The sequence below is a fragment of the Mustela nigripes genome, chromosome 10, assembly GCF_022355385.1.
Source record: "Mustela nigripes isolate SB6536 chromosome 10, MUSNIG.SB6536, whole genome shotgun sequence".
Taxonomy (NCBI): domain Eukaryota; kingdom Metazoa; phylum Chordata; class Mammalia; order Carnivora; family Mustelidae; genus Mustela; species Mustela nigripes.
Window position 1 is genome coordinate 14,262,042 of NC_081566.1, and position 271,348 is coordinate 14,533,389.

A 271,348-nucleotide genomic window follows, 5' to 3' on the forward strand; every position below is an offset into this window, starting at 1 on the left:
TGAAAATTAAAAATATAAACAGACCTCAATTAATTAATTGGCTAATTATTCTCTCCTGAAACCAATATTTTTTAGTTCTTCCACAACCATGATCAAACACAAAACATCAAAAAATCATTAAGAGTGTTCTTTTTTGCTATCTTGGCAATTAAGGTTAATCAAGTGCACAATTAATCACAGAGAGATCAGATACTAATATTTGGAAAGTATCATTCAGCAATACTATGTATACATTCTCTACCTAGTTTTAGAAGAACAGAAGTAAGGGCAAGGTGGAAGGGGAAACTTGCTATACTCCCAGTAATGACACAATGATGATTCAGCTACCTAAGGTCAAATTCTGAGGACCCAGATTAAAACATCAGAAGCTGATGCCATTTATAATCTGTTCATTGCCTTCTTCATAGGGTCCCAAAGATCCAAATGTTCTTTTCATTGGGTGTTATTTTTAACAATGTATTTTGTTAAATACATTGTTTAACAATGTATTTTGGGATTGATGGCTCACCTCCAAATGCTCTGTTGATGTGTCATTCTACAGTAGTGATAGGAGCCTGGGACCCTCGACGTCTTTACCCCTGGTGAGGGCTACATCAGACTGATCGTGGCATTATTATGTCATGTATTCTAACAGCCTGCCCCCGGAAGAAAGTCACACCTGCTACAGTACAATTATCTAAGACTGATGATACACACCGAAGTCATTAGAATAAAATTTATTTGGCACGGCTCTTCCCAGCCGCTGTTCCAACTTCACAATCTACTTGGTAGGCACAAAGGAGTCTCTTAGTGGAGAAGTACAGAGACCATGCCAGCAAAAAAACAAAGGCTCTTTAGTGGATATATGATATGCAAAATAACATAATCCTTTAATAAGGGATGTTGCTTGCTGGAAATGGATCTCCATCACGAGTATCATGGTCCCATCAGTGATGCTTGAGAAAGTCAGACAAAGATCTATCAGTAATCAGGACAGAAACAGCTCCATTTTCTCCACAGTGAAAGTCTAGACATTTGCCAAATGTTTATGAGATTTGGGTGAGCAACTGAGAAGTGGGGATGGTAATCAGTGGTCAGCAACACGCTGTCCTTCAAGCATGTCTTAGAAGAACACCTACTGAGAGGATGGAGAGGGTTCCTCGAGGTCTGGAATTTTCTGCTCATCCCTTGACCCTCTCCTGTTTCAACTGCATTCTTTAGTTATCTCTCCATGACTTGTATTATACACTCTACTCTCCTCAACTACCTGCCCATCCAGGATCCTCATGTGACTCCATGATGTAGAACATTTGAGGTCATCAGACATGGCTACTTCAGACTCTCATGTGTCCACCTCAGATTCCCCAGTGTTCCAGCTTACTCCAAGTCCCATGCCTCCATCTGGATTCGGGATTCCACGTCTCTGGAATTTCCTCACTACCAAAAATACTCTAGCATTTTGGAATCTACAGTCTCTTTCTCCTCAGATCTACCCCCATTTCTCTCTCTCTCTCTCTCTCTCTCTCTCTCTCTCACACACACGCACACACACACACACACAGAAACTGTTATAATTGTGTCTCTAAATCTATTATTATAATAAAATATCAAATAGAAGAAAAAACAAAAAGCAAAGGAGTAATCAAGATTGGATAGATTTCATCCAGCAAGGAACCCAGAAGGAAATTTTTAAAAATCAACTCTCTTTATATGCAATTTATATATTAACTATATCAATTTAAAGTGTGCAATTCACTGAGTTTGACAACTGGATGTATCCATTGAACTGTCACCACGGTCAACATATAGAACATTTTCATAATCCCTCACAATTACCTTGTGTCCCTTAACCCTCCATCCTTCCCTCTTCTCCTGGCCATAGGCAGCTCCTGATGTTTCCTGCCACTTTAGATCAGTTTCATCCCCCAGCATATTATATAAATATAATCACACAGTAGGTGGTCCTTCACACTTGGCTTTTTTCACTCAGTAAAACTACTTTGATTCATCCATAGTGGTGTATATATCAGCAATTCACCTGTTTTTTTTTTTTTTAATTGCTGAGTAATAATCAATGGTAGAAATGTACCACTCTTTGTTTATTTATTCACCTGTTGATGGACAAGGATTTTTTCCAGTTTGAGGTTATTTCAATACATGGTCATGAACATTGTGCACCATGTTTCATTTGGGCATATGTTTTTATTTCTTTGGGGTAAATACCTAGGTATAGAACAGTTGGTGGTATGGTAGGAACAAATTTAACTTTTAAAGAAATTGTTTTCCAAAGTAGTGGCACCATTTTCTATCTCCACAGCAATATGTGAGACTTTTGTTTCACATCCTTGTCAGCATTCAGTATGATTAACATTTATTTATTTTTTTAAAGATTTTATTTATTTATTATTTGAGAGAGAGAGAATGAGAGAGAAAGCATGTGGGGAGAGGGTCAGAGGGAGAAGCAGACTCCCCACAGAGCAGGAAGCCCCATGAGGGACTCAGACCTGGGATTCCAGAATCATGACCTGAGCCCAAGGCAGTTGCTTAACCAACTGAGCCATTTAAATTGTAGCTATGTAGTGATGTCTCTTTGTGGTTTTAATTTGTACTTCCTTAATAACTAAATTATTTTGACCATCTTTTCATGTGCTTCTTAGCCATTTGCAGATCTTGTTTTGTAAAGCGTGTATTCAAATCTTTTGTCAAAGATTTTCAAAATCAGGTTTTCTTCTTCTTGAGTTATAAGAGTTCTTCATGGAATCTAGACACAATTTCTTTGTATCTTTGTTAAGTTTCTTTGTATCTTTGTTAAATACATGTGTTGAAAATGTTTTTCTTTCACCTGGCCTGCCTTTTCATTTCTTAATAGTATCTTTCGAAAACAAAACTTTTAAGTTTTGATAAAATCCAATTGTCACCTTTTTTTCTTGATAGTTTGAGCTTTTTATGTTCTAAAGAATCTTTGCCTGCTTCAACGTCCCAAAGATTTGAATTTATGTTTTATTCTAGAATTTTTATAGTTTCATCTTTCACATTTAGGCCTAGGGTCCAAAATCATTTAAAAAATAACATCTTATGATTATGAGAGCAAAAATTACTCTTTAAAAAAGCCACTGAGTGACTCGCCATTAATTTTTTAATGTTTGTGCTTCTAATTCTCGTTGAGTTTAGTTTAGTTTAGTCTTGGAGAAGATGTGAAAGGAGAAAAAAGAGTTGCACATATTGCATAAGCCCTGTTTTTTCTTTTTTAATTAGAAGTTTATTTTGCATTATATTATTATATGCATTTTTTATTATTCCAGCCTATATTGAGAACACTTTTTAGAGCCTCCCATATTTTCAAAACCATAATTTGAAGTGGGTGCAGAGAATCCCATCTTATTAATATATAAAAATGTATTTAGACAGTTCCTTTCTTTGATATCTATATTGTTTCCAATTGTTTATTATAAATGTGGCTGTGAATGTACTCCCATGTAAGTCTTTGACCTCTGGTTATTTCCTTAGCATAAATTTTTATACCTGGATTTATTGGTCTAATGGATAAGAACATTTTTAAACCTTTTGATACATATTGCCAGAAAAAAGTAGCAATTTACAGACCTCCTAGTAGTTTGCAAAAGTACAGACGCACCTTCTCAGATCTGTGACACTGCCTTTGGTTTAAATCTTAGCAAATATTCTCAGAGAAAACAATAAATCATGGTTGTTTTCATTTGTATTTCCTTGGTTTCAGTAAGCCCGAATATTTTTTTCATGTTTTTGGATCATTTGTGTTTCTTTTTTGTGGATTACTTGTTCAAGCTTTGGTCTATTTTTCTAATGAGACATGTTTTTATTTATTTGTGAAAACTCTTTACATATAAACCTACACCAGTACTTAATATATTAATTTGTTTTGGCCAAAGGCATTCCAAATATTTTTTGTTTGTTGTTATTTAGCTTTGTTTGTATTTCTAATCTGCAGAAGTTTAAAATTTGGAAAGCTATACCTATCAAATTCTTGCATTAAAAAGATTTTTGACACCTCAATAACATACACATTTATAGACAAACTAAAATTTTCTTTTTCATCTTTTATGTAGTTTTTACATTGTAATGTTCTCATAGATCTGTGATGTACTTTAGTACATAGTGCAAAGAAAGACTGGGTCTTAGCCCCAGTGCCTTGCAAAGCAGGAAAAGCTTATATGTTAAAAGTTTTGCAGGAGAGGAATGTCAGCACGTCAAGAGTGGGAAGAAAGGAAAAATGAGGAAGGGCGGGCAGAAAGAAAATCAAACGTGGTGCAAAGCCTTGGTCATGGCTTCCCAGGGAAACACACAGAGCTGATGCCGGAGTCCAATGGAGCAGGGAGGATGAGGAGAGAGAGAGAGATTTACTATCTCCTTTCTTCAACGGTCAAGGTTTGCACTTCTGGGATGCTTTACGCCATAGACTCAGCTGGGTCCGACTTGGGTCCTGGAACTGCTGTATGTCCTGTGTGGCAGACAGGAGTGACAGAAGCTGGTGGAGCCTGGCAAATCCAGACAGGTGCTTACATGGGTGGAGTGGCGGATGTGAGTTCAATAGCTAACCATTTACTCTAGCTCCACATAATGGGCAATCAATCCATCAATCCTTTTTTCACCAATTTTAATGTCAACATTAACATAGTCTAAGTTCTTCATTACCCTAGGGTTCATTTTGGGCTCTATATTGGTCTATATGATGTACAAATGTACAGTTAAAATAATTTTTGGCTCCCTGGTGGTACAAATTTCCTTTCATTATTTTTTCCAGTTTTTTTCTTAGCTTTTATGAGAATAAGCTCACATGTGTAGGTAAAGTCATAATAATTGTTTAAGTAGTTTCACAAAACAGTTGGGGATTTGTATGTAAATCACATTAAATTAACACATCTGTTTGGGGACTAACAGTATTTTTATACTGCCATATTCTACCATTAATGAATACAACAGCAGTGTCACCTTATTTCAGGGTTGTTGTTTTTTTTAATGTCCCTCAGCCAAATTTTCCAATTGTTTTCCATGTAGCTTCTGCAGAACTTTTATTAAATTTAATCCTGGATATTTAAGATTATGTACTCCAGTGAGCAGGAATTATTTATTATGTTTTTTAATTGGTAAAATTCTGGCATGTAGTAAACTTTTTATATATTAATTTTATAACTGACCATATTTCTAAACTCCTAACTAGTTCAAATAATTTTTCAATTCAGCCTCATGGGTTGTCTAGATAGATAATCAGATTGTCTGTAAATACTAATTTTTCTTTCTTCTCCAATAATTATATTTCTGTTTTCTGCTCTTTTTCACTGGCTGTAACTTCAGAATAGTGTAAAGTGAATAACTATGATGTCATCTTTTATCTTGCTGTTACCTTTAATAAGACTGCTCGAAAAAAAGAAAAAAAAAAAGTTCCGCTATTTTACTTTTATCATATTGGCTGTTTGTCTCAGAGACACATTTTAAATTATATCAAGATAGTACATTTCTATTACTAGATTATGAACAGCTTTGTAAATTGATGATTAATGTTTAATGTATATCTTTTTGCCGTGGTTAGGCTAACCAGAACACTGTCTGTTTCACTGCGACAAGGAAGCTAAAGCTTTTGATCCAATGCTCTTTTTAATTGGGCACTGGCCTTCCACTTAGGACTCAGCTGCTTCTCCAGGGAAGGACGCTCTGCTCTGTCCTTCTGCTACATAGGATACAAAAACTCTCAGCGTTGGGTCAAACTGGCCATCTACCATCTGACTCTGCTCTTATGGCTGAGTTGCTAAGCACTCAAAACTGTTTAAATTTGTGTCACCCCAAAGTTATAGCCTGCAAACCTAACTAGCTACCAGCATAGCAGTGTAATCGATCTACTCTTAGGCTTGGAGTGTTTTTATTTGTTTGTCTGTTAGTTAGGATGGAAGGCATCATAACAATGATTTTTATCCACAGTCAAGGCTAGTTGTTTCCCTCGTCTTTGATCTTTGGGCATTTGTGACCCCAATCTCAGCATAGCCCATGTTACTTGGCTTGGCTTGTATTTTTCATTTTGATAGAAAAACTTTGTGGATTTTCACACTTCATTAAGGTATAGTTTCTGTTTCACATGTTATTTGGACAATTTCATCTGCTTTGGAAATTTCTATCCTTTGCCTGACAGTCAGAAACGAGTCTTACTTCAGGGGAGTGAGGAGATGCGGGGACTCCATGGGACCCCCCCAATTCATGATTACGTTTATACCCGAGCAGATCCTCTCCAGATTCCCAAAATTTCTATTCTTCCTCTTTTCCAATTTTCTTTATTTCTTTCCAACCATCACCCCTCCTTCTTTCAACAAGAGAACTTAACTCTTACTTTACTGAGAAAGTATGGGTTAACAGGTAGGAGTCCCCATCCTTTAATCTATAACAAATTCTGGTGCCCTCCCTACCCTCTCTCCGATTTATTCCCTTTCCTCCCATTTCATGGGTCCCTCGATCTGCCCTTCAGCATGAGATCTACCCCTTTACCCTTCTTCATCCAGTTCCATCATCTCTTCCCAGACAGTGTTTACTTCTGCTGCACTTGCCACCTGTCCCCTTTGTTGATTTGTACACTTTAAACTCCTTCAGGTCTTCATTTTGGTTTTGAATCTCTGGCTTCTTATTATTCTCTCTCTCTCCTTCTTAGTCAGAAATGTAGAAATCCACCAGTTTCTTCTCTGGCTCCTGCCCCTTTCTTAAATGTTGACATCCTCTCTCTACCCAGGATTTTATTTTTAGTGCTCTTTGTATTTTGTAATACATTGAATGAGATTTCCCCTAGATAACTTTTTCACTCCCTGAACTTCTCCTGGTCTAGACACTACTGACACCAATGTTGTCATTTCTGTTTCAAACCCCCCTCCTAAATTACATACTGCCTGCTGAACCATCTCAACTTGGTATCCCATAAGCACCTCCAAACAATCTGTACACGATTCCACTGATCAAATCCCCCTCCTCAGGTCTGCTCTCTTATTGTTGTAAGTAGCAAAATTGTCCACCCAAGTCAACCAAGCCAAACGGGGAGTCACCTGAACCCCATCCGTTGTCTGCATATCCAGCCAGTGTCCCACACTGTCCTTCTCCGGTGTCACTCTTCTTTCTTCTGTGCCCCCTGCTGCAGTGTGATCCTTATCATTTCCTCTTTGGTACCCCTACTATGGGCTCTCTGCTCTAAATGTTGGTTTGTTCTGTTTTGTTTTGTTTTGGTGAACCAAGCTTTTTCTGATCTCTAGCTTTCCCACATGCTCCCCACCATTCCCTCTTCCTAAAACACCTGTCACTCTGATCTTAACCTTGTAAAACCCTCCTGAACACAATCAGCAACTGAGATCTTCCTTAACAACAAAAACAAAAAGTAGTTCTACTTATATCACTTGTGATTTAAAACCTCTAACAGACCTCCATTATCCTTGAGATAAAGTTCAAATTCCTTAGCATGACATACAGATACTCTTCTCTAGAATTTTCTCTTACCATACTTTGGTCTACCTCTTCTGTTCTCATCACAGCAAATTCCTCCCATCTCTCATCTCTGCCATTCATAATGCTGCTTCAGGCCACCATGATCCATGTCTCTGCTCAACTTTTTTTTTTCTACCTGCAATGCATCTAACCGCTCCTCCCCTATCCCTATCAAGCAAACCGACATCTATTTATGTTTTTAAAATTATCTTCAAAACCACCTACTCTTTGAATCTTTTCCGTGCCACCACCCATCATTTAGAACTGATCACCTTTCTTTTTTGCATTCTTGCATAGCCCTCTTACACTGCCTTCAATGAACATATTTGGTTTCAAATCTATTTGTCTCTCTGTAGTAATAAACTTGTTACAGTTTTCCCCTTATTTTTAAATCCAAAAACCAATATGACCATGCAGGACTCATTTTTAAGCATCGTGCAACCATTGGCAACATAAAAATTAAAAATCATACTCTCTGCTCCAAGGAGCACACATAGAGAAATGCATACATACAGCGCAAACACATAAAATATAGCAAATGTCCTATAAGTGATATGTGCCATCTGTTTATCTCATGGGCACAGAGGAAGAATGTTTAATTCAGTGAGATTAAACAACACACTCTTCAGCAACCAATGAGTCAATGAAAAATATCAAAAGAGAAATCAAAATATATTTTGAGTCGAACAAAGATGGAAAAGCAATATACTAAAACTTAAAGGATGCACAAAAAACAGTTCTAAGAGGAGAATGTATAGCTATAAACGCATACATTAAGAAAAAAGATAGATCTCAAAAAAGACCTTAACATTACAGGGAACTAGAAAAAGAAGAAAAAACTAAGACCAAAGCAAGCAGAAGGAAGAAAATTATAAAGATAGAGTAGAAACAAATGAAATAGAGAATAGGAAATAGAATGGATTTAAAAAAAAAAAAAACTAATAGTTCTTTGAAAAGATAAAGTTGACAAATTTTTAGTTAACCAAGAAAAAGAGGGTGAATTCAAATAAAATTGTAACCGACAGAGGAGACATGATAACTGATACCACAGAAATACAAAAGATCATAGGACACTATTATGAACAATTTAAGCCACAAACTGGATGACCTATAAGAAATAGATAAATTATTAGAAACACACAACCTGGTAGGACTGAATCATAAAGAAACAGAAAATCTTTACACCCAATAATAAGTGAAAAGACTGAATCAGTTATTGAAAACCTTCAAGGAAAGACTAGGACCAGATTATTTCTCTAGTGAATCCTCCCAAACATTTAAAGAAGAATTAACACCAATCCTTCTCAAACTATCCTAAAAAACTGGAGACGAAGGAACTCTCCCAAATTCATGCCATAATTCTACAATATTACCTTGATACCAAAGCCAGATAAGGACAATACAGGGGAAAAAACTACAGGCCAATACCCCGGTGACTATAGATGCAAGGATTCTCAACAAAATACTAGGAAACAGATTTCAACAGCATACTGAAAGGATCACACACCACGATCAAATGGGATTCATCCCTGGAATGCAAGTATGGTTCAACGAATGCAAATCAATAAATGTGATATATATTACATTAATAGAATAAGAGCTAACATTAACATAATCATCTCAATAGATGGGGTGGAGAGTTTTTAAAAATTCCACATTCTTTCATGATAAAAACTCTTAAATTGGGTATGGAAGTAACATACCTCAACATAATCAAGGTCATATACAACAAGCTCACCACTAACCACCTATGCAATGGTGAAAGGTTGAAAGTTGATCCTTTAAGATCAGGCAGAGAACAAGGGTGCCCACTCCTACTCAACACAGCACTGGAAGTCCCAGCCAGAGGACTTACCTGGCTTTGGTATCAAGGTAACGTCAGAGCAATCAGGCAAGAAAAAGAAATAAAAAGCACCCAACAAAAGGGAAGAAGTAAAATTGTCTCCCTTTAAATGACATGATCTTACATATAAAAAACTCTAAAAACTTGTTTTCTGTGTTAAGGCAGAAATTTATTAAAATCTATTTATATAGTGTTTTCCAAACAACAAAAAAAGTACAGTCCTCATCAGAAGTGCTTTGAGAGAAGACAGATTTTCTGCCCTTCCTTAAAAAAAAATACTTCTTTTTATACTCCTGAAAATGATGAATTTATTAAACCACCTCTTAGAAGTACAATCTCATTTAGATCTCCAAACCTCTGCAGAGAGTGAAGAGATTTTAACAAAGAGCCTCCTCCAGAATGTAATGCCGCATCACAGAGGTGTAATGTACCTCCTGTCAGAGGAGTGCAGGTGATCTGATGGCCGAGGCAGAAGAACCTGATGGCTCAGGCAGGTAGCCCCACACTGTGGAGCATGGCCAGCTAGGATTGCATGGCCTCCAAAGCTTCTTCCTACTCCTTATCTTCTAAGGCAGCTACTCCTCCTGGAGATTTGGTCTCTAGAAGTATACGAGGCTCATTGTGAGGTGCTTTGCCAAAGGCTCCTGCTGTAATTTCAAAGAAAACTTTATCAATTCCACTTCTGCTCCTTCTTCCATTTCTTCCAGAACATTTATGCTTTCAAAAGTATCCTCTACCACCTCTTCCATGATCTCAGTCTTTGAAATCTCTTTGGACAATTCCTATATGGTGCCCTGGGTTGATGGGGTCTTTCCAAGACTCTGAGTGGCCTTCATCACTTCTGTGTTCTTTTGCAGGGAAGGAACCAGCCATTTTCAGACCACCAGCTGGTTCTTTGTCCCCATGAGCACAGAGTTCATGTGAGCTTTGGATGCATAAAGAGTGCTCATGACCTTCCTTGACCTATCATCTCATTAGCTGGAACCATGTAGACATCCTTCTGGCCCTTCTTGGCAGCATCTTTCACAGATTGTTTCTCTCTTTTTTTTTCTGGATATCTCTCATTTGCTTATCTGCAGCTCTCATTTCCTTTTCTAAACAACAAGATCAACACACAAGAATCAACCGCATTTATATACACTAACTAGGAACTATTTGAAAATGAAATAAAGACACCTCCCCACCCCAGCATTTAGAATAGCCTCCCCCCTCACAAAAAAAAAAAAAAAAAAAAACCTAAGGGACTAAATTTAACCAAGGAAGTATACTTTCAAACTATAAAAACTGATGAAAGAAACTAAAGAAAACACATATGAATGAAAAGATATTCTGTGTTCATGGATTAGAAGAACTAACATTGTTAAAAATATCCATATTAGTTAAAGTGATCTACAGATTCAGTACAACCCCTATTAAGATTCGAATGGTATTCTTTATGGAAATAGAAAAAAAAATCCTAAAATTCATGTGGAAACATGAAAGACCCTAAATAACTAAGGCAATCTTGAGAAAGAAGAGCTAAACTGAATGTATCACACTTTCTGATTTCAAATTACATCAAAAAGCTAGAGTAATCAAAAAAAAAAAAAATAGGCAAGAGAATAGATACACAGGTTACTAGAACAGAATTGAGAACCCAGAAATAAAACCTTGCATATATGATCAACTAGTATTTGACAAAGGAGCTAATATTACTCAATGGAGAAAAGACAATCTCTTCAATAAATGGTGCTGGGAAACCTAGATATTTGCATGCAAAAAAATTGAACTAGACCCTTAACTTACACTGCTCACAAAAGTAACTCAAAATGGATTAAGACCTAAATGTAAGACCTGAAACTATAAAAGTTCTAGAAGAAAACGAGGTGGCAGGGAGAGATAAGCTCCTTGACACGGGCTATAGCAATGGTTTTCTTGGATTTCACGCCAAAAGCACATGAAACAAAAGCAAAAATAAGCAAGTGGTACTTTATTAATCCAAAAAGCTTTGGTACAGGGAAAGAAATAAAATATGAAAAGGCAATCTGTTGAATGGAAGAAAATATTTGCAAACCATGTACCTGATAAGAGGTTAATGTCCAAAATATATAAGGAAGTCAAACGCAATAACAAACTCCAAAAAACAAACAAAACCCAATAAGCCAATTGAAAATGGGATCTGGCTAAGATATTTTCCCAAGGAAGATCTACAAATGGCCAACAGGTCCATGGAAAGGTCTACCACATTCATCACATCACTAATCATCAGAGAAATACAAATCAAAACCACAAGCATCACCTCACATAGCTTAGAATGGCTATTATCAAAAAGAAAACAAGTAACAAGTGCTAACCAGGATATAAAGGAAAAAGATTATATGTACACTGTTGATGGAAATATAAATGGGAATGGCCATTCTGGAAAAAGTACAGAGGTTCCTCAAAACAAACAAACAAACAAACAAACAAACCATAAAAATAAACTACCATATGATTTATTAATTCTATTTTGAGTATATAGAGAAGGAAATAAAATCACAATCTTGAAGAGCTCTCTGTGCCCCTAGCTTCATTTTAGCTTTATTTACAAAAGCCAAGACATGAAAACAACAATGTATCTATCAACAGATGAATGAAAAGAAAATATGAGCTCTCTGTATGTGTATCTCTATATATGCCATTCATATAGTGGAATATTATTCAGCCAAAGAAGGAAATCCTACCATTTGCAACAACATGGATGAACCTTGAGGGTGTCATGCTAAATGAAATAAACCAGGGAAAAGGAAATACTGTATGATCTCACTTATATGCAGAGTCTAAAAAACTGAACTCATAGAAACAATAGATTGGTGGTTGCTAAGGATGGCGGTTTGTAGGGGGTTGGGATGTGTGAAGGTGGTCAGAGGATACAAACCTTCAGCTTTGAGATGAACAATATCTGGGATCTAATGTACAACCTGGTGACAATAGTTAACAATCTTATACTATATACTTGAAAGTGGCTAAAAGAGCTGATCTTAAAAATTTCTCACCACATACACACACACATACACCCTCCCACACATACACAAAGAAGTGACTATGTAAGGTGATGGCTGTGTTAAGTAACTTTACTGTTGTAATCACATTACAATATCTACAGGTATCAAATTATCATGCAGTACACCTTAAATGAACACAATATTACATGTTAGTTACATCTCAATAAAGATGGGGAAAATTTTAAGCAAATATTAATAAGGGGGGGAAGAAAACAAATGCAATAAGGCAAGAAAACAGGAAATATATTCCCTATATGTATGTACTTTTTCCAGGATAAGGGGACAGGAGCCAGAGAGCTTCCCGTTCCCCTCTTCCACCTCGAACACAAATAAAATATTATAATTCATCCCCTCTAGCAGAGCAGAGAAAATTGCTGCCTCCGGCAGGAACTGCAGTCCCCACTAATCTCTGAAACTGTACATTTTTGTAACTATTCGTAACAAATCATTGAATTAATTTCCTTTTTATTTCCTTATGAGAAAACTAAATTACTAATATTATCAAAATGTTCTCCCTCGCTGGAAAATTCCCCTGGTTCTAGTGTTTGGTTTATATGGTTCCATTTGGAGTTGGTTTTAGGACACATGAATTTTTTTTAAAAGGAAATATTCAGTACTAAAGTTGGTCTAAGCATTCTCCTCTCCATAGGATTTTTTTTTTTTTTAGGTTTCTCCTCTCTTCTTCTATTCACTCACTTCTATAATACTGCTACTTTCCATACAGCACTTTCCATTTTCAAAATGTATCCAGACTTTCCAAAATAAACGTTGGCCTCCCAAATACAAACCTAGGGGCTCAGGTGGACTATTGGGGGATACTCCCAAGGTTTTACAAAGAGTAGCTCACAACCTTCTCTGAGCACAGCCTATAGGAGATTGGGTTTACAGATATATGGAGCATTTTTTTCCCTCCCTTCTTAGATGGCTTGGGCTGCCATACCAAAATACCGCAGACCACTCATAAACATAGGAGTTTATTTTCTTATGGTTCTGGAGAGTGGGGAACCCAAGATGAAAGCACCAGCTAATCCTGTTCCTAGGGAGGGCTCTCTCCCGCAGCAGACGGCAGCCTTCTAGCTGTGGTCTCACCTGACGGACAGGGGCAGGCGCTCACTGGTATCTCTTATTAGGTCATTAATCCTATCAGAGCAAGATGCAGCCCTAAGGACCCTATTTAACCTTAATTACTTCCTTTTACTTTAAGTAGTCACACTGGGGATTAGGGCTTCCCATGAATTTTAGGAGAACAGAGGCAGTCCAGAGGACCCCTGAAAAAATCGTACTACAAAGTCAGAATGGACAAACGCACACAGAAGCTATCCATTTCCTTAAGTCAATTACCCAGAGGCAGCAATCAACTGTGAAAACGACGCTGCAGGTTGCGTGGCGGCCACTCGCCACTCAGAAGGTGGATACTACTTTCTCTTGTGTTTCAAAGCACTTTAAGAGAGTTCTAACTCTGCAGCCCCGAGAGCTGTCACTGCCCGGGCATTTTCACATAGATGAGATGTGCTCCTTCTGCCTACGTCCCACTCCACGGGAGCCACTGAACACTGCTTCAGGAGACAAGCCTCTGTCCTTGGGTGCCTCCCATTTGCTCTCCCTTCTGCAGGGACCCGTGCACGCCAGGCTTCTTTCTCTCCGGCAGACCTCTCTCCTTTCCTCTCACTTGCAACCCTTCAGGATGTTGGAGACTCTCCACTCCCTCTGCAAAGTGCTACCCTAGCACCCCACCCTCACCCCCACCACCGCCCCTCGGCCTCTCAGCTCTGTGTCTGTACATCTGCCACCAGCTTCTGCTGCCCTGTGGCCGCCTCGGCTCGCTCCCAGGGGTCTGCCCTGCAGGGGCAGCTGGGAGAGGCTGGGGGTTCAGGAGGGGTTCTCCATCGTGGCGTGATCTCCCACATCCGCTGCTCCCACGAGGGGCAGTGGCCGGTGTGGATCCAAGCCGTGCCCCTGAGGCCTGCAAAACCCCCATCTTCCCCAGGCCTCCTGTCTGCCAGGCCAGAGGACGGGCAGAGAGCTGAGCACATCGGAACCCCTGAGATGGGACTGGGTGAGGAGAGAGGCTGGCTGTGGTTCGCTCCTGCTCCCAGGCCAAAGGGAATGTCTACCGGAGCTTTCCCCTCAGTGCCTGGGGTGGAGCTGCACACAGGAGAAGACAGACCTCATTCCTTCTTTACTGTGATTTGCAGCCCCCTCACCCCCCACCATGGAGGACACAGAACTAGACCCAGGGCTAGGTTGCTGTTAGCCATTTCTCACTTCTCTGAGGAGAGCACACTATAAAGAAGCAGGAAGCATAAAGAAAGAAAATAGGAGAACTTATAATGACGTGCACAGGTTTGATTTATACCATCTGTAAGTCTCCTGTCTTTCCTGCTTTCTTCCTTTCTCTCTCTCTTCCTTCCTTCCTTTTCCCCCAAACCCCTCTGGCCCTCCCTCCTTCCTCCCATGGCCTCGGCTGTAAGAGTTGTCTTGCATAGTTTTTACTAAGTTTTCACTAAACCTATACCCATAACAAAAAAATCTGTCAGGCCAAAAATTAAAATGCAGTCAGTTAAAGAAACACCTTAAGCAGATATTCCCCTAATTCAACACTTTGTTTCTTTTGTAAGCCGCCTGTTACTTTTGGGGGCCCCTGGGTCCCTGGGTCCAAGAAGCATCTGCCTTCGGCTCAGGTCATGACCTCAGGGTCCTGGGATCGAGTCCCAAGTCAGGCTTCTCACTCAGTGAGGAGTCTGCTTGTCCTACTGCCCCTCCCCCTGCCCATACTCTCTCTCTCTCTCTCTCTCAAATAAATAACTAAAATCATAAAAAAAAAAAAAGAAGAAGAAAAAGAAAGTGTTACATGTTACTTCTAAATCAAGTCTGTAGGGCCACTGACATATGGTTTAATGGGCTCAGAGTCCATCAGCCTGGGTTGAATCCCAGCCCTGCCCCTTCTGACTATGCTCTTGACCAAGTTACTTAAGTTCTCAAAGGCTACATTTCTCCACCTCTGAACATGGTGATCATAATGCCAACTATCTCACTAGACTGCTGTGAGGCTAATCTTAATTGACACATGTAATGTCCGTATGAAAAGGCCTGGCATCTAGTAAGTCTTTCACAAATACTGTGTAATATTATTATTATTATATTAGTCTTAAGTTTCTCTTGAGTGCCCACATTATCTGCCTAGAATTTCCCCAGGCAGGTGAGATGTGTGTGTGTTGACTGGCCTGACTTACTGAGTTGCTTGGCCCCAGGGGGTGTTTCAGAGTGGCGCCAACAAGGCCTTGTAGGGCACCTGGGGGCACCTGAACCGTGAGGCGTGTGGCGCCAGAGCTTCTGAGACACCACGGTCACGACCAGCAGCTGTCATCGGGGGCATCCGGGACCTCTTCCCGTTGCACTTAAGACACCTCATGGAAACCTGGTGGACAACACTGCAAGGTAATAATCTTCCCTCGTGAAGCAACCTTGTAATGCGCTTATAGAAAAATAACGGGCTCTAGTACACCCACATCTTCACATCATTTTCAAGGGCAGCCTTGATTCCTTCCATCTTTTCATGTTTCAGCCAGGAGAGAGAGAACTTCACTCAGCTTCCTCAAAGCACAGCCCCTTCTGTGTGGGGCCTCGGCAGAGTGACGGAGCCGTAGATGCCTGTGGAATGGAACCACAAGGCTCACAGGCAAAATGAAGTAACATGTATTTAAGCAAACCAGGGAGCCGTTTCTCTGTCCTGACACTCCTCCAGGTCGATGGCTCCCATGCTTGCCTTCTCAGGTGGTCCCCCTGTGCCCACCTCACACGCAGCCGGAAGTGCAGCCCAGGCAGCAGGCCCCACCCTGGTTCTGCTCCAGAACATTCCCACCGGCACTACAGCTACCTCCTCACTCACCCGCGGCACATCCGAGCAACGGCTCACCCATGCACAGAGTCCCCAGAATCGACAAAAATAAACAGTAGCTTCTTATGGCAAGAATATTGGGCCATTTGCAACAGCACGGATGGAGCTAGAGGGTATTATGCTGAGCAAAATAAGTCAGTCAGAAAAAGACAAACACCGTATGATTTCACTCATAGGTGGAATTTAAGATACAAAACAAGTGAGCAAAGGGGAGAAAAGAGAGAGGGGGGAGAGAAATCAAGAAACAGACTCTTAACTACAAAAAAAAAGGAACAACCTGTTGGTTACGGGAGGGGAGGTGGGTGGGGGATGGGTTGCATAGGTGACAGGGATTAAGCAGTGACATATGGAATTGTCGAATCACTCCATTGTACACTTGAAACTAATAGAACACCATATGCTAACTAATTTATTAAAATAAAAACTTACGGGATGCCTGGGTGGCTCAGTGGGTTAAGTTTCTGCCTTTGGTTCAGGTCATGATCTCGGGTCCTGGGTTCGAGCCCCACATCAGGCTCCCTGCTCAGTGGGGAGTCTGCCTCTCCCTCTGCCTCTCCCCCTCCCTCACAACTCGTGTTCTCACCTGCACTCTTTGTCTCTCAAATAAATATATAAAGTCTTAAAAAAAAAAAAGGTAAAAAATTTCAGGACACTTGACCAAGAAGTCATGCTGAAATGTGCTTTGACAGATAGGCTTTAGGAGAACTTACCCTTCCTTTCCTCTGAAGCAATCGTTCCTCACGCCAGCTGAGCTCTGCCCATTCACAGAGCACATCAGCAGCTCCCTCTTCACAACGATGTGCAGTAAGCAAGCTGCATATATCAATAATAACGATAATAATAATAATAATAAAAACTTCCATGGAGAGTTTACTTGGTGCCAGCTCCGAAGCCCAGTGTCTTGTATGCAGGAGTTCAGCCGTCATTAACAACTCTGATGAGCTCTGTGGAAAGATGAGGAAACCAACACTTGAGTCCCCAACTTGTGCCCATTTTACAGATGAGAACTCCAGTTACTCGCCCCAGGAGGTGGGATTCCCAGGTCTAGCACCAAGTTCTCCAAGGCCCTTTCTAAGGCACCATCCCACTTTTCAGCATCTCCAAGTTACCCATGGGGTCTGAGGCCCTTTGGGCACCACTTTGGGGGCTCACCGTCCCAACCCGGAAGAGGTCAGGCACAGTGGTCTGTCAGCCATGCCTACAGGCCACACTTTGTGCACAGACACAAAGATGTCTCATAACCAAAGGCAAAGGCCATGATCCCAGTTGGAAATGACTAACGGGGATCCTCTGCCTTTGAGGCCAGAGCTTGAATCTACAACTAGTTAGCACCAGTGCCACGGGCGTGCTGTCTACATAATGCGAACCATGGCATTTGGCAAAGGCTCTTAAATTTGGCACACTCCACACTCCTCCTGGACCCATGAGATAACATAACCAAATGTTTTCTGATGCTGTAAGAAATGAGTGTTTTGCAGGTAGGAGGAAAGGCAAACATGGTCTGTATGAGGGACTTGCTCCATCCAATCCCAAGGGCAAAATGGCTCACTCCTTCCCAACCCTTCGAAAGGTTAAATGGGAGCAAGGGCCCAGATAAACGGTCACAATACAAACAAAGTCATGTAAATAAATGCATCTCTGATCTATGCAGGCTGGTGATGCCAAATATACCATCTGCAGCATTTCTCATGATGAGTCAGTTTTTTTCCCCTGAAATGTCCCAAGCAATGAGAAGATGACCATGTTTACGCAGACCAAGGCAAGCATCATTTGATACTCTTGGAATTTTTTTTTTTTTTTTTTTTTTTTTTTAAGATTTCAGATCCACAGAGAATCAGTAGCATTTGTGTCTTTCTAGGTTAGCTTGGAGTTGGAAGAAAGAAAGAAATCGCTCTAAAAAGGAATCGGGCACACAGCCAGGGCCTAAGAGGGGACTTGCAAGTGACTGATTTTCAGTGGGTTCTAGTTGCATCTACCATCTAAGACTACTCTCCTTCCCTTTCCCTCATTCACTTAGTGAAAGCCTTACCAGAATCTAATTACGGAGGGAGCTGTGTCAGGAACTACAGATGCAAAGATAGATAAAATACTGTGCTCACCTTAGATACTCCTTATGCTGTGAGAATTTGCTTGGCACGATTTATGGATAACTTCGTAAGAAATAAAAATTAGGAGTCTGTAAGCAGAATCCCATGTGGATGGAGCTTCTTAAAAATTCAAATGACCAGCATGTATCTCTTCGATTGCTAATCCATCTATAGCACGGCTCCCGCATTCTGTGTTATTTAAAAAAACAAAACAAAAATGAAACTTGTAGGTCAAGGGGTCAGCCAACATCTTTTTGTAAAGAGTCCCGTAGTAGATATGTTCAGTTTTGTTGCAACTCTCCACCCCTGCGGTTTTAGCGTGAAAGTAGGCACAGACAGCCGGAGAATCAGAGGGCGTGGCTGTGTTCCCACAGAACTTGTCTGCGGCAAAAACATGCTGTGTTTAGCATGTGTGCTGTAGTTTTCCACAACCTGTTCTAGATGATTCTTACAGGCAACTAAGCTTCAGACCTACTTGCCTAGAAAATATGCGACTTCAGAGGGTGTGGGACCGACCCCACCACAGATAGGAAAAGAAGGAATACTGCTCTTCCCACCCACATCAGAGTGCAGAAAACTTCCTTCAATGCTATCTCTCATTGTGTTGCAAACCATACAATGTTTATGTTGAATCTGATCAAATATTTTGCAGAGATCCATATCCAAGCACCCTTCTTGTTGGAGGTAGGGAGTTTTACTACAGTCTACACTGTACACTCTATACTCTACAGTCTGGTGTACACAGTCTACACCAAGAAATCTAAGTTTTGGGACACCTGAGTGGCTCAGTGAGTTAAAGCCTCTGCCTTTGGCTCAGGTCATGGCTGGGGGTCCTGGGATCAAGCCCCAGATGGGGCTCTCTGCTCAGCAGGTAGCCTGCTTCCTCCTCTCTCTCTGCCTGCCTCTCTGCCTACTTGTAATCCCTATCCGTCAAATAACTAAATAAATTTTTAAAAAAATCTAAAAAAAAAATCTAAGTTTTTCTGAGATCAGGGGAATAAAAAGGGAGAATTCTATGATTATTAGATGTATCACTCCTTCTTAGGATCTGGTGTAGAAAAGAAATAAAGAGCTCCCGAAAGACAGTTTTTAAATTTTAAGGTAGGGCTAAGCTCTTAATTTATGTTTATTATATTTGGTAGACTTAAGGAAAACAAATCAACTTTTAACTATAAACTATTTGATATTCTTTTAGTTCTAAGATTTTGAAATACACTTCAGCTTACTGAAGGGCAAATTCACTTGAACAAACACTTAAGAAATAACAACTTTGGAGCTAGTATTCCAACTCTTACATAATACCCAGTTTTGTGGGAGAAACAATAACAAAAAGTACTCATAGCCTAAGTGATAAATGCTATAGTCAGGGAAACCCGGTGACTAATTCTCTTTGCAGGGAGTTGGGGGGGGGATGTGGGGGAGGAATAGGGTGAAGAAGGCAGGGGCAGAGGACAGCCTCGGGGAGTCCAGGAAAAGCCATAGGGAGGAGGCAGTATTTGATCAGGGCATTGAAGGGTAAGTAGGAGCTCTCCAGGCAAAGTGCAAAGGAGGGAGTATAATTTGAGCAAGCGCACTGAGTCAGGAAAAGCACTAAGGTTTAAGGAGTCGAGGCTACTCCTACCTGAGGGCAAGATGTCCAGGGAATCAAGGTGGAAGTTAAAGAAAAGCTAACAGCCTGAGGGGAGGTCTGGGGTCAGATACCCCAGCGGTCATGCTAAAGCTTTGAGCTTTCTTTTAATAGGCTAAGAGAAGTCGTTTGCATTTTAAAGCAAGGAATTGACCTAATCTTGTCTGAATTTTAGAAAAATTATCCTGAGCCGGGAGCAGAGCCGCCCTTGAGCCTGTTAAAATGTTCAAAATCTGACCACAAAATGAGGGGTAGTAAAATCTCCCCCCCGCCCACCATGCTCTGACCCCCATCCCGAAGCTAACAGATTCCCCAAATGCCAGGATCCTGGGAAAGTGTCTTCAGGGAGCAGGCCCTCCTTGCCCCATTCCCTCTAGGAGGGGGCAGGGTACCCCCTGGGGCTTTGTCACCTTCCCCCACACACCAACAGCTACAGGTGGAGGAAAAAAAGTGCTATAGAGCAAGCAAAACAAACGAACCAACAAACAAAAGTCCTTTCAACAGGCTGAGAAAGAGACTTGACTCACTGGCCCAGACAGAGCTGGGGCTCTCCTGCTCTCTCCATTCAAACCAGCTCGAGATCACCTGCACAAAGGTGCTTGGTCTGTGGGTAAAATGCATTGGCCGCCAAGGCTTCCATCAGGCTTCCCTGTTTTTTGAGCTTCCTGTTTGTAACATCCTCAGTAATGGAATATGCCCCTTAGGTGTATCTATGATGAAGACACTTGCTGTCCAGTCCTGTCTTAATCACATGCTTTTGTTCTCCGGACTCTCCATCCCTACCTCGAACGCCTTTCCCCACCGTCCCGAGTGCTCCTTCCGGGGCAGTGACTCTGGCCTTGCCTGCAGCCTTGCCCCCTCTGTTGGAAAGGTGGCCAGGTGAGCAAAACTCTCCGGAGCGGAAGCTAGTTCATCCGCAGCAGGCCGGCAGGCACTTAATTAGGACTTCTAAAGAGATTCTTTCAATAAGCATTTATTAACCATTTGCTGTGCCTGCTATAAAAACCCAATATGGCCCAGCAGTGATAAGAATTTGCTCTGCGGTGTCTCCCGCTTCATCATAGAAGCTTCGAGATTTTTCTAAAATCCTGCAAGGGGAAGAATAAAATCCTTCCAGGTCACCTTTAGCACCAGAAAGGGGACCCTTCTCTCTGCCTCTGGTCAGCGGTGTCAGACAGGGTCTCCGCAGAGGAAAAGCGGCTGGCCTTGGGCCAGAGAGCAAGCCACTGGTCTAAGGAGAGAGAGAAAACCTGCAGAAACACGTGCTCACTTGACTTGATTTATGGTCATAAAGCAACCAATCACCCAATGAGGATAAAACAGCAGTTGGTGCTTTTTGGGGTCCCCCCCATTCTGCTTTGACAGTCATCTTTCCTCTCTGTTTCTAAAATTGATTTCATTCCCATTTAGCTAGAAGCCAAACAGAGCCCTTAGTCGGCTGTGTCCCAGTTCACTCTTCATCATGTCATTTTATTTTAAATTTAGAACCCAAATCCTTGTTTACATGTAAATAACTCGGTATTATTTATGCTTATTTAAAAACAAATAAAAAGAGACCACTAATTATCAATATTGTTTGGTGTATACCATTTCCAGCAAAAGATCCTATTACGAGGGCTGGTTTTTCATTATTTAAAGAGAGTTTTTAGCTCTTTTTCTCTTGAGGGCTGGGTTTGGATAATTGAGCTTTAAAGAAAGACTGAAAACTCTTTGGATATAAAGAGAGGGGAAAAAACTGCAATGTTAAGTACAAAGTTGTCGTCTGCTCTTGCCCTTCTCTTCAATAATGGAAATCCAGTTTAGTGCACCATGCAAAAGAGCATCCTTATATTTTGAAATTGCAAGTGTCCAATTATGCACAAGGGTCAAGGCAGAATTGATGTGAAGGAGCTCAATTTTAAAATCCCTTTAAAAATCAGGACAAAGGATGCCATATTATTAAACTAAATGTTTAAAAACGAAAAGTATTATGTGTGCCCCGTGGGGGGAGATCAGATTTTTATTAATGCAAGTTTTAAATGCTGATTAATCCTCCTGAGAGTCAGTTTCCCAAAGCATTGGACTGTATTCAAGTCTTTTTCAAAATAGCACATCACTTCCATTATTCTGAATATTAATTGAACAACATTATAACTAAGGATACAAAGCAAGATTTAAAAACGATTACGGCTGTCAGTGCTTACATCTAAATAAGTCTTTGGAAATTCAGGCTTAGAAGGAAAAAAAAATGTTGGAAATCGGTGGTAGAACAGCAAAGATCTCTCTTAACCTTTTTTTTAAAAAAATGATGTGATGCTTAGGAACTCAAGAAAGCTCCAGCGATGACTTGGTCTTAATGTATTTATCTGGGTAATTCTCAATCAGAAATCAGAGTTACTTCTGACTCGTGATTTGGGACGATGTCCCAAAATTTTTGTGAGGGGAGAAGTAGGGGAGCCAAAGAATATTGTAGTCAATAGAATTTTTCCATTTCCTTGCTTTGTATTTCTAGTTCAGTCTCCTGTCCAAATTCAAAAAATCAAAGAATTAGCCAAATTTAATCAAATCAAATATTACTACGGTTTCAAAACAACTCATTAAGCTCCAAGTCAAGCACTACAAGTGAGTAATGACTTATTTTCACAATAACCAATTGTCGAAATTCAACCTCTTCTATCTTCCGACTCCAGTTTGGGGGTACATAAGATCCCCATTACCCCACCAGAAGTGACAGAAAATACTGGCTTCTCTTATGACCTGGGGGAATTTTAGTTTTGTTTTGTTTCCTTAAATGGTTGCTATGTATTTGAGCCATAGCTCTTTGTTCAAAAGAATGCAAAAGCCACTCTTACATCTAATTCTAGTAAGATAAATGGCATTATGAAGGGAATATTAAAAATTTAGAGCCCTCTTTGCTAAGTTTATTCGTCAGCCAAACATGCTGAATATTGCATAACACACACACACACACACAAAAGCATGCCATCCTGACGATGAAAAAGATATGAAGAAATAATGATGCCATGATAACAGTTCTGATGGAGTTTGCAGATCTCCGTCGCTGTTTGGCACGTCATTTAATTGCAATGCGCCAAACCCGCAGAATCATGCAATATGTTAGCGTAAAGGGTCCACAGTTTAAGGGGAAAATCTAGAAGTGTTAACTATACACTGTCTAATTATACAACCTTACTGTCCCAGAATGTGATTTCAGAAACCATTTCTGACATATGGGGAAAGGGTAGAACAGCTGGTCATTAAGGTTTTCTCAAGACTATTTAGCAACACACTTGAATGTAATTAAAGTGAAACACTAAATACTGCACTTGTGGTACAATGTATTTTTAATTTTTATGGCATGTGGTAAAAGTAAATAGATGCGAGCATTCAAGTTTCTCCATTCGGCATCCAACTTGTCAAAGATATAGTGTCTGGCGGAGCGTGTGCGGCGTCCTGGTGTAAGTCACAGACAGCCACATGGGGTATTTAAGGCTGTCTTAAAGGGAATGAATTTGGCGATACTCCGAGGACGATAGTCCTCTACCGGGAATTCCCAGATAAAGCATGAGATGAATTTGTTCATTTATTCATTCATTCATCAAACTTGACCTGAAATTGTTTTTTGAGGAGAAAGACATTATCTTGGCCCTCGAGTTGCTCACATCTCATTGTGCTTAAAACACAGTGATTGAAGGTGTGTGGTGGGAGCACCATGAAGGGGTGTCTGGCCCCCCACTGGGTGTGTCAAGCAAAACCCTTGGAAGAGGCATCATCTTAACTAGGAAAAAAAAAAAAAGTTTATGCAAAGGTTAAGAGAGGAAAAGGAATGATGTGCTACGAATAGAATCTTTACAATTATTGAATGTCCGTAATGTTCTGGTCTGGGGCTAAGCTCCTGACATACATTATTTCACTTAGAGATGAGGAAAATCACAGGACAGTTCATGGCAAAGCAGCTAGTGGGCGACTGACCCAGGATTCAAACCCCAGTGTGGCTGACTGCAAAGTCAAACTTTTTCATATTTCATGCTCAAATTGACATGTATGTAGCATGTTCATTTCACCTGCAAAAAGCTACATGTATAAACTCAGTCCTTATAAAAATCCTTTGATTAAGAGAATGAAAAAACAAGGCATAGACTGTGAGAAAGTATCTATAAATCACATATGTGATACATAACTTGTATCCAGAATATATAAAGAACTCTCAGAACTCAACAGCAACACAGTAAATCACTCAAAAAAGTAAGCAAAAGATTTAAACAGACACTTCACCAAAGAAGAATTATTGCAAATAAGCACACGAAAAAAAAGTACTCAACATCATTACCCATTAGGGAAAGGCAAATTAAAAGCACAATGAAATCTCAAGGTATCTCTATGCAAATGGCTAAAATAATAAAAATAACGACTAACCCAAGTGCTACCAAAAATGTGGAGTAACTAGAACTCTCTCACAGATTGCTGGTGGGAGTACAAGATTGTACAGACATTCTGGAAAAATTTGGCAGTTTCTTATAAAGTGAAACATATGCTTCCCATGTGACTCAATAAATCGACACCTAGGTATTCACCCTAGAGAAATGAAAACCTGCGTGAATATTTAGAGCACCATTAGTCATAATCTTAGAAAATTGAAAACAACCCAAATGTCCTCCAACCAATGAAGTGATAAGCTATCTTACATCCATACAATGGAATACTACTCAGCCACAAAAAGGAATAACTTTAGAAGACACACACATCATGGGTGAATCTCAAAGGCATTATTATGTTGAGGAAAGAAGCCAGTTGTAAAAGGTGGCACACAACATGACATTCTGAAAAGGAAAACCTATACGGGATGGTTGCCATGGGTTGGGGTGGGGGATGGTTTCACTTCAAAGGGGCAGTAGGAGGGAATTTTTCGGATGAGGACACTGTTCTGAATCCTAATGGTGGTGGTACGTACACAGACACACACATTGTTAGAACTCAAAGAACTGCACACCAAAAAAATAAAGTGTACTGCGTATAAATTTAAGAATAAAAATAAAAACCCCATGAGGTATGTGTTCTAGTTCGGGTTCTCCAAAAAAAGAAAACCCTGAGAGAAGCACCTGCGGGCTAGGAATTTATTTGCAAAGTCAATCCAGGAATCACAAGTGAAGAAATGGGGACAGTGAGACAGAGAAAGGAGAAAAGTAAAAACCAAAAAAGTGCATTAATGAGAGGGTTTGCACTGTGGACAACTTCAGGTCAGTCCTGCTGAGCATCTTCTGAGAAACCATATGGAATATGTCTCAGAATCACTCCGACGGCAGATACCTTTCATTTGGTTGCGATTAAGGTTGCCCCTAGGAGCATAAACTCTTAGGCTTCTAGGTTTTGTAAGTGCCTTTGAAAGCCCTCAGGCAAAGCAGAGGAAAGACCTAGATCCCTGAGGTGAGAAGGTGTCGACTGTCTATCATGGCTGGTGGTGAAGGCAGGTGGGCTGAGAGATATGGAAAGGCAATCAGCAGCATTTGCTAAGGAGGGATTACTAATGGATGCTCTGCACATTCGGTTTTGCAATAAAGCAGGGGAAATTTGCCAAACAATTCAAGTATATATATGCAATGTTGATAATAAGAACTCTTGTCCTTAAGGAAAACACTTCCAGTCAGACAGGTACCACATTGGATGAGCCAGACTTCTTCATATTCTACCATATAATTCTTCCAACAGCCCAACAGGACATAAACGTTAATATCCCCATTTTACAAGCAAGAAAACTGAGGTTCAAAGCAATTAATTAGCTTTCCCAAAGACGCAGGTGCGTGCACGCACACACAGGCACACAGCTAAGGAGTCATAAGGTCAACTTAGAGGCCTTGGTTAGTGCCTCCTCTGATTAACATTGCTACAAAGCATTACAGAAGATACAGTAATTCTGAGAAAACGGTGCATAGCAGGAGGGAATCACGAATTGTGATTACAAAGCCAGGTCTAAGTCACTCCAGGACTGAGCCCGACTCGTGGGAATATTCAGGCCTTCTCTTTCCAGCTATCTAGGAGCATGTGATCATTCATTAGAATCTCCATTTGACAGTGATTGAGGGGGAAAAAAAAGAAAAAAGAAAAAGAAGACATGAAACTCACACCAATCTGTATTAACTCCATACACAAATTCTAGAGATTTTTGAAACTCTGGCTAATAAATGGAAAATTGGCTATAAATAATAATAGGTCTGTTGCTGCTTTCGTTTTATTGACATAAATGACCAAGCTGATGCTCTAGCTGTAGGCATGGATCCTGTAGCTTCAGAGACCCTAACATCAGTGGGGAACTATTCCTTTCATTTCCTATTCCTTTCCTATTCCTTACTGCTTCTTAAAGGGCAGTCCTCCCAACCCTGAAGGTGACTTTGCTGCAAAAGGACATGAACTTGGAGTTGTTCTTCAGTGCAGTAAGTCTGAGATTAGAGAGTGATCTACCTTCTCTTACTCTCTCCCCATCACTGTCGTCTTCATAGTCGCTGGACACAGAAGCTTGGACAAACCTCAGAGATACTGCAGAGTGATTCCACACCATGTCAATAATGTGAATAACACAGTAAAGCAAGTCAAATGACTTTTTTGCTTTCCCAGGGTGTATAAAGTTATGTTTACACTATCCTGTCGTCTAGTAAGTGTACAGTAGTATCATATCTTAAAAAATGTGTACCGTGATTAAAATATACTGTATTGTTAAAAAAATAAATAAATAAAAGGTAACCATCATCCGAGCTTTCAGCAAGTCATAATCTTTTTGTAGGTGAATGGTCTTGCCTTGAGGGAGACGGCTACTGACGGATCACGGTGGTGGCTGCTGAAGGCTGGGGTGGCTGAGGCCATTTCTTAAAGTAAGACAGCACTGAAGTTTGCTGCATCCATTGACTCCTCCTCTCATGAATGATTTCTCTGCAGCATGAAGTGCTGTTTGATAACGTTTTACTCACAGTAGAACTTCTTTCAAAATTGGACTTAGTCCTCTCCAACCAACACTGCTAATGATTCCATTATCAACTAACTTTTTATGGTAGTCTAAATCCTCTGTTGTTGTTTCAACAATCCTCACAAAATCTTTACCAGGAGTAGTTCCAACTCCACAAACTGCTTTCTTTGCTCATTCGTAAGAAGCAGCTCCTCATCCGTTCAAGTTTGACCATGAGATGGTACCAGTTCAGTCCCATCTTCCGGCTCCACTTCCGGTCCTAGTTCTCTTGCTATTTCTACCACTTCTGCAGTCACTTCCTTCACTGAAGTCTGGAAGCTTTCATTTGTAAAACAAAGACAAAAACAAAATACCCCAAAGAAACCTGACAGTATCTGTGAGGTGTGATGAAGTGAATCTCAATAAAATGAGGTAAGCCCGTGCAGACTTTTGGCCAAAAAACAAAGGAAAGCTAACTGACCCACGTGGGCACTGAACCCTTGACCTCATTAGCATTGTTTTCTTACCAGCTCTGCTAACAGACAGCCCAATTATGAACACCGAATCAAAGACGGAAATCACCTCTCACCTGGAGCCAAGAAAAGCCCACAACTGCTGGTTGTTAAGAAGAGACTGCTTCTCCAGTCAAATAAACACAGTAGGAACATCCCCAAGCAATTTTTAAGAATCTTCCTTCATTGCATGGCTGTGTCTAGCAAGAATTGCTCTCAGGGTCGTTTCCAGGCTGGAAGGTGTTTCCAGGCTGGAAGGTGATAAAGGCATTGGGAGTGTCATCTTGGGACAGATCTGGCAGAGAGAGCTGGAGTGTGCTTCTCACAGAGAATCTCATGTCAGATCCAACTCGAATCTTCTGCACTTGTGATCTGCCATCCCTAAACTCCTCTTTGAAACCCTTCCACACTGTTAGTCCTGACACTTGAAGCTTTGCCTACAAACAGAACACTTCTTTTGAGTGTCTGCTGAGGGGCCTATGGCAGAGATATTTCCACAATGGATTTTACAATTGAAATGACTCTTGTGATTCTCTGGTAGTATAGAGGTTCTTCAAAGTGGTTCTTAAACTGTGAAGTACAACTTCCCTGTTCTGAAGGGTAGCAAATTTGTGTAAGAATGAGTCTCTCTGTGCATGAGTCGGTGTATATATACTTTTTAAAGATTTTTTAAAATTAGTTGAATTGTATCTAATTAATTGTATTCCTTTTTTTTTTTTTTCCTTTCCAAAAGCTAAAGTGATTTCAGTAAGTTCTCAGGATACAATGAATGTGTTGGTCAGTCAACGCATGGTGCTAATAAAACCAAAGAAGATGGCTCAGTTCCCAGATCAGTCATGGGCTCATCTCTAGCCATGGGCCACCACCCAAGGGAGGGCCACCTAGCTCACATATGATGTGATTTACACAATGAGAATAAGTAGAGATAGAGCATGAACAGTTCATTGTAGAAACATCTTCTCCTCTGAGGAATAAGAGCCAATGTTGATGGCTGGGTTTAGTTTATATTGTCCTTATACACTAAGCAGAATGAATGAGAAGATTCATGCCCAGAAGCAGAGCTGGCCTGACCAAAGGTGAATCATGGTCCCAGACTGCAAACTGTGCCTATATTTCATCATGAAGGTTTTAACAGGATTTTTAACCCTGTGGATTTTATGCAGCTAACCTGTCCTTCCCCTCTATTCTACTCTTCCCAGTATGAGGCAACAAGGAAGTGTCCCCCAGCCTTCCACCAAGCACATACATACAATTCACAGTCATAGGAATGTCCAGTTTATGAGTTGATTTGGATTCAATTCGACAGGCATTGCTAGTGTTCCAATAGTCCATTCTCCTCTACTTTCAGGTATAGAAAGATTACAGAGTCCTGCCCTTTGAAGTATGCCCATGTGAGTCATTCAGGCCAATGAAATGTAATCAGAAGAATCCAGGATATTTGATTGCTTTATATTGAATTCTCTAGACTTTACAGTGGCAGACTCAAATGAGAGGTTAGCTCCAGGAATGATGGCTCCTCATCAGCCTGGGATCTTGAGCCATGTAGACATAGAGCAGAGCTGCTTCTAACCCTAGGCCACCACCTCTTGAGGACAGGATAAGCAGGAAATCAACCTTTGTTATTTTAACCATGGAGTTTAGGGTTGTTTCTTTCCATGGTCTATCCTAACTGCCTTACCAGAAAAGAAAGTATTTCAGCATCTCAGCATCTCAGCTTCTCAGACAGTGGGGATCAGGTATCTGAAGTCCTGGCAAGAGTCCTGGGTACCCGAGTCTTCACTAAGGCACTAAGGACTACACTAAGGACTATGCTACACTAAAGACTATGTAACTGGGTTCATGCCTCTGTTTCCTCTCAGGGTTGGGACTGGACCCTAGCACTCTCCAGATCTCCATAACATCAGCATTAATGTAGTTTCAGGAATCTTCTGCCTCTACCTTATTGTATTGGAGTGTTAGAAGATACTTCAGTGTATCCTCAGCCCTCAAGCTATATGTCGGGTGGTGCTACTAGCCTGGATGGTTTTGGCTAAGGGATAAGGAGAGACTAGCTCTATCATCTAGCATTCACCAAGAGTCCTAGCTGCGTGCCTACCAAAAATGTAGGAAGATTTGGATCCCTTCCTAAAGAGCTCTTAATTTTCGGGTAAAAACAGTTAATGGCATGAAGCTTGGGGCAAGCATTACACAGTAAAGGTGTGTTAGGGTCAACTTGCATTGATGTGCCTTGAGATAAAACCTAGGATTGCAGACAGGAGAGACATTACTTGCCAGAAAAAGTCAAGAAGTCTTCTTAGTGAAGGTAGGGTTTCATGGAGAATGGTAAGAACCTGGATAAAGCTAAAGAAAGGGTAAGTCTGACAAGGGAAATACAATGAGCAAAGGCCTTTAAGTAAGTGGAGACAGTCATGTTAGACGGCAGGAGGCCAGCTGATGAGAGACTAAGGGTGTTGATCAGTTAATAATTTGAGGCAGGTGAGTCATCTAAAATGAGGCAAAACTTGACAAACAGAGTGGCTGAAACTTGCTGATGTAGAAATTAGAAAGAAGACACAGCATAATTCACTCAGCTTTGAGTGGGCAAAGAGAAGGAAAGGACTGTGCAGCAGGTTCAGACTGAGGGACAAGCAGCCTGCCACTTGTTCTATACAACCTGTTAGATCTTATATCAAACAATGTTGTGTATCTAGAAGACGACTCAAAATGTAGAACCCTAAGTTTCTGAAGCAAGGGTATGCCATCTATACCAAAAAACTAAACACCATTCAAAAAAGAGTTCTTTGCATACTATTGGGCCCTGGGAGAGATGGAGCATTCACCAGAAGACATCATGAGGCCATACAGCCAGAGCTACTCATCATGAAGGTTTTAACAGACTCACCAAATGTAAAAAGTTCCATCAGCCACAAAAGCCACCAATTGTAAGATGGAAGTAGGACACCCAGAATCAGATATGAGCAGAGTCAGATGGTATGAACCGCTAAAGCAGGTGGCCTAGAAACCCATGTGATCCACTACTGTGGCATTTGTATTCAACTCACATCTAAGACTACATGGCAGGCACCTTAGGACCACCTGATGGAGGTGAGAAAAAGCCAAACTTGGTTTATCGATGGCTCCATATGTACATGCAAACTGAAAATGTATCTTTAATGAATTATACAGCTCCATTAACCAGTGGTCTTCAGCAATGAGGAGAAAGGATTTCTCCTTCCAAAAAGAAAAAGCTTTATGTGGTATATAACATCATAAAGTACATATGAAAAGAAAAATCATCTAAAGTTAGAACATACCCAGACCCATGAGTAGTGGTGAATGGCTTGGCTAGATAAGGACCTAGAATGAAGAAGCTGAGAAGATTAGAGACAAGAAAACAGAGAAATATGCATCTATAGTAGTGGGAATAAAATATGAAAATCTTTTTATAGTATGTTAATACCCATCAGAGAGTAACCACCATGGAATAAATAGCCAATTAAATAATCAACTAATGTAACAACTAGGCCAGTCAATGTCAGCCATCCACCATCATTTGTCACCCTGATCCTGGTGTGATGGGTTCGCGGATGGGACAGCTACTGTGATAGGAATAAAAGGTACGCATAGACCTTAAAGTATGGGCTCCCACTCACCAAAGCCAACTTATCTATCTCTACCAAACATCCAACTCAACTTTCACAAAAACCAGTGTTGAACCCCTTACATGGCATTATCCTTCATGAACACCAACCATCCATTTGATGGTAAAATGGATCCCTTACACCTTGGATGGGGTGGCAACTCTCCTTACTGAAATCAACATACATATTGCTTGCAAGGATTTGGCCAGCTTGACTACAGACATTTAATCTACTGACATACACTTAACGTGTTACTTACTATGTCACTTACTACCTACTTAATATTTCACTCTGTCACCTCTGACTAAAGGACCCATTTTACAGAAAAGGAGGTGTGGTAGGTGTACAACCAAAGGATCCAGTGGTCCCATGAACTATCACAACACACAGAATCTGTAGACCTGAAAAGCAATGACATGTTTTTTTGAGGGCACAGCAGAAGTTCTCCCTTGATGATGATACCTGCAAGAATGGGACACCATCCTTCAGGAGGAGATAGATATCCTAAATCACTGTATATGGTGCTGGGCCCTGATAGGGAGAGTTCATGGAAACGGCACTAAGAAATGGAAGTAGGAATAGCCCTGCTCACCATCTCTCCTGGGGGCCCATTTGAGAAATCTGAGTTTTCCATCCCTAGAACTTTAGGCTCTATGGGTCTAGAGGTCCTTGTTCCCAGAGTGGGGATGTTTTTATTAAGGACACAATAAAAATACCCTTAAGGCTTAAGGCTACAGCTGCCACTCGGTCATTTCAGGATCCTTGTGCCTAGAGACAAGCAGGCAAGAAAAGGAGTCACTATACTGGTAGGGATAATTGACCTTGATCATGAGGGGGGAGGTAGGACTCTTATAATAGGGGCAGAAAAAAAAATATGCCTGGAGAACTTTTTTGGTACTCTGCTGCCTAATTCTGACAGCAAGTAGATAAGGCCAGCAAGTCATGGTCTGATGAGGACATGGTGACTAAGGACTCACACCCCTCAGGAATGAGAATCTAGGTCATTCTGTCAGGTAAGCCACCCAGACTTAGGTGCCAATGAGGGCAGAGATGTAGATATTAAGGGAAATCAGGAAATCAGTAGTAGATGAGTGCCAGTTATGGCCTGAAGACCAGCTATAATAGTGAAAACTAGTTTGTCCCATTCCTTTTAATTTTGTAAATTTTCTCAAAGAGTTGGGATGCCTGGGTGGCTCAGTCAGTTAAGCATCTGCCTTCAGCTCAGTTCATGATCTTGGAGTATTGGGATTGAGTCCAGCTCTGGGCTTTTGCTCAGCAGGGAGCCTGCTTCTCCCTCTGCCTGCTGCTCTCCCTGTTCGTGCATTCTCTATCTCTAACAAATAAATAAATAAGATCTTTAAATACATACATACATACATACATAAATTTTTTCAAAGAGGTTATCCAAAGTCCTAGAGAAACTATTCCCAGACTGGGCAAATTTACTAGACAAATGAAGGGTATCTGAGTGGCTCAGGGGTGGTTCTAGTGTTTGCCATGGTTTTCCATGCAGCCACACACACACACACACACACACACACACATACACAGTGCCACTAGCCCCCCACTCACACATATACACACGTGGTCCTTCTCTCTCTCTCTTAAAGAGCCAAGACATTTATTCCGCTGGGAATTGTGAGGTGGTTCCTGAGAGTTCACAACTGAGTTCCTCTCTGGGAATTTCCCTCAGCCAAAGGGAGCTACCCCACCGAAAATGCAAACCTTTCTCAGCAGCCGCCATCTACTGCCAAGAGCTGCCATGCTGACCAGCTTCTGCTGAACTCCCTTCGCTCACTCAGGATCCGGAAGTACAAAATTCCCGGTACACCTGCTTCAATGTGGGACAACTCTGAAAAGCCACCCCAGCCCTAGAGCTCCCTGTGAAGTTGGCCAAGCCCCTGCTATAACTGTATCACCAGTCCACTTGTCCCTCTACCTGATCTTGCTTCCTTTAATCCCTTGCAGGATGTTGTTTCTCAGACTTCTTCCCAGTAAGACACAAACACGCAACTCTGACTAAGAGTCTATGCCCTAGAGAACCCCATCTGAAAGAATCAGGGAGCAAGCATCAGAGATCCAAGCAAACACAAAACACCTGGACCACGAGAGGATGGGAAGTAGGCCTGGTTGTGGGCAGCTTCATATTGGGCCATTCTTCCTCAGAAGCAGATTAGCCCCCAACACCCCCTGCTTGGGGCCAGAGATGGCCTTGAGCTGTGGGTGGGCCTCACCTATTCATATGATAATCACATAGATTATCCAATGATTCCCAGTCCTGTCCAATGATATCCGGTAATATCCAACAGTGACGACATAGAATGACTCAGGCAAGTCCCAAAAAATCCATATCCAAATCAATGTCCCTAAAGGAGAAGTTTCCAGTGATTAGTTTCTTGGGAACTTTGGAGGCAGCCAAAAAGTTGGAGCTTTGGGACAAGCTTGCAGTTGGACATTCGGAGGTATAAGTACAGCAGAGCCACTCTCCTTTTGCAGAGCATCCCAACAGAGAAGAACAGCACTTCTCAAAGTTGTGTCACAACACAGCCAGGTGCCACGGATGGGTTACAGGTATGCTAGGAGATACTGCTCTTAGCCGGCAGGGTGGCTGGGCAGGGTCTGGGGAAACCAAAGTTCCCTCCCCCAACCCCCGTCCCTGTTCTGATGAAGGCTATCTCTTCCAGACCTCTGCAGAATGGCTCTCTAAAGCAGCAAGAAGCCAAGTCTGATAATTCATGAAATTATCAGATTTCTTGAAATCTAGTAATTTGAAAACAAAAATCAGAAATCTGATCATTTGAAAAACTCAGGAAGCATCTGAGTAGAAAAATGGCATGTGAAGCCAGGTGAGCCCTACAAAGATCTTGTTTTGATGTTTGTCAACTTCCTCTTCCCTTCTAGCGGCCATCTTAGAAAGGATCTAAATTTTATTTAGATTTTCCTATAGAATTCTTCATAGAGCTATACGGCTTCTCTATCCCATAGCCTGAATGACCAATTAAATTGGCCATCAAATCTTTTTTTTTTTTTTAAGATTTTATTTATTTATTTGACAGACAGAGATCACGAGTAGGCAGAGAGGCAGGCAGAGAGAGAGAGAGGAGGAAGCAGGCTCCCTGCTGAGCAGAGAGCCCGATGCGGGACTCAATCCCAGGACCCCGAGATCATGACCCGAGCCGAAGGCAGTGGCTTAACCTACTGAGCCCCCCAGGCGCCCGGTCATCAAATCTTATTATAAAGAAAAATTCACCTGGAAGTTGTCCGCTGGGTAAGCAATTGCCCTTGAACGAGAAGTGCCAGCCCATTTAGAGCTGGTCTTCACTTGGGCAGGCATTCTCCCTTCCTGGGGTGAAGGGCTGTGTAGACATTGCCCAAGAAGCGAGAAAACATTTTTCTTCTTGCTTACATGGCTTGTCCTTACAGGTATAACCAACAGACTTTTGAATCTTCCCAGGCCTCCTCTCCCTACCTCCCTACCTTGATAGCACCATATGCTTTCATCTCAGAAAGAAATGCTGGTTTCTTCTTTTCCTTTATTCACTGCAGGACAGTGTCAGATGGTGTGTCTATCCGGGTAGCGAGAGTCAAGGAGACTGTAGGGGAGAGGCATTGTCTGGCAGGACGCCATGCTCGCCAGGCCTGCTGTCTCCATGGGCCCTCCATCATGGCCTTGGGCAGGGCACTTGACCTGGGTCTCAGAGGAGGTCAGCTCATTAGTGTAAAGCGGCTGGTGGTTTAGGGTGAGCTACTCTGACACCCAGAGAGAAAAGAAGAGCTGCTGTTACCAAGAGGGGTGACCGGCTCACCTTAAGACAGTGAGCTTCTCCACGCTGTGTGAGAGAGGTTTCCTCTGATGTGTGAGTCAGAAGCAAACTCAGCATCCACAGCAAAGTCACACTGGCTCCTCCAGGCTCACCCGCGTTGGCTGATAGCAGAGCAGTACCGCTCAAGATTTCCACCTCGGAAGCAGTACCAGCTGCTTGTCTTCCCACTGCTGGGAGCAGGGAGCAAGATGCTGGAATCTCGTTGTTTATTATGTCCTGAGATGTTTTGTTTCATTTCGTTATTAATGATAACTTTGCAGAGTTCTTCCCAGCTACTGAACTCATACAGATCTGGGGAAGTTCTCTTTGCTTCGACCCTTCCCCCTTGACAACAGCAAACAGATGTTCCTGAAGCTGGAAACGTTGGTTTTCTCAGGCCACTAACTCCAACGACACTACATTTCCTCCTTATCATCACTACTTAGTCTGTAATTATTCCAGTCTACTGACTCGTACAGGGGTGGGGGGATCTTGTGGCTCAACTGCAGAAATCACTGATTGGGGGCCCTTCATTATCATTAGTAAACTCAGGACATGGGTGTCCCTAGAGATCCAGCTCCTCAAAGTTGACGAACATGAATGTCTACAATCCAGGGACAGACAGGGAAGCTATTGGCTAGGACCTTGCCATGAAGATCAGCAGTTTTATGCAAATCTACCGTGATCGCTGCTTCTGTTTATTCTCTTGTTGTAAATGGCTAAAGATAAGCTAATCTGGCTGTGGTAGGAGAATCGCATCTAAAACAACGAAGGAACGAAAATCAAATTAGGCAAAAACCACCTATTCCCAAAGCTTCAGATCATCACATCCCAAGCTCCCCTGATGGTCGACACCACATGGAATTCAAGGGAACCCACCTGCAAGACAGCTGCGAAAGCGTCCCTTCCTCAAGCACTTTCCCTGAAGCTCACATCCCAGAGCCGGTGAACATCAGCATCCGTGTGGGCAGCATGGGGCCAAGGGGGGACCCTGAGAGCAGACCCTCTGCCTCAACTAGAAATCACTGGCCTGCACGTCTACCTTAATTTACAGAACGGACTGAGCTATGTCCGGGTACATGTGCCCAAGAAGAAGCATTGAAATGAAGAGCTCTGCTGTTCAACAGCCCTGTTCATCATCCTCTAGTTCAAGATGCTCAAATTGCTTCAAAGTCTCTGATGTACAGAGAGCTAAAAAATCAAGAGCTGCACACCACCACCAATGCCACAGAATTATTTATCCCGTGGAAGACTGTATGCATTCTTCTGCTGCTGCTTCTTAAGCAAACTCGTTGATTAGAAATCCAAGTTGTGGATATTAGGAAACTGTGGTAGAGAGGCTGAGGTCCGGAATGTTTCTTGGCTTTGAGTTGGTAATCTGTAGTAGGAAGAAGATGGCCTACCGTGCCCCTGCAGGGCTCCGTGGAAGTCATTTACATACGCTCTTCAGAAGTGCCCCTCTCTCACGGGCCCTTGGGGATGTCACAGATGGCAAACAGGGAAGGCTTGCTGAACCCCAACATCTGGCCTAATGGTTCCACATAAGGAAGAAAAGTGAAATCTCTTTTATTAGAGTAGGTTACACACCACTCCTGGCCCCCCATCCCCCCCGTGCTTCAGAAACAATTATCTTAAAGCTCTAAATGGATTTTGAAAACATTCAAAACCCAAGAATAGCGGTCTCAGTACGAAGAACTTATTAACACAGAGATTTACATATTTGAAGCCCCTCAGTAAGAGACTTGGGGGAGGACAAAGGAAATTCAATGAAGAGAAAAGGGAGTGAGGGGCGCACTAGTTCAAGTCTGAGGTTTAGTTTATTTTCCATCCTGTGGATTTTGACGCACTGGGTCTGTAAGATAAGAACTGGTTAAAAATTAAGAGAGAAGAGAGCCTTAAATAAATGGTAAAGCTAATAGAGACCCAGGGACAGAGCCTTCTCTCAAATGCACAGCTTGCCGCTCCACATATAGTATCTTGAAAAATCTTTACTGCCTTCAAAGATACAGCCCTTGGCACTGAGTACCATGTCTCCAAGTTTAGAATGTGGACCTCCATATTTATGTTCCCCAGATGGTGGAATTTATAAATGCACCACGGGGTGCTATTGAAATTAATAATTTAATTCATTTCCGTGATTGTGCCGTGATTGCTAGTCATTATGGCAATAGCCGTTCGCAGAGTCTCTCGGTTCTGGGATGGAGCCGAAGGGTAATCTCAGCGAGAGTAATTCCTCTGTCATCCCATTTTAAATGCAGTCAATCCCTTCTGAACGGGGAATGGCCAAAAGTTTCTGGAATGAAAATGAAGGCAGCATCAACCTAGTTAGGCGAAGATGGCTTCAATTTATGGGATTTCCAAAGTCTGAAATCAGTCCTCTAAGGACCACTAACATGATCTGTGATTGTTTAGCTTGGAGAAGGAACAGAGAAGAAGATACCCGATCGCTATCTCCAAAGACACAAATTTCACTCTCCATGCCTGTGGACAATCTATATCCAAATAATTGAGAATTAACGGCACTTTTACTTTATATTCCCACTGGTCTGCTTATCGAGGGAATACACTGGCAGCTGGACTAAATGACTTCTGAAGTCCCTTCCAGAGATTCTCAGAGATTCCCTGAATCAGTGGCGAGCCCGGGAGAATAGCGGAGCGGTGACTCTGGGTTTCCTCAGGGGAAGCACTTTTGCTTCTCTCAGCCTAATGATCTGGAAGCCTAAGTGTGCAAGAGGGGAAAACACTGGGCACTGGCTCATCTAAGTGCGGCCAAGGCGAGTGAGCCCATTGGAATTTTTCACCCAAGAGACCATAACTGCCTTGGATTTATAAAGTGCTTTTTTTTGAGAAGGCTGAACCCTTTTCTGTATTTCCCTCATCATCCTCAAAGTTTTTCTTGATCTCGGAAGTCAGTCCTGACCTGCAGATCTTCAATCACAAAGACGCGAATACACCAATAATAAAATAATCCAAAATGGCGGCGATAGATTCGGGTCCATTGACTCCTGCTGGCCTTTGCTCCAACCAGTAGACTTTGTCTTTGGACCGCTCCATTTCTGCTCAGCCCGTAGAGGCTGAATGAACAAAGACCGAAGCTGAAGGGTTTCCCGCAGGATTATCACCGGCAGTGACCCTGCACAGGGCCCAAGCTTAGACTCTGTCACTACATTAGGAGGAAAGGGGCAGTCGGGAAACAGAGGCGGAACATGAACGTAGACACTCCGAGCCCCCAGGAGGGAGGGCGGGAACTCAGCATCATCCTACACACCAGGCCACCTTCTCTGGCCTCACGATTCACTCTCCTGCAGGGTGCAGGTCAAGGAGCTCTAAGGGGGGAAGCCAGGGTATGGAAACACAGCTACCTTTGTGCTCCCACCTGGTTTCAAGGACAGCTTCCAGAGGGCTATAGGTTTGGGAAAGTGGCAACAAAAATGTGCCCCCATGGTTGTTGGTTGTGTTTCAGGGGCTACGCAGTCCAGGGCCCTGGCAAATGGAAGATACGGTGAATGCAAGCAGGACGCCCTCAGCAATCGTTCCCAGTGATGACCGTGAACTTTGTGCGCACTATGTGCCTAAGACTCCCTCTTCATCCCCCAAGTGCCTTACCTCCCGCTTTCCTGGCAGTTTGTACCTTTCCAGTCATGGTTTCACAGTCAGCCTCTCTGGTCATTCTGCAAGCTCTGAGAAAACGTGCCCCACTTCCCTCCACGGTGGCCCCCACGGCCCCGGCACAGGGATTCACACCCCCCCCCCCCCGCCCTGAGAGCCCCAAGGACAGTGATGGAAGCATGTGCATCTGGTTAGCGGAAACAGTGGGTGACCCTAGAGGGGGACCGGCAGGGGAGGGGGTAGAATTTGCTCCGTTTTCTTTTTGGTCCTGACGAGAAGAGGCAAGAAGAGCCGAACCTCCTCGTTCTATCGCTGCCGTCCCAGCCCCTCGCCTGTGTGGCAAAAGCGAACAAAGTTGGGGTGACATTTTTCTCAGTCTCCGTTGCGACTCTGAGGCCGTGGAGGGGCGGGTGGGAGATCCTTCCTCCTCCTCATTCCTCTCTTTGGTTTGTTATCGTTGCTGCTGTCAGCGACATTTCACAGGTCATTACTTATTCTTGAAAATGCCCTCCAGTGACCTGGCAAAAATATGTAGAAGAGAAGCCCTTGGACTAAAAGTCAAGTGAATTAGCACTTTCCCCAAACTCCCTGTGTGAACTTGGGCCATCTTTCACTGCCCTTGGTCTCAGCCTCGTCTTTCCAGACGGCGTCGTGGAAGGAGAGTGGATCTGAGGGCGAAACAAACGTGCTCCAGCACCAGCTCTCCTTGTGTGAGTTCTGTGACCTTGGAGAACTTCACTCAGCCTCAAGTTCTTCGTTTCTAACATGAGCAGAGCGTGTCCTAATACGGAGAACTGGTAAGAGCTTTAAACGAGCTCATACATGTGAGACACTTAGCTCAATCCCTGGTAGGAGCGAGGCATCCAAATATGGTATGTGCCACACTTTTTCTATATGAAATAGAAATGTTTGTGTCCTCCCAAATTTCATAGATCGAAACCTCATGCCCACTGTGATGGCGTTAGAAGGTGGGGGCTCTTGGAGGGGATTAGGTCAGGAGAGTAGAACTCTCATAACTGGAATTAGTGCTCCTATCAAGGAGACTCCAGAAAGTTCCCTAACCTAGTCCACTGTGTGAAGACAAAGCAGGAAGTCATCCGTCTCCAGTCCAGAAGAGGGCTCTCACCAGAACCTTCACCATGGCGGCACCATACCCCAGTCTTGGACTTCTAGCTTCCAGAACTGTGAGCAATACATTTCTGCTGTTTAGAAGCTATCCATTCTTTGGTGTTTTCTTATAGCAACCCAAACAGATTAAGATAAAGCGATTTCATTGTCTCCTCCCTATAAAGTTGTTTTAAGGATCAAATGAAATTCTAGATGATAAAAACCCCTGAAAACTATAAAATAGTGTGCATTTGTAGTCACATGGGATTAAGAAAAACTGAACATAAATAACAAGATACTGTTGTATTATGCTCTGATATTCAAAGAAAGTTAGCTACTGTTTTCAAAGTATTTTTTAAAATATTTTACTTATTTATTTATTTGAGAGAGAGCGAGCACCTGAGCAAGAAAGAAAGCAGGAGCGGTGGGAGGGTCAGAGGAAGAGGGAGAAACAGACTTTCCACTGAATAGGAAGCCCAACGAGGGGCTCGATCCCAGGACCCTGAGATCATGACCTGAGCTGAAGGCAGATACTTAACCGACTGAGCTACCCAGGCGCCCTGCAAAGTATTTTTAAAACAATTCTTAAGGAAACCAGCATGGGTTGTTTTATTATAAGAAGACCTTTGAGGGGTAGGAGAAGGAAATGCGAAGTGTAATAAGATCTGAAATGATGAGGGGCACCTGGGTGGCTCAGTAGGTTAAGCAGCTGACTCTTGGTTTTAGCTCAGGTCATGAACTCAGGGTCTGGGGATTGAGCCCCACATCAGACCCTGCACTCAGTGGGGAGTTTGCTTGAGGATTCTCTCTCTCTCTCCCTCTGCCCTTCCCCGTGCTCTCTCTCTCTCAAATAACTAAGTAAACCTTTTATTAAAAAGAAATGGAATGATGATATTAGCAGCTCTGAATTATAACTGTATCCTGGCACATCAGCCAAGTGAGTTCAAATCCAAACTAAAAGTGTCAGAACAAAAAGATTGGTCCAATTACCATTTCAGTCTATCTTTAGTGATTCATGCCCACTGGAGGCTTTGTGAAGGTGGATAATGGCTAAATGTCATCCCTGTGGCCTCCCACAGAGTGTGCCTGGCATATGAGAACATCTTGGACATCCACTGTCTCAGTAGGACAACCCTTTCTGTTGCATGGAACACTTTGCCACTCATGTTTCCAGTGCTCTGGAGTCATATACATTTGGGAAAATCTTTACCCCACTCTCAGACATTCACAGAGTGTATTTGTTTGTAAAGTGTCTTTGTTTGTAAAGTAAAGCTTCTGCGAAGTCCTGCAGACTTAAGTACATCTGTTCAACCCAGAATTTTCCAAACTAATTAGACCGTAAGAGTCTTCCCCTTTGTTCAATCTACAGTCACAATTAATATCTCTTAGAATAATATTCTATGTGAACACAGATCTAAGAAGAGATTTGTCCAACCACCAAGGGCCCTACTTGACTGTTTGGGAACACAGTCTATATGCCACAGAGCAAGGCTGGTGGGAAACAAGGACTTCAGGGCCTTTGCGAAATAATTGTATAGGCCTTCCCACAGCGTGATGGAACCAGGATGCCGCTCTGATGAGCAGGTACTGTAAGTGTCCTCTCAATACAGTGAACATTCACCACCATGTGGTCATGTCAAGGAGTCTTGGGCAAGCGGGTGGGGGGTGCAAATAACCCCACACAGTACCAGAGCACATTCCAGTCCTAGGTGTAGACATGAGGCTTGCCCATAGTAGAGGAAGAGAACAGAGACATTGCCCTCTCCAGAATAATATAGCAAATGTACCAAAAATCAATTCAAACTGTGTATTCTCTTTTCCCTGCCCCAAACCATTTCAGATAAAAACAGCAGCTAAACTTGCCATTGAGAGAAATCTGACATCTTCAGTGTGGTTATACAGCTTTCTAAATTCTCTCTCTGAACACGGTTCTAGTTTAAAGAACAAAAGCTTAAATTGAGCAGTAAAAATCATACAGGCTAACAGGGCACACATTTCACATCCTTTTCCCAGCACCCTGCGCGCGCGCGCACGCACACACACACACATACTTATTCTTCTATTTATTTTCCTCCATTATTCAGATTCATTGGCATCATCCTTCCCTCCCAGTGATGATCTACTCCATTGTCTTCTTGCCACACAATTCAATTCAAGACAATTGTTTCTTATCCACTGTGTGCCAGGCACGGAGCTTAGAGTCACCCGTTCTCAGAGTCATCTTGGAGCAGAGTCATCTTGGATTCTGCCTCTCAGGCACAGTATCGAATTGATCACAAAATCCCATCAATTCTACCTCTGAGATACCACCCAAATACAACCAGATGCCCTTCCTCACCACCTTCCCACAGTTCCGGTCTTCATCATTTTTCACCTTGATATGGCAAGCAGCCTGGTGTGTCTTCCTGCTAGAGCATCAGTCCACTTCCACACTAGGGCAGTCAAAGATTCGGTCATGAACTTACAAGGCCGAGTCCTTCAATGGCTCTGCATTATCTGCAGAAAATAGCCTCAACTTTAGAGGGCAGCCCTTTACAATTCCAAGTTTCAGGACTCCTGCCTTCTCCCTTGGCCCCCAACAGTAATTGGATCTTGTTCATTATTGTACTCTTAGCATACAATACTGCATCTGGCACAAAGCAGGTGCTCAGTAAATCCATATGAATTTATATGTGGCATGGATGTTTGATGGATAGATGAGAGAGTAAATATATTGGTTTTCTCTTGCTGCTATAACAAATTACCACCAACTTAGTGGTTGAAAACAACACAAAGTCATTCTGTTATATTCTGGAAGTCAGAAGTCCAAAAATGGGTCAGCAGGGCTGTGTTCCTTCTGGAGGCTCTAGGGAAGAGTCTGTACCCTTGACTCTTAGGCACTTCCAAAGGTTACCTTCATGCGTTGGCTTGTGACCCCTTCCTCCATCTTCATAGTACATAACTCCAAACTCTGCTCCCAACATCGCATATCCTTTTCTCTATATCTTGGACTTTGACATGCCTATATCCCTCTTACAAGGACCTTTGTGATTATATCATTGGCCCACCTGGACAATCCATGATCATCTCCCCCATCTCAAGGTCCTTAACTCAATCACACTTGCAAAGTCCCTTTTGCCACGTCAGGCCAGATATTCCCATATTTGGGAGACTAGGACCTGGTTGTCTTCTGGGTGGGGATTGGGGGTGGGTAGCATTATTTGGACTTTCATGGTGGCTCTATGGTTTTTTTCTTTCAAATGATGACTATCATAGCAATATAAGCTTCTAGTGGAAGTTACAAAAAGCTGAGTTTAAACTCTGTCCAGAAAGGCAAGGAAAAGCTTCACAGAGAGAATGACTCTTGAGCTGAGCTTGAAGAATATACCGGAGTTCTAAAGGGACAGAGAAAGGCAGCCCTTCTAAGGGGCAGGGACAGCGTAACCAAAAGCACAGAGGCATGGGGATGGGAGCAGTGGGTTGACACAAGGGAAGCAAAGGCTCGAGGGGAGGGGCTACGAGAGCGAGAGCGGACTGAAGGCAGGAGCTTACCTGCCCAGGGAATGAGTTTGGGCTTTCCTTCCACGTAGGGAATCATGATGGAAGCAAGCAGGGATAAAACATGATCACATCACATTCTAGGACAGCACTATCGAAGTAAACTTTCTGCACTGATGGAACAGCTCTCTATCTGTACTGTGCAGGAGGTAACCGTTAGCCACTCAGGCTCATCATTCAGTATTTAAAATGCGGCTAGCATGGCCGAGGAGCTGAATTTTATTTGATTTTTTAAAGGGTTTGTTTGTTTTTAGATTGCAAGAGAGAGTGTGCGGCGGGGGAGGAAGAGGGAGAGGGAGAGAGAGTCTTAAGCAGACAAACCACTGAGCACGGAGCCCAACTCGGGGCTCGATCTCAGAACCCTGACACGGCATCCTGAGCCAAAACCAAGAGTTGGACACTTAACTGCACGCCTCAGGGGCTCCAGGAACTGAATTTTAAATTTTACTTAATTTTAATTAAATAGTTATATGTGCCTCGAAGCTACTATTTGGATAATACCGTTTTACAAGGATCGTCTGGAGAAGAGGTGGCAGGTGACTTGGAAGCGGGCGCGGCTGAGGGCAGGGAGGCCCGAAGGCATTGGCCCAGATGAAAAGCGGACCCAGCCTGAACTAAAACCTAGGTGCTAGTGATAGCAGCTGGCGGGACAGCAGAGAAAACCATCCAAGGTAATCCAAGGAGGGTCCGACGGATGGAACTTAGGTATAGCCAAGTCAAGGAGGAGTCTCAGCTTCTCACTGGGATGGTGGGCGGTAGTCTTCAGCAAGGAGAAGGAGCAGCGCTTACAAGTTAGGATTTGTTCACAGGATGAAGTTTGAGCCAACTCTTAAGTGGTGACACTCTAAAATAAATGCGTCTGGAGCCCAAAAAAGGTGGACCTGGGGTACAGGTGAAGGTCTAGAAAGTGTAGGCTTGGAGGTGAGCGTTGAATCCCTGGGTGTGGAGGGTTTGTCCAGGGTGAGTGAGTAGCACAGAAAAATGGGGGGCAGAAGACAGAACTGCAAGGAGCCCTAACATTTAAAGGACCGACCGAGGCTGGGGAGAGTGAATGAAGGTGCTACAATGAAAGAACCAGGAGAGGGCCCGGCTGTGGACTCTGAAGGAGGGAAGAGACTCAGGAAGGAAATAATCAGTTTTTCTGAGAGGCCGAATGTCGTAATGACTGCTGCACTGCCCGGGCCCTGGAGATGGGCACCCGAGCAAAAGCTGTTTCAGCAGAGTCGGGGTTGGGGGCAAGGGAAGCTCCGGGATTCGTGGGTGCTTGTGAGGAAGACAGCAGGGGTGCCCCTGTGGACCCCAAGTATTAAGTCTTGGCTCAAAGAGTTTGACTGAGAAGGAAAATGAAGTAGACCAGGGATTCACAAGAAGCACAAGGGCAAAAGATAGGTGAGGTGAGATGTGTACCCATTTACATGCAGAAAAAAAAAAAAAAAAAAGGGAATAAAGGGTGGGGGGGGGGGGGGGCTCAAAATCAGGAGAGAGAGGAAAAGGGGGTGGATAAAGCTGCCAGATGGCCAAAGCAGCAATCTATACTTCAGTTTTCCATATGATAAAAGCAAACAAAAGCACCGACATATAGATACCATTTTTAAAATCCCATTTAAAAAAAAAGAAGAAGAAATGAAACAAGACAGGATTGGGAGAGAGACAAACCATAAGTGACTCTTAATCTCACAAAACAAACTGAGGGTTGCTGGGGGGAGGGGGGTGGGGTTATGGACATTGGGGAGGGTATGTGCTTTGGTGAGTGCTGTGAAGTGTGTAAACCTGGCGATTCACAGACCTGTACTTCTGGGGATAAAAATATATGTTTATAAAAAATAAGAATTATTAAAAAATAATAATAATTGTGTGTGCATGAACAGTACAGTCTAATGTGAAAATGTAAGTTAAAACCTAGATTCTTATCAACATGCTTTCCCTGTCAGGCCATTTCTGGTCCACAAATTTAATTAAAGTGCGTCTGGTATTTCTGTCAGGACCTCGGACACCCCAGGGAATGACAGATAGAGCGAGGTCTCTGCATCTCAGAGATGAGCCCCTTGCTGTTGGCTGAGCAGGGGCCAGAGTGACCTTCTTTCCAGAGGTGTCACAGCAGACCTTGTGGGAGCAAAGTTTCAAGAGTTACAGGCCAGACCGCGCTGCTCCCCAGGTCTCCGATGCTCTCCTACCACCGCCTCCCTCCCACACACGTGCAAACCCTACTTCACATCAGGACAGCTGTCTTAGTCTGTGCTGGCGACACGATACCACAGACAGGGTGGCTTGTAAGCGACAGAAATTTCTCTCTCACAGTTCTCGAGGCTGGAGTCCAAGACCAAGGTGGTGGAAGATTCGGTGTCTGGTGAGGGCCCACTTACTGGTTCACCGATGTCTGTCTTCTCACTGTACCTTCCCACGGCAGAAGGGAGGGGGCCACTCTCTGGGATCTGGGAGAAGGGCACTAATCCCACTCAGGAAGGCTCTGCCCTCCGGACTGATCACTTCCCAAATGCTTGGCTCTGAATGCCATCACACTGGGCATTAGGCTTCAACATAGGAATTTTGGAGGGACACAAATATTTCGTCTTATAGCAATGAGAGAGCTTCTCTGGGCTCTGGGCTCACTTCCCACCCTCAGCCTGCGAGCCATGGGGAAGTTCAGGGCGGTCTCCCAGAAGCGGCCCCAGGCAGTCAGGGGGATCTGAAAGAAAGAATAGAAGGACATGGGAGGAAGCAAGAGAAAGTCAGGGAGAAAGAAGATGGAAACACACAGATCCTTACAAGAGGGAGAGGGAGTCTAACTCTGGCCATACTTGGGGGCACCTGCACACGTTTTTACCCATCGTGGATTTTGGCCTTGGAAGTAACAGGGCCGGGTTAATGTCACACGGGGAGAGTGACTATGGGCCGGTACTTTGCCAGCTCTCTGAGGAAGAGGAGGACGAAGAGAGGAAGGAGGCGCAGCAACAAGAAGAGAGGGGGAGGAAAGACAGAGAAGGTGGAGGGCAGGCTGCGGAAAAGGCCAACGCAACTATGTTTTGCTATATTCTCCAAATTCTTCACATATGCCCTTATCATCAGCCCACATTCCCAGTCAAATGCGGAGGTTGAAAATCTGTTCCATGTTAATGTGACTCTGGTGGAAGATTTTCTTCTCTTTATTGGCACTCCTAATGGTGGCAGCCTGGCCCTGTTTATTCATTAATGCCTGGAAGTCAATACTGAAGGAAAAGACAGAAGACGAGCACATGGCAAAGCCAACGTTTATTCCTGAGTCTCCAAGGAAGGGAGAACTTTCGAGACAGCCCAGATCTCTTTCTATCACAAGCTAAGCAATAAAAAACAAACAAACAAAGAAACTTCCAACTGGACAAGGAATGACAGATTACCCACCATGTTCCGGCAATGCGAATGTGGCTCCGAGAGACTAAAGGAATTACCCAAAGAAATAAACTAGAGCCCAGGTCCCCTGACTCCACACCTAGTTTCCTTTCCACCTCCTCTGTGGTTTTCAAGTTCTGGTCCCTGGAGGGGTCATGGAGGAAAGGGTTGAGTGGGAGGAAGCCTGGTGGAATGGACGTACCCCATTCAATCACATTCAATCACAGTAATTCCTGTTTATCCGACACACGCGCATGCATGCACACGGGCCTAGCATTTCCCTTGAGGAAAATTTCTCTTGCTAAAACTAACTTTAAAAAGCAAAAACAGGGTCATCTGGGTGGCTCAGTGGCTTAAAGCCTCTACCTTTGGCTCGGGTCATGATCCCAGAGTCTTGGGATTGATTCCGGCATCGGGCTCTCTGCTTGGCAGGGAGGCTCCTTCCTCCTCTCTCTCTCTCTCTCTCTCTCTCTCTGCCTGCTTCTCTGCTTACTTGTGACCTCTATCTGTCAAATAAATAAATAAAATTAAAAAACAAAAAAACTACTGCCTCACACCCCATTTATATTTATGGTTTAGGTACAAGAAGCCAGGCCCTGTTCTAAAGACTCATTGTCAAACATAGAAGTCTTTTTTCAGTGCGAACATGATATGAAACTAAGGAGGCACCTAACTGAATGGGGGGAGATGGGTGGGAAAAAAGTCCAGGAGAATTCTTTCACTGGCAAGTATAGGACAGGGGTTTTCAAACTATTTTGTACATTGAAATCGCCTGGGGAGCCTGTTAAAGCACAGATTGTTGGGCTCCATGCCTGAAATTCTAATTCAGAAAGTGTGGGATGGAGCCCAAGAATTTTCATCCTCTAAGTTCCTACATGTTGCTGATGTTGCCGGTTCAGGGACCACACTTTGAGAATCACTGGTGGAGAAAACGGACTGTCGAACAGGAGTAGCTACTCCATGAGGTCATCATGATGCTTCCAACTCATCTTTTGGAGAAAGCAAGAAGAACTTCTTTCTGAGGCACTATTATTCGATCGGTGAAAATAATATCTGGAACTTTCTAAGACATAGGAAATGTTTCTGTTGCGTATTGAATTTAAAAAGAATATGACTTCGATGAGAAAAATAGGAAAAAAGAGCCCTGGAATGAGCTAATTATTTTCCCTGCTGCATGAAACAGACATTATTTCATCTCCAGACTTCATGTAGCTATGGTAGTTGGTGGTCGACGTGAGAACAAATGCTTATATCGATACGTATCAGAGCTACTCATCCATTTAAAAACCATTCATAAACATTGGGGTTTAGGGTGGAAATAAATCCCTATTTATATGCATATGAGTGTCATGTGAGCTCATTCCTTCCACAAATATTTATAAATGCCTACCAGATGCCAGGCACCGTGCCAGGCACTAGGGAAAAGACACGTTCGTTGCGCTCAGTCCAGTGAAAGAAACAGGAAGTGAGATAAGAGCTAATGGAAGCATATGGAAAATTCTATGGGGGGAAACCATTCGGTTCGACTGAGAGTCAGCTCCATTTCGGCCAAATTAGGTTTGGGTTTGTGGAATATCCAGGGAGAGATATCAAGAAGAAAGCTAGAAATATGTGTCTTAAACTCGTGAGGAAAACCTGGGTTGGAGGTGAAGATTGAGAATCTCTAATTCTGGGTATAAATGATTTCTCCATGAAAACGAGTGAAGTGTGAGAAAAGGAGTATCAACTAGAGGAGGAAGAGGCAGTAGAGAAGACTAGGAGGGTGACCTTGGGCTACCAGAAACGCAGATGGGATAATGCATAAAATTAAGGACACGTTAATATTTCTGTTTTAAACAATAATGACATCTTTGCTTGAAATAAGATTTCTTTAGTAATATCATCAATGTGTCCCTGCAGGAAAGAGGTGATATGCTGAGTTACTCATTACATGTCTTCTACTTCCTGGTTAGAATCCAATCTTGCTCAGTATTTTCATATAAATCTTGGTGTCTGATTTAAGTAAACAAAGATGATCCTCACAAATATAGCTCAAAACCCTAGTTAATGTTTCTAATAGTTTTCTCCTTAAGGCCATTAGCTTTTAATCACTGACCCATATACATACACAGTATTGGTTATGTGCAAAAACAAATCAATTTTTATCATTAGTGAGCTAGCAAACGTACATATCACCTACATGCACACACACTCACACACACACACACGCACACATCTTTCTCCCCCTTCCTTAAACCTCATGTCTCCTTCCTAGCTGTCTTTTTTTTTTTTTTTTTTTTTAATTTATTTGAGTGAGAGAGGGAATACAAGTAGGGGGAGTGGGAGAGGAAGAAGCAGGCCTCCTGCTGAGCGGGCAGCCGGGATGCAAGGCTTGATCCCGGGACCCTGGAATCCTGACCTGAGCTGAAGGCAGATGCTTAACAACTGAGCCACCCAGGTGCCCCCTTCCTAGCTGTCTTTAAGGTACAACAACAACACTATGAATGTCACATTTCTAGTTACAGTTTCATGAGCTTTTAAAAGTTTAAGTAAAAATCATTACTCAACCCATGGCTTAATAATCAGTTCAATATACATTTAATCGGTATTTTTGTTCACGCTGACACAAGAGCCAGTTAGGTTATTCTCCCTAAAGCCACCAAACTTATTGCACAATAAGGAAGCCTTTTTTGATCAGAGAACATTGGCTCTCTAGTTATTTACATATGTGTACTTTATACACACACACACACACATATATATATGACTTTGTTTAAAATGTGCAGACAACATTGTTTTGGATTATTTTAGTACACAAAAATTATATAAAAATACAATTTCTGGTGATCATTCTGGTCATTGTACAAGCTATACATATGTGAAGTCATATATAAGAATTTAAGTTTTGTAGGGTTGAGGAAGTGAAAGGTTTGACTACAAAGAAACAGCACCCCTTGAGGGTGATGGAGTCTGCAGTATTTTGATTGTGACAATGCTTCCACAATTCTGCACTTGTTAAAACTATAGAACCCAATATCCCAAAGAATTTTACTATACGTGAATGTAAGAATAAACAAAAAATTTTTAAATGCTGGTCTCTAATAGTTACTACTTCAAAGGGTGTTATTTAAAATAAATTCGACTGGTCACTTTTTGGTTAAACCATTTACACACACACACACACACACACACACACACACACACTTCTCTGGGTAGAACTTTCAGACAAAGTTATTTATTTGCTTGTAATCTTACTCCAGGAGAGTTTGGTTGACCTTCCCGAGGTACAATGGAAGGTGGCTGTTCAACCCTTTTTGCCCGCGGTGCCTCACATTTCTCCTTGTCCGTTAGGAGAACCCTCCAGAGACAGATGTATTACAGCACTTTGAGAACAATATTCACACCCACGGCTGGAGAGTGAAAAGAGATAGCTGAAGGTCCAGCTCCGTGAAACAATTTAGTGGCTCAATGTGTTACTTAGGAAGGAACTCCGAGCAGGTAGTTGGAAAGAAGAATTGAACATGGTGACAAACCCCTCCCAGAGTACATGGGTGTGAAGACTTGTGCTCAGGTCTCCGTCCGACTTCTGTGCGCAAGCGGACTCCCATCCGCACCTCTCACGCGCTCTGCTACCCCACGGCCTTCCCTCGCGGGTGACGGATGCTAGCCTTCACAGAACAGCGTGCTGATGCATTTTTTCCTGCCATTGTATGTAACATGTTTTCTAATTCTTTTGCTCTATTCAGCATTTGACCCCAACGAGAGGGGATTATGGTATTAACTCTCTACCCAGCACACATTCTTTACAGACTCTCACTAAATACTGTAAGCCTGCTGCAGAGAGGAATAAAAGTGAAAGCATACCGTCTGGTCTTAAGCTGAGCACACAGAGGGTCGTGATCCAATTGGAAGGGAAGCAGAATTTTTAAAAAGAAAGAGGTTTGACCAAATTTTAATCCTTGTCATTTTCATTTCTCTTACCCTGTGGATTTGGGTGATTTTATTTACACTGTCAGCTTGAGCCTAGGGATTGGAAATCAGGCTTTTATGGAGATTATTAAAAGTACATAGAGTACACTAAAGGTTGGGCTCACTGATATGTGCTGCTAAAAATATGAATGCGAATGCCCTGGTATTAGATGCCATTGGCGTACATTTCATCCTCCTTAGAAGGTTATTCTTGGGAGCTGGACCTGGTGCAATGGTAATGAGAGGCAGGCTGTTAGGATATTTCTAATAGGTAGCAAATGACCAGGGATGGAGGTGAATTAGCATTAGTCAGATGAGAAGGTAGCTCTTTATACCGTTAATGCCAACGCAAAGTAAAAGAGAGCGCACTGTGAAGTAGGGAGAGGACGAGGGCAGGGTTAAAGCTTCAAGGATTTATCAGAGGCTTGGATGGGCTGTTAGGTCACCCAACATCCCTAGGCTGGGCTTTGTTAGGCATGAACTTCTCAGAGACATCGTTAGTGACTTTGGGTTAGGGAACCCCATATAGGCCTAGGTTATTAAGATAAAGCTCGGGACCTCAGCCACGATCTTTAAGAACTCAGTGGATAAACATGAAATGGTTTATCCAGTCTCAGAATACTAGAAGCGTCCAATGCTGTGGTCTTGGGTCAAAATGGCGAGCAGGCCTGCTGTGGCGGCATCAAGCCGGTAGCTGGAGGGTGTCTGGAAATGTTACTGCTGTGCTGCGGGGGTCCATGAACTGAGGTTATGTGAGATGATACAGTGTGAAACGGGCCACACGAAGGCTTCCTGAGAACCTTTATAACACCAGGATGTTTTATGTTGAGAGAGCACCTGACCTGACCATGAGGGGACAAAATACGAGGAGGATAAATTTTACCTTGAACCGTATCTGGAAGAAGTCATTCAGGAAAGAAAAAAGAAGAATGGGCAAAGAAAGAATCACGGAATAGAAATCTGTGGTTGCAGCTGCCTTCCAATATGTCTAAGAAGTTGGGTAAACCTGAAATGTACAACTTAGAACTATTTGAGCTGCCAATGTGTTACTTTAAAAGATATTTTTTTCCAATTTTATTTATTTATTTGAGAGAGAGAGAGCATGAGCAAGGAGGAGAGGCAGAGAGAGAAGCAGCCTCTCCACTGAGCAGGGAGCCCAACGTGGGGCTCGATCTCAGGACCCTGGGATCATGACCTGAGCCAAAGGCAGATGCTTAACTGACTGAGCCACCTGGGGACCTCTCTATTACTTTAAATAAATGTCTATTGTAATTATGTAAAAAAATACTAGAGGCATTCATTTGTCAATGAGGCAGGTTTAGGATCTCAAAGGACATGGAAGTACTATTTTCTGAAGTAGCCGCAAATTTGGGACGCATGTCCTTGCAAGGTTATAGATTATAATAATCTCTCCAGGCTTAAGAGGGTTTTTAGAGAACTGCATGCTTCACAGCTGGGTGACGGGCCACCAGGAGAAAATGGGCTATCTGAGGCACTTGTCAATCAAGAGGGCCGATGGCATCCCCATGCCTGCCCTGTAGCCTCCTTAAGTGCCACCGATAGATGGAGAGTCCCTGACATGCTGAAGCAGTAGAGTGTGTTCCACAAGCAGAAATGGGGCGGCAGGCTGATGGCAGGAAGTCACTGACCTAGCATTTATCTCACTCGGAGCTCTCAGGGTAAGGACAGAGGTTCGGAATTCTTTGCCACGTCCTACATGTCTATGTATAAATGAAAATGCACTGTCCTGCCACAGAGACGGGATTCCCGTGGTTCATGGTCCTCCGATGCCTTCACTGTTGGAACCCTTAGTTTGGAACCACTGGGCCCCACTCGCAAACACGGTACATCCTGACTGGGTCCAGATCTGCTGATTTGTTTCCCTTTTGAGAGCCTTCCCCATTCACCCCCTAAACCAGCCACCCTCTGACTAAAATGTTTATTTCCTTCTTAAACTTTGATCCCTATTCCTGCTTTCACGGCGCTGTCTTCATGCGCGCTGAGTAAACATCTCCACCTGGTCTGGACTGCCACACGGCCCTCTCTACATCACGTGTCCCCATCCTCTGAGAGAGACTCTCCCTCCAGGTGTACCACTAACAGGTAGGATCTGTCTGAGGATGCCAGTCACCTGCCACCAGAAAGAAGTAAAATGGGCCCTTTAATGGGATGACGCTAGAAACTGCTACAGACGAGGGCCTATGCCACTGCAACCCTCCTTTATTAACTGTCTTTGTAAAATATAAACATATACATGGTCTTTGCGTATTTTTTTCAGATCAGGTTTCACATATTTCATTTACTAGATTTGCATAACAAATTCTCAAGTCAGAAAGGATAAATATGAGATTTCTCTTGGGTACAGCAGTACGAGTAAGAAAAAGACAAGTCAGGTGAACTTGGCCCACATTACAGAGCAAGGAAATAATAGAGCATTCTATGGGCAACTCTTCTGGTCAGTATGTAATCTGCTACCTACACTCCCTTGAGCTGAGATCCTCTGGAGAACAGGATCAAATCCATGTGGTCACTCTGTATGGAAATCAATAAATAATTTTGATGGTAGGATGATACATTTGAGGGAAAGGATGAGAATAATAAATACGTTTTCCATCTCCAAGTATAGAAATCAGGGTCATTTTCCTAACTTGCCGATCGGCATGTCTTCACACTAATTGTTACTTCTACTTAGAATGCCCGCCACCTGCTCTATTTGCCCAGGAAATCGCTCTTCATTCCTTAGAACCTGATACACATGTGACTCTCTCTGTGACATCTGTACCTCTCGCTGCCCCCACCCCCAGAATGAACTACGTCGTACGTTAATGGTGTGACGCTCAGGATCTAATTCTTGATGTCCTCTGTTTATCTATCTGTTTCTCCACCAGAGTATAGACAAGACCAGGAGCAGTGTTTCATTGCTTTTTGCCTTCCAGTCTCTGTCATGGAGCTTGAGAAGTTGTAGATACTCAAAAAGTATTTTTTGAACAATGATGATATTGGTGACAATGATGACGGGGAAGGAGGATGGTGTCACCCCTTTCAAGAGCAATAAGGAGCTCTTCCAGCTCTAGTGTATAAGTTAAGGTAATCCATGCAGGCTGCTATAAAATACAATTTCCCAATATGAATACTGGAACCCTGTACAAGGCTATTACTTACTTACAAACATCTGATGTAGGTTGGGCTCTTTCCACTGTGTGGCTTTCCAATCCCTGAGTCCTTTGCTTTCAACTATTCAGATGAAAGAAAAAGAATGCATACCAGGTTTTAATACAGGTGGCCTCAAAGTAACAGTCATGTGCCCAGATTCCACTGGGCAAAGCTCAGGGTCACATGGCCCATCTACCTTCAAGGCAGCCTGGGAGATGTCACCTTCCTCGTGTCCAAGAAAAACCCAAAATGGTGAACACTGAAAGATTTTTGCCATACTCTGCCCTCCTGGACGTCCAATATCCATTATACTCTTCCGGTTACGCACACAGCACTCTCACTTCACAAGTCAAGGTCCTATCCAGTCACGACCTTCAGATCAATGTCCAGAACACTTGGGTGATGGCCCGTCTTCACTATCAGTCTGATACAGTACTTCTAGGTATGGTAGCCCACATATTAAAAAGACAAATTATCTCCTCCTCAACTTCTCCACCATCACAGCCCATTTTTAAATGGTAGGCAAAGAACAACAAATAATCCATCTGAAAAGGGTAATAATGCACAACAATCAGCATTATGGTCCACAACCATGCTAAAACCCTTCTGAGTCAGCACCGTCCAGTCCACACCCCAGACATGGTGGATGTGTATGGAGTGCGCTCCAGAAAGACTCCCTCCTTTGTTCTTCTCCTTGGCCACATGTGAAGTGAGTTAGGGGAAACACCCTTCATTCGGAACAGTGTCATTCTAAAAGCTTGACTTCTGCTCAGTCTGGAATGGGTTCGGAACTCAAGAATTATTTTAAGCCTTGAACAAGGAAGGACTTTTTAGGTCTAGGCCCCTGGATTCTTTGGTAACACAATCTGGAAAACTTAGAAGGCATAGATCAGGTCCATGTGCCAGCAATCACACCCAGTTATTTGCTAACGTTGTTACCAAATCTAGGTTTTTTTCCTTTGCCTCTTCTCCTTCATGCCTTTTCTTTTCTCAATACAATTATCTAAAGGCATTAAGGCTCTCAAAAATAATAGATGGGGAGACCACTCACTTGATTTGTCTCAAGTAATTCCAATCAATTGAGAACTTTTACTAGATTTGTCACTTAAAGCCCTTCTTGGTACCATGTCTTACTGTGTGAGTCTAAAATAAATGTATTTCTTCCAATCATACAGCCCAGATTTCTGGATTCTGGATTCTATTTCTGCTTGCAAACTTGTAATGATTTCCTGAGTCATCTCTTGTAATACAGATCTTTCTTGTCATACTATAAACACTGCTGAAATTCTGTTTTTCACCATTTCCCCTAAAGGTATAAACTGTGCACGTGGCTATCTTCTAATTAATAGGAGGCACTAGTTATACTAAATGATTTGTCACTGCACAACCTGAATTTCTATCTTCCATTTTCTGATTAAGCTGCTTTTCTGCCTGATGCTGAACTTCTAAACCAATGATACAAATTTAAAATAGTGTAACAGTCAAGGAATATGAATTTGGTTATGTCAACACCCCACTTCTGGTACCACTTTCTGTACTAGAGCCATAAATACCTGTTACTATAACAACAATCTATAACAACAATCTCAGTGGTCTCACATTTAAGTTCATTCCTCCCTCCTGCCACTGTCTGTGCAACCCTGGTAGCTCTCCTTGGAAGCTCTAAGTGGTGACTCAGGAACATACCCTCTTTCCACTCCGTGATGCTGGAATCTTAAACCACCAGCGGCAATTAAACACTGTGGAAGGGAAGCGAAGCTGTAATACTGTTTAAGATGTTTTTAAGGGGCAGGACTAGAAGTGGCTTATATTCTTCTGTCTTAACTTTTTGGGCCAGAACCCTGTCACATGACCCCAACCTAGCAAGGAGGAGTTAGAATGTTCCCATGTGCTCAGGAATAGGAAATAGGATTGATGTGCTTACAGCTCTCCTTTCTGAATTAAAATGTGTCATTATTTACAATGTTTCATGGACTCCTTATCGATGACTGACCAAACTGAGAAGAATTTTCTTTTCTCTTCACCAACAAGATGTCCATTATTAGACAATACAGACATCTTATTTTTACATTAAAAATGCAGGTTCAAAACACTTAAAATTGCTTATGAACAATTTAAGGCAAGTATAATTTTTCTTCCCACTTAACAAACAATATAAAGTTAGAACAGTGCAGAGGTGTCACGAGACCCGCTGTGAATCATCCAGCAGGCTGCTAGAACTTTGGCTTTGAAAAATGACCTTCTCCGGCCAAATCTGTGTAACACAAGCAATTACTGTGTAAACTGGCCATAACGATAATTAGTCATTACCATGCAGGTCCCCACAGTGGAGATGGCTTGGCGTTAAGTGAGCTGGTTATCCACACACGCTACAGGCTCACCAATCACCCACTTCCCCTCTACTGAAAAGCACACCTCAACCCAAAGGGACAGAGGACCTGATATGCCAACAAGTGGTCATCAGGGCAGCAGCAGAGTGGAAAGAGCAAGGGTTTGAGTGAAAGAGACCTAGGGTCTTCCATTGGTTGTATGTCCTGAGCAAGTCATTTGAATGTCTCTGAAACTCAGTTCCCTCATTCCTCATCTGTGAAATGGAGGATAATATATCTAACCTGTATAACAGTGTGAATATCTGAGACACACACATACATACACACACACACACACACACAGTATGGCTGATACTCAGATCACACGAATTGGTCAATGTTCATGCTGTACCAGGTACTGACAATTTTAATATCAGCCCTGAGTGTCCTAAAGAAGTCTACACTTACCTCTTTATTTATTTTTACCTACAACAGGCCTATAACTTTTCTAGGCATTATGGAAGATACAAAGAAATTTAATTTAAGACAGACCCTGACCTCAATCCATTTTTGAGGTCAACGACATGGGGGTAGCTACAGGTGTGATAGCAACTCCGAGAGGGAATTCACGTGAGCATTGGCTGAGCGAGTCATGCCAGGCTCCGTGAGGAAGGCGACTCCATGAGTGTGGAGGACGCCCGAGGAAAAGGAGATGTTTCTGCGTAAAGCTTGGTAAGAGAACACTGTGGAGACCTGTCAAGAGAAACTAAAGAGAAGGGAACTTTATCACCAGAAAGCACATTCATTCTGAGTAAAATGATACTTAATCTTTAAATGAAAAAGGGCAAAATCCCAGTCCCAAAGGGATCGTTGTGTTTCCAGAAGGCAGTGATATATAGACACAGTTGTAACAGAGTTTATAACAAAGTTATAACAGAGTTTTGAAAATTTAAAAATGTCTATCTTTTGTGTGATTTTGATAAGCTACGGTGTATTTGGTGTTTTTCAACGCAATAATCCTTGTCTATTTCCTTCCTCAAATGTTCTTCTTCCACTCCACACATGATGCCACAACAGACAAGCGGCTAGTACCTAGGACCGTGGGTCAGCACATAGCAGGTGCCCAGTGACTATTGGTTAAATGTCAATTTGTTTGATAAAGTTCTGAAACAAGTTTTGCTCAGCACAACTGCAGCTTTTTGTAGTCTTCAAATCAGATGAGGTGGGTAGAAGTTCTCCTCCTTAAAAAGAGATTAAGAAGACTGCCTGGGTGGCTCAGTTGGTTAAGCAGCTGCCTTCGGCTCAGGTCATGATCCCAGCGTCCTGGGATCGAATCCCACATCAGGCTCGGCAGGGAGCCTGCTTCTCCCTCTGCCTCTGCCTGCCATTCTGTCTGCCTGTGCTCTCTCTCTCTGATAAATAAATAAATATTTAAAAAAAAAAAAGAAGAAGAAGAAGAAGACTGCAGATCAATTCTCACAATGAAATGGATATGAATCCTTATGGAAGGAAATTAGTAGATGCTTCGAATGATGATATCTAGTGATCAGAAAGGGAAACAGCCTAGAAGAAGCCCATCTTTGGAAGTTTTAACAGCCATTGCCTAAGCGCCCACTTATCCAGGCCCAGCGTATACTGGGGATAAGCTTACAGCTTTGATGGGTCCTTCAGCGAAGCACCTTCCTTCCCTTAATGCTTCCCGTAAGTTCCCCTAAGTAGCTGAATGGCTTAAAACAACCAGGGTGGGGAATCTCCAACTCATATCTAACAGGTAATCATTTTTTTAAGTTGAAGTAATATAACTTCCCTCTTCCTCTAAATCATGATTCCTTATGGTTTTCCTCCACCAGATCTATGGTTCTTAGTTTTTAAGTGATAGACAAAATGCCAGGAAGAAAAAGGAAGTCATTGTCCAAAATTTAACCTTAAATTATTATTTCCTTTTGTGTGTGTAAGTCCCTAATAAAATGATCATTTTAAAAGCTAAGCTTTGAGAAAAAGGGACTTCTAAATTTCAGAACTTCCCTTCATGTATGTAAGCAACGTCATACTTTGAGTAGCATTATAGAATTTTACAGGAGCAAAGAATTTAAAATATGACATAAGGGACATTCTTATCTGCTTGGGGAGAAAATTCAAAGTTGTTCTGGACCAGGGAGGAGGAAGAATTGGAAAATGCAAAACAAAAACAAAAAACAAAAAGCAAAAACAAAACAAACAAAAAAACAAACAACCAACCAAGGAAACTAGCCAGGTATGTATATCCCTGACTTTTCGTGCCATCTGCACTAGGAGCTCCCCAGAGGAATGGGGTTTGTTCTTTGCCCTCCTGTGAACACACCAGGAAAATTTCAATCCTGCTATCCTCTCCCCCTAATGCCTGCATGTGTATTGAAACCTCAGCAATATGGTAGGTTAACCTGGCTGAGGGAGTTCTTGAGGTGCCACGAAGTACACCTTCTGGCTTCCCAAGGCTTGTCCTCAGTATACATGGAATTCAGAAGTTCCCAAAGGCTCTATGAAATGATACAGTGGTACTGAGAGGCCAGAAGACAAGCAGGGATCTGGAGTTGAAACGAGACGGCCACAGAGTGTAAGGATACCACCACTAGATGCAAATGACCAGGACCACGGGCAGGATTAAACACAAACCCCAAAAGACCAGATGGAAGAACTACTCCTTCGTGGCCACCAGCCCAGGGTATCCGGGGAACAGACCAGACTTATCCTGCAACAAAGACCAGCAAGGACTTAGAGGCCAACTCAGGCACCCCTCCCCACCCACCAGGACAGCTTCCTCCCAAGCACAAATGCTGTCCATAGCTGGTAGGTGGGAGAGAAGAAAAGCCCCGAAAGACTGACATTGACCCCAAAGAGGCTATTGTCAACGTGAGAAAGGGTTGCCTTTAGTTGTCAAGTTGAAGTCCCATCTTGTGCACCTCCACTTCTCTGTAAAAAAGGGATCAGAGCAAAATGAGAATTTACATCAGGAAGTTACATGCTCTATGCTTTTAACTCAACTGAGTGTAGTGCATGTGATTTTTAACCCTGACTCTATTAATGATGCAAAGTTGCTGGTCAAAATGCCCAGAAGCCCTACCCATGCTTTAAGTGATACAATGCAGGTGACTAGAAATACACATCATGTCATCTAAATTGTATAGTTTTGAAAGGCTTCTCATCTATTATTAAATTATAAAATTTGGGGAGTTTACATCATAAGTCCAATTGGAAGGAAAAAACTCAGTCATTACATTTCCACCTAAAAGTGTTATTTCTTTGCCGTCGGTGGAGAGAACAGAGGCCCTCCGGTGTGCCCTTTATTGCACTTTGCAAATATTTCATCCTTTACAGATTCAGAGTTTGTGGCAATTCTATAAAGAGCAAGTCCATCAGTGCCATTCTTCCGATGGCATTCGCTCATTTCATGTCACATTTTGGTTTCATAATTTCAAACTTTTTCATAATTTTCATAATTGTTATCTTTGTTATGGCAATCTGTGATCAGTGATCTTTGACGTCACCATTGTCATTGTTTTGGTTGCCATGATCCCGGCCCATTTAAGACAGAAAATCGACCAGACAAACCATACGTGTGTTCCAACTGCACCACCAGCCAGCCCTTCTCCATCTCTCCTCCTCAGGCCTCCTTGTTTCCAGCGCCACCACAGCATTGACATTAGGCCCGTTAATAACCCTGTGGTGGCCTCTAAGTATCCGAGTGAAAGGAAGATTCACAGGTCTCTCGCTTTAAATCCAAGGGTAGAAATGACGAAGCTTAGAGAGGAAGGCGTGTTGAAAGCTGAGATGGGCCGAACGTGAGGCCTCTTGCCCTGAACGGTTAGCCAGCTTGTGAATGCAAAGGAGAAGTTCTTGAAGGAAATTAAAAGTGCTGCTCCAGTGAACACACAAATGATAAGAAAGCAAAACGGCCTTATTGCTGATATGGAGAAAGTGTTAGTGGTCTGGATAGGAGATCAAACCAGCCACAACATTCCTGGAAGCCAAAGCCCTGATCCAGAGCAAGACCCCAGCTCTCTTCAGTTCTATGCAGGCTGAGAGAGGGGAGGAAGCTGCAGGAGAAAAGTCTGAAGCCAGCAGAGGTTGGTTCATGAGGTTGAAGGCAAGCAGCCGTCTCCAGAGCATACAAGTGCCAGGTGAGGCAGCAGGTGCTGAGGGAGAAGATGCAGCAAGTCACCCAGAAGGTCTAGCTCAGAGGATTCCTGATGGGGGTTACGCTAAACAACAGATTTCCAACGTGGACAGAACAGCCTTCTCTTGGAAGAAGATGCTATCTAGAATGTTCATAGCTAGAAAGAAAAATCAATGCCTGGCTTCAAAGTTTCAAAGCATAGGCTGACTCTGGTTAGAAACTAAGGCAGCTGGTGACTTCCTCTTTAAGCCAATGCTTGCTCACTGTTCTGAAAATCCAAGGCCCTTACGAATGATGCTAAATCTACTCTGCTTGTGCTCTAGAAATGGAACAACAAAGCCTGGATGACAGCACATCTGTTTACAAATCGTTTACTGAATATTTTAAGCCCACTGTTGAGACCTAGTGCCGGGCAGAAAGATTCCTTTCAAAAGATTACTGCTCGCAATGGCCACAGTCGCCAAACTGTGGAAAGAGCCAAGATGCCCTTTAACAGACGAATGGATAAGGAAGATGTGGTCCATATACACAACGGAATATTACACCTCCATCTGAAAGGATGAATACCCAACTTTTTTATCAACATGGATGGAACTGGAGGAGATTATGTTGAGTGACATGAGTTAAGCAGAGAGAGTCAATTATCATATGGTTTCACTTATGGAGCATAAGGAATGAAATGGAGGACATTGAGAGAAGGAGAGGAAAAGTTGGGGGAAATTGGAGGGGGAGACAAACCATGAGAGACTGTGGACTCTGAGAAACAAACAGAGTTTTGGAGGGGAGGGGAATGGAGGGTTGGGTGAGCCTGGTGGTGGGTACTAAGGAGGGCACATATTGTATGGAGCACTGAGTGTGGTGCACAAACAATGAATCTTGGAACACTGAAAAAAATACAATAAAATTAAAAAAAAAAAAAAAAAAGATCACTGCTCATTGCCAGTGCACCTGGTCCCCCAAGAGCTCTGCTGGAGATGGACAATGAGATGAATGTTGTTGTCATGCCTGTTCACACAACATCCATTCTGCAGAGGTTAGAGGACATGCAGGGAGCTGAAGTTGGAACAAGATGACCACTGATCAAATAATTCGACTTCCAGGTATTATCATTTAAGAAATACATTTCATAAGGTTATAGCTGCCATAGATCCTGACTCCTCTGAAGAATCTGGGCAAAGCAAGTCAAAAACCTTCTGGAAGGGATTTGCCATTCTGGATGCCATTAAGAACATTCATGATCCATGGGAAGAGACCCAAATATCAACACGAATAGGAGTTTGGAAGAAGTTGATTCCCCACCCTTGTGGACGACTCCAAGGAGTTCAAGACCTCAGGGGAGGAAGTGACCGTGGACATGGTAGAAATAGCAAGAGAACCAGAATCAGAAGTAGAGCCTGAAGATAGGACTAAATGGCTACAATCTCATGATAAAACTCTACGGGAGGAAACATGCTTCTTAAGGATGAGCAATGGAAAGTGGTTTCTTGAGATGGAATCCACTCCTGGTGAAGATGCTGTGAATATTGTTGAAATGACAACTAAGGGTTGAGAATATTACAAACTTAGTTGATAAAGAAGCAGCAGGGTTGGAAAAGACTGATTCCACTCTTGAGAAAAGTACTCCTGTGGACAGAATGCTATCTCTGTAGCATCACATGCTACAGAGACATTATTCATGAGAAGAAGAGTCCTTTGCTCCAGCTAACTTCAAGGCTGTCTTATTTTACAAAATGGCAACAGCCACTCAGGCACCAGCAACCATCACCCTGATGAGTCAGCAGCCATCGACATAGAGGCGAGACCCTCTCCAGCAATTATTATGAGGCACTGAAAGCTCAGGTTTGTGTCTTTTAGACAATAAAATAATTTTAAATCAAGGTATTTATATTGGTTTTTTAGACATAATGCTATTGCACACTTAATAGACTATAGTATAGCACAAATACAACTTTTATAAGTACTAGGAAACCGAAAAATTTATTTGACTCACTTTATTGCAATACTTGCTTTATTGCAATGGCCCAGAACAGAGCCCACAGTATCCCCTAGATATACCTGTGATAAAAAACACAAAGTCATACATGTAGTTATGCTATGAATCTATATTTGTCATTTAGAAAAATAACACATCAGAAGTTTATGGGCAAGGGGCACCTGGGTGGCTCCATTACTTAAGCATCTGACTCTTGGTTTTGGCTCAGGTCATGATCTCCAGGTCATGAGATCGAGCCCTGCTTCATTTCTCTTCCTCTCTCTCTGCCCCTTACCCCACCTTCTCACTTACTCTCTCTCTCTCAAATAAATAAATAAATACATCTTTAAAAAAAATTCCTAGGAAAGACATTATCTGCTACATGTCGTCAGAGACTTTGCACACACTATCTTCGGTATTCCTCGAACTACCAGGTAAACCAGGCATTATTCTCATGTACTAGATGAGGAAACTGAAACTCTGATTAATAAATCAAGATTTACATTTCCAATGTCACTAAAGCTAGAAGGTACCAGAACTTGTATTGGAATGCACCAACATGATCTTGGTAGGACTCTTTCTGTTCCCCTGCATGGCCCAGGGTCTCGCACCCCTGCCCAACTTTTCATACAGAGACCTGCCTAATGGCTATACCCCTGATGAATGCCCCAGGAGATGCCTCCTGCTATCTGGAGATGGACACTGAAATGTCCCGTCCAAACTGCCAACTTCCAATTTTATTTGACCTTACTAAGATCCAGCAGCCCATACCATCTCCCCCCCTACATCAGGAGACTTGTTCTTTTTCCCTCAGTCTCCTTATTTCGACGGGAGATGGAAAGAATTCTTTTTTCTCTCTGGCTGCCACCTTTGCATTCACTCTGATCAGTGCATTCAATTCTTTGTAGAAAAGGCCAAGTTGCTTTTCTGGTTCCTCAGCTTCTCAGACTCCTGGTCTTCAGGACCATGGTCTTAACAAATCAGCAGCAGGGGTAGGGACCTCATTGGCTGGGCTGCTCAGGCTCATTCAGGTTCCTTCTGATCCTTGCCTGTCCTGAACATTCCACAAGAAGCATGCACGAGGCAGAAAGGAAGGTGCCATGATTGCTTGGAAAACCAGCCTCCAGAAGAATCTGAGATTAGCCTGCTGGTCTCCAGAAGACACTTAGACGACTGCTTCGGAATATGCAGGCATCCCATCCTCTGGAGTCTGAACCATGTGGTAGGACAATTATGGTGGGCTTTCTGAAGTTGTGGAAAGGACTAAAAATGGCCAATTCCTCAGGACATAAGGAAAAATAGGCATGGAGCCAGGGGAAACCGAGAAGTAAGCCAGAAAGAAATGAAAGCTTTTCTGCTTTTCTTTACTATTCCATTTTACTAGCAGAGTCCTTTGTAAACAAATACTTTCAGGGGCGCCTGGGTGGCTCAGTGGGTTAAAGCCTCTGCCTTCAGCTCAGGTCATGGTCTCAGAGTCCTGGGATTGAGCCCCATATCGGGCTCTCTCTGTGGCAGGGAGCCTGCTTCCTCCTCTCTCTCTCTCTCTCTCTCTCTCTGCCTGACTCCCTGCCTACTTGTGATCTCTGTCTGTCAAATAAATAAATAAAATCTTAAAAAAAAAAAAGAATACTTCCAAATTCCCAGACCAGTGAAAATGAAGATTCATAGAGCTGTTTGGAGAGACTGTACCCTTATATGCCTTTGTGAACCAATACAAATTAAATTGTGGCTGCCCTTTTTTAACGACTGAGTAATGATACTTACTTCATGAAAATGGCTAATTCATAATTAGAAAGCTTAGAACATCAAGTTAACCAGAGTATTTGACTTAAGGGAGAATTTTGCCCCCAAACGGACTCAGAACCAGCTAGCTGGTATCATGGAAAATCCATGTGCTTCTGAATTAGAAGGACGAGGTTGCCTCCCAAATGCTATAATTTAGTAACTGTGTGACCTTCAAGTCCTTCGAACTCTCTGTGCCTTATTTTTCTCATTTATAAGTGAAGGGAATGCTATCGTCCCTCCCCCCACCGGATGCTACACGAGATAGGCACGTGCACCCGCCCAGAGCAGCCTTGCACGGAGGAGACACTTAGCAAATACAACTGTAATTCTTAAGATGGTAAAAGACATCATTTTTAATAGTGCTACGACTTGTTCTTCCGCATCTAATTCTTCCCTTCTCTTTCTACCAACCTCTACATACCCTTGTATTCTGGCTTTCCATACACCCCCTGGAACACTGAGAATCTTCCCAAATTCTGTGGTCTCAGCCCCTCCCTTTCTCATGCAAAGTATGAAGAGTTGTTTGGGAATATGGGAGACTCTCCCAGGCCAGCTCTTCCCTCCACTGAGACACCGCCCTCTGCCCTTGTCTTGATTTTCCCCATCATTTCCTCTTTCTCTGGGCCAGACCTGGATAAACTTGCAGCTTCCTTCCTTCGTGCTCTCTGGAGAGCTGAGAGCTGCACACTTGAAAGCCTAAAAACTTGTCATTTCCACCTTGAACTAGTGGCTGACCTCGCCAGACAGCCTGGGAAATGAATTAGTGTCCTTAAGCAGAGACAGAATGTGAGCAGTGACCCAGCTCCCCTAAGCGACTATGGAAACTGTCAAACGGTAGTTAAAGTTCCCTTTTTCCCAACCCCTTTAATTATGTTGAAAACTATGTCATATTGTTTTTGAAAAAGTTAATGAAATAGTAGGTAAAGGTGAACCAAGGAACATAATTTACTTGGATTTCCTTGCAAGCTTTTGATAAGGTCCCTCATAAAAGGCTATTAAGGAAAATAGATGACCAGAGGGCTATGGGCAAAAGTCTTTTTGGTGTATTAAAAACTGGTTAAGCTATTTTAGAAGGAAGAATCACTGATGCTGGCTACTTCTTGGAGTGGAGAGAGGTTAATCACAAGCTGTCCCTAGTGTTAGTGTTCGGACTTAAAGTGTTTGAACAATTTATGAAGGAAAAGAAAACCAAGTTAATCAAAGACACGAAATGATTATCATGGTACAAGCTTCCCCAAGTGCTTGTCCTGAGTGAAGTCTCCTTGTCCATCAGGAATGCAGTTCTTGGAGGGAGAATGGGGCATGGCCCAGAAGAGGAAACTTCCAAAGGTGGGAACTAAGTTTCTGAGAACCCTTCGGAGAAAGGCCAAAAACAAAACAAAGCAAAAAAAAAAAAAAAAATGCTTTTTCTGTGATGGGCCCAAGCGCAGCCCGGGCTGAGGCTGAGGGAGGGGCGTGACAACCTTGACAGTGTCCTTCCCGCCCTCCCAGCAGATGGTGTTTTAAGGCCATGAAAAATCAGAAATGAGTGGCATGGGTGGAAAGCATTTCAGCAATACGAAGACACCATTTTGCATGCTCTTCATTCCAAAGTTGTAAAAGAATGATACTATTGGGAAGGAGAAACAAAGGAATGTAACGGGACCGCAGAAAATAAACACGGGACCCTGAAGGTCTGTTTGCTGCCTACCTTAGGGGGCAACAGGAAGACCTTCCCTGTTACAGAAGAAGACAGACCTTCCTTTAAAGCGCTTGTAATCTAACAATACGCTTATTTTCGCAGCTTCCCTGCCGCTCTCCACCGCCCAAATATTTTCACCATAAAACAGGACAGAAGGAATGACACAAATATGTGGATACTGAGGAGGCACATCCCAGCTCTTCCCTGAGCCTGGGCCCTCATTAATCTCTATGACACTCCTGACTGAGTCTCACCTGTGTTTTTTCAAGATCAAAAAGTCCCAAATGCAAAAGTCACACAGCCATCAGTGGCAAAGTTCATTCGAATCTTGGTTGGCCAGACTTCTTTTCTTCTGCCTACTCAAGTCCTGGCTCTAATTCAGATGGGGTGTTATCTGCATGGCAGGAATGCCGCTATTTTGAGAAAGACAGAGAGAGTGCATGAAGTAATATACTGGACATAAAAAGGCCCCTCCAAGGGGCACCTGGGCGGCTCAGTTATTTAAGGGCCCAACTCTTGGTGTCCACTCAGGTCATAACCTCGGGGTCCTGAGACAGAGCCCCAGTCAGGTTCCACAGTCAAGTGTGGAGTCTGCTTGTCCCTCTGCCTCTCTTCCCCACCCTGCCTCCGCTCTCTTGCTCTCTTTCTCTCTCATAAAGAAATAAAAGCTTCAAAAAAACAACACTTCTCTTGAAGAATCCAGCAATACACCCACACAAATATAGTCAAGTAACTTTTGACAAAAGTGCAAAAATAATTCAATAGAGAAGCGATGGTCTTTCAAACAAGTGGCACTAGAACAACTGGTATTAGAAATACTATTTTTTTTTAAATATTAAAAAAAGAAGGGGCACCTGAGGTGGTACAATCGGTTAAGTGTCCAACTCTTGGTTTCTGCTCAGGTCACGATCTCAGGGTCGTGAGATCGAGTCCCATATCAGGCTCTGTGCTCAGTGAAGAGTCTGCTTAAGGTTCTCTCCCTCTCCCTTTGCCCATAATAATAAGCAAATCTTTAAAAATAAACAAATAAATCTTTAAAAATAAATAAATAAAGGTTAACAAAAATAGATCCTAAATGCAAATGTAATTATAGAATTATATGGAGAAAATCTTTACAACATTTGGGATAAACAAAAACAGCCGCAAAAGTGTTATCCATAGAAGAAAAAAAATAAATAAAACTGGACTTGATAAAAATTCAAAACCTCAGGACCTGAGTCATAAGCAGGAATTGAAACAAAAAGCAAACCTTTCATTTTTCCGACGAGATTAAGCGACATAAAACCTTTTCTCCAGGACATGAGAAGCCGAGTGAGCAACTAAATTGAAAAATGACAGCACCTCAGCTAACTTTTCCCCAAAATGGGTCAGGTAGAAATTAATGGCTCTTTCCTCGGCCTTCCTAGTAATTTGTGTGCTTTTATCGTACTTAACACACTCTATTGTCGCTAATTGCCGTGGACTCATCCCATCTCATGCACAAATGTCCTGAGTTGTGAGCTCCTCGGGGGCAGGGCCAACTATTATTGTATTATTATTATATCTGCGCACCCTTGGAACTGAGCAGAAGAGTGACACAGAAGGTGTCGTCAATACAGGGCCGAAGAATGAAAGAAAGGAGGAGGAAAGCAAGAAAGGGCGAGAAAGACATTGTGAGAAGAGATAGATGGAGAGAAGGAAGGGGGGGGGAGGGGGGAGCAGAGGGAAATGTGTGCCTGGGGCGGAGGAACCGGGAACCGAGGACCCGTAGGGTCTGCTAGGAGACGGGGCAGTGTCTGCTGTGGGAAGGGGCAGCCATGGGCCAGCTGGGTCATCTGGGGCCCTGTGACCCCAATCAGCCTGTGGCCATGAGGCCAGGCCACTCTCTCGGAAATCACCACCAGCCTCTCTCAGGAGACGCAGTGTGGTTCGGCACAGGCCCGACCGCAGCTGAGGCAGGAAAAGGAGGCCACGGCGGCGGGCTAGTGCCTCTGGGTCTACTCCCCCGGCTCCCCGGCCACAGGTCTGGGTATCCGAGCCAGAATCGCTGGGTCAGGGTGGCCAGGAGCTGCTGGCATGGCCAAGCTCTCACGTTCTCGCCTTTCCAATGGCCCGGCCCGGGATGCTGGGGAGACGGGAGGGGCCAGGCAGCCAGCAGCCCAGAGTGAGAATTTCCCCTTTGCCAGAGCCAGCTGCTGGCTGTCATCTGGGCAGGGGCAGTGCCAGTTTCCCAAATCTGCCTTCCCTCTGGAAAAGGGGAAGAAAACTCTGTGCTGAGAAGATAGCTTCTCCCTCTATCCTGAGGCTCTCGGTTAAAAACCCAACAAAACCAGCCTTTACAAAAACGGAAGCGATGGGAAATGCTACTCACTGGGCTGTTTCCAAAGGAATTTGCTTCTCTTGGGGCCTTGGCATCCACAAAAAATCTCTATGCACCCTCCACGTCTCCTGGCTCTTGCATTTCGCTTCGTGATAACCTTTCCTTTTTTTAAATTGAATCTCATGGTTTGCACAAATAAAAATTCATGTGTCCTTTACTTCTGCTATGTCAGGGTGGGATCATCTGCCCGAAGCTGAAATTCCCCAACAGGTGGGATCTCGTCCTCTTGCTTCACTCTCTACCTGGGCTAACCTGGCACTCCCTGGATGCTTTCTGATGGGTCCATTCCTGCAGTGAGCGCCTACTGAATACCTTCTGAACACAAGGGCACAGAACTGTTGAAGAATCAAAGAAGGTCCAGGTCTGGTTCTCAGAGATGAGATGAGCCAGCTCAATGGAAAGCTTCCTTCAGGTCCTCCTGGAAGTCGGCTGCAGCACGTCAGCCCCGAGACCACAGGGTACTTACGATGCTGCACTATGTTTCCCGGAGGCGACGGGAAAAGAGTTAGCCCCGGACAGAGCACAGAATCAATGAGAGCTTCTGCAAAACCAAGCAGAGGCAAGCTTTATCCCGGGGTGAGAGTGGATATATTTAACAAGCCACCCGCCATGAGCACTGACGGGTCAGAACAGATCCAGGATTTCATTTTTTACGGTGGCTTCATCTCTCAAATCCTTCCTCTCCACCTCGATACCTTTCTTCTTAGCAAAGCACAGAACTGACCCAGCCTCCCACCACCGCAAGCAGACAGACGTGGGGAAAGAAGTGCCCAGGGCCGCGTGAGAAACTCATCTTCACAGAGCCCCTCGTGGTCTTCCCAGGTCAGCCTCCCAACTTTGCGGGCTCCCTTGTTCTGGAGCAACTCTCAGTGTGCTTACCATTCATGCAATAGTTGCAAGAGGCAGGCTGAAAGACACGGAAGGTCTCGAGAGCGAGGTTGGCTCTCTCCAATAGACGGCTTGGTCTCCCAGCTCTCAAGCCTTAATGTTTAGCCTGCTGGGGGGCAATCAGCCCTTAAGAAAAAGTGGCTCGTGTTTTCCTAACTCACAGGAACGATGCTATCTTGCTCTTTGAAGTGTTTCCTGAGTTAACTTACAATTATGAGAAACAGGAGGTCTTTACCATGTTTTTCACTTAACCTGGGTATTTAGCACGGGTAACACATGCGTGTTACCCACGTTACCCGCGCAGGCTGCTAGGATCGGGCCCACAGTGAGTGCTCCTTGCTTCATGAGTTAGAATGTGAAGGATCTCCTTTGTGCTCATCACAGTTGCTGAGACAGGCAGGGCGGGCATCATCAGTTCCCACGCTCGCAGCCCAGCAGAGCTAACTAGCCGGTCCCAGCAGGCACAGTAGGGGGCTGAGTTAGACCAGGTCTCCTGACTTCAAATTTAGCGCCCTTTCCATAAGCCAGATTACTAACCGATAAGATGAACTCCAGCATCTTAGGGATGATCCCACCCACTTGAGACAGAAAGTTAAATCAGCGCTTACACGGATGGGTACCCAGGTGAAAACATAGATGGTCTCGTGGCTGAGAGCACCAGCTCTGACTCGGGGTGTGATCCCTCACCAACGATGCGCTGTTGGACAAGTTAACCAGACTCCCCAAGTCTCTGCTTTTTTATCTACAAGAGGAAACGGTGTCTTTCCCACCAGTCTTACAACAGTAAGACTGAATGACCCTGATCGTTCCAGCCTGGAGTAGGTAGGTGCTCAGTACATGATCGAATTCTTTGTTACTTTTATTATTTATTTCTGAGATAAAGCCCTCCCTGGGGCTGTCTCTGATTTCTCTGAGCTACCAGGAGCTCCCGCTGTCTACTAACTGTCTCCTGCACAAGGTGGGGAGGTGGGCATTCATTCACATGCTGGTATGTTTCAGTGTGACATCTATCCGCGTCTTCCCCAGGAACGACGCTTGTCTGTTTATTGGGCACTGACTCTTTCCAGGCATCCTCTCATACTTTAGAAAGAGTAATTCAGTTCATCCTCACAACTCTGTGAGGGCAGGTGCTCTTGGAATCCCTATTTGACAAGCAGGAAAACTGAGCGCAGAGAGGTCGAGTCACACTTCTAGGAAATGGCAGAGCCCGTGATTCTAGCCAGGTGGTCCAGCCCCAGAGCCAGTACACCAGGTGGGCCCACCTTCTATCAAAGGATATACCTTAAATCAAAGAGCTATGAATGGTGTACCTTCCTGACCCTCTTAAATCTCACTCAGAAGTCTTTCTCCTACTCTTCCACCAGAGCTTGGATAGAGCTGGAGTCTCTTCCTAGAAGTTTCTTGAGCCCTGAGGTCTGAAGAGCCAGTTATTAAAACTGACTAACTTGCCGTGGAGTCGAACTATAAATTGCTCACCAAAATCCATTTCAAAGTGCTTATTGAGACATGGCATCATGGCAGACTGAGATACCAAATGGCCCACCTCTTTGTTCATATTCTAGCCCCTTCCTGATAATTTGCTGGCCTCCTAGACCCTGGAGCCCTATTCCCCATGAGGCTGAGATAGATACCACCAGGAAAGGGCTGCCTGGCCTCCAGGGATGTGCAATGAAGGAAGACAAGACAGGCACAGATGGACATATGGAAATCCCAGTAGACAGAAGGCATTCCGATAGACCTCAAAGGATCATGGGGATGGAGGGACCTTTGTGCAAGCCCAGCCTGAAGGAATGAGACCTGCTGATGCCCACAGAAGCAGCCCCCGAGGGACAATGAGGAGAACTTACACCATCGTGAAAAGTGCCAACAGAGTGAAAACAGGTTTGTTGGCAAATCCCAAAGCTCTAAAACCACGAGACATCTCCTGGTTTGAAGGAGGAAGTCTCAAGACAAATAAAAGGTAATCCTACTTCAAGACATGAGTGGTCTTCAGAGGTGCTTCCAGGAGAGACGGGACCAAGCACAGCCACTGGCAGGACAAAATGTCCCACTTACCAGCCCTTAGGTTTCCCCGTTAAACCCGGGCTCGCATGCATGACAGGCTCACACGAAGATCTCACGGGGGACTCTGCTGTTGATTTTTTAAAAAATAAATAAATAAAACAACTACGAGTTTTATCTCTTTATCTCCTCAGTTCAGAGGGGAAAAAAGGGACACAATCTGTTCTCCCAGTGGGACATCCACCTGATTAGATGTCATAAAACAGAGTAGTCCTTTAGTTAATAATGGCTGGAATGCCTCCGACCCACAGTTACTGGAAAGAAAAAAACAACAACACCTAACTAGAGATAAACTCCCTAGGGCTTCAGATCCGTTTTGCAATAAGCTGTGTTATGAAGGAAACCTGGCCCCGAAAGATAGTTTGAATGCAAAATAAAGATAGTTCACATGCTTTGAAGCAGAAACAGGGCTCCCGTGGAAGCACCAGAATCATATTTTCAGAGGATCATTATATTTCCTGCCTCGGACTTTATTTGGGTCCCACCGTTCTTTTATACGAGTCCTATTTTTAGTCTTCAGAGGCACCATATCCTGCCAGGCAGGGGCCTCAGCGGGGCAGGCCTGGGCAGCTGGGGTGTAGGTTGGGTGCCTGGAGAGGCAGGAGAGCTGGGCGGGGAGGAGGCAGGCAAGCTTCCAGGAGCAGGTGCAGTTCGGAGAGCCAGGCAGGCTGGAAGTAGGGCCGGGGGTGGCGGGCCACAGGGAAAAGATTAGGGAATTACCATGGGTTCGGGGAATAGGGCTTCAGGGTCTAGGAGGTCAGCAAATTATCGGGAAGGGGCTAGAATATGAACAAAGAAGAGGTGTGCAAGGAGTCTGAGTTCTGTCCTATATCCTGCCACAAAAGAAAGGACACGGGCTCCCAGGCATGGATTTGAGAACCTTGAAGACACTGGCTAAGTGAACAGAAGGCCAAATGATGATTCATCTTTTATGATGGTTTCTCACATATGAGGTCTCTAAGATGGGCCAATTCGTAGAATCAAAGAGTGGCACGGTGGTCACCAGGCTAGGGGGAAGTAGAGGGTTACAACAAGCCTGCATCAAGTATCAGTTAAAATAACAAGCCCTAGAGTTCTGCTGTACAACATCAAACCTGTAGTTAACAATACTGTGTTGAATACTTAAAAATTTGCTAAGAGAGTAGATCTCATGTCAAGGGTTCTTGCCTCAATCAAATACATTTTTTTAAAAAGCATGGGTTTAGGGTGAAGAGGTACAGGATGTGTTTGATTCAGGCAAGAGCAAATGTGCTAGGCTTGCAATGCCTACAGCCAGAGGCCCTCGAAGAAGATGACAAAAACATCTGTAGTCATTAAAAACTGTTGTAAAAGAAAAACTCAATCTTCATTTAGCATTCATGCATGACCACTAACCCTAGGAAACATCACCATTGGTGAAGAGGTAGAAGAAAAGCAAAGCACGGGGTCTCCTGAGTGAGAAGTGGCCAAGAGATATTCTTTATCTGCAGGGGTTTTAGATTGAGTCTTTATCTGGGGGCTGGGCCCCATCTTCTAGGTGGATCTCTAGACTCCCTTAGGTGTAGAAGAAAAAGAATCCTGAAATTCTTTTCTGGCTCCCAGTTGCTTCCCACCATGTCACCCTTGCTTGGCATTTTCCATTCTGTGTGTCTCCAAAAAATAACAGGGAAGTTATGAGGAAATGCCATGGCACAGAATCCAAGAGATTGATTTGACCCCGTCATCCGGTTGTCTTTATTTCCAGGTATAACAGACCTACCTTTCTTCCCCGGGGAATCCTCTTTTCCTTCCCACATCCCTATCCGGACCTTTCTGCCCTTTATGTAATCAGCACATCTCTACTTTTGTCTCCCGATGCCTTCCTCCTCTGGACCTGAGTGTTGTCGAAAGAGGCCTATGGAGAAATGGGGAGGAGCAGGAGGGGCCTCAGAAGCAGACCCCAGGTAATTCCTGTCCCATGTAGGAGAGGCTGGGGGGACCATATTACTGACGGTGGAGATAGGAGGTGAGCTGCCATGACAGTCATAGTCTGGGAAACAGATCTCTGAAATCCCCTCATGCATTGGCCCAGCCCTTTGTAAAGGAAGACACGAAAGGAATTAGAGAAGAAGATGATGCCAGCCCACTACAGGAAAAAGGAGAAGTAGAAGGAAGCGAACAGCTGAGCCTTGCAGAGCAGACACCCAAGGCCCGGATGGCAGTGGGTGCCCCAGTGGAGCTGGGGGCCCGCGAGTCACAGCAACTGCCTCACTGCATCATTATGCACACAGACCCAGCCTGCACCGTTCACTTGCCCATATATTCGTGTCCCTTCTAAGTTCCATGTGTTGTGCCAAGTAATGAAAATGGACAAGATATTCCCTACTGGTGGGCACCCATCTATGAAGAGCACAGGCAACACAGGCCTTGGAGGAAGCACTGAATGAAGGCTGAGACAAGACACATACTGGTTGGAAGGCAATGTTCCTGGTCATCAAAATGGTGGAAGGGTCAAAACAAATCGTTATGGTATGTATTTGGTGAAACAACTTAGAGAAAACCTTATTTTTTTTTAATTTTTTATTTTTTAGCAGCACATTGTCCACAGAAAGAGATTCACTTTTGTTGAGAAGATGCTGGCTTTCCTGAGCATAAGGATCCTTTGATGTCTTTGACTAAGAAACTCAGAAGAAAGCTGAATGTCTCTTGAGAAGAAAAGGAGGACATAGGCAGTGGTCACTTCGGGGAGAGTTTCAGAGAATGGGGAAGGAGACGCAGAGGTCCATGACCAAAGAGGAACGCTACCAAGAGAAGATGAAAATCTCAGTCTTCATCTAGTGCTGGGTGTTGTATCATGTAGCATTCTCTTTCATCTCCCCATAAGTCACATCCGGTTTTCTATTACTCATTGATGCTCTGCGGGGTAGGTCTGTCTTGAGGGGATGTGGTAACGCCCGGAGTCTCACTTCAACACAGTCACAGGCAAAGGTTCTCGGTGGGAGAACTAATCCATATGAATTACTTCGAGGGCACACTTTTAGCAATGCATTAGCAAGTTTCGATGTGAAAGGCATGTGCTCAGGAAGTTGAAAGAGAACTAACCCGAGGACAGGTGGTTAATCAAGGCGGTCTTCCTGAAAGAAGAAAATTTTGAACTAAAGATCCCTTAGGAGATAGATTCAGGTGGTGAGCACACAAAGGTACCTGGCAAGTTCACAGAGACCCCCAAAATGCATACACTGTTTTCCGACCTCAGTTCAAGACCCAGACATACGCAGACAGACACACGTGTACTCAGCTATCCCAACACCTGTCACAGAGGAAAACTCAGGAACGCACCAGGCCATGTATCCATGCACACAACCAGATATCACTTAGCACTTCACAGTCTGCCAAAGTGGCCGTTGCTGTCCCTGAGATGTACAAAAAAGTGTTCATTAGTATTAAAACCATGTTCCTGGCAAAGTGCAGAAAATTTATAACTTGTTAGACGTTTTTAGTGGAAAATGCCAAGACATGGCAGAGGAGGTTGAGCACATGGCCCTTGAAACCATCACCTTACAGAGCTACCGTGGGTCCGGGTCTTCCACGGAGAAAAGCGATCCAATTTTAGCAACATTCACAATCATCTCATCAAAGTCAGAGTGCGGAGGCTTTAGATGACACAAAAAGGCAACTCAGGAAAGAAGAAAACTAATAGCCCATAAAGTGTATATACATAAAGTCAGCGTCACTGGAAGTTAAAGAAATGCACATAGAAATGACATGATGCCAGTTTTGCCCTACTGGGCAAAGTTTCGAGAGAATTTAAAAGCTCAGTCTTGGTCCAGATGGGAGTGTGGAGGCAAGGTTCTCGCCCACAGCACGTGGGATAACCCTCACAGGAGGCAGGTCTACAGTCCACTCTGAAAGTCTGTGAGTCCACTTCTAAGTCTGTCTTAATGGAATACTCAGGTAAGTGCATAGAGACATGTACATAGGGATTTTCATCAAGCTGGTCTTTAAAATACAAAAAAAAAAAAAAAAAAAAAAAAGAATAGAAACTACCTAATACCTAGCACAGGGAGATTATTAAATAAAGTGCGGTATCCATTCAATGAAATACTGTATTGCTATTATAGGAATAATGTAAGGTTTCATGACATAGAAAAATGTTATAATACACAGCAGGATGTTATAAATGAGAAAAGCAGATCCCGTAGGCCATATAATATGATACTCTTTGTAATAACAAAACCAGTTAATGTCTTTGGTGGTTTGACCAGAACGCAAGCTGTTACACATTGTCTAAAAAAGTGACTGGCTTCCGAGTCAGGCAGCCCAAATCCAGAGTCTTTATCCAAACACTTGTCTGCACATACACGTAGACCAAAGTCTGGGAAAGTGCACCAACACACGAACGGTAACGCATTGGGCAGCTCTGGATGGTGGGATTGCTCAAGGTTTTGTTTTTCCTTCTCACTTGTCAGTTTCTCAACATTAATTCATTTCAAATGTATATAAGTAATACTTGTAAACCACATTCAATTTTTCTCTAATGAATGCTTTCTCTGTCTAGAGGCAGAAGAAAAGTAAAGCCGAGGAGAAGCATTCTCAAGGGAGAGGGCAAAGATGAGAACCAAGTAGAATGACCCCAGCTCTGCATTCCCGGGACCAAGGACCTTATAGAAAGAGAAGATTTTCATTTTCCATAACAAGGTAGAGAATTTCCAGAACCTTCAAGCCCTCTAACTTCCCACGTCTTCTTTCCCAGATCCTTCAACCCAAAAGGAGTCCAGGATACTTCCTTGGGGCGGCTGCCGACCCCGACAGGCACACAGTGGCCTTGAAACAAAGGGTCTCCTGCAGAAACATCTGTGTGTGGACATAAATATGCATGTGCCACTGTCCAACAGGCATTTCTTGAGTTCTGTGCTGGGCACTGGGTGACCGTGAGGGGCGTAATTTAAAGAAGAACAGCCTCTGCCTTCAAGAAACTCCGATTGTTGGGGAGACAAACTGAAAGTGCATGATTACGGGACAGGTGACCCTTGGAGAACATTGGTCTGAACTTCACAGGGACGCTTGCAATGTGGGTTTTCTTGGATAAACGCGGTGCCGTCCTATAAATGTATTTTCTCTTCCTTGTGATCTTCTTAATAACAATTTCTTTTCTCTAGTCTACTTTTTTTTTGCAAGAATGCAGGATACAAAACATACACAAAAGCTCTGTTAACCACCTGTTTTTGTTATCAGTAAGGCTTCCAGGCAAGAGCAGGCTCTTAGTGCTTAAGTTTGAGGAGAGTCAAAAGTTATATGCAGATTTGTGTCTGTTAGGTTGGCACCCCTAACCGGGCGCCATGTTGTTCAATGGTCAACTGTGTTGTAGGGCTAGTAAAGGCGGTTAAGAAACAGTACAGGGGCACAAAGGGGGGGGGGGCATCTAATGCCTGTAACATCCTATACTCACCTCTATCATCAAGCCCATTTCATTCCATAGTTTAATTGTGTGCTTTCTCATTCATCTGTCCAATAGTTGACTAACTCCTTGGGGGCTGGTGCCGTCTCTCCTATTCATATTTGGGTCCCAGCATCTGGTGGCAAGAAGTATTCTTCATCAGCAGCTTTGCCTGAATGAGTGTTTCCAAATGGAGATGGCTCAGGTGGCAATCGTCTCCAGTCTGGCCCACCAAGGATCAGGCCAAGGGAGAGGCTACACCTGGAAATCTCTCTGGCTCAGACAGAGGGGACAGATAAGAAGAAGAAGGAAGGAATTGCTAAGCCTGGAGAACCCAAGTGCCAAGACCAAGTTTAAAAAACAGCTGATTTGTTCTGGTCAAAATAGATGCTGCTACAGCAGAGATGAGTCACAAAGGGCCTTCTGGATACACTAAGTTCATATTTTATCTTGCCAGCTATGAGGATTTAAAGAGAGAGAGAGAGATGCAATCAGATTTAGTTATGGGGACATCACCCTTGTAGCGCCGTGGAAAGGAAAGCCAGGAAGGAAGAAAAGGGGCAAGTCGGAGGCAAAGGAGCCAGTTAGCCCAGGAGACTCCTGCAGGAAAACAACCGGGAAATAATCAAGGCCTTGATGAAGCAGGTGTTCCGCGGGTGGGGAGAAAAAAGCCACCCCAACGTTATTTTCCTCCAGGCCAGCTTGAAACCATTCTCAGGCATAGAGAACACTTGAGAACTGATGCTGGGTGCAAAAAAGGCAAAGACAGTCGTCAGGACCCAACCATCCTGCCCGCAGAGCCAATCCCCCAAGGTTTGAAACCCCACCAGCACCTCGAAACACACCGTGCCCCCACGCAGAGCGGAGACATCCAGGCACCCAGAGAAACACTCAGAAACAGGCAGCAGAGGAGGGAACAGTGCACTGCAGAGCCCAGCATCTGTGCCTAGCAGCTGCCAAGCAGTCTCCATGTGTTCCTGCAGCTGTCGGCGTGAGAGCCATGGAAGACGGAACAGAAGGAAGAAAAGAACGTTCAGCAACAGGCCCAGAGCGCCAGGCAGGTGGGTGGGCTCTGGGACAACCGAGGCCGACCCACTGGGCCATCCTGGGAGCGCGGCTGCCATCGCTGAAGAATTGACAGCCAGAGTCCCGCCGGACCAGCCCTGCAGCAGGGTGGGGTGCTGACCTCCTCCCCTGAACCAGGTGACCTGGGGAAGCCGAAACTATACTAGCCTCATAGGCTCCTCTCATTTGATTTCAAGGCCCCCATCTCCACCGCTCCGAAGGCACGGCATGGTCCATTATCACTCTCTGTTCGAATCAGTGAATCAAAGTGAAGTCCAGGGGGAGAACTGTTTGAAAAGCTCATGACCTCCTCCCTACCCAGTCATCAAAGAGATGATCTCTGGTATCATTATTCAACCAAAATAGGGAATTACTGGTTTTGCTACTCTACCTGTGGGAGGTCGGGGGAGTGGGTCCACGGTGATTAAACCAATCATTCAGCCATTAATTCAGAGCCATATCAAGGACCTACCAAATACAGAGGCTAGGCTAGGCTAGGTTAGGCTTTGTGGCAGCTAACAAGACATGGCGGACAAAATAAAAATGCCTGGGATGTTTGTCATGCTGTACAATGTACAGGGAAGTTCATCTGTCACTCTTTTTACAAGCAGAGCTCAAGTTCAGTTGTTTGCATGGTACACAGACCCCAGATACTTATAGCCATTGGTTGTTCTGATTAGTCAGCCCCCTCGTGATGAAGCACTTGTCAAAGGCAGCATCTTGAAGACCACCCCGGCCCACAGCAACACTTCGAGGTCATACTGACATTCTCCAAGTATGTAGCCTGTGACCGTCTCCTAGTGAGTGGCAAAGTCAGGAAGAGAATCCTCGAGCGGCTTACGATAGAGGTAAAGGGGGGGACAGAGAGCTACAGAGTCATTCTAGGATGACGTGAAAAGAAATGCCTGATGCGGGGCACCTCGGTGGCTCAGTGGATTAAAGCCTCTGCCTTGGGCTCAGGTCATGATCCCGGGGTCCTGGGATCGAGCCCCACATCGGGCTCTCTGCTCAGCGGGGAGCCTGCTTCCTCCTCTCTCTCTGTCTCCCTCTCTGCCTACTTGTGATCTCTGTCTGTCAAATAAATAAAATCTTAAAAAAAAAAATTAAAAAAATTTTAAAAAAGAAATGCCTGATGCTGTGGGCCAGGGAGTAGACACGGTATTGGGTAAAACTCAAAAAAACACAGAAGGACCATCAGGGACCCAAGGCAAGGTTGATGAAGGGTGTCATTTTGTGGAGGGAGCTGACGGCTGGTACAGGCCTTGAAGGCAATCTCCGATTTGGACTCAGACTGGGTTTTCGGCATGACGGTCTAGGAAATAGGCCGTAGAGACAGACTCCCCAGGTTCAGAACTCAGCTTTCCATGGGTAAAGTGAGGATGGCTCTAATGGTATGTCCTCAAGGCTTGGCTGGGGAGTTAGGAGATAACCTAGATAAAGTGCTCTGTAATGCTTGGCTTTATTATTTCTTTTCCCTTTGCACATGGCAAGTGGTAAATATTCTTGCTCCCTTGTATGTGGCTTTACCTCCCACATACAAGTAGCCACTGGAGGACACCACCTCTGGCTAGAGAGCGTCTGCAAATTGCCACCCAGGGAAGGAATCTATTGAAAGTATTTCCTCGACTCACCAGAATGCCTGAAGAATCAGCTAAGAAAATATGTAAGGACCAGAGCAGCTCAGACAGCCTGGACCATGGGCAAAATCATGCTTGAAGACCCAGGTGGGGAGAACGCCTGCGCCACATGTCACAGTGGACACTGCTATCCACACCTCCAATGCCACGGGCTTGAGTATCGCACTGTCTTTTCACCTTCCTTCCAGAATCTGAGCCTGGGAGAGGGGGCATGTGACTGGCGGGGCTAAGGTGTCTGCGCACAGCCTAGCTCCCACGGGGCGGCGTGCTGCTGGCTTCAGGAAGCTCAACTTTTCTAATGCAGGAAGAGAATATGGTGGTGAGTGACCTAGATCAAGAAGAGATGGGGTATACCCTAGGGAGACAAAGCAAAAAGTTAGCATGAGCCCTGGCCTCTGCAATCTCAAGGAGCAAAGCTGCCTGCCGTATGAACAATAGGGCACCTTCTTCCAGATTCTTCCATGGGAAAGATGTGCACCCAGTTGAAGGCATTATCATTTTGAGTTTCTGTTACATGCAACCAAATTCCTACCCCAACAAATATTACTAATCCAACTTGAAATCCAGCCACTTTTCTCATCAGGAACATACATCTCTGGTCTCTGGAAAGCTAGGAAATTATCTAAGTGACGTGGGACATCAGCAGCTTCTAAGTAGACCTGTCTCCCCTGCCTCGAACCTTTCTCCACCCATAGTCCTAGAGATTCCTGAACGCTTACTCTCAGAAAAAGCCAAGGTTTCAATCCCTGTTAAAATATAAATACCCATAGAATGAAAATGTGGCTCTACTGGAAACCCACAGGCCAGAGGACAGATGCAGACCAAATACTGCCAAAAGCAACCCTAATCACGAATGCCTGTTAAATCTTAATAACCCGGTTACACTTGGGGCTGGCCTTGAGCCAGAACCCCGACCGGAACCCAGGCAGAGGCTGTGGGGAAGAATCACTTGCATCATCAGGTGAATTCCACAAAGTTCCCGTGTCCTTTCCATGGGAAAGTGGCAAGACAGGACGAGCTTCCTTTGGGAGAAGGAAAGCACTATTCTTCCTCTGGTTGATAGACAGTAATGGCACCCTCCCCCTTTGTCCTTCACTGAGTAGACACTAATTATCTAGCAGTCACTTTCCTTTTCATTTTGGGATCTGGTAAATTTTACCTACAGTCTGTAGTTGACTCAGCATGCCCTGAAGGGAAGGAATCTGTATTTTCTATCAATCTCCATAGCTGTGTTTTAAATGACATGTGGTGACGGAAAGCAGATCTAATTGCCCTGTGACAAAGAAGCCAATGATCGAGTCCCCTCTCGATCATTTCTATAGCACTGTTGAGTCACAACACTGTCCCTGTACTTTTTATTCATGCAAATGAAGTGTAAATCAAATAAAAGCAAACCGTCTGTCAACAGGTTGGTTTAAATACCAGATTTCTTTTTTCTTCCCTTTAAAATAAAGAGCCAACAAGGAGAGAAAAGAAACAAGATGGTGCCTTTTGTGTTTGGTTTAATAGTTGGGTTTTGGTTTTGTTTTGTTTTGTTTTTCCTGTCCTTCTCCTACAATGAGGCCTGAAAGGTCACAAGATAAGTGTTCTTCATTCATATCCCTGAGCTGTCGGTATTTGGAGACGATAAAAAATGCACTTTTTTGTTCTCCCTTTTCTTCTGGAGGCCTCCTGTCACAATGCCCAGAGTAATGCTTCTGGAGCAGATGGAGAAGGCATGTGAAGCCACACTGGGAAACCACGGTTCCAGAAATGGTGTTTGTGTCAGCGCTGTTCTTCAACAACAAGAGCTGCCCAAGGGAGCCTTCTACACTGTCCTCCATACCCCACACAGGAGTCCGATAGGACCTTGAACACTGGGCCACTCCTGGTATTTATTAATTTGGCACCTGCTTCTAGAGACCCCATATTTTTCACCCTGAGGCCAATGAGACTTTTTCACCTCATAAGGATTTGGCTTGACGTTGGTGTTGGAAAGGACCTTGAGAGAGAAACCACATCTGCAGCTAAGACAGATGGGGTCACTCCGAGGAGCGAGACACTGTAGGCAGCCCCAGAAAGACAGCTGTTCAAGAAGAGCACTTGTCAGATGTCTCCAGGCACCTCAAAACAGGATGTAAGGATTTCGTGGGAAAATGCCCAAGACTCCATCGCTCCCCGTGCAGTGTCTTCGGATGGGTGCTGCCGACTGGTGTTATTCAGGATACCTCCAGACTAAAGGGATCTGGGGAAAACAGCCGAGATAGGAATACCCAACAGTGTCTCTCTACCCCAGCCTCTGCACGCCATACCACTGCTGTGCCATTATCTCGTTCAGTCCTCACACTCAATATGACATGGGTATGATTAAAAATGAACCAACCCTGGGACACCTGGGTGGCTCTGTTGGTTAAGCATCCAACTCTCGGCTTCAGCTCAGCTCATGATCTCAGGGTCGTGGGATTAAACCCTGTGTCGGGCTCCATGCTGAGCATAGAGCCTGCTTAAGCTTCTCTCTCTCTTTCTCTCTCTCACTTCTCTCCCTCTCTCTCTGCCCCTCCCCTGCTTGTTCTCTCTCTCACTCCTCATATATATATATTTTTTAATTTTTAAAAACATACACATGTTAAAAAATAAAATAAATTTATTTTTTATATTTTTATATATTTTATATTTTTATATTTATATATTAACATATACATGTTCAAAAAAAATAAATATTAGTCAACCATGCTGGGGTCTCTGGAGGGGGCCAGTAAAGAGCACCTCTCTCTACCTGAGATCTGAGCAAATTGATAACTAAAACAAGAGTGTCAGATGGAGGCCAAAATAAAATCTTCACCTCCAGTAAAGGCCGAGTGGAAGGACCCTGCTCAGCATGAGCACCGCAGAACTACGCAGAATCGCCCTCCCAGGCACAGGGCATGTTGATCTGGAGAGATGGCCTCTGCAGTGTAGAGAGAGAAGAAAACTCCTGTTTCTTACAGACAGGCAGGCAGAGAGCTCCCAAGAAGGAGAGGGGGAGAGGTGAGTCAAACATGGATGGTTTCTTTTTCTTAAATGTATCAATCAGGTGAGTGACAGCCAGGGTCCAGCATGCCACGCCTCCTACATGGAAAGAAACATCAGGAGCAGGGAAACCCTCCCCTCCCCAGGATCATTGCAGAGATGAGGAAACTGACCCCAAGAGAGGTTCAGAGATTTCACTATGTCACCCAACTAGTAAAAGGTGATGTCAAGCCTTTGGACTGCCAAGCCCCAAGATGCTATGTCACCTCTGCAACTTGACTTTCAGGTCTGGAAGGACTTTATCTTCACTGCGGTCATCAGCCACTTCCTACCCAGCCCCACCTGGGCTGGCTTCTCCATTTTCACTAAAGTCTCCTAATACGCTTTCTCTGAGGCAGTGTTTAAAGCTGACTGATCACTGCCTGATACCCTCACAGAAAACCCCAATTCTTTGCAGCTCGACTTAACTGGGAAGCATGTTTTGGCGGACTTGACAGATAGCTTGAAGTCCAGACCATCTGCATTGGTCCTAACCCTCCTCAGACATAGCATTACCTCCTCCAAGTTGGCATTTCAGAACAAAATTCTTTATTACACTTAATAAAGGGAGAGTGTTGAAAATATGGTCAATTTTGTTATTCAGTCTCCTGAAATCAACACACACACACACACACACACACACACACACATACACACACACACACACACCCTTCTTTTTTAGCCCTAATATTTGTGGCTTTTTTCCCAATTAAGATATTCTTTGAGGGTGCCTCTGCCTTTGGCTCAGATGGTGATCCTGGGGTCCTGGGATCAAGTCCCACATCGGGCTCCCTGCTTGTGGAGAGCCTGCTTCTCCCTCTTCCTCTGCCTCTCTTTCTCTCTGTCTCTCATGAATAAATAAAATCTTTTGACAAAGAATAGTCTTTGCTCAAGGTCAATATAGTTAATATCAGTTGTGTTATACAGCTCGTCACTAAGTGGTGTTTCCCTTTTTGACTTGGTCATCAGGAAACTCAAAACCAGATTTGTGGCTCCATGGCAGTTGGACAGTGTAAGATGTGAAGGTCTATGCATCCACAAATTCTCCCTCTTTTGAAACTCTCCCTCTCACCACACCCTTACTCTGTATCCTATTTATATCCTCAAGACAATATTTGTTCTCCATTTTATAGTAGACTGGTTACTCTTGTAAGAAATCATAAATCTCATGGGAAAACAGAGATAAATAGAATGCATCCATTTCTTCATTAAATTTGCAATAAGTGAATTTTAAAATTTTACAAAAATATTCAATAAACATGTATTACCTGGGATTTTAAATCTTAGAATCAGAATATAAAGTTTAATTTCATATAAAAATTTCCAAATATTTAACAACCTTCCTTCTGCCATCTAAAATCAAACGTATATAATTAGAATAGATTTTTTTTCTAAGTTAAGGTTCGCTGACTCATAAATTATCAATTACATTCTATTTTTCAACATAATGGTTTATTTAAACTTATTTTCTTTTATCACTAAGCTAATTCACAGCATTAAGAGATGCATTCAAAGGATGAAGCATTTGACTCAGGTTAATTCTGTTTTATTTCTATAAATACATTCTAGATTTAAAATCATTAAGTGCTGGGCGCCTGGGTGGCTCAGTGGGTTAAGCCGCTGCCTTCGGCTCAGGTCATGATCTCAGGGTCCTGGGATCGAGTCCCGCATCGGGCTCTCTGCTCAGCGGGGAGCCTGCTTCCCTCTCTCTCTCTCTCTCTGCCAGCCTCTCCGACTACTTGTGATTTCTCTCTGTCAAATAAATAAACAAATAAATCTTAAAATCATTAAGTGCTTTATTTGGCCATATACACCATGTAAAAAATAATGGCACTTGGTAAATTTTGATAAAAGATCCTCACTAAGCCTATCTCTCAAAGGCTCTCTCTGTTGGCATCTGCAGGTCAATCCAACCTCCTCTATACCCCGTTGCCTCTTGAAATTGGGAAGGATTTTTTGTGATTCTTGTTTTGGTGGTGTTTTCACTCAGAAATATCAACTGTTGCTGTCATTCTTACCAAAGTAGGTTATCTCATTGCCGTCATATAAGCCAAGCTTATTTCTTGCAAAATATTTTTTAATAATCCAAAGTCCAGTCACGAGATCAGTTGTCACCGGTTTGGCCTTTAGTACCCGAAGGGGACAGAAAATGAGACCATTTCATTTTCTGTATTTTCTTCATTAGTTCTACCTCAATTCACAGAGAGTAGAAAGAAACTGATGAGAGTTTTGTTTTTGTTTTTGGTGTTGAATATGTGGTGACATTTATTATATTTCTTTTCCATTTATTTATCTTTTACAGAGTGTGTGTGTGTGTGTGTGTGTGTGTGTGTGTGCTCACGTGAGCAGGGGTGAGGAGATGGAGAGTGAGAATCTTTTTTTTTTTTTTTAAGACTTTATTTATTTATTTGTCAGAGAGAGAGCACAAGTAGGCAGAGTGGTAGGGAGAGACAGAGAGAGAAGCAGGCTCCCCACTGAGCAAAGAACCCGATGCAGGTCTCGATTCCAGGACTCCGGGATCATGACTCAAGCTGAAGGCAGCAGCTTTACCCACTGAGCCACTCGGGAACCCGAAGAGTGAGAATCTTAAGGAGACTCCCCATTGAGCACAGAGCCCGACGCAGAGCTCGATCCCATGACCCCAAGATCATGACTTGAGCAGAAATCAAGAGTTGGACATTTAACCAACTGAACCACCTATAGTGACATTAACTTAAACAGAGAAATTAAACACTGACTTCTTACATGCCTAAAGATTATGACACACTTGGTATTCACCATTCATTTCTTCATCCATTCATTCCCAAAATATTTACTCAGCACCCACTCTGTGCAGACATCATTCTGTGGGCAATCAAGAAAAGAGCAAAAAGACCATGGAGGAAGCCAGGGAAATAGAAGCCAAAACACCTATCCCTTGGGCAGCCAACAGGTGACTCTAGGAAACACCGTACAACCAGGGCCTGGCATTCAGTAAGTGGCACATAAATATAGGCTGTACTGAACTTTACCCACAAAAACAATTTCACATTTCTAATTCAGCAATGTGATATTCATCTAATATCAATATATCCACAGAAATACAGATCAACCTGAGAAACTGTGGGCTGAGACTATGTGCATCATGACTCAGAAAGCAAGACCATTTGACCGTGCTAATTTAAATTCACCCATTTCATTTCAATTAATTTCCCCCATGTAGTTTCTTCTTGTTCTCCCCCTAAAATTGGGAAGTACTTCTGGAATGCAGGCTCTGAAGCTAGACTTATCTGGATTTTTTTAAATGGAGGTATGAGTTATATGCAATAAAATGCAAGATCTTAAGATTTTGAACATGTGGGGGCACATGGGCAGCTGAGTCAGTTAATAGTCTGACTCCTGATTTTGGCTCAGGTTGTGATCTCAGGGTCATGAGATTGAGTCCCAACTCCGGCTCTGTGCTCAGCATGGAACCTCTTTGAGATTCTCTCCTTCTCTCTCTTCCTCTGCCCCTCCCCCTACTTCCACTCATTCTCTCTTTCTTTCTTTCAAATAAAATAAATAAATGTTTTTAAAATTTTGGGGGGGCACCTGGGTGGCTCAGTGGGTTAAGCCTCTGCCTTCAGCTCAGGTCATGATCCCAGGGTCCTGGGATTGAGCCCCGCATCGGGCTCTCTGCTCAGCGGGGAGCCTGCTTCTCCCTCTCTCTCTCTCTCTCTCTGCCTGCCTCTCTGCCTACTTGTGATTTCTCTCTGTCAAATAAATAAATAAAATCTTTAAAAAAATTGTTTTTTGAACATTTGGTTCAATGAGTTTTGCAGTTGTATACACTCAAAACTACAACTTAAATTTTAAATTTTTAACTACCACTTAAATAAGATACAGACCATTTCCATCACCCCAGGGCATTTCCTTATGCCCCTTACCAGGCAATCACTTTCTGATTTCTGTGACTATAGATTAATTTTTTCTGTTCTATAACAATATAAATGGAATCCTAGGCCATGTACTTTTTTTAATGTCTGGCTTTTTTCACCCAAACAGTGTTTTTGAGATGTTGCATTAATCAGTGGTTTGTTCCTTTGTTTTGCTGAATAGTATTCCATTGTCTGGAAAAACTGCTATTTGTTTATCCATTTTCTTGTCGATGGAAATTTGGGCTGTTTCCAGCTTTTGGCCATTATGACTAAGATTGCTACCATTTTTGTACAAGTCATTTTGTGCACTCACGTTTTCACTTTTCTTGAGTAAATACTTAGAATGTAGTATTTCTGAGTCCTACAGTGGATATATGTTCAATTTTTAAAGAAACTACCAGATACTTCTCCAAAGTGGTTGTCATTTTTTATTCCTACCAACAAATGTATCAAAGGAAGTTCTGATTCCTCCACGTACACACATTTGGTATTGGCAGTCTTATTTGGTTTCAGCCATTTTCATGTGTGTCAAATATTAGCTCCCTATGGTTTTAATTTATATTTCCCTGATGATTAACAGCTTTTCATCTCCTTCCTGCTATTTGTACACGATCTTTGAAATGTCTATTCAAGATTTTTGCCCATTCTTTTTGTCTTCTTATTGTTGATTTTTATAAGTTCTTTATATATTATGACTCTAAGATCCTTGTCACATTTATATTGCAAAGTCTTCTTTCTTTTTTTTTAGATTTTATTTATTTATTTGACAGAGGGAGAGAGAGGGAGGAAGCGGTCACAAGTAGGCAGAGAGGCAGGCAGAGAGAGGGGGAAGCAGGCTCCCCGCTGAGCAGAGATCCTGATGGGGGGCTCAATCCCAGGACTCTGACATCATGACCTGAGCTGAAGGCAGAGGTTTAACCCACTGAACCATCCAGGTGCCCCCAATATTCATGTTATTAATGAAAGAGCAGATCTCCTCTGGTACCTTCTCCCAGTTAACTTCCCTGGAGAAGGATTTAGAAATACAGTCCTTCTGATATCACTAATCATCAACCTTGTCTTTTCTTCATACAAAGAAAAGCATTTCTCTATTTTTTTCCTATCCGCTCTCTGTTCCTTTGCTTACGGCCTTTGCAGAACTTGGCATGTCCCTAACGACATCTATATATCCCTCATTGAATTAATTGCTTCATTCTCTAAATACATATAACAGTTCACTTGTTTCTTTCTTTCTAAATTAATAGTTTGCATGTCGTCAACCCAAAGTTTTTCTTGAGCACCAGACCAACATATCTATCCATACATACTTAGCATGTCTACTTGGACATTCTCTTCAAATTATGCGGCCCCCAGATGGAATTCTTCATGCCACTTCTTGCAATTATATTCCCTCTTTGTGCTTCCTGTCATGGTGAGAAGCACCACCACATGCCAAGTTCTTAAACCAGAAACCCATGCGGTTTTTTTGACTCCCGTATCCACTCCTTCAGTCTAGGCCATTAATCCTATCAGCTCCCACCCTTCACCCAAAAGATCTTGAATGAATCCACCTGTCTCCATCCTACTGTCACATGCCAGTCTGCCCACTGTCATTTCCCATCTAGATTCCCATTTTAGTTTTGTCATCTTTCTCCGCACTACGTGGTCTTTTGGGTAGTTTCTACAATGTGCCAAGATTTCTCTTCTCGTATCTTTGCAGTTGAAATGACTTTGCCCATGGGGCGCCTGGGTGGCTCAGTGGGTTAAAGCCTCTGCTTTCGGCTCAGGTCATGATCCCAGAGTCCTGGGATCGAGCCCCACATCGGGCTATCCGCTCAGCAGGGAGCCTGCTTCCTCCTCTCTCTCTGCCTGCCTCTCTGCCTACTTGTGATCTCTCTCTGTCAAGTAAATAAATAAAATATTTTTAAAAAAAATAAAAAAGAAAAGAAATGACTTTGCCCATAATGCTCTTCTCTAGAGCTTCCTTGATCTGAAACAGTACCATGTTCCCTACCTTGGTACCCTCCAACACCGTAACCTCCTTATTCTCTTCTAAAGACTCATGACAAACCATGGTCACAGTTTTCCTGTTGCTTTCTCCTGCTAAGACGTAGTAAGTTCCAAGAGATAGGCTCCTTGTCTTTCTTGTCCACCAGTACATCTCCAGGATCCAGCAAAGTGCCTGGCGTGTGCTAAGGACTGCTGAATGAAGAAATGCTTCCCTCACCAATTCAAATCAAGGGAAATTTTCATTTCCTATTCACCCCAAAATATTTTGTTTCACCAATATGAGGTCTTATAAATGCCTTCTTGGGTAGATTCCATTGACTTCCTTCCATAGCTTTTGCAAACTGCATCAATTTTCCCAGATCAGCGTTGCTCACCTCACTTCACATGTCCTCCAGTCTTTTTCTCCCCTAGCCCATCCATGTCCACAGCCCGGCCCCAAATTTGTTATTTCTCTGAACATCCATGCATGGCCTAGACAGAGCTGCATCTATGAGAAACTAAATAATAAGCAAAAGGAGTTTTAGGCAGATTCGGTCAATTTGGTGAAGAGAAACCAGCCGCAGAACAGCTGACGAATCAGCTCGATCAGACAACAGACCAGGTAGAAATCGTGTTCAGACAGAAAACCTCGCTGTTTCCTGTACCCTTCTCTGCTGGTATCACTCTCCCCTCTCGTGAGGGTGTTTGAGTCTGATCCTCTCAGCCAAGTGGCAGATGGAGAAATTGTTTGCGATTGAGATGAGAATATTTTATCAGACTTCCTACAAATGGGGTCCACTGAATTTTAATCCTCTAGCAAAGCACTGACAAAAAAAAAAAAAAAAAAAAAAAAAAAGGAGGAAGAGTCTCCACAGGACATCCTGTAAAGTCTCCTCAGGAATTAGTGTGTTTTTGGTCAACATTCAGTTGAGAGATGATAAACTTCCAAGGGCAATCGAGAGAGCCCTGAAACAGATACTTCCCTGGTCCCTCCAGCCTCCCGGGGAAGCCTGCATGGCAGAAGGGATCCTGGGTCAGGAGCCAGGAAGTCTGTATTCCAGACCTGGTTCTGGCCCTGACTCCTTAGGTCACCGCCTGTTGGTGATGTCACTTTTCAATCTCTCGGTTACTCCATCTGTACAATGGAAAGAACACATCCGATTCCTCCCAAATGGGTGGCGAGGACGCTTGGGAGATTTGTATGCCGTCCAGATAGAAGAACCAAAAGTTGCTTGTGAAATTCTATTTTGTTCTCTCCCCTCTTCTACAACTCCACGGTAGGCAACAGCAACAGCCTGGATGTTTACTGAGCAGTTATTATGTGTCAGATATGTGCAAAGCAAATATCTATGCACACAAAAGCTACTTCGTTGTGTGTTGCCTGAATAATCTCCATGAACCCTTACTAACTCCCGGGAGAGAATGTTAGAAAGGACACATAAAATATGAGAAACAGTGTATCTCGTTAACAGATAAGATTTCATCATTGCTTAGAGCGGGAAGCGGGAACAGTAAATGGCTTTGGAAAACAAGGGTTATGGCCATATGCCATGCCTCAAAAAATACCTTCACAGCCACCCTGAAACAGATCCAGGCAGCCATCCCCAAAACTGCATTTGCTCCCACCTCTGAGGGCCTCCTCTGCCACTCCCTTCATGCGCAGATGCACACAAACATGTGTGCACAATATGCACACAAACGTGTGCAAATAATAATGAGTCTGAATTTATTGTGCACCAACTATGTACCAGACTGTGTAATGCCAAGCATTTTCAGTACATTTTTTTTAAAGATTTATTTATTTATTTATTTATTTATTTATTTGACAGAGAGAGAGAGCACGCGCGCACATGAGCAGAGGGAACAGCAGGCAGAGGGAGAAGCGGACTTCCTGCTGAGCAAGGAGCTTGACTCAGGACTTGATCCCAGGACCCTGGGATCATGACCTGAGCTAAAAGCAGACGCTTAACCAACTGCACCCCCCAGGCACCAAGCATTTTATGTATATTATCTCAACTACACATCACACCAACCTTTGGAAGTAGGTACTATTTTTAGCCCCAGGATGATAAAACTGAGATGGGGAGATTAACCAGCCCGAGATCAGAGGTAAGTGACCGAGCTAGAACAGGAGGCTAGTATTTCTGAAATCCAAAACTCACTGTTCTATTTACCACTCCATACTACCTCTCGATGCATTGTTTTTCATTTTAACATTTCTTTTATTAGTATTATTATTGTGTTCAGTTAGCCAACATAGAGTACATCATTGGTTTCTGAGGCAGTGTTCAATATTTTTAAATTAAGCTTTACAACTGGTGCATACATTTAACGGGGTAGCAGAGGGTTTTGTTGTTGTTTTTTTTTTAATCCTCAAAAAAGAAGCAGTTGTTATTTAAACAGTGGTACCGAAGAACAGAGGATATGGTGTGGGGTTGCGGGCATGATGGAGGGGAAGGGGCCCGTGACCAGGAGGCAGGAAACCTGCTCTCGTCTCCGCTCTGCCAGTACTGGCCATATGACCAAAGACAAGCTGCTTGGCCTCCCTGAGCCTTCATCTCCTGGCTTAGGAAATGAGAGAATGGGCTAAATGATGCTGAAATGTCATGTGCATTCTCCATCTCTACATGGAATCTACTCCAAGTGAATGTATATGGGATCATTCTCCAATAGCCCAGCTTGAAAGCCCCACTAGCTCAGGGAGACGAAAGGAGGCACACGCAGGACCTCAGCCCCAGGCACGCCGCGCCTCCCTCTCCATCCCAGACCCTCTCTACGGCTCTCCAACAACACAGGCTGGATCCAAAGCGCCTGTTCCAACATCACTTCTGTTTACTCCACCATCAGGATGGTGTCATTTAGCCAGAGCCATCATTCACAGTCACACCAAATGGCCCACGGAAGAAAAGTTGGTTACACTCGAAGAACAGATGACAAGTGACAGGCTCCGCTCCTGATTTTCCATAATAACAGAAGAGACCAGCAACTGCCATGGTGGTCCAACACCAGAACCGGCCCCTCCCTTCTAAGCAGAGGCGATCTGCCGATCTCCCCTCCTCTCTGGGATTAAAGAGTCTCCCTTGTCCCTGGTGAAGCCGGGCATCCTGCCTCTCCAGGGACAATATCAGCAAAGCCATGCACACAAGCAGTCCCGCTCATCTGAGCTCTGCTGCTGGATAAGAGGGAGAAGGAGCTGAAGACAAAACACATGGTGAGAAGAAAGGACTATAGATGTTCTCGATCAAAAGCAGCCATGGGGGAGAACTGAACTATTTTGCCCATGCCCCAGCAGATTCACTTTCAGGCCCCTTTATTTTGGCCGAGGAAAGGCAAAAGGAGACTTCCACGGTAAATGACTAGACAGTTGTCTGTTGCCTATGGGATAATCAGAAGTTTCAGTCACTGAAACTGGGCATTAGGGGAGTTCTCCCAGCCTGCTCTGAGGAGGCCATTCATTCTGATGAAAAGTTCTCCTAGGAAGGCTAGGTCCGGTGTGAGGATTGTTATTTTACTTTTTAGGATTCTGTTTATTGATTTAGAGAAAAAGAGAGAGTAGGAGCTAGAGGGAGCAGGGGAAGTGCAGGGAGGGAGGGAGTAGGACAGGCAGACTCCACTCTGAGCACAGAGCCTGACGCGAGCCTCGATCTCACAACCCTGAGACCATGACCTGTGCCAAAACCAAAAGTCGGACACACCTAACCGACCGAGCTACCCAGGTGCCCCCAGGTTGAGGATTTTTAACATCAAGACATGTCAAATTGTCATTTGCCCATTTTTGACCCACACAAGTAGAAATAGTGTAAGGTTCAGCTTCATAGTTTATGGAAGCCACTGCTCTAGGTGGTGTTGAAAACGTGTAAGGAGAGGAGACACAGTCTATCTCCAAGGCGCTGCCGGGAGAGAATTCCATAGAGAATGTGGATCGGATATGTTGGTGTCACATGAGGGAAATACAGAGGAAAGGGGGCTGGGGACTAGAAATGCAGTGTCCTGTAGTAGGAGTTCGCTCCTTTCATCGGTAGGAGTCCAGATCCAATGGAATAAGCACTAAGTCCCCTTTCTTGCCGTCTCAGCATCTGAGGATCAGGCAGTAAACCCAGAGTCTCCAAGCAAGTCTGAGAACAGGGTGAGCTCTGAACCTGCCAACCTTGACTGAGTCTCTTTAGCATTTGTTATTTTTATGGGTCCCTGAATGCTTCCCTTGAATATTAATTTTCTTCAATTCTTTAAGTATATATTAGTTATTACATATTTTTGATTAATATTTGATGGCCGCTTAGGCTGCCAAGAGCTCCCATAAATTTCCCCAGTGGATATCTGGCACTAGGTAAGTGTGGGAGACCCCTTGTGTGGAGCAAAGACATCAATCATTTTAAGTCTCTGACTCCACACCTTAATACCCAAAGATATATTGCTAAGAAGCCCATAACAAGTCATTAAAAATGAATGTCTTGTGGCAGCTTTCATGCCTGCAGAATTCAGCAGGGGAGGGAGGGGAAGCTGAGATGGGGCGAAGCCCAGACCGCTCACTAACACCTCGCTGGGCATTATTTAAAGATTTTCTATCCCTTACTCCAGGACCAGCTACATGATTGGCAAGGTCCAGTGCAAAACGAAAATGCAGGGCCCCTTCTTCAAAATTATTAAGCGTTTTGAGACAGCAATGACGACGCATTAAACCAAGCGTGGGTCCGTGTGTATGACGATGCAGGTCACGGAGCCGTGAAGCCCTGCCTCTCTCCGCCTTCCCAGGCACCCGCACCTCTGTCTCTCTGGAACTTAGTCTCCATCTGTAAGGGCTTCCCATAACAATGACATTAACAATAGCACTTACTGAAACACTGTAAAGGCATTCACTAACTTTTATTTTTATAAACTCATAAGATCAAGAGAAGGTTCTCATTAACCCCATACATGCTATTATTACCCCCATTCTATAAAGGAGGAAGGAGATAGAAGCTTATGATGGTTAATCTTACACGTCCACTTGACTGGACCACAGGGTCCCCAGATATTTGGTTAAACATTATGCTGAGGGTGTCTGTGAGGGTGTTTCTGGAGGAGATGAATGTTTGATTGGTAGACTGAACAGATGCCCCTCAATAATGGGGTGGGTCTCATCAAATCAGTTGAAGTGCTTACAGAACAAAAATGCTGACTCTCCCTCGAGGAAGGTGGAATCCTCTAGCCTCACTGCCTTTGAGCTGGAATACCAGGTTTTTTCCTACCTTCAGACGCAAATGAAAACATCAGTTCTTCCTGGGTCTCCAGCTTGGCAACCGCAGATTTGGGGACTTATGAGCCAATTCCAATTCTTATATATGTGTACATATACATATGTATGTATTTCACAGAGAGCAAGACGAATAGATGGTAGATGGTTGGGTAGACAGTTTCCTATTGGTCTGTTTCCATGAACAACCTTGACTAAGGCAAAGCTCATATAGTTAAGGAACTTGCCCAGTGCCTCAGACCTGATGAGAGGTAAGGTTGTGACGTGAACACAGTAGATGGACGCCTGCAAATGACTGCAGTGGTGTTAAAAAAAAATGTGTGAACCTGGCCTGCTTAGAAAGAAAGGAATAAATCCATAAAGCAGGGCCCATTAACAACTGTCATTTGGTCCAGGGCAGAAGAAGCCAAGCAGGTCAATGCAGAGAGGCTGGTACTGGGAGACTCGGGCTGAATGCTCAGATCCAGAGAAACCCCAGCTCTGGTCTCAGGACTTTCTAACAAGACAGTCATGTTAGTCAGGGGAACCCCCATGCCCCAGGCTCTGGGGAACCCATCTGGGAAGAGAATGAGCTAGACTTCATGTCCTCCACGAAGTCCCTTCCCGTCTAAATAATGAGGTCTTCACAGTTCAATCCAATGAGCTTCTGGGAAGAAACTGAGATGATAGATACCTTCTCTCTTTGGGTTCCTTGAGATGACTTTTGTTTTTTATTCACTGTGAAGAAACTCACCAGATTGGAGAAACGGTCCCACATCATGCCTGCCCACAGCATAGACACATGAAAGGGATGACGAAGGATGCTCCCAGGTACAAGAGATGCCCAGGGGACGTACTAGACAGGTTTATACTCACTCACTCACTCACTCACTCAAACCTTCAGTCCAACCTGAGGCTTGCGTGTGTTTTCTTAGCTGTCAGTGTCCTGGAAGTGGATAGAATGGGATCCAAGGGAGCTTCAAGGAAACCTTTATCAGAAACCAGAAGTCCTTGTCCTTTCCCACTATCTTAACTTAGGAGAAGAAGGACAACAAGACTCAGAGGAAGAAGGGTAAGACAGAAGGCAACTAGGGGTACCCGGATGGCTCGGGCAGCGAAGTGTCTGCCTTTGGCTCAGGTCATGGTCCCAGGGTCCTGGGATCGAGCCCGGCATCAGGCTCCTTGCTCAGTGGGGAGCCTGCTTCTCCCTCCGTCTGCTGCCCCCACTTGTGCTCTCTCTGTCAAATAAATAAAATATATTTTTAAATTTTTAAAAAGAAATAAAGAAGGAAGGCAACTAATGCCTTTTCTTTAACCCCCTGATCTGTGCCAATTCCTGAGACAGCCTCTGATTGATACCCTCTCGTGACAACCTTGCTAGGCAAGAAATACTATCCCCATCGTACAGACACCAGTCTGAGGGTCAAGGAGATGAGATGACTTGCTGGTCTCAAGCTTGTCTCGAGCTTCTGAGCAATGGGCAGAGCTCGAAGTCAAACCCAGACCTTCCATGGCACCAAGAAGAGCCATGCTGAATTATTTCAGTGTCATAAACTGAAACAGGGTCTGGAATTAAGCTGGGCACTTTGAGTGTGTCCTGAAGCCATCGGTTTACTTTATCCAATACATTAGCATTTGTTCAGTCTTTACCAATGCTCAGATCAAGTCAGGACATGTAAGATGAATTAACCCCCCATAAAGGAGATATATAATGGCTATGATCCTAGTGGCCCTCATCTCCTAGGGTCCCAGGTCCCGTTACTCATCAGGGATTCTCATGGCCACTCAGGGAACGTCCTGTCCCCCCACATGTGAGCCAGTCCACCTTCTAGTGAGCTCTAAGGAGCATCACCGTCTTCATTTATTGAAATCTCCAGCACAGAACACTCCACCTGCAGCAATAATGGGATCCAAAGGTCCACCCGGCCTTGGGCTCGATAAACTACAGTAGACTTCAGTCCTTCCTGCTGGGATCTCAGGCTGTACCCCACAGGGTCCTGGTCTGGCCATGCACAGGACCCTGGAACTATGGAAATACAGCACACAACACACAGCCTAGCAGACAACAGGGGTGACCGAGACGTTCTTCTCTGCCATCACACACGTGCCACGTTTCCCACACGATCTCACCTCCTCCCCAGAGCTCTGCATCCTTCCAGCCCCTTTAACTTTCTCATTTGCTTCCCTGTATTTAGTCTGGTGGTAATTAGTTAGACCCATGGTTTTAAAACAGGGGCAATTTTACCCCCTGGGGGACACTTGGCAATATCTCGAGACAGTTTCAGTTGTCACAACTGCGAGTGTGCTACTGGCATCTGGTTCATAGAAGACAGGGTTGCTGCTCAGCTTCCCACAGCTCCCGGGATGGCCCCCACAACAAAGAATTATCTAGTCCAAATGTCAGTAGTGCCGCAGTTGATGAACCCTGATGTAGACCCAAGATGGCAAGCTTCTGCCACGAGTGCTCCTCTTTCCACTCCCTTTATGTCCTTTGCTGTCACATCTCGTTGATCAGGACAGTCATTCCCTCTGAGCCCAGTTCTGATCTCAGAATCCTCTCGGCACGCGGCCCCAGGGAGCTGCTAATAAGTGATAGTGGCCAAAATGCCAAATGAGCTCGACTGGCCATCCTTACGCGAGACGCTTTCTGTGCTGGCCCACGTTCACCAACATGGACGGTCACCCTTTCCTTGCAAGGATCATGTTTCTAAACTCTATCATCCCCAATAGCTTCAAGATGAAGAAAGGAGAAGACAGAGAGACGAAGAGGAAGAAAGGGAGGCGGGGAAAGGAAGGAGGGAGGGAGAAAAGGAGGGAAGGCAGGAAGCAAAGAAAATCAAAGAGAAAAGAAGGGAAGAAAAATAATGGAGTAAAACAAACAGGAAGGGCAAGCAGAAGAAAGGAAGTTCCAAACAAGGCTTCACTGAGACGGACCCTTCGAATAACGAAAGCGGGCCCTCTGCATTTTGTGTATTTGTTAAGGTGTCAAGGTCAAAACGAAAGGAGCCAATCTTCAGACCTTCCCTACCATCAAGAGGTTGGCTCCCTGGCAGGAGAACATCACTGTGTCTTCTTTTGGTTACTGTGGTTGGCCAGGCTCATCGTGGGAACTCCCACTTCCCCCAGTCCCTCCATCAACCCCAAGGACAGACTTATCTTGCCAAGGGGTGAGGCAGAACTGTCCTTTGGTGTCCTCTTTCCCACAGGCCACACAGAGGGCCCCCAAAGAACAAAGATTCAAGTTCTTCCCCAAAGTCGGTCTGCCCTCATCTTGGTGCAGATCACAGACGAAGGCAAGGGTGCCCATCCTAGGCAACGCCATCGTCTGCGGTCAACAGTGGTGGTAGTGAGCAAAACCAAAATCCTAAACAGTGCTTGACCGTTGGTGGAGTTTTTGATGGATTCACTCAGAGTGTTTTTAATAGCGTAGATCTTCAGGAGAGATTTGACGAGCCCTTACCATTTCAGCATTTTGCCATTAAGATGGCCCAACCGCATGTCCATCTTGAACTTTTCCCTTTTCCTCCATGTGGAATGGAGGCAAAATTCTCAGGTCTACAAAGGGCACCCCTTTTTCCTACTGAGTAAACAAGTGATCAATTTGTTGGAAAAAATTACACTTTGAAGGCACGTATAATTTTTGGCACCATGCATCTTGGGATGTTTTTTCCCCCACAGCATTGCCAACTAGAAGCCCAGCACAGGCTGTGTTTCAGATGCTTCCATGCATCTCTACCAGCAGCACTTGCCCTGTCTAAGGTACAAATCAGCGCGGCTTCCCATGCTCAGCTCCCACAGTGGCCAGACTCACAACCCCCTTCCACTGATTTAAAAAAAAAAAAAAAATTTTTTTTTTCTTGAATGTATTCCTATTCTCAGAGTCCATCTGTTAAGTCTTTTTATCGGTGGCATATTTGGGACCCCATGCCATGCAAAATTCCACAAAGGAACCTTCTTTGTCCATTGTAAAATGAAGTGATCTTCCCTCCTCCCTGTAAAAGAGAGCCATTTGGATGAGATCCCAGTCCTTGGAGAGAGAAGATGGAGGCGGCAGGAGTGACCGCCCCCCCCGCCCCGCCCCCATCCTAGCTTAGCTCCTCCTGCCCTTTGGACAAGGTAGACCAGAAGAACGCAAATCATTTAGCCTCTATGAGCAACTGAGCAATGGTGTGCAGATACCTCAGGCAAGTTGCAAAAGGGGTTAGCTGAAGTGGGAACTGGACGCAAATTTGGCATTTGGAGAGCCCTTGCATTTGCTGAGAGATTTCCAGGGAAGAAGTCGCTGGCCCCTGCGCTCTTTACCCCTTTCTCAGTGACTTCTGAGCCGCTCGCCTCACACTCCTTTAATTTCTAGGCAACCAGGCCCAGGAGGACCCGTGCGGGCCCCAGCTCCGCTTTCGCTACTACTGCGAAAGCAAAGGCATCCTTCGTCACCTTTGCCTCCTGTACAGAAGGGACTGGTTCTCATGTTTTCCCCGGCTCAATAGCTCGGGGCTTTGCTAATCTTGCTGAACACTTCAGTTTTTCGATGGTATATCAATGAGGCATTCAAACAGAGCAGTTTATACACAAAAATTCTGTCTGCTTTGTAAAAGATTATCCTTTTATAAACACTCGGCAGAAAACATAAAAGCAAAGAGGGGACAGCACATAGGACAGGAAAGATGTTAGCAGGGAGATTAATGCTGAAAGGGTCGAAATGAATGGCGCTCACTAAAACGAGCTCCAGATACTTTGGCTGCAGCGAAACATAAATAATGGGAATGACACATCGTTTATTCGGGATAATGAGTTGATCCAAAGTAGAGGCCTAGGACAAGAGATTAAAGATTAAATATCCATCTCCTGATGAATATCAGTAGCCAACTTTAACCTTTTCCTTCCAAAAGTACAATTTTACTTGGACAGTTGTGCGTGTTTGTGCTCCAGTACAGGAACTGGATTCTTAAAAAGCAGCCAATACCCCGTGCCTCTTTTTCTTATCCTAGTGGAAAACACGGTTGCACATTTCAAGACAGGAAGTGTCTTGAACTTGATTTCTAGGCTCTGAGCCTCTGGACACCATTATAAAGAAAGATTCCCTCCCTCCAGCGTTCTGCACTGGAGACATCGAGCTTAGGGACTCTGCTCACATCTCTTCATTCACTCATTTAACAATAAAGTTTTTCAAAAGAAAAAGGGAAGTGGGATTGGCACAACCCCATATGGGTTTCACATCGACCGGGAGCCCCCCCAGAATGATGGGATGGCACGAGTCTCAGAAATCTGTGTGTCCAAACAGCTCACCCCGACTCGGGAGAGGACACCGAGGCTGGCGGCCAGGGTGTGTCCCGGCCGGGGTCCCACAGCCTATTAGAAGTGGAGTTGGGACTAGTACCGAGCCTTCTGGCCTCCAGCCCCCACTCTCCCCAGTGCACCCTGCTGCCTCTTTATTCCCTCAAGTTGGAAATAATGACCAAAGCAGCTTGCTGGAAGAGCCAGCACCCCACATGCTAAATTAAAGCCCTGAATTCATGAAAAACTTAGAATATTGGAAGCTCTGAATAAATAAGGGTTGGAAACAAAAAAAGGGGATGGGAAGAGTTGGAGCAGTGGGAGCAAATGCAGAGGAGGAGGAGGCAAAAGGAGCAGACAGCAATGACAGACACCCGACGCCCTGCCACCCAGGCACGATTCTGGAACAGTCTATGAGTGGCCCTTCTCTCTCAAAGGGCAAGAAGACACCAGGCAAGGAGAAATCGTGTGGTTTGCCCATTTCTTGGAGCCAAGAAGCAGCCCACTGTTCACAAGCCAAGACCAGGAAAGCGGTTTTGTGGCTGGTAGATACCGGGGAGTGAGAAGAGCAGTTAAGATTCAAATGTTGCCATTGGAAAAAAAAAAAAAAAAAAAAACCCAAACCAAAACCCAAAACCCAGGACACCAACCAGGCGGGAGCAGGAGACCATCACAGGTTAATTCCGCAGCCGCTCACCTACAGAGAGCAAGGTCAGGATTTGGCTGGGGTCCCATGTGATATCAGTTTGGTGGTTTCAGTCTATGCTCCAGGGAACATTTGTCTCAGTGCCAAACCAACATGCACGCACGGTTGGCAAGCTGTCCTCGGGAGGCCAGGGATGAGGAGCTGTGGAAGTGTATCCATTTTCACTTTGCAAGTGTTTGCATGCCAATGCCTCGGACATGGCTGCTCTTCGGAGAAAGAGGGGAATTCATGCTTGAGAGCAAGGCTGTTTTCAGCCGCCTTACCCCACAAAGGGGGGTGGGGGGAGAGGTGGGAGCTAGCCATTCCAATCCCTCTGTCCTCTTCCTGAGTGAGTTCAGCGTTTTGTCATAGGTGAAAATAATTGAACTACTTCCTAGATAAGAAAGGTATTACTGGGACCACCTGCCAGATCTTAGCAGGCAAGAATTTTTTGTGATGACCACGTGATGACTCAGAGGTTTCCACTTAGATGAGATCATCAAGGCAAAAGGTGAGATAGTCATGAGACATGCAGCTGCCATTTTGGAAAATGGAAGACGTATGAAATAGAAAGTTCTTTAAAAGGGCTCTGAAAGGGAGTCCAACATAAATTCGGAATTTTTTTTTTTTTTTTTTTAAAGCACTGAGCATGCTTAGCACCAAGGACCCAGGAAAAACCCATAGCACTGCTCAGCTTCCCTCAATTGAGAGAGTTCCCCTAGGTGAGCCCACCAGGAAACAGACACATGTTAATGTCTTCACCAAGGCTTGAGAAATAATCTGGTCCACATAGTTACGGAAACAAGGAGAGGGTAGTTAGGCGGGGGAAGGTAGTAGAAGAACTTTCCAAAAGAAGCACCATGTTTTCACTGAATCTCTCCATGATATCCAGCCCCAGGTAAGGTTATGTCAGCAACGAGTAGTAGCAAACTGAATGCCACACTGTGCTAGAGATGGCGTGACACCATGGGTCAGGACAGGAGGAGGACGGACATGGACTATGGACCCATCCACAAAAAATTTCCAGGTAAACATTCCCGGTAATTAAAAATGCAACTCATGCAAGCAACATTGCCTTGCAGTTGAAGCCTATCAGCAGATCTGACCATGAAAAGACTGCAGCCTCAAAGTGAGGCTTCTTCATCTCCCAGGAGAAAATTTAGTGGTTGTTGAAGCAAAGATGGCTGCCCTCAGATTAATCCCCAGTGGGTCAGTAATGAGCTGGGCTTGGGAATTTCTCTCAAACTGCTGTTTGAATATGTTGACCTACCAGCAAAGATCTCGGGAGGCTTTATAGGAACTCCCTAAATGGGATCTTTTTCTCAGATGATCAGACTCTCGGCAGATGACGTGGTCTTTCTCAGAGCTCCCAAGTGACAGGCCTCCATGCTTGTGAGACTACGTTTGTCCTTAGAGCCAAGGCTCCAGATAGCAATGGAGAGGTGGGGAGGAGAGTCTTCATAGGCCAAATTCTGATTTCCCCCCGAATATATTCACTGAAAAAGAATCAATATTTTTTATAGGTAAGTGGGTACAGTGAGAAAGAAAAAAAAAAGTGATCTTTCATGGCTAAAACAAGTAGTGAGTTCTGGAGGGCTCAGGCTCCCAGCATGTTCCCCAGTTCTGGGCCTGCCTCTAACACTGGTTTGTAGTGCGGACTGACGTTCGTTGTTTTTACAAATTTACACATGTACGTCCATACGCGCTTTCCAGACTTGGGCTTCCAACTCCAGGGCGCTCAACTCTACATCTGTGTGACGACAGCTAGGTTTGCTCTCCATCAGTTTGTTGGCTCTGTACCTTCTTCACAATTTGGACTGACTTGGGGGTCATACGCTCTAGAAAGTCCGTGTCAGCTTGATGGAAAGAAGTAGTAAGGATTGAAGGAGGTAGGACCAAGAACCCCAGGGAAGTAAATCACAAACCCTTTCAAAAAGGCCCATGAAGTGAGGGCCTCATTTAGACAGGGTCGTTAGCTAAGCGGGCTTACCAGGTTCAGAGGGAAGCAGAGGTCTGTAAACGGTGATGACTTCCCGCCTGCCCCTGTGAGCACTCTTCCCTCGCTCTGCACTCATCAGTAGCTCTCAGTCCTCGTGACACAGTAGAGTCACATGGGGAGTATTTCAAAAATACCCATGCCCAAGCCTCACCCAGAGATTCTGACCTAATTATTTGAGGTGAAGCCCAAGCAATTGCATCGTGAGGAGTTCCCAAAGAGATCCAAGTGACTGACTGTCAGCCCCCAAGGATATCAGGTCCTAATCCCTGGAACCCAAAGATGGTATCTAGATGGCAGAAGAGGATTTGCAGATGTGACGAAGGATCTCGAGATGAAGAGACGAAGCTATGTTATTCAGGAGGGCTCTGCATGCACTCGCGAGTGTCCCTATAAAACGGAGGCCGAGGGAATTGGACCCACACAAGAAGAGGTTAATGTAAAGAGGGACAGAGAGAGCTGAAGATCCAGAGTCTTGCAACCTTGAGGACTGGAGTGATGTGGTCACAAGCCCGAGAACGCTGGCTGCCACCCGAAACTGACAAAGGCAGTTTGCAGTTCTTTAAGCATCCAGAAGGAGTACTGCCCAGGTGACACCCAGATTTCAGTGCTGTGTTGCTGATTTTGGACTTCTGGCCTCCAGATCTATGAGAAAATAGGTCCTATTGTTTGAAACCACTAACTTTGCGGGGATTAGTTAAAGCAGCCACAGGAAACTCACAGAGCCGGGTTTGGCAACCACGGCTCTGATGTCAGTGGCCACAAGGAAAGCCATCAGAAAAGCCAAGCTCAGCGCCACCTCTGAGCCATTCACCTGCTCTTTTCTCAATCGGAAGCACTTTCCCCCAAAATCTTCACTTGTCTGACTCCAAAAGCTTTTCCCTGGTCCCCGATCCAATCTGCATTGGATCTGCTTGGTATTTCCGTTTAGAATTTTGTTCCCATCTTTCATAGTGCTTATTCCAGTTTATCATCAGATATTTATTTCTCTGGTTATTTATTTAGTGTCTTTCTTCCCCAGCAGAATATGAACTCCCCAAGAACAAGGTTTAGACCATTTTGTTTGCCACTGCATTTTCAGCACCTGGCGTGGCAGCAGACACACATTCAGTGATCAATAAAAACATTAAAGGAAATAATGAACTTGAATATAGACATAGTAGGTGGGAATGAACCCCAGATAACAGCCATGAGCATCGGATCAGAATGAATCTCTTGGGAGAGAGAATGGTAAGAGCTAGGTAGCAATCGAGGGGTCCCACATAAGAGGGCCACAGTGCTGACAGTCCCCTGGAATCTGTGGGAGAACAGGGCTAACGAGGGAGGTTATGTACAAGGACTACATACACGCACACTTGACTCTTGCCCTGAGCAGCCCATCACAATTCTAGATTGCACTCGCTATGTCATGACGATCTCGATCCAGTACCAGGTCTGCCTACTACTGGCTCAGGAACCAACCGGACAGGGAAAAGAAAGCAGGTAAACTATCTTAAGACCTATAGCAAGTCATAACTGGGAAAGTGTAGGCATTGACAAATATTCAGGTGAGGTAAGACACATCTATTCCGGCATCTGCATGAAAAGATAGGACACTGGTTGACATCCATCCCCCTCCAGGTGTTTTAAGTGCACTCCAACTATCCACCTGTTAGGGACTACCTGTTTTGTTGTATTTGTGTAGTCTGTGCTTAAAACAAAATCACTTGAGCAAACCCAGAATAGTAAATACAATCCATTGCACTATTCCTTCCTGACCATCTGCTCCAACCATAGGAAACAGACCCCAACAGCAAAAGCAATGGACTACAGGACACTGCTTTTCAGGGTCCGGGACCAAGATGGTTCTCCCACCAGAACACTCCAGGCCGCGCACTCACCTGGTGAAACAGTAACGGCCAGAGCAATGCCACTTTGAAAATCTAGAAATTCCACGATTCAGGAGAGCAATTAAGCGAAAAAGCAGAACTAAAAGCCCTATGTTCAGCCCCAAAGCTAAAATGATCAGGTAAGGGAACAAGAGGGTTGGTAAAGGAGAAATCCTCAGGAGGATTCCAGGTAGGTTGTGTGATGACAAGGAACAAACTCACCCACACATACCAGGAAAAAGATGATGCTCGAACCCTGCCTTTTATTTTCCTTTGGTCTTCCTCCTGCAATTTGGACCTCAGGAACACACTGCTTTTATACCTGTAAATGTAGACATTTTAATCAGAGGAATACCAACGCCAGTGAATTTTCATAAAGAAGCTACTTCCTAGAGCTGACCTCCTCGGTTCTGTGTATCTCTGGTTTCACCAGCTTCACCCTGGTGTCTCCAAAGGCAGGGGTTTTGTGTTTATCCTGCTTGGAGTTTGCCAAACCTCTTGAATCAAGAGGTTTATGTGTTTCATCAATTTTTTAAAAATACTTGACAATTATCTCTCAAATATTACTCCTTCTTCATTGCCACTCTCTTATCCTCCCGGGACTCCAATTTATAAATGTGCTAAAACATTTCACTATGTCCCATTTATCTCTTCTGCTCAGTATTTTTTTTTTCCCCGTGATTCAATTTGGCTATTTTCTTTGGGTCCGACTCTGAGTCCACCAATTCTGTCTTCTGCTGCACCTGGTGAGCTGCTAGACTTAGCCAGGGAAGTCTTTAATATCAGACATAATATTTTTAGGTTTCAGAACATCTGATTGATACCTTTATATAGACTCAAACTCTCAGTTGGTTCTCTCCCATCTTTTCTCCTCTTTTGTACATCTTTTCTTCCATTTTCTTTAGCATATTTATACTAGCTCTTTTAAAGCCTTTGAATGAATTCCAGTATCTGGATCATCTATGGGTTTACCTCTATTCCTTGCTTTTCTCTTAATTGTTAGCCTTGTTTTTCTGCTTCATCACCTGCCTCGTAATATTTTACTGTATAGGTAACACCATGTGTAAGGAGTCTGAGAGATGGGTCTTTGTGGTTTCCCCCAGAGGGTCTGTACATTCCTCTGGAAGGCAGATGGGGAAAGGAATCGATCACCTCAGTCCAGTGTGGAACTGGGCTGACTTGGAGCCAGATTGAAACGTCCATTAGAAAAAGTCCACCCCTCTTTTCAAATATCTCAATGACAACTGTGTGTTCACTGTAGGTCCTTCCATCATCGGGATGGTTGTCAGAGCACTTGACAGCAGAAAGACACTGTCCTCTGTTTTCCCAGCCCAGCTTCCCAGACTCTTGGGCCACCCCAGTACTTGGCATATGTGCCCTAAGAAAACTGGCTAAGACATCTAGAGCCCTTCTAAATCCGAGCTTGCCAGCTTCCTCAGCAGGTTTGTCTTTCCTCTGCAGAGTCCCTCTGTCTAGGCCATGCCTGACCGACCCTCAGCCTATGACCATACATATAATTGTCCCCAGGAAACAAAACAGCCAGTAATCTCAGCTAACCCAGGAAGCAAACTTCCCTCTGGAATTTTAATGTATCTAATACTTTTTGTTTCTTAGTTCTCGAATGTCTTTAAAAATACAGTTTTTCAATATATTCCTTTTTTTTTTTTTTCAGTTGTTAGAGCCAGAGCCAAGAGCCTGCCATGACATACTATTGAAGAAGTTCCCATTAGCCCAAATTAATTCCACAAATAATTCCTATATAGAATAGGCAAGCTTTACCAGTATTTTCTACTTCATTCTTATTTACTGACATGTCTAGCTCAATTTTTTTCTACATAAATTTACAACCGAGATTTGATTTATTCATCGGTATCTTTTACCATATAAAATGACATCACTCATAGCTTCGGTTGAGTTTCCACTGCAAACATAGCTTCTACTGTGTAATTTTACTGATTTAAGGTTTGGAGACCTAAACTCCAAACTAGTCAAGAACATTCCATTTTTTTCAGGCAAGCTGTAGACTCTAATATATTTTACCAAGTACAGGTATAGATACTATAATTTTTACTCTGTATTGATTGTTTTTACCAGGAATAGCCTTCAAAAATTCAATAAAAAAAACCAATGATCTGACTTAAGTCCTCTTTAGTCTCTGAGAAAACCCCTGTGCAGTTCTCCTTAGATAGTCCAGAATTTTTTTAGCATCTTGAATTGTTTATGCATTCCTAACAAATGTCCCCTACAAGTCTCTAATCTATATAGTCCTAGTGCCCCGTGTTGGCAGCACAAAGAGCAAAATGATGAAACTGAAGTGGTACGCTTGTCATGGTGAGATCAACATGCCTTGCATCATGATGGGAACACAAAGACCCTGGGAACTGAAACAGCCCCAAAGGCTGGGAGTCAACTCGGTCTCAAGTTTGGTCCTTACTTGTCTCTCTGCCTTTGCTCTTACCTCCTTGCTACAGAAAGCTCCTTGTGGGGTTGCTGGGCTGACTCAGTCTGCACAATGTATGACTTTTGATCTCGTGGTCATGAGTTCAAGCCCCATGATGGACATGGAGTTTTGAGTAACAGTTGGTTAAGCATCTGTCTTTGACTTAAGTCATGATCTCTGGGTCCTGGGATTGAGCCCCACAGTGGGTGCCCAGCTCAGCAGGAAGTCTGCTTCTCCCTCTGCCCCACCCTCTTTGTTCCCTCTCTAATAAATTAAAAAAAAATCTAAAAACAACAACAACAACTTCCTGTGGATTCATCATGATTTTCCACTCCCTCAACCTCGGATCTCCCAGAATCCCTCCCCTACAGCTGTCCTGACCTCTCTTCCTATATCATCCCCTTTCAGCTTTAATCCCTTCACTTTTTTGGATGGGACAACTGGGTTCAAAATCTTGAGGAAAGGAAGGTGACTAGCCCAACATAGTCATGAGGACACCTGTTCATAGAATCTTCCTCAGGAATAGCTCTAATTCGTACTTTTCAGTGTGATCTGTAGATCACCTTCAGATCCAACATCCACCCCTCCACATTCCATGGCCCTAGGTCTTTACCCTGAGTTACAGTTCCCTTGGCCATAAGGGAACCCAGGCAAGAGGCTGCAGCTAATTAAGCATCCTGGTAGCGAAAAACTGCACGTCAGATTAGTCTGGGTTCGAATCCCAATTTCACTGCCTATAAACTGATCTCAAGTGAGTTTTCCAATTCTGAGTTGTACTTTTCTTATCGGTAAAAGGATAAAGTTATATCAGCTTTACAGAAGGAAATGAAAGGATACATCTAAAGAGCCACCGAAAAAGTACTTGTAAATATTAGTTCCTTTCCTTCTGAAGACAGGTACTATGGGGCGACGTTCATCCCAGAGAGGATAGCATCATCATAGTGTCTGGCCAGAACCAAGCAAAACACAAGGGACGAACCCAAGAAATAAATGAATGGATTGCCAGCAAGAGACAATGTTATTTTTTTCCCTTTGCCAAGCCTGAATTTCCCAGAGATACTGCATTTCTTTGGAAAACTCAGCAAGCACGCAATCCAGATATAGTCTCTCAGGCAGGCAACATGTTTACAGTCAAAAAGCTCACTTCCACTTCAAGTTTCCAATCCCCTGCTGCTACTTTCTGCAAACTTAATTAATTAGTTGCCGCTAACATTTGTTCAACCTCATGCAGCAATGGGAGACTGAAGGAAACGGGCTTTCGTAAATTAAAAACATTTCAAAATATTGTCTTCTCCTAAGAAAACAGCTTTTTTTAAATTAACACTCCATTTGGATAACTTTAAGGTTTCAAAAGAAAACAAACAAGGGCGTTCCAATTCATATCGATTGCCTTTAACTATTTCCCTACCACTAATTTCCACTCCTACTCTCACTATCCTAAGCATCATCGTCCCTGTAACAGGTCTGCGAGGGCTCCTATACTTATCTCCTTTGTAATGCTCAGGTAATTATATCACATATGGTCCTGGTGTGAAAATGCCTGCCACACACTCCATCAGTCAGCAGATTAAGAGATGCCTAAACCCTAAGTGATAATGTTGTCTTAGAAAATTAAAATCTCAAGTGCCATATTGAAGGCAGTGATGTGGAACAAGAAGGTACAGTAAATTTTTATTTTTCTTATTGATTTGGTTGTTTCACCACCAAGACATAATTACACTGGATAAGACTAAATAATAGGGAAAGTGGCTAGCAAACATCAACTTAGACCAACCGGTGAATCCAAGGGATTCAGAGTGGGGCATTCTGATCTGTTAACAGTTATCAGTTGAGTATTTGTAATCAGGGAGGGAAAGCTCCTCCAATGACCGATGAGTCTGAGATAGCATCCCAATTACTAGTCACCTAGTACCTGTCGTGATTTTTGTACAGTGCATCATTACATAAAAAAGATCAATGATATTCATTCTGTCTACCACGCATGATCGGTGAGACACTCTACAGTTCCACAAAAACGTCAGTTGTTGTTGTCTTACTGCTGTTATGAATAATGTAGTAGAAAGAGCTTTGAACCTGGAATTATGACCTGAGTCTTAATCAGAGCTCTGCTCATAAAATGACCAAGTCACCGTCAGTGTGGTGAACAGTGACATGGGATGAGCAGTGACAACTGGTAGACACACTATTTGGGGATGCTTCCATAGTTTCTGTGACACGGTCAGAATGCCCACAACTGTGTGAAATTATGACCCATGCCTTCCTGGTTCATTTCGGTGTAATCTTCATTCTTTTCCTATGTGCTGATGATACTTATAATGCTGATGATACTTATAAGACTCCAAAATATGTCACACAGTTTGAAAATTACTGGTTCAACCATAGAAGTGGACAAGAACAAAAGGGGAAAATTAAGAATGCAGAAACTAAAGCCTGGATCACTAAATGAGTACATTTATCTTCAAAGAAATGGGAGGCTGTAATTGTTGAGACATTCCCATCAACAGTGATGTTGACTCCAGGCACCAGAAAACAAATCAAAGCTGCCACACGATAGAATAAAAAAAATTTGATTTAATTCTGCACAAATAACACCAGTAGTTATGTAGGTAAAAATACCTCCACTTGAGAGTAACTACAACAGGCATGGTAATTAGCATCATATTTAACATATCAGATTATTTTTATTGTTACTTTTATTTGATTTTGCTCAGTTTTAACAATGTGTATGTATGAGTGCTCAAATAGAGATAGAAACAACAAATCTCTCTCTCTCTCTCTCTCTATGTAACAGATATACCTCAGAGATATTGCAGATTTGGTTCCAGACCACTGCAATAAAGCAAATATCACAATAAAGCAAGTCAAATTTATTTTTTTGTTGCCCCAGTGCATATAAAAGTTAGATTTGCACTACATTCTAGTCTATTCAACAGGTAATAGTGTTATGTGTTTAAAAAAAACACACCATGTACATACCTTTAAAAATAGTTTATTGCTAAACAATATGAACTGCTATCTGAGCTTCAACAGCTGTAAACTTGCTGCTGGTGGACGGACGTGCCTCAGTGTGGATGCCTGCTGACTGACTGACGGCTGCTGCAGGTCAGGCTGGCTGTGGCAATTTCTTCAAACAAGACAACAGCAGAACAAGACAACTTGCTGCACTGATGACCCTTCCCTTCATGAATGATCTCTCTGGTGCACGTGAAGCAGCTTGAGAGCATTTTGAGGAGAACTTCTTTCAGAACAGGAGTCAGTCTTCTCCAACCCTGCTGCTTTATCACCTCAGTTGACGCACTCTTCTAAATCCTTGGTCGTCATTTCAACAGTCTTCACAGCATCTTCCCCAGGAGGCGATTCATCAAGAAATCATTTTTTTGCTCCCCCATGAAAAGCAACTCCTCATCCACTAAAGGTTGATCACGAGAGGGCAGCAATTCAGTCCTGTCTTCAGGTTCCATTTCCGATTCTAGTTCTCTGGTGATTTCCACCACATCTGCAGTTACTTCCTCCACTGAAGTCTTGAACCCCTCAACATCAACCATGAGGGGTGGAATCAACTTCTTCCAAACTCCTGTTCATGTTGATATTTTTCCCTCTTCCTCTGAATCATGAATGCCCTTAATAGTATCTAGAATGGGGAACCTTTCCAGAACATTTTCATCATATATATATATATTTTGATATTTGTATTTTTTAAATTTTTTATCTGATTATAGTTGACATACAGTGTTACATTGGTTTCAGATATACGACATAGTAGTTCAACCTCTCTAGAGATATACGACATAGTAGTTCAACCTCTCCCCACAAGTGTAGCTGCACTATTACAGTATCATTGACTATATTCCCTATACTATGGTTTTGTTCCCATGACTTATTTATTCTACAACTGGAGGCCCATTTCTCCTACTCCCCTTCAACCCTGACCTCCACCTGTCAGAATGGCTAAAATCAAAAAGACAAAAGGTAACAATTGTTGGCAAGGATATGGGGAAAAAAAGGACCCTCATGCAGTATTGGTGGGAATGTAAATTGGTGCAGACACTGACTGTGGAAAACAGTATGGAAGATTCCTCTAAAACTCAAAAATAGAAATACCATATGGTCCAAAAATTACAGAAGGTTTCCAATTTATTTTGCCCAGATCCATCAGAGGAATCAATATTTATGGAAACTCAAACCCTATAAAATATTTTTCTTTAGTAATAAAACCTGCAAGTCCCAATAGTTCCTTGACCCCTGGGCTGCAGCAAGCATGTTGTGTGAGCACGCAGGAAAACAACCTTGATCTCACTGTCCATCTCCATCAGAGCTCTTGGGTGAGGAAGTACATTGCCAGTGGGCAGTAACATTTTAAAAGGAATCTTTTTTTTCCTGAGCCATGGGTCTCAACAGCGAGCTTAAATACGTGTTGTAAACAGATGCGCTATGGACCAGAAGTTGTTGTTTTGTTTTATTTCCAGAGTATGTACAGAGTTGGTTTAGCATCATTCTGTAAGGGCCCCAGGATTTTTAAAATGGTAAATAAGCATTGGCTTTAAGAGAAAGCACCAGCTGCTTTAGCTCCTAATGAGAGGGTCAGCCTGTCCTTTGAAGCTTTGAAGCCTGGCACTGACTTTTCCTCTTTAGCTATGCCCTAGATGGCATCTTTTTCCAAGAGAAGGCTGCTCTGTCTACCTTGGAAAACTGTTGTTTAGTATAGTCCCCATCAGGAATCCACTTAGCTAAAGGCCTTCTGGATGACTTGCTGCATCTTCTCCCTCAGCGCCTTCTGCCTCACCTGGCACTTAAATGCTCTGGAAATGGCTTCTCACCTTAAACCTCATGAACCAGCCTTTGCTAGCTTCAGACTTTTCTCCTGAAGCTTCCTCACCTCCCTCAGCCTGCATAGAACTGAAGAGAGCTGAGGCCTGGATGGGGCTTTGGCTTATGGGAATGTTGTGGCTAGTCTGATCTTTATTTCAGACCACTAGAATTTTCTCCATATCAGCAATAAGGGTATCCCCCTTTCTTCTCATTCAGATGTTCACGGGTGCAGCACTTTTCATTTCCTTCAAGAACTTCTCCTTCTGGGGCGCCTGGGTGGCTCAGTGGGTTAAGCCGCTGCCTTCAGCTCAGGCCATGATCATCGGGCTCTCTGCTCAGCAGGGAGCCTGCTTCCTCCTCTCTCTCTCTGCCTGCCTCTCTGCCTACTTGTGATCTCTCTCTCTGTCAAATAAATACATAAAATCTTTAAAAAAAAAAAAAAAAAAGAACTTCTCCTTCACATTCACAGCTGGGCTAACTGGCACAAGAAGCCTTGCTTTCAGTCTGTCTTAGCTTTGGACATGTCTGCCTCTGAGCTTAAGCATTTCTAGCTTTTGATTTAAGGTGGGAGACATGGGAATATTCCTTTCACTTAAACACGTAGAGGCCATTGTAGGGTTATTAGTTGGCCTAATTTCAACACTGTTGTTTCCCAGGGGATAGGGAGGCCTGAGGGGAGACAGAGATGAGGAACAGCCAATTGCTGGAGCACTCAGAAGACACACACATTAATCAATGAAGTTCACTATCTTACATAGACGTGTTTCCAGGTGTCCCAAAACACAACAGTAACATCAAAGATCGTTGATCGCAAATCACCATATCAAATATAATAATGATGAACAATTTTGAAATACTGCAGGAATTGCCTAATTGTGACATAGAGACAGGAAGTGAACAAGTGTTGTGGGAAAAATGAGGCTGATGGACCTGCTTGGCACAGGGTCACTACAAACCTTCAACTGGTAAAAAATGCAGTATTTGGGCAGCAAAATGACGAACACAATGAAATATGCCTCTGTGTGTGTATACACATATACATATGCACATACGTAATATATATGGACATATTTATTTGTATTATTCAAATACAGAGAAAGATAGAGACATACAGCATAAGCTCTCTGTCTCTCTCCATTTATGTATGTGTGTATGTGTGCATCCAAACAAGAATTTATACAAAGGGATAGAGACAGAATGAAAGAGACAGACAAAGACAGAGTACAGAATATTAGTTGCCTGCAAGTTGTCAATAGCCCTTCTGTCCATTAAAATAACCCAGATTTTGTTGGAGAAAGCAGTATGTCCAACTAAAAAACAACAACCACACGATATTTGCAGCGTTCCTTGCAAACCGAATGGCTACATATCTAACTGCTGACCAGCAAAAGGTAGGTATTACTGTGGCATGGAGCCTCCAGGGAAGCCCATTAAAATTAGGGCTGATCAGGTTGGAAAGCCCGTTTGCTCCTTGCTCTTCCCCTTCTGCTTGTCTGCAGCACTGATGCTTTACTTGAAAAGGATCAGCCAGCTTGCGATTCTGAAGAGACAAATCCATGCTAAGGATGGCTAAGTGGGAAGGTAGGAGGAGGCTGGGTCTCTGCTCTCATCAAGATTTGCCAAATCAACTTAGGATTACTTGCCTTCGTACTTCTCATCTAGGAGCAAAATCAAACACCTAATTTTTTTTTTTTTTAAAGCCACTGCTTGGGAGCTTCTGTTCTCAGCAGTACAATAAAATTCCTAACTGATGCAAGAGGAACATCGATCCTTACCCTCAAGGCATTTATAGCTTTACTGAGAAAACAAGATAGGTACTCATGTTTGACCCAATTAAACAAGGACATAGACACGTGTATGGTCACATGCTTTACAAAGAGTGTGTGCTATAAATGCTACAGGGGGTTGACAAAGAGAAAGAAGGGTGTGCATTGGAGTTCTTGAAAAACATCTTCACGTGGAAAGGACCTGAGCCAGCCCTGACTCACACAGAGATGCTGACAATTAGATGTTTGGGGAGTGGGGCCCAGGCACAACGAACAGCAAGAACTGAAAGGCAAAGGCCAAAAAGCAAGTGTAGTTTGCTAACTAACTGGACCAGGCGGGGAGCTGCAGACTGTGGCGTAGTCAAAGATGAATTTGAGTAAGTGGGATGGGGCTAGATGACAGTAGCCTTGAAAATCAGGCTGTGGAATCGGGGTTCATGGGCAGCAGGTAGCTCTTCATCATTAATTTTTCATGTCTTCTCCTAGGCCCTTGGCTACTTACGACTCCCATATTTTTGATGGCCTGTAAGATGGTTCTACTGGACATCCCAATCGATCCCAGAGATAACATGTCTAAAAATAGAAGTCACCATTTTCCTGCATCAAGAGATCAGTGGTGTTATCAATTATCCAGCCTCCTAGGGGGTAGAAAATGTGGGGTTGTCTTTAATTATACAGATAGTCAATATCCAGTGCTGCCTGGTCCCATCCTTCCCACCTTCAAAATACCTCTTGAGTTGATTTCTCTCTATCCATTTCCACCATCATCCTCTGGGGTTGTCTTGTAACCCTCTCTTGCAAGAGTCCCCTAACAAATGTCCCTCCCGACAGCCTGTCCCCTGCTATAGTAATCCTATAAATAACTGCCAGAAAAATCTTCCCAAGTTACTATCCCAAGTTACCACCCCCATCTCATACTTCTAAACCTAAATTCCTCTGCTGAGCTTCCAAAAACTCTCATTTTATTGCTACCGAACCCATCTACCTTATTTCTTACCACACAGGAACCAAGACGCAGTGCTAGAGTCTTCTGTACCGGCTCAGAGGACCTACTCATTCATTCCTGGCTCCCACCCACTCAAAATGTCCAGTTTTCCTATTTGGTTATCTAAACACTATCCATCCTCCTCAAAGGTTATTCAACCAACATGGATCTCTTTTCTGGATTCCCACCTGCTTTACGTTTTATGTCACAAAACATATTATTTCTAATTGTTCATGTATTTCAGGTTTGCCAGCCAGGTAGATTGTGAAGAGGGTAAGATCTATGGAAAGTTGACGTCAACTCTTAGGGTTGAGGGACCTCCGTAATGTATCCTTAGTGTTCCCCGTGTAGAAGTCTTCAATCTCTGCCAGAGCAAATTCAATCCTATGCTCTTCAAAAGAATAGACCTTCAATAAATATCTATTCAATTAATGATTTATAAAACTTTTTTTGATACTGTGTTAGGCCAATAAACACTTGTTAATCATTTGATGACAATTACTGACCAAGGTTTGCAATGATGACACCATGAACATATGCTTTACGGAGATTAATCATTCTTGTTGTCCATATCTATGAGTGTTGACTCTGCCAGGAGAGTTTTAGATCTACTAAGCCAATATAGTTTACATTAATCAAAAAAAACCTAAAGTAAGTTCCATTGTTATGTAGAATTTATTCTGGTTTAATGACCACTGATTATAGTTTGGTTAATCCCCATTCATAGACAAATTTACCTTGAATTGCTGGACAATTAAATATACCATTGTTCAAAAGGCAGTAATTATTTCTAGCTGAAAATTGAAAGGTATGGAACTGAACCAGCTATACCCATCCAAAATTCCTGATGAATTCTGAAAACCCATATCATCCTTTTTCATTTACTAGATCCCCTTGATAGTATTAGAATTTTCCCTTTTGATTCAAAGGAAACAATTCCATCAGTAGACACAAAGAGAGTACCTATTTCGAGATGAGTTTGAGCAAAGAGAATTATACCCTTAAAGAAGCAATTCATTATCTTCTTATAAATAATGGACACCTTTGCTAATTTCTCAAAAACAGGAAAACTGAACACTCAATCAATAAATATATATCCTTAAAAATGTTGCTAAATCAACTACATTACTTTGTTTTAACAGGTCATATGATACATCAGAAAAAAATTCTAGATAATGTGTTTTTAAAATTTTCCTTTTATCTTGACATCACTAAATGGGAGTATTCACCATTAAGTTCTTTAATGACAATATCCTTTCCCTTACAAATGGCTTTGAAGTCTTCTACCGCCTATTGCAAGTATGTGGATACTTCCCCAGCAAGGGTGGGCAGGAAGCCAATACAAGCCACCAGGTGCCAATATTACACCTGACAAATTAAGCCACACGACTGGAAAAGGGTGGGCCCATCCTCCTGCTGGAGGTTCATTTCCTCTCATTTTCCCATGAACAGGAAGTCATTGGTATGGGGAAAAAAGCTTTCCTTAAAGACCCAGATGGTCAAAGGTCTGAGCTTGTTAACTCCTTGCTAACAAACAACTTGGAAGCAAGTTTAAACTGATCATAAGACTTATTTACATTGACTTGTTCAGCGCTGCTGAGGGCCTGGGTGCCAGGGTGCTGTGATTTAGTTAACCCTCTGGGTGGTTCCTGGGGCAGATGGGGAGGTTCCTCACAGCTGGCGGAGGAAGCCGTTCTATCTCAGCCTTTGCACAAAACCCAAGACCTTAAGATTGAAGGGGTCCTGACAAGATCCTTACTGCAGCCAGGGTTAGGGCCAGAGCCCTCTCTCCATGACCCAATTCAACAGGACTGATCTGAAGAGCCTAATCAAAGCTGACTGAAATTCCATAAAATACCGCACCATATTTATATAATACTCAATCCAATTACACCCCTGAACTAATGACTTGTAACTGTCTTATAAAGATCACTTATTTAGCTTGATGAGTGTTAAATAAAGCATAATAAAAGGGATGTTTTCTAGCCAAAAAGTAAGCCAAAGGCCACAGATGTATACTTAGACTCATTCTAATGCTGTTCTAAGAAATAGCTACTATACAAGATAATGTGCATTTGCAATGCATAAACAATTAATTATTAACATGAATTCTACTTACACGCGTTTTTTAAAAAGTAATACGAAAGTGACATGATATAATGTACAGTGTTCTACAACTTGCTTCTTTCACCTACCAACGTAATCTTGACATCTGTCCTTGACGGTCTATATGGTATATTCATTCATTTTTTTTTAAAGCTTTTTATTTATTTATTTGACAGACAGAGATCACAAGTAGGCAGAGAGGCAGGCAGAGAGAGAGGAGGAAGCAGGCTCCCCGCTGAGCAGAGAGCCCAATGTAGGGCTCTATCGCAGGACCCTGGGATCATGACCTGAGCTGAAGGCAAAGGCTTTAACCCACCGAGCCACCCAGGCACCCCTATTCATTCATTTTAACTGATGTATCAAATCAGTTCCCTTAGTTTTTTGGCCGATCTGTTAGGTTAAAAAAAAAAAAAAGGCAGTTCATGCCCTTTTATTGTACATTCGTTTTTACAACTAATGAGGTTGAACGTATTTTTCAGCCATTTGCAATTTCTCCTGAGAATTGCTTATATTATTTCTTTTGCCATTTTCAAGTACATTATTTATTTTTCTCATTAACTTGGGAGCGCTCTTTAGATAATGGACAGTAACACCCTTTATTCTGTAATGTACGATTCAAGTATTTTGTCCCAATCTGTCATTTCTCTTTTAACTTTGTTTATGATGTTTTTTTTTGAAGTCAACTCTGTCAGGTTTTCCTTAATGGCCTCTGGATTCCCCATCTTGTTTACAAAGAATTTCTAACCCAAGATGACTGGAATAAAACAAAACAAAACAAAACAAAACAAAAAAAACAAAGAAAAAGAAGGTTCATTCATATTTTCTTCCAATACTTGTATAGATTTGATTTTTATGTTCAGAGCTTTATTCCATCTGGAATTTACTTTTGTGTATGGTAGGAGTCCAGATGGACCGCCAGTTGTCCCAACACCATTTCTTGAGCAGTCCGCCTTCAGCCACTGATTCAAAATGCCTGCATATTATCTGCTAAATTATCCTATATTCTTAGGTCTGTTTCTGGACTGTGATCTTACTGATTATTTGATTTCTCCATCACCACACTTGTGCACTCACTGTGTCACAATTGCATACTGCTTACGAGGAATAGTTCCTTTTAACCTCCACGAGGACAAGTCCTCACTCATCTTAAGTTTTTTTTTGGTTTGTTTCTTGTGACTGTTGTCACATATGCTGCTCTTCCAGATGAACTTTAGAGTAGACTGCTCAAGTTCCATTCCTGGGGTCGCAGTGCAAGATACATTTTTAAAAAACTGAATGAAATTTTACATCTTAAATGCATCTGATTTAAAGCACAAAGTTTGGGGGTGCCTGGGTGGCCCAGTGTGTTAAGCCTCTTGGCTTCAGCTTGGGTGTTGATCTCAGGGTACTGGGATAGAGCCCCGAATTAGGGAGCTCAGTGGGGAGCCTGCTTCCCTTTCTCTCTCTGCCTGCTGCTCTGCCTACTTATGATCTCTCTGTGTGTCAAATAAATAAATAAAATCTTAAAAAAAATAAAGCACAAAGTTTCATATGATAAAATACTTTACAATACTTTTAAAAGTTAAACTAGCGTAATGAGTAGGATATTTTGTTATTATTCTTGTTATATTAAGACTTTCATGGGGATAAATGGAAATACATCCTTTTCACTGGCTGCTTGGCTAACCAAATGGTAGCAATTCTGTGCTAGGATATGACAGTACATGCTATGAGCACATAGGAATAATATGTGGCATAGTCCCTGTCCTTGGAAATGTACAACCTAGTTAACCAGGCAGGACATTTATCCGTATACATATAAGGCATACGGATTGACACAACATACATATTGATAGAAGTTAGCATATATTAAGAATCAAATGAATTACTATAGAAAATAAACAGTTCAAAGGGAGGAGAGTTACAGTAGGGAAAGCCCAGAGGCTCACCCTCTCTCTCTCTCATCTTATGGGAGGGAACATTAAGTCCCACTCAGGTTAAGTCATCGAGATAAGTAGCAACAGAAAACATCAGGTCAGCTGGTTCCCCTTCCAGTGACCTTCCCGCTGCATCAGGCTTTTACACCCTTCTTTTGTTGACCATTTTAGAATGATCTAGAAATCCGTATCAGTGAAGCAGCAGAGTCTTTTTAGAAAACTCACATTGATAACTGTGTCAATACCCACAAACCAGTTTCCCCAAATCAGTTAAAAAGGAAAAGGTTGCATTCATACAACTCTATTACAGGGATGCCTTTTGATACATGTGACATCAAATAATAGATATTAATGATGTTTCACTTTTCAACCACTGGTTTTGACATTAGAACACATAGACTGTGACTAAGTAATAAAATGCAAGGATTTTTTTTTTTTTTTTTTTGGCCCCTTTAGGCACCATCCATCCCCTTGTCATATTTTAAAGCCTCAGGTAACAAACCCTAAGACCCACAGGAATCTTTACACCTGTGGAGAAGAGATTTCTAAAACTCAACATCAAATCCACTTTTGATTTTCCCTTGAGTTTGTTTCTGTCAATGTTAGGCAGGTAACACATTTCAGCTTTTAAGCCATGAAGTGATCTTTTTTTTAGAAAAAAATTGCATTCACAGCTTTAATCTTATATTTCCATGCGTATTGAGTTAAATGTTGTAAAACTATCAATTCTGTCAAAACCTAGCAAAGAGAAAACAGGACACCATGCAATCTTAATGTCCAAACTGACTAGTGATTATCAGAAATTAAATGTGCAGGAATTCCAAATCTTTTTTGATCTGAGATGTCTAGATAACTTTTGTTTTTCCATAATTGTATGAGGTTTCTACATAGTATTTAAGAATCAATTATATTGCAATTGATGTAATTAACTCTAATAATCCATTAAAAGTCAGTAGGAGGGCTATTCAAGTCAATAGAAAAGAAGGAGTATATTATGAAGGTGTTATTAACCTATACAGAATTTTACTAGACATTTTCTTTTCTTACATAATAAATACACAGTGGTTAGGAAGGCTGTCATTATAATTTAATGTGAACAATAGCCCATCACTTCTTTTCCTATGCAACCCTTAACTAATTCCATGTACCATGCACAAGTAAAATGAAACCTTTTCTAATCAGGGTACAGTCATATCAATCATCTATTACTCCACGATTAAAGAAGAGGTCCTTACCCAGCTAAGTGGGAGAGAATTGGGTGCTTAGCAGAAGTTTCAGACCCACCTTTTCTTTTAGTTGACAAGTCTCCATTTCTGAAGGCTGTCTGCACAGTGTAACTAATCAAAGAGTAAACAGCCATCCAGAAAGTTCTGTATTCTGAACAAGTATTCAGAATGCTCCAGCAACCATCAAATCATCATTGAAGCAAGGCTACCCACCATCTAGAACTTTGGAGCGTTCAGCAACTTTTGAATTAAGTGAGATGAGACCTCCTCAGCCTCATGGCATTCTACATACCCACACCACTTCCTCATCGTCTTGCTTGGCCCTGGCTGTGACCCTCAGAGGTATTTAAAATAGCCATCCTCAGTAGAGCTGGCCTTATCATCCCTGGGACTCCAGGTCACAGAGCAAGGCCTAGGGGCTCTGCCTGCTCCCCACCCCTTCTCCATCCCTGGCTAAATGAAGTCAGGAGAATATAATTTCATCACTGATCAACAACCAGACTGCTCTCTGGAAGGACCTTCATCTCTCGCTAGGTCCCAGTTCTGCTTTTCCAATTTGATACCGACCAAAAATAACATCTACATGGAAGGACATTTCCTTATCATTCTTAGCCACTGACCCTACTATAGACTTCATTCGGAATATACAGTGTCAGCCTCACATATGCATCACAGTAGCTGTCCCAAGCTGTGTGGACAGCAAGCATTACCGGGACTAACACCTTTGACACCAAGAACAGCAATGCTCACAAAGGAGCCCCCCGGGGTTGTACATGAAAGAGGATGGTGCTTAGAATCACAAGACCTGGGATGAACACGGGCTTTGCCAAGAGCTAGAGATGTGATCCAAAGACTATCACTCCTGTCTTCTCATCTGTAAAGTGACTGGGAAGGGGATGCCTATCCGAGGGCTGTTATTACATGAGCCCCACTGCATGAGGATTGCGTAAGACCAGCATGGGAGAAACAGGCTTGTGAGTCAGAAAATATCACACAAATCTGAGACTGAGCTCACAGCATGGTTCGGTCACCAAGAACTCTCAAAGCCAAGGAGAAAAGGGATAAAACAATCACCCTCAAACTTTGGTGCACATGAGCTTCATCTCGAGACATATTTCAAAGCTCACATGGCTGTTTTCCTGGTGAATCCAATTTGAGCCATAAGCCGAGAGGCCCCAGAATAGGCAGCTGGCTGAAAATGGCTTCCCATTCATTCATCAGGTATTTCAAGCACTAGGAAGTCTTAGAGGATACAAATAATGACAAGATAGAGCTTATTGTGGAGCGACTGCAGATCTACATGCAGAAAGAAGACAACCATCCAGAAATAGATAAAATAGAAGGCTCTGTGTGGCACAGTAGAAAAGACAGCAAGTAGGTGAGACCTCTTGGAGCTTGTCCCTAGAGCCCTGACATACATAAATCTGTATTCCCTGGAAGGAAATTCTGGTTCCCTCTGGCTCCTCAAGTAAGCACGGCAGGTGCCCTGTGTCCCCTCCCCCACGAACATTACCTCCCGGCCCGAGAGTCACCGTGAGTCATTGAGTCTCGGCCAGGAATCAAGGAGAGAGTGTGGGTCCCAACCCCTCTCCTGGAAAAAGCCAGGCCTCACGGTGAAGGGGCATCTCTGACTCAAAGGGTTCATCTCATAGATGGAAGAAAGAACCCTTTTCGCTCTGGAGAGCTCCTGATGTATGTGGTCCAGGCGAAGATGGAAGAAACCCACCAGAGGCATGGGCAGCCGCAGTGACTAGAATGAGACTTCCCCTCTGAAGGTTTCACTTTGAATCTCCTCCCTAAGGCCAGTCCCGGAGAGAGAATCTGGACACAGCAAAGCAGTGGCTTCAAAGTCACAGCAACTTTCCACATGCCTGGGAGGGATGGAGAATGTCACCTTCCTTTTTTCTGAAACTCCCAACATCACTTTGTATAGGTCGCAAGAACACAAAGAGGCTTGGTCCCAGAGTCAGGAGACCTGGGTTGTCGTCCTGCCCCTGTCAGTGACGAGCTAGGCAACAACCTCCCTTTTCTTTGGCCACATCGTTTTCCAAAGAGGAAAAAAAAAGAAAATCAGGATCCTGACGTCTACGTGAGCTACTTCACAGGGTGAACGTGGGGGCTAGATGAAAACCTTCTTTGAAAAGTAGAAAGTGCCACTGAACGGTAAGACATTAATAATATTAAAGGCCCCAAGGGAACTGGGCGACCTCTGAATTACCCAATTTGGTTATGAATATTGTCCCCGTCATTTGCTCAAGTTCTTACAGTTATGAATATTGTTCCCCCCCAAATCTGTTCAAGTTCTCGCTGCTGCTCTGCTTTGAACGTGGAAGCGGGCCCTCTGATAAGTTACCACCAGAGCTTGCTTCGCACAAACAGACCCACAAGACTCGCCCGCAGGTGCTCCTGAATGCCCTCCGGCTCTCTCCAGGCCCCCAGAAGCTTGAAATGCCCCCATCCGGCCCAGCCCGCTACACAGACCCGGAGGTACCCAGGAACGTCTGACCCCTGTCGCATTCATGTGACAACCTTTGTTCAGTGCAGCATTCACTTGAGAGGGGAAAAAAATACCTCAACCAGGAAATACATCTTTTACTGCTATTTCATCCTCCCCTCACGTGGCGCTGGAATATCGCTTTAAAGAACATTCTTGTGGCCTTTCCAGTTCTTTTCCTTTAGGTCTGCAAACACGAGTAACCCGTCCAAGGGGAAACTACTCCCCAGTAGAGCCGTTCTTCAAAGGGGACTTCTTCGGGCAGGAAAAGGGAATGTCTGATACCAGAGCTGAATAAACACAGTCATCAAGCCCAGTGCCAGACTGGAAAACCAGGCCCTCTGAGCAAGCAGCCGGCCAGCCGCACACCTCAGACATGCTCGGGCTCGGGCCCTCCTGTCCCTGTCCTTCTCGGTCCTTCTGGCTCTGTCTCTGCTTCTTTTTTCCCCTCTTCCATTCTGTCATCTTCTTCACCAAATGTCTTAACGCTCTTGGGTCTCCAAGCATTGTTTGTATTATTATTCATTGACTGAGCTACTGGGCTCTGCAGGTTTCAAAGCCCATTTCTGAATCACAAACCATTCCAGCATCTCTACTCCTACAGCTTACCTTACCTCGAGGTACCTCTAGTGCCCCCCGCCTCATCCCGGGGGGGGGGGGGGATGACAAATTCACAGACTCAGAAAGAGAATTGTCTACTCTGGGTTTTGAAAGAGTCCAGAAACTATAAACCCATTTACAACTCAGCTTAGTGTCTCGGTCTACAGAAGTACTTCCAAATGTCTAAGCTAAATTTATACCATAATTAGTTTTTCCATGTGAAGAGCTGGTCATGAGTGAAATTCCAAAACATAGGTCATAGCAGGGCTCAGGTTTAGAAATTGTAACTTGTCTTCTCCATACTGGAAAATTATGGGGTTTTCTTCTTAAACAATTATAGCCATAAACTTATGGTTATTCAGATAATCTGGACACTAACTAGTTTTAACTATCTGTTTATCCATACATACTCACATGGACAGAGACAATTTTGTGTGGATGTCATTAAACACATTATCAAATCAATTAGGTCTTCAGCCACCCAAAAAAGTTGTCAGAGGGTCTCATACTGATTGGTTTCTTCTTCGTGCTTCAACTCTTCCTTAAACATCTCTTTGAAAAAGTAGTTCTTTGATGATAAATATACTTGGAAAAGGTTTATAAAAGCCTGCAGTCCCTAATTTTAAAATTAGAAGTCAATTCTTTAATTGACTTAGCTTCTATCCGTAACTGGTTTCTGGCTCACTCCTTATCGTAATTTGCGAACGTCCCATATAAAATGCCTCTCTAATTGGCTTTACAAACTTCAGATTTCCACAAAAGCAACAACAAAAAAGAGTCAAAATAGAGAAATGGTCAGTCAATACCTGGTTAGTAAGGGACTTCTGGGACCCAAAGCATTACTCCTTTTTTTCCTAGTAGTAAGCCCTTAACCTCAACCGCTCAGTTTTTTCCCACTGTCCCATCAACATTTATGCACTGGAAGTTAGTCTTCTAAAAGACTAGTTGAGCCCTACACTATACGTTTGACCAGTCGGAATGCCTTTGATTACTGCAGGGCAATCACAAGAACAATCCAATGGTCCTTGATGTCATGAATCACCACCAACAGAAAAGTCCAGAGTAGCCACGAACTGGTAAACTTATTTTCCTATTTGCCAAGAGCTGTGCAGTGTCTACTTTAGGAGAAGGAGAAAAATATTCTAATTCGGCTGCTCTGATGCCATATGACAAGCAACACCTGGATATTTAGAACTAATCTCAACAACAAATAGATTTTTTTATATGCTTTTTGTATAGACACCACATTCAACGGCTTGTCAAACAAAGAGCAATAAAAGTCAGTGACTATTTTTAACCAGTAGGAGTCTAAAATGCGTGTAGATTAGGTTCTGGGTTACACAATCCTTGGCGCAAACATCCCCTTAGATGGGCTGAGGGGACAAGGTGGGAGACATTCATTTCACTTACCTTTGCCCGGGTTTTATTTGTTCTGCAGATAATAAACTTTGGACTTCTTTACCCAACCAGTCATCTTGCACAAACAGTAAACTCTCTCAAACTTTCTGTTCCCATGAGACCCTTGAGAAAACAAAATGGGGGGGAGGGGAAAGGCATGATTAAAATCTACGTTCTTTGGTCAACATCCTAGAATTGAGCAATTTCTTGACATCTTAAAAGGGACTGTCTGGCGTCAGGTTGAGAGTTAGTAAACTCCCTATTGATCAAATGACTGAAATCAGTAACAATGGCAGTCAGGATTCTGAAGTGGCAAACTCGTTCTGAAACTATCTCCTGATCTTCCACGCAGCATCATGAAAACCTTCCCCACATTTATCCCACATGAGCAGTACTTGCTAAACTTCTAGATCACACAGTTCTATCAGCAAAAAGATTTGAGATATATACAATTGTGTGTTTTCGCTTATAAATTCCATGTGTATCACAGTACTCAGCGTATCAAAAATAAACACACCCTGGGGCACCTGGCTGGCTCCATTAGTAGAACACGCAATTCTCAATCTCAGGGTCATTAGTTCAAGCCCCACATTGGGCCTTGAGCTTACTTAAAGGTAGATTTATAGATCTCTCCAAAAAAAAAAAAAACAAAAACAAAACAAAAAACCTTTACTTAAGATGAAATTTTAAAATAAAATAAACAGAAGATTTACTATCTTCCTTCTGGACCTCGAGGGATCATTTGAGATTTTCCATGAAGTACCAAAATTCTACTTCTGAACACAGTGTTTTAAGAACACAGTGACCTGGAGCACCTGGGGGGGCTCCATGGGTTAAGCTTCTGCCTTTGGCTCAGGTCATGATCCCAGGGTCCCAGGATCGAGCCCCGCATCAGGCTCTCTGCTCAGCGGGGAGCCTGCTTCCCTTCCTTTCTCTCTCTGCCTGCCTCTCTGCCTACTTGTGATCTCTGTCTGTCAAATAAATAAATAAAAATCTTTAAAAAAAAAAAAAAACCCCACAGACACATTTAAGAACACAGCGACCTACCACTGTCCCAAACTCAATCACCACCTTGCCCTTATGAAAACCCGTTCTCAAAAAAAGATCTGCCGTCAGTCATTATTAGCACCTTATGGGAATGAGGGCCCATCATTATATTAATGCTTCCAGCAGGATTTGCATTTTAAGCATGTGCCTAACTAGGAGAAGAAAGCTTTATTTCATGTTAATGCAATATCAGGAATGTCAAAATAATATATGATAGTTGAAGGATAGAAGACTTTTCCTGGCGGCCCCCCCAAGCAAACAAGTTGGGATGTCCCTTACCTAGCAGAAAGGCCATGGCAGCACCAGACTTTGTATATAAAAAGGGTTTAGGGACTGCAAATTATTTAGAATTATTTAGAAAAGGGAAGAGTGGGGATGACACAAGTTTCTACTTAAATCGTATGTCATTTAGGGAGTCAGAGATGGGAGTTAGCTAGACATTATAGAGGAAGAGCTTAAGTCCTCCAAGTCATGTCCGTGGCCCTCTGAGGACCAATTTGGAAAATCCTTGATAAACTCCCACAAGGCTGACATGGAACGTCAAAGGCTTTGTAGCCTCATGTTGAAGCAGAAAACTTCTATAATCCAAGGGAAGAACTCACTTTTGCCACAAACAATCATTCCCAGGTACTGACATAGCTGAAGTACTTAGGTTTACATGAATTCACAAAAAGAGTTTTCCCAGAGAAAAGATAATCAGTCATCGAGGTTATTTTCATCTTCATGAATATGTAGTTGAAATGCTTTAAAAATCAGAATAATCCAGGCGCCTGGGTGGCTCAGTGGGTTAAAGCCTCTGCCTTCAGCTTGGGTCATGATTCCAGAGTCCTGGGATCGAGCCCTGCATCGGGCTCTCCGCTTGGCAGGGAGCCTGCCTCCTCCTCTCTCTCTGCCTGCCTCTCTGCCTACTTGTGATCTCTGTCTGTCAAATAAATAAATAAAATCTTAAAAAAAAAAAAAAAAAAGGTGGGCAGATCAGGTGCCCATGAAAAGTTATAAAATGGCATATCTAGCCTTAGGCACAAAACAACATAACCCCAAACACTTCAAGTAAGTATCCCCTACCCAAATGAAGAGGAGGGTATAATTAAAATTCATGAATTTCCAGAGAAGTAGGCACAGGCATTTCAGACAGATAAATAAATTGGTAGGAGACATGGGAAGAAGTTTAACTTAGCAAATAATGCCCAGGGGACACAAGACTCACTAGGATGAGAAAAGCATGCATAGCGGGGCAAGTATAAGGTACAATGTTAAAGTTAATGGAGGAGTCTGGTTATATATGTCATTTAGCCAAAATTCAGTTTTGCTTGAAACATCTATGTCATTAGGGCAAAATATGTGTTATGATTGTTGTTTTTTTTTACTTAAAATATCCCCTATTACGGCCTTTCACGTTAGGTGAGATAACATAAGTGAACAGACCTAAGAAAGCACGATACGATACCAGCTTCACGGCAGGGAACTTGACAAGCGTGTGCAGGAATTCTGCCTGCTCTGGGACCTTTCCGGGCTTTGACCTTTGTTTCTGAAATGTCAAGGGATCTCTTGTGTCATCATGAGTCCCCTCCCCCAATCCCTCAGAGCTGTTACCGTGAAATGGACATGAACTATGCCAAAAACGATAAGACCTGAGGATTGCTGAACACCACCAACTCTTCTGTCAACATTCCTGTCCTGAAATCTCCTTTTACTGAACAAACCTAGATCACCTTCCACTAATGACATGGGAGAGAAGAAAACTGAGGCAAATTGTCCATTCTCTCTCTCCAAAAGGTAGTTTTCAAGAGGGAAATGGAGAGATACCACCTGTCTAGTTTCTCCCGTGTTTTCTGGGTTCCACATTTTGCTCTGTAATTGTCACAAGTCGCTCCACCTGTTCATGATCAAACTGCCAAAAGGAATGGAAGCTCACCAGGAGCAAAATCGGGCTTTTCGGTGTCTTGTATATTCCCCATCACAAATTTAAAAAGTTAGCGTCAGCCTCCATGCAGAGCAGGAACTCAGCGTTAGGCAACAGAGGACAGCCTAGTTTTGCTCAGATGTTTGAAAGAATGCATGGGTCGATCAGATCATCAAATGGACCACCAAGCTATGGATCTGATAATCACAGATTTCAATCCCTTCGACTGTTGAGGAAGTCAAAATGACTAAACCGCAAGTTATCATATTAGCGCTTACCAGTTTCATGGCCACATACATGGAGTATTGAGATCTACCGCTCAGCAGTGGATTGGGGCACCTGTCCAGTCAAACTGGAGTGGAGATGGATTTTAATCTCCACAAGGGCAGAGACTGTGCTTCTGTAGTCCACACGATTCCCCAGTACCTACCACAGCGCCTGCCACCTGGTAGGTACGTTCCATAGCTTGTCATTAAGATGATCACCACCATTTCTTTCCTTCCTGGAATGCACAAACCATTCCCCTCCTGTGGGATGGTCCCTATTTCTCCAGCTCCTGGAATCTGGGATGGCTGGTGACTACTTTGATAAACAAAACATAGAAGTGACCTGCATGCTTCTAAGGCTAGGTCTTTTTTTTTTTTTTTTTTTTTTTTTGCTTTTAAAGATTTTTATTTATTTATTTGAGAGAGCGCAAGAGCAGGGGGAGCAGCAGAGGGAGAGGGAGAAGCAGGTTCCCTGCTGAGCAGAGAGCCCAATATGGGACTCGATCCCAGGACCCTGAGATTATGACCTGAGCCAAAGGCAGATGCTTAACCAACTGAGCCATTCAGGCACCCCTAAAGTTAGGTCTTAAGAGGCTTTGGCACTCGCAGGTGGACTGTAGAGCGCTTGTGCTGGGAGAAGCTGGTCACAAGGTAAGAAGGCTGATTACCAAGAGGCCAGAAGGCTCTGAGGAAGCCCAAGGTAACTATGTGGAGAGAAAGAGATTTCTGACTAGCCCCATGCCAGACATATGACTCGGAAACCCTTTAGCTGGCTCCAGCTACCATCTGGAACCCTTTAGCTAGCCTCAGCTACCATCAGACCGCAACCATATGAGGGACTCCAAGTAAGAACCATGCAGCAGAATCCATCAAACTCAAGAACCAAGAGTGATAATAATAAATTGTTGCATTAAGTCACTAGGTTTTGGAGTAGTTCATTACCAGCAACAGATAACTGGAATAGTGTTCAATGCTTATTAAATAATTTATAAAAGCAACCACTTAGAATAAAGGGTTCCCAAATGAACCCAATGAAATCCATTAAATAAATTATTAAGGTGAGGTCAACAATGGTAAAGACTATCAGAAAAATTGGACAACTCTGTGGATAATTAAGGCCAAGAGGAAATCTGTTACAGGGTAGAGAAAGTAATTTTTTTTGAGAGTGGAATTTTCCAGATTCACTAACCATCTTGACTACATTCATTAGATGATTGCTCAATGCTCTACTTCCCTTTACACAAAATAAACTCATGATTGTGTTCCATCCATGATTCTAGGTGCAAAGCAAGAGAAAATATATTTACCAAGAAGGACCATGGGTAAACAAGGGAAATAGATTTTGCGGAGCCTGGTTTTTCTATGAAGACTCTAACTCTTCTCTCTATTCTTTTAATTTTATAAAATAGACTTCAGTCCAGGTACACTGTGTAAAACAACTAAATATAGCCAGAGATCAGGGTGGGTGGGAATGGAAAAGAGAGGCTAAATACTGGGCACTAGCAGCTCTTACATCATCACATCCCCCATAATTGTGCTATTATGCACACAACACTTCAGCTAGATACGGTCGCCACTTCATAATGATAAAAAGATTAATTAGTGACATGATCCATATCTTTCACTTCTTTGATGGTTGTAAATAAGTCTGAGTCATTCTACTATTATTTTTACCATAGACACAATAGTCTTACCCCTTTTTGATGAGGAAAATAAATACCAAGAGGATGTCTTTAATCTTCTACAGGGTTTTAACTTTGTGCCTTTCTAGATGAGACGACACCAGGGTCTCGCCCTCCCTTTCCTGAGTATCCTTTTCTTATGGCCGAACAGGTCCTTTCTAATACCCAAGTCTACCCCACCCCCACCTCATTTACACAATACTCCCCACTTTGCCCCAACATGAACTCACAAACCCCACATTCCCAAAGAGATCCCAGCTCTGCCAAAGCACAAAAGTCATGTTTGGAGCCAAATGAATAAAATATAGAAATACTTTGACTAACTCTACACAACCAACTTGATTATGTGTGTATATATGTGTGGGTGTGTGTATGTATGTACATATATACATGTGTATATATATATATATATATATATATGTGTGTGTGTGTGTGTGTGTGTTTGTTTTAAACTACATTGGCCGTCTCTACAGATCCACTATCCCAGATCATTACCAAAGTCTCCACTTTTTGGCTGTGTGGACAGGACACAGAGCTCAAACTGAAGGTCACCTGTGGAGCTTGGAAGACAAGAAAGGAAGACTGCTTAGCTGAAGAAGAAACTAGGGCAGCCATTAGAGAGAATCATCAGATTCTGCAAACAGGACCCTTGAATTCTAACTTAAATACATGGGACTTTCTTATTTGCTAGTGATTCTGTTGTCATGCCATCCAAATCAATTCACAACAGTTTTTTGTCTGGTATTATCTAGCACTGGGGAATAGAGAATTGATTAAGATCTGCCCTCAAGAATCTAGAGAAAATGGGTTATGGAGGGATGACCACTTGGATTTACTCTAGCAAGGACAAAGAACATTTGTGCCTGACATTTTTTTTGTTGAAACTCAACAAGCACCACCTTTGTCCTTCTAAGCTCCCCTCTGTCCCGTAAGGGCTGAAAGCCTGACAACTACATTCCCAGACTCCTTGAGCAGTAGTGTTTTGGTCCTCCCTGTCATTGAGAGATGCTCTTGCAATCCCTGGAAGATGGAGGGAAAAGCCATGTCTCCCTATCAGAAGCTACAAGCAGGTGTGTGGGCACTGGCAGAAAGCAGACACAGGGCTCCGTGTCATTCTACTAAGCTTCACCCCCATCGGTGCTGCAGACAGCTGAGATCATTGGAGGCGATCTGACGCCCTGCTGATGCCTTCACTTGAGATCTCCTGAAAGTCAGCAACAACGTCCTTGACCTTGACCCTGATTCTCACGGTGATTCTGGTCTTCTAATCCTCTACCCTCTTACACTGAATTCCTCCCTGATGAAATACTTTGAGTACCGTCCGAACGTGATAGGTATGTTTCAGTAATAAACACCTCTCCGCCCCAAACCCTGAATACAACAAAATACAGTTCATTTCTTGTTCAGGTTATAAGCTGAGTGGTTTCTATCTTGTAGCTCTATCATCTGAAATACACCTCCTTCAAGATCCAGTGGAAGAGAAGAAAGAAACAGGAAACATACATACACTCTTAACTCCCTGGACCAGAGGTGGCACCGTACTTATGTTTACACTCCATTACCAAGAATCGGTCCTCTGGCCTCAATTACATTGCAAGAGTGAGGACATTATGATCTTCCCAAGGGCCCAGGGAAGAGAGATCATTTGGTGAAGACATTACATTGCATCTGCCACAACAGGCTTCCGTTTTTCTGACTAAACTCGCCTATAATAGTTCATACCAGATATGGTGTTCTGTAACAAAACACTAAAATGTGTGGCATTGACTCTGTGGTCAGGTTGCTAGAAGCAGATATGTTGGTCTGCATGGCTGGAGAGCCATTACATGCAGTGGAAAAATACTTGGCAAAACTGCTGCTTTTAGTAACTTGAAAGTCAGACCACATGACTCTTAAACTTGTAGGTGAAAAATAGCATGTGTTGGTTGTTATTGGCTGCTTTGGTTACCATAATAGAAGAAGAAGATATCAGGAAATAATGAACCTGGGGCGGGGGTTGTGTTTTGTTTTGTTTTGTTTTTTTCTTTAGCAAAGGTGAGAAGAAAAAGTAACTACTAGAGCTCCCTTCTGGTATCGATTTCTATATTCCTCAAGGTAAATAACACTTGCTGGGAAAACAAACAATTCCCGACAGCTCAGGGACTAAACAAATGAACATGTATCTGTCACTCACAAAAAATCTCATGTGCATGTTCCTGGTTGGGCAGCTTCTTCTGGGCTGCTCTTCTCCAAGCAGTGATTTGGGAATCCACATTCCTTCCATGCTCTACATCTATGCATGGATGACATCAAAGCATTATCTCGCCAGAAGATGGACAGAGAGAGAACAGAGAAGCTACCTGTGTCTTAACTGAGCCCCAAAGGGACACATCTCTCTTCATCACAGTTCATATTCCGCTGATAGGAACCAGTCCCGGTGGTCCCATATCACCGCAAGGGAGGCCGGGAAATGTAGTCTTCTCCAAGAATTTGCATCCCAGGAGCACCACCGCTGGGCAGAAGGGGAGGATGTATCTTCATTGGCCTGCTAGGCACCTCTGTTGGGGGACTGTGATGCTCCTTTTTTTTTTTTTTTTTTTTTTTTTTCTGCTGCGGTATCCTTTCTTTCCCTCACATTCATAATATAGCTTTGTGCTCCTTCTAACTCCTCTTCCCTGTCCCTTTTGACAACTACTTTCTCTCTTTTGTCTTTTGTTTGCTTTTCCTTTCCCCTCTTATTTTACTGTTAAAGATAATGAATCTGCAGCATTCTACTGTCTGAGAAATTTCTAAGCATGAGGTCAGGAGAAAAAGATGGGGCTGTCATCTTGTCCGAATTGAGAAAGGAAGTCATCCCTGGACCTTTCCTCCTGTCTCAATTCCCATCTTATTCTCACTGTGGGAAGTGACAGGCCTGCAGAAAGGGGCGGTCAGAAAGATCTAACAGAGCCAGCAAAATTATCTGCGAGGTTGGTGATGCTTTTCCTACTTCCTTGTTCCATGTTCTTTGGTGGTTTTTGTTTTTTCAGGGTCCGTGCTAGCCTTGGGATGAAAGTTTCAAGTGTTCATTTTTTTTCTCTTTATTCAGTTATTAAAAGAGACTACCCTTCATTGCTGGATGAAAATGACAAACGTGATCCAAACGGTTTCAACTATTTGATAACACGATGAGAGAGGAGTTTCCTTCACTCACGGAAGCAATTTTTATCCATTTTCAGTTTGAAGGCAAAAAATAAGCGTTTTTTGAAAATGTGAAATTTAAATATTTATGACGTGCTAATGCCAGATTCCTCCATGAAAGGTGACCAGTCCAGGTCACTAGGGCTCCCTCACAGCCTACCTAACCCTACACTTTATTTGGTGGGGGTTGGGGGGGGGGGTTGTGCTTAGGACAGAAAACTAAGGCCAAAGTTCCTAATCCAATAGTTCCTGTGCTTTGGAATCATCCCCAGTGTAGTGAGGATTGGCCTGCTCAGAAATCCGAGTTTTCTAACTTTAATTGGAATCCATGTCCAACAAGACCCGATTCTCTCAATCCTGTGTCATTATGCAGCAAAGAGTCCCAGGGAAGTCACGGCCTCTCAGCATCTTTCTATTTCTGTGTGTGCTCTCTTCTCTGGCGAGGTAGCTGACTTGAAGCGAGAGCCCTAGAGCCCTGACAAGCTCCTCGAGGCCCTTTTGAATATAAGAGCGCTATATTGGGGGCAGCAAAAATAATAACAATACCAAAATGCTTTACATCCTTGCCAGATATTGTGCAAGCCCTGCGATATTTAATCCTCTCACAAATGTTACAGGAACAGGTATGAGGATTATCGTCCCTATTTTATAGATGGAGAAACTGAGGCTTGGAGAAATGAAGTCACTCTTGAGGAGCTATCATTATTGATTTTTCCTTCAAGAACTTCAGCTTGATTCTGTTTGACTGTTGATCCACTCAACTACTAGTCTAATTCCATAAAAGGATCCCAAAGAGTTGGAATAAGGACAATGGGAAGAGGGTAGGTTGAGCCTCAGAAAATAAGGGGTAAAAATGCAAATTTTCACAGAAATGAATCATAACAATAATAACTACCAACATTTCTTGAACACTTGCTACATTGCCAAGCACTGCTCTAAATCTTTTATATGGGTTGGGGCACCTGGTTGGCTCAGTGGGTTAAGCCTCTGCCTTCGACTCAGGTCATGATCTCAGGGTCTTGGGATCGAGCCTCGAATCGGGCTCTCTGCTCAGCGGGGAGCCTGCCTCCTCCTCTCTCTCTGCCTGCCTCTCTGCCTCCTTGTGATCTCTCTCTCTTTATGTCAAATAAATAAAATCTTAAAAAAAAAAATCTTTTACATGGGTTAACTAATCCACGGAATCTTCATAACAACACTTAGAGACGAGTGTTATTTATTCCCATCATCTTAATTCTTTTTTTTTTTTTCCCCCAAAACTGAAGTGCAGGGGAATTAAGTTTCAGGATCACACAACCAGCAATCAGCAAGATGTAGAGGACTTGAAATAAGAACATCAAGAACCTATTTGTCCTCCATGGAGGTAAGAATGGGCAGACTGGAAACATAGCTCTGGCAAGTTCTTCAGCATAGCTCACCTTCTGTGACTCACTCACGCAGTCCGAACCATCCCTCAGGCAAAGCAGATCCAAGGCTCTGGTGCAACCTCTTTCCTCCATCTGAACAGAGGAAGTTTTGGATGATGGCTGTGGTCCTCAGAACATCCCTCATCCCTCCCTCACCAGACCACGAGGGTTCCAGTGCCAAGGAGCTCTTCTGTCCTATTGAAAGCAAAGAATGGTTGCCTGTGAAAAAAGTACAAAGAGCAAGCAAATTTAGTCAGTTTATGCAAAACACAAAATGGCATCTGCCATCTGGAAAAATACACCAAAGCCGTAAGCCGTCAAGCCCCTTTCAAGACTTTGGCATATCAAATCAACATTTTTTTTTTTTTTTTAACGTCTGAAAGGTCCATGTGAACTCCCAGTTTCATTAAATATAATTCCCTCTTCCCCATTCCTGCCATTGGCCGGCCGCTCCCCCAGCACACACTCCTCCCAGTTGAAATATACACACATACGTACATATTCTCCCCCTTCTCAGAGGCACAAAGATCATTGGGAGGGAGGCCTTGACAACAGAGAGCTTTCAAAGAGAACATTTTTTTAAAAATCACTCATAATTACCTTCTTCTTTTACATTTAAAGTGATTTAAACAAAAACACTCGCTTTGGTATTGCGTACATCTACGTATCTGGAAGCTAGTTTTTCACTGACATTCCAGCGGCCCCAGAATTGTGGGTTGATGCTGCTGCTGACATCACAACCACAAACTCCTGCTCTTGCCTCCACCTGTGCTCATTTCAAGGCCTTCCAGCCGGCTGAGATCAAGGAGGGCGGCACTCAGGCTTTGCCTGGGTTTCAGGCAGGGCGAGCGGGGCATCCAGGCAGAAACGCGTCCATCACACAGGCATGGAAAGAAGATGCTGTCGGAGCTTACTTAAGAGTTATGGTTACCGGGGCAGGAGCTGAGACCTGGAAAATCACCATGAGGTGTAGGAGGGGGAAGCAGATCACAGCACATGAACTGAGAAGGGACGGAATCATGGCTGAGGATGAAGTTAAATATGGGTTTGGATTCAAGGAGCCTGGAGCATGGTCAGAAAGAGCCAGTTAGGGGCACCTGGGTGGCTCAGTGGGTTAAAGCCTCTGCCTTGGGCTCAGGTCCTGGGATGGAGCCCTGCATCGGGCTCTCTGCTCAGCAGGGAGCCTGCTTCCCCGGCCCCCCCCCTTCCTGCCTCTCTGCCTACTTGTGATCTCTGCCTGTCAAATAAATAAATAAAATCTTTAAAAAAAGAAAGAAAGAAAGAAAGAGAGCGGGAAGACAAGATCACTGACCAGCGCTTATGAGACGGTAACTAAGAGGCAGGACGTGATTCCCATGGGGCAGCCGCTTCTCACCCATGAGATCACCGGCAGAGCAGCTCTCTCTAAAGGCGGGTCCTTTATGTCTGAGAAGACTGGGATCCGGGGAGGTAAGGTCACACTGCTGGTGGCAGGGTCTACATTTAAAGATGGGTGGTCTAATTTCAGAGTCCATCCTATCACCACCCTGTTTGGGGGCCTAGCCTGTATGTAGAGCCCAAACAGGAAAGTTACATATCCCGGGACTATGAATTTTCTCCTGGTTGTCAAATGACAGGCAACGTTTACTTCACATACTGCTCTATATTTCTCTATTCTCTACGATAAAAATATTTCAAAGATTACTGGGAAAAGAAGCTAAAGCGTGCCTCACGTGAGGGAAAGAAGCTACAATTTGGTTAATGAAGAAAACTTGTGTTCTCAGGAACAGAGGAGCCTCTGAGGCCGGAAGCAGGAGCGAGGGTCTGAGTGGCAGCCAGGATTGGTCCCGGGGCTGTTCAGATCAGATTTCATCGCTGTCTGTGACCGGGATACACCTTTTATCTGCAATCGTTCAGCTCTTCCTAGGCCAATGCCCTTCCAAGGCCCAGGGTGATTCCCAAGGTTGGACCTTTGAGGGGAGGAAAGGAGTGCTGGGGTGCGGGGGGTGGGGTGGGTGGGCAGGGGTGATGAGCTGGGGGCAGTTTGCATCTCCAGGGCTGACCTGTTCAGAGCATCAGATTCTGCCCCTCTTTCCTTAGTACCATTCGATCACGTGTGTTTGCCCCCCCCCCCCCCACACTGAGTCAGGGTCATTCCCCCTCAACCCCCGACTCAGAAGGGCCCGGTGACAGGTTACTTTCTAGTTGCAACAAAATTAGGGAGACACAGTGAAGTTTCCTGCAAGCTGGTGTGTTACGCATAACCTGCTTTAACAGAAAGAGGCATGGCCAGGAGTCTGCCAGAACTCCCTTAAAACCCTAGCTCAGCTACTTATCAGCTGTGTGACCGTGGACAATTTATTTAACCACTTTGGTCCTCAGTTTCCTCATCTGTAAAATGCAAGATGCTAGTTAGAAGGACTGGATTGGCTCATTATATTACAAAAATAATAATTATTATCATTTATTTTCATACTACACTATTAATATTATTACTATGTATTATTAATAGCATATACTATTAATAATAACAATTATTTTTAATAATTAAATTACTATACTATTCCACTGTATTATTACTATCATCGGCGACAGTGATAACATCAGATTCCCTCACGGTAGAAGACCCGCTCCTGCCACTTCTGGGACGTTGCCAAGTTGCTACAGAAATGATGTGACAATGGACTCCAATATATTATTGAAATGACATTCTCCAACTCCAGGGGCTGAGGAGCTGGTTGCCACCACAGAACCCCCTTTAGGCCAGTCTTTTGAGTGTCATTTACACCAGTTTGGAAGTAATCTGCCTGCTCGCCCTTCCAGCAAAGGATGTCATGATCAGCTAATGGAAAGTGACAAGAAGGGATATAATGAATGAGAGGGAGTTAAAGTTTGGGATAAAAAAAAAAAAAGAGCCTTGTTCTTTTGGGGAATGCACAATGCTAAGCATACCATGTTAAATCGTGCGTGTCAAATAATGGACTAATTAAGAATCTTCATCCAGTTTTTTTTTTTTCACATCTCATTTTTGTTGTCCTTTCGTAGATGTATTTTTCAAATTAGCTCTTAGCTCTTTAAATAAGTACAAAGGGGAGAGCAAAAAAAAACAAAAAAACTTGTCCATCAGAGAAGCCAAAGATAAATGTAAAAGGAAATGCACCAGGAATGGAGATGAGGGCTTTGCAGGATATGTTGGGAAGTTTTATAATCATAGCAGCAACTTCTTAAATAATGGAATTTAATAACATATAATAAACTATGATCTAGTAGAACTCTGATTCAATCCCACTAATTGTTTGAGCCAGCGAAATGAAGGCAAAGTTTATCGTGCCAACACGCTGCTAATGCCATTGAACACCGCGGGGGACAGACAATTGTTCCCAGCTGCCCACCTCCTCTCACCCAGAGGGCACATGGTCGCTGCCCTCCAAACACCAGGCTGAATCCCCAACTTTCAATGGCAATCCTAGTTCTAGGACTTTAAAGTCACAGAATGTAATTTTTGCAATCAACAAACTATTGTATTAAGCTGAGAACAGAGGGATAACTAGATACAAAGCCTCCAATTAGGTTATAAAAAATAATAACCAATATGCTTCCACGCTAATGCCAAAAAGTACAAAAACCTATAATAAATCTAATTGAGCACATGATCATAAGCACTGTTTTTCTACCTACATAGTTCTGCTATATTAAGGTATACTCCAAATAGAGAAACACTTTTTTTTTTTCATTGTTATTGAAAAGGGTGCGCTTTTTTTCTTCTTAATTTGGATCATTTTACCAGTATCAAATAATGGGAAGGTGTAACGAAGGAAAAATTTTCTCTGTCAGTACTCATTGATTATGTTTAAGTGTAAAAATGAAGAAAGGAATTGCAGCAATTATCTGGATAATTCAGATCTCCCCCAAAAGATTAGAGGTCTCTAATAAAAACATATTGTTTTTGCCTGAATTACTCAGATAATAGCCTTAGTTTTCACTTTATAAGTGTGGACCAGGCTATTGACGAAAAATCTTTTGTAATCATTTAAAAGGGTGGGTTTTTTTTTTTTTCAGGTTTTTCTGACAATTCAGAGTATGATTTCTTTGTACCTAAACTTGAATGTGCCTCAAAAAATACAATCTAAAATTCTACAGAACATTTTGCAAAGCAGCTATTTAATTTACTAAAAAAAAAAAAAAAAAAGACAACTAATGTGCAAAATAGGTATTCCCTTCCCTTTCCCAAAGAGGTCCATGAAATCTTGGTGACTTTTGGGGGCAAAAAAGGGGAGTGAAATACCTCTGTAAACTGAGAGTCTAAAAACAGGAAAATTAGTCTTGTGCCACGGCTGTGAGCAGCTAATAAAGAAAACATCATTAGAAGAGATTAAGGTTCAAATCAAGGTCAGAAAAGAGACTGGTTGAGGGAAAATGCCATGTCCCAGTGAGTAGCAGTTTAAGTGAGACAGTTTCCCCCTGAATCAGTCTTAGGTTGAAAAATTACACTGTTGGGGTTAATAAAGAGGCTGGGCATTTGTTTGGACTGAGACTTCAATTAAAATGTTATTTGGGGCAGCCAGAGCTAATGTCTTGCTTAGAGGTAAACTGAACCGCCTTTTAAGAGGTTGGAGGAAAAAAAAAAAAAAAGAAGCAGCAGCAGAAGAAAAAAGACCACCTAATCTGTCAAAGACCCTGAATAACTGGCAGGAAGAATTGTGTTTGCTGGACCTGTGCCCAACTCAGCAGTGAGCATTCTTAAGGGTTTTGTGACATCATCTGGGACAGCTGAGGTTGTCGGAGTTTGTGATTGTTGCGCTAGGTCAGGAATCTGCTGTTCAGCTGAGCCTTCTTTGAGACAAAGAAAAAAATCTGGGTGGTGTAATATGCCAAGGTTTGGGCTTGATGTTTTCGTTTTTGGTTCTGGTTTTTAATGCCCCAAAAGAGGTGGGACCAAGAATCCCAGGTCTTAGTCTCGTGATTCTAGCCCAGGAACAAAAATTGTTGAATACAGTTCATTGAATTTCTCTGTCCATACCGATTTGCCCACAGTTCAACAAAACCACCAAAGTTTGCTTTCATTTCACTTCTTTAGGGTAAGTGAAAATCCGCCCGGAATAAGCTCCTCTCCTCTGCATTCACTCCTGGCCTCCACCGGGATTCAGTACACATGTTTGCTCTGGCCAGCATCAGGCATACCTTGGTCAACAAAGCAGACACGTTTTCTAGCCTTTATGAGGCTTAGAGCTTGAGGGAAGGGAGCGCAGTCAATACGTAGAAAGATAAGTAAATATATAATTACAAACTGGTAAGCTTAAAGGAAACAGTGCGAAGCTGGGAACAGAGTCCTTTCCTTTCCAATCTTCCTCTCCCGTAAAGCCCTGAGCAGCAACTGCTGGAAACCCTCTGGTTAGAGCACGGGGTGGTTGGGGAGCTAGTTAATGGTAGATACAAACTATGTGACTCTCTGTTGGGGAGTCTGGGATCTGGTTGTGGAGATAAACAGTGTGATGCACAGAGGGAAAGGGGTGGGACAGACTAAAACCGTGGAGACTGGAGCCAAAATGAACTTACAGAATGGACTTTGGGGTTTTTTCTGTCAAAAGAGTGGTACAAACAAAGCAATGGGCTCCTATATATAAAGGTGCAGAACCAGAAAGGGCCCCTGGGGCAGGGAAAGACACTGCTTTATGGGAGAAGTGGGGCCAGGTGACCACACCATAGGAAAGGTGTGCTGGGTTCACAGAAGAACATGGGAACCATCCCGATCGTGCACTTCCTTTCTGCTGTGCAGTTCTTTTTTAAAACCAAGACAAGAGAACGGACCCAATTAGTCTGACTCTTAAGTCACACTGAGCCCCAAGGTCCAGTTCTCTCCAAAGTAGAGAAAAAAAAAAAACAACAACCTGTGAGAGCATGAATTCCCCACCTCCACCATTCCACCCAAATTAAAACAAAATAGAGCTAATGGAATAGGTTTGGTCTTCAGAATAGTCTTTAAGACAGGGTTGGTTGAAAGAGAAGTGGCAGACCGTGCCTTTAGCCTGAGCCCCACCGCAGCATCGTGCAAAATGGGAAGATAACGCTGTGAAAGGAAAATGCCAAAAATGAGATCATTGCAATGGGAACAAGGGAACCAGCAAGCTGAGAAGTAACACACCATCATGAGCGCCACGTCTGTCCAAGTTGTGGCAAAATCTGCCAAGCCCAGATTGACTTCATTAGTCACTTAGATGCACAGATATCACAAAAAAAAAAAAAAAAAAAAAAAAAAAAAAAAAAAAAAAAATCCCCCTCCTCCTCACTGAGAAATAGTTGATCATTGGCATAAATAGAAACCGATTAGAACACCAATTCTTCAAAGCATAAACATTTCATTCACCAACCAGTTGCTATTTGGCCCGTGGCAATTAAGGAAGAACCTGTGCAATGTTACCACCCCAAAGGTGTGATTATAGTCAGCTTCAGCAGGAAGTTAGGTTGGATGTGGATTCCTAACAAAAGCGGGGTGAGCTGGCAAGATGACATCTTCCCAGACACAGTCACGGAACTTGGAGAGAAGCAAGCATTGCTCTATTAGCCTTCTTCAGCCCTTCACTCCTTCTGGTCTACTGGAACCAACCTGATTTTCATTCAGCAGTTCTTCGTCAGGTACTTTCCAGATGCCGGGCATTGTGTTGGCCATTGGGAATTCTGCACTGAACAGGACAGCCAGAAGCTTGCCCTCTTATCCTTCCCAACTTACCTTCAGCCCGCTCTGCCCCCGTACCCGGCTTAACTATTTTCCAGAGTTTTCAACACAGCCTGATACCATACCCCATCTGTAGGCACCTCTCACTCACTGCCTCGCTCACGAGCTCCACGGACAGAGACTCTGTCTGTCTGTGTGGCATTCCCGACATCTAGGCCACATCAAGGGCTCAAAGAATATTTGTTGGATGAATAAAGCTTACGTTGTAATAATTTATTGCAATTATGGTGAGCAGAATAAAAGAAAACTCTAGCTGATATGAGCCTGTATCATTCAAGTGTCTAACTTGGGAAATGAGGGAGGCCCTTCCTGAGCAAATACTTTGAAGTGGTCCCCTAAGGTGGGGAGTCCGTCCGGAGGAAGGGTTGGGGAGACCTTGTGCGCACGCGCGTGGGCAGCCGCCTGTACAGGGGCGCTGGCGGGCAGGGAAGCAGCAGGAGCAAGGCCAGGGATGTGGAGACGCGGGGAGGACGGGCAGTTCCAGGAGATGAGGCGGGAGCCCAGGACAGAAGCCAGATTATGCAAAGTCTTGTCAGGCACATTCAGGATTTTGGACTTTATCCTAAGAGCAGTGCGAAGAGTTTTAGGCAGTGACACGATCACAATTCCCAATTCATGAATCTCTCTAATAAGCACAAAAGCAAGCATTTAAATCTGAGCCCTCTGAAACTGACTGGGCCTAAGAAACAACTGGAGTTTTCAGCATGCTTAGAAGAGGGAAGTATGAAGACCTAGTCATGTCTCCTGGGTGTATACCAGAGGTGCCACATTATAACAGGCCACAGCTAACAGATGGGAGTCTTGATTTGGTTTGTTTTGGTTTTTAAGGGACTGTAATCTAGCTACAGAGAGCCAGTGAGCACCCAAGAAAACTAAAGGAAACTTAGGAATCACACAAGAACAAGTCTGCCTGTCCTCTGCCTGTGTTGAGGCCACCACAGCCACATCTGGCCCTTCCTGGTCTGGCAGGACAAAGGTTGGCTCCTCTTCCTCCTCCAGGCCTCCCCCCGGGAGGCTCTGAACCCCACTGCAAGAGCCCACGTCCAGGTCGCCAAGCACAGAAGCAGTGTGTCTCCTCAGTGACACGTACGTGCCGCCCGCCATCCTGTCCCTCACCCCACCATCATGGTGTCTCACCTGGGACCCAGCACCAGGACACAACACACCCAATCGGTGCCCAATAAATACTTGTTGGATTAATATTAGAGTGCGTTATGACATCATTTCCTTACAGCTCTGCCGCAAACGCTGATGGAGTGCCTACTTTGTGCACAGTGTTGAAGCTTTTCATGCATTCTCATTTAATCTCCACGACAATCTCATAAGGCAAGTATTATTACGCCCAGTTGGCAGACAAGGAAACTAAGGCTCAGAGAGGTGTGGCGACTTGCTTAAGATTTCTCTCACGGTGCAACAGGGAACGCACTTCTGTTCCTCTCCTCAGCCCATGGTCTGATTAATTAACTGGGCTTATGCTCACCTTCTCCCTGAAGGCTTCCTTGATACTCCCTGCTTCCCTGAAGCTAAGCCTCGGGGCTCCTAAAGTGTTTCGTGTCAACATGTATTCATAACTCTCTGACCTAATGTCTTCCCAGCCACCCTGTGACTGCCTCAGATGGGTCTGACTTATCATTATCATCAATGCTGAGCACGGTGTTTGGCACAGGATGTGGCGGTAAATTAATATTTGTTCAAGAATAAATGGATGGATGAATAAACCCAAAGGCGATCTCATATAAATTCTAAATTCGCCCTTTAAGAAGCTCATTAAGAAAATACATTATACACACACCCTAACAGATAAATTGAAGAGTGAGCATTCATGTTGACAAAAATTCAACACCATCTACCCTTTCCTCTGCTTCCACCCACTGCGGTGGTCCTTTACGTACTGGTTTCTCTGGTAAATTGAAAATCTGGTTTATTTTCAAAATTAGAGATGCCAATATTGTGCCATGACATAAAGAGAGAAAAGGGAATCGTGAAGACATGTGTATGACTACGCATGAGTCATGGGTCCACGCACAAGCTGAGAGGCCGCGTGGTAGGAGCAAACAGCAAAGGGAATTATTCACTGCCCCCTGATTTTTCCCTCAGAAGTATAGAAAGAGCTTTATTTCATTTAAAAAGGAAGAGGGGAGATATTGGTTTTTAAACTTGGAATATACCCTGTAGAAATACTTCACATACAAAAGCTAAACTATTCCCAACCAATCACAACTCAGAAGTTGGAATCTCCACGACGAGATTGCTACACTAGAAACAACCTGTTTATTAGCTCATAAAAGACATGTCACTGAACAATTCATAATAGGGGGTCTGAGGGAAATAACTCACCCATTGTGAAGTCAATGTTCAAATCAATATCCCTTGGGGAGAAAAATATTGCTCATTGATGGAGATTGATTTTTCTTTTTCTTAAGAAATTCTCGACAACATTTTTTCTCACAGTGAATGTAACTCAACATGCAGATGTCAAGGTCTATGTCTCCCTATCTTCATTAATATGATATTCAAAAATTATTAGTGTAATTATAAATACCTTTCCACCTGTTGAAAAATAGACTCCAGTTTCATTCTTTAAAATCTCATTTTAATATCCAAGCAACATGACCACACAGCAACTTGATTTATGTCCTCTGCTTCACTTAACAGCATTCTTACAGGCAAGATAATACTTTTCCATATTATAAAACAATAAAAAGTTAACAGAAACCCCAAGAAAACTGGGTCCTAGATTTGTTTACCTACGAATTTAGTGACTAGTTTTAAAAAAAAAAATCTGTTTTTCTTCTTACCCTTCCCATTCCCACTTGTACCCCCGAATGATCACAGCAACATTGAATCTAGCCATTTACTAACTGCTTTCATGAGAGCAAGAAATTTTAATCGGCAAACAGAAAAGAAGGCTGGGTCTAATTGGTTTTATATTTAACATGTTGCTTCAAGATGATGAATCTTGGGGGTGCCTGGGTGGCTCAGTGGGTTAAGCCTGTCTTCAGCTCAGGTCATGATCTCAGGGTCCTGGGATCAAGCCCCACATTGGGCTCTCTGCTCAGCAGGGAGCCTGCTTCCCTTTCTCTCTCTTCCTGTCTCTCTGCCTACTGGTGATCTCTGTCAAATAAATAAATAAAATTAAAAAAAAAAAAGATGACTCTCATAAACTTATTTATAAGACTGTAGTTTGCTTACATTTTTTTTAAATTCATAGATTGCCCTCTTGGGTCAAATGTGTGACCAAAAGAAAGCTTGCCTTCTACCCTTTTGAAACTCAGAAGTTGCATAAGAAAGGACAGATGGATGGTTTGGGGAAAAAAGAAATGTCGTTCAATTAATGTTTGTTGAAAAGGGTGTCACAGATCATTGGCAGAATTTCCACTCATTGGCAACTCCCCCAAGCAGCCAACGATTAATTGAGCACCCAGACTACTGAGTTCTATTAGGGGAGGAGAATGATGTGTTGGTGATGACAGAGGCAGAGCTGGGGAACCAACAGAAGTGTAAATGGATGAACCATCTTTGACAATGTAGGAAGAACATCACTGATACCTTAGTAGCCAAACATTCAGTTTTTGTTATTTGGGGGATGGAGATGGATTCATTATCAAGCCACATTCTTATATCCCATCCCCCCATCCCCCACCCCCCCCCCCCCCCGTGTCTAAAAGAACAGATTTCTTAAATGGCTTGAGTAGACGAAATTAGGAGAACACTTCAAGGACTGTCACCCTGTCATGACCTACAGCTTAACTTTAGGAAAAATTCAAACCACACTTAATACGCTGTTTTTTTTCTCATCTAATAGTGTAACTAAAAGTGTATCATAACACACTAGATGTTGTATAGAACAAAGCAAAGCAAAAACAAAAAAATGAAATTAAAAACCATTTACAGGAGCGCCTGGGTGGTTCAGTGGGTAAGGCCTCTGCTTTCAGCTCAGGTCATGATCCCAGGGTCCTGGGATGGAGCCCCGCATCAGGCTTTCTGCTCAGCAGGGACCCTGCGTCCACCCCCCCCCCCCCCCACCCCCTGCCTCTTTGCCCACTTGTGATCTCTGTCTGTCGAATAAAAAAAAAAAAACTTTAAAAAAAAAAAAAAAACCATTTAGGACTTAAGCCTCTCCTAAAAATTTGTGTCTGTTGGAAGTGAAAAGAACATGATCTACCAGAAAGACAAAAATTAATATTTATTAGTCTTTTCATCGTCTACTTATTTAAAACTCAAAAATTATTTTCATGCTTTGGTAGGGCTATCTGGTTGCTGATCACTTCAGAAGCGTTTCTGCTTTTATCACAAATTAAGAAATGTGGACATTGAGAAACTGAGACTAGAAATACCTACAGACACTGGGAACAAACTACAAAAATGAGCAAATTACTATGATGAGCAAAGCAGGGAAGAAGAGATATGGTCCTCTAGGAAAACTGGGGCAGCCACGAGCAGATCACATCTGGGATTTGCTTCAAACTGACCTGGAACCAGAATGGATCTCCAGACTGTTTTATGCACAACACAGAAGGGGCACTGTGGCCTGTGCTTGAGATCCTGGTGGAGAGATGGGGAGAGTGAAAAGTGAAATCTGCAGAAATTGACCAAATGGTTTCTCTGGCAGGTCCAGGCATAACTTTACCCCTCTTAGGGTGATCCATGAGTGGGGGTCTGTCAAAAGCTTCCAGCTAACCCTCCCACTGAAGCAGGGTTCTGAAGGTGTCAGCAGGACTTGGTTGACTGGACCATTCATGGAGCTTCGGTTAATTATTGACTGATTAAAGATTGCCCTTATCTTTCCATCGGGACCTGGCTCAAGACTTAACGGTAAGCAATTTAGAGCCAGTGCGCCCTTACCCACTTACCCACGTGTTTTTTTGTGTTGATTGTTGTTTCTTTCTTAATTCTCCTTTGGGTCACTTTAGCTTGTTTTTCCCCATAAATCACATTCAGATCAGAATGGCCAGTCCTTACAGGGCTTGAGAGTCTTGGAAAGGACTGGAAACAAGAGGGCCTGGGTCTAAGTCCAGGTATAAAAGCCCTGAGAACTGCTGCTTTTTATTTTATAATTATTATTATTATTATTATTATTATTATTATTTTGCAAGACTTTGCTTATTGGGGCAGGTTTCCCCATGAAGCCTCTGGGAGAAAAGCAAGGCCTTTTTGTCTCTAAAATGCTGGGATGCTCGGGTCCTGGATGAGGATCAGCCCCCCAGTCTGCAAGGCGGCCTGTCCTCTCTGCTGAAGGCCTCTTGGCAAAGCCTGGGGACCAGCCCAGGCAGCTCGGGCCCAGCTGCCCCAGATAAGAGGTGGCCCGTGTTAATACACAGACTTCCTCTGCACCTCAGCAGGGCCTTCCTTTTCCAAACAGTCTCCCTTTAATGTTGGCGAATGTTGTTTTTCCATTGACTCAACATCTCGCCTCTGGTGGTAAGCCAGTGGGGAAAGTTGGAGCGGGGGAGGGAGGAGGAAGGTGGGAGAGCCATGCCAAAGCAAGAGAGAGAGGGCCGGAGGCCACATTTCCAAACATGCTAACCACCTGCTTTGGAAAGGCAGTGACCGAGCCTAAAGTTCTTGCTTCCTTTTGACTGAGATCAGCCTTTTGTTCCCCATCTGGGATGGGCCCTGGACACCCTCCTCCCCAGGACACTGCCCCCTCAAGCAGCAGTTACTTCAATGTGGCAACCACAGTGAAGGAGCCACAACTTTCCTCTATGAATCTCACAGTCTTATCTGTTCGATTCGATCTCTCGAATAAGAGAGTTACTGGGGTGTGTGGAAAAGGGAAAAGAAATAAAAGAGCAGATGGAGAAAGTGAGCAGGTGAGGGAAGAAAGAAAAGAGCAGAGAAAGGGAAAGTGAGGGAAAGAAAAAAAATCAGAAGCCCGGAAGTGAAAGGCGAACAGGAGAGCATAAAAGATTAAAACAAGAAAAGAACTCAAGGAGGAAGTGGAGAGGGGGAGGATGGTTGAAAAATAAAATCTTCGAAATCAGAGTGTTGCCCCGGAAGCCCGCGTTTTGCACCCACAGGACTGACCTACGCTGGGCTGGGGATGGAGGGTAGTCCCCTCAGGGGGCTTCTCTGGGCCCCTGGAGGTCAAAGGGCATCTTCAAAACCAAATCTTGATTAGAGCAAGCTAAATGTTTTGACTTGAAGGAGACACGAAGGATTAAAAAGCAAAATAGAGCAGCGTGGGTAAGAAAGAAACAGGAAAAGAAAGAAAATTAAAAAAAAAAAAAAAACCTCACAGGAGACACAAAGGGAATGATAGAAAACACTTCTGAATCAGCTAGTCATCTACTAACAAGCTGCAAAGATTTCCAATGACAAGTTGTCACATTAGTTTAGTGAAACTGAAGCAGTACTTATCCCCTTTCCTGTGCTTAATCTCTCCCTGCGTGCCACAAAAACATGCTACCACGTTTAATAGGATTAGTTTCGTTCACTTTCTCCCCCCACCCCTTTTATTTTTTACAATTCTATTTTCAGCAATACAGGGATCCTTGAATTCATCGACTTCCTGCAGTGCACGGCAAAACCTGGCATGCATGGTTTTTACCCTTTTAAAGACTCTATTTGAATCTGAAGAATGTCATTTGACTATTTTGTACCTTTTCTCCCCAATGAATTACTTGCTCCTCATGGAAATCTCCATAGCTTAGAGGGTGGGGGAGGGGGCGTTGATGGTAAAAGGGTCGAGATGTGGAACTGGGGCTAGAAAAAGCTGACGAAGCCCAGTCTTGCCGGGGTTATGTGCCCTGGGAGAAACTGTTCCAGCTCTGACCACAGGCAAACCTGGGTGCTAATTCTGACTGAAAATTGCCAGCTTTGTGGCCTTGAGCAAGTGGTGAAACCTTCCCCAGCCTCAGTCTATTCATCCTTACAGTGGGGATAATTCTTAGCAGGGCTCTTGAGAGAACTGCCCTTAATATACTTTGTTTCTACCCTTCTAAGTTTCACTTTTTCTTACTGTATTATGTTCCTGAAATCAGTGTGTCTTACAATCCCTGGTACATTTCAGGGTCATCATGTTTTGTTTTTTCTCTCAAAGGCCATCTTTAAATTGAGTGTGTCTCACCATCGACAGGATTTTAGAATTTAAAAATGGCAGCATGGTGTAGAGCCTCGGGCCCAGTTATAACACTGGAAGTGCTCTAGAAATGCTGAATTGTCCATCATTGCTTATAACCACATCTATTTGCTTCTTTCTGAATTCTCACTCAAACACGATGGGATACAGAGAGGAGGAGGTGTGGCCACTTTTGCCCCTCATCCAGAATCTTCTAGACTTGTGCTCCTAAGTTTCAGAAACTGATGTATTCAAACATAGAACTATCCACCCATGTTGACTAACACCCCAAACCCTCCAGTCCACTCTGCTCCCTCACTGGGGTCACCAACTGACGTTCTCAGCACGGCGTTGTGAACATCAGCTGTCTGTTGAATTGTGTTATTCCATTTTCTTAGAGTCCACTTTGGGTTATGCACCCCTCCTGCCTTCTGCACGCTCCCCCAGGCACTACCATCAGATCAGCACGGAGGAGATTGGGGGGTGAGAGTGCTTTATCTGTGCGGGAAAAGGAGAAGGCCCAGGGGACCTGGGGCATGGGGAGCAACACTAGGCCTACAGTAGGAATGGGGTCCAGGAAGGGAGGCCCTGCTGGGGGCAAAGGGCTCTGCCTACAGAGGAAAAAGGGAGCAGGGAACAGGGTACCCCCCACTGTACACCTGCCAGCTCCCACACCCTCGGGGGGAGGCCCCAGGGTGCCACACCCGGCCTGAGTCAGCCCTGAAGCAGGGTCCCAGGGCTTCCCTGTCAAGCCAGCCAGGGGGTTCCTAAGTCTCAGCTGGCTAGTGAGGGCCTGAGGAAGCCCAGTCACTGTACCTTTCATCCTCCCTTGAGCAAAGGTCACCCTTGGCCTCCAGACCTTTTCTGCTGCCTCCCCTTCAGCCCTCCAGACACACTTCCATGCACCATTCAGGCCTCAGTGAGCTGCCTTGCAGGGGAACTGGTGCTCCTTGCCTCTTTCCAGTCACGGGCACACACACCCCCCCCCCCACCGCCGCCCCGCACTGGCTGCTCTCTCCCCTTAACTCTGCTCCCTTGAACCCCAGGACCTCTCCAACTTGGGTTCTGCGGTGCATACACCTACCTTCTCTCCTGACCCCCGACCACCCCCCTCCCACCCTCACTTCCCCCCCACCCCTCCAAATTCTGCCCATCACCCCACACTATACTCCCTCAGCCTCTGCCCCTTGCCCCCTCCTCCCCCCACCTCTCCACCAGGATCTCAAGGACAGGCCAAAGGACTCCTTCTACCCAGGGAGTAAGAAGTCAGTGCCACCTGCCTGCCTGCAGCTTGGCCCCAGATGTGTGTTTCTCTGTGTTTGTCTTGAGGTTCTTTGTTTTGTCCCCTAGAGTCACAGCCATTTCCCTGAGGTCCAGAGAGCACGAATCTTCCACATTTGCCCAGAGATATCCACAAACCCTAGGAAGACAGGCATCTAGGGGTGATGCTTGACCTCCCTGTCACTCAGAGAGTGCCTCCTCCCAACCCCTGGGGTCATTCACTAGGGACTGGGCCCACAGATGCCCCAAGCTGGCCATCTGTCCCTTATCCCGGCCCAGGAAACACCCTGATTACTTATCTCAAGCTTTTGGAGGGTACCAGCAAATACCTTTTTGGGGATGTATAATTAGCTACTCACAGCCTTCTCCAGTTCTAAAACGGTCACCCTTCTTGATGTTTCTCTGCTCATTCAGCCCATTCCCCTTCTCTGGCTTTCTTCCTCTCACACTACTGCAGAACCACAGCGGGGGCTGACATCTTCCTGCCTATCTTTCTTTGCCTTCTGGCAGCAATCTTTGGCTGGGCCCCCTCGTAAGGATGTTGGGGTGTGCTTGTGTTCATTGCTTTGAAAATAATTTCAGGAAGGGTTGTAGTTTACCTTACCCAGATTTGGGGGAATTGTTCATCAGACATGTAAAAACATACCATAGATGATACACATTTGTCTTTTTTTACCTAGGATTGTTGACCTTTTTTTTCCTTCTTGTTGTTCCCTTCTTGAATAGAACTTTTTGTCTTGTGGTTTCATTGGTCTGATGGGCAGCTTCCGTAAGAAACGTCTGCCATCTATAAAGCAGGGAAGGTGAGAGGAGCAGACTTCAGATCACTGAATGATTTCTGTCTGCCAGGATGGACAGGCCTAAGTCCAAGAGCAGAGAGCCTAGCTTCCAAACATGCACTAATTCTACTGTTTATGCCCTAAAAGATGAGATGTGTGCACAAAAATGGCTCAAAGTTGCAGCTAAGCATATGCTAAAATGTGCCTATGTGTACCTATCAAATGACCCTCCGGTTAGCTTCATCAAAATATTGGGGCGGGGCGTTCTGTATAAAAGGAGACTAGATCAGTAAGATCAGTGCGCATGTGTAGAGCACACACTTGTAGAGAAAATAGGTTCCCTTGGCTCCAGTCATACGTTGAACAATTTTACTCTCTATAACTCTGTAAGCTGGATATTATCCCCACTTAACAGATGAAAAGAACTGAGGCTCAGACAGATTAAGTAACACACCTAAGGTTGCAGAATCAGTAACTGAGCAGTAATTGGAAACACAGCATGACCCCCCAGACGCCCAGGTCCTCCCACTGATTGCCTAGCCGGGATGGGCCCAGAAATCTTTGTTTTTTGAAAAGCTCCCTTGGTGATTCCTGATTACTTTCCACTCTGGGGAACCGCTGCTCCACATCAAACCAACCCGCTATCCCTGTCACCGGTCTTGCCTCTGAGCAGTCATCTCCGCGTTGGATAAAACATTTAAAACATATTTAAATAGCAATTTTGAAAAACTCTGCAGCATATGGATTTTCCTTTTGATCTTAAAATGATGACAAACAGACACTTAGATACTTCATAAAAGAAATATCACCAGAAAAATTAGAGAAATCTGGCTTTCAACTTTGTCTTGCTCTAATTTAAACAAAATGCAACTTCCCAGAGTTTCTCTCTCTCTTCCCCCAAATAAATCCAAACTGGGAGCTTCCTTCTCTGTGCCTGGCCTACACCTATTTATCTCTACCCGCTCCTGCATAGAGGCCCAGTAAGATGGACAGGAAGTCCCCAAATCCCCAAAACCCATCAAAAATCGAGCACCTCCTGGGAATTCACACCCTGGAGTCGAAAGACCAAAGAAAAAAGCTGGAGTAACGACCAGATATCCTTAGATTAATTGACAAAAGAAAGGGAGTGGACAGGAGGGGAGGTTTCCATCCCTGCAAAAGCCCCCACCCCTCCTTGGGTCCCCGGAGAGGCCCCCCTGGGCCAGGTGGAGCGCGGCCCCCGGTGCGGGCGCGCCGCCGCGGGAACGGCCCCCGCAGCAACAGGCGGGCGGCGGGCGGCGGGCGGCGGGCGGGGCGGGGGTTGGGCCGCGGGGCAGCTCCGGCCCGGCTGCGTCCGACGGTCCTTGCCCCGCGCGGCGCGGGGAGCAGGTGGCTGCCCTCTGCGCCCGGCGTGCGCCCAGCGCGGGCCAGCCGAGCAGGGCTCCGGCCCCGCGGCGGCCCGGGAGGAGGCGAGGGCCGCGGGGCCCCGGCGGGGCGAGCGGGACCCCCGAGGGCCCGAGCCGGCCGGAGGGGCGTGCCCTCTGCTCGGAGTGCCCGGCCGCCGCCGCAGCATCTCGCGCTCGCGGACTCCGGGCCGAGAGGCCGCGACACCTCGCGCGGGGCCGCGGCGAGGAAGGAAGGGCCGGGAGGGAGGAGGAGACCGGGAGGAAGCCGCGGGCCGGGCAGCCCCGCTCCCGCCGGGGCCCAGGAGAGGCGATTCGCAGGCTTCCCTCCCAACCCGAAACTTTTCCAACCCACGCAGGCGTGTTCCTCACGGGTTTCGGCGGCCGGAGGCGCCGCCAGGGAGAGGCTCGGCACACACACGCGTCCCCCGACACGCGGGCGGAGGTACACAAGGCACACCGGGAGGGACCGGGCCGCGGGGGAGGCGGCGGGGGCCGCGGCGGGGGCCGCGAAGGCAGCGGGCGGCCGCACAGCCTGAAGGGACTCCCCGCGCGCGACCGGCGGCGCCTGAAACCCTGCAGAAGCTCGGGAGCGTCGCGGTGCCCGGCGGCTCCGCGTAACTTTGCCCACTGCGCCCCCGCGTGCAGAGGCGTCCCCTCGCACTCACACCCTCACCCCACCCCGCTCCCCCTCGGCTGCGGCCGCGAGCCTGCCTTTGTATTTCAGGGACTGGGAAGGACCTGCTAATCTGAGCCAAAGAAGGAGGGATGTAAATTGCGAACATTCCACTCCCTGGTCCCCCCAGATCCCGGGGGAGAGCGTCCGGGTCTCCCCGAGAGCGTCCCTCCGCTTCCCTCTGCCCTTGGGTCTCCAGCTTCTTTACTACTGTGGACTGAAGAAGGTAAAGCACAGCCCGATCGATGCGAATAGTTTTTCTGAAAGCACGACCTCCCCAAAACCTGGCCCCCAAAGATCCGGGCGGGGTTGGAGAAAGGCACGTTATTTCGGGGGAGGGGGGCAACAGCACCCCTCGGGAGGCGCGCGCGCGGCCTGGAGGACGCCTTGCCGGGCTCCGCGGCCGGGCGGAGTGGCTGGATTATGTAAGTAACAGCCCTCCATGTGCTCACCACCATCTGTTAATATCTTGATATTGGAAAGTTCGGTGCCTGAGGCAAAGCCAGGGTTGGCGGCGCAGAGCTCCAAGCCTACTCTTTTCTACTCCCGGGCAGGGAATGTACCTCCCTTCGATTGTTTTCGCCCACTTCCCCAAAATCAAGTTAGTAATGTGCCCCTTCCCTCACTGACAACCAGCCTCACAGGTGTGTGTGTCTCTGTGTGTGTGTGTGTGTGTGTGTGTGTGCGCGCGCGCGTGTGGACGAAGGGTGCTTTTCTTGGAGGTCACTTGATTGTAATGAATCCTTTCGATGAATGTATATTTTTATGACAATTCTAGTTTCCTTTAGGCATTGTGGTGGACCCCTATTTGGAATGGAAGCTTTATTACTTAAAAAAAAATTACTTTTTCCGCCAGCACTCCGGCCCCCTAATTCTTATAAGGGTTATATTTCAACTTCTTTGGAGCGCCTGGCCTCTGTTTACTTTGAAAGCTGTTGGTTAAACAAACATCACTGGGGAGGCTTCAAGCAGTGGGGTTCCCAAGAGAGAAACGTGGCAGCTGCTACTTGCTACTGATCTTGTGGCATTTCTACCCCCCCCCCCCCCCCATTCAGAACAGATCCAGGTTGGGCTTGGAGTCACACTGGACACAGGGGATAGAGGGGGGTGGGGGATGAGAGAATGGCGGTCAGTCAGCCCTTCGACAGCCGGAAGCAGGCCGGCCTGCACCCTGGACTTGGTTTTTCTTTCTTTTTCTTCTCCTCTTTGGGTGGTGGCGGTGGTGGAGAGTGGATGGTTTTCTGTGTATTTGTGTGTCCAGGTAGGGATCTTCAGCATCTTTCTCCCGAAATCCACGCTCACGTTGGCCTCTGTACCGGATCCAGTTGAAATTCCCAGAATTGATTTGTTTTGGATCTGATGACGGTCCTTTGTAAGGTTTTAAATTCCTTATGTGCCCTCTTCCCTCCTTCCTTCGTCTAAGGGCTTTAAGAAAGAACGGTGGAGAGGGGCTGAAATACACCGAAGAATCGTCAAAGCAACGTGTGTTTAACCCAGGACCAGATGCATTAAGTGGTAACTGCAGGAGTTTGACTAAGAACTCACTGCAGACCCCCTTCCCATAAATAAGTAAATGCAGTGTGCGTGGATGAGATTTGTTGGAAGACCGGTCAGAACTTGTGTTAACTTTAAAGTTATTGGGGTTGTGTTGCCAATGGGCGGAGGAAGGGGTTGACCCTAGGCTTGGCCCCTGGTTGCAGAGATGGAGCCAATATCTAGGCGACTTCTCGGCTCCGACCTGACCGATCGCTTCTCCCCTATCAGAAAACAAACCGGGAGTCGCCGGAGATAGGGGGCTCGGGCCTCACGCCTTGCTCTTGGGCGGCCCAAGACCTGGGAGAGCGCCGCAGCTTGGGCAAGAGAGGCTGCCAGGAGCCCGGCCTGTACGTCGCCCCGACGGCAGGGGACAGGACAGGGCGCCGCGTACGTAGCTCACGGAGCTGGGCTGCGGACCGAGCTCGCTCACCCGGCGTCGCGCGCGCTCCTATTTCAACCAGCCGCTCCTGCGCCCTAATGCGGGCTGCGAACTGCCGCGGCAGAGCGCAGCGAGCCGCGAGCCTCCGCTGCGTCGGCGGGGGGGTGGGGGAGCTTCCTTGTCTGCCAGGCGGGTTACCCCGACTTCCATTCAGGCCTGCCTTCCCCCGGGAGTGGCAGAAGGGTTCCTGGGGTTCGCAGGGAACTTTTCCTGCCGCCAGTTCCGGGGCGTAGAGTGTGCAAAACGTGCATCCGAGCGCTAGGTGCAATTGACATAACTTGTGGGCTAAAGTTCAAGCCATTTCCTTCCAGATTCTGAATCTTTTCTGTCCCTGGGCTCCGTTTCTCCCCCCTCCCCCCTCCTCCTCCTTCCCTGCCCTCCTTCCTTTTAAATGTCAAACTGAGCAGATGGTTTTAAGGTGTGGAGGGCATATATCTTTGACTCCTACCCGTTTATTTGTGGGCTGGCGCTAACATATGTACAAACTGGGATACTTAAAGAAAATAATAGGACGGAAAAGAAGAAAGGAAGTAGCCTTGATCCATTCACAGAACGCACATTTCCTCGCTCAATACACCCGCTTACCTCGAAAGGACCCAACCAATAGAAGCATTATTCCATCCTGTATCTAATGGGCACGTTGATAGATTATTACTGTTCCCAGCCTAAATGGTCACATCCCGGTTACAACACTTGATACAATAGCCGATCATTCTAAGTGTGAGTGGTGTGTTTGTGTGCGTCTGTGTGGTTTCCCTAATGGTGTGGAGGGAATGTCTGGGGGTGGCGGAAGGGGAGGAATGAAGGCTGGGGATGCTCAAGCAAGTGTCTTTTCTTATCCCTGACACCTACCCTGGCCAGCTTGATTTTTTCCCCCTTCTTTTCAATGTTTGAATCCCGTGCCAAAAGTTTCCTACAGGGTATAGTCTCAGACATGTTATCATCTCTATTCTTATTCAAAGAGAAGACTTCTTCACAGTCTGATGAATTTGAGGCTGAATTTGTAAATGTCCTAGGAAAGAGGTGTTTGTGTGTGTGTGTGTGTGTGTGTGTGTGTGTTGCAGAAGATGGTGGTAGTTGTCTGCCAGTGTACTTTTAACATAGCTCATAAACACTCTGTTGTCCCAAAGTCATTCAACCTTTGATCTGCCTGAATTCGAGGAACATACAAAAAGTACTTGCCCCCATCCTACCTAAAAACTGAGTGTGTAATCGACTAGGTATGAATGTTTCTGCTTCACAGCCCTTGTAAGTCCTGGCTTTTATAGGATCTTTAGGACATAAACACAGTTGCTTTATTAAAAGCGTTTACGGTGCCCGGTGAAAGACACGTTCTGGCTGCCGCTAGAAATGCCCTTTAGCATTTGCAAGTTGCAAACCCCCAAGGAGCTCTTTAAGAGCCACATTATCTAAAGAAATCTTGCCAGTTATTTTTCATCCAAGAAATGTCAAACCAAAGTGAATTTTCTATAGCTTTATGTTGGAAGCCCGAAATTTAAGCGCTTGAAATTTCTTACCTAATAAACTTCAAAGTTTGTTACCCAGGCGTCAAAACTGTGTATTCCTATATGAAACCTCTCTCTTTGGTCATTCTGGGGTGAGTGAGTTAGTGCGGGGTAATTGCGAGGTAATGTTTGCAAGATCTCCCCCCCCACCCCGGCCAAAAAAAAAAGGAAAAAAAAAAAAAGGCTGCTGTTTCTACAACCCAAATAACCAAGGGCAAATACTCATATTCCTAATAATTTTGACGGGAGATTAACTGGAAGTCAGCCAATACTGGTCGGCTACCAGATGCAGCGGAGCCCAAGGGAAACCTCTGGCACCCATGATTTTAATCTCAAACCTACCTGTATTTTATTGTCCACCTCGCCTTTAAAAGGAAGCAAGGGTGACATGTATTCTTGATACTATCTATGATCATTTAAAAGGTGGAACGATTGGAGCTACCCCGCTCCCTCCTCCTAGACCACCCCACCCCTAAAGCCCCACTTTTTCTCCAGTACACTTTTCCGTGCCTTCCTCCACCCAAGTCCGCTCCACGCTCGGCCACTCGGGGCACTGGATCAGCCGTATCTGGGGAAGGAAGGGGGGTGGGGGTGTGGGGGGGGGGGGGGGGCGGGGGGCGGGGGGGGGGGGGAAGGACCTGCGTCCTGGACGAGCTAGTGTGAGCCGAGCGCCGCTCGCGCCGTCGCCCGCTTTGCACAGTGCCCGCAGATGGCTCGCTCCGGCCCCGGCGCGGCGATCCCGTCGCCCCGAAGCGGTGGCAGGGCGGGGGCGGGGGTGGGGGCCGGGGATGGAGGCGGGGGGAGGGGGAGCGCGGGGCCCCTCTCCCCTCCTCTCTTCCCAGCCCCTCACCCCCACCCCTTTTATATATATTTTTTTTCCTCCCAAGTTCTCTTGCCTCTCTATCCCCCCTTGAATCCGAAGGCGCCTCGCGATTGGGTGCTGGGGCCGGGTACGTCAGTCAGACTGTGACGTGCAGTCTTCCTGTTTCCTTCAGCTGTGTCTTAAAGTAAATCTTGTTGTGGAGCGGAGCCCTCAGCTGAGGGAGCGCTCTGAAATCATACACCATTGCAGCCGGGGAAGCGCCGCGGCGCAAAAGAGCTCTCGCCGGGCCGCCCGCTCCCGCCCCGCGCGGCCCCTCTCCGCCGCGGCTCTCGCCTCCGCGGCGCGCTCTCCGCTCCTCCCTGCTCTCCTCTGCCTCCTCTTCTTCCCTCTCTTCCCCTCTGCTCTGCTCTCCTCTCCTGCCCCCTCCCACCCTTCCCTCCGTCCCCGCTCCGTCGCCCCGCTCGCCCCGCTCGCCCCGCTCGCGCACACTCACCGGCCCGGGTCCAATTATCACATCCATCCCCCGCGAGACACCGCCGCGTGTGTGCGCGCGCGTGTGCTCCTCTCCCTGCCGGCGAACCGCGCTCGGTCCCCCTGCCCTCTGCACCGCGTAAGTATCCGCTCCCCCTCGCCAGTCCCCTCCCCTTTTCCAGAATCACTTGTCCTGGCTTGTTCTTGAATGGGAAGAAAAGAAAAGAGGCTCCCATTACTCATACCCGTGTAAACATTTTTTTTTTCCCCAGGAGAAAATGGTGTTATTTGAATGAAGCGTCATAAAATAGGCTCTAAACAGTTTCTAAGCAGGAGCCTCCGTGGAACTCAGCGCTCCGCTCCTCCCAGTTCCTAAGAGTAAGTGATCCGCTTGGCTTTTATTTCTTTCTCTTTCCTGCTGGTGGCTGGGGTGGTGGTGGCGATGGGGGGGGGGGGGGGCTGATACGGCTGGACTTGTCGCTGATCTTGTCACCTTTTGTGTACTGTTTCTGGGCTGTGAGGAGGCGTCTGCTTCCTTTCCTTCTTTCTCCTGCCCTGCCTCCTCGGGAGAGAGGACCGCGAGGGGGACCGGGTCGCTTTTTGTTCGCCTGGATCCCCGCTTTCCGCCAAGCCTCATCCTCCCCGTCTCCCCCGGCTAAAACTCCGGTGCTGGTCCCCTCGTCCTTTCTCTTTGTCTTGTTTATTATAGCTGCCTTTCTTCCAGGCTCTTCCAATTTGCTTGTCATTTGCATACCTTTCACTTCTCCTTTTTAACCCCTGCGGAGGGCTGGGGAGTAGGGAGGAGGGGAGAGGGCGGAGGAGGAGGGCGCTCTGTGACTTTGCTCGCCAAACGCTGTCGTAGCCGAAATGTTGAAATCGGGGTTGGAGCGGTGGAGAGATGGTCCCGGGAAACCCGCGCGGCGCCCCTCTCCCGAGCTCCGAGGAGCCAGGGCTAGGTCAAGTTGAGTTGGGTAAGGCGGCGCAGGAGCCTCGGGAGGTGGGGTTGTGCAGGGATGGGGGGGGGGGGCGAGCGCCGCGGGGGGCCCGAGCGGTCGCGGTGCGGGTGGGGGTAGGGGATGTTCTCCCGCTGCGGATGCGCGACGCGAGGACTCTCTCCGCGCTCGCTGGCAGTCTGCGCTGGCGGGCTGCTCGGATCTGGTCTTGTCTGGGTGGTACCTGCGGTTCTGCCCCAGTTCGGAGGGCTCGGGAGGGAGGAGAACAGAGGTGAGGGGGACTGTGACTGGGAAGAAGGGTGAGGAGGGCGGGAAGAGCCGCTATCTTGGCCGAACAGACTAGAAGGAGGAGGAGGGGGGTGGGGGGGGGGCGTTGGCAGGGAGACATCACCAAAGTCCAGTTTAGCAAGTTGTCGGTTCTTCTGGCGGGCTAGCCGCTTACTCCTGCTGAAGCTGAATGTTGGTGAGAAGTGTGGCTTGGAGTTCGGGTGGGGGGCGTGGAATGGCTGAAGGGAGTCGCTTTCCAGCGAGACTCCCCCTTCCTTCTCCCGCCACTTCTCAGCTCTTTTCGGAAGTTGAGAGCCCTCCAGGCTGGTAGAGAAAGAGGAGGAGGAGGGGTTGGGCGACCGTCTTAAATAGCCCAAGGAGGCCGGTTGGAGTGTGAAACTGCTGTTCTTGGCAATCCAGAACCCTACTCCGCCTGGGGGAAGGCTGGGAACTCACCTGCTTGTTTTTATTTTTCCAAGAAGGTCTGTGTTGTCTCCTTGAGCTTATAAAAACAGTGCAAGCACAGGGTGGCCTTCTCTCAAAGTCAAGGCTGTAAGTGTCTTGTTCTCTCTCCCTCTTCCCCTCTGCCCCCCCCCCTTCCCTCAGCCCCTCCCTCCCACCCTCCTTCCCTCCCACCTATAACCTCCCTTACAAAAAAATAATTTCCTTTCCTAAACTAGGTAGGCAGAGGTCTATTAGTAGAGTGCTGTGCATGGGCAGGGCCTGACAGGTGTGTTGTGTCAAGAAAGACAGGTGCAAATTTCCTCTGTGTCTGTGTGTGTCTGTGCAGTTCCAGACCACAATGTGTGCTCCAGGCTTCCCGAGGTTTATGAATTTATGGGCGCCCCGGTTAATAGGATTGTCCGGGCTAATGGGAACCAGGCTGTTGTTAACGTTTTGAGCCCTGCCGTGGGAGTTCTTTGCTTGGGGGGGTGGGGGGGGCGAGTTGGTTTGTGTTTGTTTATTTTTCTTAAGGATGTTGGCAGACTGCGGCTGAGGCTGTGTCTCAGACTTCTGTCTGCCAGGCAGCGGAAAGCACCCCCAACTCAGGCAGCAGGTGGACGGAGATTGACTTTCCTTTTGCTCCCCTCTCTGCTTTATGCCTATCTCCCAGGTCTGCGGTGCCGGAGGGGGGTGGGGGAGAGCTGTCTTTTGTGTGCTTGTGTGTTTTAAGCAGCCACGGGTGGTGTGTGTAACTGCCAGGATACCAAAAGTCATTTGAAAGTGTTACTGTTGTTAAAGCTTATCTTTTTAGCGTGCTTTCTCCCTGCCCAGAAAGAATAGGTACGTGCACAAAGTCTTTCAAGTCCGATGTTAAATACTCTCATAAAGTAGAATGAGCCTGTCATTGTACCAGATATGTGCCAGATGTCCTAGTTATTACTTGGATGGAGAAGGAAAATCTCAAGTACGTGAGAGGTAACTGTTTGTTTCTGTTGGATGCAAGATGCAAGCAGTCGGCTCTCTGAAGAGTTTCTTGCAAGAACTTCTGAGTATTTTCAGAATGGAATGGGCTGTGTGTGGTGAGCAGGGAAGAGGGGAGCGTTCAGGTTAACCTGTGCATATGCTACAACGTGGACTTGTTTATATAATGGTAAAATAGGGGAAGGTAAGGCCCGAGGCTTGATGTTGCAGGCAGATACTGAGAATTCAATGTAAGCACTATGGCTGGATGATTCAAACTTAACTTTTAAAGTTTTTCTTGAAGCAGGCTCCTTCTTGTGTGCCATAGAAATAGATTACAGGGCGAATGGTTTTCTCGGTTGGTTTTGCTGTTTGGGTGGTGATCACTGTTTCACGAAAATGCAATAGCCTGTGTATTTGCTCTTTAGCCTTAACACATTCAAGTCCCTCCCCCAATACTTTTCCTTGGATTCTTTGGAAGTTCTTTCGTGTCATCTATGGATATGTCCATTCGCTCTATTTTTAATGGGGATTATCTGCGCTGGGTACTTACTGATATTTTTTATGGGTCCATTATGCAGAATTCTGTTTAGTTTAATCACCACCTTGTGGGAAAAAAAAGTCATGCATACGTAACATGCATCTTTGTTCTCACTTTATTCATTTCCTAGCATGGTTCCTCTGTAAGGAGCCCTTGCAATCTTAAAACATAAGCTAGCTGCCAGGGTTGCTCTTTATTTGTTCAAAGTGCAAATAGGCCTTTTTCATGAATTTCTTGTATCAGTTAAGGGATTGTCTTGTATTTTCTAATATAAGGAATTTTTAGGTTTAGGATTAACAAAGAAATTATAAAATGTTAGTGGTTTTATGATATGAAGATGGATTGTGTGTGACATGTTATTATAATTGGATTCTAATTAAGTACCTGTATAAACTGGAAAGGACATATACGTGAGGAATTTCTCAAACCTAACCGCCTAGTGTACTCTAATGCTTCAAAGAACATTTAGAGTGTTTCAGTGTTCCACGAAAAGAAAAAAAGCGTAAGTGTTTTGCCTTGAGATCATTTATTTAGTAATTTGGTGAATTACTGCTTTTTAAGTAAGTACAAGTGAATATTTTTGGCATGTCTCAGAAAATACTCTGTGCTCATTGTGCAGGTGGAAAATGTGTGGAATTTCTGATAGGATGGAGGCATTTTCAGTGAAATGGCTGTGATTTGAGGACTCTCTTATGATCGGAAAATTTGAAGCCTGATATAAGATTTGACAATACAATCTTAGTTAATTGAAGTATTAACTTGTATCAAGTGGGTTCTTCAGGCTAAACATAAAACGCTTTCTTAACCTTACAATAAGCAGAAACATCTCCGAAGGGCAAGTTGCTAATTAGCAGAAATGAACTCTTGAATACAGTGAGGAGGGCAGCTTAGTGATTTGGTGGTGTTGGAGGAGAGTCCCTCCGTCTAACCATCTGATCTTTTCTTCCCCCCTTGAATGACTGAATTTTAGGTGGATTTATAATGTTCTTTGTTAGTGATATTCCACTTGAAATTTCATAACCAGGTTGGCCCAAGTAAGTTAGAGGCCCATTCAAAGCCGGTTTTCTATAGGAAATAAAGCGTAGGCTTGAGAAATTTCTTCAAATAATTTCATCAACAAAGACAGATAATCTAAGGGATCCAAACAGGAAACCATGCCAACCTTACACTCCCCCTGTCTCATAAAAGATTTGTCTGAACTGTTTGGATAATTACCATAATGAACACTTCTTTGTCCAGAATCTGGACTCCAGATAGATACAGTAAAAGTTGAGCTCCCCTCCCCCAAATAACTTCTTTATTAAAGTAGAGCACTTAACCACTTTCTCCTTCACACACTGCAGTGTTCCTTTGAAATTCTTCACTGAAAATTCTTTTCTAACACGAAGCCACCAGGTTCCTTAGGAGTCCCCATGTTAGATCATCTGACATTCTTCAGATGATTCAGATCTTAATGAGTCTTTTGGAGTAGTTATAATCTGACTTGATTATACCCGGATGTGTGTTCTTATCTTTTTCTGGGAGGAATCTGCTCTGTCAAGATATTCATTGTATAAGAATTAGTAAAGCATTTGTATACCAAATGTATGGCAAAATATTTAAAAATAGAACTATTCTGTCTAGGTTTTCATACCAATCACAGAGGAGTTTATAGGAATACAATATGTGTATCCAAATGATGATCTGTTTGGGTTCAAATTCTATACCAGTAATTTTTTCTGCAGACTTGCTGATATAGGTGTTCACAAGTTCTGATCAAAAGGTTTCATATTATCTGGTTAAACTCAAAATTAATGTTAAGATTAAAATATAATAAGAGTCGATAATAATTGTAGTTGAAACCTTGTGGCTTAGTAAGGATGTTGAGAAATACGGGAATTTCTAAACATCTTAATGGACAGGATGGTATCAGTGGTAAAGTCAGTGCATAGCAGTCTCTAAATTCCGAATTAGGAAATCCATGGAAGCGCCTTTAAGAGTGTTTGTGAGTGATTTAATTTCTATTAGCGTCACGTAACAATGCATTTTCTCGAGTGGTGTATGTGTTCACATAGAGATCTTGTTTATGAATCAAGATGCTAATGAAGTATTACGTCAAGCAGTTATAATGGCTTCATCTCTGTTGCCTCCATGGGTTATGGTCCTCATGTGTACTACTACGATACCTTTAGTTCTAAGTTTTAGTTTTAGGTCTTAGCTCTATGGAGAGATGTAGTGACTTGTGCCTATTAGTAGAATGCCTTATCTTAGTGTGGAATATACAATTTTTCCCGTTTGTGTTGTCTTGTTGGTTATATCTCAGCTGAACATTTTATAAGACCTAAAAGTGTTTAAATTCTCTTAGCCTAAAACAGATAACAGATTGTTACCTAATCTAAAAATGATGACTAGTTAAAAGAGGATTGCAAGAATCAGTTTAGTTTGGTGAATTTGAAGGAAGTAACAGGATGTTCTCTTCTTGAAAGACCCAACAAGGGTGTTTAATTCACACTTAACCATCCACCAAAGATGAGAGTATCGTGTCTTTGCACCTTAGGAAGAGCACAGCCCTCTTCTTGGCTTGGGTATGAGGCAGGGATGCAGCTGTTGATACCTAGGCTGGCTGAGAGGAAGTGCAGTGGACACAGAGGTAAATGGCAGTTGGGAAAGGAAGGATGCCTGGGCACGACCTTGTGCTCATCCCTTACACCAGCCTGTCATTTCTGAGCCTCAGTTGCAGAAATGCTCTTCCCCTGGGTAGGAGGACGGGTAGGAGAAAAATCTAGACTAAGATGAATAGAGGAAGAAAAAGACTGCAGAAAGTTTGTTCAAGGTTTTGATTGGAGATTCGTGTGTTTTTCAGGTGATATTAAAGAGAAAAGGATTTGCCCACAAAAAGAAAAAAAGGTAAAATTTTTAAATAATGGCGATGAACTCTATTTCTGGAGAGCTGATAGACACACAAAATAGTCCTCCTTGCAAAGACCTACCCCCCACGTGCAAGTCTTCCTGGGCTTTGAAATAATTTATCCCTTTTCTTGTTTGTCTTGGTCTTTTTCTTTTTCTCATCTGATCGTTACACCCGATTTATCAGATCTAATATGTCAGAGAAATATTTGGTCATTGCATTTTTGTATTCCTGAATGCAGTTTTATTACTGATGTGTGAGGGTTCCAAATCGTTCTGAAACCGATTTTGAAACCTGCATTGAAGTTCTTAAGATCTGTTTCCATCCCGACTTCAGGAAATTTTATCCTGGGGCATACAAAAAGTATTTCATTTTTAAGCGTATGAAAAATATGGAGAAACATTCTATCACATGCATGATACTCTAAAACAGTCTTTTAAAAAAAAAAAATGCTGTATCTTCATATAGAGACCAGGAATAAGGAATGCAGGATGAAATCTTTGTTGCTTAAAAAAAAAAAAAAAAAAAAGAATTAAAAATCCACACACTGTCATCTAAGCATTGAGCATTTTCTTGATTTTTACAGGTTATTTCATGCTGAAATTATGCCTATTTGCATGGATAGTCATTCTTTAAAACTAGCCACAGATGCAGTCCTAGGGAGCACGTAGATGTTTTTACAGGTGAACCGAAAGAGATGGGAGCTGTTCCAAACACTCTGCACGCTGCCTTTGGCAATAGACCCTGTTATTGTGAAGATGTGCTCTGTTAAGCAAACGTGAAGTTTAATATTAGATAAACCCTGTGTGAAAAAAATATTTTCATTTTCTTCATAAAATGTTAACTGTAAGCACAAAGATTCAACATCTTATATTTACACAAAATTTGGGGCTAGCCTCACTAGGTAGTAAGTCACAAAATATGTCAAGTGCCTTTTATGAAATGCAAGGAAGGATATTCTCTTTTTTTATGGGTCCTCAAGAAACAATGGAAGTTCATATGCAGAAAAGGTACTGCTCTTTCCTCCTGTATTTTGATTGATGCCAGTTTTCCCTTGATTTATCTTTTTTTCTTTAATTTGCATAAGAAACATGATTCATAAATGGTGTATGTTAAAGTTTCCTTAGGCATTTGGAGTATTATTTTGGCAGATTGGAACAGAAGAAGACTGAGACCAGAGATGTTATTTACCCTTGCCTAAGTCAGCTTACTGGTCCACATATCGATTTCTAAAATGTGGCAATTCCTCCTTTTGCAGCAAGTCCAACTTTGTAATAATTTAAGTCATCAAAAGGACATCACAGAAATGTATAAATATTCTCACACTTGTGTTAAAAAATAGCAATAGATACCATTTTCAAATGTAATTTTACTAATAAAAATGCATATCTATGCTAAATAAGCAGACTTGTAAAATGAGTATTTGTGCATTTATTTCAATGTTAAATTGACCATTTATATTGGAAAGATGCTGATGGGGGTGTTCTCTTTCCCTTTTCGTATATGACAAAAATATTTTAAAATTCAGCAATAAAGGGGGCGTGTTAAGTATTTGCATTTATTTTCAAGTCCTTTTCCTTTAATAGCATTAAAACCACAATAATTTTAATTCAGAAATGGAATTTTTCACCCAGATTTCACCCGGCCTCAAAATTGAACCTTATTTCTTAAGTATAGACCACTTTCATCTTCTTCTGTAATATGAATCTCAATGCCCAAAATTTAATCAATTGGTTGTCAGAGGCTGTGTTCTTATAATCTACTGTTTCTTCTGAAGATAAACAGTATCATTTTAGGCATTTGTGAAAGAGAATCATATTACTGGTGCTTAAGCAGTTTTTGCTTTTTTTTTTTTTTTTAATCTTAATCCATCTTAAACCAGTGGAGCAGAAATATTTAAAAATGTTTCATTTCAAGCAGAGTGCATAATAAATTGCAATAATTGTAATGTGCCATAAATCCCAGAGCCTATGCATTTTGCATTTGATTCAGGATTGAGGTCAGGAAATTTGGAGAAATTTAAAGAAAATGATTCATCAGTCCTTTTGTTCTGTTGGCCAGGGTCCCGGGATTCTTGAGCTGTGCCCAGCTGACGAGCTTTTGAAGATGGCACAGTAGCTGTCCAGTGATGCCTGACCATGACAGCACAGCCCTCTTAAGCCGGCAGACCAAGAGGAGAAGAGTTGACATTGGAGTGAAAAGGACGGTAGGGACAGCATCTGCATTTTTTGCTAAGGCAAGAGCGACGTTTTTTAGTGCCATGAATCCCCAAGGTTCTGAGCAGGATGTTGAATATTCCGTGGTTCAGCATGCAGATGGGGAAAAGTCAAACGTACTCCGCAAGCTGCTGAAGAGGGCGAACTCGTATGAAGATGCCATGATGCCTTTTCCAGGAGCAACCATAATTTCCCAGCTGTTGAAAAATAACATGAACAAAAATGGTGGCACGGAGCCCAGTTTCCAAGCCAGCGGTCTCTCTAGTACAGGCTCCGAAGTACATCAGGAGGATATATGCAGCAACTCTTCAAGAGACAGCCCCCCAGAGTGTCTTTCCCCGTTCGGCAGGCCTACCATGAGCCAGTTCGACATGGATCGCTTATGTGATGAGCACCTGAGAGCAAAGCGGGCCCGGGTTGAGAACATCATTCGGGGGATGAGCCATTCCCCCAGCGTGGCATTAAGGGGCAATGAAAATGAAAGAGAGATGGCCCCGCAGTCTGTGAGTCCCCGAGAAAGTTACAGAGAAAACAAACGCAAGCAGAAGCTGCCCCAGCAGCAGCAACAGAGTTTCCAGCAGCTGGTTTCAGCCCGAAAAGAACAGAAGCGAGAGGAGCGCCGACAGCTGAAGCAGCAGCTGGAGGACATGCAGAAACAGCTGCGCCAGCTGCAGGAGAAGTTCTACCAAATCTATGACAGCACCGACTCTGAAAATGATGAAGATGGGAACCTGTCTGAAGACAGCATGCGCTCGGAGATCCTGGACGCCAGGGCCCAGGACTCCGTGGGGCGGTCAGACACCGAGATGTGCGAGCTGGACCCGGGACAGTTCATCGACCGAGCCCGCGCCCTGATCAGGGAGCAGGAGCTGGCGGAGAACAAGCCGAAACGTGAAGGCAACAACAAAGAGAGAGATCACGGGCCAAACTCCTTACAACCAGAAGGCAAACATTTGGCCGAGACCTTGAAGCAGGAACTGAACACTGCCATGTCGCAAGTTGTGGACACTGTGGTCAAAGTCTTTGCAGCCAAACCCTCCCGCCAGGTTCCTCAGGTCTTCCCGCCTCTCCAGATCCCCCAGGCCAGGTTCGCCGTCAACGGGGAGAACCACAATTTCCACACCGCCAACCAACGCCTGCAGTGTTTCGGCGACGTCATCATTCCGAACCCTCTGGACACCTTTGGCAACGTGCAGATGCCCAGTTCCACAGACCAGACGGAAGCACTGCCCCTGGTGGTCCGCAAAAACTCCTCCGACCAGGCCACCACTGGCCCCCCGGCCGGCGGCCACCACCAGCCCCTGCACCAGTCGCCTCTCTCCGCCACCGCTGGCTTCACCACGTCCACCTTCCGCCACCCCTTCCCCCTTCCCCTGATGGCCTACCCATTTCAGAGTCCATTAGGTGCTCCCTCCGGCTCCTTCTCGGGAAAAGACAGAGCCTCTCCCGAATCCTTAGACTTAACTAGGGAGACCACGAGTCTGAGGACCAAGATGTCATCCCACCACCTGAGCCACCATCCTTGTTCACCAGCACACCCGCCCAGCACCGCAGAAGGGCTCTCCCTGTCGCTCATCAAGTCCGAGTGTGGCGATCTTCAAGACATGTCCGAAATCTCACCGTATTCGGGAAGTGCAATATCCTTTTCTTTTCCACCCCCGCGAGGAAAACGAAACAAAACAAAACCAAAAGGCTTCCCCAAAGGTCGGGTGTCCACAATATATAGAATAACGTAGATTAGTATCTTCTTAGGAACGCAATCTTTCCTATTATTCAGAGTAATAGGCTTTTATCAGCACACGTGCTGCACTCCTGATGGCACAAAAGCTTCGCAGGAAACCTACATCTTTCCAACTTTCACAAGTTGTTAATTGCCTCAGAGAGCTGGTATTTAATATGTGCTTTTCAGCAGTGCTTTTTCTGCTTTCTTCCTGCATTCTCTTCTTTTCTTTTTCTTTTTCTTTTTTTTTTTTTAAAGGTGTTAAGCTTTATCATGGAGTCAAGAGAAAAGTCAGTTTTGAGATCCCTAAGATTCCATAAGAAGAATTCTCCCTTTAAACCATCTGCAAGGCTCCTGGGCCATGTAAAGAAGACCTGATTTAATCTTATGAAGAGCACTTTACTGGTGGGAGGCTCCCATGAGAGAAAAATGGACACAGGGGTGGGGGAGGGGGGAGGCAGAGTCTCTCTTTAATCTTTAAGTAACGTCATTTGTCATTGTTGGTGTTTCTTTAAGGAAATATACAGGTACTGATTTATTCAGACGGCATTGGTCGGTCTCTCTCTCTCTCTCTCTCTCTCTCTCGTTCACCCAAGGTCTGTTCTTTGGGTCTGGTGCAGCTGCCTCTATGCATGATTAACCTCTGTTCAGCCATACACAGAAATCTTTTGTCCTAACATACACAAAGCAAATTATTTTGGAAAGCAAGAGAGCACAATTAAATATAAAACTCAGCTGTATTCGACGTAAAAATGGCTCTTTTTTATGACTTTTATATTTTGAACCTGACTTTTTAGGGAGAGGTGCCAGTTATATTTTTTTTATTAGACCTGTCCTGAACTCCAGCTATTTTTAATGGACATTTTTTTTTCCTCTGTAATTTGGTCCTTTCAGTAAAATTTAAAAACTCTTGTGGTTGTTGGTGTTTGGGGGTAGTCGAATAGTAGCATTTGGGGGCAGGTAGAGGCATGTTTCTTTTATAATCAATTGCCAGATGGACATAAAATTTAGCAATTAAGTTGGCTGTTGCTAAATTCAGGATTTTGAGCAATTGTCCTGATGACTAGAGATTGACATTTTAGTATCTAAGCCCACTCCAGACGCTGCCACGTAAGTGCAAAGTCCCAGCTATGGTGGAAATACATTTTTCTGTGTAGGGAAGGCCGTTCTTCTAACCAGCTCTTAGGACAGTAGCGAAGATGACTGCTAAGATGAGCCACGAGTATGAGACCCACTTGGGGCACTGAAACATGTTCTCTTTCCACTGTGAGGAAGAAGAGAATAATGTCTCGAGAAGGAAGGAAGATGAAGATGTTGAGGACTTAGATTTAGAAACAGAAATTGAGTCTTGGCTTGGTTGCTAATTTAACTTCTACCTTCCAAAGACCTAAAATGTAATCTACCAGCCATGAATCAAAGCTGTGCCAAGCACCGTGCCTTGCACATTATAAACAGGCAATAAACATCGGTCAAAGTGATTGCCATATAGTGTCGGCGATGAGAAAGGCCAGGCAAGAAGATGCAGGGCCTGGAATGGTTTTCCTTGGGTGGAAGAGGATCTTCTGAGATACACACAAGGCTGAGGTCCAGGGCTAGACCCTATCTTACTTCATTTTGAAGGCTGTAGTCATGATGGTGGGTTGTTTCTCTCCCTTCTCTCTCTCTCATACACACACACAAACACATACACACACACTCAGAGGAAAGGGACATACTCATTTTGAGGAATATTTAAAGCCAGGTCTCACAGTCCCATAAGTGCACACTAAACTCTAACCAGTTTATGGTTTTGTTTTGTTTTTTTATTAGACTCTTTATCATAACCAGATCTTTATGCCTGTGCCTTTTTTTTTTTTTTTTTAAATGTAAGTTGGGTCTTCTAGGAAAAAATCTTTTAGATTGCTTTAAGTGTTGGCTACATTCATTGTCTCATGCTCTCTAAATCCCCTGAAGAATTTAGAGGATTTGAATAGAAAGAAGTTCCTTTTATTTCTATACATATCAAAGGCTTTAAGGAGAATATAGTTGCTTCTTCAGCTGAATAACGTCCCTCTCCTACCAATATAAGAGGCTGTTGAACAGGGATGGCTTGGAAACACCTGTGTTCGTATGAAATGTTGCTTACACCAGGAGCTGTTTCTTTCATGGAGCTAAACCTTGTCTCAGTTAATGATTACGTGTCCCACTTTTGGCCTTCTAGCCTCTGCTTCTTTCCCCTCCATCATGCCGTACTTTTAACCATTCACCCCACTGATACATTCTTTCTTGGGAAGAAGATAGGCAAGCAACCCTTTCTATAATCCCCATGATTCTGAAGCCAATGAGGGTCTGAGTGTTTTTGGGAGACTGGGTCCACTGGTCTCCTGTCTCCATCCTTGTATGGCAAGGAGTTCTTCCCTTGACTTACCCGATGGCGTGTAGGCAAAATTCTCAAGCTTTTAGTTGAAAGAATTCTTCTGGGAATCCTGGAGTGTGGTGTCTTACTTCAGTTTTAGGTATATAAGGCCACCTTAGAACCATCGAGTTATTCCTAGAAAAAAAATTCAATAGACATGAGTAGGAATAAGGATGAAATGATACCTCTATGGTTGTCCTTCTTATGTTTTTCTTTGTGGTCATGGCTTTTCCAATAGTAATGAATAATATAATTCTTAAGGAATGATTCCTTCCCACTTCAAAGGGCATCGTGTGCTTCTTTGAACAAAGTCGCCAAGATAAGAACTATTAAGAACACCAGCTTATCAGATAAATCCATTCTAAGTTCAGCACATGAAGCATATGTAATCTATATAAACACACTACCTCGTTATCCTTTTGTAATCCAAAGGAAGTAGTGAATGTGTGCCTGTTGAACTCAATGTCCGTGCACCTGCTCCAGGAGCGCACATCTCCGGGATACGTGTGTGTTCGTTCAGTATCTTTGCAAATGAATCTATTTAATCAAATACTAAGTTTTATTCAAATTCCAAAAGAAAGAGACAGCCAATTGTTTTTCTTCATGGTGTTCCTTGTCATTCATCCTCTTTGCATCTCAAGAAAAACAGCCTTGTTTGGGCCTCAGACATTTGCATGTCCCCAAGTCTAAGCCGGAGAGTAGTCTTAGGAGCCTTTAAGATGCACCAGTGGAGAACATGAGCCCCTTTCCTGTGACAGCCAGCATCCCCGACTTGACTTTGGGGGAGAATATTTAAAGCATTTCAGGTTTAGGAAAGGAAAATTGTTTGGTAATTTGAAACTAAAATATAACTGGAAAACATGAATTAAAAATGAATATCTGATATGTGAAATAGTCCGTAGACATTTTTAGAAGTCTTGTGGAGCCACAGTGATTCTATTAGCTTCATGAGCTACAGGGAAAACATTTACACAAAAGACTGAGAGACTCTGGGTTCTTACCCCACCAAAAAAATTATTCAGTAAATATTTTTTTTTTAATTTCCATAAGTGACACATCTTATGAGTTCAACTTCTTAATGGAGTAACAGCGTGTTCTATCACTTTGATTAAATGAGACCGTCTAGATCCTCTCCCCATTTGAGGGAGAAATCCTCTTGGAAACAGCAAATCAGAGCATCAGGAGAGTGCTAAAAAAAATTCTTTGGGTTTCAGAGCATTTTAGAAAATGTAAGTAAGTAGCCCCAATCCAATTCGGTTGGAAGTACAGCTGGTAAAATCTCTAGCCACAATTCAGAGTTCAGCTGAGGGGGGGAAACATCCCCTTCCTCTAGCACTCACAATGACTTCTTGCATTTGCCTTTTGGTGGCCCTGCTCCTCCCCTGCCACCACGGTGTAGGTAAGGTTATATTGAGCTTGGTAAACAGACAACACTCCGATTCCCAGGTTGTTCGAGGCCCCCCCCGCACCCCCCCCCACCGCAGGTTCAGCTGCAGTACCCACTTCTCTGATCTTTTCTATTCCTGAGCAGATGTCTTTCATTAATTTATGGATTTATCATCCTTTTTTTTTCCTTTTTCATTTTCTTTTTTTCTTTTTTCTTTCTTTCTTTTTCTTTTTCTTTTCTTTTTTTTTTTTTTTTACACCTGGCAGCTGTCTCAAGTTTCAGTAGTTATTGTCTATTTTGCATTACACATAGAATTGAATGTCATCTGTCTTCACAAAGCTATGGCTAAGAGAATTGAGGCAAAGCCACATGAGCTGCTGGGACAGATCTTGTTTGCGTTCTATCCCCCTCACCCCATCCCCCCCTTACCTCCTTAATATTTATTTGTGCTCATTTTCTTTCCTGGCCTTGAATGGAGCTTAGCTCGTGTTCAGTACAGCTGTATGTTTACTGAATCTATTCCATCATGAGTCATTGTGCGTGTGTAAGTATCCTGGAAACAGCTAGTGCTTTCTTGGAAGAACAGTTGCTTTTCAGCACAAGCACTTAAAAGGGAAATTAACCAATTGGTCAGTTCAGATTTATTTTGAGGAGGAAAAAAAAGGATTATCTAACTGTTGGCTTTTAAATGTTTCATTAGCTATTTTTAATAGTTTATTAGAAACATATATTTTATGGGAATTTTATCTTAATTACACGACGAGCGAGAGATAAAGATTTATTCTCTGTTCCATTTCAACTGACCAATTCTAAGTATTACCAACAGGAAACATTTTAAAGCAAAACGAACTTGAGACACTGGAATCAGAATCATTTTTTTCATGAACTAAAAAGCCTCTAAATCCTGATCAAAATAAGACGGATAGTGGTTTGTTTTGTTTTGTTTTATTTTGTTTTGTTGTTGTTTTTTAAATAAAAAGAGCTAAAACATCGAAGCATGATTTAAGCCTATTGAAAGCGTCAGGAAGTTCTCTGGTAGTTCTATCTCCGAGAATCACAGCAAAACAGGGTGTTTTGCAGTAGACCACATTTTTTTTAAACCATTCAGAAATTTTCCCCTGCTAATAATTCAGTGCGCAAGGTTGTTTTTTCATCTGCCCATCTGAAGAAAAGACTAGAACCCAGATCTGAGAGTGTCTGCTGAAGTTTGGAGTTGCCTAAAAACTCTTATCACAAGGCAAGGCGAGACAGCTTGCCACTATTCTTTCACTTACCCGTTTGGACAGATGGTCCTGAAGTGTGCTGGGCTCCTTTAGTCTTCTCTACCGTTCTAATGGAGGTTACTGGAGGGCCTTTCAGCTCTTTCCTTGGCACAAGAAGTATGTCAGTCATAAATTATCGTCTTTGTGATCATTACGGATCTGAAACAAAAACACAAGTTCAGTGAAGCTGCTTTGGCTCACAGACAGAAAATCGAAATTTCTTCCTTCAGTCCGTATTGTCCGTGGGGAGGGCGGGGGGGGGGGTAGCGCAAGACTGAACTTCTCTGTTTACAAACCAAGATGATCTTTTAAAGGTTGCATGATGTTAAATGGAATGCGAGTGGATCCAACCTCCAGCAGAATATTTGGTTCAACACCCTGCGAGAAGTGGTCTCGAGCTTATCAGTGTGAATTTGATTATGCGTCGCTACCAACTTCCTGCTTTCTCTCTCTTCCTAAGAGTGGTCACGCTGTTCTTGATGGAGGTCATTTAGAAACCTTGACTTTTCCTAAATATGAGGTTTTTCTTTGTTTTGTTTTGTTTTTTTTACCTTTTTTCACCAGGTGTGGCATTTTTGTTGCCTAGTAAGATGTGTGTGCGCGCGCACGTGTGTGCACGCACACACTTAAGTGCAGATTTTCTTTTCTTTTCTTACTTATTTTTCCCAGACTCTCTTTTAAGAGAAAATCCTTAGAGAAGCTTCTAGGAAGGACCCTTAATTGACCTTGTGGGGGACCACATTGATTTTCTCCACGTGCATCTTCATTTCTGATAAATTATAAAGCCATTAATTTGCTGAGGAAATGGCAGGGCCAGGCTGCGGCACAGATGTGACCAGAGCCATCCCAGCTCGGAGTCTGCTGAGGACTGCCAAGAATCTGGGGGAGAATCAGGAAGCCTGGATTGTTATGGTTAGCCTCACATTCTCTTGGGAACTGTTTTAGTTGCTGCTGTTTACAGATCTAAAAGGTAATGATGTTTCCAGATAAATAGGCCTTCTTATTTTGGGTAAGTGGCCATTTATTGATCTGCTAACCCACATTTATTGATTTGCTAGCCCCCGCCACTGTGCCACTCTCAAAGGAGTTAACTATAAATCCAGGAGAGGCAAATTGTATTTGGTCTTGGATCGTTGCTTTAACAAAAGCGACACCCCCTCCCGGCGCCTTCTGTGCCAAAACTACCCCTCCCAAGTTGCGGCTATTTAAAAGGAAACAATTAAAAGGATATAATAATAAGATAGGAAGAAAGTGAGTCAAGATGCTCCATTAGATTAGCACTAAAAGGTAAAATACGCAGCTTGTCCGACAGTGTTCAAAATAATGCATTTTATATTTTCATGCACATTAGGATAATAACTTGATGTAAACTGCAGAGCGGGGAGAGAAGAACAAACAGAACTGTAATTGCAGAGAAGAAAAAAACTCTCAGGCTAAGAGTTGTACAATCCGTGTTGGGTGCATTTGTCTCCTTAGCAACAAGTGAATGTATAGGGAGCATAAGGACCTCGGACGGGGGAAGGTGTTGCCATCCTCACCACGGAGCTGTCAAGATCTCTGCAACCCCGGTGTCCACCCTCACCATTACACCTGGCCGTTTCTTACCAGCGGGGGTCGTTTAGAGCAAGGGGCAGCAGCGTAGTGATGGATTCCATGGCCCGCGCCATTGACCTTCCAGAATTCTACCCTCCCCCCAACCCTCAGCTGCTTGATGGGCCTCCGGGTTCTTTGGGGGAGTGGGTGGTGAGTGCTTGTGTTTAAAGACATTTTTTTCCTTAACGAAATGCCTCCTACATGCAGGAAGGATTGTCACCCAATCACTTGAAAAAAGCAAAGCTCATGTTCTTTTATACCCGTTATCCCAGCTCAAATATGCTGAAGACCTACTTCTCCGATGTGAAGGTAAGGATGTTTTTCATCGGTCGTTTATCAGTCTCTGTGCATGTGGTCGTGATTTAAACTCTTGGAAGTTAGCGGAGATGAGTGTGAAAATCAATCCAAGAATACACCTGTGTTTAACTGATGCAATGCACTTGTCTTTTTGTCAAAAGCCGTGCCAGGCAAAGATACCCCATAAGACCAGGAGGCTGGTACCAAGTCACATGGGTTTCCAGTGTGATGTGGGAACTTAGCCTCTTGCTTTGTATGTCTTAGTCACTTCTTGGGAGAAATTTCAGCCAGCCCTGAATGGGTGTGCTTCCCAGAATTTTTTTTTTTCCCCTCCCTTCAGCAACAGTAAACTGTTTTCTGTTTTTGTTTCTGTTGGTTTCCCCATATTTGCGCTTAGGAAAGCAAACTCTAACACCTCTTTTTCCCCCCTGTCGAAAGGAGCGTACATTGAAATTCTCTATGCAGTAGCTGCTTAAAAACAAAAGTGATGATTGTCTCTTATTTACAACTTAATTTGTTGTTGATGTAGAGTACACTGAGCATAAGGAGAATGAATAAAGTGACAGATTCAGGACACATTATTCAAATGAGGATATGAAAGCTGTCGGCCTACAGCTGCAGCCTCCCTCATTCTACAGAATACGGGGACCTCCTGGTTCTGTGTGTGTGTGGATGTGTGTGTGCGTGTCTGTGTCTGTGTGTGGGTTTTAAGTAATTGTTTGCAACAACTTGATGTTGTGTTAATCATCTGCAACTTTTTAAAACATAGATTGGGTTTTGATGATGATAATCACATGCATGGTATCATTATCCGAGGAACTCGATAAACATTACATTAGCTGAGATTAGTTTATTAGGATTGGGTGCCTTCCCCCCCCCCACCCCCCGCTGCCCACCCCCATGTGTACAAGTTCTTATTCCTGCCACTGAGAACTCAGGAGCTGCCAAAGCAGACTTTTACCATGGCACCACTCCCTCCAAGCAGAGGGTTTCAAGCCCCGTGGCCCCATGGCCGCGCTGCACCCCCCTTTTGCAGGCCAACTCATTTTCATTTCCTTCACTGATGTTATAAGAAAAGTTCTGTTTTCCCTTCTGTTAGCTTTTGAAGTGTGTATCCACTTCAGCCTTTTATCTTCCTCCTTCCCTGGGGGGAGCTCCTTAAGTGGCAGGCGTGTCCCCCCAACTTCCAGGGCCAGCCTTCTGGGCCGGATAGGAAGGCCCAGAGAGGCAGTAACTTGGAGGGCTGGTTGAGGATCGTTCAAGTACAGACAAGGCTGAGTGACACGGTAGGCCCAGGAAGAGGGTTTGGACTTCGTGGGGGACCATCTGAAACAGACACCAGGGAGGGAATTTGCCAACTGGTTGAAGACTGGAGAGCTTCTGCAGCCTAATGGAACCTGGCAGAGTTCTTTGGGGGCCGGGGGTGGGGAGCAGTCCTTTCAACACCCAAGTTCCAGGAAGAAGGGGGGACATGGACGAGAGGAAGAAAGTGTTACTGTGCACCTGTGTGTGTGTGTGTGTGTGTGTGTGTGTGTGTGTCTAGGTGCCCATGTTACCTCCTCCACTCCTCTTAGTGCAATGATCAGCACTGTTGTGATTATAATAAAGACAATCCCTTATATTATTTAGATAGTGCTTTTCCTAAGAAGGAGGCCATAGCGCTTTACAAACTGCATCCATAGGGATCTCTCACCCACCATTGGAAACGCAGCCCCGGGAGGGTGGAAAGCAGCAGCCATTCTGAGCCAGCAACACTATCCAACAGTACATGTAAATATGAGAAACATTCGTGGGCTGGGGGAGAAGGGCAAGGGTGGGGGAGATTGTTAATCTGTAGTGGTTAATCTGTAATCTTTATAAATACTCGGCAGTGTAAACTGACAAGAAATTGTTCTTCCTCTAGAATGCATCTAGTAATTGAGCTTTGCAAATAATCACTATGTAAATAACAATTAAATACCGGGGTGAATATTTTATTTTTAAAAAAGCTCTGATATTCAGATGATAGATTCTATCCATACTCGATCCATACTGGGAGAGAAGGCTGTTAAAGTATACGTGAGTCTGGTTAATTCCCAATTATCCACTCTAATGGAGGGGAAACGGTAGGGCATATAATGCATAGCAGAAAATCACCGAAGGTCATTTCTCTTTTATTTTTGGAATGAATTATACATTTTTAACTTTGCTAATTATGTTTTTTCTTTGGCTAGTAATAAATGAATTTGTATTCCCTGAGCTTATGCTGATGAAATTGGAAAGGCATGCATAGAAAAGGGAAGGATAGTCCAGGCACGGTGTTCCAGAAACTTGGTAGAAAACAATAGCAGATCATGCTTGGACTTTTTAATAGTAAAGAAAATCCAGAATTTGAATGCCGACAATGCATAGGCTCATATACATGTATATTTATATGGATGTTATAAATGTATAGATACATAATAAAGTGGGTGTGTATATATGTACATATATATACATACATACTTATTTCTAGATATAGATATATAAACGTGGATACTTACTTGCAAGACGGAAATAACTAGGTGTTTCTCTACATATGAATATGCAACCCAAAATTTTATTTCATTGTAGGTAGATTCAAGAAAACCACTACAGAATTAAGAGATCTCTAGAAATTAGGGGAAGGACATTGGGAATTTCTAACAGGTGAGAGCCTATATCACCTGTCTTGAGAAAGACATAGTCATGTGTCTGTGGACCAAGTCAGACTTCTCCCAGCAACACAAGCTTATACTTACTTGATTGTGGCTGACTTCATCTAAGTGAAAATTCCTAATCCTAGCAAAACATACCTTTCCAAATCATCAGTCATTTCATTTCAAATTGGGGACCCCAAGTTAGTTTTGCAAGTTAAAAAAAACACAAAAACAAAAACAGGAGAAGTAACACAAGTGGAAAATATTTTGTTTCATGAGTCAAGCGTAGCCTAGGTGTCATCAGACACAGTTGGAAGATCATGCTAGACCAAGTGCATCCTCTGATGGGCCCCAGAAGGTGAGCCCAGGCAGGGTGGTATGCCCTGCCTTGCATTTTTCCTTAGGGAGGGATAGAGCTCTTCCCTCTCCGCAAGTGACTTCCATTTGGGCAGGAGATGAATGCTTTTAAATTATTCTGGAAAGAAAGGGGTGGGGGAACACCTCTCACGATTCAGATGCTGGCTTGGTGAGAGCTGTCCAGCGATGATCTATACAAAGGATGAAACCGCGGCTGACTTGGTTTCATGCCTAGAGTAAGAATCTAAACAAAGTGGCACGTTCTCACAGAGACCAACTCCATCCCCTCACCGTGACATTTAGCCAGACAAAAAGCTCAGCTCACCAAGGCTTCAAAATCCTTCGAGAAGAGCAAGAAGGCAAATGGACAGGACATGCCGAGGACTGATGGGGCCCTTCCATCTTCCTGTGCACCTACTGGGGGCTGATTTTAATGTATCAACTAATAACTCTTAGACCACTAAGTACAACAGATTCAGTGTCATTTTAGCTTTGAAGAACAGACGCTCACAGCTTTTCAAGCCGGCAGTGTTAAATGATGTATCTCATTCCCTCCACCCCTTGAGTCAACTGCTGCCTAGCCAGATTAAGGTGTCAGATTGATTTGTTTTATACATCTTTTGACCATGCTCATTGAATATTTAGGAAGTTTCTTCAGCCCATATTGAGGCTGAGATGTCCCGTGGGAAGCATTAATCAAAGTCACAGAGACTCACACACTGTGGAAACACAGCCTCTTTATTGTAGCGATTAGTTTTTGCAGTAACACATTAACACACTACAGAGCTTTCCTTTATAGAACAATTGATCCTTTTCTTGTAAGCCACTACAGAACAGGGGGGGAAATTAACTCTTTAAAGTTTAACACTTTTTCTCCCCCAGCGTGAATATCTAGAAAAGGGGGTGGGGGGGTGGGTGCTGCCTCTGCTTTTCGCCAGCAACTGGAAACAGAACAAATTTCAGTGCACTTCTGGTGGAGGGAAACCCAGTTCTCCAAGCTGTTGTGCTGGTCATTTCACTTGTCTTGTGTCGGGGGGAGTCTGTTGTTTTTGCCCATTCTTTCTCTCTGGTATTTCCATTCTGTAACAATAAGCTTTAAATCTCCCTTTATGTCCCATTCCTAAATAATGGCAAGTGCACTTACTTTTTTGTCCTCCCCCATTAGGTCATTCATGACCATTCTAGAAAAAAAATACCCTTCTATTTTTTTCCTCTACAGTACTCTTGTCCATAGGAGACAATGTCTTGTAACAATGCAGAAGCCTAATCTCCATGTCAAAGCAATTTTCATTCCCCAGTGCACAGCCTGCTATCATTTTGTAATGTTTTGTTTCTTATTCTAAAAGAATTAAAAAGGAACAGTAAGCCGTCACGGGGGCCTGTAGTCCTTATCTCAGTGTCTGGAAATTTGGACAGTGTATTTTACTGCTGAGATAAAATGGAAAGAACTCCAAGTTCAGCAAATCGTAATGGGTTTAAGTTCTATTGAAATCGGCAACCAGAAGATCAGATAACGGGGGTCCTTCAGTTGTCTTTTTAATCGGGTTCCCCGCAAGGCTGAATAGAGACAGAGCAGACACACAGAGTGAAAATATAATTCTTGGATAGGTTAAGTACATGTTTGAACTCTTGCAAGCAGAAGCGATTTGCTGATGACTTAATCATTTTCTGGTCAATTATCTGTAAGGGCCCTTGCAACTCCATGGCAATTATGATGCAAGGTGGCCTTTTGGGAGAAACACCAGTCTTCCTGCTTCTGTTTCCTTGTTATGTCCATTCCCTGCCATAAATTTTCATTCATTTATTATCTTTGCTAGTATAGAAACAACTTTCTGTGTAGTAATTACAGCCCCAGTACACACTTTAGCTGTCATCTTGTTGGGAGTCTGGATGTTCTCATGGCCGCTGTTTGATAAGTGGTCTTTGTTGATTTTTGATGAATGTACATCTTTTTCTGGGGGCCCAGGGAAGGGAATGCCTGTGATGACAAAAGGTAGGGGGTTGTCTGTCAGCCCGCCTGATATAAAGCTATGGATTTATTGGTTTTGACTTGGCAAGTTGAGATGCATCTGTCCTTTACTGCGAACAGAGGACTATCAATAAGAATGGTATCATTTGCAGTGAATCCAGGAAGACATCTTCATTTAAAAGGTCATCAGGAAACCTTGGTAAACAAAGTTCTAAAGCCAAATCATGTTATGGTAACTTGGCATTTAAAAAAAAAAAATGTAATAAAGTGTCCGTCTGGGCCATCTGTGTACTCTTGTCTTAACCACTCCTTCGAACGCATAGACTCAAACAGAAAGGGACGTGGGTCTTACCCAGCATGGGCTGTAGGAAGTGTGCAAACAGGCACAGTGGTCTGGCCAGACAGAGGTGAGCACCGTGTGCAAACAGAAAGTGGAGTCACAGCCGAATGGCCATGGGGATCACCCATTACCAAAACATAGGCCAATGCCAGACTCCTCCCCTTTTGTGTGAAAGTTGTTTTCTGGCATTGCACGAGGTCGTCATGTGATGACACAAATTCTTATTTAAAAAAAACAAAAAAGAAAGAAATCACACTAGTGGTGAGGTCATGTGGCTCACCATCTCTGGTACAGGTTTCCTCTGCTACCCAAAAGTAGAGCGTTCCTACAAAACTTTTCATAAGCCCAAATGACGGAAAGCCAAGGACCAATTACCATCAATTTATACGGAAAAAACGTTGAGCCTTCCCAGACCCAAAAAAATAAGCTCTCTTAGACTTTTCTGATACCCTAGGACACTTCTTGATAGCAGATGCACAAAATAAATCAAGATAAAGCACAGATGCTCACAGACACAGTGCAAAGCCATGGTGCCATGATGCTGAGATACTGAGCCTGGCTCCTGGAGAAGGTGCTTGGGGGGGGCCCCTCTCGCTGCTCGGGGAGCGTGCCACCACCCTAATGGCTCGCTGTAAAGCTGAACACCGTTTGCCCTTGTTGCTTTGCTTCTGAAAAGCAGATATCCTTTCTGGATTTCTTTCGGTTCGTGAAACCAGGTACCAATGTAGGTCTTTTCGTAAAAGCAAAATGGTGGAACGTGAACTTTTGAAAAGCAGGGGAAGCTGTACTTGCAAGTAATTACTCTTCCCAGCACTCTGTGGCTTGAATGCATTTCCATAAAAAACTATACAAATGCTGTTTGTTCCACTGAAAGAGGAAGAACGGTGTTTAGAATAAGATATTCAGCTTCTTAAGGAAATTCAGATTTAGAATGTGAGTTTTTCATTGGAAATATGGAGGACTGGGAGGTGATTTCCATGGCTGATAGGTTTTATAATCTCTTATACATGTACTACTGCTTTCACCCCTCCTGCCACCATTTTGGTGGAATCCAGAACATACTCTGTCCAAGTAAGGAGGAAATGAGAACTTTAAAAAGACTTCAAATGCTTAAAGAATAAATGAAGAAAATGGCCATATTCTTATCCTTTCCAACATTTAAATTTGACAGTTCAACAGATGCATTACCTCTCAGCTCATCAAGTGGTTTAGCAATTTCCGTGAGTTTTACTACATTCAGATGGAGAAGTACGCGCGTCAAGCCATCAACGATGGAGTCACCAGTACGGAAGAGCTGTCTATAACCAGAGACTGTGAGCTCTACAGGGCTCTGAACATGCACTACAATAAAGCAAATGACTTTGAGGTAGGAACTCATCTTTATTGTTTGGTCATCTCCCTTTTCTTTAAAAAAAAAAAAAAAAAAAGAATTAATTTTCTCTGGCAATGTCCACAAATCTGTTTTAGTCTTGGTATCTCACACGAGCATCCAGCAATAGGGGAAGAGGTGAGGCCAGAAGGAGGAGCCTTCACTCCATGGGCAGAGTCCTGGGGGACTGACCCACTCCTACGTCCTTTCCCATTCCCCGGCTCTGCTGCTTGCGTGAAGAACCATGGGCCACAGAAAAGGGAACCCAAGAATTCAGAGAAATTATAGCAAGGAACCCATACACACTGACTCCCCTTTCCAGGGAAGAGGTCCCCACTCTAACGGGCCTTTTTGCTCTTAGGTTCCGGCATGTCAACTGAGCGGACATAGGCTATGTGCGATGGTGGCTGCAAACATTGTTTTCTAAATAGGTCTAGAAAGGTCGCTGGGGGAGTGATTCCGTGGTTTCTCCTTCAATCGGCATTTATTTCCTTTATGGAAGAAATGGTACGAGAATTTGCTTAGTATGTATTAATGAGAGAGCCATCCACATCTTTTTATGGTTTTGTTTCTGTTTTTGTTCTTTTGGGGGGAGAGCCTAGGGTGTTTATATCCCTATGTGTAGCTTCACCAGCATACACATACCCTCACACACACACACGTATCTACAACATGCATATTCTAGATACACACAAAGCAGTATAGATGATTCCCAGAAAGCAGTGGCTACACAACAATGAAGGATGCATGGCTATGAGTAAGGTGTTTCTTTACCGGCTAATGCTGTGCCTCAGCAAACCGTTTTCATTGCAACGTGATGACTCTATGCGACAACACTAGTGAATCTCCCAGCCCTCACAAAAGCATTTTGCTGAGCCCTGCTGGCTGAGGCAACAATAGCGAGAGGTGGGAATGTGGCAGAGTTCTGCAGGCTGAACCCCCAGTGGTGAGTGTAGACAGGCTGTGGGTGGCTTGCCATGTTAGTTCTTTTCTTGTGTTATCTTCAGGATAGGAATGTTCTTCTCTGCCATCGGCTCCTACAGGGGACGTTCTGTTAATATTCATGCTTTCCTCACATAGATAGGTACCCAGAAACACCCAGGAAGTTGGCTACTTCAAAGGAAGAGAAGGGCATCTTGGTCTAGACTGGTCAATGAAAGGGACCTGCCCTTTCCTTTTGGGGCTCTTCTCACATGGGTTTTGGCAGTGCACATCAGGGATGGTGGCTGACCATGCAGCAATGGTGGAAACTTAGCCATGGGGAAGTCATGGTTTTCCCTTGAAAGTTTGAACGCTTCTACTGTAAGCCAACGTATCTTTGGTATCCACGGTGAAATATGTGTTACGAGCAACGTTTCTCTTTGGCTGAACACATTACAAGTGGGGATCCTTGCATTGCTTCTCCATTGTAAAGGGGTCCATGTTTTAAAGTCTGTTAGAGAGCTCAGGTTTACACTCAGAGTTTTGACAGAACTCTCTCAGGATTTTCTTCTAGAGCTGACCGATAGGACTAGGGCTAACCATTTTAAAGAAATCCTATGAAGACTTTTCATTTCTTTTTCTCCCCCTTTCTGTTGAGTCTGTTGCTCTAAACTTTACCCAAAGAGAACTCAAGTGTATGCTAGTGAACTCTTTACAGCTGATAATGGCAAATATTTGTTCGGCGACGTGCGTCAAGCTTTCTAAAAGAATTGCCCAAGATTCGCGCCACGAGTTCTGCCTTTTTGCTGTGTAATACACTCTGAGATGACAAATCCTTATGGTGCACATTCGGATTTTTAAGGTTCTTAAACCTTACCTGGTTGGAACTTAAGCCCCTGCTCACAGCGTAAGGGCCAAAATGACACAAGCAGGGGCGGCTGGCATCGAGAAGTACCCAACAAGCTGTTCCATTTAGCAGCATCTAAATCCTCCCTTAATGTGATTAACATCTGATATTTCTCTCTTTGTGAATCATACCCACTTCCAGCCAGGACACCTCTCCTTTATCTGCAGTGTCTATTTTAAGACTGCTTCAGTGCAAGGAGTATGGGGCCCTGGGAGCAGTTTTGTCACTTCTCATGTGACTTCAGACAAGTTATTGGTCTATTCTGGGTCTTTTCCTTCTTCAGTAAAACACTGGGATCTTTCCGGAAATGCGGTAAGACGCAGAGCAGGAACATGGGTTCCGCGCTGTCCCCGCCACTCGCCCATAGGCACAGACGTGTACACGCACGCCCGCCGCCACAGACGGTCGCTAAATAGATTTTCATTTCGCCTCCCAGTTGGGCTCATTTACTAACAGAAGCTTCGGATGAGATGGTCCCTTCCCTTCTGTGCCTTGGTGCATGGAAGTCAGTGCTTAAGTGAGATGCTCAAAAAGCCACTGGTCTTATCTGTGTGGTTTTACCACTGCCGGCGGTGGCCGTGAGCCACAGCAGACCCCAGCACCTTGAGCAGAATATCTCAGCTGGTGCTTTGTGCACTCCTTGACTTTTGTATTTAACTTTCTTTTAAGATCAAGTAAAGTGAATCTGTGGTCTTACAGGAGCGAGCAAAGAGGATGGCCAGGTAGAGAACGGTACATCTTGTGGGGTTCATTTGTTCGTTCTTTCTTTCTTCCTTTTCCCCTAATTTTTAGACAGGGATGAAGCATGAAGTTATGGCTACATGTTGCCCAAAGATCCAGTCCATTCCGAGGACTATCTATTCACCCAATGAAATGTTAGTTGGTCAAATAATAAAACAGCTTATTGGTGGCATTTTTAAGTTTCTCAATCTGTTGTTTGTGACAACAATAAGATAGCTAACGTTTATTGGCTGTACTGTGTCCTGGGCACTCTTCTCAGTGTTTTACCAGTATTAACTTATTTAATGTGAGCAATAATAACGCTGTGGATGTTACTAGAAGAAAACGTTTAGTTTGCCTAAAGCCTTATCCTGTTTTTTTAAGTGATTCTAAACTGGTGGGAACAGGTAGAGCCAGGGAAAGAGAGAAAGGTCCTTCACCATGACTTTCTTCTTTCTTTCTCTTCTGCTACTTGTCTTTTTTCAGCTTTGTGCTCCGTCTGTCTCTGCCTCTGTCATAAGCTGGCTGGCGGCACCTCTGTCCCCGCCTAGCACCATCCCCCTCCAGCCCCTGCTGCTCCTGGCTCTCAAGGCCAGAGTGGTTGCTGACCCCTGGCCTGCAGGAAAATAAAGCAGATGGGAAGGTTATCACTAGCGAGGAGGGAGTGGCTTCGATCTCTCTCCTCCTCTAGACCCTGCGTTTCCTGGCCTTTATGAGTCAGGACCTTCTAAGTGACAGGAGGGCTTGTTCTGCCTTTTGTATCAGTTTACACAATGGCCAAGATTCTTGGCACAGCACTTAGTGTGGTGAGAGCTTGAGAAGACCCAGGGGAAGTGGGAGAAGACCCGGAGGGGGAGGGGCACGCACCATGCGCAGCCGCCCTCAGTCTGTGCTGGAGGAAGGAAAGTTGGCCACCTCGCTCGGGGTGGGGCATCTCGCTTCTGAAGGTGAGTGTGTGAAGGTGTGCAGGAAAGGGGTGTTTAATTACAGGCTGCATCTTTCACTCCTACTTCGCACGTTTAATGAGATTGGCAACAATAAATTTGTCTTTCCAGGTGTTATGGTATATATTTCCATGCTTCATTCTCACTTCCCTTTGAAGAGGTTCCAACATCTTTTTATGGGGAGGGAGAGGAGGGTTGGGATGCCTTCCCAGTTTTTAAATCATACTGATACTTCTGACTTTAGAGGCAGATGAGTTGGATTTTATTACTTTTTTGTTTCCCTCCCAACTGGGGCAGGAAGGAAGGTAATGATGGCTGTCCATTTCCAAGGCTGCCCCCGCGCTCCCTGTCATTCTGCGGTCCTGGGAGGAGGTAGCTCTCTCCCCTCCGTGCCCGGCCGCCAGCCCTCCCAGGCCTGCCAGTGCCAGGCATTTACCTGCAGGCAGGGTCCAAGTGCCCTATGAGTGCCCCTAGCTCCGCCCCTCCCCAAGACCCAAGTGCGGGGATGGGAGGCTGAGAAGGAAACAGAATGGGGGGCACCTGACTCATTGATTAATGGGCTCCTACAGGCCGTCTCCTAAGACACTGACACCCCACCCAGCAGATGCTCCGTCCCAGAGCCTGGGGTTCGATCGACTCTTTTCCAGGCGTCCCATGACCGGCAAGAAGGGTGGTTCTGCGGACCCGCTGCTGCCTTGCCTTGCTTTGCCCTTAGAAAGCGAAAATAAGCCCCCAGCGCCCCTCCCGTCGCACCCCTACCCCAGACACTGAACAGCACGGGCTGAACACCTCCTCTCCACCCCGCCTGCCCCTGCGCCCAGCCCTCCCGCTCCCCACACATCCCGCGTTGAAGAAGATTGAATGTGTTTGGAAGTCTTTCATTCACATTGTCATCTCTTTAAAGAAAAATGAGGACAGGTGGATTTAGGAAGCGTTTCCCTCCGCTCCAAAGAGATGCTTAAATTTGAGTGATCATTGGGGAAACGGGCGCACGGGTGAAACCCTCTTACTGCGGCTGCGGGCTGCGGTCTCGGCCTCGGAGGCCTCGGAGCGAGCGGTCGAGGGATCACGTGACCCCCACCCTCGGTGGGCGGCGGTGGGCGGCGAGACCAGAAGACGCTCTTCCCGCTTCTTCCCCTGCCAGTCCCGCCACTGACAAGCCAAATGGATCTTTTAAGAGACTAAATGAATGTTCTCTAAATATAAGTAGACACATGGCTGTCTGGGAACACATTCCTGTACAGAATGAGGGCCTGAAGAGTGAGGGAGAGGACGGCAAAAGACGCCGGCTCCGAGGTGGGCTGGCAGGGGCGGGGGGCGGGGGGCGGGAGGGGGGGGGGGGCGGGGGGCGGGAGAGGGTGGGGGCAGAGGCAGGATTGTGCGCGCGCGGAGCTTCGTTTTTGCACCACTGTCCTTTTGGGATTCGAGGTGTTGATCAGTATAATGAAGCGGGACCATTGATTTATCATCTGTTTGGTAATGTCGTTGCATTTTTAGCTCCCTGTGTCTTTTTTGTCATTGGGTTACATTCAAGCACAGTAAGATCAGCTTTAAAACCTCCTTACTCAACAGCTTTATTAGTTATAGCATTCCGTGACCTTTCTCAACATTCTTAAAGAAAAAGATCCAGTGTAACGTCGCTTCACTTTGCTTATTGTCCTTTGTTGGGGTGAACAAAGCATTTTCCACAGTGGCTATAGCACATAATTATACAACTTTCAATGGCAGTGTCTTGGCACATATCAAAGTTCAGAGAAGCCTTTAGAAAAAAAAAATGTTTTGTGGCAGCCTAGGGAGGGTCTCATCTTTCCTTCAGAAAATAGTTCAAGGCTCTTCTGTCAAGCTTCCCTACTTAGAGCTTTTTCTCCTCCTGCTTCATAAAGTTTAAAGCGGATTCAGTGGAGTTCTATGATCTATTTCCTTTGAAAGATTGTTCCTCAGCACAGAGAGGCCCTTTGACTTCAAGAGTGCACAGATTCATGTCTTTAGGTATCATATGTCTGACCTTATCAGTTACTCCATTTAATGTCGGAGAAAAAGTCTCAACTCTTTGTGTTTGTCTGTTTTGCCTCTGTGAAATGATTTGGTGAAAAGACCATCCTTTTTAACACACCACTGAGAGGCCGTTTCTGCTGCAACCTACCCTGTGGCTTTTCTCTCTTTAAAAAAAAAAAAAAAAAAAAAATTGTCCTTGTGTTTTGTGTATGGATGAGTTCACAGTGAGAATAGAATTATACAAGGGCAGACGCACACACAAAAAAAATCTTTTGCTTCCCCCCCCCCCCCACAATGATCTATTGGCTCTCTTGGTGGCTCTGCCCCAACAGGAGAAGGCATTTAGCAAGCACAGAGGTGGCAGCGTAGTGCTGGGAAGGCAGTGGGCTTTCCCTTGCTTCGACCTACCCCTAAGGCCTTCATAATTAATTGTCCTTCAGAGATGAGGGAAGTTCAGAGACAGTGTGGGGAGTGATGTCTATTGTGTGACATTCACTTCTCCTTGCCTCTGCTCTTTTTTTTCGTCCCACAAAGGGTTATCAATAGGAGAAAGGGAGCAAGTTCTCTGCGGAGAGCCGCCGCCGGTGGTGGTTGGAGCTTTCGGTGGGACGTTAGCATTGTGCTCGGCCCATCCTGGCTTCAGTGTCTGGAGGAGTTCTGACAGCCTTTTGAAAACCAGCCTGTTTATTTCGTCTGGATGAAACAAACTCATTTAGCCACCTAAAGCTTGTTCAGAAGTTGGCGATCCCTTTTCACGTGGACGATAATATTTTAAATCAAATTTCCTCAGCCTGCTCCCACCCCCGGATTTGATTTCACTGGAACCCGTTCGGTTCTTTTTCAGCCGCAGGGCAGAAAATGTAGAACTCATTCCCTCATTTCTCTTAAGTGTCTCGGTATAAATTTCCAAGAGTGAGTGTTTCTGCAACCGGTCTTTTTGGTGAGGCCTAGGACTTTGGTTCTGGAGAGTAGATCATTCTGGTTTGAAAATATTGTGTCACCTTCAGTGATTGCCTTAAGCCAGTCGTCAGTGCTCTTTGGTAACATGACACAAAACAATGCAATCTGTGTGCCCCCCCCACCCCTGCTTTTTTGGCTGAGACACAAACTGAAAGATTCAATGTAGAGACAGCTATTCGAGAAGTAAAAGAGGAAGGCCATTAATGATTATTATACTTCTGTTCCTGTTAAATAGGGTGAAGCCAAGAAAAACAAATATAATTGTTCTTCCAAAGAGCGGTTGAACGGGCACATTAGAAAGGTTTAAGATCAGTTCGCTTTCGGGGGCACAGGGACCTCGAGGCTGAAGGGAACCATCTCTCAAGGAAATCTCTGGGTCTCTCAAAGCAGCTCCTCCTGGAGGAAGGGACCCATCACGATGGCCAGAAGTGATTCTGTCCCTGTAGCCTCCTTGAACAACTTTCCCCACAGACCTTTTGGTATTTAAAGAGAACCTGTGTATGGAAGTTGACACAACTAATATAGTCATACCAAAAAGGGGGTCATAAAAAATTAAAGTTATTCTTATAAATCTTTCATCAGAAGCAATGAAAAGGGACACGAGGGTAGTCTCGGTCCTTTGTGCTGCAAGCTCTTCTTCCGGGCTCTGGGCTATTGTTCTCGCAGCTCCTCAAACAGACTTTCACTTTCACACTGACAAAAGTCACTTAAAAGCCAGACAGCTGTACTAACACACCCACCTTAGCGAGCGGGAGCCGCGGGCAGGTGCTGAGCCCTCTGCGGGACCTGGTTTCGGATGGGCGGGGGCCGCCTCCTCCCTCCCAGCCGCCGCCCGGGTCCTCGCACCCAGGGGGGCCACGCACGGCCCTTTCGTGTCCTCCCCACCCAGGTGCCCCCGGAGTTTTCTTGCCTTCTCTTCGCGGCCTGAAACACGGATGTCCCTGATCGCATTGATATCTCAGGTGGGAGGGCCGGGGCCAGGTTCGAGAAAAGTTTGAGCCCAGAACTTGGCAGAAGACGGAGGGAGCGTGTCTCAAAATTCTCTCCTCCTACTTCCCTTTGCTTCTCTTCCTTCTGCCTTTTTTCCTACCAGTCGGAAGCTCTCATAAGCTTTTCAGATTGCTGCTGCCTCCTTGGGAGCAGCTTGGGTCAGAGGAGAAGCACCCACCGGTGCTTGGGGGACAAGCCTTACCTCGGGATCGAAGATCCAGCTAGAGACAGCGAAGCTAGGTGGCTCTGCCTGCCTCCCAGGCCTCGGGGCAGCCGCCGCCATGGGCCGTGGTGAGTCCTCCCTGTGTGTGTATTACAGCCCCCCCCCCCTCCCCTGTCACCTTGTGTACAGTCTGGTCTGTGACACTGATGGTGATTATGTCATTATTTTGCTCTGGGGGCCCTGGCACATCTGCAGAGCCCAAGCACATCTTCTTTGTTGCGCTGGCAAACATCCCACACCACAAATGCTTCATTAGCCCGGCTGCCGGCCTCCTTGCCAGACGCGAGTGCCCAAGCCCAGGCGTCTCTCTGCTCCGTTCTTTTGTGTCGCTGATGATCATGTATTCATCTTCCCGGTTCTTCCCCATTTTCCTCGACTTCTGAACTCCAGATGTCCCAGTTTTCTTGCCCAAATCACTCTGAGGTCCACAATGAGAAGCAGGGCGACTCTACCCCTTGACCCAGCCCCACCCCCTTGCCACCTTCCTACTTCTCCGTTCCCCAGATGGATGGTGACTTTGCATAGCTCCCCAACACGAGGGCTGACATTTTCAAACTTACAGTTTGCCCAGATACCAAGGGACGGCTCCCGGGGTCTGATGGTAGATTGGGCTAGGATGGGGAGTTATTAGATACCGCTTGTTGGACGGATGCCTTTCTCCTGCATGCCACGCCTTTCCTCTCCTTGGCTCCTTTTTTTGCTCTCTACGCATTGCCACATTTTACCAATTTTCAGAGAGCAGTCTCAAATGCGAGTACAGGAAAGATTCTTCATGCTCCGCTGTGCATGTTATGGTCGTCTGAAGGTTCTTTTTCTCTGAATGGAGTCGTCATCTCCACTCTACCCCCTACCAAAGTCCCCTGCCTCCTCCTGCGGCCCTAACCTCCCCAGCCCCAACAGTGACCTATTATTAGATAGTTAAAGTGATTAGCGCTTGGATCTTCTGGAAAAAAGCTAAAACATTTCCCTTCAGTCTTATCCTGTGTGTTTCACAGAAATACAGCTTTTGAGAAGGTGTGCTGGTTTCTCCATTAACTGCAGTAAATTCCCGAGTTTAATCTCTTGGGCTGTGATGGGTGCTTCATAATTGGGATGTTTAATTTCCCCTTAAATTTGAAGTAATTGGTCTGTGTTACCATACTATCAGTAACTTCCCCCGTAGAGAATTTAACCAGTTTTTTTTTTTTTTTAATCTCTAAACTACCACAACATAAGATATTTGAAATGTCTCTATCTTTGAGTAAGACAAAGATTTTTTGTTTTAAGGATTAAGTTCATATTTTTATGGAAATCATGGTCAGACCCTAGGACAGAGACACTAGCAAAGAATAAAGAAAACTCCCTGCGAGGAATGAGTTGTTGTATTGTACCAGATCGGAACACGTTCCAGTCAGAGCCCCTTTTCGAATATTAGGAACGATCTGGCCGGAAGAGTGAAGGGAGAGGTGGTCAGATCTGTTGGCTACCCAGCCCCCTGGGCAGAAAGCCCGTTGGGAGAGGCTGGTACCTGTCACTGTTGGAATCATTTTCAAAAGACTCAGGATGTCCCTAGAACATTCCCAAGCTTCCATTATTAGCTCATTATGGTTTTCTCACCCATGGGTTTATTTAAACCTTTTTTTTCAAACCTAACTGCATTCTCAGAGTATACCACTCCTCAAGATAATAATTCTCTAAATTTATTACCTGCTGTGAAAATTGTATCTTCTTTTTATGGCTCTTAAAGTGATTTCCCTGGAACTCCAAAGGGATCTCCCTTGTTATAATATCCTGGGATTTGTGAACAGGACTATGGCCATATTCTCCATTTCCTTTCTGATTTTATAGACTTTGATCATTCCTCCCTCTTAATCTTCATCTCTCCAGATTAAGGGGCTCTAATCCTTTTTAAAAATCTAATCCCGTACAGTAAGTGGGCTGCCCGTGATCATTTTTGCTGCCCTTCTGTAATGCGTTTCTGGCGTGACTGTGTCTTCTCAAGGGACGGTTACACTTAGCAGACCACGGGACCTAATTCGAGCTATGGGCAGGCCACACTGTGGTTTGGTGGTTGTACCTCTCTCACACACACCCACTGTGATTTGTTTTGTTTGTCCCAAAAGTTTATCCTCAGAAGTTGGATTTCTTGAGTAACATCTCAGTAGCGCTTTTTGGTTAAGATGGTCCCATGAGAACAATTGATGAGACTTGGCAAGTATTCTTATTCTGGCAAATCTGATTGTGTCTCCAGGACATAGCCAGCGAAATAAAAAAAAAAAAAAAAAATTAAAAACAACAACAACAACAACAAAACGGGCAGATCCACCATCCTATATTGTCAGGATGTTTTCAGTGTTCTTGTAGATGAAGTATCAGGGTATTTGGTATCATGAAGACATGACCTTCGTCTTGGGCTTGATTCTTTAAAATGATAAAACTAGGGCAAGAAAGCTCCGGCCTCTGAATTATTCTCAGGAGGAAACAAAGTGTTTACTTATAAGTCAGTGTTATTTTATGTGAAAGCATCACCTTGAGATCTTAAGAAGGAAATCCTTTGGGGGAGTCTTTGCAATGTCAGTGGTCGTGAACTAATAATAGTGCAGCATGGATTCTGGAACTGGCTCCTGGGGTCCTTGAAACCCTTGAAACCTTGACAAGTATGTTACCCTCCCTGTGCCTCAGTTTCCTCGTCTATTAAATGAGGAAAATAATAGCAACTACCTCACAGAGTTGTCTTGAGAATGACATGACTAGACATGATGACCTTAGCACAAAGTAGGTGCTGTATAAGCATCTGCTTTTATTAATTCATGCAGCCAAGTAAAAGTTACCTTGTTGCTGTTATCAGTAGCTCAACTCTTGCACCATTTCCTGCTGACCCTAAATAGGCAAACAAACAAATGAGCAAACAGGGAGTTCTCATCAGAATTGGGACAAAGAGTCAATGCAAAACTGGTTTTAAAAAGAGAAAGGGAGTCCTTCTGCCCCAGGTGTGGCTGTACAGGTGACACTAGCCTGGAACGGGTCCAGGATTCCGGAGTCATGGGTTCCAGATGAGAAGGGCAGCAGTGAGGGGATGGGGTCTGGCAGAGGGAGCACCAGATTGGTGGGGGGGTCTGCCTCTGACAACACCTGCCACGTTGAGCTCTGCTTTGCTCACCTGTCAAGTGATAAGATGAGACACGGAGCTTTGTTCTATCTCTGAAATTCGGTGATTCTAGAAGACCTTCCGCCTTCTTGAAATAAATCCTGGGCACGAGGCAAAGCTTTCAGCAGTGACTGTGGAGCCCCTAGGAATCCAGATGGTGTCCATGTAGGGCCACTTCTACCCTTGTGGTTCTGCTGTGGCTTAATTATCTCAGTGAAAGTCTCTAGGGTGCCCATTGTCGTGTTCTCCCAAGGCTCTCTTTGCAGATCTGAATCTCAACAGTGCCCTTGGAGACGTGGCAACTCCCGTGCTGGGATTAGAAAGACTAATTTTTTACATTCATAAACATCTATCGACTGAATTGGCACGATCGTTATACTCTGCTCACTTTACGTGTTGTGTTGGCGGGGGCAGCTGAACAGTGAGGACATTTGTGCCGAAGCCCTCACGCAAGTGGGTTTTCTAGGAGATGGAGCAGAACTGAACGAACTGAGAGAGGGCGTGTATACCTGTGCCCACACGTTATTGCACTACGGCACACCTCCCCCCAACCATAAGATTTTGCGCTGTGCGTGAACCTCTGTCTAAGATACAACATCTGCCCTCGTTTGGGACAGAAAGGGTTGTTTTGTATAACTACCTTCACTACTAGGCTGGGTTGGCAATTTTTGTAAAAGCAACACCACCTTTTCTTTTAAGGACTCCCAATATGGTGGTAATCTTGATCGTGAAAGTCTTTCCCAGTGGGATTTGGTATGTGTTCATGCGTTTCTGGTCGGTAGGGATCAAATCTTCACACAAGTCATTTGGATATGTATTTCTCATCTTTTTAGGGTCCTAACCCCCAATGTCTGTTTTTTTTTTTTTTTTTTTTTTTTTTTTGTGGGGGAGGAGGGGCTCCATAGCATTTTAAAGTAAAATCTGATTCTAAAGGTGACTTTTAGTAAAAGGTAGTATGTTGTTGAGAACAATTGTGGGGGTTAGAGTGGTGCAAAGAACAGCTGGAAGCAGTGTTGGCTCTGGTTTCAAGGCCACCGTGTTTCCTTTAATATAGAGACAATTTTCAAAGATTTCTCATTTTCAGTGGCCTGACCGTGGCAAGAAAATCTGTATATCAATTCCTGTAATTGTCTTCCAGCAGGACCAATGCAAGAGCCAATCCCTGACAGCATCCTAAGACTCCCCATCACAAACATTACCTCAAGTCCCGTTAGGTGTTGGCATGGGTCTGGAAGGCTCCCAAAGGCCCCTGGGAGCCGTTCAAGAATCAGTTCCTCCCCTTTCCCAAACTATTTCCCTTTCTTGAAAAAGGAATTTCAGTGCCATTCCAAGCTCTTAGGTTGCTTTGAAATACAACTCATCCTTCCTTTTGCAAAGGGTAATTGTGGAGGAAAGACCAATAGAATATTCTAGAAACACAAAACAGAATTTTTCTGAGAGAATTAAAATCCTTTAGTCAAAACCAAAAGACCTGATGGAGGCCTTTAATTCCAGTCCTTTTCAGAGCAGCCCCAATATTATTTGGGATGCATACTCTGTTGTCGCCAGAGTGGTGGTCTTTCCTAGGATCCAGGGATCTCAAGAAACACTTTTTTGATCATCATCCGTACCTCACGGTGCCTTCTCTGATGCTCGCCACGGGTGATGCTCTTCTCATCATCCTGCCTGAACCCCACTTCCTAACAGTTTCTCCCTGGGCTCCTCAGCTCTGTTAGCACGAATACGGGACATGCAGACTAGCTTCCATATTAGTCTAGGCAAAGCTTAATTACGAAGATAAACCCGCCACAGAAAACAATCACGTAATGCATTCTTGAACGAAACAGGAGTAACTGTGGATTATCTGTGCCCCAGCTTCCTTTCGTGCAATATTGGAGAGTTTATGTCTTGTTGTTTTTGGATAATGTCCCATCCAAGAGTGGCACCGAGCTTGGCCCTATTTATTCTACCATCTCACCCAGTAGTTGTAGCAAAAGTTAAACTTTAAGCACTATCAGCCTGTCTTGAACTCAGATACCAATGGCACATAATTCGTGGGGCTACCTTGAGGGGAAGGGAGTTAACACTGCTGTGTGAAGGTACGCTGCTTGCTTTTCCATCTAAGTACGGAGCTGATTCCTTTGATGTGCTGTGCAGGAGGGTCTGGACTCCTCCAGCTCGTACATTTGAATGTTTCCTGCCAGGAACATTTCTAATAAAATGCTCCTCATCACGGCAGAGAAGGACTGAAGTCTTCCTGGGCCTTGATGATCGCTGGGTGTGCCCATAGACATGGGCAGCCTTCCATGCATCTGAGGAATGGCAAGACATTGCAGGTTGAATTTGGGTGAAGCAGTCCCAGCTACCCTACAGGAACAAGTAGTGTGCTGACCCGGTGAGGCACATGGGATTGGTGAAGAATGAAAGTGCATTCAGGACCATTGTTAGCCCTCAAGTTTAGCTAAGAGCAGAGGTTGGCCAGATCCGGCCCTCGCTCGGCCTGTTTTTTATGACTCTGAGCTCAGAATGGTTTTTATATTTTTAAAAAGTTGTAAACAAGAAGAAGAATATGCAACAGAAAGAGAATGTGGCCCACAAAGCCTAGGTATTTACTATCTAGCCCTTTACAGAAAAAGTTTGCCAACCCCTGGTTTGGATTGTTTCACTCTTTTGGAGAACACAGACTTTCTCCGAGTCCTGAGATTCCCAAACTCCATGATTCTTGGATGAAAGAGTCTTGGTCCAGGTCTTACTGAACAGCCTACCAGATGTGTAATTCCGGCAGGAGCTTCCAGTTATGTCTAAGATCTAAGAGTATCTTCCATGAATCCTGGGGCTAAAGAGATTAGGAAAGTATTAGATTTTCATTTTTATTACTTTTTCTCTGGTTTTCTTTTTGTTGAATTTTATTTGTTCATTTTTTTTTTTTTTTTTTTTTTTGTCTATTTAAAGTTGGAGTCACTCTTTGAAACATGGGTAGAGTTCAGGAAGGAAGGAACATTTACTCTGTCACCACGAATAACATGATGATCTTTGTGGACACGTATGCCACCAAGACTTCCAAGCATGAGCAAATAAACTAGCCTTTTTCGTCATATTTGGTGAACCAAATTTCAGTGCCACAAAATAATTTTGACAGGGTCATAGAATGTATTCTAATGGCATTTGCCTTTCTATTCCCAGCAAGCTAGTTAAGTACTTCCTTTTCTGGGGCTAGGAGAGAGACAGTTTTATTTCTCTTGATATCTCTATCAAGTTTCCAATGGAAGGTTTATACCATTTAAAAAGCATACATGCACTATTAGCAGGCAGAGTAGCTGTTAAGACATTCTTTTTTTTTTATTCTCAAAAGTCACAATTCGTCAAAACTCTCCATCCAAGCATAGTTCTTGATCATCACGTGATTTTTTTAAATCAGCACATACCTCATCAACATCTTGGAGGTGTAGAAATTTTATTGTGCATTCTGTATTTTCTAAATAGCCACTTGGAAATGAGGAAGATTCCATTTAGGTAAGGAAACAAAGGGAGTCAGGGCACACTTCCGCCCTTCCTCCACGCTGCTGTCAGAGAAGCCCACACGAGGGGTGATTGTCTGTGGTCTCCCCAGCCCCTCCCTGCCCACGCTGCAGACCCAAGTTCACGTCTCTGACACTTTTTCATGGAACTCCACTGTCCGTTCAAGGTGGATCTTAGCCTCCCTCGCGCCCTTCCCATGTGACTCTTCATTCTGTTTATTACACTTCCTCCAGTGGGGCCATTTCCACCATGTCTCCCTGGTGGCTCCTCTACCGGCATCTCCACGGACTGGTATTGCGCCGGAGGATGCCAGGCGTGTTCCTTTGGAAGTTTTCCTGCACAAGCTCAATGTATGTCCCTGCCGCAGTGACAGACGGAGATACGCTCTTTCCTTTTGCCACTTTTTCTAATTATCCCTGCAGCTCTTTCAGTCTGGCTGGGAGCAACCTGGGGACCGTTGTGTGGGTCTCCCTCCCGCTCCGTCCCCCATCCCCGCCCCTGGCACATTAACATGACATTGCGTGGTGTGCACAGAACGGGAACAGCTTCCACCAGCTGAAACCTCTGATCCCAAACCCACTAGAGAGTTTGGCTTTTGGATTTTGGCAAGAAGGCCTGTTGCCCATCAGGTCAGCATGAATAAAGATTTCTTTCTTCCTTTCTTTTTTAAAGTCAAGCACCAACTGACACTGCCCCCCCCCCCCCCCCCCCCCCCCTTTTCTCAAGACAATTTAACCCCTTCTCCCAAGTACATTTTTTTTTTTTCTGAATGCGTGGGATTTTGTTTTATTCTTTTCCTGTGAGGCAACCAAGAAATCTACTATATGCCGAATCTGAAAGCCAAATCAATTCTAAGCCATCTTATCATTTTTAAAGTATGTTTATCCAGCTTTGCCGTAGGAACAAGCAGACTGTTTGAAGGCCACATACTTTTCAAACCTTGGTTGCAACACGTTTGCCCCGTTTTGAAACTGTCTTTATCTAGCCGAGAAAACGAAAATCTATTTGACAAAGTGGCACTCTGGCCAGTTTATCTTGCAATATGGCTTTAGCTCACTGAGTCTATTGATTTCCTTAAATTAATGTTTACAGAATGCTACTGAATTTTGCTCAACAGAACATTGTTCTTTTGAAGGTTTGTAAAAAAAAAAAAAAATATGATACAGACTGTTATTGCCATGTGTTCCTTTGCTTAGAGGAAACATGCGTTTGTTTTTTCATTTTTGTTTTATTGTGTGTTTTTTGTTTTTTAAGGGCAGCCTTGAACTATAACCACTTCCTATAAGCATTTACTCTTCACATATTTAAGTAGCAAAACACGTTACTGGGGGAAGTGAGCCCGCTCTTAGGCCTAAAACTGCATGGGCATTATGCTGACCCAGTCCCGTACGGTCCCCGGAGGCTGAAGGCCACTTGGAGCATCAGAGTGAAAGAGACTTTAGTCCGAAGCCCGGTTGCTGCCGCAGAATCTTCCTCTGCCTTTCTTGGTATCAGCCGGCGGCCTCGGCAAGGGGCTTCGCAGCCCGGGCACCCCGGGTGACGCCAGGCTTCCAAACATAGGTGTGAGGATCCCAGTAAAATTTAAACACCATGTAGCCGTTTGGTGGGAACTCCACTAGCTCGTTCTTTGACCATGGCACTCAGCGAATCTCAGGGGACCATTTTAAAACTGGCCCTTAAGCTCTAAGACAGGGGTTCAGATCACCATCATGAAGTGACTGAAATAAAACTTGGGAAATACAAAGCAACTTTCTCAACTTGTTGACTCGGGCCATAAGATCGCTGAAGCAAACATACTCAAAGCATCTCTCAAAATACTGCCTTGTACACACTGACGCGTCACAGTGAGACACTTGCCAGGAACTGGACACTTCTTTAAAGGTTCCAAGCATCACCTTCCGGGGGAGTATTTTGCGCTTCCCGGAAGCGCATCCATGTTTGCTCTCGCCCTTGGGCCTTCCCCGCCACGTCGGGGCGTCAGGATGTGATCCCACAATGCACTGCGCGCGGCGTCCGGCGTCGTGGCTTCCTTCCAGGCCGTTGCGGCCCCGGGCGAGCGTTCAGGGTAAACGGGAGCCCGGCCGCAAGGGAGACCCTGCGCCACGGCATCTTGTGACCATATTTGATTGCTCCAGGTTTCCTCCTCTGCCCCCGACAGGAAAATTCCGGGAGAATGAGACAGTGGAGAGGAGCAGCAATGTCGTCTCTGTTTTTGCCTTTTCCTCTGATAATCTTGGAGGAGTTACTAAAGCATCTGAGTTTATCCATTTAAGTCCACTCTGTCTGCAGTGTAAGTCCCCAGCTTGTGCCACTGCCGTCAGGAGCTCCGTCTCTCCTTGATCAATATTTACTTAACAAACAGCAGGGATGGGAGAGTTTGTTTAGAGGAATCATGTGCGCACCAGGGTGAGCGAATGCTCGGGAAAGTACTTTAACTTTGTCTCCTTCCCTAGGACCTTCGTGCGCATGTGTGCGCGTGTGCGCGTGCAGAGGCCCTTTCTGTTTTTAGCTTCTCCAAAGACACTTAGAAGTCATCGAAAAAATGCCTCGCGAAATGTGATTAGTGCATTGTTCACACTCTAAGAGAACTCATGATGTAAATTCAGGTTTGAAAGCCCCAAGTTCGACTTTTCCTTTTGGGCTCTTACACAGGTTCAACATTTTGGAAAGACTCTTGGGATGAACAAGATGCACAAGCGTCTTCCTTTGACCTTGCTCAGATGAGTGGGAGGGAAGGAGATGCAGTTGGAGACAGTGAAAACAGTTTAGACAAGGCAACTCTATTTCTAATGGCATTAGAGAGAGAGAGAGAAAGAGAAAGTGTGTGTGTGTGTGTGTGTGTGTGTGTGTCCGCGCACGCACACGCGTGTGTGAAAGCCCAAGGAGAAAAGTAGCTCTCCAGATTTTCAAAGCTGCTTACCCAGTTTTTGGAATTAGATGTGTCTAACGCTAATAATAAATATGAATACCGCGGCGTTCAAGTTTAGAGAGCATTATTTCTTTAAACTTCACCGAAACAATTGCTTGAAGGCTCAAGTCAGTGTCTCCAATGCAGTTGACTTGGAGGCATCTGGGTCTAGTTGGAGGGGTTTTGTTTCTGTGTGGGTAGAGGCTGGGGGAGGCTGGGGGAGTTATTTATTTATTTGATTTTGTGAATTGGAGTTGTAAAGCCATCTGAAATATTCATGCAGAATTGTCTGAGAAGCCCGTTTCTGTTTTATTTACTGCACAGTAGAACAGCCACAGTGGATTAGTTCTACAATACCCGTAACAAAAGCCCAACAGCTGATGCATGTGATGTTAGGAGGTGACAAAACAGTTAAAGTATGCTGCTGGCTACAGGCAAGCAGTCAGCAGATGCAGACAAAAGGGTTTGTGACAAGAATAACTCTCTCTCCAAGGCGAGCAGTGAAGAGTATCCAAAATACCAGTACCCTTTTCTCCTTGACATTGTCTTCTTACAGTCAGCATTTTATTGCCCTTTTATAGTATTAAAAAAAAAAAAAGTGGAGGGGGAAGAAGAAAGAAAACCCACACACCAACTAATTCACCAAAATACTAGCCACGATGTTACTTTTCCATCCGTTACATGGGTTCCCTTTTACATTTTCCCTTCAAAGTGAGTTTGAAAAAAAAAATAGTTTAAAAGATGAATTGAATAGATGATCTCCCTTGATAAGATTGTAATCCATTGATAACCTTGATAAACCATTTGAGCCTTTGGATGTTGGGGAGGGACTGGGGAGAGAGCTCTATGCCTGGTTTGTTTTCCCTCCATTTCAGCAAAGATCATTTCACTGATAAAATGGGGCCATTGGACCAATTTTTAAAGGGGATGGAGGATGGAGAGGTATCCATGGGAAACTGTGCAAAGGGCCAGGTTGAAGTCTCCCGCAAAAGGCCAAGGGATGAGCTTGGGGATCTTTCAGAGGTGTGAAAAATCAGCTTCTCTGTCTCCAGAAAATAGGGGAGGCTGTCTTCTTTTTAACCTTTGTAATTCCCCTTCTATTCTCTGTGACATTCATTCAGCTGCCAAGAGCGTTTGGCAAGGTTTGGGCCAGCGAGCACACTTCCAGTGACCACTAACCTTGGTATGCCCTGACACTTATGATGAGTGTCTGCAGGACACAGAAGGCAGGCAGCCTGCTATGTCAGGCTTTTATTATGTACTGCAGAGGCTAGGGACAGTCAGTTTAATAAAACAAATCATCCTTGAAGGTAAAGCAACTGGGAAGAGGAGGAGGAAGACAGGGGGAAAATGTGTCTTTGCCACTCATTCTGGGGCGGGGGGGGGGGGGGGGGGGAGAAAAAGAACAGCAGAACAGCCCCCCACCCAACACACTGTGCGTGTGCGTGTGCGCACGTGGATCCATGTGTGCGTGCGCACGCGCCCAACCCAGCCACAGCCGGAGCAGATCTGATAACGTCCTCCCGATTTCCCCATTTCATCAAAGCCCATAAGGCCCTTGTTTGCTCTGAGGAGACTCAAATACAAATGATCGTGATGAGATGGGTAGACGCTGATAGCCAGCCCCCTTCAGATTTATGAGTGCATTCAAGTACCTCGTCGTAATTCTCTTCTCCTCCAAATATCAAGGCAAGGAGAGGCAAGACCATTTGGGGTGAGGTTCCTATATTGGGATGCCTTTTTATCAAGCAAAGTTTCCATTCTCCTCTCCTGAAGAACACTCAGCAGAGCAGCTCCCACAATAGCTTCAGAGTTCCAGCCAGAGACTTTGGAAGCCTTTTGTTTTTTCCCTGTGGCATGTCCAAAGGCACGGCCTTCCCTCCCCCCTCCCAGCAGCCTGCATTGTCTTGCATTCCAGGGACTTGATTGACTGTTGCCACCTGATGCTGAGGAGACACTCTGGGGTTCATTCTGCAGATTGTTAGGTTCTATTAAAAGAAACCTAGATAAGGGATTACTTGTCACTAAGGGATTTTCTGCAGATGTTTATTAGTGATTGGAAATCCATTAGGTGTGAAGAGGTACAGAAGAATATGGACACCACCATTCTCGTAAGCCCAGATTCTAAGGCAGCCCCCCCAAAATCAGAAAGGGCCCCCTTTTAGTCTGTTAAATGGAGTTGGGGAAAGTTTTAAAGCAGAAAGGGGTAAGGGTCTCTTTTCTCATGGGTGATATTTCTACCTGTGGATGGAACTCCTTGGCACCCTCTCAAAAGATCAGTTGCCACCCATCAGTTTACCTCTCTGGAGCCACCAGAAAAGATTAATTGCTCTAGCATTAGAGGATCTCATTATCAATTGCTTTAAACCAGCCCAATCTGTTGTATGAGTATTGCCTCAAAGTAAGCCCTAAATTAGCAAACCATTTCATTTGTTCAAAAAGAATTCATCCCTTCTCAAACATAAACCAATATCCTAAGTCTCCTCCTGGGAATCCTTTGTACCATTCACATTTATTTTGAAGTTCCTAGCTCTTCTGTGGTTTTCCTCAGCCACAGATCCACAGCTTGTCGAGGTTTTGATGCCCCATATAAATAGAAATTACTGAAAATGCATTAAAAGAGAGCCAGCATGGTTTAATGATAAGACACCTGGACATGTTATTTCACATGAGTCTCTTGTTCTCATAATTTATTCATCTTGTAGAGTCTCATAGTTTCTTCATCTACAAAATGACTTTTGAGGTCTATTCCAACTCTTTAAATGCTAGCTTTTAGCCTTATTGAAAAAAATTTTTTTTTCTTGTTTAAGTATTGAGGGAGAAGTTACATGTGACTCCAGAGCAGTGTGGAATAAAGCAGAAGGCAGGCTCTCATTATGAAAGACTATGCAAAAGAACTTTGTTAAGCATTGTGGCGGAGACCCACAATAGAAACCGTGGCTCTTTATCTAAAGACACGTCGGGGCAAATTCATTACAACTAGATAGAAGCAGGCGAAAAATTAAACCACACAAGACACAAATACAAAAGATGGTGAAGGATAGCCCAAGATTACCACCAAAAGAAATGAATGTTTAAAACAAGATAAAACCCACTAAAAGCCATGTACAAGCATGGCAAATAATAATAGGGTGGGAGAAGCACGCCCCCCCCCAAGTTACTTTGATTTGCCCTCAGGCACCCCCTAGAACCTTCTCTCCCTCCTCCAGCACTGATGCTGTTCTAGATGCATCTTCTCTCCTCTGATGGTGATGGTCTCAAACAATACCTCTGCTCCCTTGGCCCCGGGTACACCAGATCTCCTGTGGGCCCTTGGTGTGGAGGAGCTTCCGGTCTACCCTGACTTCCTCTGGAGGAGCGACCATCCCCTATGTCCCGCACTGCTCTCTGCCATGCCCTGCTGCGTCCCCAGTTGTTCAAGGAACATAGATCTGTGTCATGCCTCTGTTGCCAATGGCAGGGAAAACCACAATTCTTGAAATGCTTATTTTAATAAATGCCTATGATTATGTTTCTTTAGCATTTGGCTAATAGCTCCCAAACCAAGTAGTCAGGGTGAGGAGTTGTCCCTGCCTCACTGTTCTCCAGCCAGATCCCCTCTCTCAGTAATGCCCATCTGATAAAACGCAAAGGATTATCTTTGAGGGAAGAGGGGAGAGTATGCAAAAAGGCTGCTTAATGACTTTTTATTTGGGTGTGAGGTCAGTGAGAGAGCCAATCCCTTCTCTAGGCTTCTCCTATCCCACAAATACTCATGTATCTGCAGGAGATTTGGGGAGAAATTACCAACATTGTGTAGAAAATTTAGATGAATTCTCATCAGGGAATGGCCACTGGGGTACACATCCCCTGGGGGACAAGGCAGGGACAAGGGGTTGTTGGGATGATTTGGACAGCAGTGTCTGGAGAAACTGGCTGGGGTGGATGTCTTTGGAAGAGGCTACTGAAAATTTTCACTTTTTCTAGACTCTGATAGGCCCCACATGGGGTCCTTTCTTTTTCTGGGGAATTAAAATCCTTTAATTTTCTTTACAAAAGACAAGTGACTTACCTTTGGAAGGAGTGAACTTCTTTGTCCAACTTTAAATGTATGAAACAGGAATGCCTGGTGATCATTTTAGTTTTTCTTAATAGTTACTGTCATTATAAAATGGTCCATTGCACAAATTGAGAAAGAGTGGGAGAAAGAGATCAAATCTGTTCGACATGATGATACCTCCGTGTAGTTGGTAAAATGGCATATGTGAACTGGGACGAAAATCTTTGAACCCTTCCGTATGTGTGGGCAGATCTGTCTACACCTACAACTGCAGTGCATTTACTTCCTCATATATCTGCACTTACTATAAAAGTAAAACTTACTAATGCAGAAGTACCCCACTAAAAGAAATCTACTGAGTGTCCATGTGTACATGGGCAATTAAGAGTTCACGGAACGGGGGCACCTGGGTGGTTCAGTGGGTTAGGCCGTTGCCTTCAGCTCAGGTCATGATCTCCGGGTCCTGGGATCGAGTCCCGCATCGGGCTCTCTGCTCAGCAGGGGGCCTGCTTCCCTCCCTATCTCTCTCTCTCTGTCTGCCTCTCCATCTACTTGTGAGCTCTCTCTGTCAAATAAATAAATAAAATCTTAAAAAAAAAAAAAAAGTTCACGGAACGGCTCCACAAATCCTTTATCTTGGTGTAGGGAACAGAAGCCATGCTTTACCTTGGGTAGCTGACAGAGAATACTAAGGACATCAACATCTACCCCTTTCCCTGGACAAGACGTTGGACTATTAAATAAACAATTGAGAACACACGTACTTATTAATTGCTGTGGAAGAAATGGATAAACAATTAGGGCTTCTCAAAAGAATATTTGGAAGGGGCTCCTGGGTGGCTCAGTCGGCTGAGCGTCTGACTCTTGATTTCACTCAGGTCGTGATCTCAGGAGTGTGAGATCAAGCCCGGTGTCAGGCTCTGGTTCAGCATGGAATCTGTCCTTTTCCATCTGCTCCTCCCCCCTCGCCCCCACTCATGCTGTGCTCTACCTCCCTCTCTCTCTCTCTCTCTCTCTCTCTCGTTCTCTCTAAAATAAATAAATAAAATCTTGTAAAATATAAAAATAATTTACAAAAAAAAAGAATGTTTGGAGGATATTTGTCTTAGAATGTAAGGACTTTGAACAATTCCCTTGATCTCTCTGAGCCTCAGTTTTCCACACAGTAAAAGGGGACAGGGACACCTTATAGAGATGCTGGGAGAACGGAATGGGATGATTCACAGTCTGTGCATAACTGAGCTCCTGACACGTAACAAACACTCCAGAAATGTTGGTTTTCGTTAGTACTATCAGCTGCATGAATCACTCTTATGGAGCAATTCTAATCTCAAAGTCAAATAATTTCCGATGTAGAATTTTAGGACCGGTAGAGATTTTGTATTTTGGGACTCAATGTTAATGTCATGCCCTTATCCCTGTCTGTACGCAGAGCACTTTCTGGTGCATGTTACTCCCATATACAATTTGGCATTTGAGTCAGCAGTCCTCTGCTGCTATGAGAAGAAAACAGATTTTTCGGTTTTCTTCATTTACAGGGGGTTTCGGTGATATCAAAGCCCAATGATCTCTTATTCTACTTTTGAGAACCACACTTTGTTTTCATAATGGAAATCAAAAGGAAATAGGATTCAAATTCTGAAAGATTAGCCAGAGACTTGCAGCGGAATGCACCTGTTTAACAAAGTGGGGAATCCCAACGGTGTGTCCCCTTTTCTCACCCAAACATTCAGAAGGGAATCCCGGTGTTTCAGTACGTCTGCGTGTATCCTTTACACAAGTCCCTTTCTAGAACTTCACAAAGCTGTCCACCCCACATTACAGTGCTACTATATATAACGGCTTTACATAAGAGAAGAGAGGCCGGCCATTTTTAGCAAATGCGGGTGCCACGTAAAGCCCCTTTCTGAAAGAAAGAACTTAGCTCCGCTTCCTTTGAAGAACTAGAGACTTGAAACTGAAAACTTTATTAATGCCATTGTCCCCTTGTATCAGCAGGTTCCAGAAAGATTCCTGGAAGTTGCGCAGATCACATTACGAGAGTTTTTCAATGCCATTATCGCAGGCAAAGATGTTGATCCTTCCTGGAAGAAGGCCATATACAAGGTCATCTGCAAGCTGGATAGTGAAGTCCCTGAGATTTTCAAATCCCCGAACTGCCTACAAGAGCTGCTTCATGAGTAGAAATTTCAACAACTCTTTTCGAATGTATGAATAGTAGCAGTCCCCTTTGGATGTCTAAGTTGTACGTGTCTAGATTTTGATTTCCTATGGATGTGGATGGGAGGCATGGGTATGTTCTGGAATCAGCTGGTAGTTCCTCCTCGTCATCTTGCGCTCATTTTCTTTGGTTTTCCGTTGCAAGGGGATGGTTATTTTCCTTTGGTCTTTAGTTTACTTTTGCCCGAGGCCCTTAACATTTGGAGACTTTAAAATAGGGTTAATTTTCAGGGAAAAAGAACGTTGACGTGTGGAAATTCTCTAGTCGCAAGGAAAGGCATTTCAAAGATGCTTCTGCTTGATCGATAGTTTATCGCAAATGGCAGTTGGCAGAGGGAGACCCGTGACACGGCACTGCCCCACCGACGGTGACGTGTGTCTCCTGCTTTTACTGCTAACGAGGCCAGAAAACTCAATGAAACCACTACGTAAACTTAAATATTTTGTTCGGTTGGAACTCCGTAAGTTGTATTCCTTGTTTACCCCAAAAGGCCAAATTCCAAAACCAAAAATAGTCACGGTCAAGCCTTTCCATAAGAGAAACGGCGAGTAGGCCCACACGGGTGTACCCGTTTCTTCCGGGGGCAAAGCAATTCTTCACAAAACTGACTCTTTCGAGACGAAGCTGGAAATTCGCACCCGATCTTCCGGTTACATCGCTCTTAAGAGTTACAATCGGGTCTTCGTAATCAGTGAGTATAGATCATTTTTGATAGAGAAACACCCCTTTCACATCATTTTCTATTATCTCACTTCAGATATTAAAAGGCACATACGTTTCAAATGGACTCTTAATTTGGTTTATATGGTTCAACGAGTTATTATGTCTGTTTTATATTTAACACTTGTTTCCAAAAGAAAAAAAAAAGCAACAACAACAACAACAACACTATGTTCTGAATACATTTCTCTAGTAAGGAATAAAGGACATCCCAAGTTGACCATAAAATTCCTGCCTACATTAGACTCTTGTTGACAGTGGTGAGCTGACTTGATCTTCACCACCAAAGAGGAGCCCACGTCAGGATGACCTCTTTTTTCATACGCGAACCCACACTGCCCTGATGGATATCCCAAGTGGTGATGGTCTAATGAAGTGTTTCTTCGTTTTAGGGACAGCATTTTAAAGCAACTGAGAAAGTCTCTTCGAATTCAGAAGCTAGTACTGACCAAATCGTGCGAAGCGTGTGTAGGCAGCATAGGAAAGGTTGGGGTTAACCCAAAAGACGCAATTTCAGCACACCTAAGGAAGCCGGCTGCTGGTGTGCGCTTTCTTCAATGGTTCTCCTCTTCTTCCTTTTTTCTCTTTTTCCAGGTTTTCCGAGGTGTACAGTGTCCCATACTTGCTTTTAAAAAAGTCCTACGGCATTCACGCTTGTTTTCCCAGATGGGTTTTGTGTGCAGATGCAGTAAGAATTCCTTGTTCATTGTAATAGGCTTTTCCAGACACCCCCCTCCCTCCCCTTAGGGCATTGGACTTACGCTTAAAATGACACAGGAACAAACCTGGTATTTAGATTATACTGAACACAAATACCATTTTCCCTTAATTTTCATAAAAGTTACATTTGACTCTGGAGAATGCAGGTTGACCCATGTGACTAACTAGCTGACCCAATCGCTGTAATTTACCATCATTTATAAATTCTGCTGATGGACAGGAATGTATGGAGGCAATTACTGTCAGCACAAAGCCTTAAAACCTGCTGACTTTAAATTAAACAGCACAGTCCTGTGATGCCCAGCATCATTCAGGAGGCTAACGGGCCCTCGCAGTGTGCAGCGACACGGGCTGGAACACCACGGGCTTCTCTCTGCACCCCCAACCAATGCATCATCCAGCTCATGCTCCCCTACGTAGCACACACCAAGCCAGCAGATCCAATTTGCTCCGGTTTGCTTGGGGAAAAAAATAAAAAAATGTTTGGATAATCATTGCATTGGAATAAAAAGCAAACCAAAAAAAAAAAAAAAATCCAATCAGCACAAAGTAGGGAAGCAATCTCAACTTGTGGTCACACTCTTTTGTCTTGCTTCACGTGAAAGAGTAGGAATTCATTGTTCACGTCCTGAAACCACTGGGTCTTCGTTGTTCCGTGTAATTGACATCAACATCGTGCTGCCATTTACAAGGTAGAAGGCAAAACCGTAGTGTATTCACCTATGTAGACAGACTGCTAGCATCTTCTGATCTGGGGCAAATTCAGTAATGATCCCAGGCTCATTTGGATCTTTAGCATTATTTTCCCCTGCCTTTCTAATTTAAGTAGACGGATTCAGCAAAAGTGTGTGTTCACAACCAACGTTGATGTGCTTATCTATGATAATAGCCGTTCGAGGTTCACTGAGGCATAGAAATGGTTTCAGAGTAGAAATTGAATGAGGTTAAACTCACCTCTTTGTTCGATCACTTTTGCTTTTGGGTGGTTTTTCCCCTTTTTACGATCACAAATCTTGTGCCTCCCAGTGCATTGGAAAGTGACAAAAGCCTGTCTCTCAAAACTCCTACTTAACGATTCTGGGTTTGGTTTGGTTTGGTTTGGTTTGTTTTAATCATCATCTTTCCAATCTCAGCTCAACTCTCACCAAGTGAAAATTGGCTACTTGGGAGAAAGTTAACTTTCTATGAAGTTGGGAGGGACAGTTTACATAGGAAAAAAGAAGTCTAAAGTGCATGTTGAAATACCACATTACCACTTATTTTCTGCTAACCCTAAATTATTTTTGCATATACACTTGAGGTGATAGTCTGTGCCTAGACCTAAAATGCACCAGCGGGGGGATTTTTAAAAATCCTTCAAAATACCAGTTTTTTCCCACAAGTACAATTGTTCTTGTGCCTTCTGTGGCTTTCGATTTCATCTTTTTGACTTTATTTCCAATTACTACAGCTGCAATAAACACTAGATCTTTTTTTTTTTCTGGCTGTTTGACATAACGTTGATAGCTATGCATATTTTGTGTCTTTTTAAAACAAAGCGGGAGAATACGTTTTTGAAGAAGAGAATTTTTAGAACAGTTTGATACCGCAAATTATTTTTTCTTCAATTGTTTGAGCAGCATTCGAGTTTTGAAAATTCTTGTAGAAGCCAATTTTTTGTAACTGTGGTGCAAATCTTGTGTTTTCTTAGCCTAATGAAAAGTAGTATAGAAGCAATATTTCATACCATGTGCTGTATATGTGTGTGCAGGTGTGAACACGAGGACACATACACACATATACACACATGTAAAAATATACATATATATATGCGTGTGAAGTGGAAAGCTTACCTTTTCCTATCTAGATTTAAGGACCTATTTTAGACATTTGTTATGTTTTGTGAAAAGAATGTTCTATTTGCAACAACAAAACATTTAATTCTTACTGTATCTCTGGCTGTTTAATGAGGACGTTTCACATTAAATGGTAAAACAACGTGGAAGATGGTAGAATGTAGTAATTATTTAAGGAAATGTTCACCCACATATTCCTGAAGTTTGCTTTGTGCCTCCGAGTATTATTTAATTCAAGTGTTTTATGTTTGCAGAATCTTTGTTGCTGTGCTAGGGATGTGGGTGAATATCATTTTTAAAAATGTTAAAAACAACAAAAAAAAAGCAAAATAAAAACACTAAAGCAAGAGGGGAACTTTTATAAAGCAATGTAAATATTTAACCTCATGGCTGTTGTTACGTAAGACATGAGATTTTAATAAATAACTACATTCTCACAACATCTGTTGAATTTATTAGGAACACTACAGTGACTGTATAGACAATTGAAAGCATTCTTGAAAATCCTGCTCTCTACTTTTAAAAGATAACAGTCTCTTTCATCAGATGTCAAGGGCAAGGGTAATGCAGTTTCTGTAAATTTATGAAATTTCTTTTCTATGTACATGAAAACACTTGGCAGGTAACCACCACACACACACACACACACACACACACTCACACACACATGCACGTACACAAACAGGTTAATACTAAGTCATAGAGCTGAAGATCTGGGGGCTTTAAAAACAGGATGTCCCTCAGAAGCAATCATACATTTATCAAAGAAAACGTGGTTTACTGACTCCCTGAAAGCCGTGTACATGTGAGGACAGAGCAAAATCTCTTTGCCCTGTATATTATAGAATATTCATTGGTGTGAATAGTACAAATGTTTCCTTCTGGTACAAACTCTGTGTTTGCAAATTACAAGAAGCATTGTTTTGAAAAAGCTCCCCTTAAAAGAATGTAACTGGTTTATATGAGTAAGCGGTTACTGCATTGCACTTAAATGTTCTGTTGAAGGAAATGCAGTTTTGTTTTCTGTAGATCTGTTGGTTGTAAACCATCTATAAAACTAAAGCTAAAACGTTCATATTCAGAGCTGGGATCAAAACTCTTATTCAACCTTTGCATCTTCTCATAATCATCCTTCTAAGAATATAGCAGGATCTGGAAGCGTCTGGACTTTTGAGTCTTTTAACTGAGCCCTCTCTCAAATCTGACACCCTCTAAAATGCGCAAACGAGCAGAAAAGGCGAACAGACTGGCCCGCTTTTGTGAAAAGGTATTCATTCTGTGTTTTAAAAATATTCTAATCCTCCACGTGGGGAGGGGGGAAACATTTTCAAATTGTATATTACCACTTCAAGGATAGAATTAGAAAAACATGCATTTGGGGTTGGTCTCAGCACTACCTACAAGAATCAAAGGTCATGGCTTCTCCCGATGTTGTCCCAGCCACTTCTTATATGTATATAGTATAAACCGTGAAAAAACACTGCCTTTATATTATTTAGCAATATGTTGTAAATAGCATTATTAAGCTCTTTTTTTGTAATAAAGACCCTTTGATTTGAATATAGTACAATAACTGAACTGATAAAGTCAATTTTTGATTTTTTTTTTTTTTAGCTAGAGGCAATTTCAATTGTGGATTTTTGTTGTTGTCTATTGTTCTGAAGACTTTGCATAATTTATTGGTTTAATTTATCCTAATTTATTTGATGAAGGTGTACAATTTTGTATTACCAAGGATGTACTGTAATATTAATTGATATGATTAAAAAAATGAGACTCCCTGTCCATATTAAAAAGAAAATAAAAAGGTGCAGTAGACAATTGATTTTAAAGTAAAAGTACAAAAATTTAGTTTGGCAGCTACTAAATTTTAAAACAGAAAAAGTTGTGGGGGTGGGGTGGGTAGGGGGTTTTACTTTGTGTGTTTTAAGCTTTTGTATACTCTCCAAACTTTTACCTTTTGCTTTGTACCACTTAAAGGATACAGTAGTCCAATTGCCTTGTGTGCCTTCCATCTTCTCTTAAACTGAATGTATGTGCAGTATATATGCAAGCTTGTGCAAAATAAAATATACATTACAAGCTCAGTGCCGTTCGATTTTTTTTTTAATCACGTGACATTTAGCTTTTGGACCTGTGTCCCATTTTAGGACAACGGGCTGCTTGGGACTAATATCCATTCCGGACTTTGCTTTCATTAAAATGCTTAATTACACAAGTCTAACATGAATGCTTGCAACTCCTAGAATTGATCTTTTTTACTTCAGATTATCGTAGCAAAGGGCTGTGTGTCTCTTTGAGACCTCTTCTCGCGGATTTAACTTTAAAAATGACAAAAGCTTTGGTTTAAAACAATGTTAGTGAGCTAAATTTAATTCAAAATTGCAAACGTCTAACAGTTCTAAGAATAAGGAGAGGTGTTCCCAAAAATCAAAAATGGCAAATATATCACTTGAAATATGGGGAGGGAGAGCTCATATTGTTTCCCCTCTGGTTGGAGTCAGAACTAAGTACTAATGTAAATTTTCTGAAATCTTTCTAGAATGTTCCTTCAAACGTGACCGGCAGCATGTTTCATACTAAGACCGCTGGTCCTATGGCTTTTGAAAATTTCCTTTATCTCTTTCGCTTTGGTTTAAAACCCTGTCTCCTTTATCCTTGAATCAGGAGCAAGAAGAATTAGCAAAAATCCTTCACCTACATGAAATTGACTCTATGACCCATCATTCACAGCTGCACCTCTGTTTCTGGCTTCCATTTTACTGTAGACTGAGTCTTCTCAATCTCAGAATTCTTTCACTTTCACCTAAATGATGAAATTGTATTTGACCCTGTTCACACAAAGGTGTTTAACACTATCAAAACAATTAAATAATAACAGTATTTTCCCACTTAACGTTATTTCTCTATCAATGGCACAGACTTAAATTCCAGTCGTCCTACCTTAATTGGGCAAAAGAGCATGCTACGTCTCTCTGTGCCAAGTATTTATTCCATGATTGGAGAAAAATTAAGAAGCTCTCCCTCTTCCACCTGCTCTTGGAAGACAGGAGACATTTGAATAATATAATGACTCTTCTATCTTCTTGTACTTATTTAAAACTGATGTGCTTTAAACTAAATCGGATAATCCAGGTAGGGACTAAATCACCAAGACGTTACAGCAGGTGGTAATGGGTTTTGATAGGCCTATTACCAATATAGCACCAAATCATTCCTTTTGTGACTCTAAATTATCCAGTGGCATTGGTCTAGAACAATACTGACCCCTGATCACAGACCATATTCCACAGATGTCTCCATGTCAGCCAGTAGTCATGTTCTACCGGAAAGTATAAGCTCCAACACACTAATAAGAAAAAAAAAAAGACAATGCTGGTTTTATTCATTGTTATCTCCATCTGTCATCATAAGCAACTTACAAGTTTTCTTAAAGACCTACAGCTAAGAAGGACTCTCACAATTAATTTACTACCATGTGCTGAGGTAAGGAGTAGACACCCCAGAGTAGGAGTCACAGGAAAACATCAGACATGTGCCGTGTATTGCCAAGTCCTGGAATCTATGAATACTCCTGTATTTTAAAAGGCATAAAATAAAAGAGAAGTCTATATAAAGGAAAAGAGCTGCCACAGTCATTAAAAACCGGCTGGTAAGACATCTAAACAAAATTATGAAAGATCACTGAAGAAATAAGTGTGCTGCACGCCCCCGGTCAATATTATAACCCTTTGGAGGGAGGGTCAAGACACTGGCGTCAAACTGGAAGGGTAACTTCTTTGGCTAAAGGGAAGATAGTCAAGAGAGCACCGCTTTGAGTGCCAGAAGACTTTCCTTGAAGCTGTTCATTTCTAAAAATCTTCACTACCCAGGGAAACCTAGATAAGACACATAGCCCCTGAGTGCCCAGAAGAATCCAAAGAAGGCAAACGAATCTTTGGGATCAGATCGCCACCCTGTTAACTTTCTCTGACAGATGACTATGTGGGGGGAAAAAAGCTTTATTAAAATATTTTTCTTCTCATAAGAAAGGCAATTTAAGATGCAGGACAAGGCAAGAACAAAATTCTGAAGTTGAGCGAGTGACTTTGGATCCTTTCCTCTCTGTTCACGATCCATTCTCCCTTCAGTGTCTCTGCCCTCGCCAAGGCCTTGGCACTCCTGTGCTGCCTCAGCCTCCCTCCATCCACAGGGGTGAGCCATCCATAAAGTTAACCAGCTACCATGATGTTGGCGTGTTTCTCTTCCAGGGGTATGCGCCTAAAAAGTTACTGGAGCACAGGGATGCATTTTACATTTTCATATGAGGTCCAAGGTCACCTGAATTTGAGCAATGAGGGGTTGGGCCTCCTCCACAAAACAGAGACCAGGTCTTTGGGGTGGTATCACTCATGGCTACACATGGCCCGATGGCAGTACTATCTGTCAGAGTATTTCTGCCCCTCGGGCTTCTTTCCCTCCCTCCCAGGACTTGTCTCCTGCCCACGGTCATAGAGTCCCTCCTAATGTCCCCAAAAAGCATTTATAAGGACTCACAGAAGGAGGGACCCTTCTCCCTTGGATCTTGGAGATTTTCCTGGTAGAGGAAATGATTAGCACTCAAGAAATCTTAAGAGAATAAAATTCAGTGGCTTTTATGCTCCAGATCTCTAAGGTACTATGACATTATCTCAGGGACCACCAGATTGAGACTCCTCTTAACCAAAAGAGCTTTATCTTTATAGTAAGACAATAAAACGTTCATTGGGGGGAAAATAGTTCTCTGCTTGAAATAACAATGATCTCGCCAGGTGCTATGGGGCAGATCTCTAAGTATGAATATGAGTAATAAGTAGCAAGTAAGTTCAGTCAAACCTTCATTTAAAGAAAGCAGTTTTCTGCTAAAACAACACAAGATTCATTGGGTAGAGTAAGGGATCTTTAAGGATGAATGTAAAAATTAAATAACAGCTCTATGAGTTCTGTCAAACCTTCAAAAAAGAGAGATCATTCCTACAACATAGAAAGAACACAGAAGCTGGGACGTGGGTTTGTGCTGAATCACTATTCGTTTGCTTTCCTTTCCCATGGTTGATGGCTTTTGTCAGCTCGCCATGTTGTTTTCGGTCGTGATGGAAGAATTATGCCCAGACCCATTGCAACTTCCCAGGACATTCGAATGTTGAAGAACACAGAAGTTCTTCAGGAACTGAAAGCTTCTCTCGCACACTTGCCATTTCTCCAGCCCCTTGCCCTCAGCCTCAGGCCTAGAGCTGCTGTGGCCCCACCTCCAGCCAGCCATGCTTGGGTAGGCCCCAGAATAGGAGTGAAGCAGCTTAGAAAGATTAAGGTGCCACAACAGCCTGAAACAGAATCACTCAGGCTGCCTCCACCCTGGCAAAGGGGAGGGTATTATTTGCAAAGCCCCCTGCTGAGTAGCCCAGGTGCTAGCTAGACAGGCTCAGGAGATAATTTGGCAGCCGCGCTGGAAAAAATGCCTGTGTCTCTACAAATAAATCTGCCAGTGGAGAAAGCACTGGGTTTTCCCCATTGCTTGTGCAAATAGTACTCCGTGCTTTGCTGGTATTGGAAATTCCTTGGTGTGAGTAGCTCTAGACCATCAAAATTGGGGCTATGGATTTCTTGTCATTGTTGCTACCCTTGACCTGTTGGGAAATGATTCCAAAAATCAATGGTCCTATTTCCAATTATTTAGAAGTGGAAAATCTTTGGTAACCAGAGGAAATGTTCTCCCTAAATCCCAGCTCAGCAGCTGATAGTGAGGTGGAGCAAAAGAGTCTTGGAATCTGGCACAGAGGAGCATAAATGATTAAACACTCAAGCCTGATAAGGGTGTGTACATCTGAAAAACTCATGAGGAATTATACATTACCAATTGAGTACTATATATGCGCCTTCTCCATTTGATATTCAAGAATTTATAGAATCAACACTATGGTTAGATATGTGAGAAATCTCAGTGAAGTGGGTGCATTTCTAAGTAAAAAGAATGTATCAAATTTTAGTCTATAAGTTTAAAAAAAAAAGAAAGAAAAAGAAAAATTTAAAAGATCCAAGGCCATAGAAGAAATTGTAAAAGTTGTCCTGAAAAAGTTGTCCAAAGTCTCTCCTTCTCCAAAGGCACGTGGCCTTGGTAGTTTTATGGGTGAAATACATAAAATATTCAAAAAGAGATCATATTGGCTAAATAGTTCATCCCAATTTATTTTATGAAGCCCACATCGAGTACCACAAATTCAAAAATCCCAAATAAAAATGTAAGTATATTTAGTTGAGCAGTGTATAAAAAAGAAAAACATGATACTACAAACAAGCAGGGTTCATTATTTGTAATAAACTGAAATGAAAGAAGATCTGGATTTACTTCCTGATGAAAAGCAGGAACAATTTCTTGATGTTTTATCTTTCCTACCTCCTAATGACAATGGAAACAAATGTTTCTTATTGGCACTGTCAGCTAATCCAACCATCATGTGCTAGTCTCTCCTAATTTTTTCTCTAACAAGGGCCAAGGAGCCTTTGCTCTGTTGACCATTTTAGTTTGCCAGGCTGCCTAACTCAGAGGTCATATCTCATTTTAACATGGATTTTTGAAGTTCCAATCTTTGGAAAAAACCAGATTCATACAGAGAGCCCTAGGATTTTTCTCAACAATTTCAAAGAGAAGGAGAAAAAGGAATAAAGGAATCCAGCAAAATAATGCTAATTTAAAGTAGACTATTCAAGCTACATAAAAGGAATCCCGAAATTTTCCTTTTCTAGCATAGCAGTTTAAAATAAAAACCTATGTGTTTATATTCTAAGACTAAAAAGTGAACTATCCAGCTCTAAAGAAGTGAGTTGAGCAGCATGAACCCCAGGCAGTTTGGTGAAGCATATGAGAGCGGCCATTGTAAGTAACATGGCGCTGGAGAGGAATTTGGCATCCATAATTTTTTTAAAAATTGTGCATGCCTTTGCCTCACCAGCCCCACAGTTAGCAATCAGCTTTTTAGAATATGTGCATGCATGAGGAATTACAAAAGCACATAATTGGTTACCTTAAAATGTGTGTTTTTTTTCTTTTCTTTTCTTTCTTTTCTTTTTTTTTACAACTCAGGTTAAACTCTAATATCAAGCTCCTTTTCTGTCTGATGAGGGAAACCATCTCAGACTTCAGGCATGCTCAACCATCTCAGACTAGGTTTTACTCCCTTCTGCGCCCTTCCCTTAGGATGGGCATCTAAGTTCCTGGACTAGCAAGGAGGCTTCTGGCTCTTGGTAGGATGTCCTCTCTAGTCTTTGGGCAGGGAAGCATGGAGCATTTGATTCCAAGTTATTATCAAGGTGCCATACTTTGCTAAAATGGTCATCACTGCATTGGGCTTCTGTCATGCCAAACTCACACCACTTTCCTCCGAGGCATTCTCAAGCCCTTGCTGGCTCATTCTTGGCCGTAGTACGTCCAGTGGTGTGGACACAGGAATATTTGACTCTTTTCTCAAGCCACTCTGACTTGACTGGTATTCATGGTGTCTTTACCATACCATAGCCACACCATGTTGGCCCAGGACATTTCTACATGCCTTCTAGGGTCAAGGTGCCAGGGAGAACATAGACACAAATCCCTTCTTCTAAACCCCAGATACACTGGGCTGATCGGTCACCTTTACCCAAGCCTCAGGCTCAGCCCAGAACACAAAGGACAGGGTGTCTTTACAAGAACAGGGTCTACCTAAGTTTTCTGGCCATTTCGTCCCTCAGTCCAGGAAAAATTCCATCCAGTGACAAAAAGTTTAAGTTGGCTCCTCTTTTGTTATTACTCTGTTATTTGCGGATTAAGCTTTTTGCCTTGGTTCTTTTGGTGCTTTTCTCTTGAAACTAGAGTCTTTTCTTTTGGCGTTTAAACACATGTTATTTCCCCTTACCTGTGAAAATTAGTTTTCAGGAAAATTTCAGGATTCCTCCCACTCATCCCCTCCCTACATCCAGTATGTAATGAAATGGCAATGACTGCGCGCGTGTGCGCTCATATCCCCACGACAGGTCGATTTTATAACTGGAAGCTTGTCCTCTTCGATCCCCTTGACTTCTTCTGCCCATTTCTCCATCCTCCACTCCCCACCGCTGAGGACCACCCATCGCTCCTCTGCACCTATAAGCTTGGTTTGTTTGTTTCTTAGATTCCATGCATATATGAGGTCATACAACACTCGTCCTTCTCTATCTGACTTCTTTCTTTCACTGAGCATAAGGCCTTCAAGGTCCATCCATATCGTCACAAATGGCAAGATTTCCTTCTTTTTATGGCTGAATAATATTCCATATTACATACAATACGCCACATTTTCTTTAGCCATTCATCCATAGATGAACACTTAGGTTCGTTACTTCCCTATCTTGGCTACTGTAAATAATGCTGCAAAGGACATAAAACAGTCTTTCTTATCACACACACACACACACACACAAAGGCTGGCTCTGGCAAATTAAAAACCTTGACTTTTATCTCAATACTAAATGTTAAGACCCTATTTAGAAATTTTAAAGTGAAAACCTTGGTTCTTAATTCTCTGCATTCGCTCCATGAATCCCTTCCAGAAACTGTGCTTGCCCTGGACTGAACAAGAAAGAGTCACAGATGCAAAAACTTCAGTTACTGTATCTCAGTTTTATCGGGACAGTTCAGGGATACTCATTGCAGGATTATAAGTAACAAGGGGAAATTGTAGACAGACTAAACTTCCAACACTGGGTGAATTGTTAAAATATGTTAAAATAAAATGCCTCTTTAAGGTATATTTGACTAGAGTACAAAAAAAAAAAAAAAGTCATGCAAAAAAAGAAATCTTATCTGTGCTTTTTTTTAAAGAGTTTTATTTGCATTTTTAGTAGTAAGATTTGTATTTTAATTCCATGGTCTATGCAATATTATGTACCCATGAAAGTTTGAGATTGAGCTACAGTTATGTAGTGAAATGGGAAGTTTTCTATAGTATGTTGTCAATTTTTTAAGTAGATCTAACAATATGTGTATATAACATGACTCCACTTTCCTGTTTTTTCTTTTTTTAAAGCAGCTACACCTTTATTTAGAGCTCTATGACTGTGTGCACTCGCACTATCGGTGAGAACACACAGCTTTATAGTAAATGCGACCACTGGGGAGTGGAAGAGCGCAGAAGGCATTTAGGTGAGAGGGGAGTTTCCACATTTACTTTTTACATTTCTGAATAAATGCATACATTCCCCCCCCCCCCCAGCAAGCAAGCAAGCACAGCTATGGTTTGTAGGAAGCCTGTGTATTAAGATACGAAAGCACACAGGTAAAGCGCCCCCCTCCCTGCACAGCAAAGGAAGCGAGGCCTGCCCCCGATCAGTGGCTCCCCTGGGCTGGTTGGTGGTCCCTGGTGGGCAGCCTGCACCGCCAAGCTCACCTCAGCCGTCGGCGACTCCTGAAGAAGGTGGACACACCAAGCCAGACACACCTACACCTGAGGCCGAAGCCTTGACTTTGGTTTTTAGTTCTTTTGAATCTTCACTTTATAGAATAAATAACTCCAACCTTTCAAACTAAGGAGTCCAGGAGCCATGCTATGCAAAATGCTTAGTGTGCTGTGTGCTCAAGAGAGGGTAGGAGGGAGAGGCGGTCAGGTGGGAAGGGTTACCGTTGACCATGAGGTGTGGGAGACATGGCTGTCCTCACTGGGTGGTCACTGATATCTTAAATGTCACCACTGATGCTTGGTTCTTTTTTCTTTTCTCTTGCCAGTCTGATGGCCTAAATCTATTCTCATGGGGCATCGGGTAAGGGAAGCAAGCAGAGTACACAAACAGGAGTGGAGCAAGGTGCCTTTTCCCCCAGTGAGTGTGTCCAAGCAGGATGTCGGGGCACATGGGTCCCTACCACAGGTAAGGAAGAAGTGGGGAAAGAGGCAGGGGAACATTATTTACGAAGAACAGAGTTCAGAGTGAGTGAGCAGGAAAGAAAATTAACTTGTGAAACAGATGACACAAAACCCATGCTGGAAGTCTGGGTGGAGGGCAGAGTGGGGGTGCAGAGGGCCACGGGGAAGAAGGTGCCCCCAGGTCTGGAAACCGGCGCTGGGTGTATTGGGATTCACCGCTCACACTTCTGGGAACTGGAGCCTTGCGCGGAGCGTGCATGGTGGCAGAGGTGGGAGGCAGAGGAAATCCAGGCCACCGGCACCCCCACCTGCCCTGACCTCTCTCACCCTGAAGCCCCAGGAAGGGGAAAATCAATGGGCTCCCGAAGTGCCGGAGCCTCAGGTCCGGGGCTGGAATTTGACCCATGCAGAGTGTTTACTGATCTAGAGGCGGATCGGTGCCAATGAGCTCATCTTTATCTTGAGAGGAAATTAGGGAGACCGGACCCAGACAAAGCCACGTTTTATTCAATGAAAACTCAGCGCCACCTCCTCCTCCCCCCACCCCCCAACAACGCACACACCGTGATAGTAAAACATCGGCCCGAGTGACCTAGTCTCGGAAGGTCAGTTCTGAAAGATCAACAAATAGGGAATTATGAGCTGACAGGAAACCACATAAGTTATTCCCGAATATCTTACATTTACCCCTCTTGCAGATTCTGCATGCTTTTTTTTTTCCCCCTGCAGTCTGCAAATATTGACTGAGTTCAAGGGCAGTGGTATAAGGTCTAACTTCAGAGTTAGCGTGAGGTGAAATACTTAAGATGGTGCAATCCTGCCCTCATGAAGAACGTATTAGATCCCCAGGTTGGTTATGGGCAGTTCTTGTTCCCTGACCCAGTTGATATTTGTTTTATCAAGTCAGGGACTATTTTTGTCATCATTGTTAATCTCCCTCTTGCCAGATCTGTTTTGGCCGAGGGCATGCACTTGAGGTATGTTAGAAGAATGGAGTGCGGTATTGTGGGAAAGAATGACCACTAATGCTGTCTGCCTACGGCTTCCTCAGCCCTGCTCATCTGATCTTAACCGACTAAGCAAAACTGTGGATGGAAACTCCTACAAGTCTGTGACCTGGTTCCAAGAAGCCGATTTGGGAGCTGAAAGAACAACAGAGACGCATCCCCATGACGACTACAGGTCTTCATTCTGTTGGAAAGAATTCTGACACGCCTGTCAGGGGAGAGCTTGGCAGATCACGCTCCCAGTAAAGAAACCCAGGACTATGTGGATGGGTCCAACTCATCTAGGCTCCTCTTTGGCTCCAGTATCACACAGGTCTTGTCTCGGGGATTCCTGGAGACCTGGCTAAAGAGCCCAGGGAGCTCTAGCTGGGGCTCAGAACAAACCGACACTTGGGTGTTGGAGTCCGAGAGACCCTGGTTCAGACCTTCATGTGTCCAAGCCTCAGTTTCTTCGTGTGTGACAATAATCATAATAATGTTCTCCTTGCAAGAGTGCCATGAGGATTAAATGCGGTATTGTATCTGGAAGCATTTAACACGGTGCCTGTTACTTAAAATGGGATTACTATGTTTTAGTCTCCTTCCTTCCGCTCAGCTCCTCCAGCTGCTGGTGTATCCCCTTTCCCTGCTGCATACATTTGACACAGTGGAATCAGGCCAGTGATACTTGGGGGATACCATGGTGGTAAGAATGAAGAGAGAGAAGAGAAAGTTCGACAGTGTTCGGAACAGCAATATCCACTTTTAAATGATCTGAGTCTAAACTGAGTGGGCTCCATTGACTTGCAAGACTGCAGATACATAAATAACCTTGGAGCTGTGGGACTGCTTCCTAGACCTGGACACAGCCAACAAAATATCTTGGGGAGTTCAAAAAAAAATCTAAATACCAGAGAGATCATTGTAGTTTTCCTTTGATATTAATGATGTGACTCAGTTGCACAGGGCCATGGTGAATCTCCTGGGTAATTGGTTTAAGGGAGAGATGATATTCTTTTAGATTCATAGCAGCTTCAGCCACTCTAGTCTAACTAGCATAGCACAGTGAGATGCTATACATCATCTTCTGTTTCAAAATATCCTATCTAAACATCGTGTACATTGAGTAACGCTTAGCCACTTCTTCTCTTAGCATCGTAGGAATGGCTGGAATCCGCCAAGCCATATCTTCTTGTTGGGCATCCTCAGTTATCCATGATGTCGCAAAACAAACTTGCTTCCTAAACTATATATATAAAGTGGCTATTTGCAAAGTAGATGGTCAAGTCTGTATCTTATATAAGTCAGTATTCAGAGTTTCTGATGGCAATTATTACTTCCATGTACAACATAGCCAATTCTCCAATGTATCCAATGTGGTCAGAGGGATGATTAATATGAAAGATCAAGCATTAAAAGTGTATTTATGTTTGATTTTGGAGTGATAACATGTCAACCTTGAGAGAAGCGCACATGGTGACTCTTGAAACTGGCCTTTGTTTCTCCATACCTGGTACTTCCCAAGGGCACCAGAGCTAGCCTGGAGGAAGAACTGGGGAAAGCCCATAGAGGACATTCAGAAATATTTGGAGAATTCATGCACATTTCAATTTATGTTTTTTACATATTAGCAAAAAACATTGAGAGCATACAATGGAAATAAAATAACAACCAAACCTACAAAATATCAGGAGTAAAGCTATAAAACTACTCTAAAGACATAAAGAAGCCCTAAAAGACTTGAGTCAGGCAATAACAATAACAATAATAATGATAATAATTGTAACCAATATTTATTATATTCTTATAATGTGCTAGGAATTAACTAGAAGATTTCTTTACTCTCAGAAATCTTATGAGATATTAATGCAATCAATTATCTTCATTTTTTTTTTAGAAAAAGGAAAGTAGGGCCCATAAAGGGAAGGTATAAGTTTTTGCACAGGGAAGACCCAAAATGATAAGCAGTTATTTTGTCTAATTTGCTCAATAACTTTATTCCATAAATTAATGCAATCAACTTATAAATTAATGCAATTCCAATCAAATTTAGGGGCTGTTAATGGAACATAACAATTTTTGTTTACTTATTTGCTTAAACCATTTTTAAGTGCACCTTGAAGAGAAAATGCTATAAAGAAAGCCAAGGATTGAAGACTAAATAGGGAATTTGTTTTTAAAACCATTAACAGTTACGTTGAAGTTCAGTAAGGTTACTGAATACACTCAAGGACTTACAATGAAGCCCAGCACACAGAGAACAACCAATCAGTATCTGGAGACTCAATGCATATTCCTGTCTATTTCTTCTATGATTTTCCCCAATGAATAGAAAAGCAAAATATGAAGTAACAATAATAAGGATTGAGAAACATAGTTCAAGAAAGAAGATAAGAAAACCCGGAAAGAGACATAGGTAAGCATAGGAATTTTGTCTATAATAAGGAGGACTTTCAAATCAGGATAAAAATGTATTCCACAGCAAAAGACATGCAGAACTATTCAACAAAGAGCATTGGAATGATTTGTTAGTGATAAGGAAGAAAGTTAGATCCCTATCCAACAGCATATGCAAACATAAATTATTAATGGACAAACGGTTGAAAAATATATATTTTACATGTGTACACACATGTACACACTCTCATACACACAAAACAGAGGAACACTCTGGAAAAACTAATTCTGCCATCTTGGAGTTTGGAAGATATTTTAAATACAGAACATGTTTGAAGCCATAAAAAAATAAAATGAAAAGTATGCCTGTATAAAAAGTTACACCTCAGCAAAAAAGGAGAAAAAATTTAGAGAAAATACATGTTAGATACATTTAGATTAATGAGCCTTACTGTATAAAACACACCAATAAGTCAATTAAAAAAAACTACCATTCAATAGTAAAACGGTTAAAGAACATGAAAGATCAAGATACCACAGAAGAAATAAATGTGGCTAGTGAATATGTGAAAATGTGCTTACCTTGACTGGCAAGAGAAGTACAAATTAAAACATAATGCCATTTTTTTTGCCAGTTAGATTAGAAAAATGGAAACTATTGGTGCTATTCTATTCAGTTTCGATAAGGGTACGAAGAAATAGGCACTCTGAGATATTATTGCAAGATCATAGGTAGATGTTTTTTAGGAACTCCTGGGTGGCTTAGTTGGTGACATGTCCTTCTCTTGATTTTGGCTCAGGTCATGATCTAAGGGTTCCAGCATTGCTCCCTATGTCAGGCTTCTCACATATCAGGGAGTCTGCTTGAGGATTCTCTCTCCCTCTATCCCTCTCCCTCTTGTGTGTTCGCACACACACATGCATGTTCTCGTTCTCAAATAGATAAATAAATCTTTTAAATAAATAAACAAATAAAAAGATTTTTTTAGAGGACAAATGTACAGTAACTGTCAAAATTTAATATGACCTAGTAATTCTACCTCTAGGAAATAGATATATTCAAAAGATACACAAAAATACACAAGAAATTTTATTTAAAACACTGTTCTCAAATGCAACAATTATAATTTATCGGATGAACGATTAAATAAATTATTTGATATCCTTATCTGGAATACTATAGAATAATTTTTAAAATGAGATAAATCTTCTTATAACAACACAGAAAGATCTTTAGGGCAAATCACTAACTAGCAAAGTCTAGAAGCAGAATAATATAGTACTTTATTTTGTTGATTCTAAAACATTTTTTCCTACATATCAACACTTCTGAAATTGCGGTGCATCATACAATCAACAGCTCCTATAAATTATAAGAGGTAGCATTATTTTCTTCAGTAAAACATAAAATGATGACAGGCCTTATAATTGATGCCTCTTAGATTTTATGAAATACAGTCAATCACATAATCACATTTATATTTAAAATTATATTCATTTATACATCTAACAAGATGAGTAATGGAGAACTTAACTGGTGCCTTTTTTTTTTTTTAAGAGAGAAAGAGTGTACATTGTGGGGGGAGGGGCAGGGAGAGAGGAAGAGAATTTCTTGGGCAGACTCCACACTATTGGGTCTGACCCAGGCTCGATCTCACCATCCTGAGATCATGACCTGAGCCAGAATCAAGAGTTTGGACTTTTGACTGACTGAGCCACCCAGGGTCCCCAGCCTCTTGCTTGATTCTAAACCGTCTGGTGCAATTTGTACCAGCAATAGACAAACATGATAGATCAGATAGACAGACAGACAGACAGATAGATAGATATAGATGGGTAGACAGATAGACAGCAGATACTCAGGATTAGAGAGGAGACATAAAGGGCATCTTTTCTTTTTCACCGTGTAAACTTTTTATTATTTGAATTTTTACAAGCTTTATTGCTTTGATAATTTTGAAACAATTTTATAAAAGAAATTTTACTATAAAAAAATTATATGACGGCAGATCAGCAGCTCCGTCTTGACGGATGCATTTGCTTATTTGCCACGTTTGTATCGAGCTCATCTTTGCGGCCAGCACTCAGCGGCGGCCAGGGTGAAAAGGACACAACCACTCATGCTCGAGGACCTCGTGGTCTCCAGAGAGCAAATGTGCCTAAAGGAGAATGCTTTGGTGGCACGTGCCCCCTCGTCTGGAGGTAGAACTGCAAGCCTCCTGCTGGTTGTTGCCTAGAGTGACCTGTCGGCAGGTGTGGCTTCCCCGGATCACAACTCAGAAGCGGTGCATCCCGGAGACCTATAGTTTTGCCGGAACTGTGTGCAGTGGCCCCAGTAGGGCCCGTGTCTGGAAATTAGCCACGCAGCTTCTCAAACAGCTGCTGAGAGTCGTCTGAGAAGAGTCATTTCACTCTGGGGGTAGAAAGCCTCTGTGGTCACAGCCACACTAAGCTTCAGGGCATTCTTCTCTTTCATTCCTTCAACAAACATTTGTTCTAGGCTTCGTGGAAACGGTGATGAGTAAGACATAGTTTTTACCCTGGTGGAGGCTATACTTTAGTGGGGGGAGAAAGTTATTCACAAAAACAAAGGAACCGCGTAGACTACAAAGTTCTTTATGGGTGCAGAAGCTTAGTAATGCGAAGGCAAGGGTTACAGGGGAACAAGTGTCCCCAGGGTCGGGGCGGGAGCAGACAGCCTTCCCTGAGGCGGTTACTTGGCACTAACATCGAAAGACCAAAGAGGCGGGGAAAACAGTTCTAGGTTGAGGGCTTGGCAACTGTAAAGGACCCCTATGTTTGGGGGAAATGGAGAGCATTTGAAAGAAGATGGTCCCTCTAAAGCCAGGAAGCCAAAGGGGGGATGTTTCCAGGATAGGGTAGTGTGATGAGGAGAATGTTCTTTCGCTCTGGAGGAGGAAACACACTAAGCTCTTTGCTTCACCAGCCAGATAAAAGTGATTAACATTTAAGGAGAGACAGAAGGAGATCCACATGTGACTCACCTGCTTTATCCCAAATTATGACATCTTTCCCCCGATGTCTTTTCCTAAGTGAATGGAGTCATTCATCCATCCACTGGACCAACCTGAGAACCCATGAGTCATTCTGTCTTTCTCTGTTCCCACATCTGATCAATATATCGTTTGGCTGTCAATTCATGTTCCTTGTATCACTCAAACCCATTCACTCCTGTCCAGCCGCAGGACCCTAATTCAGGCCCTGTCAACTCCCGTTCCAGGTACTACAATGGCAAGAAGTGAACAATATTGTGATTGGCCTCCTACCTTCCATCTTTCTACCCCAACATTAATTCATTCTCCTGCACAGTATCGAGTGATTCTTCTAAAGCATTAAACTGTCCCACTATTTGAGTCCAGAGTCTTGCCATTGCTCCAGAATAAAATCCAAAGTCCTTAACTTTGGTTTGTAACCCCCCTTACAACCTGTCCCTGGTGACTACTCTACCATTCTCCACTCAGCTATAATGAGCTACTTCTTTTGTGCAGGTTCCTTTTCTTCCAATCTCATGGCCATTCTTCATACAACTGCTCTAAGTAAGTCATTAATCTTTCTGGATCACAGTTCTGGTATTTCCCAGATTAAGACTAATCTGCAGTTTCTTTTCGCTTCAGTATTGTATCTAATCCCCTTAGCCTGGCCAACAAGATCCCTACCTGTTCCTCCCGTCATATTTCCCAATACTTTCTCCCTTCCCTCTAATTCTTGCCCCTGACAGCCCTACAGTATTGAATTGTTCCTCGTTCCCAAGACATACCCTGTTATTTCATGTCTCAGTACATTTGCATAGATGTTTCCTCTGCCTGAATGCTTTTCTTATTTGCTCCTTGAACTCTTTGTTACTCCCTAAAACACTATTCAGAGCTTGAATGTGAAAACCTAGAGTATAATATTAGTCCAAAATATCAATCATAAGTAAATATTCCAATATGCATGAAAATAGAGTACTATTTTCTGTGTACTCTTTCTGAAAAATTTACCTAAGATGTATTCCAACAGAAGGAAGGTGAAAACCCAAAGGGAAGAAAAAAAGGAAGACAGGGAGTGAAGAAAAAGTCAAACAAACCAGGAATTATACAGAAATGGATTGACAGCTGGGCAGAAGCTTTAGACCATGGTTCATTCTTATTGGAACAGGAACCCAACAGTTCCAAGAAAGACGTCTTTAAGAGAAATGTAAAAGAGTCTATACAATGGGCAGAATACGTAAGAAACTGGAAAATATATGTGAAACTATGATGAAATGATGTGTTTCGGGACACCTGGGTGGCTCAGGTCATGATCCTGGCCTTCCAGGGTCGAGCCCTGCATAGGGCTCCCTGCTCAGCGGGGAGTCTGCTTCTCCCTCTGCCCCCCCCCCGCTCGTGCTCTCTCTCTCAAATAAATAAAAAAAATCTTTAAAATAGAACAAGAAATGATGTGTTTCTTCCTATGACAATAAGAAAGGAGAATCAAAAAATGAATATTCTCTATCCTATGCCTATTACCTAGATTTTCCATGACAAATGAAAGCCTTAGAGCTGCCTCTACAAACACTAATTATTCTGTTAAAAAACAAGACTAAGGAGGAAAATTGAAGCGGTCATAATAAATATTTTTCTCAACACAATGGTAATAATTTTGTCACACCACAAACAAGAAGAACAAAATGCATGGAAGGAAATTTCTGGAAACTGGGAATATGCAAACTGAAAGAAAGTCCTAAATTTCCCTGGATTAGGGGACTCCGGCCATCAGCATCACATCATGCTTTGGAGGCCCATGATGTGCAGTTGCCGTCATCTGCCTGTGGGTTCCCTCAAGGACCATGAAGAATGGCACTGACTATTCTAACCTCTCAGGATCCTTTAGTCTTCAGGGATGGCTGTACCGTCTTCAATTTCTGCGTGGCTGGCAATATTTGGGCAGCCTCTAAGATTCCCATTCCTGGAATGGGAATTCCTGTACATGTCTTATACGGTCCCCTCACTCTGAGTATGGGCAGAACCAATGAATATGATAAGCTATGACTCCCATAATTAGGTGATATTATATGGCAAGAATGAAGGTATTTTGCAGGCATAATTAAGATCCCTAAGCAGGTGATCAAAAGTGACATTATCGGGGCACCTGGGTGGCTCAGTGGGTTAAGCCTCTGCCTTTGGCTCAGCTCATGATCTCAGGGTCCAGGGATTGAGACCTGCATCGGGCTTTCTCCTCAGCAGGGAACCTGCTTCCCCCTCTCTCTCTCTCTGCCTGCCTCTCTGTCTACTTGTGATTTCTCTCTGTCAAATTAATAAATAAAAAATCTTTTTAAAAAAAGTGACATTATCCTAAATGTTCCTAGACTGATTAAGTGCGATCATAAAGATTTTCCTGTTGACCTTGAAGTGCCATGTTGTGAACTGTCTATGGAGGGGGCCACATGGCAAGAATCTGATGGCAGCCTCTGAGAATTGAAAATTGTCCCTAGTCACCAGCCAGCAAGAAAATAGGACCTTTATAACCATACCCCAAAGACCTGAATTCTGCCCCCAACTGGAGAGCTTGGAGGAGCCCCTCAAGCCTTCCATATGATCACAGGCCCTCACCTTGATTTCAGTCTGGTGAGATACTGAGTACAGGACCCAACTAAACTCTACCAAGACTCTTGCCACACAGAAACCTGAGATAATAAATTTGTGCTGCTAATTTTTTTTCAACAAAAATGATTCATTCAATGGGTAACTAAATGTGATTTATTATCTATACATTTATAAGGCATTATAAATAAATCAGATTCCAAATCATAAAACAATTCCAACAACAAAATACAAATATAAATTAGTAGACATACCTTTCATTAAGGCTGCCAGACGCACTTCACTCTGTTGAAGTCTCAAACGATAAGAAACATCCAAAAGCTCCCACAGGTTTGTTTCTCTGACCTGTTCTTTCTTTACTGCAGTAAGTATTGGTGGTTTTGTTCATACAACTACATTTTCAGAGTGTCTTCCAAAGACCACGAACCAGTGTGGAGGACCATTGCGCTGGCTGTCTCTGCTACACAGTCTTCAGGTCTTTAATGGTTTTTGATATCAAGTGGACGAACCTGTTTCAAGCCAACTACTATTAGCTTGGAGTTTGCCTGGCGTACTCTGATGTCTTACCTGGTTTCCAGAAGTCTTCCTACTCCACCATCTTGCTGCCATCATTGTTGTCGTCATCATCATCATCAGTATTGATCAACTTCATTGATTTAACAAACTTGAATAAGTATCTTCTATGTGCTAGCTCTCATCTAAGTGCTGGTAAGTAGGAGGCTCAAGGAAACCAAAAGTTAAATCCAAATATGGCTGATTCAAAAGGCCTCCTGCTGCCTTCACTAGGCTGTCATTACACACGGCACCACTGAATTTGTGGTAATTTGTTACCCAGCCTTAGAAAATGAATACATAGTACAATGTCAATGGCAGCGTCCAGTAGGGGGTTGGGGGCACTAGATACAGTTGGCCTTGTGAAGAACCCTGGAGCCTACAGCTCCTGGAACCTTGACCCCAGAGGCAGCAAGGGTAACTCCTAGGGAAGCCTTGTCGGAGACACGCTGGGGGCGCTACGTGTCTGTGAGGAGGGTTCGGTGTCCAGGCACTTGCACCGGAGATGGGCTAGGTTTCCTGAGCACTTTGCAGAACTAAGAGTGGAGGGAAGCGAGGAAACCCAAGCATGTAGCAGGATATTGACATGTTACTAAACCCAGAACGTAATGCATGGCTTAGAGGCTGGGAAAGAAAGAAAGAATTCACAATAAAAGAAAACTGCCCTCATACTTCAGGGCATGAACTCCAGATAAGATAGACGTGGGTTCAAATCGTTCCTCCCGCTTCTTATTCTGTGCTAGAACAAGTTATTTGAACCTCAGTTTCTTCATTTCTAAAATAGTCCTTAAGGTATCTCCATCACCAAGTTGTAAGAATTAGGAGAATATGTATCAATGCCCTCGTACAAAGGCAAGGGCACACTAGACACTCCACAGAGTGGCAGTTATTATGGCATTATAATAAATGATCACAATATGTATCCATTTGTTGTGCCTGTGTAACAAATTGTCACACGTTTAGTGGCTTAAAGCAATATATACTCACCATCTTATCCTTTCTAAGGGCAGGAGTTTGGGCGTGGGCTCCCTTGGTGCTGTCACTTTAATAGGACAATTTATCCCAAAGCAGGACACCACAATCAGGTCCACTTGGGAATATGAAGCTATTTACAATTCCTTTCCTCAGAAATAGTCCTAGCTGAGGTGATGAGAATTCTTCCTTGGGAAACTCTGGTCCTCAGTGTAGGAGTGATGGTGATTGTGGGAGTGGGGAGTGAAGACATGATTAGTCCTCATCAAAAACAGGTACCCGGAAAAGGACCAGGAACAGGGAGGGAACAGAGCCTGAGTGAGGGCCACACACCTCTTCCAGCCCTCAGCTCTCTATTCAGAGCTGTATGTCTTGCTCTTTAGTGGGGCTCTCTAACTGAACAGCACTGATTCACAAGCAGACAGACAGAAATTATTTCTGCTTATCAAATTCACTGTTCCTTGTCTTTCTCCTCGGTTAACATAGCCTCCTGCGGAACTGGTTTCCCTACCCATGTGAACATTCATGAGTGGTGTAGGTAGCTTCTAAGGACTTGCAAACCTTCACTTTAAGTTTCTTCTGGGGTGCGCCTGGGTGGCCCAGTGGGTTAAACCTTCTGCCTTCAGCTCAGGTCATGATCCCAGGGTTCTGGGATCAAGCCCCACATCGGGTTCTCTGCTCCGCAGGGAGCCTGCTTTCCTTCCTCTCTCTGCCTGCCTCTCTGCCTACTTGTGATATCTGACTGTCAAATAAATAAAAAGAATCTTTAAGGAAAAAAAAAAAAAAGAGAGAGATTCTTCCAGGGTCCGGGGATCATGGAATACTCAGAGAGAGTATTCCCAGCCTGCTTCCAAGCACCAGTGTCTCCCGAGTTCTCATGGCCTTAGCTACGGCACTCACCACAGATTTGAGCACAAAGGAGGCCTCATAAATCCCGACTGGCTGACTAGCTAACCAGCTCACCTCCCATGTAGTGCACATCGCCTGGACCAAGAGCACTGACTTCCCAGCATTCTGCACTTGACGCTCACATCGCCATCCTTGGAGCGCCCATCAACCCTGGGAGACTCTTGGGACAGGAACGCTTGCTTATTCCTCTCTCGCAGATAGATTCATAAATCCGACCCAGGATAAGGTCTGAGTGCAAACCTAGGACGTCTGACTGTCGTCCAGCCTTCCTTCGTGCCCACTCTGTTTTCTTGTATGAGTCTGTGGTCCCTGCCTTCCGTTCTCCTTCTCACTCATGGCGATCTACTCACAGTTCAGTAAATGGATACTCAAAACACAGGTGTCTTCTGAGTGCTGCAGAGATTCTGCATGGGAGAGGACCAGAAAAGTTTGCTTTTCCAACCCTCCTCTGCAGTCAGGCCAGCTTCACAGGCATGAGCCCTGTGAGGTCACACGGAGTCCCACACTTAGCAGAGTCCCACGTTTGTTCGACTGCTCTGCTTTGGAAATTCTTAATAATTCTTTTTTTTTTTCAAGATTTTTATTTATTTATTTGACAGAGATCACAAGTAGGCAGAGAGGCAGGCAGAGAGAGAGGAGGAAGCAGGCTCCCCGCTGAGCAGAGAGCCCGATGCGATGCTCGATCCCAGGACCCTGAGATCATGACCTGAGCCCAAGGCAGAGGCTTAACCCACTGAGCCACACAGGTGCCCCTGAAATTCTTAATAATTCTTAAACAAAGGACCGCACATTTTCATTTTGGCCAGAGCCCCACAAATTAGATCACCAGTTCTGTCTGCAATAAACACACAGGGGGCTTTAATATACAGTTGCAAGTTGGAGAAAGACTATAAATCCCTTTTCCTATTGGCTAATCAAACTCTGTGCATTTATTATAAGTTACTGTCCTATCTGCTTTACCCTTAACAAAACCAGGTTGATTTTTCTGACCAGCAAACCAACAGAATGAACAAAAAAAATGTTTTTCGTAGAACACTGAAAACTCCCCTCTGTCTCCTCATCCAGCAGCATCCTGGACCCACCTAGAATGACATGCCTTCTCTCCTGCAGCTCCCTCGAAATCTCCTCCAGTATATCCTGGCATGCTTGTTCTCTCCCTCATCTCCTACAGCTCATCTGTGTTTGTTAAATATTATTTGGCACATGGTAAGCTCTTCAAAACAGGAGACTTGGATTGCAGGGGCCAGGCGGTGGGCTTCTGAGTCAAGTCCTGCAGGAAAGAGGCTATCCTGGCCCCTCCCCCACCCACATTTGCCCTGTACCACGGGCCAGGCCAGGACTGTGTTGATAAAGAAAAATAACAGAGGCAGAAAAAGCTCTGGAGATGAGGTCGGATCACTTACCTAGTGATCTTAAGGTCTAAGTGACCTTAGACCTGAAAGCTTGGATTCTGAAGGAGGCTGGAGAGGAGGCTGTTGAAACCACGTTGGCCTTTTCTAAGCATGTCTGCTTCTTGGCACCACACCCAGAACCTTCACTAGGAAACTCTATCGTGGTCATGATCTCAAAGTCACTCGTCCTCAAAGTTTCTAGTCTGAAAAAGGAAAATAACCATCTGGAGGGCATACTTTTGCAGCCAGGGGTGCTGCTGACTTCTCGTTTACTTCTGATACCACAGCATTTTTCTAGGACTGACACGGAAGAATTTCTGATTGGCATCTCCCAAGGTACAAGGTGATTTCTCTTTTTCTTTTCTTTTCTTTCTTTTTTTTTTTTTTTTTTTTAAGATTTTGTTTGTTTACTTGAGAGAGAGCAAGAGAGAGAATGAGCATGGGCGAAGGGCTGAGGGAGAGAGAGAGAGGGAGAGAGAAGCAGACTCCCCGCTGAGCAGGGAGCCCAATGCAGGGCTTGATCCCAGGACCCCAGGACCAACACCCGAGCCAAACACACTCAACTGACGAAGCCACTAGGCACCCGGATTTCTCTTTTCAATGTAAGATACCCACACTCTCCCATACTCAGACCTCAACAATGACAGTCACATGCATGTGAACAGTCCTTTCTGTTTTTCAAGGCACTTTATAACCCACATCCTATATGATCTTCTCGGCGCATCTGTGAGATGAGTGAGGTAAATGTCATCCCCATTTTACAGATGAGGCAGCTGAGTCTCACACACATGCGTGCCCGCAGTGACCTCAGCACGTGTGTGGCAGCACATTTGAAGTCATCATCCTGGCTGCTGTTTCAAGCGTGAGTCCTCACTGTAAAGGAAGGACGATGAGAAATTTTTCCTCTTAGACTATGAGAACATCCGCAGTCGCTTCCTCTTTCCGCGTTGCTCTGGGCCTGGGACCGCCTCTGATGAGGCCACGCGTACCTGCGGATCGCCCCGTTGTTGTTAAAGGCGTTGGTAAGCTAAGACAACTCACTGCAGGGAGAGAGGCATCTTTAAGGCTGGAAGAAAAGATGCTGGAAAGGGAGGCAGGACATGGTAGACCAGAGAAAGGCCGTGATTGAAAAGAAAAGGGGGAAATTATCCCAATTCTAGCACTGCTGGAAAATGGGAAAGTTATTGCTGCACAAAGACCCTCTCGAACCGCCTGCCTTCCAAAATTTCTGCTGCACTCTCTGCGGTTACTTGTGTATGGCAGAAGCAGCATCTTTGTATTATATGAACAGTCTGCTTCATAATCAAATACCATCTGTCGCTACATCTGAACTTGTTTTCAACATCTGTGCGTTCTGGTCTTAACAAAGCTTTAAAAACTAATTCAAAAACTTTCACAGATCACTGACTAAATATGTACATTGACCATCTTTCCACACTGGTTTGCAGTGTTTCTTCTATAGGTGCCTGCCTCTGCCCGGGAAGACTGAAGACATATATACTTGGAGGCTTTATTAAGCTTATTTCCTAATGGCCTTGGGTAGCCAAGTGCAAGAGAGGGACACTTGCTTATGCACCGAGAGGACCCATCACATTCTTTCTTGGTGCCAATATGGTCCCTTTCTGCCAATGAGAAACCTGTAAGTTGATCAGCTACCATACCCCAATTACTCAAAATGACACTACAGATAAAACGGCAACCAAGGGGAGAATCAACTGTATGGCTTATACGCAGCTAAAGTGTGTTTGAACAAATGGTGAAGTAAAACCATGAGAGCTCTCGGGAGGATAAGGACGCTGTTACTTTGCACATGCTTCAGAAATGTGAAGTACATCTTTACAGAACTTTTTGCCAACCCCCTGGCAGATGTTGACCAGTTTTGCTTATGTATACATCAGTTGCAGAACACTAAAACAGAGATTGGAAATTTTAATTTAGTCAAGGCAGTTGGGCTAAAATGATGGCTTTTGTGGAAACCATTAAATAGAGCTGCCTAATGAAGTACAGTACAGGGCTGGCAAAGCGGGCCTGATAGGGGGCTGCGGCTTCCAAGAGGGCGAGAGGGAAGGCAGGGGCCGGGAGGTGCCGGAGCGCGGGCAGCATGGCGTCCCGAGGCGACACAAAGGGCTCGGGCTTGTGGGGGCCGAGAGGAAGGAGCGCTGGACGCCCCACGAGCACAGGGTCCTCTGCCCACAACTCTGATGGGATCTCAGGGGCGCTTGCTCATGCACGCACGCGCGTGTGGGTGCATGCGTGTGTGGGCGTGGGCGTGTGGGAGCGTGGGCGTGCGCATGGGCGTATGTGCGCATGCGTGTGTGGGCGTGCGCGTGGGCTTGTGGGCGCGCACGCGTGCGCATTGGGGCAAGCGCAGGTTTTATTTTGGAAACGGCCTCTTAAGTTGCAGCTGCCCATTTGCGAGGGGCCGGGAAGGGAGTGGGGTGTGGTGAGCAGGTGCATGGCCCCTTGAAGGTGGTCTGGGTGAGTGTGGGTCACAGGGACGGGAGGGTAGTGGCAAGTTGGAAGGCTGGGGAGCTCGTGGGAGGGGTGGGAGGCTGGCGGGTTAATGAGTCTGGTGATTGATTCTGCTGCTTCAGTACACTTGCCCTTCCCTCGGCTGCTTGACGGCAAGTAGCCATGAGGTGTGCCTGGGCTGTTCTTTCCCACTCAGGGTCAGTGGAGGCAAAGCAGAGATGACACCAGGGTTGATAGAAACCCATTTTAGTGTGTTGGGGCTGTTGTTTAGAAGACAAGACATTGACTTCTGGCATAGTGATTGACTATATTAAAGAGCACTAGACTTTGTGCATTTTTTAAAGGATTTTATTTATTAATTTGACAGAGAGAGCATAAGCAGAGGGAGAGGGAGAAACAGGCTCCCCGCTGAGCAAGGAGCCTGATGTGGGGCGCCATCCCAGGACCCTCAGATCATGACCTGAGCCGAAGACAGACGTTTAACCAAATGAGCTACTCAGGTGCCCCCATATTTTTCAACTGTTCTATTTTAGTGGGAATTTTTACCACGTGACCATCTAATCCTTTAATCAGCATGAATGTTTTAAAAAGATCCAAACAATACTCTTAGTGTGACTATCATTATTCAGGCATAATGACTTGCAGCATGTAAATAAGCAAAACTCTACTTTATTTTATTTATTTATTTTTTAAAATTTTATTTATTTCTTTGGCAGAGACAGATCACAAGTAGCAGAGAGGCAGACAGAGAAAGGAGGAAACAGGCTCCCTGCCCAGCAGAGAGCCCCATGCGGGGCTCGATCCCAGGACCCTGGGATCATGACCTGAGCCAAAGGCAGAGGCTTTAGCCCACTGAGCCACCCAGGCACCCTGCAAAACCCTATTTTAAAAACCCTGTTTATAAACATCTATTCCTGGCCAGGTATTATACTAAATAGAGATTCTGTCCATATTCTTCTTGTAGGGAATAGCATGAAGTAGTTTATTTTCATCAAATAACTTTTATTTTGAAAACCAGCAAGGAATTAGTGAATACTTATTTGAAATGATTATCTGAGACTAAATGGATATTAGTGTATTATTTTCAAGCTGATTCAGATATATAGACAAGGCTTAAGTACAAAACAAACAAACACACACACAGAAAACCATATTATTGCTGTTTAGTATTTGGGATGTGTATTGTGTTATTTGATTTTTGTCAGGGACAGGACCAAACTCCTAATTCTTCAAGTGGACCCAGTGAAACCCCAGGATTAGACCCTAAAAGTTCAGTGTTCTAGAGTGTAAGTCTCAGCCTTTCAGGGATGAGCACCTTCTGTTCCCCCCCAGTATCCTGTAACATTAATTCTTTACATAGATGATGCTTAATGGACACAGGGAATTGCTGAGCCAAGTTTGGCAACCACTGCTCCCAGATTATGAGAGTTCCAACACCCACTTTTAGCTCCAAGTAACTGCAGATCTTTCATAATTACAAAGACGTATTAACCCCACCCAGTGAAATATGCAAAAATCAATCATGTTTGGTTAAGAAATGTTCATGTTCCATTCAGGTAAATATCGAAAATAAATTTGGATTAAAAAAAAAAACTGAATTTACAGCCTAGGGGAGACAACCAAAAGAGTTCTAGATGGGACAGAAAACCAGAGTGGAATTAAATATTGCCCAAAATAGTTATAGTCTAGCTCTCAAAAGTGGATTCTTTCCCCCTTGTAGGTGACTGTCATTTGTCTATAATACTTTGCCTTACTGCTTCTGCTGAATATCCCGATTAACCTCGAAGTGAACACATTTCCAGGAGGTAGAGAGGAAAGAATAAAAGGGGAGAATTCCAGTTAGATGCTACATCATCGCTCTATCTACTGAAGAAAGAACAGTAGATGTTATTTTGAAAGCCAAATTATTTGGAGGGGAGTGAGAAGAAAAAGCAGGACTCAACTGACATTGATGATCACCCTGATGTACATTTTCCAGTTCATTTCTTTTTCCTAGGATGTAGTGTCAGTAAATGCCGCTGCTCTTCAAGGTTTGCCAGTATTTTTGTGAGAAATCTCCATCCTTTCTGCTGGGGGTTTGCTATAACTTGGCAATTTGTAAGCACACTGGGCTGAATCGTGGTATACACATTGTCAGTCCAGATGCAGTTTTCTGTTGCAGTTACCAAAAATGAAATCAAGGAAGCTGCTTGGGATTTTCGTTTATGGGGACATTCATGAAAGAAGACTACATGTACTGCTGTTTTCTCGCTGTACACTTCTTCTCCTTGACTTTGTTCCTTGTTATTTCTGGTTATTTTCATCTTAGAAAAACTGACATTAAAACACACAGCCAAAACATTGAGGGAGGCTTCATGACAGAATATGTATGTGTTAAGGGACAAATGTGATTTTGATATAGCTGTGACTGGTAGAAGTCGAAGGCAGAATATGTACCCTCCTCACAGGTGTAAGATCTTTGGTTTTCCTTCAGCCGCTGCAGATGCCTCCTGATCACTGTGCTGTTTCCCCCCAAGTTTCTGGGGGTTCTCCACATGCCCTACATTTTAGTATGCATTGGCTAATTGGTGAGTGGGGACAACGTCTATCCCCACCACCATGTCTTCGACAATGCCACCCACCCTGGCCGCATCAATGGACAGCTACAGCAACGGCTCTTGACAAAATAGTCACACTACTTCAACAATTGATTCAACAGATTTTTCAATGGAATTAATAAAGCAACTGATTCCTATGACTTTGTAGACTTGAAGACGTATAGTTTCGGTCATGCCATGTAAATATATATGGGATGGAATAGGAAGGGAGTGTCGCTAGAGCCATCCACAGCTTAGTAAAGACTCTTGGGTTAGGAAAAGGAGAGCTTTTCACTGACTTCCATGACATAGACCATGTCATAGATACAGAGTTGTTCTTTAATAATAAATTCTCAAAGCGAAGATAAGAAACTCCAGGAATGCAGAGAGAAGTTGCCTTCGGAGGGAGCCCGGCACATAGACAGCATACAGAGAATGTTGGCTGGACGAACAAAGGCCCCAAGAAGTGGTCTGTGAAATTAGGCAGAGCTCACTAACACCATGGCTCCTCCCAAGACAAGAGCTGTGATTTCCACAGATGTGTTGTCTGTCTCAATATTTAAGTACTTACAAGAAAGGATCGGGTTCCTGCTTGAATCTCTAGAAACTCTTATTGGTCTGGCCCCATGGGGCCTTTTCCATCAGGGATTTGTCCCATTCTTCTTTGTCTCATCATCTTCTTTCTCCATTCTATTCTTCAAAAAAGGAAAAGAAGAAAAGAAAACAGAATTGAAGAAGGAAGGAAATGGAGGGAGAGAGGGAAAGAAAGAGGAGAGAGAGAGAGGGGGAAGGAAGGAAAAGAAAGAAAATCAACCACTCTTGTACACACTCAGAGACTTCCATTTTATTTCTGACCTCAAAGATGGCTTCTCCAATCACCTTGTTCTCTGAGCTGAAAGACATTTGAGGAGTCACAGAAAGGGAAAAACCTTGGCATTGCTGACAAGACACACTGCAGCATCTGGGGTGCTCCTCGGAGACCTGTGGCCAGGCTAACCTGGCCTCACTTTGCTGAGCTTGCAAAACCGAGAGGATGAGGTCACATTTGGCCATGACTATAAATAGACATCCGTGACAACTAAAACCAAAAGGGAGCTTTGCCTCTGATTCACAGGCTGACATCTCTGAACAAAGAAACTGGGCATCCATCATGATCAAGAAATCTTGAAAAAAAGCAAAACACACTGGAAAGTAATTTTTGTGTCTTCCTTTTTTTCCTTCCCTTGAAGTTCTTTGGTCTTCAAAAGATATCCCTTGGGTTCCAGTATCAAGATGAGAGAGGAGTCTGAGGAATTCCCTATTGCCTGGGATTTCCTAAGAGAAAGTATCTCGCAATTTCCTTACACCGCCAGGCTACAGAGTGGCTTTTTCACAGGGGCAACTTTGTATAATACATGATCTGGTCACAGGGAGTCCTAACATGGCAGCCTGCATCCCCACTACAGAGTTACAGCATCCATGGCTCATGATCTTCCAAGAGCCCATCCTTAGCTAACAACTTAGCAGGGCTGAACCAGAGTGAAATAGCCTCCCTGGCTTCCAACCCAGCCCGTAAGAATCAGGATCCAACCATCCGCAGTACCTGTTCGTAGACAACTAAGCAGTTATTTGTCTTCCAAATCACAAAGAAAATGCATACGGCGAGCCAAGGTTCTTCCATTTTATGGAGTGGCAGGACTGGCCGCCTGGGGGTCCTCCTTCCATTTCCCCAGAAGCACAAGCTGCTGCCACTGCTCTCTGAGATGCTAAACTCCCCTTCCCCTGAACAGCAGTGTCAGCCCGCAATGGCGAGGAAACAGGAGCCGGAGCCCTGAGTTCTAACATTAATAACAGTATCTGAGCAAAGTCTGTTCTATCAGAGAATTCAAGTATAACTCTAAAAAAACTGCCATCTGGACTAGGGAAACATGTCATCTTTCAGACTATGCATAGCATCAGTGTTTTTCTTTGCACAAATTTAGCACTCTGCCCCCTCCCCCTCCTGCCTCGCCCCCCTTCCCTCCCCACCTCCCCTTCACCCTCTCCACAGCTCTGTCATTTGAGAAGCCCTGTCTTCACTTTTCTTTGTATTTAATTTTTCATATCATTTGCAGGACATATCACATATTTGTTGTGATTTATTCAATACCCATCCCTCCTCTGACTTTGGAGAAGGCTATCACCTTCCCCTCCTGCTCTGGGAGAATCTGCCAAGTCCGCAGTTTGTGATTTTTGTCATAATCCATGTGCTTAAACAGTCAGGGGAGACTGTCTCAAGATTCCTCGGGTCCCGAAGCTGCCTCCCACCCATTGTCTTCGCATTCAGGGTTAGTGCTAATGAGGAAGGACAAGCCTGAGTTGAGGACCATGCGATGTGACCCCTTGGAGAATGAGAAACTTATTGATTCCTTATTTGTTTCTGAGGAGTGACTGCATATCCTAGGATTTGCTAAACTGTGTATAACTATATTTAAAATTGACCCTAACATGCTGGGGACATTTAAGGATTAGAAAATGAAGTTTCTCTGCCATCTGCATTTAGCCGTGATGGGTCTTTTAGTAGTACGTATTGGCTCCATCTCCAAAATGGCAATGTATCTATGTTCAGAGTGAGAGAGAAAGAGGAAAAACCCCCAAACTACTGGCATAGGTCAGTTGTTTATTAAGATTTTTTTTTCAGTAAGAAGCCTCAAGAAACCAAAAGGGAAAAGAAAACCATCATCTGGATATAAGCAAAATTTTATGAGAATCAGCCATGTGTAGAATCCTACTGTGAAAACCAAAAAAATAAGGCTCTATTTCTTACCAAAGACCTAGATGATGTTCAAGTTAGCATAGCGATAAGGGACCAAGACAAGGTGTGTGTGTGTTTATTACAGGCATCGCCTTCCCCCCTGCTCATTATTATGTAGGCATATGTTTTGACCCTCTTATTGGAAGGTAAACCACTCAGAGGCAAAATCTATACATCACCTCAATAGGGACCAACAGGAAGTGATTCCCGGTGAATTAAGTGAGTGAATGTCACCCGGACTGGACAGTCTCATCAGGCAGGTTAGCTAATTGTGTGATCCAGGGAAGAGAGGCCCTGGGGAGAGCACTCAAGAGCGCCATCCGCTACTGGTCCTGCTCTTGCAGGGAGCACTCTGAAAGACAGAGTGCTGACAGGTGTGTAACGATCGACGGCCACCACCATGGCCACACGACCACATACATACAAGAGTATTCTTTGCCAAGGTGACACCACGATATGCAGACTTGAGGCTTCTGCGTACTTCTAACACAGGTTCACAATCCATTTTAAGCCCTTGACCTAAGTGAATCCCAGCGCTTCTGCTCTGTTCCCTAGTTTGGCTTCCTGGCAGCTTGTATCCCTCGGCCATGTTCCCTTCTGCCAAGTCATTAGGAGCAGAATCTCAGCATCTCGAGGTTTCTTTCTGCCCTTACTGCTTAGAGTCACACCACCTCCTTTCTCCAGACAACCTTGTCAATCCACATTAGGTAGAGAAAGATCCATCCCGCTACTGAGCCCGTGGTCTCAGGCAGGTCACTTAACCAATAAGCGACTCCATTTTCTCTACTCTAAAATGGGTAAAATACTGGCTGCTGTTCCTGAGTCCACCACTGGGGTCTGTGAGGCTCAAGGAAGACAAAATTACATAAACAGGTAGCAAAACTGCAGAATGTTTTCCAGATGCAAGGTGTGACTCTTACCCTGGGCTGCCCAAGGATTGATTCTGTGAAACTGAGACTCTCCCTTGACATCCATAGGTCTTTGTTTTGCTCACCTATCAAGGCAGAAATGTGCTTTGAGATCTTGAGCAAAAGATACTGTCCTACTACAAATTACCATGATCTAATTAGGCCTCCCTCCATAAATCTGTCATTCGAAAGCCATTCAGGCCTGCTCAGCCCAGCCCTTGATTTAAACTGCTCCAGGAGTCTAGCCGAAGATATGTCCAGGACAGAATCCAACACAATATTCCAGTCTCCTCCCACTGCTCCCTCGAGGATGGGCTGTTCACCGATTTTGGCCACAATAACAGTTATGTAGAAGAGAGATTCATTATAGTTTGGGCATAGATCTTAACCAGTGCCCATGCAACCTCGTGACAACATTATTTAGCATTCATATTGGATGTGAGCTCTTATTGGGAAAAGAATATTGCTAAAGATTAGCATTGCTGGGCCCTTGAAGCGGAGAGAGACGGAGAGGAAGGATGCATATTTGCTCTATTGAATTGACAGGTGTATGGAACCCCCCCTAAGTATGATGAATAATTTGCGGTGGCCTATGTAACAGAACTATGGTTTTTGTAAAAAATGTTGGTGCTGGCCAAATCAAATAAGGTTTATTCCTGGTTGTTCTAGCCGAAGAAGATTCTTTTTTAAGTGTAGAAAATCCAAAGCAGTGGGCAATCCAAAATTCGTTAGACTAAGCTTTCAAATGTGTGTTTGTGCTTCTCTTTGTTGATGGGTATCTCTGAGGTTCCAGGAATCCAAATGGAGCGAGGTAGCAGCCCCCCCCCCCCCCCCTGCTCTGTGTCCCCCTCAGGGCAATCTGGGAAGCAGAGAAACTTGCCCATCTCTCCTCTTCTCATTTCCTTCCCAGGACTGCCATTTCTGCTTTCCCAGCCCTGCCCCACCGTCCCCAAACAACACACCCCACACTTCCACCTTCTTTTCCTTCTGTGCCTCATTCCAGGCTGTTTGGGTTGCAAAGAAATGCTCTGTGTGCAAAGCAAACAGAGAGCAGTAGCATATCAACAAAGCCTTATTACACAGCTAATGGGCTTCTACTCTCTGGAGGAGCCAGTGCCGGACTGGGAGAACCCAGCTCGGCGCCCACCACGTTTCGGAGATGTGCCTCCCTTAGCTTCCCTGTGCACGTGGGCCCTGGGAAAGCCCTAGAATCGCCTCCCACCAGATGAAGGTGTTTGTGATTGCCACCGAGGGGGCGGTCGGGGCTGTGATGGGAACTTCCCGGGGGACAAGCAGGTAATTCCGTCAGGGACGGGGCAGGAATGAGCCCTCTGTGCAGCCGTGAAGGGGGCAGAGGAAGCCAGAGACCCCCGCACCGCCCCCCCCCCCCCCGGGCCCTGGTCTTGGCCCCCACCCCGGAGGGGCCTCCGCCGGGCGGAGCCCTTGGTTCCCCGTCAGCAAAGGCCCACAGGACGGTCCCCGTGTCTGTCTGGGGCCGAGGGAGGCGGCGATTAGGGAGGAGGAAGGCGAGGAGAAATGAAGCAGAGGGATCAGAGGACGGAAGACGGAGAGGAATTAGCCAATAAAGGGCCCTTTGCGCGTCCCCTTTCACGGGGGCTCGGATTAATGGGGGAGGCGAGCGCCCGCGCACAAGGAGCGCGCAGGGCCGAGCTTCTCAAGCGGAGCCCGGGAGGAAGGAGCGGCCGAGGAAGCCGGGCAGGGGCTTGCAGCCGCACTGAGGAAAGGGGTCGGCGCAATGTTTTCAAAATAAAAAAGGCTGGGAAGAGAACAGTGAAACGGAGTGGCGGCGGAGGTCACCGGCACATTCAAGTGTGTTATTGTCGCCATCAAAAAGATGCTTGGAAAGGAAAAGGAAGGAGGGAAAAAACGCTTTCAAGTTTGGAGTTCCTTTCTTCTTTCCTCAAAACGAGCCATTTGAGAGATGGCGCTGAGGATTATTGTCGTCTATTTTGGGAGACGATGCTGGTGTCATTGGACTCCAACCAGCCGGGGAGTAGAGAGGCAGGCAGCCGAGTCCGAGCCCGAGTTCCTGAGGCTGCGAGTGGCAGCCACGTGAGCGTGGGAGCCGCGCGCCCCGGCAGCCCGGCCGTGTGCAAGGACAGAGGTGGCCCTTCTGCCCCTGGGCCCGCTGACCAAGGCCCTGGCCAAGCGGCCATTTCTGCGGCTCTTCCCGCACAGCTCTGGCCAGTCCCCAGAGGGAGACACAGACAGGGGAAGGGAGGGGGGACCCTTCCTGAAGGACCGCTCCGGACTCCATGCCAACCTGAGACAGCTGCTGATGTTGAACAACAACATCAAGGGCCTACGGTCCCTTCCTGCCCCTCCTCCTCCTCCACCACCACAGAAAGAACTGTGAAAAGACCAAGAGTTGGTGGGCGGCCAACAAGAACTAAAGAACTTGCAGCTGGTAGAACCACCTGTGCCTTGTCAAATTCCAGCCAAAACAATCCCTTCCCCCGAGTCGCCCATGAAGGAGAAAGGGAGAAAATCTGATAATAAGATGAGAATCAAGGGGGTGGAAAGTGAGTGGGGTGGCTCCAGACCAAGCACTCAGCCAGTTGGGGACGTGAAGATAGGGAAGCTGTGCCAATGGAGGTCAAAAATTCAGCACTATGTTCTCCAGAGAAAAAGAGCAACAACATCCGCAGCCCAGCCAGGCAAGGCACCCTCAGAATCAGCTTTCCGGGTGGGCAGTGCTTTGCCGCACCCAAGGCAGATGTGTGGACCAGTGTGGCAGACGGCATAAGGAGGGTTCATGAATTCAAATGTTGAGTGTCCACAGGAACATTCCAGAAAGGGCCCCCTTGCCCTTTCTAATGGCAAAATCAAAAGATGGCTAGAGGTTAAACACTTCCCAACTGCACTGCTTATCTGTCCTGCGTGTTCCACCTGGAAGGTTTTGGTTCAGAAGTCCAAGTTCCCGTGGCCAGGCTTCATAAACGTGCGTGAACAACAGTGATGAAGAAGACATTGAAAGAGCCCAGAAAAATAGCACACCTTCGAGTGAGATGTGTTCTTAGATTCCAGCTCTACCGTGATTTCCTCTTCTCCGTGTTTCTTTCTTCCACTCACCGGGAACGAAGCTGCCATAAGTTTAGCTTTCATTCCTCTCGAGGCAGTCTTTAACAGTAACCACATATTCATTGTGGTGCGCGAATAAATGCTGGTTCTAAAATTAGAAAGTTCTCCTCATCCTTTGAAGATTAGCTGAATCTCTAACTAATATTATCATTGGCCAGGTAATGTTGGCATGTACTAGAATTGAATTTTTGCTGGCATCCCCAGCTGAAATTCACATCATACTTGATAGCCATTAAAGATTAGTAGGTCATTCCCTGTGTTAAAACTTCATTTTCAAAGTATTTATTCATTTCGCTGATGATTGCCACCCCCTGTCTGGCTTTTTCTTTAGGGCATCCAAGAGAACGCTATGACCAGAAGGATGGCGAAAACAAACAAGCTCATGGTCAGTGTCCACTGTAAACACCAAAAGCAATATCCTGTCATTTGTCATAGGAAGGATTATTGCAATTGGTAAAGATGAAGAAAGATGGTTGCTTTTTCTCTGGTATTAAAATGTTCCATTTTACATGCAAAAGTAAGTCTTCATTGTGACAGATTTTGTTGTTCACTAAGTATATATTTATTAATATACATTTATGAAAAGCACAATGCTTTTAAAGGTAGCAATGCTCTGGCAGTATTCTGGCCCAAAATGTATAACATTAATCTAATTATGAGCTAACGCCAAACAAATCCAGATTAAGGGATTTTCTACAGAATAACTGGCTTGTACTCTTTTAAAAATGTTGAAGTCAAGAAAGACACAGAAAGACTGAGGACTTGTTCCAGATTAAATGAGACTCAGAAGCCATGACCACTAAAGGAAATGCACGATCCTGGATTGGACTCTGCACCAAGAATAAAAGGATAGCTACAAAGGGATTCCTGAGAAATTTGGTAAAATTTGAATATTGAGTCTGTAAAAGTGTAGTTTCAATGTTTATTTTCCTGATTAATTTTAATATTTTCATATGGTAAAGAAAGGTCTTTTATCCTAAAAAAAAAAAAAAAACCGAGATACTAAGAAATAAAGGGACATGGTATTTCCAACTTACTCTCAAGTAGTTCAGAAAGAAAAAGTAATACGCATGCCTGCATGAACATATTCACAGAGAGAAACACAGAGACAAAGCAATGGGGCAAAATGGAAACAATTGGTTAATCTGGGTGAACGTGTATATAAGGGGTCCTTGTGCAATTCTTGCGAATTCTCTTTAAGTGTGGAATAAGATTAAAAAAAGCAAAACCTCCTCCCATCGTCTGCCTCAGAGATCACTGCTTACACATTTACAGTCACAATGCTTATTCTCTGTGGCGAGCAGATTCTAAAATGGTTCCAAATGTCTCCAGCCTCCTGGTATTCAAGCCCTTGTGTGATCCTCTTCCCCTTGTGTGTGGGCTGGAACTAGGGACTTGTTTCTAACCAATAGCCTACTGCTAAAGAGATGGATGTCAGTTCTGAAATTAGGTTAGAAAGGATGAGTCTCATCTTGCCACACTCTTTATCTGACTTCTCACCTGCCCATTCTCAGGGAAGCCAAGTGCCGCGTTTCAAGTCACCTTATGGAGAAGTTTACAGAGTTAGGAGCTAAGGGTTGCCTCCAGCCAACAGCCAAAGAGGAACTGACACTTGCAGCACAACAGCAGAGAAGAAAAGTCCTGCCAGCAACCACATATATAAGCTCAGAAGCAGATCCTTCCCCGATCGAGCCTTGAAATAACTGCAGCCCTAACCTTTCGAGAGGCCCTGAGCCAGAAGACCTAGTCAGTCTGTGCCAGGAATCCTGACTTGCAGAAACCGTGAGAAAACCAATATTAGCTGTTTTAAGATAATGAGTTTTGGCAAAATTTATTATGAAGAGGTAAATAATACGTTCTCCAACTTTCCTCTCTTCTTTTACATATATATTTTTTTCTTTTCTTGGGAGGAAGGTAGTTAACAGTATCAGGGGTATCCATCCATGTCATCATATATTTTAATAGCTGGGATTGTTAAGTATTGTTCAAATTGTGCCTTGCAGAGGAGCACCTGGCACAGGGTGAAAATAGAAGCTAAAGTCTAGCCCATGCCTCTTTCATCAAAATGTGCTTCCTGGCGTTTGGCTCTGTTCACACAGAAGAGGTGTTGTCTTTTTCTGATTTACACAAAGGTGGCTTCTGGGCTAGTGGCAGCCCTGTTAACAGCTGTGTGATATTCCATGGTACGGTCCCTACTATAATTTGCATAACCAGCTTCGCCTTGCTGGCCATTACAAAACAAGGTGATAATTAGCTCCAGTGAACATGCTTGTATATAGATTTTTGTGTTCCTGTACAAACATTTCCGTATGAAAGATTCTAAATTAGGATCTCTTTACCATAGATTATGTCCGTCTTTAATTTTGATCGTCCTGACAAACGGACTTTACTATAAAGGTTTTTACTTGTTTATACTCCTAACAAATATAAAGAAGTTGCTTATTTCCTTATCCCCTCATCAACACTGGATAAGATCAATCTTTTAAATATTTGCTGATCTGATAAGTAAAAAATTTTATCTCAGTTTTATAGATCATTTGTAGAAAATCAAATATTTCTAACTTTCTGTTCTCTGAGTCAGAACAATTTCATAGTAATAGTGATTCAGTCTTTTCCCTCAAATATGCTGGCAATGTTGAATGAATTTGTTAGAGACCAGAGAATCAGACCCTACACAACCAAGGTCCATTCACTCAATCTTATCTCTTATGTGGTATGTGAATACGAGGGAGAAATACAATGGGAAGTGAGTATACAGTTTTAGCAAAGGTCTTCCAGCATTTGACTTCCTGAACACAAGTCTCAGTAAAAACTTTGTAAATAAGGTCACTTTTGTTCAACCATTTTGATGAAGGCTGTATGAGTAGACCAAATGTTAATGAGAAGACCCAGATTTAAGACCCATGGAATTGTAAGCCTTACTCTTCTACTAGGTATGTGTGTGTATCTGTCCAAGTCCTCTGAGAAGCACACACGAAGACAGGATTAGATGTGCAAGGATTTTATTAGGAGTAAGGTCTGTGATAGGAAATGGTGAGGGAACCAGAAAAAGCTGGAAGAGCTACCGGGCAGTCATGCAAGACTGACCCCAAGGGCAGGAGGGAAGACTGGGAGTTGGGTTGAAGCATCCTAGAATGTCATGCAGTCTAAGGAAAGTTCAACAAGACCTCGGAGTGTCCTGGAGCCAAAGTCATCCATCAGAGGAGTCCAGTGTCTCCCAGGGTTGAAATTGCCTTAGTATTCATGCCACACTCAGTCACTGGCTGGAAAAAGCCCATGGGAAGCCAGACCTTGGTGTAAATGCAGCCATAGATTTCACAGCACAACAGCTGGAGGCCATGGTCAATTGCACTCCCTAGGGTTGGAGGCCTACTAGGCTCATCGTCAAGGTCACCAGCACACATTATCAATGAGCTCATCTTCAGACAGAGCTTCAGTAACCAAAAAAACAGAAAATAGAGAGGGAATTTGTGTTACATTTTTGGTTTTTTGCTTCTGTAAGTTCTATGCAACTGCTTACCTTATTTTAAATAAAGAAGGGAAGCATTTCTACCTAGTTAATGATTGCATAGCTTTCCCAAGTTCCACAGGTAAAAGATGAGGATTTGTAAAACAGAGAAGTAACTGGAATTCTATGTGCAAGCAACAAAGAAATGAGCAGCAATGGGGGCCCGTGGAAGAGCAAAGAAGAAAAATAAGTGGAGATTGGAGGAAATCTAGACATCTCAGAGGCAGGTAGCGGGAAGAAAATCCCAGAAAAAAGGCTGGATGAAAGATATAGAAGCATAAGCATGTCCAGCCGTCAGAATAAAGGATATTCCAATGCAAAGCACCAGCATCAGATATGCAAGTTACCGATTGCTCACTCGGTTCTTAAGGGTTAGGTTTTGGGAAGAAGGGGTTAAATATGAATGCTTCTCTAAAATATATGTCTTTTTTTTTTTTTTTTTTTACAAAATTTTATTTACTTGACACAGAGAGTGAGAATAGGAACATAAGCAGGGGAAGTGGGAGAGGGAAAGCAGGCTTCCCACTGAGCAGGGAGCCTGATGTGGGGCTCGATCCCAGGACCCTGGGATCATGACCCGAGTCAAAAGCAGATGCTTAATGACTGAACCACCCAGATGCCCATAAAGTATGTGTCTTAGATGTTGAGTTCTTTTTGCTTAGTCTCCAGGGGGTCATTTTGTTATGTTGAACTCTAAGGAACAATCTAAATTTTTTGCTTAAGTTCCAATTTATCTTTATCAAATATGCTTTTAAAGGCTTATAAGCCGGCACTTGGAAATACCTCAAGCTGTGCAAATACCGTCATAAATGTTCAATCCACATATGTGTTTGTACTGATCAAATCTTTGCCTTACCTTTTCGATCATAAACTCTTTAGGAATATCTTTAAAAAGATAGGGGCACCAGTGGAGCATGTGGCTCTTGATCTTGGGGTTGTAAGTTCGAGCCCCACGGTGGATGTAGAGTTTACTTAAATAAAATCTTTTTTTTAAAAAGGATATATAAATATCTTCTATTGCCACTATATTTGTCACAATAAGATTGTTATTTGATTGTGATCATGTTTGAATTCTGAAAGTCTATATATAGAAGTAAAATACTTGTACACATATTAATGCAAATGTGGTAGACTCTGCTTATCTATTTCCTCCATTGTATCTTTGCTGCGTTTAACACTGTTGATCAATCACTTATTGGATGATGTTTCTCCTTGGCTTCCCATTACCTTAACTTCTTGTCTCTCCTCCTAACTCCCTACTTCCTCTTCTCCCCAGTTATCTTTGGCTTTCTATCACCTCTTAATTTTGAACATCACATATCAATCTCTCTGAAGCCTTCCATTATCACCTCTAGCCTAATGCTCCTACTGTATGTCCCCAAATCGTACTTAGCTCTGATCCTGTAGTTCCAACATCCTCAAGGATGTTGCCTTGAAAATAATCTGCTGTCATTGCTAGTTTAATATGGTCCAAAGCATTCTCTTGCTATCACTTATCAATGCCACTACCATTGTCTTCCACTCCCACAAAGGAAACTGTGGTAATATCTTTAAATTATTCTTTTTTATTCTTTTGCCCACACCTAATTGCTTAACCAAACTACATTTCTCTTTTCTTTGCAAAACAATATATCAACTACCTGTCTGATTCCAACCCCTTGGCTTGATGAGGTTGTATGGTCCTTTAAGCTTGGCTCATATCCCCCTTTCTGCATTTAAAAGAAAACTCAGTGTCTCTCCCACCAAAGTTTTCAGGGTTTTCTGGGGATCTTGTACCTCAGCTACTCATTCTGGTCCCTATTTGCCACTTCTGGTGAATTTTCAGTCTTCCTCACAGCTCACCTTTGTAGCTGTTCAACCCATGGACCCCAAGAAGATCCCGGAATGGGACATGATATTCTCTTTGTTTTATTTTACCCCAAACATCTCTCACCCAACAAAGCCCTATAGAACAAACTTGACTGAGGATTTCAATAGTAATGACAAAGGGCCCATGTGATTATAGTCAGAGCCAGATAATAAAACTAAATATTCAGCTTCTCTGTTTGTAAGGTATACCTTTGTATAGCCAGGGAATATCACTAACCATCCCTTCTGCTAGGGCTCCAGTCCTCAACACGTCTCCAAGTTCCATCTCCTCTCTCTTCATCTCTTGTCTTCTCTGCTGGCTTAGTCTCAACCCCAAGTTCCCACTTACTTCTTATGCAGGTAAAGTGGGACCAGCTGTTGCAGACTCTGGCAATAGTTTAATCTGTCACTCCATCTCGTAAGATTGAGAACTTTCTCCAGGTGGGTCTCACATCTGAGTCATTTTTGTAATCCCTATGGAGTTAGGCCTGATGACTGCCACGTAGTAGGCTCTTGATAAATGCCTAATTAATTCAACTGGGACTGGATTCATTTTCTTTGGAAATGGAAATATTTTTTCCCTGTGTAACTTACCTTTCTATGCAAATGACTATATGTAAAATTCATTTTGACAGGTAGGTCACTTGAGAAGGTTAAAAAAATAGATGATATTGAATAATGTGTTGGGTTGATTTTTTGACATTAAAATAACCACTTTCTTGAGGCTCTTTAGTAGAAAGTTCTGATTTGTTAATTTAGTAAAAGGCAACATGTGCATCTAAAGGCCTATGCAAGGAGCTTTGTGGGATCCAAGCCTAAATCGCACATGGTTCTAACCCAGGATGCCTGCCGTCTATGGGGGGACAAGGATATGGATTTGTATCATTAGGAGGGAAATGTACAGCGTGCAGAGGGTTGAATTCTCTCAGCTGGTGTTGGCAAGGTGTGATTCAGACCTCCGTGTGGGTTGTCGGGACATGGAAGTTATAGTCACGACCGCCCCTCCTGCTTCAGCTGTATGTTGCCATTCACGTGTTGTCATCAGAGGGCTTATACCAACTTCATGATTTCACTTTATTTTTATATTTTCTCTTGAAAAGCTTGTATTTTTAAGTAATCTCTCCATCCAGCATGGGTCTTGAACCCACAACCCTATAACCCAGAGTCTCATGCTTCACAGCCAGGTGCCTCAAAAAGCTTGCGATTTTAAATATCTATATAGAGAAAACAGAATCTTGACTTCGATTTCACAGTGCCATGGCTTTTCTGAAAATTTTTTTCTTTTTCTGTCAGCACAAGTGACGCTCTATTTACAGCCACTGAGAGGGTCAGCAGAGACTCGGGAATACAGGCGGGTGCACCACGGCCCCTCACAGGCCACTAGCCTTATGACCTCAACTAATCTAACCTAACCACCTCCAAGTGAGAAGGGGCTGTTTGAATGGACCCCACTCAAACACTGAAATTGCCTCCGTTGCCGTTGCCAAGTGACGGTGCATCTGTAATTGGATACCTCCAGTGAAAAAGACCTTATTTCCTCTTTAGGTTGCCCATCCTGACATCAGACATCTCTCTTAGAAATGTCTTCATTTTATTGTATGAAAATCTGTCTCCCAGCATCTTCAGCCGTTGGTCCCAGTTGTGCCCAATTGGGGTCATCCCGAAAAAAACTAATCACTCTTCCTGTGACTCGTGGTGTATTTAAAGATAATGAAGATGCTCCCCCACACAGTCTTCTCTTATCCAGACTAAAAATCTCCTGTGCTTTCAACAACACTTCATTGGACCGGATTTTGAGTCGTTTTTCTAGCTTTCACACCTTCTTTGGAAAATACATACTTCATTTATATTTTTTTAAGTATAGCATCTGGACAACACATTTCATGTGTGTTCCAAATACTGTTGAACAAGACAATTACCTACCTCATTTTAAACATAAGCTTTTACAATGCCTCTTAAAAACACATTTCTTTTGGTTTTTGTGGGGGGGGGGTGCATCATTCATATTTTTTTAATATTGAGATTTATGCTAGTTAAAAATCTTTCTTTTTCACATATGCTGTGACTAAGACATATGTACTCGCCATACAGTAAGAGTTTGATAAATATTAGCTATCATTATTAGCAGTTACCCTTGTTTTGTGATAGTAAATTTGATACGTATGTTCTCTACAAGTTTATCTCAACACTGATTTAAACTTTAAAAAATAAAACAGAGTATGGTTGAATATAGAGTTCACAGTATACTTCTACAACCTCTCTTGACTGATACCAACCAATCCTAACTTAAACTCCTTGGGACATGGATATTCATTAATTACTAATCTACCCTATTATCTTTAGGGAGCCAAACTTTCCCATTTCCCTGAACACTGGATATGATGAGACCCGGGGAATGCAAATACCGCTTCCTGTCTTGCCTCTCCCCACCTCTGCAGATACCCCCAGTCCAGCAGATTTGCTCCTCCCCTCTTCTTTCTTCCACTTCCACCTTGCCCTCCAAGTACAGTTCTTCTGTCCCCAGTGGAGTCTCATATTTGCTAATGTGTATGTCCTTTCAGTCACTTTGAGCCATTCCCCAGCACTATTGCCAGTTCTACTGGATACCATTACTTTTGGTGAGCTCAGCTCCCAATCACCACTGGGTGTAACACCAGCTGCCTCTGCCAGGAACCACTGCCATCTTCCTATGGTATGACGGTCTCCCATAAAGCACTGTTCTGGCTTTTGTCACCTCTTGTCTATACCACTATTGCTACACTGGAGTCCTCAATATTCCAAAATGGGTGGTCGTTTATGGTAAACCAACTTTCTCATGCTTTCTCAAACTATTTGCTTGTTCTTTCATTTTCTTCTTTGTTTATGTAATCTCTATACCAAACATGGGTCTCAAACTCATGATCCTGAGATCGTGACTGTCATACTCTTCTGACTGAGCCGACCAGACACCTCTGAGCTATACTCTGTTGAAAGGACCCAATGCAGTGCTGCTTGGGTCCCCAATATATTAATACATTTGGGGTTGATACTTTTTTTTTTCATTTTACAGATATCTCTCTCCCTAGGTCCCAGACTTGAGCTCCTGTAGCTGGACCAGGAAGCAAGTCAGACTTGCTCTTCCCCTTCCTATGTTTTCTTGTCATTTTCATACCTGGTTCCTTCTTCTCTTTGTATGAATTCTCTCTCAAAGACTACCTGAGTCCACTTCTGGCATCAGACAGCACAAGTTTGAACCTCAAACTTACCCTTAACCTGTGATCCCCCCCACCCACCCACACACACACATACACACCCCTACCATCTATGGATTCCTTTCTTTGTGTCTGTTATCATAAAAAAAATTACATATATTTATTGTTTCAGTCCTCACAATAATTCTTAAGTAGAGGAAAATATTACAATCTTGACTGTATAGATAGTGACACTAAAATTCCAGGAATTTATATAACTTATTTAAAGTTACATAATAAGATATTGACAGAACTATGATTCAGTCTGTCCTTTTAGTTATCACATTATTCTCCCTCCCTCCTCTTAGGTCTTCTTTCTCCATCTTATTCCCAAGTGTCAAATAGCAAAGCCCCCTTACCTGCTCCCTTTTCATCATCTTCAAGTATATCAGAAATCCAAGGACTTCTTCTACCACTTTGGATGCTTCCATCTTGATGTTGGTCACCACCATCTCTCCAACTGGAATGAACTCACGCTTGTCTCCGTTTCCTCAAGGAACTTATTTAAGATGTACATCAGATCATTTCATTCCTCTGCCCTAGCCAGCTGATGATTTCCCTTAGCTTGCTGGAAAACATAAATTTAATACAATTCCCTTTGAGTTTTTGCCTCAACATTGAAGCTTTTTCCTGCCAGATGACATCTGTGCCTCTGCCCTCACTGGCCCTGCTGCAGACACCGTTCCCCAGGAGTCTCAAGGGATATTTGCCTCCCTTCTGCTCTGAGTACTCTGCCTAGCTATCACCAAACCTTGCTCCCTATGCTCCAAGCCTGGCTAAAATGACCTTCTTATGGAATCTCTCTGGCCACCCACCTTCCCACTTTAGATCTGCTTCCTCCACATTTGTGTCCATGTGACATGCTCTGTGTCTCATTTCATAATGAGTCTCCCTGTCTCCCGTCATCAGACCTTTCATGATATATCCTCAGCAATTTGACCAGGGCCTAACATAGAGAAATTGTGGGGAAATATATTTCCCAAGAAGTCAAGTCAAGAAGAGTGGTAAACAATAAATCAAAGATCAAGGAAAGACCCAAAGGTATCTGGGGGAAGAGCCCTAGAGGCAAAGGGAGAAGTGAGAACAAAGGTTCTGAGGCAGGAGTGTTGAGACGCGTCTGAAGAAAAGTTGGAGACAGGGTGCCTGGGTGGCTCAGTCACTTAAGCATCTGCCTTTGGCTCAGGTCATGGTCCCAGGGTTCTGGGATCGAGCTCCGCGTGGGGCTCCCTACTCAGCGGGGAGTCTACTTCTCTCCCTTTGCCCCTCACCTGACTTGTACTCTCTCTCTCTCAAATAAATAAATAAAATCTTTTAAAAAGAAAAGTTGGAGGCAGCTGAGCTAGAGTAAAGTTGGTGAAAGAGAAAAGAGTAGGAAATGAGGTGAAAGGTGTGATGCATAGTAAGGACTTGGTTTTATTTTGAGTGAGGCAGGAACAGGGTTTTGAGCAGAGGAGTGATGTGAGCCAGTATGTGTTCATACTATCAGTCTGACTTCAGAGCTGGAAGAGGACCAAGAAGGTGAAAAAGGCAGAAAGAGGAAGAATGGATTGGAGGCTACTGGACTTCCCCAGGTAACTGATGATGGAGACTGGACCAATGTGGTGACATAATGGTGACATATAAAGTCATATGTTTGGGATATAATTTGAAGGTAGAGCTGGACATGGATATATTTGCTTGTGACCTTAATATGGAAGATGAGAGGAAAGGGTGAGGAGAGAGAGAGAGAGAGATGGCAGTCACAGGGGACACCAAGGCTTTTGGCTTAGGCAATAAGCTTGGAGTTGTCATTTACTAAGACAGGAAGACTGTTGGAGAAATGGCTTTGGGGCGAAGGTCCTGTGAAGCCTGAGATGCCTATCAGATATCCAAGTGGAGATGTTAAGTAGCCAGTTGTCTATAGAAGTCCCAGGGCAAGATCTGAGCTGGAGAAATAACCACGGGAATGTAAGCATTGGCTTGGGCTGCCGTGACATAAAACCACAGAAGAAGTGGCTAAAACAACAGAAATGTATTTTCCGATAATTCTAGAGTCTGGAAATCCAAGATCAAGGTGTCAGCAGGCTTGGTTTCTTCTGAGGTCTCTTATCTTGCCTTCTTGCTGTGTCCTCATATGGTTTTTCTCTATGCATGCATATCCCTTGTGTCTCATTATGTGTCAGAATTCCCTCTTTTTATTTATTTTTTTTTTAAGATTTTATTTATTTATTTGACAGAGAGAAATTACAAGTACACTGAGAGGCAGGCAGAGAGAGAGAGAGAAGGAAGCAGGCTCCCTGCTGAGCAGAGAGCCCAACGCGGGACTCGATCCCAGGACCCTGAGATCATGACCTGAGCCGAAGGCAGCGGCTTAACCCACTGAGCCACCCAGGCGCCCCAGAATTCCCTCTTTTTATCAGGACAATAGTCACAATGGATTAGGGCCCATCTTGATGGCCTCATTTAACCTTAATTGACTCCTTACAGATCCCTTTCACCAAATGTAGTCATGTTCTGAGGTACCGGGGGTGAGGATTTTAATATATGAATTTTGGAAGACACAATTCAGCCCATGATAGGGAGTCATCAGCTTATTGAAAGAGATCAGATGAGATCATTAAGGCGATGAACTTAGAGTAAAGGAGGCAAGATGTCTAAAGATGGAGCTCTGGTAGTCTTCATTGTTTAGAGATCAGGGAAATAAGCAGGAGCCAGCAAAGGAGAATGAGAAGGAGTGGCCAGCAAACTGGAAGAAATCTAGAAACATATGGTATCTTAAGAGCCTAGTGAAGGAATTAATCAAGAAGGAGGAAGTCATCTCAAATAAATAAATAAAACCTTTAAAAATACCAGAGTGGGGGGAAGCCTGGGTGACTCAGTCACTTAAACGTCTGCCTTTGGCTCAGGTCATGATCTCAGGATCCTGGGATCGAGCCCTGCATCAGGCTCCCTGCTCCGTGGGCAGTCTGCTTCTCCCTCTCCCTCTGCCTCTCCCCCTTCTCCTGCGCACAAGTGTGTGCTTGCTCTGTCTCTCTCTCTCTCTCTCAGATAAATATGTAAAATCTTAAAAAAAAAAAAAAAAGAAGGAGGAGGAGGAAGTCATCTAGATTGTTAAATTTTTCTTAGAGACAAAGGAGGTGTGAACTGAGACGTCATCATTGGATTTGGAAACATGGACATCATTAGTGGCCTTGATGAGAACAGTTTTGGTGGTTTGAGGGAGGGGTGGAGAAACACAGACTGGAGCAGAGTGAGAACTGAAGAGAAATTGTAGCATTGAATGCCACCAATTCTTCTGAGTTTACCTATAAAGAACAACAGTGAAATTGAGCGAAAACTAAAGGGTGATAAGGGACAAGGCAGGGATTTTTTTTAAGATGGGAAAAACAACAGTGGTTGTATACTAAGCAAATAGATGCATTGTAAAAGAAGAAAGAGATGATGCAGAAGAATTGCCAGAGTGATATCCTTGAATAGCAAGATTCAAGGCTGCTTGGAGTAGCAAAAGTGAAGGGGTTTTCTTTAAGTAGGAAGCTGAATGTTGAAGGTAGAGCAAACACATAGTACAAAGGCAGGGAGCAGGGTGGATGTGGTTATAAAAGTTCTGGGATTTCCCTGCAGAGCATGGGTGGGAGGGGAGACACTGAATACCTATGAAAGAGCAGGGGGCAAGGTTGTAGGAAAGGGCAGGAGAGTGAATGGACTAGGGAGTTATAGTAGAACTGGCAGCCAACACTGAAAGCCAAGTTGAAGATGGTCATCCTGAACTTAACCTGAGACCACTCGTCATGGTTGCGTGTTTTCCTCCAGACTTGGTCAGCTAGGAATGTGTGGGTGTCTTGTGGGTTGTGAGGTCAGTGCAACCAGGGCTGGCATTTTGTCAGATGGGTCCAACAAGAAGAGTTAGAATGTTATATAACGGGTTGCTCTAGTGATGGGCCTTAGAATCTCAACTAGGGAAGAAGAGAAACAAGGACATGAGTCAAGTAAGCGATGGTAATAGGGTGGTAAGGTCAAGGGGGATCCACCCTGGTGGGGCGATTGGAATTGTTGGGAGTCGGGGTACTAAAGAGAGCTAGAAAGATAGAAAGGGTTGGTCAGAAAGCTCTTTTCTCAATTCTGTACTAAATGGCAATTCTATTCCAGAAGAGGGACTATGATTTGTACTTATTTTTCTATTCCCAGAAGTGCCTTTAAAAGAAGTTCACATAATAGACATCTCTTGAGAGAGAACCATTATTGTGTCACCAATGTGATGATTATTTTCAGGAGACAGCACGAGAAGAGTGGAACTGTTCTAACAGAGAAGCCAGCTCATCTGGGCTCAAGTTCAGACTTTGCCTCTCAACTCTCAGTCTGTGGGCTCATTTCTTAACCATTGTGAGTTTCAGTTGGCTCATCTGTAAAATGAGGAAAATAATAACTGTCCTGCAATTATTGCGAAGATCAAATGCAATAAGGTATGTGAAAGTGCTTTGTAAACTAAAAGGCCAATTAACAGTAACCTGAAATAGCCACAAGATCATGAATCACCCAGCAAAGGGAGAAGCATAAACCTCCAAGGACTTTGGAGGGGGACCTTTGCACCCCTTCCAACCTCTATGACTAAGCCAAGTGATAGGCTTAGGGGACACTAGGCTCTTTTTGCGATTTTGTCATTTGCAGCCCCTGTTTTTGTGCTCTAAGCCTCTCATCAGAGAGGAACAGAGTGGGGAGAAAAGGAAGGGAGGAGATCAGAGTGTGGAAGACAGTGGGACACAATAGCCTTTTCTGAGTGCCCACTGTACATTTACCAGGCATTTTGCAAAAATCTCATTTAGTCCCCTCTCCTCTACTATTTGGTATTATCTTCTCTATAATTCAGTATTACAGATGAGGGAACAGACTAGAAAGTTTACGTTATTGGACCCAAACTATATAATCAGGAGGTGGCAGGAGGGGAACCAACCCATTCTCTTTCTGAAACCAAAGCCCAGAATCTTCCTGATGAACCCTGGAGTTTCAGATAACTGAAACCACTCTTTTCCACCCAAGAAAAATTATCCTTTGGGAGAGTTTTCTGAACTCAAGCTCTCATTTGCTCTGTGATGCTTAAGCTTCTAGAATAAGAGGAGGATGTAAGCAAGAAGAGAATTCATTTTAGAACACTAAAACTGGTAAAATCCTTGGGGCAAGGAGTTATGGACACCAAAGGGAAAACAACTTAGATTTTGGAAGCGGATTGTCTTAAAAGTCTCTCTTAGTTTTTCACTTCCTTGGAGCTTATCCATTAAGATGTCTATGGCAACACAAGCGAGGGACAAAAAGAACTGAACTAGTATTCCAGACTCATGTTACGAGGGCATCTCAGTATTGAACTGGTCTAGATATCTCTTCCTGAGTAACCATCCACCCCAAAACATGGCTTGAAATAACAATTTGGCACTATCTCTTGTGGTTCAGAGTTGATTGGGTTCTGCCGGATGGTTCTTGCTTAGGATTTCTTCCTGCATTTAATAGCCAGGTGCGGCTGGGCTGCATGTTCAGTGGGTCTAGATGTCCAACATGGCTCCCCCTCCTGGTTGGTGCTTAATGCTGACTGAGGACTGCATCCAGTCAGTGCTGTCAAGCAAAGAGTGCCACATGGTCTTTTCATGTTGGCTTGGGTTTCTTCCTTTTCACAGTCTCTGGGTTCCAAGAGGTAGTGTCCCAAGAGTGAATGTTCCAAAAAGTAGGAGAAAAAAGTTGCCAGGCCAGTTAAAGCTATGCCTAGAATTGTCATGGCATTATTTCTACTGTTATCTGTGGGTCAAAAGCAATCACAGATCACAATCAGATACAAGAGAGTAGATGAGGAAGAGACAAAGTCACACTGCAGAAGAGAGTAGGGATGGGAGACACCATGGCACACATCTTTGGAAAATATAACCAGCCACAGTCACTACTCCAGGGAAATAGCCAAAGTTACACTGGCTTCCCCATCATTCACACTTGTGGCCTTGGGGTTTGATCTAGCACCATCCAGACTCTCTACCCACATCTCATACCATTGCATGCTATGCTGCAACTATATTATTTTCCCTCTTTTTCCTTATTCCTACTCAGAGTTTTGGCATTCCTGTACAAAATGCTCCTTCCATCAGTTCTTCCCATTGGAGCCTCCCTCTCATCACAGAAGTCCCAGCTCAAAGATCAACTCTTCTGGGACACCTTTCCTGAATAACACATGACTGTGTTTATACCCTCCATAGCCTGTATGTATTTGCTTTCCTGTCCACCATCTGTCCTACCAGTACAACACAGCCCCAGGACCCCAGGACAGCAGTGACCTGGTCTTTCTTGTCCACCACTGCTTCCCAGTGCTGATGCTTAGCGCCCACTGCATGGTGGTCATTCAGCCAATTTTTGTTAAATGAATGAATGATCAAATGACTATCCCTGTCAACTGACAGCCAAAGACTGCTTGGAGTCCAGGAATCCTCCTTTGGGACGCTCTTTTATCTTTAGTCACATCTTACACGATTCCTTCATGATGTTACATATTTACCTAACTAGTTAAAATGTCTATATTTATCTACCAAGACCACACTTCAGGGTTTTCAAGCTGTATCTCCAAGCACTATAGCTCTGTGGCTCCAACCTGCAGGAAAAAGCCAAGAGGAGACATGGGGGAAAAGGAGAGAGACCCGATCACCATTTTAATCATAGCACCAATCCTTTTGTTGTTCTAAATGTTGGATTTCCATGGGAGACTTGCTTTGAAAAATGATTCCGTGGCCAAAAATATGACTAGATGGTCTCTCTTCCTCTGTTCTCTGTCTTCATGGTGGTATTTCTTTTTTTTTTTTTTTTAAGATTTTATTTATTTATTTGACAGAGATCACAAGCAGGCAGAGAGGCAGGCAGAGAGAGGAAGGGAAGCAGCAGGCTCCCCGCTGAGCAGAGAGCCCGATGTGGGGCTCCATCCCAGGACCCTGGGATCATGACCTGAGCCAAAGGCAGAGGCTTTAACTCACTGAGCCACCCAGGTGCCCCCATGATGGTATTTCTTAGTGTGATCTTCTACCCCCCAACATCAGAATCAGTACCTTGGAAGCTTGCGGATAATGCAGATTCTCTAGCCCTTACTGAATTAAAACTTTTTGGCCATGGGACTAGGAAATCTGTATTTTAACAAGGACCTCTGGGGCTTCTTACGTACCCAAAAGTTTGAGAATCAGTGCTCTATGATGTGAGAATAATCCAATAAATTACAGGAATATATCTTGGTTGGAGGCCCTGAACGCTCCCTCAAATATCTCTCTGTGGCACAGTAATTGAAGCTAGAGCATATATATGTGGACACACACACACACACACAATTACCAGTGACCAGCGTCACAGCCAACCTACCACCTCACTCAGGTGAGTCCTGCCAATTAAGTACTTCTTGAGTGGTATAATAACAGGGCCCTTAAAATTCCAAGCATAAAACAGCTAATAAAAGTATCTTGTTTAACAAAGTAATAATAAAAAAAAAAGCAGAGACAAAAAAAGCTGCAAAGTTTTCTTTGTGATCATTGTTTAACACTGTATGTAATTAAATATTAATGAAAGTATGCTACTTTCATTTTGTGAGCAATTTAATTCAATTAAAAATAAATGGGTCTCCTTGGCTCACTGGGCATACTGATATACAGAACAGCACTGCCCTTAACTTGGTTTCCACTGTGTTTAAATCCAGCACTGAGCAGAGCTACTGAAATTCAACCCCAGGCTTACACGATTAACTCGTTAAGGACCAAGAGCCAACCTCAGGCAGTCAACGGAGTATAGCGTCCTGTAGCATTCACAGGGAGCAACGCATAATACTGTTGACTTAAAAAGTACTTTAATCAAACATCTGCTATGTGGGATGAAGAGACACTTGAGATATTTCCTAGATGTCAAAACCTAGTGATCTAAGGGGGTGGGATAAGCATTGGCGAGAAAGGGGCAGGAGAAATCTAGAAACACTGTCTGTATCTTGATCAGGGTGTTGGTAACACACACACACACACACACACACACGCACTCACACACATCTATTAAATGTATTTTGTATATATTTACATATATATGGGTACAGCTCGGTGTGTGTGTACATATATATACGCATATATATGTGTGTATGTATATACATTTAAGGTTAGTGCAATTTATGCACTTGACTGCAAACACATTATTCAACCCTTGAATAATGTGGGGGTCAGGAGGACCTGCAGGGGACTGATACCCCTGCAGCTGAAAATCTGGGTATTAAGTTTTGACTCCCCAGAAACTTAACTACCAATAGCCTACGTTGGCCTTACGGATAGCACAGCCTATGAACACATATTTGCATATGTTAAACATTATATACACTGTATTTTTACAATATTGTGAGACTGAGAAAAGAAAACGTTATTAAGAAAATTATAAGGAAGAGAAACTACATTTACAGTGTTGTACGGTATTTACTTAAAAAAAATTCCGCATTTAAGTGGAACCGTGTAGTTCGAACCCATGTCGTTCGAGGGTCAGCTTACATTTCATACATAATGGGGAGGAAAGAAACACTACTTCTGCCCACGAGGACCTCACAGTCTGGTATTAATAGGCACATGAGAAGCCACAAAGGCATCAGGAAGCTCCCGGCTTACCATCTGGCTGGGAAGGCACAATTACTTAAAGGGACTAATTTTGTGATAAAAACTTACGCTGTCTTAATGGGTCCTTAGGGAGAAACTGATGAAGTGGCGGTGATATTCGACAGTGGGGGGCGGGAGTGGGGTGTGCAGAGCAGGTGCACCCCGGCAGCGGGACAGGAAAGAGCGAGCGCTGGGGCACAGACAGTTGCGCAGAGCAGAAGTGAGCGCTCGGGGGGCCAGGAGGCCCAGTGTGGAATGAGCCTTGGTTGGGTCCGCCCAAGGTGGGAGAGGGCTGGGCGCGGCGGGGAAGCTGGTGAGAGCCCGGGAAAGAAGCCCTGGGGCGCCCGGGGTGCAGGCAGCACCGGGACTCTTGGCAGGCCGGCTTCTGGGCCCCGGGGGGGAAGAATCTCGCGGGCCGGGAGGTAATGGATCTGCTGCCACCTCGGTGGCTGGAGCTGCTCTTTCATTCCCCCACAAGGGCCGTTGTTGGGGAATGAACTTCAGGATTCCAGAGGCCACGTCTAATAATAACAATGTTATCAACGCTGCGAGGCTGAGCCGGCGGAGTGTGTGTGTCTGTGGCTCCCCAGGGGCCCGCACCCAGCCCTGAAAGGAGAGCCGGCCTTCGTGAATGGGGAGGAAAATGCCAATCTCTTGACAAAAAGTTTGCTGCTGAAAACGAATCCCCGGCCAACATTTTACAACCTGGACGCATTGTTAATGTGCTGCTTTATCTGGCAGGAATAGGAAGCCCTGTTGGAAAACAATGTATTCTTTTTAGGTGCAAGGTCAGCGTCTGTTGGACGTCAGGGTGACCGCCAGCCCCCCGCTGCCTGGGAGAAGGCTCCAAAGAGCCGGCCAAGGCGCTTCGTGGGCGGGGTGAAGTGCCCTTAGCCGGAGTGAAGGGAGGCAAGACGGTCTCCCCACCATCCCGTGGGTATCCCTGACTCACACGGGCCTAGTCTGCCCGAGGGGGGGGGGGCAGGGTGCAAACAGAGACCACCTCCTGACACGTGGCCCTGAGGCCCCTGGTTTGGGGGCGTGTGTGGAAGTAGGGAGGCCCTGTGACCCTCAGCCCCTTGCTCCCTCACTGCAGGGCACCGGGGAGAACTGCTCTCAGCCTTAGCCAGGGAGGCCCAGGGCTGCCCCAGCCTCCTCCTGGAGCCTCCCCAGAGCCCCAGCATGATGGGAGCACAGAGAATTCAGAAGTGCCTTTTCCCAAACTTACTCTCAGCCAGAAAGAAAATCTAGGTGGTTGCCAGCCAGCCCGGAGTGAGAGTGCAGGCTCCACAGTAGAGTAGCTGGGGGATCTCACACAAGAGGCTTCACCTCAAAAAAGTCTTGTTTGCTCACATGCAAAAGGGGATTGATACTAATGCCTCCCCCCCCACACACACAAGGCTAAGGGAGGGGAGGCACTTAGCACAGGCCTGGCATATGGCCAACACCCAGTACAGGGCCTTGCATTTGCTGTTTCTTCTACCTGGAACACTCTCCTTCAGAAAGACCTGTTCCCTTCCCTCCCACACTTCCCTTCTCTGGTTCGTTTTTCTCCACAGTGGTTACTGCTATCTAATATTAGCGTATCTCTTACAGTTCTGTCTTATTTATCACCTGTGTCTGCCAAACAAGAGAGAGGCTCTATGAGAACAGCGATGAGTGTGCTTTGTCTGCTGCTGAATCCCCAGAACCTAGAACAGTGTGTAGTGCACAATAGGTGCTCAATAAACACTAAATAAAGGATAGATGAGGAGGAGGAGTGTAAAAAGTGCCCAGTTAATCCCTTGATTTCATATTTCACAAGCTGGGCACTCCTACAGATCGTAAGCAACATGGTTAGAGATTATCCTGTAGAAGTGGGTTCTCCATGGCTAAGGTTGACAGATATGCAAGTAAAAATCCAGGACGTCCAGTTCCATGTAATTTTTCTTTAGTGTAAGTACATCTCAAATGTTGCATGGGACATACTTAGACTAAAACAGTATTCATGGTCTACCTAAAGTTAAAATTTATCTGGATGTCCTGTGTTTTATCAGGCAACCTGACCCATCCCTGACTCAAGAGCAGGCACAAATTAAGTAGCTGTTGCCTAAATTGATAATATGTTCAAAATCCAGAGAAATTAGAGTAAACATGAATAAAATAGGAAGATCAGGCCCAAGAGTATGCTGCTCTTGTTTAACAACTGACTCTTCAAAAAAAAAAAAAAAAAAAAAAAAAAAATCTTGATTTACAACATTTGACAATTTCGGTGTAAATAAAACCACCATGACTGATTTCAAGCTACCAAGGAGACAAGATTAGAAGTTAGAGTTTGGAAGAGATGAGCCCAATCAGCTTTGGCAAAGCAGGTGGGCCAGCTTTCCGCACAGACACCTCAGAGTCATAGGACAGAAGAAAGAGGCCACAGCTGCCAACCAAGGGTCATGAAGAAGACATGAGTCCCCTCCACCGTCCCAGAGCGAGGCTCTCCGGGCCTCGTCCTCACACACATTCCCTGAGGTAGACGTTATTAGTCCCAAGGTTTTTAAAAACAAATGGGAAAAATTGGGCAGAGAGAAAACTTTGAAAATTGTCTAGTCACACAGCTCGTAAGCCCGCCCAAAGCCCCCTCTTTCTGGCCCAAACAGGTCTGTCTCTGCCAGCACTGGATATGGAAGCCAACGGGCTTCAGAGATCAGAGATCAGCAGGCCGGCCTGGCGGTTCCTCAGGAGAGGAAATGGAGACAAGCAGTAAAAGGGTCGGCTAACTCCCCGCAGGGCTGCGGGATAGGACCTGTAGCCCCGACCCTCACGGTGTGTGTGTTCGCACGCGCCTGTGTGTGCTCGTGTGCGTGTGTTGTAGAGAAAGTCACAGAGCGTGTTCTTGTGATGGGAGGAGTCTAAGAAGTAAGCACGGGCACCCTCAGAGGAGTCCACAGGGTAAGCATGCATCAGCTGGGTCTTTTTTTTTTTTTTAATGTGTTGCAAATCTGGACTAGGAGTTCTGCTTTCTTGATCTCACCCAGGTGATTTCAAACCTTACACCAGAGCAGAGAACACCTGTTACAAAGCAGTGGCCCGTGCAGGGGGTAGAGGGCTTTTTCTTTACCCAAGGTGAGCAGTCTTGACTCCTGGCTTGAAGCGAGAACCCGCAAAGTTCTACAAAAGCCCCTGAATATGTCTCTCTTTTCTTTTCCCCCTGGGAGTTCCACAGAGGCCAGCCGTGGACAGAAGCCGGGCTCTGCGGGTCACTGCGTGTGGCCATGGGCAAGTCCCTGTCCCGCTCTCTCCCAGCTCTACAACAAAAATACATCTCCGGGGCCTCTTCCAGCAGTAACAGCTGTGATGTTCGCTCCGAGTCCCCACCTTTTCCCTCCCCCCATCTTCTCCCTCTCTTCTCCCTTCCTCATTATCTTCCTGTTTTTCTCAGTTTTTCCAAAGCTTCTTTCCCTTCCCTCACCCCGACCTCTCTGGCTCTCCACTGCCCTCCCTCCATACCACAGCCTCGCTCATCTGTCTGTCTCTCCTTCTCGTGCCTTCTATCCTTGCCGCCCCCACCCCGAGACTGCTGGAGCTAACACTGGCCCTTAATTAGACAGAAACTCTGCTAATAAAACAAAGAAAGAAAATAGGAAAGCCAGGAGCAGGCAGCGCCTCGAAGGAGAGGCCGATCTCCAGAGCTGGCAGGCCCCCAGGGATAGTCTGCTATTCATATATATTAACTGTGCCCTTCTCTTTTATCTGGAGAGCACTTTGCCAGCTACACAAACAAAAGATTATGCAGATTATCAGAAGCGTAAAGAAAAAAAAATCATCTTAACTAAACATCCCAAAACATAAGCCCCTGAATGGGAAAACCTGGGCATCCCAAGGCCACAAGCACCCCCCAGAATGAGAACGGCGCTGGCCTTTGGCGGTCCCCCTCCGGTGAGCGGCGCAGCAGCCCGAGAGGCAAGTGTGCTCTCAGGTGTCCCGGCTTGCTGTAAACTCTGAAAGCAAATGGGAGCCCTCAAGGCTCATTAGACCTATTTATACAGTTCTTCATTGGGAAAAATTAAATCTTCCAAACACAGATAAATACGCCCCCGTGACAAATGAACTAGCTCGTCTCGTTTAAACCCCAGCTCCGGCGCTGACAGATGTACTCACTGAACCCCCCCAGGCAAGATAAACATAATTCTTTATCTTGAATTTCCTTTCGTTGGGAGAGAAGGAACACAAGGGCTACCACAAGTGTGTAGGGATAGAGAGGCAGGTATGGGGAAGGTTTGGAGGGGGCAGCGCTGTAGGCTAGAAAGAACTTATGAAGGTCACCTTCTTGGCCAGGTAGCCAAACCACAAGGCGTCTCCCCGCCTAGCTCTGCTCAAGCCTTCTGCTAACCTTGAGGGTTTCTTAGCCCAGCTGTTCTGACCACCAGCTATCTTCTACCTACACGCAGTATCCTTGGAGACCCCAATGGTGTGCAGGGACACAGGGTGCCCTCAGCATGGCTTGCTGCCTGCCCTCCGTGTTTCTCAACAAGCCTTATCTTTTCCAGGAAACACTCCCTTTCTGGGAAAGGTTGGCAGAGAATGATCCTGGCAGGAAATGGCCATCTGAGGACCTTTGAGAAGAGATACAGTAAGATAGAAGAGAAGAAAGAGAAGCCTCTGGCTCGCTTTTGGGAATCCCCGTTCCTGGAGCCACGGTTGCATGTTCTAGAGCTGGTGCCCACTGGCCACAGGTGGCTGCTGAACACTTGGAAAACGCTAGCCTGAACTGATATGTACTGTAAATGCAAAATATGCCTGGAATTTTGAAGGTTTCATAGCTCCTCCCCCCCCCCCCCCCCCAAAAAAAATTCCCACAGACTTTCTGGTACCTATCTCATGAATAACCTTTAGAGACTGATTACATGTTGAAATGATACATTGGATATGTGGAGTTGAATAAAATATATGATGGAAAAGAATGTCACCTGCCCCCCCCCCCCCTTTTGAAACCTAAAAATTGCCTAACACACCTCTGGAGAAGCTTTAGCTTCGACACACTGAAATCTAGGTTTCCTCAAGAGCCCATTTTCAGACTTTGCCTCATTATGAAACCTTCTCATGCTTGAACCAAAGTGGAATTGATGTGTGTTTTCTTCCCCCCCCCCCCCCCCCCCCCGAGCACAGGGCCCTAAAATTAAACTTGTCCTAAGCCATGAAAGGGAAAGCTAGATCCAGAAGCCCCTCCCTTGAGCCCCTGTACCTTCAGGCTTCAAAGCTCCCTGCCACGCCTGTCATTTCTTCCTCTTGCCTCTTCCCACACTTGTCCTGAGAAAGTGGGCTCTACACTCCAGGTGTGTTAGCCTTTGCTTTAGGAATAGCAGAATACAATGCTGCTGAGCCCCTGGGGAGACCATCAGCCCCATTCAGATTGGTCTACTTGACCAGCCCCAGCTAAACATACTGCATTGGTCTTTTTTTTTTTTTTTTTTTTCTATTTAAAGGCAACAATGCTCATTTGTCCTCCTATAGTAAATAATACTTATTCATTGTAGAAAAAGGGGAAAAGAGAAGCCAAAAGGAGAAAATAAAAATCACCCACAATCTCAAACCTCAGGCTAGCCCTTGTTGATGTTTTAGGGTGCACCCTGACAAAATTGTATTTTGTACAACAAAAGGGATCATTGTAACATCTATTGCGTGCTTACTATACTTATGCAGTGAGCTAGACATTTCAAACATATTTTTCCTCGTAATTGTCCTAAAGTAGATCCTATTATTATCCCCATATTATGGCTGAGAAAACGGAGACCTAGCAAGGTTAAATGTCTTGTCCAAAGACAAACCACTAGTAAGTGGCTGAACCAGTTAACCCGAGTTCAGATGAGCTCTGGATAGGATGCACTCAGACTCCTGCCTCTGGCGGAAGGGTCTCAAGTTTGAACACTATCACTTCCCTCATCAATTTGTTATCTTAAAGGCATCCAGCTCCACCTAACCCTCCTGGATTCACAGTTCTTACCTCCATCCATTCAGACCATGGTAACAAAATGCCACAGACAAGGCAGCTTATATATAACAGGACTTAATATCTTACACGTCCGAAGTCTGGGAAGTCCTAGATTGGGACGTCTGTCGATTCAGTGTCTGGTGAGGGCTGGCTTCCCGGTTCATGGATGGTAACCTTCTCCCTATGTCCTCGCATGCCCAGAAGGGACGAGGGAGCGCTCTGGGGTCCCTTTAATAATGGACTAATCCTATCATAAGAGCTCTGTCCTCATGACCTGATCATCTCCTAAAGGCTCCGCATCCAAATAACATCACAGGGCTGGCTTCAACATATGAATTCTGGAGGGACACAAATAAGCAGTCTGCAAAGGCACCATTCATTCCACGTGTCCTAATCTACCAGACACTGCTTCCCATGTATGTATTCATCCATTCAACAGAAAACTTGTTGGACACGTAACTATGTGTCAGGTTGTATTCAAGGCAACCGGAATATAGCAGTGGACACAATGCACAAGGTTCCTTTGCTCTTATGGAACTTGTGCTTCAGTTTTGGGAAAAAGACAATAAATAGACAAGCAAGTATATGTTATGTCAGATGATAAGTGCGGCAAACCACTAAGAAGGGAAAGTTGGGTAAGGTTACGGGCACATGAAAGGATGGGAGGACAGTGGCGATAAGAAACGTGTGGTGGGCTGCATTCTTATTTGCAATTATTCACACCTTACCTAGAAACTTGGCCGAGACAGACTGCTCCTTTTTTTTTTAGGGGCAGGAACACCTCCCAGGAAAGGTAGCATTTGAGCAGGGACCTTGAAAGAAGTGAGGAAGGGAGTTAATAAGTCACCTGGGAGAAGCTTTCCAGAGCCTAATGCACGAGATGGGAACATGGTGGGTGCCTCTGAGGAGAGTCAAGGGACTAGTGTGGCCAGGATAAAGCTAGTGACAGTGGTAGGAGATTAAGTTAGACAGGTGTGTGGAGTGAGGACAGATCACATAGGGTCTTTAGGGCCACTGCAAAGCTCTGGCTTTTCCCCTGAGTGAGATGGAAAGCTATGGAAGGTTTTTAGCAGAGGAGATGTGACTTACCTATTCAAAGGATCACTCTAACTACTGTCTTGAGAATATATTTGGGGGGCAAGTGTTGAAGCCGACTGACCTCTTGAAAGCTATCCAGGAATCTAGAGAGAAAATGATGCTGGCTAGGATCAAGATAGGAGTGGGAGTCAGATTCTAGATCTATTTTGCAGGTAGAACCAACATGCTGATGGGTCAGATGTGGGTGATGAGAGAAAGTGTCAAGGAAGGATCCAAGTTTTTTGGCCATAAGCAATGAGACAGATAAGATGACCATTAACTAAGATGAAAAAACTATAGGAAGGAGATTGGGGGGCAGTATAGAAATCAAGAGTTTGTTTGGGGGAATGTTATGTTTGAGGTACTCATCAGACATCAAATGGCAAAGCGTTAAGTAAAAAGTTGCATATTACCTGATTTCAGGGAATAGTCCTGGCTTGAGATATGAATTTGAAAGTTCTTGAAAAATAGATGATACTTAAAACCACGACCCTCAGGGAGGTTATCTTGGCAGTGATTAGTTACAACATAGAAGATCTATTTAGACTACATCCTTGGACTTTCCAACTGGCGGATCTTACAGAAGTGACAAGAAAACAGCAAAAGAGATGGAGGGAACGGTTAGTGAATAACCAGTAAACGAATAACCAGAAGAGAGGGCCATCCAGATCTGACAAAGACAGCTTTTCAAGTTGGACTCTGTCAAAAGCTGCTGATGGACTATGATATGGAGATCTAGCCATTGGATCAGGCAATCTGGAGAGACATATATTACCAATATAAGCAAAGAAGACAAACCAAGAAATCATTACAGAAGGGCACTGGGTCAGAGGAGTCAATGAACTTCCCTTGCATTATTCTTGTCTTCCTTCATGGTTCTCAGGGACACCCGAGATCAGTCAGCCTCTTGCAACTGTTCTTGCTAGTCTCATCTGGCTTCCTATGCAATAGACACATTAACAGTAAAATGATGATCAAGAGATAGTCTTTTTAAAAGTTAATGATGCTTTGTGGTGAGTTCCCATTGGAAGTTCTCAAGACCCAAGGCACCTTCCAAAGCTTTGGTGAGTTGACAACCTTTAAAAGAGGGAATATATTTTCCACATTTCTGTGAACTTACAAAGCAGGGTATTTTCAGACGATCGTGCGTATGCGGAGGACAGGCAGAATATTAGAACATGTATCTGGCTGATATTTTCTTAGCAAGTGTTAAAATCAGGTGTGAGAGTCATACTAATGGAGGATTGAATTGGATTAAGTTGCCTGGACTCCATAAATAGACTTAACAATTCCAATAACTGAAAATCAACTCTGACTGTCTCATGTTTTCCTCTGTCTTCTGACAATAATAAGATTTGGCCTTTTCTGTCCAATTCCATTTTTTAAATTTTTTTTAAATGGGGGAGGAGCAGAGGGAGAGAGAATCTTAAACAGACTCCATCCCCAGCACAGAGCCCTACTCAAGGCTGTATCTCACAACCCTGAGATCATGACTTGAGCCAAGAGTCAGATGTTTAACCAACTGAGCCACCCAGGCACCTCTGTCCAATTCCATGATTTAAAATATTTCTTTTTTAAAAATTTTATTTATTGATTTGAGAGAGTGAAAGAGAGAACAGGAGAGGCAGAGGGTGAAGCAAACTCCCCACAGAGCAGGGATCCCGATGCAGAACTCAGTCCTGGGACTCCAGGATCATGACCTGCGTCGAAGGCAGTTGCTCAACCGACTGAGCCACCCAGGTCCCCTAAAATATTTCTACAAAGACTTAAAGACCATTGGCCTTACAATAGCATATATACATGATGAGCCAAGCCTATTTTGTTGCCTCTAATCCATTCTGAGGAGCCCAACCTTAATCTCAGGGTCTACCTCTCAATCTTCCTTTGTCCTCTCCTTGAATAATTCATCCAGAAACTCTTAAATGTCCTTGGCTAAATAAGGTCCAGGTCACGTGAAAGAGGGATATGACTCACTCGCAAGGCCGTACTTGGAATTCATGCAGTCCTTCAGTGTGAAGAGCCAGCGGGAGAGGTCTGATCCGGATAGTGATGGAGGACAAGTTCCAGAGCCTGAAGGAAGTACCAACACAGGCATGCTTCCTTCCTCCCAAGGCAAGAAAAGCTGGCTCTGGGAAAAGACAGACAGACCTGCTTTATTGTATCTGGAGCCTAGTCTTCTAAATCCAAAAACCTCTAGAAACTTTCCAGAGGCAAGTGACTAAGAATATAGCCTTTCTCAAAAAATAGTTACTGTGAGTCATTACAGTGTTCTCTCTCTAAAGCTGCACCAGTTCTTTCATTGAACAGGCATGTTCTCTTTATCTCCTGCATCCACACTGTTCTAGAAGCTTCTGTTTTCATGAAGCATAGCTCCTTGAAAAGTCCATGTTAGTGTTCATGTACATGGAGATTTTGACGTGTTTGAGAACTGTTAAGGAGCTTGGCTCTCCATTAGTATAACAATCTCACAACCTACATACTCCACAGAGAAGTTTCTGGAAGTGTAGGCTGAATTCATTCACTCAACGAATATTCGTGGAGCACGTCTTGTCCAAAGCACCACCCAAGACCCCAGAGAGGACAGCAGGGAACGAAAGATACAAATTCTTTTTCTCATGGAGTTTACATTGCAGTGGGACAAGACTGAAAACAAACAATATAAGTAAGTGGAACAGATAATTTGTTAAATGATGGTAAATGCTATGGAGAAAAACAACCAGGGCAGGTTAATCAGGAGTAGCCCGGGTAAAGAGGTAGAAAGAGGGTTGTAATTTTAAAGAGGGTGGTCGGGAAGAGTTTGTTAAAGAAGTATCATTTGAGCAAAGAATAGGAAGAAGTGAGGGCTTGAGCTTTGCAAAAATCTGGGAGGGGAACCCACTAGGAAGAAAGAAGTGTGATAATATAGGTCCTGAGGCTGTGGTGTGCCTGGAATATTTTAGGTACAGAGAGAAAGTCAGTGTGGTCCACATAGGGCAAACAAAGATAAATCATGCAAGTCCCTGTAGGGACTTGAGCTTTTTCTCTAGTGAGATGGGGACCCACTGAAGGATTCTGAATAGGTAAGTGACATATTTTAACTTATATTAGAATAGGATCACTAAGGGGTGCCTGGGTGGCTCAGGTGGTTAAGCATCTGCTTTCACCCAAGTCCTGATCCCAAGGTCCTGGGATCGAGTCCCCGTGTTAGGCTCCCTGTTCAGTGGGGAGTTCTCTTCTGTAGGGTGCCAGGCATGGATTTATCCTCTCTCGGCTCCAAGTTCACCCTTCACTGCCTGCTCTGAAAAAATGATATGGACCCTTGCGATATTTTTCCTTTGCCTGCCAGCATCATGCTAGGCTGTGTCTGTAGAAAGCATGGAGAGACCTTGCAGGGGGAAGGGATGCCCAGCCTCGCTTGGTGCTCTTGTCCGGCGGCATCCCCCGTCACAGGCCGGGGCTCCATTGTTCCGCCCCTGCCCACCAGGCGCGTCTTCAGCGTCCAGCTCCTGCCGTACAGAATCTTCTTCCGCACCGGGAGGCTGCAGGACACACGGCTTGCCCAGCTCCTGCCGAGTGGGCAGCTCTTCAGCGCCAGGCTCCTGCCGCCCGGGCAACTTTTCCAGCAGCCAGCTGCGGCAGCACAGGTGGCTTTGCAAGTATCCAGTTCCTTCCGTGCATGGCAGCCAGTAGTAGTGCCCCACGTCTAGCAGCTTCCCCCAGCATCTCAGGTCATTTTATCTAAAAGCCTTCTGAGAGACACGACCTCCCCAAAGCTTTGTCTGCACCCTAGAGAGCTCATTTATGATGAGGTCTAGAGGGCAAATTTCCAGCAAATTCCACTGACACGGCTACTCGTTTGCTATCTTGGGGGCCACAAGGCATGCTCTCTCCAACAATGTCTGAATCCCAGCCTGGGGAGTGGGTGGGACAGAGAGTGGACAAGAGGCAGGGAGGTGCTCCTGGGGCTCCTCTCTCAGCCCTGGGGGTCATAGTTGCTTCTTTCAACTGCTATTCCTGTACCTTGGGGTTCTCCTTACTTCTGCCTAGTGAACCCCTCATTACTCTAATCACCTGTTATAGTTAATAATTCTTTATACTAACATTTTTGTGTTCAGATTACTGTGCAAGCTCTCTCTTTTGACTGACACATACAGCATCATACCTGGAAGGAAATTTAAAAGTCCGACCTCTAAATTGCCAAACCTGAATGTTTGGGAAATTGTTGGATAACAGAGACAAACGTCCCAGTTTTTATTCAATTGCTTGGCAGAGTTGTTTTTTTGTGTTTGTTTTTGTTGTTGTTGTTTGTTTTATGATTTTATTTATTTGACAGAGAGAGAGAGCATGCGCACAAGCAGGCAGAGGGAGAGGGAGAAGCAGGATCTCTGCTGAGCAGGGAGCCCAATGCGGGGCTCAGTCCCAGGATACTGGGATCATGACCAGAGCCAAAGGGAGGAGCTTAACCGTCTGAGCCACCCAGACATCCCCGCTGGGAATTTTATGCGTCGTGAATAATTATTTCCATCTTCCTTCCCGTTGTCTGTCTTCAACTGAAGAACCTAGAAAGCACAGTCTCTCCGAACCACTGGGGCATAGAGCCTAGAGGAGCACTTCTGACTTGGAGGTAGCTAATGATGGACAAGCCCTCCGAGATGATAAATAATCCCTTAGCAGAATCAAGGATCTTTTGGAAGGTTCCTCCTGGACCAATGTCCTTCCCACAAAACAGTTGCTTTTTTCCACTTGTCACCTGGTTACAGCTGGAGAAACTGGGGCTTCTTGGAATAGGTCGTATTACCTAATGATTATACACGTAAGTTTTTGAATCAGACACTCTTATCATTAACCAGCTCTATGACCTTGGACAAGTTGCTTAACCCGTCTTGTGCCTTAGTTGTCACACGGATGTGTGAAGTCCGCATAATAGCGGATTTTGCTTCCAGAGCGCTATTGTAAGGATTAGATGAAATCATACACTTGGTAAGGAGTTCTGTGTAAAGCATTTCACCCGGAGCCTGCAAGTGTGGTGGTGGACATGGTTGCTGAAAAGTGTAAGACAACACGTTGTCAGGTGTTTAGTCAACATGCTGTCAGATCCAAGACCATTTGTAAGCAAGCTGAGTGACCAGTCTGTATCCCGATGGTCAGAGCCTGTGAATTTTCCACAGGTGGCACTGGCTGTCTGTGCTTTGTCCCTCGGCTTCTGTCCCAACTCCAGACCCAAAAAGTCATGCAGAAATATCAATTCTTGAGACCCATGATCTCTAGTACAATTTGTCAGAAAGTCTAGAAAGCACTTTCCGAGAGAAAAATCATTTGAGCCACATGGGTCATTGTAAATGTTCTACTAGCCCCACATTTTACAAACTAAAAATAAAACAGGTAAAATTAATTTTAATAATATATATGTATGTATTTAACCATATGTGTATGATACATAGAATATATGTAATATTACCATTTTTTAAATGTAATCGTCTTTAAAATACTATCAATATATTGCACATTCTTTTTTTCTGGCCTTTGAAATCTGGTATGTAACAAACACGACATTTCTCAATTCAGGCAAGCCACATCGAGTGTTCAATGGACGCATCTGGCGAGTGACCGACCACCATATTGAACAGAGGAGTTCCAGATCATCCAACCTAGACCCTTCGTTCTGAGAAGATGACACAGAAGCTTAAAGAAGTTTGATGGATTGTCCTTCCTTAGTCATGAAGTTACACAGTGGCAAAATCAGGACTAGAATCCAAAGCACCTGACACCTGGGTTTAAAACCCAGCCCTGCTCTTTATTAGCTGTGTGACGCAGGGCACATTTGCTTACCTCTCTGAGCTTCAGTTTCCTTTTCTATAAAATGGGAAGTTCTCCAAAGTTGTGCTAAGGATTGAAGAAGAGGATGGATGTAAGGCACTTAGGCCACAGCAAGCACTGGCTAACTGGAGTAGTAAGTGACCGTAATCGGCTTCACCAACCCCACGGTCTTTTCCTCTGACCTCAGCTTACTCTAGTGGGAGGCAGAGAAGAGCTGGCCTCCCGCTGCTCACCGCCGGCTTCGGAGGGTGCCTCAGTCAAGCCAGCAAGCATGGTGTCACGGTACTGCACACACCCATCCCCGCTTTGGCAAGACTCTTCCTCTGTTTCCGACTCAGAAAGCAGAAAGTCGATCTGCCTTTCAAGATTCTCTTCATAAAGGAGACGTGATGGATTTTTTTCTAAATTTCATCCAGAAGAATAAAGTTACAGGGAGTGAGTCATGAAGTGTCCCTCCTATCCCCGCCCCTGGTGACCCTGAGGGCCCCTGACTCACCTGCTTCTCCTGCTGACCCGCCCTGCCCACCCAGAAGCCACACGCTAGCTCCACAGGAGATAATGTCATTTGTTGACATTTCCCAGGTGACAACAAAGTCAAGCCCTCTTTTAGGGATCTGAGTCTTTGCATATAATTACCAGACAAATTACCCTCAGGGAACTGAGGCTTGACATTCTTCTTTGTCAAGAGGAACCACACCTGAGAGAAAGGGGGTGGAAAGAGAACCACAGCCACTTCTCTGGGCCTTTCTTCATTTATGGATCTCAAAGGGAGCCTTGAATGGAAGAAAGAAAGATAGATAGATAGATAGATTTATTTCCATGGATGTGTACTCTGGAAGGGAGTGCATAAACTGAGCGCAGCAAACAGAACATTTCCACTTTCAATGAACGAATGCCTACTTGGCATCCTACCCTTTGTAAAACACGTGGCTAAACATTATTTTTAAGCTTCAAGAAACTTACAACCCGTGTGGAAGAAAATGCGGAAGAATTTGCTTTACACAATATTGATATAGATGGCAATATGATATAATACTTTACATTAACTATTGATGTATACTTATAGCTATATCATTAGTAATAGAATAGAAGACTGTTAATTAAAAGAACTATAGATCTGCTACCCCAAAGGCTTAGGAATGAAGGGGTGTGAAATAACATCAGGCTGGATGTCTTTCTAGAGGACTTGTCCCTAAGTCCTAGAGGCTTTAGGGAGGTGGCAGAAGTTGAAACATCAACGGAATTTAAATGAGATCGAAGGAAATTCCAGGGAGAGAGTGTGAAGAGGTGACAGGAAGCCAGACTCAATATTAAGAAAGGAAAGTCGAGGCTTGTGTAGGGGACCAAAGTGCTGGATGAGGTTTTTTTTTGTTTTGTTTTTGTTTTTGTTTTTTTTAAAGATTTATTTATTTATTTATTTATTTGACAGAGAGAGAGAGATCACAAGTAGGCAGAGAGGCAGGCAGAGAGAGAGAGGGGAGGAAGCAGGCTCCCTGCCGAGCAGAGAGCCCGATGCGGGGCTCGATCCCAGGACCCTGAGATCATGACCTGAGCCGAAGGCAGAGGCTTAACCCACTGAGCCCCCCAGGCGCCCCTGGATGAGGTTTTTGAGAGGTGAAATGCGGCAAGGAGTTTGGAGAGGAAGGTCCTGCTCTATTTGGTCAATGGGAGGGTCTAGCGCCCTCTCTGTGCCAAGCCCTTTGCTGGGCCTTGAAGAGGGGGCTGTTTGCAAAGAGCCCACGGAGCCCCTGTCCCAGTTTAAATCTGGCTTGGGAATTTGGTCAGCTATTTTAATTTTATGGTAATGAACCTCCACACTGAGATACGTGCTGCAGAGAACACCTTCCCCTTGCACTTCTAACCA

At 44.0% G+C, this 271,348-nt stretch overlaps 2 protein-coding genes and 1 pseudogene across 8 annotated transcripts; 2 read left to right on the top strand and 1 right to left on the bottom strand.

The window, feature by feature from the left end:
- Nucleotides 1–9,472: 9,472 nt before the first annotated feature.
- LOC132026323 (uncharacterized) lies at nt 9,473–139,760 on the bottom strand (annotated as a pseudogene).
- Nucleotides 139,761–148,761: 9,001 nt separating this feature from the next.
- Nucleotides 148,762–153,764, top strand: LOC132026324 (collagen alpha-1(II) chain-like). The gene is made up of 4 exons (XM_059414233.1): nt 148,762–148,859; nt 148,965–149,603; nt 149,886–150,060; nt 151,258–153,764. The coding sequence occupies exons 1-4, from the start codon at nt 148,762–148,764 to the stop codon at nt 151,324–151,326; spliced, it is 981 nt and encodes a 326-aa protein (XP_059270216.1). The 3' UTR covers nt 151,327–153,764.
- An 867-nt stretch (nt 153,765–154,631) lies between these two features.
- Nucleotides 154,632–207,037, top strand: PROX1 (prospero homeobox 1). 7 transcript variants are annotated; one of them, XM_059412682.1, is made up of 7 exons: nt 154,632–154,747; nt 154,881–154,986; nt 160,616–160,659; nt 162,722–164,513; nt 171,435–171,542; nt 178,025–178,219; nt 201,450–207,037. In XM_059412682.1, exons 4-7 carry the CDS (start codon nt 162,789–162,791, stop codon nt 201,636–201,638), a joined length of 2,217 nt encoding a protein of 738 aa, XP_059268665.1. In that variant the 5' UTR covers nt 154,632–154,747; nt 154,881–154,986; nt 160,616–160,659; nt 162,722–162,788; the 3' UTR covers nt 201,639–207,037. The 7 variants fall into 7 exon arrangements, with proteins under 7 accessions (XP_059268665.1, XP_059268672.1, XP_059268666.1 ...); XM_059412689.1 differs by having other exon boundaries at nt 201,453–207,037; XM_059412683.1 differs by lacking the exon at nt 160,616–160,659.
- Nucleotides 207,038–271,348: the final 64,311 nt, after the last annotated feature.

Excerpts from the sequence above, each read along its gene's own strand:
- LOC132026324 (XM_059414233.1), top strand. The coding sequence starts at position 148,762 with ATGGACAGGAAGTCCCCAAATCCCCAAAACCCATCAAAAATCGAGCAC. Across the intron at positions 148,860-148,964 it reads GACCAAAGAAAAAAGCTGGA|AGGCCCCCCTGGGCCAGGTG; the intron begins GTAACGACCAGA and ends GGGTCCCCGGAG. Across the intron at positions 149,604-149,885 it reads CCCCCGACACGCGGGCGGAG|GGACTGGGAAGGACCTGCTA; the intron begins GTACACAAGGCA and ends TTTGTATTTCAG.
- PROX1 (XM_059412682.1), top strand. The coding sequence starts at position 162,789 with ATGCCTGACCATGACAGCACAGCCCTCTTAAGCCGGCAGACCAAGAGG. Across the intron at positions 164,514-171,434 it reads CACCGTATTCGGGAAGTGCA|ATGCAGGAAGGATTGTCACC; the intron begins ATATCCTTTTCT and ends AATGCCTCCTAC. Across the intron at positions 171,543-178,024 it reads CCTACTTCTCCGATGTGAAG|TTCAACAGATGCATTACCTC; the intron begins GTAAGGATGTTT and ends TAAATTTGACAG.